The sequence below is a fragment of the Macrosteles quadrilineatus genome, unplaced genomic scaffold, assembly GCF_028750875.1.
Source record: "Macrosteles quadrilineatus isolate MER2022 unplaced genomic scaffold, UCM_ALF_1.0 Scaffold_1__1_contigs__length_201487025, whole genome shotgun sequence".
Lineage (NCBI taxonomy): Eukaryota > Metazoa > Arthropoda > Insecta > Hemiptera > Cicadellidae > Macrosteles > Macrosteles quadrilineatus.
In genome coordinates this window covers 131,106,884-131,357,985 of record NW_026542594.1, presented here as the reverse complement: position 1 = coordinate 131,357,985, position 251,102 = coordinate 131,106,884, and the positions used below count along the sequence as shown (strand labels likewise).

General features: G+C 36.5%; 1 protein-coding gene across 1 annotated transcript; it reads right to left on the bottom strand.

Moving 5' to 3' along the window:
* Positions 1 to 34,839: 34,839 nt before the first annotated feature.
* Positions 34,840 to 245,122, bottom strand: LOC128985055 (nuclear pore complex protein Nup155). The gene is made up of 29 exons (XM_054404431.1): positions 244,934 to 245,122; positions 236,693 to 236,890; positions 224,123 to 224,257; positions 221,724 to 221,820; positions 206,938 to 207,098; positions 201,475 to 201,629; positions 200,793 to 201,064; positions 173,436 to 173,677; positions 169,245 to 169,492; positions 159,304 to 159,477; positions 151,206 to 151,311; positions 145,477 to 145,664; positions 142,123 to 142,235; positions 128,945 to 129,134; positions 128,340 to 128,434; positions 114,778 to 114,874; positions 113,698 to 113,775; positions 109,191 to 109,266; positions 102,851 to 102,971; positions 97,717 to 97,849; positions 96,218 to 96,489; positions 95,020 to 95,167; positions 71,668 to 71,760; positions 70,738 to 70,858; positions 68,385 to 68,495; positions 63,280 to 63,400; positions 52,532 to 52,654; positions 51,921 to 52,056; positions 34,840 to 35,007 (listed from the first exon to the last, which is right to left on the bottom strand). Exons 2-28 carry the CDS (start codon positions 236,874 to 236,876, stop codon positions 51,930 to 51,932), a joined length of 3,981 nt encoding a protein of 1,326 aa, XP_054260406.1. The 5' UTR covers positions 236,877 to 236,890; positions 244,934 to 245,122; the 3' UTR covers positions 34,840 to 35,007; positions 51,921 to 51,929.
* Positions 245,123 to 251,102: the final 5,980 nt, after the last annotated feature.

Below are 251,102 nucleotides of genomic sequence, written 5' to 3'. Positions count from 1 at the left end.
ATGGTTATGTAAATAGATTAGATGTCAAGGAGCATTTCAAATTTGAGAAAATTAAATTGAGAAAGAAAGAGAGAAAGGAGAAAAACAAACTCTGGTTTAAGACCAAAAGGAGTATTTATAATTTGCCCACGGTAGGTATAAGTTTTGGTAAAAACTTTGTGAAATGTGCGTTATTAGATACTGGTTGTTCTGTAAATATTTTAAAGTCAAGTGTATATGAGGAATTGGAAGCTAGGAAATTAATTCTAAGTTTCTCTAGAGAAAATATTAGCTGTAGCACAGCTACAAACGAACCAGTCGAGATAATCGGAGTTTGTCATGCTAAGATAAGAATCCAAGATAAGACATGGGTAGTGCGGTTTGTAATAGCGAACAAAATAAGCTGGGATGTCATATTAGGTATGCATTTTATGGAGAAAACAGGATTACACTTAAACTTAAGAGAAAATCAAGGGTATTTTGCATTTGACTCTGGGAATGTATTTAACTTAAATGTTGGTATTAAACCTGTTAAGTTGTTGACGAATGAAGGCACACAGGAATTGAAAATTGGGTGCGAAGCGCTTAAGGAACAGATAGTTAAGCTAGTACAGGACAATTCAAAAGTTTTTACAAATGAGATAGGGAAGGCGATTGATTTCGAGTGTGAAATAAAACTCAAAGATACAAATCCTGTTAAAATAAAACCTTATCCAGTGTCACCACCGAATATGAAGGTTATGAGGGAGATAACTGATTCCCTTTTAAAACAGGGAATAATCGAGCCAAGTTTATCATCGTATTCATCTCCGAGTTTCCTTGTAAGTAAAGGGGAAGGAAAGGGTTATCGCTTGGTTACAAATTACAAGGAGTTAAATTCTAAAATCGAGCCGATTGTACATCCCATTGGAGAGCTCCATGGATCATTTAATTATCTCAGCGGGGCGTCTATTTACACAGTTTTAGATTTGAATAATTCTTATTATCAAGTTCCTCTAGACAAAAAAAGTAGACACTTAACTGCCTTCAGCACTCCATACTCCTTGTATCAGTATACTCGGTGTCCTTATGGGTTACATCTAGGATCTGGGCTTTTATCAAGCTACTTAGACAGAGTCTTTTCGGACATGAAATTCATAAGTGTGATATCTTTTGTAGATGATGTTGTTGTGTTTTCGAAAACCCCGGAAGAACACATAGAACACCTCACGGAGGTCATAGCACGTTTATCGAAAGCTAATCTAACAGTAAATCCGAGCAAAGTTCTATTTGCAGCTGAGGAGATCAGTTTTTTGGGACATAGAGTATCTCATAACAGTCTAAAAATAGATCCGGACAGAACCAAGGCGATTAGAGATTATAAGAGCCCAACTAATTCCAAGAACTTGAGTAGATTTATCGGGATGATAAATTTTTACTCCAGATTTATAGAAAATTATGCTATACTGTGTGCTCCTTTAAATGAGTTGAGAAAGAAAAATGTAAAATTCAAATGGACGGAGGAGTGTGAGGTAAACTTTCAAAAGTTAAAGGAAGGTATTTGTAACCCACCAGTGTTAAGACTTCCCAACTATGAGTTGCCTTTTATCCTGCAAACGGACGCTAGTCAAGTTGGGTGCGCAAGTGTTTTACTACAAGAGGTAGATGGTGTCAGATATCCGATTCATTACTACTCCAAAAAGTTTACGAAACAGGAGTTAAACCTAACAGTTTATGAAAAGGAGGCATTAGGGATCGTTTTATCAATCCAAAAGTTTAGGAGCTATTTGGAGGTAATTCCATTTTATCTTGAGACGGATAACCAAGCATTATCATGGGTTTTGTCACACCACAACAAACTGGGAAAACTAGGGCGATGGACCGAATTAATACTTGGCTTGCCTTTTAAAGTTAAACATATAAAGGGGAAAGATAACAAAATAGCAGACTGTTTGTCGAGAATGTTTGAGGGATACCCTACAATTGAAGTGGAGGAAAAGGTGACGGACGATGAGATTAGTAAAATGAAGCAGTTTGTAAATAATTTAAGTGAAGTGCTCAAACCAAATAAAATAGCTGTGGTGTCTGATTACCCTCTAGCTTTTACTGACCTACAAGAGCATCAAGCTAAAGACGACGAAATTATGCAGGTAATGAACAAGATAAAAAGGGGAGAAAACCTAACACATTTTACTATTCAAAAGGGTGTATTACTGTTTAAGCCTCCTAACAAAACAAAAGGGAGGATTGTTGTGCCAAGTGCGTTAAGAAGGATGATATTACATTATTACCATAATAGTGTTAGCACCGGATGCCATTTGGGTATCTCTAAAACAATGAACAAGATTAAGGATACTTATTATTGGGAAAAACTACTTGATGACGTAAGAGACTATGTGAGGCAGTGTGAAACGTGTGGTCGATCAAAGCAAGCGCAAAGAGTGTACCACGGGGAAATCGTTAATTATCAAAGTGATAAGCCCATGGGTAAACTATACGTTGACATTGCGGGGAGCTTTCCCAGGAGTAGAAATGGTAATAACATGTTACTTGTTGTGGTGGATGATTTCACCAAGTTTGTTTGGCTAATACCCCTCAGAGATGCAAAAACATCCAGTATCATCAGGGCGATCGAAACGCAAGTTTTTAAGCATGTAGGGACAGCGGAAATGTTGGTTACAGATAACGCTAGTTATTTCAGAGGAAACGGTTTCAAAAACTTTTGTTTCAAGTATGGAATAAAGTTACATAGAATAGTAGCATATAACGCTAAGTCAAACAAAAGTGAAAGGTATATCAAAACTGTAAAACAGAGTATGGTGGCACTGCATCATAACTGCCATGATAAGTGGGATAGCAACTTGCACTATATACAACTGGCACTTAATACTGCGGTAAATGAGGTGACAAAACATACAGCGTTTAGGTTAATGTTCAACTTTGAACCAAACTGTAGCTTGTCGGCTATGTGGAGAGTCAATGACTTGATAGGGTATCACACGGATAAGGAGAATGTTAAATCAAAGTTTAATCATGCTATAAGAAACCTGAGATTAGCTCATGCAAAGACTAAGCAGCGGAGATTGTTAAAGGAAGGAGAAAAACATCCATTCAAGTTATTTGATGCTGTTTATGTTAAACTTCATCACTTGAGCAACAAGGCTGCTAAGTTTCAGGCAAAGTTAGCGTTAAAATGGTCAGAGAAATATAGGATAATACATTTTTTGACGCCGGTTACAGTTCTGTTACAGAAGGTGGATGACTATAAGATTATTAAAAGGGCTCACGTAGATCAGTTAAAGAAAGCTTGGTAATGAGTGCACCTGTTGTAAATAGTAGTAGCTATTTAAATCGATATTCAATAACAAAGAAAGGGTTTATGTATATATATTTTTTTACTTTTACTTGTTTGTGAAGCCTGGATCTCCTGTGTAATCGAACGCCGGGTGGAGAATTATCAGCGAAGCCTGAGGTCTTAAGATTAAAACCTGAAATGGAACGCGAGTTTGACACTTGTGGGTGAAACGTGACAGTATGATTGTAACGGAACGCAGAGTAAAATATAAATAAAGAAAAGGGGAGGAGAATAATTGGAATAATAAAGGGATAAAAATATACAGTTGAAAGGTAGATAATTTATACTTAGGACGCACTGGCGTTAAGTGATCAAAGGTCTCGACATGCAGGGATTTGGAACAATTTAAAAATCCGTCTTCGATTATCTATGGTTAATCTGGTAATGAAATGGTTTCATGGTCAGGGAGCTAATTTCAAGATCAGAAAAGGGGAGACAGCTATAAGGGATCATAGTGTACAAGTTGAGTTAAAAGTGTGATATATTATCATTTCATGTTTTTGGAATGTTCGCAAGAAAATAGCAGTTTCCTTAGTTATTAGAGTAGCAACAGATGTATAAAATGTCTTGTAAATACCTTAATTGAAAATGTGTTGTAATATAGTAGAAATAAAATTAATTGTTGTAATGTTGTAAAAGACCAGTTAGTGGAAAATAAATTATATGATAAACTTTGATAATAAATCATTTAATGATAATAAACTATGATAATCAGACCAGTGTAATATGAAATAGTAAATATTGACTGAGTGGGACTAGAATATTCCGATATCAGGCAGAAATCATGATAAAGGCGCCTTATCGCGGGCCGAGAGCCGGCGAAGCGACTAGCGTCATGGAACGTAGAGATTATCCTTACATAAGGAGAGGTGATGATTTTATGTTTGAGGTACAATTTTTTTTCAACACAAGTTTTTTTTTTTGTAAATAAAAAGTCGTTTTATGGGTTAGGAGGAAAACGAGATTTTATTTTAAAAGGGGAGATTTGTAACGATTTTCGTTACAATAAATCTGTTAGAAGAGTTTGATCTAGATAGGTTTAATATTTAACATTCGCAGACGGGTTTACATGTTATGTAGGTGAGCTGACGTTCAAGGACAAAAGACAAGGCAATGGTCACCTATTCATGCGACGGAGGGGGGAATTAGTTTCATGGTTTGCAGACAGATAGAGTCGCTGTAGGTGTACGCCGAAATTAAATGAGTGAGGGCAGACTACGGTAAATGCCCACATTCGTCATTGTACTGTATGTCATGTTGGTCGCATCTGGAGAAGCAGATCATCTTACATGTTATAACCCTCAGAACGAGGTAAGATATTAAGGAAATTTTAGTTTATTTAAAAAATTACAAATTTATTCCAGGAAAGAGCGTTAATATATCGAGAAGTGCATTGTTAATTGTTTTAAGTGAATGTTTTAAGTTGCAGAGTAGTTTGAATAGACAAGTTGTAGATTGCAGGATCATACCACGTGGTGGCAAGATAGAAAATGTATAATTTTGTAATTTTAAATTCCATCTAGGCACTCAATCTTTAGTTTTAAGTAATTTGAAGTATGTATCATGGGTATATTATTAATCTCTGAGCTTAATTTGTACAGTCTGAATCATGTTAGGGTAATAGCTTCCTTTCAAAAGTATGTAACTTAATCGAAGTTTATTTAAATTAAATAATAATTTGAACAAATGTGTCACAAAATCTGAGTAATAAGTGTATTTTATAATGGAAAAATTCCCATAGAATAAAGATGACAAATTAGACGATTTTATTTAATGGCCTTGATAAATGTAGTAGACTAATTACCTTTGCACTGGAATGGTTAGATATTTGTACCTATCGTGAACTGGGAGGAGTACTGTATATATATTGTATACAGCAGTGAGTGTGATTACTGAGAATGGCGAGTTTTCACAGGGTTCACGTCTACCCCTGGATCTGAGGCGTTAGGCAGGCTATTGTAATCTACGGCATCGGGAGGAAGGCCTATCATCTTAGAAGGTCTCGTCTTCAGATCACTGATTTTCTTGGATCTGCGCAGACTTCCACATATTTTCAAGCTAGATGCTCCATGGAGATCACACGTCTTCAGTCCAGGATACCACGTCGCGGGATGGAAGTGATGAGTACCATTCCAGTGCAGTTTATTTTGATTTGGGGCCTATTTTATGTAATTTTAGTTGGATTTTGAGGCGTAAAGACTTAGAGATAGTTTGTTAGAGTGTGTTTTATGAGATTTTGTGTAGGAGAGGGGAGAATTTACAGGGTACTTAATTTGTTTTTAGTAAGTGATTATTTTATTTGAACAGAGAAAAATTACTCGGAGTTTCCAAGTAAAAGAGTCAAAATTGTAATGTATTTTATGGTCATATCTAAAATTCTATAATTCTTTGTAAACATTACGAATTGTTGTAATAAAAATCTTTTCTGGAGTAAACTGTTTTATTTTGCTTCCAATCTATGTTTGGGTGCATACTGTCTCACTATTGATGGCTTTAAGCTGAAGAGTAGCATCTCTCATAATGAGTTAACTGTAGTACATAAAATATGAGGGACGTTACATTATATATACTAGCTGTTACCCACGGGCTCCGCCCCATTTGACATCACAAGTATTAATAACACTATGGATTGGTTAAGTTAACCTGAAATAAACAAAATACGTACAGTAAAAGAAACAAATAATCACACCTGATTTTAATAAGGTAATAAATTGAAAGAATAACAAACAAATAAGTACAGCTGAAGTATTTTTAACATTAGTTATATGAAAAGTTCCCTTTAGAAAGGAATTCGACCTTAAAGGGCAATTTATGAAATAATGGATAATTTTGCGCAAGGTTTCTCGTCATGACGAACATTTTAAGTATATGGTTTATGGGGGTGTGACTTGTAGTTTTCTCAAAAGTTCATGGGTACTTTTGGCTTTATATCCTACTAATATTATAAATGAGAAAGTTTGGATGTATGGATGTATGGATGGATGTATGGATGTATGTTTGTGACAAGTGAACGCGAAAAATACTGGTCGGATTGGGCTGAAATTTGGCATGATGATAGCTCACATTCCCGATTAACATATAGGCATATTCTTATTTCAAAAATCCTTTCGGGCTCCGCCCCAGTGGCTCTGGAGTTTCCCATGTTAGCCTTATGAGAAATGGAATTATTGAATCTTAACAGCTGTTTCAACTAAACAAGTTGGTGTTGTTCTATGATGTTCAATAGCATTAAAGTTACAAGGATTACCAACAGGGTGCAGCACTATTATTTCTTTTACATTTATGACAACAGCTAATTTGCAACCAAAAGGTGAGTGAGCGTAGCGAACGAACTTCAACCTGGAGGCGAGTTAGCGTAGCGAACGAGCTAACCTGAAGGCAAGTGAGCGCAGCGAACGAGCTCCAACCTAAAGGTGAGTGAGCGTAGCGAACAAACTTCAACCAGGACGTGATTGAGCCATGCGAACGAGATAATCTTGAAAATTAAGAAGTTAAACGGGGCAAAGCCCGCGGGTTACAGCTAGTATAGATATATATATATATATATATACAAATATGTTTGTTAGCACAATAACTCGAGCAAAAATTATCCGATTTTGATGAAACATGCTACAAATGTGTAAATCATTGTTTATTCAAACGAGTTCGCGAATTAGCATAATCGGACGGACTATGGGAACGGGATTTTATGGGGTAAAAATTTAATTTTCCCATTTTCGAACCTAAAAACACAGAATTTCATAATTTCTCTCAAACCATTTTGTAGAGCTTAAAAAAGAAAAAAATTTGTATACTGAAGCGTTGTTGTATGCCCAACGGTTACGGAGATAATTTTAAAAATTCCCATGTTATTCTTAAGGAGAATAAATAAACTGTTGTAGTTTGCTTGTTTATGGATATATTTTAACCAAATTTTGAAATTTTGTTTAATACTAAGCTATCAACATTGCAAAATAAAAAATAAAAACACACCTCAATAGTTTCCCTGTAGCAGCAAACCTAAGTACTTACTAAAATAATTTTATTTAAATAGAAAATAAATCTGAAAATTTTTAGGGAATATTTTAGTAGAAATCCAGCCAGGTAAATGGAAATTTGCTTAGTCAGCAGGTTTGCTGCGGCAGGGGTATTTTTAAATTTTGTGGTCGCTGAGTGAGTCAATCACAAACAACGATCAGTATTTAGGTTAATTCAGTGAGTAGTGTAGGCCTACTCACCCTCAGCTCAATGGTTCAGTTGAATAGTTGGCCCTGTGTTGCATTTTCTTTCTGTTCTAAATCTACTCTTATAAAATTCAGTTTTCAAAATTATTGTACAACTTAAGATCTACAGTTCTACTGGACCGATTTTATTCATCAATGGGTCGTTAGAAAGCTTACTCCCTAAAAATGTTTTCTATCAGAATACATTGAAAACGGTGTTTTCAAATTTTTTATTTGGAGGCAACTTATGGCTGCCTTTATACATTAGTTTAAATAAATGCAGTTATAGTAATTTGTAACAAATCTTATTCCCTTTCAGAATATCACCTTCCACTTTGGTCTATTTCCTCACTGTTTAAAAGTTATTTGAAAAAAGCTTTTAAGCAACCTCTGAATTTAAGGGTTGATTCAGTTTTAATTCTAATAATCTAATTCAGTGATTTAATTAAGTTACTGTATTAATTCAGCATTAAACTCGAATTTCCATTTGCCGGGATTGATTTTTAATTATTAATCTATTAAATTAACATTTATGTTTAACGAGTACCTAGGTTAGCTCCCTAGTAGCACAAATATGTATTTTATAAATATTTTATATATTTAAAGTTGTATTTGATAGAACCTCGAATAAAATATATATATAATATATCTTTAATAATAGTTTGATATATTCAAATATATATTTAAAATATTACCAAAAAGCAATGCAAAATATAAATTAAAATATAACTTTTGAATATATAAAATAGATTCATAATATATATTGATAAAACAAGTATAGAATCTATAATATACATATTTTATATGTATATTTTTCCTATTAAATATTTAAAAAAAATTATGTGTTGAGAATATTTTAAATATATATATAAAATATTTTTGAAACTATATTGTATATTTAAATTATTTATAAATATATTTTGAAACAATTCAGATATTTTTATTAATAAAATAATATTATATTTGTAGAATATATAGCCTATAATCTTTTATAATTAGCAAATAAATAATTTGCATCTTTTTGTTTTTTATAGTGTCTATCAATTTATACATGCATTTTTTGTATGATAATTGCTATTGTGAAAGCGTTAAAATTAAGTTAATAATAATACGTACTCTGAATGGTGTCACTCTATCATACACGTAAAGAAAAAAATAGCATATAGTTAAGAGGCAGTATACATGTTCGACAGCTACATTTGGGTTAAACGAAAAAAAGTGTTGATGGATTTTATTTTTTTAATTGCAATATGTGACAATGAATGTGATCATAGAAATCTCGAATGATTGTCTAGAAAAGGGTGCTAGTGACTGGCGACCTTTTAACAAACTAATTACGGTTGTATATGACGTTCTAAAAATAATTATTTGATTTACATATGCCATAAATTACATAATATTTGTCATAGTATTTAAATTAATTTTTGTAGTTTACTGTATTTGAATTCGTGGAGAATACTCTCTATTCACTACAGCACTATTCAACTCAACTACTTGATGCCAAACAGATTAACAGAATCATATTATACAGTAGTATCAAAAATATTTAGTATTGCAACCATTGCAACTGAGGACCACTCTTTCACCATTTGAAAACTAATGCTAACAACAGTCACAAGTAGCTCAGAGGTAAGGTAGGAGGCTCATAAGTCGAAAAACCCAGGTTCGAGACTCACCCGGGCTGAAAAAATTTTATCCAGTAATTTTTTCAAAATTTGTTTTTATGAACTATTTAATCAATTTACTCAACTGATAATTGTGTTTTTCATACTAAATCTTTATTATTTTGTGTTTTTATGTTTAGGCCCCATGGGATGTTTGGAAGAGATATTAAATACATTTTATATTTAAATATTATTCACTAAAATATATTATTGGAACATATTTTTTTAATATTTAATAGATTCAAAAACATATTTTTTATATATTTAATATATTTTAAATATTATATAAAATTGACATTAATACACACTTGAGATATATAAAATAGATTTTAAATATATTTATTCATATGTATTTAATATATATTTGTGCTACTAGGGCTGCTACAGGGAAACTAATAAAGTGTGTTTTTTATTAAAATATCAATAGCTTAGTATGAAATAAATCAAAACGCCAAGTTTGATCAAAATTTATCCATAAACAAGCCAACTATAACATATTATAATATTCTCCATAAGAATAACATGGGAATTTTAAATTAACAATTTTTTGAATTTTCTCCGTGACCAATTATTGTACAAAAACACTTTGATATAATACATTATTTGTTTTTTTAAGCTCTTTAACCCTCCGAGTGTCCATAGTTTAGGACTTAATGTCCACCTATTTTTGGCGCATTTGCAAGGTTTTATTAAAACGGATCTGAGAAGCTTAAAACAATGTTAATTCTACTGTTCTATATACCATTTTGTTTGGAAAATCATGGGCTTCAATATCATGCATAAAACATGTTGAGTGCAATTTAATATTTGCCACATGTCTGTTTTTAATGTTATACTTCAATGATGAATACCAGATGGTTAAAATTGTTAAATGTGTAGTTAAAAACAATAATAGTTTTAATCTATGTCTTCTTTAGTTGGTTCAATTAAAAGTGTTGAGTTTAATAATTCAGTTTGCCCTTTTATTTTATTGAGCTAGGTATTTTAATTTAGTGTCCAGGGAAACCACATATTTACAGGTTATGGGCCCAGAAACAAGATCGAAAGTGCAAGTCGCAGATTATACAGCGTATTGCCGACAGCCATTTGGAATATGCAAAAGACAAGGCAACTGCTTTTGAACTATGGCAATCTCTCTGCAACACATTTGAAAGGAAAGGAATAGCTAGCCAACTTCTACTAAGGAAGCAGTTACTAACAATGAAGTTTGATGCAAAGAATGATGTTTTAAATCGTCACTTTCTGAAATTTGACAAAGTCATAAGAGAGTTACGTTCTACAGGAGCAACTGTTGAGGAATCTGACATTGTTTGTCACCTATTACTGACCATGCCCAAAGAATATGACGTTGTTGTCACGGCCATAGAGACTCTATCAATGAAGGACTTATCTCTAAGCTTTGTGAAGGTCAGACTGCTGGAAGAGGAGACAAAGAGGAGGGGCGTTGGAAAAATTGAATTTGATTGTACATCACCTCCTACTGCCTTCCAGTCTCAACCAGGGAAAAAGAAAAATTTTCCAGGAAATCAAGGAACTTCTGGCAACTCGTTCAATTTCACTTGTCACAGATGCGGAAAGCTTGGACACAAATGAGCTAACTGCAGAGTCAAATTACCACAGAACCCATCAAAGAAAAATAATTCTGCGAACGTGGTCGACACCAAACAGGAAGATGCCGCATTTTGTTTTGGAGCATCAAGTGAAGACTGTTCAGCAGATACCATAAATTGGATATTAGACTCTGGAGCAACAGAACATCTGGTTAACAGTAATGAGGTATGTCTCTCTAACTTTAAGAAATTAGAACAGCCTATTAAAATCAAAGTAGCCAAGTCTGGAACTTATCTTGAAGCAAAATGTAAAGGGGAATTGTATGTCACTAGTGTTGTTGAAGGGAAGGAAATTAAAATAACAATCAAAGATGTTTTATCTGTACCTGGAATTAGTTACAATTTACTTTCAGTAAGAAAATTGGAAATGAATGGTTTTTGTGTTATCTTTCAAAATTCATGTGGCTTGATTAAGAAAGATAATCAAACTGTTGCGGTTGCAAAAAGAAACAATTCTCAGTTATATATGTTAAATTTTTTGCAACAAAAAACTTTGTCAGCTTCTTCAACTGAAACAGAAATGAAACTGTGGCATGACAGGCTTGGTCATTTGAGCTATGGTTGTATTAAAAGTCTCAGGTCGCAGGTAGATGGCATGGAGTTGAATACTTCAACATTACCCTTAGAAAAGTGTTCAAAGTGTGTTGAAGGGAAACAATCACAATTTCCTTACAATCAGAACAGGAGACGTGCCACCAGACCTCTTGAGTTGATTCACAGTGATTTGTGTGGTCCAATCTCACCAGTTACATTTGACGGTAAGAAATATATCATCACTTTTATTGACGACTTTACTCATTTCACGGTGGCCTATGCTCTAGAATCGAAGGCGGAAGTCACACGATACGTCAAGATGTATCATGCTTTGGCTACATCTCATTTCAATCTAAAGATTAGCAGATTTCGTTGTGACAATGGTCGTGAATACATGTCAAATGAGTTGAAGCAGTTTTTTGAGGAGCAAGGAATTCAGTATGAGTTTACAATCAGATATACTCCTCAACAGAACGGTGTCTCAGAACGAATGAACAGGACTATTGTTGAAAGGGCTCGTTGTTTAATACTTAATTGTGAATTAGGTAAGACATTTTGGTCAGAAGCTGTTCGAACTGCTGTATATCTAATCAACCGAAGTCCGACATCAGCTTTAGGAGGAAAGATCCCTGCTGCTTTATGGTACAATGAGAAGCCTAATCTTAGTAAGTTAAGAGTTTTTGGCTGTGCAGCATATTTGCTGTTACCTAAGGAATTAATATCGAGTAAATTTGACAGCAAGTGCTTGAAGTGTTACTTTACTGGATATTGTCCTAATGGTTATCGACTGTGGTGTCCTGAAGAAGGAAAAATAATCACTGGAAGAAATGTTGTGTTTTATGAGGAAAAATTTAACTTTGAGAGCACACCAATTGAAGACTGGATTCCCGATCATGTACATGAATCCAGATCGAGTAAAAAGGAAGACAAGAACAAAGAAGAACCCAGATCATTGTCTGATGAAAATCAAAGAATTTCTATACCAGATCTTGAAGAAGAGGAAGAAGAAATTGAAGATCATGTAAGTGAAGAAGAAACAATAAGACACTCTACCAGAAAGAGGAATGTGCCAAGACACTTACAGGATTATGCAGTTCTTGCTCTGAATGCTGAATCTTTTGTCGATGATGTACCGCAAAGTTACAAGGATATTGCAGCACGTGATGATAAGGATCATTGGTATCAAGCTGTTAAGGAAGAACTTAACTCTATAAAGGAAAACAAAACTTGGACTTACACTGAACTACCACCTGGAAGGAAAGCTATCTCCAGTAAATGGGTTTTCAAATTGAAGAAAGACATAGACGGAAATATTGAACGATACAAGGCAAGACTTGTTATCAAAGGATGTTCACAGAGAAAGGGTTTTGACACTTTTGACTATGAAGAAACATATGCTCCAGTGGTTCGTCTTGCAACAGTTAGGGTGTTGCTGGCTGTAGCAAACGAACGTGGATTAATTCTTGAACAATTAGACGTCAACAATGCTTTTCTTCATGGTGAACTGAAGGAGGAAATATATATGTCCATTCCTGAAGGAGTTGAAGGAACACCCGGCTCCGTTTGCAAATTGCAAAAGGCGCTATATGGCTTGAAACAGGCACCATTAGCATGGAATCAAGCTATTCATTCATTTCTCATTTCAGTTGGTTTCACCCAATCAGAATCCGACAAATGTCTTTACGTTATGATACAAAATGATATTGTCGTGTATCTTGTGCTATATGTTGATGATATTCTCATGGCAGGAAATAATAGGGAGAAAATCAAGGAAATTAAAGTAAAGTTGAATGAGAAGTTTAAAATCAAGGAATTGGGAGAACCAAAAACTTTTTTGGGAATCGAAATCTCCAGGAGTGAGGGGGAAATGTACTTAAGTCAGACTGCCTACCTAAAGAGTCTTCTTAAACGATTTAACATGCAAGATTGTTGCCCAGTCAAAACGCCAATGGAAGTAAAACTAGAAATCAAAGGCGGAAAAAGGACTGATAAGCCGTGCAGAGAAGTAATCGGATGCTTAATGTATGCAATGCTAGGTACAAGGCCAGATTTGAGTGCTGTAGTAAATTTCCTAAGCAGGCATCAAAGTGACCCAACAGAAGAACTCTGGAAATGTTTGAAGAGAGTCCTAAGATATATAAAAGGAACAATCGACTTAAAATTATGTTATCGAAAGAGCAAACAAGATGACATTATTCTGGCTTGCGCTGATGCAAACTGGAATAAAAGTGGAGATTCAAGATCGACCTCAGGTTATCTCATACAAGTGTTTGGAAGTACTGTAAGTTGGGCAACAAAGAAGCAATCTAGTGTTGCGTTATCATCTACAGAGGCGGAATATGTAGCTTTGGCAACAGCAGCAGCCGAATTACTCTGGATGAAGTATCTGATAGAAGATTTTCAAATTTTGCTTAAGTTACCAATCCGCATCCTGGAAGATAATCAATCTTGCATACGACTTCTACAGAAGTGGGAGCATCGCCGATTGAGACATGTGAATGTTAAATACAATTTTGTGCGGGAACTTCACCAGCGGAGAATCATGTCTGCAGAATATATATGTTCGGAAAATCAGATTGCAGACATTTTTACAAAAAGTCTGCCTGCACCTCGGTTTGGCAATTTGAGAAAGAAGTTAGGATTGTTTGTTTGTTAATTGTGTCAAATGTAAAATTATTAAATTGAGGAGGGGTGTTGAGTGCAATTTAATATTTGCCACATGTCTGTTTTTAATGTTATACTTCAATGATGAATACCAGATGGTTAAAATTGTTAAATGTGTTGTTAAAAACAATAATAGTTTTAATCTATGTCTTCTTTAGTTGGTTCAATTAAAAGTGTTGAGTTTAATAATTCAGTTTGCCCTTTTATTTTATTGAGCTAGGTATTTTAATTTAGTGTCCAGGGAAACCACATATTTACAAAACATAAGGAATATTTGTTTCAAAAAAATTGTTTAGGTAAAAAGAAAATTATTTTGGAAAAATTGAAAAAAATAAGTTTGTGCTCAATGAAAATGTATAAATTATAGGCCTATAAATATTTGAAAATAGCCACTTTGTTCTAAATTTTATGAGGATTACAAATATATAATAATATAAGGAAGTAGATTTGCAAATAAATAAGTTATGGGCAAAAAACAGATTTCAGTACATAGCGTTTAGCTAAGAATGCATAGCCTAACCATAGCTAGGAATCTGGCTGATAATTTACATCAATATCACTCACTACCTACTTCTTCAGGATCATCAACCAGCCCTTCAAAATCACTGTAATCTTCTAATAATGCACCACGTATATCACTACTTTTGATTTTTAACACTAAAACAATGATAAACGTAATAAAACACATCAGTCATCGGTCCGAGGTTAACCAAGCTGTTTACAAATACGCACGTCAGCTGTCTGCTACAATATTTTCGGAACTAAAATGAATAGCGCTTAGAAACAGACCTCTGGAGAAAGCTTAGAATCCAATAATTTATTTTTGTAAAAAAATACAACTGACTTCAAACGCTCTAAAAAGAATGAAATAATTTCAATAAAGTAAACTTTTGTATTAGGCAAGCTCACACATTTTAAGTCGGCGCGGCTCTATGATGATTTTTGATACAAAATTGAAAGAGGGTGTCCATATTGCAGGTGACTATCTATAACTAAAGGTGTTAATTTGCATGTCTTTTTCATAGTTATGCGTTAAGTGTTATTTTATTACCGTAATCAGAGATCGGCATTATAGTGGTATTAACGAGTATCTTTAAAAAGATTACAACGCATTTAAATGTTTCTAACTTGGAAAAGTAACGTTTTAATACTAAACTAGCTTCTTTTCCCTATCATAATATCAAACTAAATTATTTTCCTATTCATATAGAACATTTCTGTGTGTTATTTTCATAATGCATTTATTCTGAAGTAAACATCAAATACAAGAAAATATTTCCTTTAATATATAAACAAAACAGTTCAGTATGTTTTTGATATATTTATGTTATCCAGCTACAATTTATTGATTTTCAAAATACACACACAATATTTAATTTCAATCATATTTGCAGTTTGAGCCGCGCCGACTTGAAATACGTGAGCTTGCCTAATACAAAAGTTTACTTTATTGAAATTATTTCATTCTTTTTAGAGCGTTTGAAGTCGGTTGTATTTTTTTACAAAAATAAATTATTTCATGATTTTTAGTGACTGTATAATTTTTTATATATTAATTACTTGAGGATTTTTGATTAGCAAAACTGTTTGAAACAATCAAAAGTTCCACAGAACAATCATTATTTTAAAACTGCTTGAGTCACCTGTTCAGGTTACTAATCAATGGGTATGAAAATAAACATCTTTAGATATTCCTTAAGAAAGAAAGAGTTGTCCATTACATTAGGCCTAATGAACAACTAATTGTCTTTTCTAGATACATTGAAATGTCAGACATAATCGTTTCCTGCAATAGGTGTCCTACATTATAAAAAGAAATACAGTAACGTCTCAAGCCTTTTGGAACAATATGAAAGTTATTCCTCAGCTACCAGGACTAAAAAATCTCTCAAAAGTGGAAAATTGGTCGTTAACACCATAGTACATTTCGTATAGTACCTTTGGAAAATATTATATGAAAGATTGGTTTAGCTAAAAGTGGTGTAAGTCATATAGGGGGGTTTTGTTTGCTCAAGATATAGCCTAGTCGAAATTGCAAATGATCTTCCTCTAGGACTTTCCGAAGCAGGCATAATAGTATTGATATGATATAGTAACTGGGTAGAGAATATCAATAAACATTCCACATCTGCAAATGCATGTTTAGTAGGCTAATTAAAATATTTAACACTTTTAAGACAATTGACGATTATGCACTGTCACACTTCTTAGGTCGTGTAAGGAATAATTGCATTTGATTTATATTTAGGCCTGTTTTACGAATGCTTTGGTTTTCACAATACACCTTTATTTGTCAATATCATACAGCTATTCACTGAAACATATATGTTTTTGTAAGTCAGAATATTCAATACTAAAAACAGAATTACTGTATACACAAATCAGGTCAAACGTTGAAATACATTTTTTATAGTAACCAAAACAAAATGCATTTTTCTCAATGTAATTCATTTAGGCTCCATGGCAAGAAATAGTTTATTGATCAATATGAAGCAACTGTTTCATGGTAGCTTCATTTAAATGGTTTCAACTAACAGCTGTAGGAATGTTATTATTATTTATTGCCTTCTCTGCTCAAATGTAAACAATCTGCACAAATGTAAACAAAATAAATGTTGAATATTTAAGGTTTTCAGAATTTTTTACCTAAACAAATATTATACTTAAACATAATATATAAGGTACCAAATAGAAACTCTCCTGGTCATTTTGGTGGTGGAACCACCCTGATCGGTAAACGAATCACAGAGAAATTGGTGAACATACATAGAAAAAAATACCCCCGCCGCAGCAAACCTGCCGACTAAGCGAATTTCCATTTGTCTGAATTGATTTTCAGTTAAATATATTTTAATAACATTAGGTTTACCGAGTAGGTACCTAGGTTTGCTGCTACAAGGAAACTAATAAAGTGTGTTTTTGAGTAAAATATTGATAGCTTAGTACAAAATAAATAAATTTGCCAAGTTTGATCAAAATATATCCATAAACAAGCAAACTACAACATTTGACAATATTCTCCATAAGAATAACATGGGAATTTTAAATTTACAATTTTTTTTAATTTTCTCCGTTACTAATAATAGAACAAAAATACTTTTATATACTAAATTATTTGTTTTTTTAAGCTCTTTAAAAAGGTCTAAAGAGAAATCGGGAAATTTTGTGTTTTGAGGGTCAAAAGTGAGAAAAACCAATTTTTACCCCATAAAACCCCCCGTAAAGCCCCGTTCCCATGGTCCGATCGTGCTGGTTCGCGAACTCATTCAAGTTTATCCCGCTTTACACCTTGTGGTGCCACTAAACTGTCTAACACAATAACCATGTGTTCTGTATTTACTTTAATCATTTGTTTATTTTTTTGTTATCCTAGCAACCTAGGTAACAACAGTTTTAACAACAGTTTTTCTGATTTGAATCTAGTGGATTACACTACTTAACTATTCTCTGTAAATTAAATGACCTTTTACTAGAATGATTTGTTTTAGTGCGTCTATCCGCTAGAAATGGTGACCCCGACTAACAAGTAAATTATTTCAAACTAAATTAATGTTTTTCCTACACTAAATTTCAACCTTCTACCAAAACTTCATTTATTTTTCACCTTTCCCCAAATTATCGTTTTACGCCATGGACCAAGAACTTTTGGAGCGCCTAGCTCAATTAGAAAGTGAGAATGCCAACCTACAAAGACAACTTCAAGATTTGAATGGAAGACAAGAACAAAATCACATTTCTGTACATCCTCAAGAAGCCAACCTACCTGATCTTCCACCAGTTCTACCACAGCATTAGCCAGATCATACAGCCCATTCCGACGAACGACATGAAGATCATCACATCCACCGGGTAAGCATAAAACTTCCACCATTCTGGAAAGAGAAACCAAGGCTCTGGTTTGCCCAAGTTGAGGCTCAGTTTACACTGGCTCACATCACGAGTGAAACAACTAAATACTCGTATGTAATTTCACATCTTGATGAGCGCTATGCTAATGAAGTGGAGGATCTTATAATAGATCCACCTGTTGAAACTCCTTACTCTACTCTTAAGTCTGAAATAATCAGACGGTTGTCTCTATCTGAGGAGCAACGCATTCGTCAGCTATTGATGGAGGAGGAACTAGGTGACAAAACTCCTTCTCAGTTCCTACGCCACCTTCGATCACTTGTAGGTTCGACCACAATCCAAGATAGTTTACTGAAAACTATTTGGATGCAGAGACTTCCTGCTCATGTACAAAGTATTTTGCAAGTCCAAACAAGTGCCCAAACTGACACACTTGCAATTACTGCCGACAAAATTCTAGCAGTCCAACCTAACGCATCTTTTTGCCATTCTCTCACTAGTATGCCTACATCTTTGAATGCCGTTAATTCACCAAATCCTAAATCTTCATTTTCTGATGACCCAAAATTAACTGAAGTTTTATCAAAATTATCTGCTTTGGAGTTGCAAATGAAAAATATGCGTAAAGATGTTGATTCCCTACGTGACAGGCGACCTAGGTCACGTCAGAGGAGTTTGTCAAGTAACCGTTATCACGCAGGTAGCTCCTCTGACACTTTAGAGCAAACCAATCTATGCTGGTACCACAAGCGTTTTGGCTATCAAGCTGAGAAGTGCATTCCACCATGTAATTTCACTTCTCCGACAAACTCCAAAGGCAGCCAGTGATGGCGTCAGCTGACTGCCAAGCTGGAGGGCGCCGCCTACAAATCATCGACCGGACTACCAATAAAAAATTTTTAATTGACACTGGATCTGACATATGCTGTCTCCCTAAATCATTTGTTTGTAAGAACCAAAAGCGTATTGAATATGAACTTCGTGCAGCAAACAACTCTGCCATTCACACCTACGGTATGATGACATTAACATTTAACTTAGGGCTGAGACGAGCTTTTACATGGAATTTTGTCATTGCTGATGTTAATACAGCGATTATAGGCTCTGACTTTTTAGCACACTTTGGATTGCTTCCTGACTGTCGTAATCAACGGTTGATTGACAGTGTAACAAACCTTTCTGTTCTTTGTCAATGTACCTCAATCCCTCATTTCAGCATAAAAACTATCACACCCCATTCTTCAACTTCATCAATACTGGCAGAATTTCCCATGATTACCCGACCCTCTGGTACACCAAGAAAAGTGCTCCATTCAACCTTGCATTTCATCAAAACGACCCCTGGCCCCCCAGTTTCATCTCGTCCACGTCGACTCGCTCCTGATCGGCTTGTTATAGCCAAAGCCGAGTTTGATGCCATGCTCACCGATGGTACTGCACGTCGATCTGATGGACCTTGGTCATCACCCCTTCACATGGTCCCTAAGAAACCTGATGGATGGCGCCCCTGTGGAGACTACCGTGCTCTCAACGCTAGGACTATTCCTGACAGATATCCTGTTAGACATATCCACGATTTCACCCATTCTCTCAGAGGTTGCAAGTATTTCTCTGTGATCGACCTAGTGAAGGCCTACACACAAATCCCTGTCAACCCTGAAGACATCCCGAAGACAGCCATTACAACCCCCTTTGGATTGTTTGAATTCCCCTTCATGTCCTTTGGCCTCCGCAACGCAGGACAAACTTTTCAGCGTTTCATCGATGAAGTAGTTTTTGGTTTAGACTTCTGCTTTCCTTATATAGATGACGTCTTAGTTTTCTCTAAGGATGAGACTGAACATGAAGCCCATCTACGAACTCTATTCAATCGGTTTTCTGATTATGGCATACTCGTTAACGTAAATAAGACTGTTTTGAAAGCTCCAAAGGTTACCTTCCTAGGATATGAGGTATCATCTGCTGGTACTCGACCACTTCCTGAACGTGTTGAGGCTCTGCAACAATTCACCCGTCCCTCTACTGCAAAAGGTTTGCGTCGTTTTCTCGGCATGTTGAATTTCTACCGCAGATTCATTCCTTCAGCAGCCAAGCAACAAGCAGCTCTCCATGATGCCCTCTCATCTCTACGTGGAAACCAACCTGTAGATTGGACTCCTGAATTGGATGCTGCATTCTTATCCTGCAAAGAACATCTCTCCAATGCTACCTTGCTTGTTCACCCTGACCACAAGGCCCCTCTCGCATTGTTCTGTGATGCCTCGAGTACCCATGTAGGAGCTGCTCTCCAGCAGATGGTTGACAATAAAACATGGGAACCTCTCTCTTTCTTTTCACAGAAACTGACACCAAAACAATCCCTTTGGCCAGCCTATTACCGTGAGCTTTTCGCTGTATATGCCGCCATTCGTCACTTTCGTCACTACCTTGAGGCAAATCATTGCATAGTTTTCACAGACCACAAGCCAATAACATTTGCCTTCAGTCAAAAACGTGAAAAACTACCTCCTGTTCAGCAAAACCAACTAACATTCATTTCACAATTCACTACAGACATAAGACATGTTTCTGGATCGGCCAACCTAGTAGCTGACGCATTTTCTCGTGTAGATTCATTGTCAACTACGGCTCCCAGCATTGTAGATGCCAAAACTTTGGCACATCATCAAGACTCTGACCCTGAGCTACAAGAGATCCTTAAGGGAGGGACATCTCTTAATTTGAAGCTTGTCAAAATTCCTGGAACAGACCTTGATGTATACTGTGACACAACAACTTCAGTACAACGACCCTTTGTCCCTGAGCCCCTTAGACGCTCAGTTTTTAATTCTATACACAATCTAAGTCACCCTGGCATCAAAGCTTCGGCAAAACTTGTTTCTAATCGCTTTGTTTGGCCCCGAATTCAACAAGACTGTCGAAACTGGGCCCGAGCCTGTGAGAAATGTCAACGTGCTAAGATCTCCCGTCATGTATTTACACCTCATGGATCGTTTTCACTCCCATCATCAAGATTTGATCATGTTCACATTGACATCATTGGACCACTTCCACCATCCGGACCATACAAATATTGCCTAACAGCTATCGACCGCTACACCAGATGGCCAGAAGTTCATCCATTGAAAACCATCACCGCAGAAGAAGTAGCTGAGGCTCTGGTGATGTGCTGGTTTTCCCGTTACGGCTCACCCTTGCGCATCACAACTGATCAAGGACGCCAATTTGAGTCAGCATTATTTCGTGCCCTTGGAAAGACCTTCGGTGTAGAGCGAATCAGAACTTGCGGCTATCACCCTTGTGCTAATGGTTTAGTCGAGAGATTCCATCGGCAGTTTAAGGCAGCTCTCATGTGCCACAATGATTCAACATGGCTTGAAGCACTTCCCATCGTACTACTCGGCATTCGCAGCGCATATCGTGAAGACCTTCAGGCATCTACTGCTGAATTAGTTTTTGGCCACCAACTCCGTCTACCTGGAGAACTTCTAGACCTCCCTCAAGACACAACTCGTGAGGAGGACCCGGCTGACTATGTAGTTCGCTTACGTCGACACATGTCAAATTTAAGACCTGTGCCCCCATCTTGGCATGATAAACCAAAGACCTTCGTTTTTCAGGAGTTAAAACGGTGTACTCACATATTTTTGCGAGATGACTCTGTTAGACGATCACTACAACCACCTTATACTGGACCGTTTCCCGTGGTATCTCGTGATGATAAAACTATGACTATAATCCATCGTGGTAAACGTGTGAAGGTGACGTTGGACAGAGTAAAGCCCGCGTATCTATTGCAAGATCTTACTCCTTCAACACATACACCCATCCATAATAAACATTCCAGAAATCCACCCTCCACAGTGTTCCCACTCAAGACCCTACTCTCAAGCCAACCCAAGCCTTACGTGACCCGATCTGGTCGTACTGTGAAATTTAAAGTGCCCGGTCTTCCAGACTCCGCAGGGGGCTAATGTGGTGCCACTAAACTGTCTAACACAATAACCATGTGTTCTGTATTTACTTTAATCATTTGTTTATTTTTTTGTTATCCTAGCAACCTAGGTAACAACAGTTTTAACAACAGTTTTTCTGATTTGAATCTAGTGGATTACACTACTTAACTATTCTCTGTAAATTAAATGACCTTTTACTAGAATGATTTGTTTTAGTGCGTCTATCCGCTAGAACCTTTAAACCAAATTTCATCAAAATCGGACAAAAATTACTCAAGTTATCGCGTTCACGGACGTATATATATATATATATATATATATATATATATATAAGTCTATATATATATATATATATATACATATATAAAAATTTGAACGAATGGTGTTTTTGGCCTCTGGGGACATCAAAATGAAAAAGTAAATCGGTCCCGGGTCTAGGTCTTACCGTGCCACCTACGGTAATAGCTACTTCCCTATAGGGAAATTCGCTAAAAAAACATCGCCACAAACAAATTGAGAACCTCCTCCTTTTGTTGGTAGTGGGGAAGTCGGTTAACAAAAAGAACGATACCTAACTCGATCCAGTTCAATCCGATTCAGTCAGTCATAGAGCCTTCGCCGTAAACGATGTTCGTGTGTTGAAAAATCGACAAGTGACACTACACAAAGTGTGTCGTGAGTCGATTTTTCGACAAGTGACGCTCGGAGGGTTAAAAAGGTTTGGAGGAAAATTGATAACTTGTGTGTTTTAATGGTAAATAAACGGTATCAGCATTCTGACACATACTTTCTCCCATAAGTTTGTCAACAACTTCTATCATGTGTAAGCAGTGACAGTAAATATACGGAAATATGATTTGTACAATTTTGTTCAGAATTAAAGGACTAAAACATACTAAATTTTATCAAAATCGTTCAGGCCATTTTGGCAAAATCCGATTTTTGGTTATTTTATGGGGTTTTTATGGGAAAATAACATATTTTACAATAACTTTTGAACCGTAATTTTTACAGAAATGGGATTTGTACCATTTTGTTCAGAATATAAAGGACTATAACATACTAAATTTTTATCAAAATCATTCGGGCCGTTTTTGGGAAAATCCTATTTTTCCGTTATTTTATAGAGTTTTATGGGAAAATCCCCATTAAAAATTGAAATTTCTAAAAAATTGAAAAAACTATCAAAATTGTAAGGACTATAACATACTATGTTAAATAAAAACCGAATTTTTTTCTAAAATCCTATTTTTCGTTATTTTATGGGGTTTTTATGGGAAAATAACATAATTTACCATAACTTTTGAACCGTAATTTTTAGAGAAATGGGATTTGTACCATTTTGTTCAGAATTTAAAGGGCTACAACATACTAAATTTGTATCGAAATCGTTCGGGCCATTTTTGAGAAAAATCGATTTTTCCTGTTTTTTATGGGTTTTTATGAGAAAATCCCCATTAAAAATCAAAATTTCAAAAAAATGAAAAAACTTCCTGGAGATACCATGGATTAGAACCTACATGCCAAATTTCATCGAAATCGGACCACAGGTGTAGTCTCTAGCTCTGTACACATCCAGACACACAGACACACACACACACACACACACAGACATCACTTCGAAAACCACTTTTTTGGGTCCAGGGGGACCCAAAACGAATATATCCACTCAAAACTCAAACTCGAAAATTTTGACGAAAACAATACTTTCTCCATATACTATGGTATAGGGGGAGAAAGTAAAAATGAGAAAAACCCATTTTTACCCCATAAAACCCTGGGACCCATTTTTACACGGGTCGAGTCTGTCAGACGACTAGTAACTGGGCCGAATAACTAGTCTGAAATACTCGACCCCTGTAAACCAGCCTTAAGCTATGGAATAATTTTTTGGGAAATAGCCCTCATCTGAAAAAGATTCTTATAATTCAGAAAAAGATTCTACGAATAATGTCAAATGCCAAAGTCGATGTTGTTGAACACCATAAACCATTTTTATTGATTTTAAAATTCTCACTGTTGTTAACTGTTTTTAATTTATTGTTAACTAATTACCTTCACCTAATACCTTGTAGTACAAAATGTCTAATTTCATAATGTTTTGCTAACTTTCAAATGGTTGTTTTTACTTATCGATAGTGATAAGCTCTGTGATATTAGTTTGGACCACGCCCTCGTACCTGCACCCAGGCTAACCACTTGGAAGCGTGATTCCATGAGCAGGCCCGAGGAGCGGCTCACAAAACCTTACAACAGGAAAAACCGTGTAGGAAGGTTCAATAACAACGTGCCATTTGAGAGAAACGAGCTGTAATAACATATTTAGTCGACGGACGGAACAGAACCGGCGACAGTCACACAACCTATGAATTTTTGGCGGTGGGAGTAAAAGGAAGTGCGTGACGCACACAAACGTCATTGAGGGTCGTTGGAACAGTAACATGGCAAAACACATACTAAACAAAAAAAGACAATTTGACCATTGAATATGAGTCTTGACATTTGCCGGTGGAAAGTAGTCACAGTTCAACCTCCCCCCCCCCCTAAAAGAGGACACTCCTCTCCAAAGGGACAAACAAGCCTCTCCCCCACTTCCTGAAGAAAGGTGACACCAATGATAACTCAGGTGTCTGGGGTGGGGAACGCCAAGGGACTTCCAAACTGAGGGGAAAACTCACCCCCAGGGTTTACTCTGGCCAGAGCTGGAAAATTTATTGAGGGGGTATTTGCAGAAGACAGGGAACAGAAGAAGTGATCAGGTTCTCTGGCCCAGTGCACTTCCCACCCAGACACAAGAGAGAGGACAAATTGCCTACGGAAGAGTTCCCCAGAAGGGCTTGAGATGCGAAATGTGCGCCCTCTGGAACACTTTTCCAGTCTGTGGATCAGTGGATCTCCTAGCTCCGCTGTGAAAAATGAAATGAAATGAATTGAAATGTTTGTTTGTCACATAGAATTTACATAATTGTGATACATCACCAGGAAACATATTACACGTTGGTTTTCCACAACAAAATACATGATATTATATATTTTATTTCATTGTAGTCAGTAATATATAAAAAAAAGGTCAGAAGATTAAAATATAACAAAAAGAGTGACGTAAGTTACAAAAAAAATTCATCAACTGAATAAGGACAAAGTAGTTCCAAATGTTCCCTAAGTAGTTTTTTTTTTAAATATCCATCTTTTCTGTCGATTTGATTTGGTTAGGGAGGTGGTTGAATAGCTTCCTACCCATATACAAAGGAGCTTTCTCATAAATAACTGTTCTATGGATAGGGAACTGAAGAGTCTTTCTATGTCGAGTGTTAAATGGATGATGGTGTTTTTTTGATGAGAATGAGGTTAAGTGTTTTAAAAAAAATATACATAGTTGATATATATACAAAATAGGCTAACATAAATTTTATTCATGATCAATGTATAGTAGGTTAAAATCTCTATAAATTATAATTAAGAAATAGATTACCTTTTAAATTTTCTAATAACGATAAGCAGACCATTTTATATTACTTAAAAGATTTTACCTATTTTGTTTTAATCTTAAAATATCACAACTCCAAGATAATGTGTTTAAATTAAAATGTATGAATGTGTTCAATTTTTAGACATCTTTTGATAGTATGTTTATAAATAGATATAGGTTTTAAAGTAATATGTTTGAAGATGGGCACATACAATTTTGTTAGTAATAAATTTTCCATTTTTTAATTATTTTTATCAGTTTCAGTTAGCTAATATTAATTCTCTCTGTTCACTAATAATAGTAAGTTCTTTTATTATTATGTACCGCAGCAAAATGCAATAGTTGCAATCAGAATTTCCTAAGAAATTTCATTTAAATTTAGATTTAGTAAGAACTTTTTCTCTCTCATTAACAAATTATTAGTAACTACACTTTATTATGTAACAATTGAACAGCAGTAGGCTCAACAATCAACAATTGCCGGCCGGGCAGGTGGTATGTGCGTAGACTGCTAGATGAATGCGGATGGTGACAACTCTTTGTTTTTCCACAACAATTGTTTAGAGCTAAAATCAATTTCTGAAATTAAAAATTTTTTCTCACACAATAATGGTGATGACGAATTGAAAGTCATAAGCACAAACATCAGAAGCTATTCCAAAAACTTTGATGAATTTTTAATTTATTTAAATGAAATTCCCAAGATGGATATTATTGTGTTGACAGAATGTTGGTTGCAGGAGGGGGTAGTGGGACAGACGATTGACGGATTTGACTATGTACTCACTGATAACAGACGAAATAGAGCCGACGGTGTTATTGTTTACTTCAACAATCGACTATCAGTAACTGCATCACAGATCTCATTTGCTGACGTTTATGGAATACAACTCAATTTCAACTTACACAATAACAAATTTTGTCTGTTAGCACTATACCGTACTTTTGATTCAGATGCTAAATTATTTATAAACGATTTAGAAAATTATCTTAACCATTTGAGCAAAGACTTGATGATTATTTTAACTGGAGATATAAATTTTGATTTGTTGAGTATTAATTCTTTAAACGACAGTTACTTAAACTGTTTGTTAGGTGCTGGTCTCATTCAATGTATAGACAAACCAACAAGAATTACGAACAATAGCCAAACTTGCATTGATCACATGTTCATACGTTACAACGACATGAAAAATGTACAATCAGCAACATTACACACACACGTTACAGACCATTTCAGCACAGGCATGACTATTACTTTTCCAACCAATACACCGTCAGTTACTTTGGATACTTCTACACGCATTATCGATCATACACTACTGTCCTGTAATCTTGCGCAAATAGACTGGAGCAACTTTTTTATCGATCTTGACATTAACTCTTGTGCATCTCGTTTTTTACAAATCATGGATGAAACCATAGATAGTTCTAAAAAATCTGTTAAGAAATCATCGAGGTTCAAAAAATTAAAGCCATGGATCACAAATGATTTGATTAAACTAATTAGGGAAAGAGATAAAACTAGTAAGAAAATTAAAAAACAGCCGTTTAATGCTACTTTAAATAAAGAATATCGTGATTTAAGACATCAAATTTCCAGTGGTATTAAAAGTTCTAAGCGAGTATATTACAGGTCAAAATTAAACCAATATCAAAACAACCCCAAACGCTTTTGGATGGTTGTGAACGAGCTGGCGGGGCGATCAAATAAAAAAGACCCCTTCTCAGTTCAGAAATATCTTCCAAACGTATCCAACATCACTCCTGATGTAAGAAAGATTGTAGCTGATGATTTTAACACGTTTTTCGCTTCTGTTGGATATAACCTTGCCAGTTCAATTAATAGCAGCGGTCCGCCGATCATCAACGACGCAGATTACAGGCAGGACACTGTGTTTACACTCCAGACAGTGACTGAACTCGACGTTATCAGACATGTCTACTCGTTACGTGGTGGGTCTGCCCCCGGTTTTGATGGTGTCTCGGCTGATGTTCTTAAAGAAAATGTAAATTCACTCTCTAAACCATTATTGCATATCATAAACTTAAGTTTGGCTAGTGGAATATTTCCGGACAAGTTTAAATTGGCAAAAGTTTTTCCTTTATACAAATCAAACTCCCACAAAGACAAAAATAATTTCAGACCAATATCTTTATTGAGTGCATTCTCTAAGGTGCTTGAAAAAATAGTTAAGGAACAAATGGTGGATTACTTGAACCAGAATCAGATCCTAGCAGACTGTCAATATGGGTTCAGAAAAGATAAAAATGTTACAGATGTTCTTTTTCATATCAACAAAGAAATTTTTAGTGCTCTATCCGAAAATTTGCGCTCAGTATTAATTTTTTTAGATCTCAAAAAGCTTTTGATAGTGTAGACAGAAAGCATCTAATTTCAAAATTATCTGCTATAGGTGTAAGAGGGAACGCTCTCTCATGGTTCGAAAGCTACCTCAGAGATAGGCGACAATTCGTATACATAGATGGAGTCAATAGCAATGAGGTGCCTGTTGACTATGGGGTGATTCAGGGGAGTACCCTTGGGCCTATTTTATTCCTAATATATATAAATAATATTTCTAAATTACCAATTTTCGGAAAAATGTTTCTTTTTGCAGATGACACATTGATTTATGTTAAGGATAAGACATGGGAAGGTGTGAAGAGTAAAGCTCAATCAGATCTCAAATTAGTAAAAAAATGGCTCGACCAAAATGTACTATCTCTTAATGTTTCCAAAACAAAATTCATGCCTATTTCTCTCGCGTCAACAGCTGACTATAACCTAACCAATTTGATCTTGCACAGTTGTCTCAACCAATTCAATAACAGTTGTTCGTGCGATACCTTAGAGAGAGTTAACTCATATAAATATTTAGGAATAATTTTTGACTCACATATGAAATGGATAGAGCATATTAATTTCTTGCAAAATAAAACTAGAAAACTTATATTTGCATTTAGACAGTTAAGTGATGTTCTCAGTTTTAAAGAAATTAAATCAACATATTTTGCATATGTACAGTCGGTTTTGTCTTATGGAATATTAGCTTGGGGAGGGGCGTACAGTTCACATCTCACAGGTCTGATTCTGGTTCAAAAGTCTATCCTAAAAGCTGGTTTCAAAAAGTGTAAAAGATACCCCTCAGATTTACTATTTCATGAAACTGGAATATTCCCCATTGCAAAATTGTTTATCAAAGATCTTCTAATTTTTATATTTAAAAACTTCAATTCAATTTTTACCTCCATAACCCACACACATAATACAAGATATGCAAATAGAATTGGAATTTCTACTATTCAGCAGCACAAATCCTTTTCAAAAACAAATTGTTTCTACATAGCACATATTTTGTTCCGGAATTATTCCACTATGTATAAAGCAACTCAGTTATTTCATTCTCCTACATTAGGTGTATTCAAAAATCGAGTTAATAGATGGTTATTGGATATCAGCGATGAAGAGGCCGAGGCTCTTATCACTACTGATAACAGGCGACCTGCCACTGTCTGACAGCACTAAACGGACCCCCTCTGCAAACTCTTGCAACCAACAAAATTCTTTTCCGTTTTATTTATTGGCTTCCCCTTTAAACAATTCTGTTATTAAAAATTTTAATTAATATTTACTCCAATTTTATATATAATCTACTTATTTTTATTTTTACAGGTTCCCATAGCACTTAGTACATTTTTATTTAAACTTTTTCTTCAATTGCAAATTAGCTCAAAAAATACATATATAATTTTTAGCAACTCGAGTCTACGCACAGACCACTGAGGTCTATGTAGACTCATTTCCATTATATATTAAATTAGTTATTATTCAAGCCGGAGCAAACACTCAACTAGTATTTAAGTTTTTACTTTTATAACTTATAAATTAATTTTACTAGAATTAATTTACGTTAACAATTACTGTATAATGCTTCAGGGCTATATATATTTTTATTTTATTTTATTGAAAAATTGTAAATTTGTATATATTGTGGAAATAAACTGATTTGATTTGATTTGATTTGATATACCCAGCATGAATTGTTAATAGTTTCAAATGTACAAACAGAGGACGACAAGAAGTACGAGGTGCAGTGTCAGTTAAACCTCTTATGGCCTTTTTTTGAAGAATAAAAAACCCATCTATGATCGGAGAGCTGCCCCAAGAAATAATGCCATAGCAAGCCCTGGACATAAAATAGGAATGGTAAACAGTCAAAGCAGCATTTAGTCCCGTTGTTTTGAAGATGAACCTTAATCCAAACAAAGCTTTGGCTAACGATTTAGTTACCTGAAATTGATGTTCTGTCCATTTTAAATGTTCATTCATATACAAACCCAGAAATTTTATGTTTTCTGAAGCCTTGATTTGTTCCCCAGAATCCAAGCTGATGGTTACCTTTTCTGTATTTAACTGTGGATTGTGAAAATGAAGTAAGTGTGTTTTTGAACAGTTGAGATGAAGACCATTTTGTTTTAACCAAATTTCTATTTTGTTCAAATTTTCCGATGCTTTGATAGACGCTAGGGCAACAGATGGGGCTTTGACCAACACAGTGGTGTCATCGGCAAATTGTATGATTCTGGAATCCAATGTTGCAGCTAGATCATTTATGTAGAGAATAAAAAGAAGAGGTCCAACTTTAGACCCTTGAGGAACTCCATGAAGAACCGGACACCAGTTTGAGAAATTTTTAATGTTAGATTTATCTTTTATTACAACTCGTTGATAACGTCCCTGAAGATAGCATTTGAACCAGGCCAAGGAAGAACAAACAATTCCATATAGTTTAAGTTTTTCCAGAAGAATGTCATGCCTCACACAGTCAAAGGCCTTGGAAAGATCACAGAAAACACCAATTGCCCTCTGGGATCTATCCAGGGCCTCCACAGTATCAGAAATAAGCTCAACTACTGCATCTGAGGTACTCCTATTTATTCTAAAACCAAACTGATCTTTGTTGAGTAATTCGTTTGTTTCAAGGAATGGAACTAGCTGTGATAGAGCAGCCTCTTCAAACAACTTTGAGATGACTGGCAAAAGAGCGATTGGTCGATAGTTAGATATTTCATGGGAGTCACCTTTTTTAAATACTGGTTTGATTTGTGCATATTTTAATCTGTCTGGGAAAGAGCCTGTTAACAGTGATATATTGATACAATGAGTTAGAGGTTTTAAGGTGCAAGGAGCTAAAGATTTTATAAGATGTGCTGGAATTTCATCCCATCCTGTGGATGGTTTGTTTTTGAGTTTTTTTATACTGTACATGAAAAGACAAAAGATTCTGATACCGGTTGAAACTTGAAAGAATAAGAACTTTTAAAGATGCCTTTTTTGCGCTCTTAACAGATTCTGAAACAGGAACATGAGAATGAAAATCTTTTGCTACGCTTGTAAAAAAATTGTTCATACTGTTAGCTACTGATATTGGTTTTACTACCACCTCCCCATTAATTCTAATCTCTGGACACGACTGATCTTCTACACATTGCCCTAACTCTTTTTTTACAATATTCCAAGTTGTTCTAGTTACATTGTCACTTGCTTTTATCAAATTAACATTATACAACTTTTTTGCTGCAGAAACTACTTTTCTAAACGCCCGTTTATAATTCTTAAAATACTCCATAAAAGCAGGACTTGAATTATATCTAGAGATTTTATACATTTCCCATTTCCTCCTACTTGACACTTTAATTCCCCTTGTTACCCAAGCACTTTTCCCTTTATTATTATTAACAACTTTTGTGCTGATAGGACAATTATTTACAAAGGAGCTATATACAGTATTCAAAAAAACATTAAAACTCTCATTACATGTAAGCTGTGACATACAATTATTCCAATTCTCAGCTGATAAGCAGTTGTATAGGGATCTGATATTTTCTTGGCTTATTATACGTTTTGAGGAGTACCTTTTTACAATACTATTTACAATCTCAGCCTTGTGGCATATTATTTGACCTAAATGATCAGAAATTCCAAAGTCTACTGTTTTACACATACTTTCATCAAAAGTTAAATAATTATTAGTTATGATGTTGTCAATACAGGTTGCTGTTGTAGGTGTTTTTCTGGTGGGCTCATTAAAAATTAGTTTATAACCGAAGGACAATAATAGCATTCTAAATCTGCAGCTTTTTTCATCATCAACTAACATATCGATATTGAAGTCACCACATGTAAATACAATTTTTATATTTATCTGCCTCTCAAAACATGAGAAGAATGCACTTAAATTGTTATCATCTGGTATCCTGTGAATAACTACAATAATTTTTTTTTCTTTTACAATTTGGAATGTCTTTATTTTTTATTTATTTTTTTTATAACATTTTTATTTAATTTACAATCTGTTCAACAAAAAAATAGAACAATAAGCAAATTCGATATAATTTAAACACAGTAGTTAGTCTTTATCCAGCAATAGAGCTAACACACAAACTTTGCATATTTGGTACAAAGTTTAAAGTCTAAAAACGACTACTTAAGTCCAAAACATGGCATCTTTTCAATCTGTATGTATAGTTGCTGTTGTCCAATAAATTTAAAGCGAGGTAGTTAGGATGGTACTCTAATTTCTTTAAGTATTTGGCACTTAATTTTGAAATTTCTTCTTTGACGGTTGGGGTTCGACTGTCCCTGTGAATTACTTCGTTATTGACGAACCGTGGTGCCTGGAGAATGTGTCTTAGAACTTTAGATTGGAATCTTTGGATGTTCAGATTGGATTCACTGGATGTCCCCCACAGTTGGATACCGTACGTCCACACTGGTTTTAGAATGGTTTTATATAAAAGCAATTTATTTTCTGTTGTTAATTTAGAATTTTGATTTAATAGCCAAGAAAGATTTTTAAATTTTAAATTTAACGAAATTCTCTTGTTCCAAATGTGGCTTTTCCAAGTGAGTCTTCTATCAAGGGTCAAGCCCAAGTATTTAACCTCATTGCACTGTGGGATTTGATTGTTGTTTAGGGTAACTGGAGGACACGTGTCTAATCTTGTTGTAAAGGTTGTATGGACCGATTTACTCTCATTTACCTTGATCCCCCATTTTTTTAGCCAATCGGAGATATCATCGAGTCCAGTCTGCAAAATTTGTGAAGCTATAACAGGGTTTTCAGGAGAGGCTATAATAGCAGTATCATCAGCGAATAATGCAATTTCGACATTAGGATTTTCAGGGAGGTCCGCCGTGAACAATGTGTAGAGAACGGGGCCCAATACACTTCCTTGGGGAACTCCTGCATGAATTTTGTGAAGTGGGGTAACAATATCACCAAATTTTACTCTGAAGTGTCGATTGAAAAGGTGTGAGGAAGATTACGTTTTAGTTTATAGAGTAAACCAGTATGCCAAACTTTGTCAAACGCTTGACTCACGTCAATGAACACAGCAGAACAAAACTTCTTTGTCTCGATATCCTCTTTGATAACATCCACCACCCGATGGACCAGCTCAATGGCAGAATGTTCTTGCCGAAATCCAAACTGGTGATTAGGAATTAAGTTTGATTCATCAATCACAAAACGAAGGCGCTTTAAAAGAAGTTTTTCAAAAACCTTCGAGGCAATGGGGAGGAGACTGATAGACCGGTACAAACTAACTTGATTTGGTGGTTTTCCAGGCTTTTGAATCATTATAATTTCAGATGTTTTCCATTAAGTAGGGAAATGCTCAGTTCGCAAAATGGAATTGATAATTAGGGTCAAGAATAAAATTGCTTTTCTTGGAAGTTCTTTGAGAATTTTTCCTGTGATCAAATCATACCCAGGGGCTTTGTGCAGTTTTAACCCCTTAATTACTTTTATCACTTCAGAAGATCGAAACTGAGATATCGGCAATGACATCTGATTGGGGGAGTCGAGGAATTCTTCAATTTCTTGGTAGTTGTTTAATATGGATAGCATTCTGAAGCGGCAAAAAGAGGCTATCAGAATTATGCTTAAGCTTAAAAGAGATGATTCGGCAAAAGAACATTTTAAGAAATTACAAATTTTTACAGTTTATGGGCAATATATTTATGAAACAATTCTTATTGAAAAAAAATGAATCTGAGCAAGTAATAAATTTAGTACATTCTTATAATTTCAGGAGGAGAAGAGAGTTTGTCCAGCCTCACAAATTAAAATTTTTTGAAAAAAAAACCCTCATACGCTGGTAACGAGTTTCTAAAATTTGTCCCTGAATTGATAAAAAAAGAAACAAACCTATCTAAATACAAGAAAATTCTAAAAGATTATTTAATAAATTTAGCATTATATTCTTTTGAGGAGTTTTCCACCTCCCATACATAGATATAGTATTTTTATTTTAAAAGTATTCTGACACTATTCACTGTACCACCAATGTACATGACTTATGATGAATAAAGATGTTTGAATATGAATATGTATCTCTTTTAGCGATCTTGGATAATAGCCGCTGAAGGGTTATTGATTGTTCAAAAATATTTTTTCTAACACCAAAGTGATAATAATTTAAATATCTAGTATACTTTGAAATTAGAAATGTTCTTTGTAGTTTTGAATTGTTCTCCAAAAAGGAGTCCTTGGAAGCTAGCGGCCATCTTGGATTTACCCGCTATAAGAGCAATGTTAATTTCGTTAATTTCAAACAGCCACTGAAACCATTTCAAAATTTACCATCTCAAAATATTTTCCTAAACACCAGAGTAATTGTAATTTTAAAATCTAGTATACTGTGGGACTAGAAAGTTTCTTTGTAGTGTTTAAATTATTTAACAAGTTAGAACGTCTAGGCTCCAAGGACTCTTAATCCCAAATGACATGCATTTGATATAGGAAAATTAGGTTTTTTGTTATTTACATAAAAACTAAAAGAGGTACGAAGTAAGTGTAGGCCTAAATTACAAACAATGGGCATTTGCAAATTTTAAAAAATATTTTTTTTTTTTAATTTTTGTAATTTCAAAAAACCTTTACTTGTGCATATCAGAATAAAGCTAATTTCATAACAAGTAAGAAAATTCAACCGGAGAAGTGCTAAGTACATCGGTTTAGGAAACATAGAGTATTAAAAATGTATTGATTTTTCCCACAAAAACTACCGCCATTTTGAAACGGATTAAGATAATTAATTTCTATATTCGCCAAAAATGTTTGTCTAATAATTACCTTTAAAATGATGTATAATATGACATAATGTTTACATTTGAAAATTCCGAGATTCGAACTAGTGACACTCAGTTTTTGGCACACCCTGTATCGGAAAAAAGTTACGTTATTCCTTGGGGTCGATTTAGTTGAAAATAATTTTATTTCATTCATGTAGGTCAATCCGTTTGTCCGTAATCAATTTGAGACACCTCTCGTGGGACACCCTGTATATATATACACATGTACAAAAATTTGAGCGAATGGTGTTTTTGGCCTCTGGGGACATCAAAATGAAAAAGTAAACCGGTCGCGGGCCTAGGGGTTACTATGCCACCTACGGTAATAGCTCTAGGGAAATTCACTAAAAAGGTACTGTAACTATAATTTATTTTAAGATTGTGTCATGGGAAAAATAAAGAGTCGGTATGGTTAAAAAAATTAATCAAACGTATATAAATTTAAAAATAGATTTTTATTATAACAATTAATTATTTATAATAATAAAAACTGAGGCTAATACAAGTGGATTACAACCGAAGAAAAAAATTCCATGAGTAAAATTTGCACATAACATTATAGTCAGTTTGGAATTGGCAGTTAAGGGTTTCAGTTGCAGCAGACCTGAAACAAAAAACACATTGAAGAACTAGATAAAAATAAAGATATGATTCCTAAATATAAAAACTTACTCAACCCGCCATGTTAAACTTCCCTATGCCAAGTGTGATGTAAACAACTTCTTTACTTCACTCGGTGAAGTAAAGTTTCAAAGACTCACTCGGTAAAGTAATGAAACCCATTCAAACGACATTGAGTGCTCAACTTAATAAAATATACGTCTATGGAGCCAATGACATTCAACGCTAGAAATCAGCTGTATTTTCCTAACCTAGCTTTTGTTTGTAAAGGAACGTTACTGTTAGAAGATGAGTGAAATGGATAATGAAAAATATTGTATGTAACCCCTGTATATTGTCTGGTCAGGTAAAATCTTGTACGTTACACGTTAGGCAAGAGCGTGTTTATATCACTTAGGTGAATTATGTAACTCGCTTCCGCTCGTTGCACAACATTCACCTGTGTGATGTAAAAACGCTCTTATTACACTTGTAACGTATATAGCTATTAAAATACCAACCATATTTACTAATTCATTACACATACAAATTGATAAAACCTATTATCTTACTAATATTATAAACTAACTGTTGTACCCGTGCTTTGCAACGGGAAGAGAACACATAATAGAAACATTTTAGTCTTTACATCTTTTGCATATAATAGTTACACATCCACCAAGGCTTTTAGAAACAAAATTCAACTTTCATGGCCTTAATAGAAACGTTTAAGTTATAACTTTTAAATCTGGTAAGTAGTGGATACCACCATTTTGGTTTTGAATAATTTTAAATCTTGTGTAGGCTGATATGAGAAAAACTGACCAAATCTTTGAATAAAACTTTCACATACATGATTTACCTTAATCTCCCTTAATTACATACTTTTTTTCTTTATTTTTGACATTTTAAATTTCAACTTTGAAGTTGCAAAAATACTAATTATTAAATTTAAATGAACATGTTTTTAATTTCACTCTTCTTCGTATTAAATCACCAATCCTTCCATCTTCAGTTTCTTCACTCACAATAAATCATTAGCAAAACTAAGTCAGCTGTTATAAACTTTAGAAATATTGTTGTGCCTTATCAATAGTCTTTTGAAATATTAAAGAAACTATATATATACTATAACAAAATTTAAACAAAAAATTAAGCATTAAAGACAGAAGACAAAAGTACAGATAGTGTCACGGTGCGTGGCGCCTCGCTGGAGCATGCGCACTGAGAGCTTTCCCCCACTACGCCTCGATGTACGGGGTACAGTCACGTTCAAATACTGAAGTTGTGAACTAGCATCAGCTGTGAAATTAGTTGGCTTTATGTTTACGTTTTTGTATTTTTCTGTCTCTCTCGCACTGCCTCCCCTACACGACTGATCTTCTACACATTGCCCTAACTCTTTTTTTACAATATTCCAAGTTGTTCTAGTTACACTTGTAACGTATATAGCTATTAAAATACCAACCATATTTACTAATTCATTACACATACAAATTGATAAAACCTATTATCTTACTAATATTATAAACTAACTGTTGTACCCGTGCTTTGCAACGGGAAGAGAACACATAATAGAAACATTTTAGTCTTTACATCTTTTGCGTATAATAGTTACACATCCACCAAGGCTTTTAGAAACAAAATTCAACTTTCATGGCCTTAATAGAAACGTTTAAGTTATAACTTTTAAATCTGGTAAGTAGTGGATACCACCATTTTGGTTTTGAATAATTTTAAATCTTGTGTAGGCTGATATGAGAAAAACTGACCAAATCTTTGAATAAAACTTTCACATACATGATTTACCTTAATCTCCCTTAATTACATACTTTTTTTCTTTATTTTTGACATTTTAAATTTCAACTTTGAAGTTGCAAAAATACTAATTATTAAATTTAAATGAACATGTTTTTAATTTCACTCTTCTTCGTATTAAATCACCAATCCTTCCATCTTCAGTTTCTTCACTCACAATAAATCATTAGCAAAACTAAGTCAGCTGTTATAAACTTTAGAAATATTGTTGTGCCTTATCAATAGTCTTTTGAAATATTAAAGAAACTATATATATACTATAACAAAATTTAAACAAAAAATTAAGCATTAAAGACAGAAGACAAAAGTACAGATAGTGTCACGGTGCGTGGCGCCTCGCTGGAGCATGCGCACTGAGAGCTTTCCCCCACTACGCCTCGATGTACGGGGTACAGTCACGTTCAAATACTGAAGTTGTGAACTAGCATCAGCTGTGAAATTAGTTGGCTTTATGTTTACGTTTTTGTATTTTTCTGTCTCTCTCGCACTGCCTCCCCTACACGACTGATCTTCTACACATTGCCCTAACTCTTTTTTTACAATATTCCAAGTTGTTCTAGTTACACTTGTAACGTATATAGCTATTAAAATACCAACCATATTTACTAATTCATTACACATACAAATTGATAAAACCTATTATCTTACTAATATTATAAACTAACTGTTGTACCCGTGCTTTGCAACGGGAAGAGAACACATAATAGAAACATTTTAGTCTTTACATCTTTTGCGTATAATAGTTACACATCCACCAAGGCTTTTAGAAACAAAATTCAACTTTCATGGCCTTAATAGAAACGTTTAAGTTATAACTTTTAAATCTGGTAAGTAGTGGATACCACCATTTTGGTTTTGAATAATTTTAAATCTTGTGTAGGCTGATATGAGAAAAACTGACCAAATCTTTGAATAAAACTTTCACATACATGATTTACCTTAATCTCCCTTAATTACATACTTTTTTTCTTTATTTTTGACATTTTAAATTTCAACTTTGAAGTTGCAAAAATACTAATTATTAAATTTAAATGAACATGTTTTTAATTTCACTCTTCTTCGTATTAAATCACCAATCCTTCCATCTTCAGTTTCTTCACTCACAATAAATCATTAGCAAAACTAAGTCAGCTGTTATAAACTTTAGAAATATTGTTGTGCCTTATCAATAGTCTTTTGAAATATTAAAGAAACTATATATATACTATAACAAAATTTAAACAAAAAATTAAGCATTAAAGACAGAAGACAAAAGTACAGATAGTGTCACGGTGCGTGGCGCCTCGCTGGAGCATGCGCATTGAGAGCTTTCCCCCACTACGCCTCGATGTACGGGGTACAGTCACGTTCAAATACTGAAGTTGTGAACTAGCATCAGCTGTGAAATTAGTTGGCTTTATGTTTACGTTTTTGTATTTTTCTGTCTCTCTCGCACTGCCTCCCCTACACGCCAAGCACGGTGAAAAGGTCTGTAATAAGATTATCAAAGCATCAAGGACTAAAAAATGTAATAGCAAATACAGTATGTTTCATTACATCTCTGATTCTACTCTACAAAAATATCAACAAACAACTTAATATACAAACCAGTTCTTTTAATCAGTTCCATCGTTATTTATCAAATAAAGTAAATGGGAACTGAAAGCTATGTTAACATAAAATAAGTGTATTTTGTATTACCATTTGATAATTAAATATTCTTACACATATACAAACGATTTTAGAACACAAAAATCAACGACGAACAATTTGGTTATTTATGATATTCTTTAGTTTAATTTGTTGTTTTAATTTAGTTTTATTTAAAATTTTTCCGAAACTGTAGATCTTGTTAAATGTAGGCTTTTACAAAATAGTTTAGACGATGAATATGTCAATCAGATTGTAAAATTGCTTGTGACTGTTTTGAAGCAAAATTATTTTAGATTTAACAATAGATTTTACGAACAAACAGATGGTTTAGCTATGGGAAGTCCACTTTCGGCAATTTTATCAGAAATATTTTTACAGCATCAGGAAAAAGAAATGTTAATGAATTTAAGAAAGAATCATGATGTAAAACTGTATGTTAGATATGTAGACAACATTCTTGTTATCTTCAGACAAGCCCAGGAGCAGGAACACGAAACGATGATGCAGACACTAAAAAGCCACCACCCGAACCTCACCTTTACCAACGAGTTTGAAAAAAACAAAAAGATCAACTTCCTGGACCTCACATTAGAGAGAAAAGACAGCAAGATAGAGTTTGACATCTACAGGAAACCCACGCAAACGGACACTACAATCAACAACAAGTCTATCCATCCGACAATCCACAAGACCGCAGCCTTTAGATCTATGCTGTACCGAGCCTATAAGATCCCACTTAGCCAAGCCAATAGGAAAAAATAACTGGACACCATTAAGAAGATCGCTCAAGTGAATGGATTTCGAACCAAGACGATAGAGGACATAGCAAGGAAGACGAGGAGGAAAATCGATAGACAGAATACACTACACAGCAGAACAACATTAGAAGAGATAAAAGAGGAAAACACCAGATATATCACATTTAGCTACACGGGGACTACAACACAAAGGACTGCTAACAGATTCAAGAAATACGGAGTTTCAATAGCCTACAGGACTCAGAACACCATGAGTAAAATACTGCATCCAAAAATAGAAGATTGTAACAAATTTGACACTTCAGGCATCTATAAAATCAATTGTAACGATTGTGATAGCTTCTACATTGGACAGACTGTGAACTTCGTTAACCGCTTCAAAAACCACATATCTGCGTGGAGGAACAACAAACCGGAAAGATCAAATGTCGCACAACACCTGTTACAAAATGGGCACTCACTAGGAAAAATGGAGAATAGTCTAGATATTTTAAAGAATTGTAAGAAAGGATATGTAATGAATGCTTGGGAAGAATTGTATATTTATAAGGAAAAATGTAAAGATAGAAATAAGTTGAATAATGAACAAATACATTTTGATTCCAGTTGTACTTATAAAAATGTATTGGCCGGTGCTTCCGGTAGCCAATAGGGTATAAGTAGGGACGCCATTCAAGATTCTTGTCATTCGCCTATTGGGTCTGATGATGATTGGAGTGTCCAATCGAAATCGATCACCACTTACCATCTTTTTTGTATATTTACCGTCTTGTGAGTAACAGTATAAGCGTAAATATATGTTTTAAGTGTTATAAGACATTTCTTTTATTTACTTTCCGTGAATTTAATAACACGTACAATGCTGATCAAGAAGCTAAATATACTGGCACATATAAAAAAAAAAAAAATGTTATGTAGTAAATAATAAGAGAGGAAAATGTTTGACTTTTATTTAATCCCTTAACCCCTTTCAATATTGACATACTAGGCCTAATAATAATCGGCAACCTAGACATCGCTTGCGTCATCCATTTCACTGACAGCGACAGCTGACACTGGGTGATAGTGTTAGAGGTAGTGGTGTGCAGCGAGTGCGATGCATTGAAATTTCAATTCGATTCTAAAAAGGGATGTGCCGATTATCGTCAACGATACCACCGATACTTGGACATTGGTATCGGTACCAAGACTCGATTGTCAAAAGTCGATTCCGATGACACCGACACCCGACAGGGATAAATATTTTATTTAGGGATGGACGAGATTGGATTTTTAGTTCGAGACGAGACGAGACGAGATTTTTTATTTCTCATAAACTTTCGAGACGAGATCGAGACGGGATTTCCCTTCTCATACACAACGGGAAATGCACGTTCAAAATTTTTACCTGATTTTGTAACATTGTTAGATAACTGTTTAAATACAAAAATAATGATAATAGGCAAGAATATTTACAATCTTTTATTACATCACCAACATCATCATAACATTTTTTTATTAATCACGCCTAACTTATTAAAAATGCCTACGATTAGGAAACATAGTGATATCAGTTAGGATAGAGTTCAACTTATCCTAAAATAAAATAAATCATAAAATAAAAGCAATATTAATTTTTATAAAATAGTTAGGTACTTGTTTTGACTTTTTATAGTAATAAACATTCCTCACACTGCTTACATTTAACAAAACTTCTCAAATGTTATTAAAGTAATATTATTAAAATAATTAAAGTAGTATTTACATTTAAAGAATTAATTAAACAAGAACGCCTTCGCAAAGGAAACGCAACTACAACACGCTCCTGTATTGCGGGTATTGCATTGACTTTCTGCAGGAGTTTTAATTTTTTTTTTTTATTTTTTATTCTTGTCTCGATAAAAATCTCAACCAAAAAGAAATCTCGTCTCGTGTAACGAGATTTAAAATTTCCCGAAAATTTCCCAAAATTTCGAGACTTGACCATCCCTAATTTTATTTTAACATTTATATTAACTTTATAGCTACAGTATTAGTTTTGTAATCAATCACGGTTAACAATTTTCATAGCCAACTTAGAAACTATCTAACTTAGTTCAAAACAGCGACGGTGCCGGTGACATTGTTTAGTTTCCAGCTCATTGCACAACACAATCAACATTTCAAGATGTCAGACTCAACTCATGAGACAACCGGCGCGCGAATGTCCTGCCAACACGAAATTAATTATACTAAACAATGTCTGTATCAATAAGTCAGACATTTAGATGTATTATTTTTATTTTTAGTGCAAAATAAATAACCTAAACAAGTCTAAATGTTCAGTTTCCTCCCTGCAATATGCATCATTAGAAAAATTATATTCAACCATTAAACTTTAACATCGTCATCGTCGTATGGTTAGGCTTGCTTTATATTGCGCCAAAAAGTAGGTCCATATTTATCTGTACTATCTACCTGATTAAAAAGTTAAGTGAAGTTTTAAGTGCTACTATGACACAATGCATTTATTGAAAAATATCATAAGCCTTAGTCCATGTAGATTTTGTAATGTTATAACAAATGGTGAATGTTGACAATAAAAGTATGTACTGTAACAACAGTTCTCATTGGTCAGGAGGCGACAATGCACTACCATGTCAGCCAATCGACTCTCGTGTTTCAATGGAGCAAATGACAATTGCATAGACATCGTTTTGTGTGCTTACTGCTTATTGTGGGTGGGAAGGGTATCGATAATTTATCGTGATTCGAGATCCGATATGTAGTACGTGTTCTTTTATGCATAATGAGTATTAAAGTATAAAAAAAACTAAAATAGGTTAGTTACAGACAGGTTCAAAACATCGATTGTTCCGATCCATTTTTGACACCCCATACACGGAAGTTGTAGTGACGTCGTGCATAAGGGCCAGGCAGGCCGGTTCACAGTGAATCCACTCTGCCGAACCTATAGTCTTGGTATCATCGGGAACATAGTCAAACACTTTTGTTACTACCTAAAACTATGGAATGTTTTATGAAAGCACTCTTTTGGAGATTCTAGTCCCTAAACATAATCTTTATTGTAGGCTAAAAGTAAAACTTATCTATTGCCATACTTTTTTCTCCACATACGTCGACTTATTCTACAATCTCTTTAAAAATACCAGGTTTCAGTCAAAATACTTTTGTAAAAATTGACAGTGTGCTGTTTTAACACAGTCATTCCTTGACCACGATCGATTTTACTCACTATAGAGAAAATACTCTCCTTACAAAATGTATTTATAGGCCAAGATGTATGTAGTTTTTTTTAAGTATAACTGCAATTGCTTTTACGAATAAATGCAAAAACTGTCAAATGACTTAGATTAATACTTGTAGGCCTAAGCCTATTATAAATTAGAGGAAACTTTATTAGATCTCATCATAGTCAAATTCAAACATTGACAGTGTTTTAAAATAATTAACACTCAGAAACGTTTGTGTTATGGAAATCTGCAAGCGACTGAAGCCGAGGGTAAGGGAGGGCATGTGAACCAGGCTTTAGAGCAAACTTTCTCTTTTCCTACCCCATGTCCCGTTAGACGGTGGGCGGGGCTTCACACTAAATAAACACTCAGTTCATTCATTCACAGTAGAGTAGAGAATAGTTTTTGTGGCAGTGACATATGTCTCTTGTCTGCTCTTCATAGCTCACACGTAGATTTCTTTCGAGAAATTATAAGTGATAATCTTTATTAAAAATAAGTGAAAAAATTTTGACATTTTCAAGGAAGAAAAGTTAAAAAATAAAATTGTTAAAAATAAAAAGGTTATTTGATTAGTTATTCTGTATTTAAAAAATATCTTCATTTATGAATGTGTTTTCAGCTAGACTTTGTGACTTTTTCATAGTAAACAAATTTTGAAGATATATAACTGTTTTTCATCCAACTAGTGAGAAACTGTCATTATATAGGAAGTTAGTTTTTTACTCTCTTAGGGAAAAAACTTACAGAGTATTTGTAGGCCAAGATGTAAATTTTTTTTATTTATAGCTTAATGAGTTAACTAAGACAATTGATGCAATTTCAAATAAATACAAAAACTGACAAATGACAGATAAATACTTATATAAGCCTATTTATAAATTAGAGGAAACTTTATTAAATCTCATGCTTTAGTCAAATTCAAACATTTACAGTAGGCCTATTTTAAAATAAACACTTAGTTCCATATTTTTGCAATTAATAATAAACCTTTAACACAAAAATTTTGAAACACATACATATTGTGTTTTTTATGGTACATATAACAGTTTATAATATTATTCGTGGAAGAAACTGTGCAAAGAAGATAGGTATCGGAAGTATCGGTATCGATAGGTATCGAGAGTACTTTGGTGGTATCGGTATCGACAATTTTTGGTATCGGCCCATCTCTAATATTTACTTTTAAAATCCTCACCTCAGAACTTTTAAAGCCAAAGGGGCAAAGCCCACAGACAGTATTGAAGTGTGAATAGTCCTATAATGGTCCTTGGTATGGTAACTATATTTTTGTAAAATTTAAGCCAGGTTGTTTCAGTACGGTAGTTGTCGCACCCATTAGTAATACACCAGTGTTGGGGAAGCTACTTTTAAAATGTAGCTAGCTACAACTACTGCTACATTTCCAAAAAAGTAGCTTAGCTACAGCTACAGCTACAGTTCCGAAAAAGTAGCTCGCTACAACTACAGCTACAATGAAATGTAGCTACAGCTACAATTTTAGCTACTTTTCCAAAGACGTTACTTTTTATTCCACGCACATTAGGTAAATGTAAAATTAATTGCAACAACATTTTTATTGAACAAACATTTAAACAAGAAATGTCAGTATTGTATCTAACATTACTTGGAAAACAAATTATTCCTAGATTTGATTTAATTTGTTGGCATTATAAACCTAACATTACAACAACAGCATCAAATAATTGGGTGTCTCATCATATTTAGTACTTATTTTTAAATATTGCATTATTTTTAAGCATCTTATATGTAAATTTCATTAAGTTCAAAGGACATACAACCAAACTATATTTTAAAAGCTCATTTTATTTCTTGAATATAGATTTATTTATAGATGTCTTATATCAACAATTAAGACCACTTAAACTGTAAAACGATTATTTAAAAATACTTTTTTGTGTTACAGAGCCTAGCCTATTGAAATTGGAGTTTATTACATTTCTTTACTTTTAATGTAAAAAACGACATTGCTATAACTTTTAACCATAGTGATAAGTTACTTGTTCTCTATGAATAACACTTTTCAATGTCAAAAAATCGTCCTTTATTGTCATTATGCATAGGGCAAGTGCTTCAACCTAGTTGGTACAGAAAACAGTATTCAGCAACTTATCCTGAAATCGGCTTTTAATTTAAACATGTTGAAATTTGTAAAGTAAAAATAACATGTAGGCCTACTTGGCTATGTAACAAGTTGGCTATAGTAGCTTTGTTCTTGCAAGGACTAAACAGATATATTCCTAATAATTGAACTTGGTATTCGTTTTAAGCCCTAGCATAGCCTAGGAATAGTCCAATACAAGAGCTGTTAGCAGGAGCAAACTATGCTATTTTTTAAATGTAAGTTTCATGTTATATGGTTTCGTTACAATTATCATGTTGTCTAGGCATATCGTAAATCTCATCAGGTAATTTCCTCTTTGTTAATTTAGTAAACCTTAGAAAAATCTTTGTAATCTAACCAAGGAAGGGCTTGTGATGATGAACCACAATCAACAGCTGAAGCAAAGGTTGATAGACCAGCTTTCTCATTATTTTAAGGTTAAGTGTTGGTTTTCATTAAAACCCTAGTTAAAACACCATCGATATAACAAAGAAACTAAATTGATTACTAATTTCCCTGTCAATCACTTGCAAGCATTCAATAGCTAGCTTGTCTTGTCACTGGTACCGGCAACGTTTAAACGTCGTCTGCATGTAGCGATTTTATTTTATCTGACAGTAATCATAGAGTAGTAAATTAAGGAAATGAGAGCTAAAAATGTGGATAACACTCATTTAATGGTCTCTATGTCCACACAACGTTGTAATAGGGAATGAAACGGCTGCAACCAGCTGTATGAAGCCAACAAAGTAGGCCTAATTGTTTTGAAAATCTCAGTCTCAGTTTGAAAGATGTTGTTTCACGTAAGGTGGAGGTTATGGTAAAAATCACTATCTCAAACAATGTAAATGTAGCGAGAAAAGTAGCTAAAATTCCGCTACAACTACTTTAAAAATGTAGCTAGCTACAGCTAAAGCTACAAAATTTTAAAAGTAGCGACGCTACAGCTAACGCTACAAAAAAAGTAGCGCGCTACTGTAGCGTCGCTACTTGTAGCGCGCTACTTCCCAACACTGTAATACACATACAGACAGACACCATTAGATTTTTATATAATAGTATAGATGTGAAAGTTTGTGTGTTTGTTTGTTTGTTTGTTTGAAGTTCAATCACGCATTAACTACTGGACGGATTGGGCTGAAATTTGGCATGATGATAGCTCACATTCCCGATTAACATATAGGCATATTCTTTTCTAAAAAATCCTTTCGGGCTCCACCCCAGTGGCTCTGTAGTTCCCCATGTTAACCTTATGAGTATTCATATTTAACCCTCCGAGTGTCCCTTGTTTTGGCCTTAATGTCCGCCTATTTTTTTCTCATTTGCAAGGTTTTATTAAAACGGATCTAAGAAGCTTGAAAACAATGTTAATTATACTGTTCTATATACCATTTTGTTTGGAAAATCATGGGCTTCAATATTATACATAGAACATAAGGAACATTTGTTTCAAAAAAATATTTAGGTAAAAAGAAAATATTTTGGAAAATTTTCAAAAAAAAAAATAAGTTTGCGCTCAATGAAATTGTATAAATTATAGGCCTATAAATATTTGAAAATAGCCACTTTGTTCTAAATTTTATGAGGATTACAAATATATAATAATATAAGGAAGTAGATTTGCAAATAAATAAGTCATGGGCAAAAAACAGATTTCAGTACATAGCGTTTAGCTAAGAATGCATAGCCTAACCATAGCTAGGAATCTGGCTGATAATTTACATCAATATCACTACCTACTTCTCAGGATCATCAACCAGCCCTTCAAAATCACTGTAATCTTCTAATAATGCACCACGTATATCACTACTTTTGATTTTTAACACTAAAACAATAATAAACGTAATAAAACACATCAGTCATCGGTCCGAGGTTAACCAAGCTGTTTACAAATACGCACGTCAGCTGTCTGCTACAATATTTTCGGAACTAAAATGAATAGCGCTTAGAGACAGACCTCCAGAGAAAGCTCTGAATCTGTCAAATAAAACGATACCTAACTCGATCCAGTTAAATCCGATTTTGTCAGTCATAGAGCCTTCGCCATAAACAGTGTTTGTGAGTCGCTGCAGCGACACAAAACACTACACAAAGTGTGTTATGTGTTGCTGCAGCGACAAATAACACTCGGAGGGTTAAAGGGAGTTAGTCAGCTGTTTCAACTAAAATAGTTGGTTCTATGATATATAAACCATTAAAATGTTGTAAGATTTACCAACAGGGTGCAGCACTATATTTTTTGCATTTATGAACAGCTAATTTGAACTAAGCAGCAACAAAAAACTGTGATACGCAATGAGAACTAACTGTCAAGGGAGGATTGTTTACAGTTATGTTTATGTTTTTAATTTCATGAATAATTTGAGATATTTTGCGAATTTTTGATAATTATTTTTTTCTATTGTTTAGGTGAAGTGGTAGAACATTATGGCTATGGTAGATATTGTGTAATACTACAGAATACTGTAAATTTAAAAAAGTAAATTTTATTAAACTGTGTCCTCCCTCATTCCAAACGCAAAGCTTGAGTAGAACTGCAATAAGCATTTTATACTTATATGCCAACCCCGTACGAAGGACGGGTACTCTGCTAGTGTTATTATAGTTATGATAATATATAAGATAACTGTAGAAACTGAGTTGACTAATCTGTATACAACAAATCAAAAGTAGGATTGTGATGGCAATGAAAAATCAAACAATAACTAGGATTGCTTTCATAGCAGTGAAAGCCAGTTGAGCAGAGCGAACAAGTTTCATGTTTTTTAATAAAGCAATAAATTAGAACAATGTATATAGATATAATACAACTATTTACAGTAGAACTCCGATTATCCGAATCTATTGGGACTAGACCCCATTTGGATAATAAAAAATTCGGATAATCAAAGTTTTACAGAAATTCAAAGTTTCCAAATTTCCGGGAATTTCCAAGAAAAATCCTCATTTTCGGTACTAAATGAGCTTTTAATCTATACTATTATATAAAAATCTAATGGTGTCTGTCTGTATGTGTATTACTAATAGGTGCAAAAACTACTGAATCAACTGGGCTTAAATTATACAAAAATATATCTACCATACCAAGGACCATTATAGGACTATTCACATTTCGATACTGACCGTAGGCTTTGCCCCTTTGGCTTTAAAAGTTCTAAGGTGAACATTTTAAAAGTAAATATTGATTGGTCTCCATGGATGTGATGAGAACACTAACAATGTTTGTTTACATTTGCTTTGACATTTAAATGTAAACAAGAAGATCTGCTAAACTGCATATTTCACAATTTCAGACAGCTGATACAAAGAAATTAAATATAATATTTTCCATAACTATGCGGTAGGTTTATTTTAATCTAACCTTTTATCATGGATTATTTATTCTAAAACTATGTCAATGATTATAGAAAAAATGATTCTATAACCATTGCTGTATCAACTCCGGCTCTGCTTTGGATTTTTTAAAGCGTCTAAGTTATGAAAATAATGTTATTGATATGTTTTCATGGAAACAGTATTAAAATTACAAAGTATAGATGTTTTATATAAATTTGGAGGCTACTTTAAATAAATTCTAACTGCTTAACATGTGTTGGATTAACTTTACATAACTTGCACATCACATTGTTTTTTATATGTATATTTAGGTAAATTAAGTTATTGCGTTTTGCTAAACCCAAGCTTAAATTAAACTAAAGAATATCATCAATAACTAAATTGTACGTTGATTTTTGTTTTCTAAAATCTGTTGTATATAGGTAACTATATTTAAGTATCAAATGCTAATACAAAATACTCTTATTTTATCTTAACATAGCTTTCAGTTCACATTTACTTTATTTGATACATTTATTATTTGTGTTTTGCCACACCACTGATTAAATTAAACCAAGGAAAATATCATAAAACTAAGCAGTACACAGTATTCTTTTGTTTCTAAAATCAATGAAATATCTGTTACTATGTTTACTTAATGGTAAGTGTGAAAATGTAAAGGCAATGGACGATGGAACTGATTAAAAGAACGAGTTTGTATATTAAGTTAAGTGAATGAATGGTTTAAATTCCTTTACTGTCCAAGCGATCCTTGTAGTCTTAGTAGGCTACTGCAGTTTCGATACTTTCACGGTATCTTCTTCAGTCTAGGATATCATTTTCATTAGTTTTCACGAAAACGTCATTTTGAATAAAATCCATTGAACACATGGACACGAACACGAAACATTTATACGACACATTAAACATTTACTATTGCTATAAAAATACTGGGACGGCAGTATGTGGTGGCGCATGCGGAAGGCTGGTCTAGACTCCACATGCGCCACCACATACTCCTGCCGTCCCAGTATTTTTATAGCAATAGTAAATGTTTAATGTGTCGTATAAATGTTTAATGTGTCGTATAAATGTTTCGTGTTCGTGTTCGTGTCCGTGTGTTCAATGGATTTTATTCAAAATGACGTTTTCGTGAAAACGAATGAAAATGATATCCTAGCCTGAAGAAGATACCATGAAAGTATCGAAACTGCAGTAGCCTATTAAGACTACAAGGATCGCTTTGACAGTAAAGGTATTTAAACCATTCATTCACTTATTGAAAAAAAAGCGGTTCAGTGGCTGTCAACATAAAGTATATTAAGTTGTTTGTTGATATTTTTGTAGAGTAGAATCAGAGATGCAATGAAACATATACTGTATTTGCTATTACATATTTTAGTCCTTGCTGCTTTGATAATCATATTAGTTTTTTCTGCTGTCTTTAATGCTACATTATTTGTTTAAATTTTTTTATAGTACATATAGTTATAGTTTCTTTAATATTTCAAAAAAACTGTATTGATAAGGCACAGCAATATTTCTAAAGTTTATAACAGCTGACTTAGTTTTGCTAATGATTTATTGTGAATGAAGAAACTTAAGATGGAAGGATTTGTGATTTAATATAAAGAAGAGTGAAATTTAAGAAATGTTCATTTTTAAATTTAACAATTAGTACCTATTTTTATTTTTGCAACTTCAAAATTGAATTAAAATGTCAATAATAAATTAAAAGATATGTAGGATGAAGGTAAATCATGTATGTCAATGTTTTATTCGAAGATTTGGTAAGTTTTTCTCATATCAGCCTACACAAGATTTAAAATTAATCAAAACCAAAATGTTGGTATCCACTACTTACCAGATTTAAAAGTCATATAACTTAAACGTTTCTATTAAGGCTATAAAAGTTGAATTTTGTTTCTAAGAGCGTTGGCGGATGTGTAACTATTATATGCAACAGATGTAAAGATTAAAATGTTTCTATTTTGTGTCCTCTTCCCGTTGCAAAGCACGGGTACAACAGCTAGTTAATAATAAATTAAATCAGAACATTTTTACAGTTTACAATGCTCATAGCATAAGTGTTCTATACATGTCTTAAGTTGATAGTGTTCCATCAAAGTCCAAAATTACACACTGGCTAAATTTGTTTAATAACAATTCTGCACAACAATTTTGCAAAACTTATTATTACTGTAGCGTTACATTTTTTAAATTGTTGAAATAAGCGATTCGGTTAATTGGAGTTCGGATAATTGGAGTTCTACTGTAATCAATTTAACTTATCATTTTGTTTCAGAACTATCAAAATCTATAACAAGTTTCATAAGTAAAGATGTGGACATTACATACATATCCTTTTATCCGTATTTTTTCTACGTTTGCTTGGTAATGTTATGTAGTAAACCAATAGTTCTGGTTGAACCAAACCAATCGACATTTTCTCATTCTCTCTAATTTTTATTTTATTAGTTAAAAACAGCTTATTATTAACAAGTTCGCTACTGCAATAGTACGAAATATTTCATTCACATGGACCAGTGACGCACATATGCGACGGCCGGTTTCTACCCATAGACTGCCGTCGCATATTTGTGTCGGGGTTCTAATGTTATTAAAATTCTTATATCTTTGTAACGGTCTATTTGAAGGCACTGAATTCCCTGCAGTGGTCTACACAGATGTCTGACGCACAACTGCGTCGCTTGATCTGTGGATATGATGATTGGTGACGTCATATGATAGTTGGAATTTGTTCAGTTATAAACTGTTCTTGAATAGTCTGTTTTTTTTTTTTTTACTTTCACCTCAAAACACAAACAAAAATGATCTGTCGCATATATGCGGCGTTTGGGCTATTTCAAGAAAACTATGATAATTTTCACTATTGTCTTTGCTGTAGACCGGACGTCGCAAATATACAACATTACAAAAGGTTATAAAAAATACAAAAGAACAAGAATGAATTATTTACAAACACGATTGCAGCGTATTACAATTTAATTGATCGCTGTTTTACAGGTTTTCGCCCGTGGTCTGTGTGTATTGTTAACCAAGTGACAGCCGGTCTGTGTGTAAGATTCAAATGTATACCTCGGTCTGTGGCAATGACCGCGGCATCGCATATATGCGACGCTCAGTAGCGTGTTAAAATTGTTTGTTAAGCTCTCTTTTACTTCAGATCAATATTATATCTTTGCTATCAAACCCATGTGGCTATTAAAATTACAACAACGTTATATTTAGTCAACATTGGCACACTCAAACGTTTCCACATTGAATTTAACAATAGGATAAGAAGTTTACTTGTGCTGTTCAAAGTCAATAATAAGACCGCATCTTATTAATAGCCTATTTGGATGAAAAAATATTCATTTGATAATACCTATACTGATTCATGTAGTTTAGTTTTAAAATGGCGTGTAATGCTTACAGTAACTTTCTCCGTATTATCTAATGAGTGATTATCATTCGAATGCTTATCCTTTGTATTGTGTTTAGGTCATGCTATGATTCTTTGTTTTGTTTACATTTACGTCGCTATTTTTAACCATCATGGCAACCCATAAGGCCAATGTTATTATTTAAAAACTTTTGAGTTACTTTTAAATTAAAAGCATTATTGAAAATTGAAATTTTTTCGTCTTAAACCTTCTAAACATTTGTCAAAACAACCTAGATAAGTTTGGCTAAAATATATTCAGCCGTTATTGAGTGATAGTGTTATAAAGTTTGCATTAAAGCCGATCCCAAAGAGCTTCTCTTCGCTCCGCACAATAACAAAACAATTAGTAATAATAATTTACGAACAGATACTAATTTCTAAATCATAATTTAGGAACAAATAATAATTTATGTATACATATTGTCAAACCTTATGGAATTTAGGATTTGTTGATTCTTGGTAAGAATTCTTGGACCAATTTTAGCCCTTGAAATCGGTATTGAGAATCAGAGAAAAAAGTATAGGAATTGATCCTCAATTCATAGCAATTAGGGAGTTGTCTAATAAAGGATCTGTATTTTAAGAAGGGGGAATGTACTAGCTTACCTATAGAGTTCAGATCTTGGTGAGCTGAGCTTGAGCGTTCTTGAGTTGTATGACAAGTGCCTCAGTGTCCATCCTAGTGTACAGGGCACTGAGGCAGTCTGTGATGAGGTCCTGCAGCTCAACTGCTACAATGTTCCTGAACCAACCAATAGACCTTACATTTCTATAGGTTAATAGAGAGGGTGAGCGAATTTTTCATTGAACATTCACTGAACTATAGAGAGTTCCCTGCTTCTAATTTACTACTGCAAACCGTTATTAGTGAATTAAGTTCAAACAAATGTGGCAGACGGTACAAGGGCCTCCAAACTAGGGTTCACAATAAGACTGCCAGACTCCAGACCTTAAAAAAAATGTTTCTCAAAATGTTTGAATAACGATAGTTAAAAAATGACAGACGCCTTGGATATGGAAATGGTAAGAGGTAATTTTGTAGTTTGGGATACAGTACCCGTCCATTTTACCAAGCACACATACAAATATGAATATGGCTAAAATTGTTAGCCATATTTAATAAATGAGCCTTCAATTTTCAATCATATTTCTTTCTGGAATAGTTAAAAGTTGTATTAAGCTAGAAAAAGGAAATCAAGATTACTTTAATTACTCACTTTTCACTGGGCTTGACTAGTTTTGGGTTGTTGATGAACATTTCTGTCAGGTTAGCTATTACTTCAATCAAGTACAATTCATTGCCATTGCTCACCCAGCATCTGTCATTCATAATGTACATTCTGAAAAAGAAAAGTAAATAATTTTAGGAGAATAATTATTCTACCACTATATTTTGTGAGGTATCAAATTTTAAGGGGGGTAAAAACGTACTGCTACTCAACAAACACTATAGCTTACCATTTTTTATCAACAATATCCTACTCCTAGGCCTAGGTGGTGGCCATAGCTTGGGCTATGGGTCAAAGAACGTAGGCCTGGTTAAAAATACAGTGAAGTACATACACACACTCACACAACATATTTATCAATAGTAGCGGACGCGTTGCAGAAAGTCAACAGTGCCGGAAGGTCAAATAATTTATACTTGTGCCGATAGGTCAAAAACTACAATGTTTGCAGTGTCTGTGGATCAAAAATCCCAGTAAGTCAAATAATACAGTCCGTGCTAAAAACGTAGTCTATGTTAAAGCTATTGACACATTGGGAATTTGACCTAATGCAACAGCAGTTTTAATATGACGAAATACGATAAAATATAAGTTCAGTTTCGCTGAGTCAACAGTGCCAGAAGGTCAAAAGTATATTCTGTTAAAAACAACGATAGTCCTCTCGATGCATGACTTCAAAAATTTCGTGTTTTGGTGTACCTACTTAAAGTTGTGCTAAAATTTTGAAAATTGGCACAGAGCTTCTTGGTTAGTCCTACTTGATGACCGTTTTGTTGGAACTTCAAACTATTTACCGATCTAATTATGTAATACAAATTTATATGTATGGTGAAATAGTTTTAAATCGTGATTTGTAACATGAAAAAGTTAGCATGCGACAATTTTTTGGTTAGAGAGGTTTTGTCTGTGGCAACGTTGTAGCCAAAAGTTTGATGTGTAAAATATAATTTTTTGAATTTTTTTACAATCAGTGGTTCAATAGATAACTTGGGTTGAAGAGGAAGGGAAATTTAGCATTTCGCAACGCATGGAAAGAAACTATATCGCACGTTGCGCCTGCTGAGTGGCCGTTTACTTTACAGTTCTAAGGGCAAGAAAAAGATGAATATACAAATCATCAGTACATTCATAATATTTAAAAAACCTCTTTCTGTATTACCAGCTTACATTTTTCACTTAAATTGATAAGAATACATCATACACAGGGTGTTTAAAAAAGGAGGGGACTTATTTTACCTAGTGATTTCTTGGGTAAAAATAAATAGAAAATCAAAGATAACATTTTTTCCAAAATCGCTTCGTTAACCAGCTATCCGCCATTTTGTATTTTTTTTACATACAAATATTTATCTTTAGATTTTTCCAACCAATGTTTATGAAACTTGGTAGTATGTTAAGGTAGGAGAGACGCATATTATAAAAAAGATTAATCTCGATTCACCTTAAGATTTCAAAATGGCTGCCATTTCAATTTCTCAAACCTAAACTACTCTAAAACTGCTGATTTTATGAAAAAATGCCAAGAACACTTTAATTTAGCATTGTTAATTCCCTATCAAACGATACCAAGTTAAAAAAGACCAAATAATAAATAGCTGAAATATTACGATTTTAGCTGTAAAAGGGGGCAAAACTGACTAGATTATCCTTTTTTTACCCCATTTTAAAACTAAAAATCTTAATATTTCAGCAATTTCTTTTTCGATCTTTTTGAACTTGAAACCGTTTGATAGGGAATTAAAAACCCTATTTAAAAGTGTTCTTGACCTTTTTTCATAAAATCAGCCGTTTTTGAGTCTAGTATAAGGATTAGCTGAAATATTAAGATTTTTAGTTGTAAAATGGGGTAAACAGGACTATTTTAGCCTTATTTTACCCAATTTTACACCTAAAAATCGTAATATTTCAGCTATTTATAATTCAATCTTTTTTAACTTGGTATCGTTTGGTAGGGAATTCAAAATACCAAGTAAAAGTGTTCTTGACATCATTTCATAAAATTTGCCGTTTTTGAGTAATTTAAGGTTTACAAATTTAAATGGACGCCATTTTGAAATTTTTATTTCAATCAAGATGATTTTTTTTTCTAACACTGGTCTAGTTTACCTTAACGTACATACAAAGTTTCATAAAGATCGGTTAAAAAACGCAAAACAGAATATGTTTTTCAAAAAATACAATATGGCGGATATCTAATTAACTTAATGATTGACTCATTTTCTCTTCACATTTTTGCTATAAACCTAATTTTTTAGGAGCTACATGATGTAAAATGTACACCGGAAGTCATTTTTCCATAGGCTGTAACTCCTAAACGAGTGGGTTTATCGAAAAAATGTCAAGAATATAAAACCTTTAAATTGCATGTTCTATCCGAAAACATGATAAAATATAGGGTGTTCCATAAGAAATTTGAAAGTTAGCCGCCATGTTGGAAAATGGCGGCCATTTTTAAAATATTGGAATTCATATTTTTTTTTATCATTAAAAAATAGTTGAAGTTCCCCATTTAATGTTCTCTCTAAATCTAATAGTTTCTGAGATACCAATGGTGGCACAGTTAAGTTGTTCACCCTGTATATATATATATATATATATATATATATAAACTAGCAGCTATACCCGTGCCATGCAACGGGGTCAAGATGTGGAAGAGACAATTATTTCGGTTCCTTGAAAATAATGGCAAGCAGCTTGAATAGAACAATTATTATATGAAGATATGACTTTTATTAATTTACTATAAGTATTAACTGGCTACATAAACATAACTGTAAAATATACATCCATTTCATGTATCACAGCTTTTTGTTTCTGCTTGGTACAAATTTTAGCTGCTGTCATAAATATAAAAAAAATAGTGCTGCACCCTGTTGATAAACCTATTAACTTTTTAATGCTATTAACATCACAGAATCAAATTGTTCAGTTGAAATAGCTGTTAAGATTCTTTAATTCTATTAAAATGTAGAAACTTATTAGGTTAACATGGGGAAACTCCAGAGCCACTGGGGCGGAGCCGATTGGACGAATCACAAAATTGATGGTGTATAAACCTATTCCATGATATTCTATACACGTTTATACCAAGTTTCGTGGCAATCGGTCCAACGGTGTCCGAGATCATAACGTTCAAACATACAAACTTCCTCTTTTATAAATATAGATACAGTATATGAATTTGAAAGGATGGTGTTTTTGGCCACTAGGGACCTCAAAACAAAAAATTAAATCGGTCCCGGGTCCAGGTGTTGCCATGAGTACTACGGTAATAGCTTATTCCCTTTATGGGAAATTCGCCAAAAACCTAATAGTTCTATAGAATAATATTACATTCAACCAGCTGTTAGTTAAAACAAATTATTTTGGACTAAAACAAATCGATGATTACAAAGATTGCTTTAAAAATATATAAACATCCTAATACTTTTACTATGCATATTTAATTAATTTCCCATCCTCGTACCGAAGAATTCAATGTATCAATGGTCAGCATTACACATTAGTATAAATAAGTCAACCCTAAGTATGTCTTTTAATTTGTTTCCAAATGCTGAATTTGTGTCACAAATGCTGAATGTTTACAGCTGTTATGTTAAGCAAATTATATTGTACTAAAAGCCTTAAATTTGGCTGGCTCTTAGAAGGTTAGCGTCAGCTGCTAGACTTTTTAAAAAATAAAACTTAATTTCTAAAAATACCCCCGCCGCAGCAAACCTGCAGACTAAGCGAATTTCCATTTACCTGATCGGATTTACACTAAAATGCCTCCTTAAAATATCACATTTATTCCCTATTTAAATAACATTAGTTTAGTGAGTAATTAGGTTTGCTGCAACAGGGAGGGTAAAAAGATGTTTTTTGTAAAATTTTAATAGCTTAGTATGAAATTAATGCATTTTCCAAATTTGATCAAAATATGATCATAAACAAGCAAACTACAACTGTTTTACTTATTCTCCATAAGAATAACATGGGAATTTTAAATTTACAGTTTTTTGGAATTTTCTCCGTAACCATTAGCGCATAATAACGCTTCAATACACTAAATTATTTGTTTTTTTAAGCTCGACAAAATGGTTTGGAAAGAAAATGCTAAATTTTAAGTTTTAAGGGTCAAAAATGGGAAAAACTAATTTTTGCCCCATAAAACCCCCCATAAACCCCTGTTCCCATAGTCCGATCATGCTGGTTCGCGAACTCGTTTGAATAAACGTAAGTTTAGACGTTTTTACCAAATTTCATCAAAATCGGATGATTTTTGCTCGAGTTATCGCGCTAACGGACACATATATAAATATATATATATGAATTTGAACGGATGGTGTTTTTGGTCTCTAGGGACTTCAAAACGAAAAAGTAATTCGGACCCGGGTCCAGGTCTTACCATGAGAACTACGGTAATAGCTTATTCCCTATAGGGGAAATTCGCTAAAAACTAGGACCCTAATTTACAATTATGGCTTTGACATTCCCTAGTTCTCAAAATTATCTTTCTTTCAACAGAAAAATCATGAAAATCCGTCGACTGATTGATTTAGAATCGTGAAACAAAAACACCCTTTTACGTGTTAATATACATATATGATAGTTTGGACAGGTTTCAACCCTTCCGAGCTATGTACACAGTTTATGTGTACATTATAACTCATAATATAGTTCTTAAGTTAAATGGATCTCCTTTTACAAACGTATATAATAACTAGAAATCCTTAGATCGTCCTGTTTGCAGCGTCAAGGTTATTGTTAGGTACCTCTTCTTAGGTGAAATATCTCTCGAACAAGAGTGTACCAAACATTTTTCCAAAAACGTATGTGTAGCATATACGAATCTAGACTCGAAGCATTATAGTCAAATTCACCCGAAGATTCATTAAAGTAGAAACACTGAAAAAAAGAAGAATTAAACTCAACCTGAACACAAAAGACATTGGATTTAGAAATCAATTAGCCGAGATTGTGTATATCAACCACCAAGTCTTGACCAAGAAAAGAAGGGAACTGTACAAGGAAGTCCGGGACCTCAAAAAGGAGAAGAACTTCAGTTACGTGTGGGTGAGAAACGGAAATATTTCTCATCTTGTCTTTACATCATCACCTGATCAACGGCCTTTAAACTCGAGCTTATATTTGAACTCGGCAGTTTCGAGTTGAGTTTGGTTTAAAAATGTAAAAAATCAATATTTGTTAAAATGTAACTTGTGTTTATATCAAATGCTTTATAATTTGTATTACTGTAGATTCTACAGTAATACAAATATTTCTACAGTGTAGAAATAAGCAAGAGGTAGTACTTTAATACTTTTAGTTTTTTATGCAATGGCAACCATTAGGGGTGGGCGAGTAGTGATTTTTCAGTTTGAGTCGAGTATTTAAGTAAAAACTCGAGTATCGAGTCGAGTCGAGTAGTTGCGCGTTAAGTAGGCCTAGGCCCTGGGTTTAAGCTCCGGTAGTATTTTTAGCATCTTGCTATTCACAACTTAAAAATGCTAAGTTTACATTGTTTTGCAGGCTAGGCCTATGGCAAATTTTCTACAAATAAAATTGAAAGTTGTAATGCTCAAACAAATGCAATATTAGCCTACTGGAATTTTTTGTTTTAAATGCTTAAGTTATTGAATAATATTTTTTCTATAGTTAAATAGAATCAGTTTAAAACATACTTAGGTTTGCTGCAACAGGGAGGGTAAAAGTGTTTTTTATGTAAAATGTTAATAGTTTGTAAGAAATAAAAACATTTTCCAAATTTGGGCAAAATATGTTTATAAACAAGCAAACTACAACAATTTACTTATTCTCCATAACAATAACATGGGAATTTTAAATTTACAATTTTTTAGAATTTTCTCCGTAACCATTAGGCGCATTATAACGCTTCAATATACTAAATTATTTGTTTTTTTAGGCTCTACAAAATAGTTTGGAAAGAAATTGCAAAATTTTATGTTTTTTGGGTCAAAAATGGGAAAAACCCATTTTTACCCCATAAAAGCCCCCATAAACCCCCGTTCCCATGGTCCGCGAACCATCATGCTGGTTCGCGAACTCGTTCGAATAAACGTAGGTTTACACGTTTGTACCAAATTTCATCAAAATCGGATCATTTTTGCTCGAGTTATCGCGCTAACGGACATATATATATATATAAATATATATATATATGAATTTGAACGGATGGTGTTTTTGACCTCTAGGGACCTCAAAACGAAAAAAAAATCGGTCCCGGGTCCAGGTCTTACCGTGAGTACTACGGTAATAGCTTATTCCCTATATGGGAAATTCGCTAAAAGTAGAAAATAATTTATAAATAAAAAACTTTTTTAAAACAAAACGTTTTTAAACGCACTAAAAATTAGAAAATAATTTATAAATATGTGGAGAGTATAAATACTTGTAAGATTTAAAATGAAAAACGTGGGGTGTATGCAATTGATTACAATACATTAGTTCAATAGGGGAAGGTAATTGTAAATTATCTATTGCTTGCACCCCACGCTTTTCGTTTAAATCTTACAAGTATTTATACTCTCCACATATTTATAAATTATTTTCTACTTTTTAGTGCGTTTAAAAACGTTTTGTTTTAAAAAAGTTTTTTATTTATAAATTATTAAACATAGATTTATTGCTTACGTAAAAGTTCAGTAGTGGAATTTTTTATTGTGAAACAGTAGGCCTACTTTAAAACAAAATCACTACCGATCATGTCATTCTGTGTCAAGTCCAGATTATGCCATTGCCAGTCAGTCCGGCAACTGCTTTGAGTTGACCTATTCTGTTGTGACAGCTATAAAAATAGGTTACGACAACTAACTAATTGACTGGGACGGGTGGCGTCGTCCTGTAATCCAGCTACTAGGAGGTCACGAATTGTGGATATTTATAGGCATGCACTGTGGATGCGATACTCTCTGGTGTGGATTAACGTCCGCACTAGTGAGTACTGCGACTATCCGCAGTACTATCCTGATGATTAGACCAATTCGTACATACCAAGGCAAAAATGTGTTTCGGATTCCACTATAAATTGTAGGTCCCTTAGTTACCATTAGCTGTATGGGCTATTAATTAACAGCTGTGTCTAAGGAATATGTCGGCCTTAATCACTAACAAGACTACAAGATCGCGCCACTCATCCTACACTAATCTCCATTCATACTTGGCTTAAAATACCTACTTTGTATGGTCGCTAGGGGTGGGCGAGTACTCGACCTTCGAGTAATTACTCGAGTTTTTTCAAATACTCGACCTCGAGTCGAGTAGTAATTACTACTCGAAAATTCGAGTCGAGTAGTTATAAATAGTGCCACTTCACGATTTTCTACACCTATATTTAGTAAATTATATTTTGTTTTGTGTTGATGCCTTATTTAATCCCCATTCCTACAATAAACAACTATCTAATAAAACACACAATAACAAGTGATGTGTAGGCCTAGGCCTAAATAATTTAATGCTGCAGTCAACAAGTAGTCTAGGCCAAATTTTTTAGGCCTAAGGTAGGAGGTACTAAAAATTTGTAACCATATAACTTAGAAAATTTGGTATAAGTACTTAAACTACCTATTTAGGCCTAGGCAGGGTTTAGGCTAGGATGAAATTTGTTTCAGCAAAATGCTGCAAACTCTCAGCAAAGACAAAAACGAAGTTAACTATAGAAAAAATATTATTCAATAACTTAAGCATTTAAAACAAAAAATTCCAGTAGGCTAATATTGCATTTGTTTGAGCATTACAACTTTCAATTTTATTTGTAGAAAATTTGCCATAGGCCTAGCCTGCAAAACAATGTAAACTTAGCATTTTTAAGTTGTGAATAGCAAGATGCTAAAAATACTACCGGAGCTTAAACCCAGGGCCTAGGCCTACTTAACGCGCAACTACTCGACTCGACTCGATACTCGAGTTTTTACTTAAATACTCGACTCAAACTGAAAAATCACTACTCGCCCACCCCTAATGGTTGCCATTGCATAAAAAACTAAAAGTATTAAAGTACTACCTCTTGCTTATTTCTACACTGTAGAAATATTTGTATTACTGTAGAATCTACAGTAATACAAATTATAAAGCATTTGATATAAACACAAGTTACATTTTAACAAATATTGATTTTTTACATTTTTAAACCAAACTCAACTCGAAACTGCCGAGTTCAAATATAAGCTCGAGTTTAAAGGCCGTACTCGACTCGAACTTGAAATCTCGAGTACTCGCACATCTCTAGTTATTCGTTTTAAATTACGCCTGTAATACTTAACAATTGCTCGAATTCGAGCAACAGGTACACTTGTACTGGTTTATTCCCCCCCTAGTATTTTGAGTCACAATTTTACAGAAAGCTTTTGTTGTCTAATGGTGAAACAATTACTTTTCCTACTTTGGAGCAAACATGCAACTAACTGGTACTTCTTGAAATTACTAAGTACAGTAGATCGATTAATTGTTTCAAAACAACCAAAACTGGCTGGAAAAATGAGATATTCAAGCATTATGTAGTGTGATGACAAATAATTTATGTCTAAGTCCATTACTTCAGTGGCTATCTACTGATGAGTTTTCTCTCTTAAGTTTAGTCAAAAAGGGTACTAGACAGAGTATGAAGATATATGATTGATAGATGAACAAGTATGTTGAATACTGGAATAATGATCAAGCCTAGATTTTAAGATAAATTTCCTGGAGTTGACAAAGACAGGTTTGATTTTTGGTGAAAGCCAAAAGTTAACTAGAGAACTAGTTAAGCAGCAGGCCATGCATTTATTCTCCGTTCACACAATTTGGCCGGTTGTAGGGGAAGAAATCTATCTCCTCCAATTGATCCTACCTTTAAAATAATAGCTCAATGGATGAGGTTTGTCAAAATGTCAATCAGCTGCAACATGTTCATTAAAAAAAGTAGTGGGGGAACTTCCCCTCAAATCGCCTAAAATTTGTGAACAGACTATAGGACTTGCTGAGCAAATGACTAGATGCAAGATCATAACTGAAAAATTACTTAGAATTCTACACCAACTTCTCTTTAAAAGCATAAACATGATTAAACTTACAAAAAAAAAAAAAAAAAAAACACATGAAACTAAAAAAAATTGATGCTCACTATAACTTAACACTAGTGTACCTGTTGCTCGAATTCGAGCAATTATGAAGCATTACAGGCGACTCACGAAGATTATGGAAATACTCACGATCTACACAACAGTTAGATATTATTATTATTATTATTATTATTATTATTATTATTTCTTTGTCATGAGAGCCGAAGCCCCCTGACTACATACCCGGTACCTATCGTGAGACATACCCGGGCCCCATGATGTAGGCCGAAGCTTACGCATCAACCTTTAGCACATCATGGGCGGATGACTTAAGGTCATCAGGCTCGCCGGCTGCCGAAGCAGACCCTTCGGAAAGAGGGTTGCCCCTCAATCCTAACCAGGGATTCCGGCTACTTGTTTAAGCGTCACTCCACCTGGGTTCCACCAGGTACAAAGCCCTAGAGGACCATAATGGAGCGCCCCGACGCATTTAGTGCAAGCAACACTCGGGACCTATCTAATCCCTGACAGGCAGAACCCGCCATCATAGCCAGAAGGAAGGGGACCGTCAGCAACCCAAACCTCCCATTTACACAGTTAGATATAATCAAAATCTTTTGTAAATATCTTGTCTTTTCTCAAAAAGCTGATCTTGTTTTTTAGTGTTTCTACAAATTTTTACCTCTCATAGCCGCATTAGGTTGTCTATAACGATTTTAAATGAAAAAAAAAACATTATTTCTTTTTTTCTACTTGGTTGTGTTCTATGACTTTTTCTATGTTTCCATTGTTTGCAAATCGGTTATTTCAATGATTGCTCAAGAAATGTAGCATATTGTTAATTTAGTTTTATTTTTAGCCCATATCAAATTGTCCAGGATTTTTCCATTGTAATAATTTCACCAACCCAAGTTTCGTCTACAGATGGAATACGCCAAAGAATATCACCTACGTACAATCTCCAAGAAGTGGTAAAAAAAGGCAGAAACCAAGCTATACAACAGATATAAGTTAACTACATAAGAAATAATTTTAAGAGTTACTGTGATATTAGAATTTTCCACTGATTTGGTAATAGAACATTATATTGCAAAACATGACACGATGCAGAATAAAATCGATTTTAAAATCAGAAAAACCCATTGCAAATACTGTACTTCATTTTGAAAAATTCAATAAATCACAATTTAAATATTAACAGCTGTTTCATTAAAAAGTAGTTTTGAATTATGCATATGGTAAAACAAATTTGAAGATGCAACTTTAAAGGCTTCTGGGGCAGAGCCCCAAGGGAATTTACATCGTTCCTCTTTTGATGGCTCATCTATAGACCAAGACCTTTCTTTAGAGACCCCTACCAAGTTTCTAGGCCCAGCCGTTCTCTCAAATTAGCTGGGACAAAAACCCAGTTTTTCCTTCATAAGAATAACATGGGATGGGACTTTAAAGGCCACTGGGGCAGAGCCCCGAGGGAATTTACCACGTTTCTCTTTTGATGGCTCATCTACAGACCAAGACCTTTCTTTAGACACCCCTACCGAGTTTCTACGACCAGCTGTTCTCTCAAAATAGCTATGACAAAGAAAAACAGTTTCAAATTAATATATAGATAATAACAATATATAACAATGAATGGAAAGGTTTTAGGGGAAATAACGTTGTACAATTCTTATACTACAATTCTACATGTCTACTTACTTTCTATAAATATCAACAAGCTGAGGGAATGATATTCCGATGTTGTAGAAGGTGTTGAAGACATTGCAGCGGTTGGCATCTTCCCGGCAACAGAGTTGCTCTAGCTGCCACATCAGGTAAGCTGCAAATAACAAGACCGGTTTAGTTCATGAGCATGATGAAATACCCCCGCCGCAGCAAACCTGCAGACTAAGCGAATTTCAACTTGTCTAATTACATTTTTACTAAAATATTTCCATAAATAAGACATATTATTCCCTATTTAAATAACATTAGATTTAACAAGTGCTCAGGTTTGCTGCTACGGGGAAGGTAAAAAGTGTTTTTTGACCATACATCAATAGTTTAGGATGAAATAAATAAATTTGCCAAATTTTAGCGAATTTCCCATATAGGGAATAAGCTATTACCGTAGTACTCATGGTAAGACCTGGACCCGAGACCGATCTAATTTTTCATTTTGAGGTCCCTAGAGGCCAAAAACACCATCCGTTCAAATTCATATATATATATATATATATATATATATATATATATATATATATATATATATATATGTGTCCGTTAGCGCGATAACTCGAGCAAAAATGATCCGATTTTGATGAAATTTGGTACAAACGTGTAAACCTACGTTTATTCGAACGAGTTCGCGATCCAGCATAATCGGACCATGGGAACGGGGGATTATGGGGGGTTTTATAGGGTAAAAATGGGTTTTTCCCATTTTTGAACCTAAAAACAAAAAAATTTGCGATTTCTTTCTTAAACGTTTTGTAGAGCTTAAAAAAAAAATAATTTAGTATATTGAAGCGCTGTTGTATGCCTAACGGTCACGGAGAAAATTCAAAAATAGTGTAATTAAAACCAATTACACAGATACAACCAGATCTATTCAGTTGGGTGCGAATATTGAAGGACAAATCAATGTACTGGCTTTTGCTGATGATGTAGCCTTATTGGCTGAAAAGAAAAATGACCTAAAAGTATTAGCTGAAGCCTTCATAACAGAAGCAGGAAAGGTAGGGTTACAAGTGAATGAAGATAAAACAAAATTTATGAAGATAGGAAGGCAGGCAGAACATGTGACCTCAACACTGGAATGTTTGAGTTATACATTTTCTGTCACAGAAGAATTTAAATATTTGGGTGTGATAATAAACAGCCAGAATAAGATGGATCAGGAAATACAAGCTAGATTGAATGGAGCTGATAGATGCTATTGGAGCTTATCAAAACTTTTGAAAAGCAGACTCCTGTCAAGAAACACCAAGGTGCGAATATATCTGGCAATAATCCAACCTGTTCTTCTCTATGGATCGGAAGTATGGACCCTCACAAAGAACATAGAGAGAAAATTAATAACTTTTGAGAATAAAATACTGAGGAGAATATACGGACCAACTTTGGAAGATGGGGCGTGGAGGATTAGAAAGAATAAAGAGTTAAGGGACCTTTATAAAAGACCTGATATTGTAGCTTTAATTAGAAGTAGGAGAGTCAGATGGCTTGGGCATGTTAGAAGAAGAGAAGAAGGCAGCAGTATAAGAAGAGTGTGGAGGGGAAAGCCTGAAGGAAGACGCCCACTGGGGAGACCGAGATTTAGATGGGATGACCAGGTTGCTGAAGACATCGGAAGACTGGGCGCAGAGTTGGACGAGGCAGAAGATAGAGAAAGATGGAGGCACCTTGTTGGCGAGGCCAAAAATCTCCTTGGATTTGTGTGGCCACAGGAGTAAGTAAGTAAGTGTAATTAAAAATTCCCATGTTATTCTTATGGAGAAAATGAAAATTGTTGTAGTTTACTTGTTTATGGGTATATATTGATAAAATTTGGCAAATTTATTTATTTCATCCTGAACTATTGATGTATGGTCAAAAAACACTTTTTACCTTCCCCGTAGCAGCAAACCTGAGCACTTGTTAAATCTAATGTTATTTAAATAGGGAATAATATGTCTTATTTATGGAAATATTTTAGTAAAAATGTAATTAGACAAGTTGAAATTCGCTTAGTCTGCAGGTTTGCTGCGGCGGGGGTATTATCAATATATACCCATAAACAAGTAAACTACAACAATTTTCATTTTCTCCATAAGAATAACATGGGAATTTTTAATTACACTATTTTTGAATTTTTTTTGTGACCGTTAGGCATACAACAGCGCTTCAATATACTAAATTATTTTTTTTTTAAGCTCTACAAAACGTTTAAGAAAGAAATCGCAAATTTTTTTGTTTTTAGGTTCAAAAATGGGAAAAACCCATTTTTACCCCATAAAACCCCCCATAATCCCCCGTTCCCATGGTCCGATTATGCTGGATCGCGAACTCGTTCGAATAAACGTAGGTTTACACGTTTATACCAAATTTCATCAAAATCGGATCATTTTTGCTCGAGTTATCGCGCTAACGGACACACATATATATACAGGGTGTCCCGGAACTCTCTACCAATATTTTTGGGCATTGATCCTGGGTAAGAAACGTACCTAAATATCATATTTAAATTGTCCGGAAGTCCTTAGTTACTCACACAGCCGCCATTTTGTTTTTTTCAGTTATACATTTTTTTCAAAAGAATGGTTAAACATACGACATGGAAACTTTGCACAAACATTTATGACAACTAGACAAAGCTACAAAAGAATTATGACGATTTTTCAAATTCATAAAACAAAATGGCAGCCATTTAAAATTTTCTTTCTTAAATAACTCAAAAACCATTGATTTTACAAAAATTTTAAATGGCCGCCATTTTGTTTAATAAATTTGAATAATCGTGATAATTTTTTGGTAGCTTTGTTTAGTTGTCATAAATGTTTGTGCAAAGTTTCCATTTCGTATGTTTAACCATTCTTTAGAAAAAAATGTATAACTGAAAAAAACAAAATGGCGGCTGTGTGAGTATCTAAGGACTTCCGGACAGTTTAAATATGATATTTAGTTATGTTTCTTACCCAGGAGCAATGCCCTAAAATATTGGTAGGGAGTTTCGGGACACCCTGTATATAAATCTATATATATAAAAGGCAAAGCCCTCACTGACTGACTCACTCACTCACTCACTCACTCATCACTAATTCTCTCACTTCCCATTTATCTAGGAGGCTAAAATTTGGTACACTGATTCTTTAGGCATTAAATAGGAAAACTAAGTTGTTTTTATTCTGATCGGACTCTCGGGCTCCGTCCCAGTGGCTCTGGGGTTTCCAATGTTAACCTTATGAGTACTCATATTTAAATGGAATTAATGAATCTTAACTATTATTTTTTTTTAATTTATGACAACATCTAATTTGCAACCAAAAGGTGAGTGAGCGTAGCGAACGAACTTCAACCTGGAGGCGAGTTAGCGTAGCGAACGAGCTAACCTGGAGGCAAGTGAGCGCAGCGAACGAGCTCCAACCTAAAGGTGAGTGAGCGTAGCGAACAAACTTCATCCAGGACGTGATTGATCCATGCGAACGAGCTCACTTATGAAGTAAAACGGGGCAAAGCCCGCGGGTACAGCTAGTATATATATATATATATATGAATTTGAACGGATGGTGTTTTTGGCCTCTAGGGACCTCAAAATGAAAAATTAGATCGGTCTCGGGTCCAGGTCTTACCATGAGTACTACTTTTTTAAATATTTCAAACCTTGTTATGAATTTATTTTAGTGATTAAAGCGGGCCACTCATACTGAGATCGGTTGCGACACATGGGTTTCATGATACATGTATCGCAACCGATCTCAGCGTGAGTGACCCGCTTTTACAGAGATGCTACCATAGTGAGTTAAAATAAAAAAATTCATGGGTTTCATTGGAGGTAAAAAAAAAAACAAGGTATATGTGCTTGTATGTCTAGTCGTATGGTCAGTGTATTTTTAAGAGATAGTTGTTTATATTGGAGAAGAATATAAACAAGTTGAATTGGTATAGGCATGATCTTAACATTGCATCCAAACAGAAGAAGATTAATCCAGCTTACTGCTTAAACATTACCACAGAGAAGTAAGAAACAGAGGAAACATTCAACGGTACACTTAAGTGTTGTTATGCTCTTCCTTTCCTCCCTCGCCATCACGTACTACAGCTCCCATGCTGTAGGAAGACCCTGTGCGCTACAACTGCTGTAAAAATATTCTATGTGGCCATTGCTGTTTGGCCTCTTCCTTGCTCGATTCTATTACATTTTTGCCCCAACATACCAGAGCTAAAAGTGCACAGCTGTCCCATAAGCTTGCATCCTCTGTATCTTACTTCTCTGTGACCTTACCTAAAAATAAAAACACTCCAACAAAGAAAAGATTAGGTAAATATGAAAGCTGAGAATGAACACCAGGTACAAAAATTTAAAGCAAAAAGTAGGGATGGACGGATCCACAAAATTTTGAGAAATTTTTGAGGATATTTCCGATTTTTAAGACGGGATTTCATTTTAATTTGAGATTTTTTGGACCAGATTTGCAACAGTACAGTAAGTCTCAGCGAATTTTTCCGTTTAGCGAGTGATGATGACGTCTCTGTGATCACAGAAGAAGTCAACGGTTTAGCGGGTGGTGATAAAGGTGATGACGGCTCCGCGACAGCGGAGAAGTTCACGATAGTTCCACAACTCTAGGAGAAGTTGACGATGTTTTAATGACTGGGGAAGATGTTCACAATTTTGGTGTGATTGTGGCTAACAATAATGATTTCTTTATGACAGAAAGAAATGTTCACGATAGTACAACAAACGCAGGAGACGATGACGACGTCTCTGTGATTTGAAACCATTGTGACTGTTGTAATCCTTTGAAACCACCAGTGTGGCCCGGGGATATTTTCACTAAGCTTCCCCCATCCAGGAGAAGTTGATGATGACTCCGTGACTACCAAAGATGTTCATGATTTCACCATGATTACAGAACATGTTCTTGATAGTGCTGCAAAAGTGGTAAAACAATGATAATGTCTCAATGACCGCAATAAATTATTTGGAAATTTCTTGCTCCAATTGCATAATTTAGACATATTTTTATGTTCACAAAAATTCTGCATAATTCACATTTTTCATGGTATGCAATAGCCTATGGCAACCTTGTTTCACTTCAATTTTGACAAACAAAATTACGTACCAACAGGGAAACACCTGGAGCTGATGAGGTACTGGGTGCCCAGCTCCTTGACCTTGGCCAGCACTACCCCAACCTTGTCCTCTGTGGCTAGGTTTACACCACGACACATCTCTGCAATATCAAACACAGTATATAGTACGTACAGGGAAACACCTGGAGCTGATGAGGTACTGGGTGCCCAGCTCCTTGACCTTGGCCAGCACTACCCCAACCTTGTCCACTGTGGCTACTTAACACTAATCTATACTATTATAAAAAAGAGGTGGTGTCTGTGTGTGTGTATGGGAAAAGTAAACGCGAAAACTACTGGTCGGATCGGGCTGAAATTTGGCATGATGATAGCTCACATTCCCGATTAACATATAGGCATATTTTTATCCCAAAAATCCTTTCGGGCTCCACTCCAGTGGCTCTGGAGTTTCCCATGTTAACCTTATGAGAAATGAAATTATTGAATCTTAACAGCTGTTTCAATTAAACAAGTTGGTTCTGTTCTGTGATGTTCAATAGCATTAAAGTTACAAGGATTACCAACAGGGTGCAGCACTAGCACTATTATTTCTTTTACATTTATGACAACAGCTAATTTGCAACCAAAAGGTGAGTGAGCGTAGCGAACGAACTTCAACCTGGAGGCGAGTGAGCGTAGCGAACGAGCTAACCTGAAGGCAAGTGAGCGTAGCGAACGAGCTAACCTGAAGGAAAGTGAGCGCAGCGAACGAGCTCCAACCTAAAGGTGAGTGAGCGTAGCGAACGAACTTCAACCAGGACGTGATTGAGCCATGCAAACGAGATCATCTTGAAAATTAAGAAGTTAAACGGGGCAAAGCCCGCGGGTTACAGCTAGTTTATTTTAAATTTCAACCAATTTGAAAGTTTCCGTAGCGAAGCACAGGTATTTCCGCTACGCTAGTAAATCATATAAATAATTTCAACCAAATAAGAAATGTAAAATCGTCTTTGAGGTGTATCAAATATGGTGTACCTCAACGTTTGATTCTTGGTCCCATTTTATTTCTTTGTTATATTAAAAAGGTCTGCCAACAGCATTAACAGATAATATGGCAAAATTGTGTCTATATGCTGATGATGCAAATTTGTTAGTTTCCGGTAAATGTTTTAATAAAATACAAGAGTCGGCCGAAAACAATCTGTTATCTATAAAAAACTACTACCGCGGCGCTATTGTGAAAATCACCACGGTCCGATATATCAAGCGGCCAAAGGGTTAAGGTTATGTGAAGAAATAATTTAAAGGAATCAGCAAAAATAATAATAAACAGTTGCCAGGCAGCGGTAGCAAAATAACAAGTCTATTGCAATGCTATGGATACAGCTTGTATCTTTATACATTATTGTTTTAAGTAAATAAGCAAACAGTTGATTTTGCAGCCCTAGGGATGTAAAAACCTGCTCGGTCCCCAAAATGACGATGACATCTGGCGTGGCCAGCAAAACGTAACTTTCAGCCACCCATTAACGTATGTAAAACAGCTAAAAATATCATAGTGTGGTGAAAATAAACTTTTGTCAGTAATGAATGAGAAGAAACACGGTTAATCAAACTGAAAAAATCTGGTATGCAAAAAATAAATTGTGACAGTTTGCCCAAGCTTCTATATTGGCCAGATTGCCCGTTTTTAACACGATTTAAAGAACATCTTCCAAAACCATTCATAAACCAGCCTAACTCCACCTTTGCTGAACATTTAATTAACAATAAACATGATTAAACAGACATCCAAACTAATTTACAAGTTTTACGTTCGCATAAAGGAAGAGGAACATTTCTAGACACTACCGAAGAGTACGAAATTTACAAGGCCGGCCAAAAACACCCTCAGTATATCCTGAACAATAAATCCTCATTTGAAGCTAACATAATATATGACACGGTTTTGAACATCGACAAGATCTTATCAACAGCTGATAACCCTAGGGGGAAGCTGGGGAGAGGATTAGGCGGTGTCAGTCTGGACCTACACCCTGTACCTGCCGCCGTGTAATAATGACAGTGTTTGTTTGCATTGCCATGTGTTTTATTTGTTTTTTTGTGTTTATACATTTGTGTGACTACGTGCTTTTTAAGACTTTTGACGACCTCCATCGAGTGATAGATTCTACGCCTAGCTTGACAATGATGCCATAGACAGGCATCGAAACTGGTCGCCTACAGAAGACATAAGGATTACTTTGACAGAAATAAGATAATTACCCTCTTGTAATATTATCTCTGAAATATCAAACAAATATACAGTATACCAAACTTTTTTACTAACATTGAATAGCACATTAATTAGTAAAATAATGTGCGGTTTTTTGTAAGTTTTTTTAGTAAAATTTGTATACCTACCATCTTGAATGATGTTGTCCCAAATGCCTTGGATAAGGTCCACATCATCATGACCAGACACATCTATGATGGCTAGCTGACACTCCCACAGTTTGTATGGCTCAGCAAACTCCTCATACAACTGGGGAAAAAAGATTATCGTTAATACAGCTTTTATAAGTTATTGAATTCAAAATTTTGTTAGCAATAAATTGTCAAAAGAGGATCATTGGAAAGTTATTAAAGAACGGAAAATCATTGTAGGTTATTGATAATTAACAGAAATTCCTGATCCTATAAAAAAAACTCTCATACAACTCTCATAAAACACAAAAATAAAAAATAATGATAACTAAGCATTAATTTTAGGAGATTTTGACAGAGTCCTTTTGTAGCCAAATACATTGCAACATTCAAACATATGTTCCATATGGTAAAAACTATAGTAAGGAAGGACCAATTTCAAAATTTTGGTAAATTTTTAGAAAAACATATTTTTGATCATTTGGGCATTAAAAATTGGGCCTTTTCTCATAACGGGATTTGTTCCAAATAAGCAAATTCCCTACAATCGAGAGTGAGGATGACGATATTCCTGCAATCGCAGAAGATGTTAACAATGCCGCTGTGATTGCGGGAGATGTGATAAACAAAAATGATTTTGTTTATCATTATTGCTAGTTGCAGGAATTTCCCTCAGCATTTTAAGAACAAATCAAAACTTTCCTCCTGTGAGAAGCAAAATTCCGTTCAAAAAATCAGGAAGGAAATAAAAATTAAAAATCCTGCCTGGTCCCATACTAAAAGTTCTGTACCGTCCAGCCTTAAATGATACCTATTTTATTGCATCTTTTTATATTGGTAAAATGTTGAATTAGTTAAACTTAATACATTTATGAAACAAATTAACTTAAATTAGGGTTTTAAAAATAAAATTGCTGAAATACTAACCTCTGTGATGGTGAGTAAACAAGAGTTGAGTCTTTTAACTGCTTCTTCTGCTTGTCTATGTAAATTTACAATATTTGCCAGTCCATCCAATACCTTTAAAAGATTCATATAATTAAAATAACCACCTCTAGATATTTGACAAGAAAACCAACAATTTTACAAAATGAACTCTTCATATTGACTTTTTTAATAAATAAAAAGGTTGGTAATGGTGGCCTCTTTTAATAACTTTTCATTTGCCCAACCACATAGGCCTCAACCTCGTATGTGGAACCATAGACTAACCAACACAAGTAGATTTCTCATTCCTTTGTAAATTTTGAAGCTCGTTTTTCGTGACTAGTTCATGTACGATGACAACGGGCGCTAGTGTCGACGAAATTTTGTTTCTATTATTTTAGGGTTAATTTCTTGATTTGTGCTTTACTGTTTGGTTATATAACTAGGGGACAAGTTTTTGTTTATGATTAGATTGTATTATTTGGTTTAAATTACTGTAATAACAGGAAACAAATTGTAAACAAAACACGACCTCTACATAAACCGTTCAGAACTAACAATAAAATTGTCTTCAGCTGTTCCATAAGGATGAGAAATCTACTAAGGGAGTATGTTTTATCTATGGTGGAACGTATGCAGCAAAACAAGGGGTGAGCCGGTAAGAGTACATACAAAGATAAACTTTGTGATCCAATTTTAGGTTTTTTAAAACTTGATTTAATTTTGTAGTGGGCTGACTTGATTTAACTAGGGTCTGAACTGATGACATCGCTGATAATAACCATGAATTCAAAGTCTGTGGTACCTGCTGTCCGGACAGCACTATTTGCTTTAGTGCTGAGCCACAACCCCATTAATAATTCATCATGGTAATAGCTTTTATTACTAAGGTAATGATGCAATTACAATCCCATTCATATCTCATCATGATATTTACAAGTACTTCAAGTTGAGTAATTCAGGGTAGCTACCAGATTTTTCAAATGAAATTCCTGACTTAACACTAACATTAAACAAAATCCCAACCAACAACTCCGAAAACAAACGAACCAACGAACCTAACCAACAACGAACAAAACAGTAACAAGGAATGATGTGACATAACCGGATGGATACAATGGATGATGTCTAGACCTTGCATCCATCCGGTCGTGTCACATCATTCCTTGTTACCGTTTTGTTCATTTTAATTGTGTTAAATGTGCTGTTTTTACGTTTTAAAGTCTGTGTTCGTGTGTCGTGTTTTTATGTACTTTATGTGTAATGACAGCCTTCATATGAAGTGACCACCCTTTGACATCCTTGTCGCCTGAAGATGACTTTGTAGAAAGTCTAAACTAGTTGCGACACTAGCAACAAATAGGATTACTACGAAGCAGGTATTTACACCAATTTAATAAAAGGATTAAGCCGATTGTAACTAATGTACCAACAACTTTAAAGTACCCTAAACCTTTATCAAACAAAAATCATAACAACTCATTTGGAAATTTAAAAATTTTAACATTGGCCTTATGGGTTGCCAAGTAACAATGTCAGTTAAACAAAATAACAAGTAATAATTTATTTGTTGTAAAAAACCGACTTCAAATGCTCAAAATGAATGAAATAGTTTTAATAAAGTAAACATTTTAAATAATTACGCTCTCATATTTCAAGTCTGATGATTACCACACAACTCTCTATGATGATTTTTTAGCTAGAAGCGGTTAACCCTAGATCTGGCGGTCATTTTATTCACCAGTGGCGGGTATATTTTGGTGCTTTTGTAGTGGTCTCATATATTTTGCCACAGAACATTTATTTGTGAATATAAGTACACACATATATATATTTTCTATTTCATTGATGAATTTAGAATATACCTAATAATATAAAAATATTCTTTTCCTAGCAATGTGTTTAGGCGTAGTAGCAAAAGGTTTGCAAATTTTTGGATTATGCAAATTAGAAATTTCAAAAGCAACCCATAAGAAAACCACAAAATAATTTTTTACACATTTTATCTAAATGTAAAGTTTGTGTGAAATATGATTCCCTGCGTAGAAATATCAATGTTTTTTAAATACTCATAAAAATAAAATTATAGAAAAATAAATTCTTTATACATATTTTCTTTTTTGAAAAACTACCAAATTTCTTTTTGTCACGTAGGAAATAAATAATAGAATGTATCAACAAAAAATGAAATGATACTGTACATTAGGTAATAAAAAGATCTTTCTGAAAATATATAGTTATATTTAGTTGAATTCTATAATGTCGGAGAAATTTACGTCGGAATGTAACATTTTGAAGATTTTTTTACAAAAACATAATATTTATGACATTTTTAAAAACAAATAAAATTTTTACAATCAACCTTATAGATTCACAGGGAATTGTAGGGAATTTATTGTAGTTTCAGAATATGTACTAATATTGTATACAATTTAATTGACAATCACCAAAAACAGCTGTTTTGTAGTCAGGTGACCAATACTTTCCACCGCCAAAATCTATTTTGAACTCTCTAGTTTTTCAAACTACCGTTTCTCGTTACATAATACTCACTCAATAATGTTTTATGCATGAAAATGAATCAGAATCTCATCTTTCTAATGGTATAAGATTTATTGCGTTTTAAAACTGTTTTCATATTTTAATAATAGAAAAACCCGACCCATGTCATCTTGGTCTATAATCGACCAGCGCCACTGAGAACTCACGTTTTAGTGGTCGAAAATCGACCAGCGCCAGATAGAGGGTTAAGCTGTGGTGTAATATCTTTGAAGATGAACCTTTTTAGTGTGATCATGTGTTCAGGCGTGTCAAATTCTGAGGTGAAATAAAAACAAACAAACTGGCATACTTTTTTTTTTAGGGAGAGGAGGGAAAATGCTTTTACGCACACAGGTAGCCAGCCTGTAGTGTGAGACTCCTGAAAATTATCAGACTACTCACTAAAAAACCCCCTCCACTCTGTTGGACACAGACCTGGAATTGTTTGTCACATTACTTCAAGTGAGGCCAACATGCGACCTAAGCCCTCAGGGCTCGCACCGTTTCTGGCATTTAGATTCTTAATGACCTACACCGCATCCCGGTCAAGGTCGATCTTCTTGGCGCGGAGAATACCCTGGATATAATGTGACACACAGGTCCAATTGTCCTCACCCTCCGTCATAATCGGTATGACCGTGTCCACCGACAGCAGTCCTACTAACTGTTGAGCCTCCAGGCGGGGCCTTTCCCAGCGCTGGCAGTGGAAAAATGTATGTTCCACGTCATCGAGAATGCCTGGGCAGTATATGCAGTCGGGTGACACGGCTTTGCCCATCCTGAACAGGTACGACCGGAAAAAGCCGTGTCCCGTCAGAAATTGGGTGAGGTAGAAGTCCACCTCTCCGTACCGCCGATCAACCCAAGGTTGGACCTGCTGTATCAGTCGCCTGGTCCAGAGTCCCCGTGTCTCTTGTTCCCAGCCCTCCTGCCAAAGCTGGTAGGTGCGGGTGCGTTCCTCTGTTCGTGCCTCGTCCTCCCCACGGCGCCGGTAAATTGCCTTTCTCTCCGCCGCCAAAAGTTTGACGGGGATGACTCCAGCAATCACCAGGACGGCGGGCTCGGACACTGTTCGGTAGGCAGATGCTACCCTCAGTGCTGCCTGACGCTGCACTCGGGCGAGCCGCATCCTGTATGCCTCCTTATTTAGTGCGTCTGCCCACACCTCCGCACCGTACAAGAGTACGGACTGGACCGAAGACATTAACAGCCTTCTACGACTGGACCGAGGCCCTCCGACATTGGCCATCAACCGGCTAAGAGAAGAAACCACCCTAGCGGCCTTGTCCGCTGTACGGATCTGATCCCGCCAGCTAAGCTTGCTGTCTACCATGACCCCAAGATACTTGGCAGAACGAACAGTTTGAACCTCGACGGCTCCCACCCTCAACCTGATGGTGTCAATCCGTTTTTTTGTCAAAATCACGATCTCGGTTTTGCTCAGAGCAAGCGAGAGACCGTGGTCTGCCATCCATGCGTTTATGGTACGCATAACTCGGTTTAGCTTTAGCTGAGCCAGCTCAACGCTACGTGCAGCTATCAAAGCAGCAACGTCGTCTGCGTACCCAACCAAGACCGTTTCCTCAGGCATTTCAGACCTCAGAAGGCTGTCATAAGCGACGTTCCAGAGGTCTGGGCCGAGTATGGAACCTTGGGCAGCACCAGAAGTGACACTCATCGTCCGCGGGCCCTCCGCAGTGTCATACGTTAGGAGGCGAAACCGGAGATAATCCTCTATGATGCGCATGAGGTATGCCGGCACGTGGAAGGTGTTCTCCAGAGCGTCCAGCATATCGCACCACCTCGCCGAATTAAATGCATTTCGCACATCGAGCAGCACAACCCTGCGAGAGTAGTGATTAAAATCCTCAGCTCTCATCACGGCTTGCTTCACCTCCTCAATCGCATCAATCGTTGATCGCCCCATCCTGAATCCATACTGACGAGGGGAGAGGTCCCCCGCAGCGACAACGGCTGAATTTAGCCGGGAACGGATCAATTTCTCGAGGACTTTGCCAGCCGTATCCAACATACACAGAGGTCTGTAAGAGGATGGCAGATCTGGGTCTCCCTTGCCCTTCCCAACAAGCACAAGCCTAGCTGTCTTCCAGCACAAGGGGAAAACCCCTTCAACCAGGCAGGCGTTGTACATGCTCAAAAGGATCAAGGTGTTGGTAGTCAAAACCTTCTTGAGGACTTCACCGGGTACCCCATCGGGACCAGGAGCCTTGTTGTTCTTCAGGGATATGACGGCTGCCACCAGCTCTTCAGGGCTGAAAAGTGGGACGTCGTCCACCCTTCCAAAATCCCGCAGTGGGCGCAACGCGTGAGCCGGGAAAAGGGACTCGACTATCCTCTCCATAGTGACCCTGTCCATGACGGAAGGTGGAGAGCGGGTTCCAAGTTTCTTGGTTACAAGTTTGTAACCCAGGCCCCACGGGTTGGAATCAACATCGTCCCTTAATTTATCCCAGCAACTGCGTTTACTCCGATTGATGGCTCGACGAAGATACCTCCTAGCCACCCTATAAGCATCCGACTTACGCCGTCTGTCTAGGGGTTCTCTAGCCCTGGTAGCAAGTCTTCTGGCCCTCAATGCTGCTCGACGCAATTCCGCAATCTCGGCAGTCCACCAGTACACAGAACGCTTATTGCACCGGTATCTCCTGCGAGGCATAGACTCATCGCAGGCCGAGACAATCAGTTTCATCGTGGATGCAACTAACGCCTCTGCGTGAGGCACGCCAGTTGCAGGATGAACCCCCGGCGTTCTTCGTAGGATGGCTCCATTGAATTTTGCCACGTCCAGTTTTTTAATGTTCCATCGAACGGGCACTTGACGAAACGCTGCCACTTGTCTCTGATGACCATCCAGGACGTCAAAAATTATGTACTGGTGGTCACTGGCCATGTAATCCTCCAGGACTCTCCAGGCTCTGATCCTTGGCAAAAGAGACTCAGATGCAAGGGTAATGTCTGGGATCGTTCCCCGCATCCCAGGGCGCCGGAAAGTTGGCGTGTTGCCCTCGTTGACGACAACGAGTCCGGCTCTGGCAGCAAAGTCCAGAATGTACTTGCCCCGGGAATTTGTGAGGGTCATTCCCCACTCGACAGCCCTAGCATTAAAATCCCCACCCACGACGAAGTGTCCTGTGGTATTGCGCACGCTCTCTTCTAGGCGGTCTATCTTCTCACGAAAGTCACGGATGGCCTCATTGGGAGTGAGGTAGACACTAAAGTAAGTGACATCCCGGCACCGAACCCAAACGAAACCTCGGCCCTTCGCGTGACCCCGTACTTGTACTGTAGCTGCATTACGCGCCCAGATTGCAGCAGTACCAAGACTATCAGGGAACCAAAAAGCTGGGTCCCTATCACGGTACTGGTACTGTTTGCTGACTAAAAGCGCGTCGACATCGTGTTCTAGGGCAAGCTGACATAGAAGTGCGCAGGCCGTCCTGGATCGCTAAAGATTGCATTGAAGGATTCTTATCTTCGTGGGAGGGCTTTCACTTGTTGTAGTGCAGATTTAAATGCACTGCACTGTCCAGACCCAGCTATATGCTTCAAGTGTTCTTCAGCGAGCCCATTTTCTTTGCAAAGAAAACAGGACTCGACTTGGCAGTCCTTACGGATGTGACCGACCTCCCCGCACCGAAGGCAGTTCTTGCTTCGGTCAGGTCCCTTGCAGTTTCGGGAGGAATGGCCGAAACAGGCATTTAAAACACCGAAAAGGTGGTGTCCCTGCCCGATGAAAGAGCGCTGCCTTCTAAGAAACGTCGGAGGCCTTCCACATCAGAGAGTCCTCCAAAAAGAGAAGAAGGCGTCCAGACCAAAAAGACCACGGTAAAGGCCAAGGCGTCTCAGACGGACCTCTCGTCTGCTGTGCCCAGACCCTTTTCGGACGTAGCTGCAGCTCGAGCGAGGCGCCGACTGGCACAGCAACCCACGACTCCTCTTCAGGGAAGTTCCCGAAAGGGATCAGTGGTGGAGACACATGGGGCTGTGTGGGAAAAACGCCTTTCCAAAAAGGAGAAGAGGCGATTGAGGCGGGCGGAGGTCGCCTCGATGAAGAATGAGGCAGTGAAGGCACAGCCAACTGGCGTGGCCCAAACTGGGCCCGGCTCGGTGCCTGCACCTAAAAGGTTGCGGCCAAAAAAGCCCAGGATGGAGGCAATCATTGTCAAACCCTCAGGGGGGAGATCTTTTGTCGAGGTCTTGGGTGCAATCAAGGCCAATGCTAAGCCAGAGCAGATCGATACGGTTGTACGGTCGATTAGACAAACCCAGGACGGGGACGTTCTCCTTGAACTGGGTAGGTTGAAAGACAAAGCAGCCTTTACTGCCGAACTGAAGGTAGCTGTCGAAGGCCAGGGCACCGTCCGTTCTCTTGAGCCAAAGACATCAGTCGAGGTTCGAGACATCGATTGTGTGTCGACGGAGGTTGATGTTGTGGAAGCCCTGAAGAAAGCTATCCCCGAGCTTGGTGGGCAAACGGCTTTTCTGAAGGTGTGGCTCACAAAACCGAATAGGAGCCAGCAGCGGATGGCGGTCGCCGAAATGGCAGACGCACATGCCAATAAGGTGCTGGCACTCCAACATCTGAGAGTCGGCTGGGTCAACTGCAGGCTCAGACGGAGAGTGGAAGTAAAGAGGTGCAGAAACACCTATAACAGAACCAAATCTTGTCCAAAAACAATGGAAGAGAATTCAAGGAGAGGTTAACAATACACTTAAAGAAGTGTGTGGTAAGAAAAAGAAGACTAAGAAAAATCCATGGTTCTCGGACGAGTGCCAAACTTTGGTAAACAGAAGAAGAGAAATCAAGATCAAATGGATTGCAAGCAGGAGAGCTGACAATGAAGAAGAGAAAAGGAAATCAGAGCAGCTTAGAGTAGAATACTGTGAAATTAACAGAAATACAAAACAAATGCTTAGAGCATGTAAAAGAAACTTTCTGAAGCAAAAACGGTCCAAAGCAGAAAACGACAGAACCACGAACAACACCAGGGATTTTTATAGAACAATTAGATTTTTTAAAAGTGGTTTCTCTGCAAGAACCTATGGAGTTAAAAATAAAAGTGGAAATGTTGTAGTAGATAAAGAATCAGGCATTAAAGTATGGAAAGACTATTTTGAAGAACTTCTAAACTGTGATGGACCGACAAATAGAGACATAGAAGAAAATCTAAGCTACCACAATGTTGAACCAAATGTTTTACCACCCTCAGAACAGGAAGTAGAAGAAACAATTAGGTTACTCAAATGCAATAAAGCCCCTGGAGAGGACGGAATCACAACGGAAGTAATTAGAAGTGGTGGAAAAGTCCTAATCAAAGAAATTCATAGCCTTTTAACAAATGTATGGAATAATGAAATAATACCAGAGGAGTGGGCAGAAGCGATAATAATCCCATTACATAAGAAAGGTGACAAACAGTCTTGCTCAAACTACAGAGGTATCTCACTTCTAAACACAGTGTATAAAATATTCTCAAAAATTCTATTAATGAGACTAAATCCGTACACAGAATCAATAACTGAGGATCAACAAGCTGGCTTTATGAAAGGTAGATCGACAGTAGACCAAATATTTTTGCTTAAACAGGGAATCTCAAAATATTATGAATATAATAAGAGTTTTTATGGGATATTTATTGACTTCAAGAAAGCTTACGACAGCATTGATCGAAGGACCTTATATAGGAAAATGGAAAAACATGGCATACCTAAAAAGTTAAAAAATTTGACAAGATTATGTGTTGACGATTCAAAAGCGAAAGTAAAGGTAGATGGAGAAATGTCGGAGAGCTTTAGTATAAATACAGGAGTGAGACAAGGGGACGGGATTTCCCCTACTCTTTTCAACATAGCGATTGAAGAAGCTCTACAAAAAGTAAAAAATCTAAAGAGGGGCCTAAAATTGGGTGTAGACTTAAATGTCATGGCCTTTGCAGATGATGTGGTGATATTGGCTGAAAAGTCGGAGGATTTGTGTTTTCTAGCCGACAAGTTTATTCAAGAATGTAAAAAAGTGGGTTTGGAACTAAATGAGGAAAAAACCAAAATAATAAAGTTTGGACGACATCCCATCAATAGAGGCACCAATTTCAATATAGCCAACTATTTAATTGAACCAGTAGAAAGCTTTAAATACTTAGGAGTTACTGTAAATAGCTTTAACATGGAACATACAGAAATATTAAGTAAATTAGCAAATGCCAATAAATGTTTAGGTGCATGTATGAAGCTCCTGTCATCAAGACTCCTATCATCTGATACAAAAATAAGAATATATAAAACCATTATTCAACCAGTATTATTGTATGGAAGCGAGACCTGGGTCCTATCCAAGAGAAATGAAGGACGCTTGATTGTTTTTGAAAACAAGGTCCTAAGAAAAATATTCGGCCCAGTAAACGAAGAAGGAGAATGGCGGATTAGAAAAAACAGAGAGCTACGAGCGTTATACCAGGACCCTGATATAATAGCTTTGATAAAGGCAAAAAGATTGGGTTGGCTAGGTCATGTATTGCGAAGGGAAGAAGGAACAAGACTGAAGGAAGTATGTTCTGCTGTACCAACTGGAAAGCGTCCACTGGGTAGACCAAAAATGAGATGGTATGACCAAGTTAAGAGAGATGTGAGTCAGTGTGGAGGGACAGTGGAGATGGCAGCGGACAGAGAAGCGTGGAAGAGGCTGATCTACGAGGCGAAGAATCGACTGCGATTTGTAGCGCCCCAGCAGTAAGTAAGTAAGTAAGTAAGTAATGAAGTTATGTAGGCTAGTGTAATTCTCGGTTCATCAAGGTTCTACTGAATTATGTTTGGCAGTGAATAAGTGTAGAATGCAATTTATAAATTCAGGGATACACACCTTTTACAGAGTTATAAAGCCTAATTGCCTAACATCAAATCGTGAGCTAGAGCCCATCTTAGTGCATTAGTGATGTTTTCTAAACCTTGCAAACCAGCAAAATGCCACTTAAGGCCAATAATCCGTTCCAAAAACGTAAGGAAATACAATGTGAAAATAAACTTGAGATCGAACTCCTTGTCTTGTGAGAACCAGGAAACAAGATAAAACATAACCTCAAGTAAACAAGCACAAACGTTTGACATCAGTCCTGCTGAGCCAAGGTGTTGTGTGAAGATTTCGGCTGCTAGTGTACTTAATTCCAGCAACCAACTTTTGAAAATAAATGTTGTGAATTGTGATTTTCAAGAGAGAGAAAACTGTGGACTTGGCTAATTTGAAATTCTATAGTTCAAAATTGTCATTTAAGTTTATTTACACAGCTTTACATTGTTTTATAGGTTAAAAATACATATGCAGCTTATTATTAACCACGCCGAACTATCCGAATCCGAAAATATCCGAATCCGAACCTCCCAATATCCGATCCGATCCGAACCGAGCCTCAACTATCCGATCCAAAATGAAATTTCACTATCCGCACACCTCTAGTTACAAGTTTAATATGAAGCCTTAAACAGTTTTATGGCAGTAGGCGTTAATGTATTTGGGACTGCTAATGGGTTTTTTATTGCATCATCACCCCAGTAATGAATTATGAAGATCGTAAACAAACATCTGATAAGACTTTTATGTGCTCAGAACCAACTACCGTTGACTACGATAGTAAATGATAAGAAATTTATTATTATAATAGGCTGTACCAAACCGAAACCGTAACGACTTTAAAAAGATTTTACATGGTCCAGAAAATTCCCTACTGTGACAACAAAATAAAGACTTAATCCCAACTTTTCAAGACCATTTTGAAATTGAATACTAATTCCTGACTTTCCTGTTTTTCCCGACTACTAGACACCCTGCCATTGACCAAACATGATGTCAATCTCAAAAGGAGACTCTGTCCTTTACATTAAAGATACAAAAGCCAAGTATTTCATTGTGTTTTGAGATTGGTAACGATGAGCATGTTTTAAAACTTAAATATCCCACATAATGAGTTTAAACCATTGACTATTGGATACTGAAGTAGACATCCTACCTATATGAACAGCTGTCGCCAATTTTTTTATTAAAAAAGAAAATGGATGTGTGAGCCAGTCGGGGAATACGCTGACCAGGTTAATGAGTCATAACAGTTGCACTAGCTCTTTAGCTCACCAAAATTCCCTAGATTTTGTATCCGACAGAATTTCATAATTTAGATCAGCACAATCTGTCGGTGGCTCACACTAACTATGACGATTTTAACAAAAAATCTGGCTACAAATTTAACATGGGGATGAGATGTCTAGTTGTATCAACAGTCAAAGATTTAAACCATCCAAAATTGTGATCAACGATTAACACACTATTTCTATTGTAAAAATAAACAGCTTGATATTTGGCATCTAACATTCCTTAAACCTTGGTTTCTTCAGTTGTACATCAGTTTGATTGAGCAGTATCCAGATTTTATACAGTAAATCCTTGATTAACCGGACTGTTATTATTATCGTTAATTACTATGATTTTATACTTGTTTATGAGTTATCTAATTTTTTTATCGACATTCTTCTGTCCTGAAACAGCATGTAGCAGTAGCCTATGACTAGCATTAGGTACTAGAATTTCCATTAGTTTGTTCTTTACACAATTTATTGTAGTCCAGGCAAATTAGATCAAATATAGGGTGTGCTCCCCAAAAAATCGTCTAAAGCTGGAAAGTGTTTTAATACCTTTTGGGGGTCCCAAATAAGACTCCTGTGAGTTTGCGACGGATTCTGACGTCTGCTTAAGTTTTGGGAGTCGAAAAACTATGAAAATTTTGCACTTTTTTCAGTTTTTCGCTTATAACTCCTAAATAACGAATCCTAAGGAAAATGTTGTTCAAAGGTGTCTTTTAGTGCATTAAATTCCGCGTCGATTGATGTTAAATACGTCAAAATCGGCCGAGCCGTTTAGCCGCTGTAGCTTTTCAAAATTGAGATATTTTCATCAACATGGCCAAAAGGTTGATTATTTGACCAGTTTTCGGCTTAAAACTCCTAAACGACGCATGCCATAGAAAAATGCACCTGTAGTTAGTTTGGAAAACACAAAGTTCTGCGTATAATGTTTTTTTTTTATTAATCAATAACGGCAATTGATTGTTACCTACTTTGTATGGACGCCATTTCATTGAAAATAAATTTAAAGTTAAAGTTGGGAAATTTTAATAAAATTGGTTACAACATAGATCCTGTCCTTAAATGTATTATTAATTATTAGATAGTGGTTTATTCCATGATGGTCATCTAGAGGTTTATCTAATAAGGTGTGATGAGAGTAAGACCCCCTATGTAATTTTAAGTCTAATATTGTTGTCTGAGGTTCCAAAAATTCTAGGATTCATCCCAACCACCCATTATATACGATCTATCCCTGTATTCATCTTTCAGTTTTTGGCTTACATCTTCTAACGCATGCTATAGAAAAAATGTTCCTGTAGTTAGTTTGAAGAGCATAAACGTCTGCGTAGAATGTTTTCCAATTCATTAAGATCAGCTTCACCATTTAACCGCTATTGATTGTTAACACTAGATCAGATGCTTGTCAAGTTTAAAATCTTACCATTGAAATCTGGCAAACAACCAGCCTAATTACCAAAAACATAGGGGATATGGCAGTGAATCTATCCACTAGTGTGACGTCATGGATCGTGCCTATGAACAAGTAAGTGCTCATGAGAGCAACATTTTAGGGACCGCGCCGAACTTGGACAACGACACACGCGGACAACGTTAAAGTTGGACAGATTAAGTTTCCAGGGTTGTCGTTTGCGTGCAACGTTACCCTTGGACACATTTGAATGTGTCCAGATTCGTCGTGTCGTGCAACGCCACCCCTGGACAACTTAAAAACTTGTCCAGGTTCGTCGTTTGCATGCAACGTTAAACTTGGACACATTTGAATGTGTCCAAGGGTAACGTTGCACGCAAACGACAACCCTGGACAACTTAAAAACTTGTCCAGGTTCGTCGTTTGCATGCAACGTTAAACTTGGACACATTTGAATGTGTCCAAGGGTAACGTTGCACGCAAACGACAACCCTGGACAACTTAAAAACTTGTCCAGGTTCGTCGTTTGCGTGCAACGTTAAGCTTGGACACATTTGAATGTGTCCAGTCTCGTCGTGTCGTGCAACGACGAATCTGGACATTTGTCTTAAGTCTCTTGTTTTGGGACCTGACTGTACATTCTACCTGTCAAAGTCCATTGTTTGGGATTTTGACCAAGGCCCCACTAGAAAAACACGCCATGCTGAAGGTTCATGACGTCACACTAGTGGATAGATTCACTGCAATATCCCATATGTTTTAGGTAATAAAGCTGGCTGTTTTCAGATTTTACGGTTACATTTTCGTACAACTATCCACCACTGTGACGTAGTGTTGCACATAGTCGGTATTTTTGCATACATAAAAGTAAACGAATATTTTCTGTTCCCTACGGACGGAAAAACTAACACTTGCTCGGAAAACAACACATGTGTGTAGTATAAGTCTACTTTTTAATCGGTGGATAGCAAGACAACTAAATCGCTGAACGTTAATATTTCGTGCTTGGTGACTGGCGCATGTCTGGAACCGCCTTTAGGATAAAGAAAATGCATCCCTCAGGCTTTTGTTTTGCGTTGTCCATGTTTGTCGCCAATCTTTCAGATCAGTTGAACTATACTTTTTCTGTTTTCATAGCTTAGTATTATTTTTAATTTTCCGGATATTATGGATTAAATATGAATGAAATAATCATGACAGTAGTAATAAGATTACATATACGTCTAACGTTGCCAATCGTAATATAGTTTCGGGCGACTATTTAAAAATATCTGTTTGGTTTTCAAGCCTCTTCATTTCACATAAAATTATTTTTGATGGGAATGTGTGTATAATAGACCAGACTTTCTTATTATTAGCATGTAAATATTGTATATGTTGTCCATACATAACTAATATGAAACGTAGATTTCTATCTTCAAACGTGACTTAATAAAAAATAAATAGTAGTTCAGGTTTATTTAAAAAGTATCGGTGCTATTTGCACATTTTCACACATTTTGTGTGACTGCACAAAAACGTGTCATTCGTATTTCGTTCATCTCAAGTAATTGAAAACCATTGTAGGCCTAAATAAACTCGCATTATTGACACAGTAAAAATTACCAACATAAAAATTCTGCATTTAAAAATGGTATCATTACAGTATTATCATTTTTAAAGCTGCGCCATATTATAGGCCTAAGAGTTGATGTCGTAACGGTTAATCACATATTTTTTAGTTTATTGGCCTATATTTAACATCGGATTTCCTCTACAAATTAGACGCATCATACAGTTTTGTGTTAGGCCAAAAAAGGTTACGTTCATTCAAAACTAATGAATTCCACTGATAATAAATCTACTGTCAGAAATAAGTATTTTTGTATACATAAAACTGCAAATAAACACTCCGAAGACTCTAAGATGTGATTTTCAGCTGTATAATGTATTTTCTAATGCTGATTTTAAGGACTTGCAAAAAAAATGTCATGGTCTTTACTTTATGCTCTTGAGTCTGGAGCATATTTATACAAGTGTTAATAGGTTAGTTTTCTTACTGAATCTCATTAAAAATATGTCTAATGAAAATAAAACAATCATGTTTAAGGTAAACTAAACTATTAATCTGGAACTCTAGTTAACTTATAAAACATATACCTTGCTTTACGTGTAAATCATGTTTATTTAAAACTAGCTAAGGCCAGGGACACACTTACCGGCGAAACCGCCGAGCGCCGGATCCGGCAGATCCGCCGGAGGTTGAGGGTCAGAACACACTTGTTCCGGCGAAAACTATTTTGCCGGAGCCGGCGACAATAAAATAGAGTGCAATGAACTCTGAATGAGTTTCGTCTTACACTAGTACAGTTCTAGTACAGTTTAGTCTTAGAAATGGTGCTGTCAAGACCTCAAAAGTTGGCCTTGCTGTGTTTGATCCACCACAGAAGGAAGATAAAACACCACCGAACTGTTTGGGTACATCCTATTCTGGAGAACAGACAGCTACATGGAGCTTTTTACACTATATTTTTACAGTTGATAAATGGAGAAAATAAGTTTTTTAATTATTTTCGAATGTCTGTCCCCTTATTCGACGAGCTACTATCGAAGATTACAGTGCAAATACAAGGATAAAACAAACATGAGACGCTGGAAAGGCTGGATTCAGTGCGGCACAAATTTGTCGCCAGCTGCTGCTGTCCCTCGTTTTGTTTTTGTCTTTGTAAACTTCCAAAGACCTATCACAAAGTTCTGGTTTCTCATGAACCAAACTAATAAGTAAATCCATATCAACATCTACCATGATGATATAGAAAACTAAACAGACTAAAAATAAAAACTAAATTTCCTAAATAGCAAAACAAAACTAAATACACTACTTGGACAATGCATTAAATCATAAACAATCACAACCCTCGAGGGTTGAACCACGACTGTGGAGTGGGGGCAGTGGCAGTCCGGCTGTTTCGCCGGTAAGTGTGTTCATCTCCATAAAGCCGGGTTTACACGATGCCAGTTGGCGAGACAATTGTCTTTGCCAATTGGCATCACGTGGTTTTGGAATTGTCGTAGGCCAGGCAAGTTGAACGAGAACCTGTTCACACGTGGCCAACACTTGCCCAGGCATTTTACAGTGAACCAGGGTACTACTGCTAAAAGACAAGACAGTGCTATTGGCCTCTACACCGTTTAAGGCACAATGCCCCGCTACCCGCTGCTCCGGCGAAACCGCCGATCTGGCGGTCCGGCGAGGTAGAGACGCACGGCGATAGTGTAGTCCTCACCATTGAACACTATCCAATTTGACATTTCCATTAACAAAAGTGCTCTTGACTTTTTCGTAAAAAACACTGAGTAATAAAGACATTAATGCGTCACAAACAGACATACACACGAAAATTCAGAATTTAATTAATGAAGGAATTTGCTACAATTTAACCATAGCAAAGTACATATAAAATCAGTAAGCGCCGTCAATGAGTGGAAACCTAATTTGTGTAAGCTAGTGACGACGATGATTTAAAAAAATGTAAGTTTCCCAGCCCTAAACAGCACTGATTCAAGGTTTTTCCCGGTTATCAAAAATCAGGAACAATTTGATACACAAAGAATCTCCGGTTCCTGACCTGGATGATGCTAAGTTATTTAATTTCATTTGCGGTTACACATTATTGCACTTGCGATTAATTAAATCCGTTATGTAAGGACAATTTTTTTTTTAATGTCACTTTGTTTGGCTTTTATTTCAAAACGTGATTGAAATTGTTGCGGTTTTTGTAAACAACATAATGTAAACATATCAGTGACAGCTATATTTACAAAGTAGTGAGGCCATATTGTAATGGCTAAAGACACTCCCGCCAACCCCGTGAATACATAAAAATGATTTAAAGTAGTGAGGCTATATTTTATTGGCTAAATACACTCACGCTAACCCCGTGAATACATTAAAATGATTTGAATCTTGATTTTATGTACTCTCGTTTTTCTGGAGATGGCCGCGTAAAATGCCTTCTGAGCCGTGACAGACAGACAGAAATTGAGATAAGACTTGTTTCGGCTACATTAATGTATAACACGTAAAAGTAACCAAAAAAATATATAATTCAGAGAAAACTAGAATTTTATTTATATAGATTTGTCAGTATTATTTGATCTGTGATCATCAGACGAATGTCTGTCCTCTCTACTATGTTTATTTAGTAAATTGGCTCAATTGTAAAGGTATGGTATGATTAATAGTTTTATTTACTTTTACGTCATTTTGTAACCATCATGGCTATCCACAAGGTCAATGTTACAATTTAAAAACTTTGAGTTACTTTTACAATATATAGGCATTATTAGAAATTGAGATTGTTTCGTTCAAAACTTTCCAAACATTTGTCGGAAAAGCTTGGTAAGTTTGGCAAAAATATGTTTAGCCGTTATTGAGTGTGATAGTGTTACAAAGTTTTACATTGAAGCCGATCCCAAAGAGCTTTACTTCGCTCCGCTCAGTTATTAGAATCGAACTAGTAAACCTCTGGTTTACATGAATCCTGTATACAAAATAATAATTTCATCCTAATATTATCGGTTCACTTTATATAGATTATCAGGTTATTGTTTATTGACCAGAATCATCAAAATATATTACATTGTTAAGACTGACTGACTAATAAATGCACTCTGATTCGGATTCTTTGACCCTTAACGAGTTATTTTTACCCGCGAGTCTGTGACATGAGTTAGATATGTACCGATTGTACTGGTACCTTTAGATGAGACTACTAGCATAGATGAAGTACTAGTATTTTTCAGAAATCTGTACTAACTAATATGTAAAATTGGCAACTAAATGAATTGTTCTAAAAGTAATTTCAAAACACGTCACTGATTGTAAATAAATTATAACGCAAAGATAAAATTGAAAGTTAATATGAAGAACATTACTCTAAACAGGTCACCATTTGTTTTCAGATGACGTATTATCTCGTTACATCATGGTATTTGTTAAGTGACGTTTGCAGTAAAATTTGAAACTTGTCCAATATCATACAAACCAGTGATTTGGATTGTTTTGTATATCAATTTTCCAATAAATTACGAACAAATAAAATGAATTAATAAAAGAAAAATTGTTTTATCAACAATCCGGAAACTTAAGTTTTAAATGGGTTGAAGTGGCTCTCTATTGCGATTACAACGTAAAGTTGAAAAACAACATTCGGAATCCTCAAGGGTTCATAATATATTGTTTTTGTCATACTACATAAACGCAGTCGTTTTTAATGCATGCGTTGCGGGTCACTCTTTAGGGAGTAAGAATCATTTTTAGCCTCTATGGAGTAAAAATCAGCTGTTGTCAACTCAGTTGTAAATTTCTATTGTAAACAATTGTATATATCGAAAATACTAGCTGTAACCCGCGGGCTTTGCCCCGTTTAACTTCTTAATTTTCAAGATTATCTCGTTCGCATGGCTCAATCACGTCCTGGTTGAAGTTTGTTCGCTACGCTCACTCACCTTTAGGTTGGAGCTCGTTCGCTGCGCTCACTTGCCTTCAGGTTAGCTCGTTCGCTACGCTAACTCGCCTCCAGGTTGAAGTTCGTTCGCTACGCTCACTCACCTTTTGGTTGCAAATTAGCTGTTGTCATAAATGTAAAAGAAATAATAGTGCTGCACCCTGTTGGTAATTTTTGTAACTTTAATGCTATTGAACATCACAGAACAGAACCAACTTGTTTAATTGAAACAGCTGTTAAGATTCAATAATTTCATTTCTCATAAGGTTAATATGGGAAACTCCAGAGCCACTGGGGCGGAGCCCGAAAGGATTTTTGAAATAAGAATATGCCTATATGTTAATCGGGAATGTGAGCTATCATCATGCCAAATTTCAGCCCAATCCGACCAGTATTTTTCGCGTTCACTTGTCACAAACATACATCCATACATCCATACATCCATCCATCCAAACTTTCTCATTTATAATATTAGTAGGATGTATCTATTCGTGCTTCGTAACCATTTTAACCCACAATCTACAGTCTCTTCCCATAGCATTTTAGCATTGCAGATACATTAATCAATTCCCACACTCAACACTGCTCACCTTTATTACTTCCTTCACCACCCCCTACGTCCGAGCTATATCCGTGCTTCGCAAAGAGAAAGAATAATTATTATGTTCCATAGATATACTGGATGAAAAGAAACAACGAATAAATAAACACAATTTCGATAGATCAGCAGCCTTATAATTTTCAAATTACTTTTCGTATAAATTTATACGATATAATGAAATAAATTACGTTATACATTTGAAAATTCCAATATTAAGTGTATTCATAAGAATAACGTAGAAACGTTAAAGGCAGGCAGGGCAGAGCCCTAGGAGAGTATTCTTAAGGAGAATAAGTGAACTGTTGTTGTTTGCTTGTTTATAAACAAAATTTGATCAAATTTGGAAAATGTATTTATTTATACTATACTGTCAAAATTGAACTATAAAAACACCTTACAGCCTTCCCTGTAGCAGCATACATAAAAACTCGTTAAACTAATGTTATAGTAATAGAGAATAAATATTTCATTTTTAAGGAGATATTTTATTGACAACACAGTCAGACTAAAGTAAAGTAGCTTTTAGTCTGCATGTTCGTTGTGGCGGGTGTAGTTATAGTTCCGTAACGGTTTTGCAAAGTATTACCAGTAGTGGATTCACTAACGATCTCAAATACACGCCTGATATGTTGTCATTGTGTATCACCGCTATTTTTCTGCATTGTTCAAATAATCCTCAAACGAATCAGTTTTATTATTTCAACCTATGTAGGTACGATATGTGATCGTAGGATACGATAGACTGCACATTGTGAAAAAGGTTTAGTCGAGCAGGATCCATTTACACATACCGTAATTAAATAATCCATAACAATTTGACTGCTCTAGTGCAGTTGTTTCGCCACGAAAACGTTAAAATCTAAGGCATCTGTTTGCTTCATTTTGTTAGTTTATCCATGTTAGAGGTTGACGACTGATACGTTCAATCATTGAAAACCAAGGACAAACCCCCAGACAAAAACACTCCACATATTTCGTTTCTATAAACCATTAACAAATTTTGATTTCAGCCGCAGCTCCATATTGCAAATGTATGCTTTGAAGATTCAAATGAGCCAAAAACAATGGACAGCTAATTACTATTGAAGGGCACTAAAAATCACTTAAATATGGCAGTTTTAAAATGAGACTTAATTAACTTTTCTACGACATTTAGCAACACGTATATTGAACAAAAGCTGTAGATTTGAACCGTCCGTTTGGGACACGGTGTATCCAGGTCCCATAGGTTTTAATTTTTTATTAATAGGGTATCCAGCAAACATTTACAACGACCAAATAAACATGCAATTAAATTTCCGAATTTATAATGTACAATGTGTTTCGCGGACTATGAGTCACTCAGCACAGTGTATTAGTAACAGTGTGTTAGAAAGAAGCCTTGTAACAATAAGGCGTATTCACGGCATTTCTGTTTTAGGACGCTCATTCAGAGTTTACCAACCGAGCGAGACTGAGAATTTGATGATCCTGGTGTACAGTCTATTCAAAAACTAAAAGTGTCCAGGTTCGTCGTTTGCGTGCAACGTTACCCTTGGACACTTTTGAATGTGTCCAGTTTCGTCGTGTCGTGCAACGCCACCCCTGGACAAATTAAAAACTTGTCCAGGTTCGTCGTTTGCATGCAACGTTAAACTTGGACACATTTGAATGTGTCCAAGGGTAACGTTGCACGCAAACGACAACCCTGGACAACTTGAAAACTTGTCCAGGTTTGTCGTTTGCATGCAACGTTAAACTTGGACACATTTAAATGTGTCCAGATTCGTCGTGTCGTGCAACGCCACCCCTGGACAACTTATAAATGTGTCCAGGTTCGTCGTTTGCGTGCAACGTTAAGCTTGGACACATTTGAATGTGTCCATGTTCGTCGTTGTCTGCTTTTATCGTTGTCTGATTGAGGCGGTGTCTGCTTTTAACGTAGTCCACGTTTAACGTTGTCCAACTTCGACATCGTCCCAACATTTTACTGTGGAGAGCTTTTTCCGAGATAGGGGAATCAATGATGTGGATCTAACCCGATGGTTCGCTGGCAGGCCCATCGCAGTGTATGCTACCCATCAAATTAAGGTATATTGTGGGATCACCTCTTCAACATATTATCAGCAAGTTGACAATATAAACTCCACGGATACAGTGGGATCAAAAAGAAATTCATCAAATGGTTCCAGTGTCACGACCCATTTACTGAAAATATCTCGCTCATGTCAATCAGCTCAGCAGTTATCCCATATGATAGCATCAACGCGAGATATGTATAAAGCATAATGGAAAGGCACATCTTGCAAGAAAATCGTAAATAGGCAAGCCTATAATGACCATAAACTGTGCAGAATAAAAGGAAGTGGTGACATTAATAGCGAGCTGTGATGGCAACAGCAAAAGATTGAAGAAGAATCTGCCCCCTCAGTCAACACGTGATATTCCACATTAAATCCAAGCCTCAATTTGAATCATACTTTGGATTAAAAATAGGTCCGTACCCACTAGCGCAGTTTGATGAAGAAAGCGTGATGTAGAAGAGTCGAAAATCTAACTATTCATGTAGCCTAAAACTACTCATGCTGTTTACTCCAATCAATGTGGATCTCACTGTGTTCTAACGGGTTACAACGCTTGGCGAAGTTGCAGAAGCAGGTTGGCCCTATACATGGTTGGGAGCAGAAAATATCCAAATCAAGTGAGGGTTGGTCCCTTCTAGAGGACACTTTCAACTAATTTTGACTTTGATTCTAACAAAAGGGGCTGCTCATCCACCAATCCTTTAGAGCTCATTTAAAATTGTACTTAATTCAGAGAGATAGGTATGGAAAATTAACGTCAATGGGTTAACTCCCATCACTACGGCTAATCCACCGGTTCGACAAGAACTTCTCAACTCCGTCTACCTATCTCGACCATCGTGTACATGTTAAAAAGGTTTACATTTTCTCGCTCCATATGAAATGCAGGGATATAATGCACTACTGTCTGAAAGACTTGCAAGGGGCAAGATTATCTCAATTCGATATCTGACGAAAAAGATGGTACCGAATGTCACCATTTGTGGCAAGACCAATAAGAGCAAAGAATGAATTCTTATTCTTAAGATTCCAATGATGAGAAGTAGAAAAGTTATATGGTAAGATCTACGAAAAATCCCAATCGTTTTTTTTAATAGGCTAAATACATAGTAAAACTATGTACATCCGTCCCATTATCATCTTTCGTTTATTAGCTAAAAAATAACATTTTTGCTATATTTAATAAAATCTTTCTCGTTGTAATATCTTATTATATATTAGAATCACTTAACATCATTCGGGAGTGTCCAGAGATGGGATCGTATAAATGGGAGCTTAGGACGAATCCTAGAATTTTTGTAACCCCCTCAACAATATTAGGTTTAAAATTGCATAGGGGGTCTTGCTACCCTTCCCTTCACACATTCTTGGATAAACCTCTGGATGATAACCATGAAATAAACTACTATCTAGTCATTCATAATCATAAATCTACGCCGAATTTTGTGTTTTCCAAACTAACTACAGGCGCATTTTTGTATAGCATGCGTCGTTTAGGAGTTGTAAGTCGAAAACTGGTCAAATAATCAACCTTTAGGCCATGTTGATGAAAATATCCCAACTTTGAAAAGCTACAGCGGCTAAACGGCTCGGCCGATTTTGACGTATTTAACATCAATCGACGCGGAATTTAATGCACTAAAAGACACCTTTGAACAACATTTTCCTTAGGATTCGTTATTTAGGAGTTATAAGCGAAAAACTGAAAAAAGTGCAAAATTTTCATAGTTTTTCGACTCCCAAAACTTAAGCAGACGTAAGAATCTGTCGCAAACTCACAGGAGTCTTATTTGGGACCCCCAAAAGGTATTAAAACACTTTCCAGCTTTAGACGATTTTTTGGGGAGCATATGTCTAATTTGCCTGGGCTATTGTGGTACAGTGTTTGGAATTATTTTTTTTTAAGTTTGAGTAAGCTGTGATTTCAAACGTTAGTTTTAGCGAATTCCCCTATAGGGAAGTAGCTATTACCGTAGGTCTCATGGTAAGACCTAAGCCCGGGACCGATTTACTTTTTCATTTTGATGTCCCCAGAGGCCAAAAACACCATTCGTTCAAATTTTTATATAAATATATATGTGTCCATCCGCACGATAACTTGAGTAATTTTTGTCCGATTTTGATAATATTTGGTTTGAAGGTGTAATTCGGGATAAACTTGAATGAGTTCGCAAACCAGCATGATCGGACTATGGGAACGGGGGTTTATGGGGGGTTTTATGGGGTAAAAATAGGTTTTTCCCATTTTTGACCCTAAAAACATAAAATTTCACAATTTCTTTTTAAACCATTTTGTAGAGCTTAAAAAAACAAATAATTTAGTATATTGAAGCGTTATTATGCGCATAATTGTTAAGGAGAAAATTCAAAAAAATTGTAATTTTAAAATTCCCATGTTATTCTTATGGAGAATAAGTCAACTGTTGTAGTTTGCTTGTTTATAAACATATTTTGATCGATTTTGGAAAATACTTTTATTTCTTACTAAATTATTATCATTTTATAAAAAAATCTTTTTTTACCCTCCCTGTTGCAGCAAACCTAAGTACTCGTTAAACTAATTCTATTTAAATAGGAAATAAATGTGCTATTTTTATGGAGGCATTTTAGTGTAAATCCAATCAGGTTAATGGAAATTCGCTTAGTCTGCAGGTTTGCTGCGGCGGGGGTATTTATTACTACTGAACCAAGGTTAATGACTTAAAATATCACGATTGCGCAGTAGCCTACTAATTATATTTTGATGATGTAATATTCAAATTATCATATTAACGTCCATTTATTCAGTTTTAGGCTTTTTATGGGGTTTTTATATCATTTTGGATCAACCGTGGTTTCAGTTATCCGTGGTCTCCCTCCCCCCATTACCCCGGATAATCGAGGTTGTACTGTAACCAGTTAGATTAGAGGCCATGCATAAAACTTGTAAGCTACTATTTACTGTGATGAAACGTTGATGCACATTTACTCTCATTCTTTTTATATAGACAGCTCCATAAAACATTGTAAATTTGGAAAACAAAAAAAGATTTTATTTGTTGGGATTGCAAACCCATTAAAGGAAACACACCAAAAAGGTACATAAAAACTTGAGTACAGAACCTTCTTTTGGACGTTGGCCACCTGGAGATAGTCCTCTAGCTGGTGCAAGAAGACTCCCAAGTGAGGAGCACATCCCACCTGGTCCGACCTCATGCACAACACAGCCTTAGCCAGGTACGTGATGCGCTGCTCTAGGTTCAAGTTTTCTCTACAGATAAAAAAGAGCACCTTGTACTTGTTGTCTTATAAAACAAAAAGATATAGTGTAGTAAAAACATCAATTATTTCAATTCGGGGATGAAACACAAATGGTGTCAGATTAGCTTGTTGGAATTTTTCATCATTTTAGCGAATTTCCCATATAGGGAATAAGCTATTACCGTAGTACTCATGGTAAGACCTGGACCCGGGACTGATTTACTTTTTCGTTTTGAGGTCCCTAGAAGCCAAAAACACGAACCATTCAAATTCATATGTATGTGTGTGTGTGTGACCGTTAACTAGAGCAAAAATGATCCGATTTTGATGAAATTTGGTTTGAATGTGTACACTTACATTTATTCAAACGAGTTCGCAAACCAGTATGATCGGTCAATGGAAACGGGGGTTTATGGGGGGTTTTATGGGGTAGAAATAGGTTTTCCCATTTTTGACGCTAAAAACACAAAATTTCACAATTTCTTTTCAAACCATTTTGCAGAGCTTAAAAAGACAAATAATTTAGTATATTGAAGCATTATAATGGTTACGGAGAAAATTCCAAAAAATTGTAAATTTAAAATTCCCATGTTATTCTTATAATGGAGAATAAGTCAACTGTTGTAGTTTGCTTGTTTATGAACATATTTTGATCGAATTTGGAAAATACATTCATTTCTTATGTCGTTACACAACATTAAGGTCACTGTACAGTCTGTGATAATGTTGGATGAACTATTAACATTTTACAACAAAAAACATTTTTTTACACTCCCTGTTGCAGAAAACCTAAGTACTCATTAAACTAATTCTATTTAAATAGGGAATAAGTGTGATATTTTTAAGGAGGCATTTTAGTGTAAATCCAATCAGGCAAAAGAAAATTCGCTTAGTCTGCAGGTTTGCTGCGGCGGAGGTATTTATTTATTTTACTTTACTTTGAAAACATCACTTATGCAAGGGCATAAAGACAGGGGAAAACCAGTTTAAAGTTAAAACTCAAAGTTCACAACAGTGTCGTATTAGGAATATAACAAATGAAAGAGTTTAGGAATATTACCCAGGAGTTTTGGCAAGAGAATACAGAATCTGAGCAGCAGCTGAGTGGTTGCCCTGTCTCTCGTGATACTTCCACAGCAGGTCAGCAAACTCGCCTGCGTCTCTTCGAGCTGGGTTGGAAGTAGCCTTCTTGAGGTAAAGCTCCAAACTGGGTTTAGCTACTGCTATAAGGTCACCGTACAATCTGTGAGCCACTAGCCACTCATACACTTCCATGTGCAACAGCTGATCATTGGACTCCATGCACATCTCCACTAGGTCTTCAACCTCCACCTGACATACAGTATCAACATGGTCTACATAGTAGAAACTATAGTCCGTTCACAAAACTTATGCGATCTGAGGGGAAGTTTCCCCACTACTTTTGATTGACATTGTGGCAAACCTCAGCTGCTGTTGAGCTATTATTTTAAAGGTTTAGTAGACTCTCAGTAATCCAGCAGATACAGGACCGTGATACTACCGGATTAGTAAAAATGCCGGATTACTGGAATGTTATCAATAAAATGCTTAAAATGCACTTAAACGCGTCTGTGAAGATCACGCGATCGGAAACCGCTATTGCCATGACAAAGAGAACTTTACCGTAATCGTGGGAGACGATGATACTGTCTAAACGGCCGGGGAAGATGTTCATGATTTTGCCACGATCGCGCTAGACGACAATGACGTTTCCGTGACCGCGGGAGTGGATGATGATGTTCACACAACCGCGAGATGATAACATTTTTGCTGTGATCTTGGAAGATAACGATAATGTCCAAACGGCCGCGGGAGATGTTCATGATTTTGCCAAGATCGCGCAAGACATCGATGACGTTTCCGTGACCACGGGAGTGGATGGTGATGTTTACACGGCCGCGAGAGATAATCAGATTTTTACCGCGATCGAGGAAGATAACCATGATGTCTAAACGGCCGCGGGAGTGGATGACGATGTCTACAAGGCCGTAGGATATAACCAGAATTTTGCCGCAATCACGGAAGACCACACCCGTCAAAAGACGCTGGATTACTGGAGAGCCGGAGTGGCACAGTGTTGGATTAGAGAGGGTCTACCGTATGATCAAGTGAAAGGGATAGATTTCTTCCCCTACAATTGCCCAAATTTTGTGAACAGAACAGGGTATAAGTTTAAGATTAAATACACAACATTAAGGTCACTGTACAGTCTGTGAACCAAAAACCAATTTTTTTACATTTGAACACTTGTATGAAAATTGCACTTGGATTGCATAATAAAACGTCAATGAGGAAGAAAGTCCCTCACTGTCCTCAGCGAGCAACGACTTTAGTTGATTAAATATTTTGTCGATATATTCAGTCCCCATTATTTATTTTTGTTGATGTTGAGTTCCATGCTATTTATTACTTGATGATTTTTCTTTTATTATCTATTGATATTGTTATCTTGTTTTAAGTTAGTATAACTGTTTTGGTGATTCTTTTTAACTGCAGTTGGTATGTATAAAAATAAATCTTGCCTTAAGGTGTACTTGCCTTGGTAACGTCATCTCTGTGTGAAGGCTGGAAAGGGGGGGACCCTGGTCTGGTGGGGATGGAGTAGGAAGTAGAGGAACTCTTGTGGCGCAGATGGTCCAACACTGCAGTAACCTCCTTGTAGCAGTCCAATCTAGCCAATTGGAAGGATAGTTAATAATAAAAATGCAGATTGGAACCATATTTTAAGTTGTATATTCGTATTAGAGGGAAAAATGATAGGAAAAATCCCTTGCCCACCTTTTTGGTCTTTCACATGTCGTTCCAAAACTTCCATCTAAGGTTCAACAAGCTATCTCGCAGAAGTTGTTTGATTATGAAAATAAGTCACTAAGTCTTGTAAACATAATTATATTTTTATTAAATTCATAAATTTCATTCATGATCATATTTAAAAAAATTCGTATTCGGCCCATTTAAAACCATTATATTAATCTGAAGTAAATCAAATATTACAATTTTCTAATACAAAGAGACATGTAGACTCGTCGGTGCCATTCTACATGTCTCTTTGTATTAGAAAATTGTAATATTTGATTTACTTCAGATTAATATAATTGTTTTAAATGGGCTGAATACAAATTTTTTTTTAAATATGATCTTGAATGAAATTTATGAATTTAATAAAAATATAAATATGTTTACAGTCTAGCTGAAAACACATTCATAAATGTGGAAATCTTTTAAATACAGAATAATAAAACAAACCACATTAAAAAAATGTATCTCTTAACTTTATTCCTTGAACAAGTCAACATTTTATCACTCATTACATTATCAACAAAAATTATCACTTATAATTTTGTGAAAGCCCCTGATGTGTGAGCTGTGAAGAGGAGACGAAAGACACATGTCACAACCTCAAAAACTCAGCTCTCCTGTGAACTGTAAACACTGATTATCAACTTTTTTGTAGGGATAGACAAGTCCCGAAATTTCAGAAAATTTTTGGAAAAAAAATATTTCTGATTTTCAGGTCGGGATTACATTTGATTTGAGAATTTTTCAGGACGGGATTTGATCCGATCGTCGGCGATTTAGCCGCTTCGCCAGTGACAATGACACCGCAATCACGAGAGATTTCCACGATAGTTCCGCGAAAGCAGGAGGCGAAGTCATTTCGACAATCCCGCAATGACCGCGAGTTATACCGACGATCACACCGTGACTGCGAGTCACAAGTTTCTGTACCTGTAAATTTTTACCCATTCTTTGTTTTATAAATCAGTGCCCACAAATGGTAAAAATTGATTTTGTTTGTCTTTTTTTTGTAACTGCAATATTCAAGACTTTCTTTTTATGCACAGGAAAAAATCCCGTGACGTCCCGTCCCAAAAATCGGGAAGGAAATAAAAATCCCATCCCGTCCCAAACTAAAAATTCAATCCCGTCCATCCCTATTTTTTTGGTTCATCCTGATCCTATGAATGCACCCAACTAAGAATGAACCCAAAGTATTGAAAGCCACCATTATAAAAGTCATTTGTAAATTAAACTCAATTACATGTTAATACAGTAGACTCCCTCTTAACCGGACTACTCGGAATCGTGGCCAGTCCAGATAATGGTTTTTCCGGTTAAACTGACGTCCCTAAAAACTCGTTAAAATGGACCGTTTACTGAGATATTCGACTAAAATTTAAGAGCATTGTATTTAGACACTTGATCACTGGTCTCAAATCTTTCCCACGAGAACGACGTTTCAGTACCGCCCACTTCCTGCCCATCTAGTCTGGTAAAACCAATGTGCTGATAAAAATTGCCGACTTACGAGCGTTACTCGTACGGCCGCTGCAGGTCCGGCGGCCGACTTACGAGTGCCGCTCGTGTCACCGCTAGGCAGCGCCATTTGTTATTTAGTTATTATTATTTTTCGCCCTTTTTGTTTCTTCTTACTATTATAATGTTTATAAATATCTTGCTTTTTGATTTGCGTATTTACTCATTTATTTTAGCGAATAACAAACAATTTTGTGTTGCCATGGAAACCACATATCACCAAAAATCAGCTGCGGTAAGGTAAACAAACAATTTAAAAAAAATGTTATTACTTATAAAAGTACACAACTTTTGATTTTTCTATGTAGGGAATCGATGGAACTATATAAAAGTAGTGTTATTTGGTGTCTGGATTAATCTTGGAATTTGTATATCAAGTTTACTTTCAAAATATTGTTTTTAAAATTTTTATTTTTATAATCTTTATATATATATTTTTTTTAGTTTAGAACTTTGACTATCCAATTACCACTTTTCTGTAGACAATTTTACTGTGAACAAAATGGTGAAAGAATTATTAATTTATTACCTAAGGTTTTCTTTCTATAGCAGTTAGAGTAAAAGTCTACAAATTCGGTAAAATTAATTGCCGCCAGAGGGTGCTGCCAGGTAGCGCATTAATTCCTTCCCCAATGGGTTAAAGAGATGTCATTTCCGCCGAGTGTAATCCGGTTAAACCGATGTCCGGTTAAAAGGTGTCCGGATAATAGGGAGTCTACTGTAATAATAACGATTGCTTTGATATAGGTTCATTCTTATTGGTAGTGAAGTCTGGATTTACTTAGGCCAAACATAAAATCAGCAGTGTCCATCAGCAGGAGGTTAGGTCAGCACTCTCCTCTTGTCCATAAAACACTTTATTTAGTAAATTTATTTACTTATAAACCCTTTTTTAAGGTAAATGATCCATTACAGAAACACAAGTTGTAAATAATTTAGAAAGAAAATCATGCCGTGCTGCATCGAATCGAATCACATCGATTCAAATCGTATCACATCAATTTGAATCGAAGTTCTTTTAATCGCATCATGTCATCAAATCAGAAAAAAAATGCTGCATTGCACACCCCTATACGTTTATGATTTTCTACCAACTTCAAAATCAAGCATGCAGTGACATGAAACACTGTGACTCACGTCTCGTTGCCGTCGGAGCACTTCCGTTCAGTGTTCAGTTGACTTTCGGGAGGTGCAGTACACTTTCCCGGTGCAGTGGTATTTTCTTTGTTAGTAAGTGCAAGTGTTCGTGTACAGTAGTTGTGTGAAATGGCTAGTACAAGTGGTGTTAAACGGAAACACAAAACTTTAACAATATTGGAGAAGTGGGAGATTATTAAAAGAATAGATAGCGGTGAAACGCCGACTGCAGTAGTGAAATTTTATGAAATCGGACGGCCTACGATTTATGATATAATGAAGAATAAAGAAAAAATTGAAGGGTTTTTGAAGTCCTTTAAACAGGAAAACCCTGAGAACAAGCGAGTTTCCTGAGGTGGAAGAAGCACTGTTCATTTGGTTTAAACAACAACGCACACGGAATGTTCCTATTTCTGGAGACATACTTAAACAAAAAAGCTCAATATTTCTACACAGAAATAACGAAGAAGAATGATTTTTGAGCTAGTCATGGATGGTTCGAAAACTTAAAAAAACGCCACGGTATACGGTTTATGAAGATGTGTAGTGAAAAGGTATCTGCTGACAAGTCTGAGATTGATGCGTTCATTGAAATGTTAGACAACAAAATTACTGAGCTTGGTTTAGTTCCCGAGCAACTGTACAGCGCAGATGAAACCGGGTTGAATAGGCGACAGCTCCCGGCAGAAACATTTGTAAGTGATGAGGAAAAAAAGTGTCAGGAAGGAAATTGCAAAAAGAACGACTCACGCTTATGGTGTGTGCTAATGCATCAGGCACTCATGCTTTAAAACTGCTTGTTGTAGGAAAATCAAAAAACCCTCGAGCATTCAAAAATGTCAAGGTTGAATCTCTGCCAGTAACTTACAAGTCACAAAGTCGCGCTTGGGTCACAAAAGAAGTTTTTCATGACTGGTACACTAACAGCTTCGTTCCACAAGTTAAGGCTGAATTAAAGAAGAACAAGTTACCAATGAAAGCCCTTCTTTTACTGGATAATGCACCAGAACATCCTGATGCTGATGAATTGAAAATAAAAACTGCTGATGGCTACATTAAGGCTATGTACCTACAAAAAAATACCACAGCTTTAATCCAGCCCATGGATCAAAATGTGATAAAAACTCTCAAGGCTCACTACAAAAAGCGCATTCTTATGGATGTTGTCAGTCAACCTGATGCTGATATTGCAGCGATTTTGAAAGCTTTTAACATTAAGGACGCCATTTTGAACGCTGCATATGCTTGGCAACAAGTAAAAACCATAACTTTGATCAAATCTTGGAAAAATTTATGGCCTAACAATCCATGTCTTACAACATGTAATCCTACATCCAGCAGCGATCCAGAACCCGTTGTGGAGGCTACATTGGAACTTTGTAACGAAGTGCAACTTGCCCCCGCATCAGTTGAAGAGCTTAGAACATGGATCATGGAGGACAACCTTGATGCTGACGTGACAGATGCAGATATAATCCAGGAAGTTACAGCAGCTGATGACGACGTGATCGAGGACGCAGCGCCAGAAAATCCCTTCACCGTCAGCTGTGATGAAGCTGTATCGGCAGCTAATACTTTGTTACGTTGGTGCCAAGAGAGAGATGTGGACATGACAAAAATTTTAGTTTTTAAAGGATTGCAAGAAGCAGCAATGATGGACTGTGTACAAAAAAGAAGCAGAAGTCAATCACAGACTTTTTCAACAACTAAATACCGTGCTGAAACACATATGTATCAATTTTACAGGGGCCTACTTTTTTAATGAATTGTGTACTTTTATGCGTTTTTTTTGGGATGTACGTACAGTACTGTGTAATTGAAATGCCCGTCTTATTTGTAACACTGTAAAATAAGTTTAGCTACATAAATTAAAATTGTGTTTCCTTTATTCTGTGTTTTTAATTCTTCACAAGAATTTAATGGTGATTAATACATTGTTTAAAATGATAGTTATATCTTTTTGGCAATCAAATGCATTACAGAATAGCCATTTTTGATAATCCGACGTTTTTGGTAATCCAACACTACGTCAGTCCCGTACCTGTCGGACTAACGAGAGCGGGCTGTATTATCTTTTGAAATATTTAAGCTTTCCGGGACTTTTTTCCCCACCCAGTATAAAAAAGGGCTTTTGAGGGAAATTAAAGTTATATAATTTTGTCATGGATTAGAAACACTTTTTTCAATTGTATTCGGATCTTTCTACTCTACTTCGTACCTTTGTGCGTATGCCTGATAACCCAAGGTGTCATCCCCAGGCTGATTGGTCATGTAGTAGTGAAGAGCAACGTCCTTCGGGTCACATTTGGCAGCACACTCCAACACCAGTTCCACAATCCCTATTAACATTAAGCATATTTACACTTTACTCTACATGGATATAAATGTATACTAGTAAATAATCCTAGCTTTTGGTCTAGTGATCAGGATTTCTGTCAAAAAAATTGAATTCTTACACAATTCTTTTTGGGAAGTGACATTGTATTAGAGATGTTTTGCGCAATTGCGGCAAAATCATGAACATCTCCTGCAACCTTGTAGACGTCATTATCGTCTTCCGGGGTCAAGGAAACTTCATCTACGTCTTGCGCAATGGCGGTAATTTTGGTAAATATGGTATCGGTATCGACTTTTGACGTTCGATTCTCGATACCGATACTCAATGTCCAAGTATCGCTGGTATTGAGAATCGACACATCCCTACCTACATAATATTAAACAAGATTAATGTGTAATCTTTTTTTGTTGTATAAAATTTGAATTGTGTGAAATATGTGTGGGATGAATATTGAAAATACCAAAAAAGCTATTCAAAGTGAATTTAAGTCCTGTATTGTTTAATGATGACAGGTACACATTTTAGTAATCTTTTACAATTGGAAAGACTTTTTGGTCTGGTTTTTATTGGCATCTGTATTACATCAGTTGTCCTCCCCGCTCGGATCGCCAGTGTAATCAGCCTACATAGAAACACTCAGATGCTTGGAAGGTCAATAAAGGTTATAAAATATTCTAAATGGTTTTTTGATGTGTGCTCTACTTAGTGGTTGGTCAATGGTCACTGCTATCCACAGCCAACATAGCCTACTTAAATAATTATATCCTGCTAATTAATAATAATTGCAGTTCCTGTGCTATAAAATATACACCGTAATCTTAAAACCAGATTTAAAAACTTAAGCAAGTTAAGAATTATTTTAACCCTTATCGAGCTGCGGCTGCAGGGCGAAGCCCTACTCACTACACAATCAATAATTTGGTTAGGGTTAAAAGATTTTCCACTTCTATCTTACGTTTTAGGTTGATTATAGACACCATTTATATAAAAATAATTTGTATACAAGTTTTATGACCATAATTGTAGCGACGTATATATACGTCCAATGTTCACAAAGGAATGTGTTGAACCGTATACAGGGTGATCAACTCAAGGAGGCCACCATTGGGATATCGGAAACGGTAAGAATTAGAGAAAACTTTAAATGGGGGACATTCCTTTATTTTTTGTGGCAGTTAAAAATATGATTTTATTTTTTTGAAATTCAGCCGCCATTTTCCAAAATGGCGGCCAACTTTGAAATTTCTTATGGAACACCCTATGTTTTATCATGTTTTCGGATAGAACAGGCAATTTAAAAACTTTTTTATTCTTGACATTTTTTCGATAAACCCACTCGTTTAGGAGTTACAGCCTATGGAAAAAAGACTTCCGGTGTACATTTTACATCATGTAGCTCCTAAACAAGTTGGTTTATAGCAAAAATGTGAAAAGTAAATGAGTCAAATAAGTCTTAAAATTGCATCCACATTCCAAAAAGACAAAAAAATACACAGTTTATCACTTTTAAGTTTGCCGCCATTTTTGAAAATGGCCGCCATTTTTTAAATAGGGATGGACGGGTCCCGAAATTTCGAGAATTTTTCGGGAAAAAAATATTCCCGATAATCGGGACGGGATTACATTTGACTCGGGAATTTTTCGGGACGGGATTTGGTCCGATCGTCGGCAATTTTTCCGCTTCGCGAGTGCCGATAACGCCGTTATTGCTAGCGATAGGTCCGCGAACGCAGGAGACGAAGTCATTTCGACGATTACGCCGTGACCGCGGAGTCATAACGACGATCGCGCCGTGGCCGCGATTATTGGACCGACGATCGCACCGTGACCGCGGAGTCATACCGACAGTCACGCCGTGACCGCGGAGTCATAACGACGATCGCGCCGTGACCGCGAAGTCCTACCGACGATCACGCTGTGACCACGAGTCATACCGACGATCACGCCGTGACCGCGGAGTCCTACCGACGATCGCGCCGTGACCGCGAGTCATACTGACGATCGCGCCGTGACCGCGGAGTCCTACCGACGATCGCGCCGTGACCGCGGAGTCCTACCGACGATCGCGCCGTGACCACGGAGTCATACTGACGATCATGCCGTGATGGCGGAGTCATGCTCACGATCGAGCCGTGACCGCGAGTCATGTTGACGATCGCGCCGTGACCGCGAGTCATACCGACGATCGCGCCCGTGACCGCGAGTCATGACGACGATTGCACCGTGACCGTGGAGTCATACCGACGATAACCCCGTGACCGCGGAGTCATACCGACGATAACCCCGTGACCGCGGAGTCATACCGACGATCGCGCCGTGACCGCTAGTCATGACGACGATCGCGCCGTGACCGTGAGTCATACAGACGATCACCCCGTGACCCGCGAGTCACGACCAACCTCATTTTTTGTGCCACAAATGGTAAAAATTGATTTTGTATGTCTTTTTTGGTAACTGCAATACAGTACTTTCTTTTTATGCACAGAAAAAAATCCCGTCCCGAAAATCAGGAAGGAAATACAAATCCCGTCCCGTCCCGTCCCGAACTATAAATTCAATCCCGTCCATTCCTTATTTTTTAATAATAGAATTAATAGTTTGTAACGAATTTTTTGGTCTTTTTGGAATGTGGATGCAATTTTAAGACTTATTTGACTCATTTACTTTTCGCATTTTCACTATAAACCTACTTGTTTAGGAGCTACATGATGTAAAATGTACACCGGAAGTCATTTTTCCATAGGCTGTAACTCCTAAACGAGTGAGTTTATCGAAAAAATTTCAAGAATAAAAAAAGTTTTTTTTTTAGGGTGTTCCATAAGAAATTTCAAAGTTGGCCGCCATTTTGGAAAATGGTGGCTGAATTTCAAAAAAATAAAATCATATTTTTAACTGCCACAAAAAATAAAGGAATGTCCCCCATTTAAAGTTTTCTCTAATTCTTACCGTTTCCGATATCCCAATGGTGGCCTCCTTGAGTTGATCACCCTGTATATACGTCTGGTAAATTTTGTTTAGGAAAAAGTTTTATTTTTATGAACTGTTAAAAAAGTTACTGAAATAAAAATCATGGTAAGAACAAAATGACATATTTATTATTACCATATGACAATAACAGACTTATCTAATCATAATACAATAAAAATATTCATTCTGATCATTCAATCTAAACGTCATTTTCAATAAACAACACAATACATTCTAAAGTACCGATTATTCCACTAATCTAATTCAGGGTAGGGTGTACGCAAATAAGGCTCAAAAAGTTCCCTATATTTCCCGTATTTTTCATGCCGAAAAGACGTTTTTCACGCCTCTCTTATCTAAAGTCTAAGGTTCAGATAAGAGAGGCATGAAAAACTTCTTTTCAGCGTGAAAAATACAGTAAATATACGGGAATTTTTTGAGCCTGATTAAATCATCAATAAAACACATATTTTTATAAATATTGCATATAAAATATTATAGATTATTTAATTAATATAATGTAGGGGTGTGCGAATACTACTTTTTCTTTTCGAATCGAATACGAATCGAATAGAGAGAATTTTGAATAGAACTCAAATTTTTTCAAATGCAATAATTTCTCTCAAATAGTATTTGAATAGTGAACATTTTTTAACCGAATACTAACCCTCAAATAATGAAAACTTGAAATCAATGCCAAGTCAACTCTCAATAACTTAATTACTAAAACTGTTAGTATATTTTTTTCTGAATAAGTGTAGATTGTAAATGTATCTTTGTTTATTTAATTTAGGCCTAGTTTAATTCAATAGGTAACTGAACTAAGATAATAAGTAAAGGTACAAACCTGAACCAAGTTTTATTAGTCAAAATTATAAAGCACTACCAATAACAAATTTTCTTAAACACTTTCAACCAACTGGGTAGTGATAATCATTATAACATTATAACCACATAAAAACGCACATTGTTTTCTTTTACTAAGTAGGGATTTAGGCCTACAACTTACTGTCAGCCCTAAGTTTATGTTTTAAAACATAAACTTTAAAAAGGTATGCCTAAAATAAAACTTGTTGTCATAACTTAACATAGCTTAATCTCATGACTTGGGCTTAGGCTACTGGACAACTAGGTTTGAAGATACAAGAACCTAGGCCCTATTTTTAACCATTTACAGTACCTAGTTTAAATCTTCGATTGAATTAATAAAGCCCCTTTTAGCCTAAATGTAGGCTAACTTAAACTTAGGCATTTTTAGAATGAGTTTATTAAGTTACATAGGAAATGTATAATTATTAACTTTTAAGGACTAACAATCACCACGTGTGGTTACACGAGTTGCATTCTGCAACAGAGCCCTTTTTGATGAAAAAATCCCAAATTAAACTCCTTTACTTATTTTTGAATTCTTGTGATGATGTTGAAGGCACATTTAGGCCTAAATCGGCTTCTTCATCTGAATCCATCTTGTGTCATTCAACCAAACTTAAATGAAGCCTAGGCCTACAACTTTTAGGCAATATCCAACTGTATAAAAGCAACTGTTGTCAAAATATACAAAAATTGTTACTAAGTTTAGCTGAAATACTTAGTGCAGACATGCTAAACAAACTGTCTCTAAACTCCAACCTCAAAACTTCTTGTCTAAACACAGCTTGCGCTATGCAATAGAAAAAAGAAAGAACAGAAATTGTTGAAGTGCGAATTACGTTTTACTCTGGGATCACGGCAAATCTATCTAGCAGACAACATTTGTATATATCATATTTCATGTTTATAAAGGTGACGGTGCGCGTTTTGGTGCCATGTATAAGAGAACTCAGTATAATTTGTTCCGGTATCTTATTCGCCATCACTTTTTCAGTTTTACTTCACTCAAAATAGACACATCAATGTCGTATGCTAGATTTATGTAGGTCTACCGTTATCCCAGAACAAAACGTAACTTGAACCCGATCGCCATCGCCAAGAACAATGAAGGCGGATGAATGCTAACGTAGTGTTTTGCAGCACATAATGAGTTTAATAATGTTGAAAAATAATAAAATAAAATATCTAAGTGAGTTTTAATTAAATATTGTATTGCATTTTTATTTAATCTGAAGCAGCTTAACAGTTTTTATTTATTTTCAAAACAAGTTAGAACGGAACTATTTTACCGACCTTGTTTATTTGGTTAATGGCGGAGGACATAATTTCATCGAAAACTCACAACACGATTACACAATAGTTGAAAATGAAACGTTGTCTGTCCCTCGATAGTCGATAGAAACTGATTACTATTAGTATTTTAGCCCGATGGTAATTTTTTATTAATTACTTGAAACACTTTTTTGGCCAACTTGATTTGTTTTATGCTTTCCAAAGCTCCCAACTAATTATGTGACAAGATGCGAAGTATTCGATAGTGATGTAACGAGTTGAGTAGGCGAGTCGAGTTGACTCGAGTCAAGACCCGAGTTGAGTCAACTCGAGTAATTTCATTTACAACTCGAGTTGGTACGAACTCGTATGGAGATTGCCGAAGCAACACGAACTCGGAACGTAACGAGTCCGACTAGCAAAACTTAAACGCTATTGGCTCACAACTTCAAAGCGAGTCAAGATACCGAACTCATACGGAGAAAGCCAAACCTTTACGAACTCGGGACGTAACGAGTTGACTCGGTTGACTCGCGAAACGTAAACGCTATTGGCTGAATGCGAGTTCAGCCGACTCGCCAAACTATAACCCTATTGGCTGCGCTGCGACTCGACCCAAACTCGAGCGATGGAAGCCGAAGTTTCACGATGATACCGAGTTGAGTCTGACTCGAGTTGCAACTCGAGTTCACATAGTCGTGAGTCGAGTTTGACTTGAGTCAAGAAAATACTCGACTCGTCACATCACTAGTATTTGAAAAGGTCCGAACTATTCGACCACCGTCGAACTATTCAAAAAATCGAATACTTGCAGGTAGAACGAATCAAATCGAATAGTAGTTTTACTATTCGATTCGATTCGAAATTTTGAATATTCGCACACCCCTAATATAATGTTAGGTTTTAGAAATAAGGTTTTAAATAACAGGAATGACATGGAAGAAATTGTAAAAAAAGAAACACGAACACGATCCTAGCAGCCCTGGATGAAACTAACAACTAAATTGTCTTCAGCTGATCGATAGTGTGTTTAATCTATGGTCTAACCTAACATATCCATCCAACTCTACTAGCTGGGCAATGGACATGGCTTGACTGCTTATGCACATACCTGAGTAGCAGTGGCATGTGATTAGCAGACGACAAACTCCTGACAAGTTAATCTGTGGTGCAACTTCCTTCAGCAACTAAACAACACATACCAAACTGATTTAGACAAACAGGTTTTGACTTGTTTGTATACATAAGTAAGAATAGAGCAATTTGAATGTGTAAGAGACTTGCAGGTGGCCATTGGTGCCATATGAAGTCCAAACCTTGTGGTTTTGTTTTAAATGAGTAGAAGTCTACTACAGGGTGTCTAGTTTATTTCAATTTCAAAATTCAAGACTAATTCCAGACTTTTTAAGACTAGTTTTTTCAACAATAAGTAAGTGTAGAGACCAAAATGTATCAATTCTCGATTCTTGATACCGATACCAATTTTTTTTTAGCTTAACAAAATTTTCTCAATAATTTGGTTATAATACACACACCCCCGTCTTTATGTCATAAAGTATTATTAAGATAATGTGTGAGTGTGTCGTATGTAAGTGGATTGAATCCTTGCTTCACAGTAGGAAGGTCAGGCTCTCACTCCATAATGACACATCGAGGCAAGAACTACTCGAGGTTGCCCCCAGGGTGGGGTTCTTTCTCCCCTCCTTTGGAATTTGGTAGCAGACGACCTTATAAGGACCCTCAATGAAAACGGGGTTTCCGCCTTAGGTTACGCTGATGATGTTGCAATCCTTGTGGTTGGAAAGTTCCACGGAACCATAACTGACCTTATGAACAGAGCTCTAAGGGTGGTGGACCGTTGGTGTCTGGAAGTTGGGCTCTCCATTAATCCCAGGAAAGTTGTAATGGTACACAAGAAGGAGGAAACTGGATGGGATTGGATAAATGAAGGCACTGGCATTTGTCTTCCCATGGGGGTGTACCCAACTGTTTTTCAAGCAGAGGTCACTGCCATCTTGGTTTGTGTTCGAGAACATCTTAATAAAGAGAGACAAAACAATCAATATCTATACTGATAGTCAAGCAACTTTAAAACCACTTAACTCTTACGAATTCAACTCTAGGCTCGTGTGGGACTGCCTTGCTTCTGTGTCTGAGTTGGGTAGGAGAAATGATCTTACGCTCTGCTGGGTGCCAGGACACTAAGGCATAAAAGGTAATAAAGCTGCAGACAGATTGGCAAACACTGCCTCGCTGCGACAACCATGATAGGCCCACAACCCTTCTGTGGTATCTCACGAAACAGCGCATGTTCTTCGATTGCGTCATGGGCCAAAGAAAAGCACCGCAAACGCTGGGTCGACACTCCCCTTCTAAGGGTCAGCAAGCTTACTCTGTTAAAGCCCCCCACACACTACCAGACCAGACCTCCAGACCAGACCGTCTGGCTGCAACCAAACCGTCTTGGACGGCTCTACACACTCCCAGACCAGACGGTCTAACATTTGTAATTGAGAGACCGTGGTGAGAACTCCAACAAATGGATGAAGACTGTCACGATGGTCGGCCGTCTGACAGACAGCGCTACACAATCACAGACCAGACAAAAATAGTGGTCCTCAGACCTTCTGTCGTCTGAGGGTTCAACCATCAGACACGCAGACAGTCTGGTCCGAGAAAATCGGTCTGCAGACAGCCCCACATACGATAAGACAAGTGCCAGACGCCAGACCAGACGGTCTGGTCTGGAGGTCTGGTCTGGTAGTGTGTGGGGGGCTTTAGGCCTTCCAAAAAGGTTGCCTCTGACCTCTTGAGACTAGACAGACGACGAATTAAATTAATTGTAGAACTGATAACTGGTCACGGGCGATTCAGGAAACATTTACAGCGGATGTGCTTATTTGATGGTGAACCAATTTGTAGGCACTGTGATGGGTCAGAGGAGAAAGCCGATCACCTGCTCTTTGATTGTGACGAGCTCTCTGACGCTAGAATGATAACTTTTGGTAATCTGGCTAGAGGAAGATATCTTCTCGAGGATGAACTTATTGGGAAGCTACAGGCATTCATTGGACGCCTTAACTTGTAAGGTCAACAAGAAATCAATTGTCTGGGTTTTTTTTTAATATTTTTTGTATTTTTCTCAATATAGCCTAAGCACAAAAACAAATTTTTTTTATTTTTGACCAATTTTTCTTATTTTTAGTGTTACAACAGGGTGTATACTATTTTATTAAAGTGAAATTCCAGGTTTTTCCCAGGTTTTTTCCTGGTTTTTCGAAGTTTTTCCAGGTTCCCGCGTATTTGTTTGGTTCCACTTAAACTATAATCAATTTAAGACTTGCAGCTTAAGTATACAATATAAACTTACATCAAATTTGTTTCAAAGTCCAGTGAACTAGTGTTGAAAAAGTAATAATCCTTATTATAGTAATAATTTTCATTATCATCATTACTTAAGGCCACGGAAACATAGTCTCTCTCGATAGCAGCAAAATCATGAATATTATCTTCATTTTTTATGAACACATTATCAACGGCGGCAAAATCCTGAATATTTCCTGCGGTCGTGTGGTCGCTTCCCACAGTGACGTAAACGTCATCACAGTCTTACGTTATCATAGAAAAATCCTGGACATCTCCCGCAGTATGTATACATTATCGCCGTCTCTCGCGATCACGGAAACGTAATCATCGTCATCCACGATCGCGGCAAAATCACGAAAATCTTCCGCGGCCGTGTGGACATCATCATTGACTCCCACGGTCACGTAAACGTCATCGTCATCGACCGCGATCACGGCAAAATAACGAAAATGTTCCGAGGCCGTGTAGACACCATCATTGGCTCCCGCGGTCACGAGAACGTCATCGTTGTCGTGCGCGATCTTGGCAAAATCATGAATATTTCCCGCGGCAGTGTAAACATCATCGTCGTCGTCCGCGATCGCGGCTAAATCATGAACATCTGCGGCCGTGTAGACATAATCATCGTCGTCTTTCGCGGTCACGGCAAATCATGAATATTTCCTGCGGCCGTGTAGACATCATCATTGCTTCCCGCAGTCACGGAAACGCCATCGTCATCGTCCGCGATCTCGGTAAAATCATGAATCATTCCCGCGGCCGTGTCTACATCATCGTCGTCTCCCGCGGTCACGGAAACGTTATCGTCGTCGTCCACGATCTCTGCAAAATAATGAATATTTCCCGTGGCAGTGTAAACATCATCGTCGTTTCCTGCGGTCACGGAAACGTCATCGTCGTTTCCCGCGGTCACGGAAACGTCATCGTCGTCGGCCGCAATCACGGCAAAATCATGAGCATTTCACGCGGCCGTGTAGAAATCATCATCGTCGTCTTTCGCGGTCACGGCAAATCACGAAAATCTTCCGCGGCCGTGTAGATATCATCATTGCCTCTCGCAGTTATGGAAACGTCATCGCCGTCGTCCGCGATCTCGGCAAAATCATCATCTGCGGCCGTGTAAACATAATCATCGTCGTTTCTCGCGGTCACGGAAACGTCATCGTCGTCTCCCGCGGTCACAGAAACGTCATCGTCGTAGGTCGCAATCGCGGCAAAATCATGAGCATTTCACGCGGCCGTGTAGAAATCATCATCGTCATCTTTCGCGGTCACGGTAAATCATGAAAATCTTCCACGGCCATGTAGACATCATCATTGACTCCAGCGGTTAGGGAAACGTAATCGTCGAAGTACGCGATCGCGGTAAAATCATGAATATTTACTGCAGCCATGTAAACATCATCGTCGTCTCCCGCGGTCACGAAAACGTCATCGTCGTCGCCCGCAATCGCGGCAAGACGCATTTTACGACAACAAACTTCTACCAGGGCTAAAATAAAAATCCCGGAGTCGGTCCAAAAATCCCGGATTTTTCCCGGTTTTTTCCAGATCCCTTCAAATTCAAGGTTATTTCCCGGTTCTCCCGGTTTTCCCGGTTGGTATACACCCTGTATAAATAATAAATAATAGACAATTTAAAAAATCATTTAAAAAAAAAAATGCATTATTTCACTGCTATATCCCCTTAAAATTAAAATGTTTTTACTCTGTAGACAAGTTCTTGTCCTTGGAGGTTTTAGATATAAGTTTTTAAATAATTTAAGATCAAGGTTCCTGTTATTTATTCTATGACTATGTTCAATATGCTTTAATGATAAGATACCATTTGACAATGTCAATTGCTTTTGTAGAGCTGAAAGACAACAAAGAGATTTGATTTGATTCCCGACTTTCCCGTTTTTCCCGACTACTAGACACCCTATATCTTTAAAATAGATTCTACTATTTTAAATTAAAAACCCTTTTTAGCACACAGGCTACCAAAGACTGTTCAGGTTTTTTAAATAACAAAGTACTACAACACAAATTTACAGTGTCCGGAATCTAGATTTTACTAATAGTAATAAGATTACAGTAACAGTTACTTTTAGGAATGGAAGATTGTTATAGCAGTAGTAGTATATTAGTATAAATTATCTGAAAGGATTTTCTGCAAGTAAATAAAGTAAGTACTGTAAGTAAAAAGTTTATTACGCATTGCATGAAAATATAGCGAATGAAGATAAGGTAAATGAAACAATTTTACTTACTTTTAAAGCAGATGCCAATAGCTTTTCTTGTTCTTCTCTATTCTGTTTTGTTTTGGCAATATTGATCATTTCATTGGCCTGTAATGGATTCAAGGTTTTTTTAGTTTGAGATACAAAACCACTGGCTTATTTTGAGTAGGAAACCCGAGTGAAAAAGCGCTTAACTACAAAATAATTAACTAGACTAGATGAATCCAAGATATCAAATACAAAAGCTTTCTATATCTTGCTCACAAAATACTGTGTTGAATTACTTACATACACAAAAGATCTGTAACACAATATGAATATTTAGATAAAATAAAACATTCCTGAGGTAGCCCATATAAAAATTTAAGATTAGAGCTGAAAAGGTGGCATTCACAGAACTGGTCAGTCTACCTACAACCGCTGCCGTGCCGTGTCATGATAGCGCTATCGTGTTATTTCGTGTTTAAATGTTTCGTGTTCCGTGTTTTGTTATATGTTTAAATTATTTGATGTTTTTGACAAAAAGCTCCGACGATGTTGCATTGCAACGAAACATGTAAGCTTTGAACAACATTAGTTGAAATAGAACACAATTTTGGGCTACTGACGGAGGTAAGCCTATATAAGTCATTATTCGTAGTCCAGGGGCTATCAGAATGAATAGTATTTACACTTTAACTTACTTATTTATAAGATTAGACTCATCAGTGGAATTCATTAGTTCTTCATGTCAAATATAAGCTAATAAACTATAAAATATGGGATTATAACTATTATAACATCAAGTCTAGTACAATGGCTCAGCTTTAAAAAATTACAATACTGTAGTAGTGTTTTTTTAGGCCTACAATGGTTTTCAATGACTTGAGACGACAGGGTTGTGCACAAAATGTTGTGCAAATAGCACCAATACGTGAACATCATAAAATGTTATTATGTAATTTGTAATATGTTTTATTACATATTTTAGACTGTATTTTATAATATCATGGAAATTGTACATATGTAGGCCTATGTTTGTTTTTTTAAATTCTCCTAAAAATTTAAAACCACGAGCAATGCTCGGTCCCCTGGTACTGGACTAGAAATGAGATACATAACACCATGTACCTTAGTGCAAGCAGCATCTTCACTGCGGTAGAGTTTTGGACAAGTGTTCCTTAGTTTGATACTAATTGGATCTATTGACGTGTTATCATTCAAATACCTGCAACAGAACAAGATTTTTACAAAGTATAAGCTAAACTCAAACTACGGATTCGGACATTGCCCGAAATGTTTACCCACTCCGCGATGTGGACAGTGTGAAATACCCACGTCGGTGAGGGAGCATTTTATTTGGACATTAGCCGAAGCGAAATGCCCACACCGCGTTGTGGGTTTACTCAAATGCTGAAGTCAAAACGTTATTCGGCAATTGAGCAAATCCAAAATACCCACAATGCGATGTGAGCAAAGGAGATAGCCCATGTCAGGTGGTGGGTATTTCTACTTTGCGCAAACACCGAATTCTAGTTCTCACAGGACATCCAAAATGAAGACCTAGATAGAGAGCGATTAGACCTAACTTTGAGCGCTTTTTGCTCAAGACAATCTGCTATTGATGAAACACAGGAAAACTGTGTAATTTCCTCAAAAATCCAGACAGAAAAAATGTTAAGGAACACCGAAAGATAATTAACCCCTGTTTCAGTCGGAGGCAACGTGATGTGCAGTATTGCTAATGTTGACCGACTAGCTCCTAGAACTGTAGGCCCAATATTTTAATTCAGGACAATTTAAGTCCCTGTTATTTTACAAGAACATCAATCTATATATTTAATACACGGTTGTAACACTGTTTTCTCAGTAATTTTGAGCAGCAGTTTGAGCCGCGCCGACTTGAAATACGTGAGCTTGCCTAACACAAAAGTTTACTTTATTAAAATTATTTCATTCTTTTTAGAGCGTTTTGAAGTCGGTTGTATTTTTTACAAAAATAAATTATTTCATGATTTTTAGTGACTGTATAACTTTTTATATATTAATTACTTGAGGTTTTTTGATAAGCAAAACTGTTTGAAACAATCAAAAGTTCCACAGAACAATCATTATTTTAAAACTGCTTGAGTCACCTGTTCATGTTACATAATCAATGGGTATGAAAATAAACATTTTTAGATATTCCTTAAGAAAGAAAGAGTTGTCCATTACATTAGGCCTAATGAAAAACTAATTGTCTTTCTAGATACATTGAAATGTCCAGACATCATCGTTTCCTACAATCGGTGTACTTCTACATTATAAAAAGAAATACAGTAACGTCTCAAGCCTTTTGGAACAATATGAAAGTTATTCCTCAGCCACCAGCACTAAAAAATCTCTCAAAAGTGGAAAATTGGTCGTTAACACGTATAGTACCTTTGGAAAATATTATATGAAAGATTGGTTCAGCTATAAGTGGTGTAAGTCATGTAGGGGGTTTTGTTTGCTCAAGATATAGCCTAGTCGAAATTGCAAATCATCTTCCTCTAGGACTTTTCGAAGCAGGCATAATAGTATTGATATGTTATAGTAACTGGGTAGAGAATATTAATAAACATTCCACATCTGCAAATGAAATATGTATATGAAAGATTGGTTCAGCTAAAAGTGGTGCAAGCCATGTAGGTGGTTTTGTTTGATCAAGATATAGTCTAGTCGAAATTGCAAATCATCTTCCTCTAGGACTTTCCGAAGCAGGCATAATAGTATTGATATGATATAGTAACTGGGTAGAGAATATCAATAAACATTCCACATCTGCAAATGCATGTTTAGTAATTAAAATATTTAACACTTTTAAGACAATTGACGATTATGCACTGTCACACTTCTTAGGTCGTGTAAGGAATAATTGCATTTAATTTATATTTAGACCTGTTTTACGAATGCTTTGGTTTTCACAATACAATTATTTGTCAATATCATACAGCTATTTACTGAAACATATATGTTTTTGTAAGTCAGAATATTCAATACTAAAAACAGAATTACTGTATACACAAATCAGGTCAAACGTTAAAATACATTTTTTATAGTAACTAAAACAAAATGCAATTTTCTCAATGTAATTCATTTAGGCTCCATGGCAAGAAATAGTTTATTGATCAATATGAAGCAACTGTTTCATGAAGAATTGTCTGTAGCTTCATTTAAATGGTTTCAACTAACAGCTGTAGGAATGTTATTATTATTTATTGCCTTATCTGCACAAATGTAAACAAAATAAATGTTGAATATTTAAGGTTTTCAGAATTTTTAACCGAAACAAATATTATACTTAAACATAATATAGGCCTATAAGGTACCAAATAGAAACTCTCCTGGTTATTTTGGTGGTGGAACCACACTGATTGGTAAAAGAATCACAGAGAAATTGGTGAACATACATAGAAAAAAAAAACATCGCCACAAACAAATTGAGAACCTCCTCCTTTTGTTGGTAGTGGGGAAGTCGGTTAAAAAAAGACCAATTATCAAATCTTGTATCTTCGCCGTATCTAAAAAAATATAGAATGATCAACCAAGCCAAAAAACTTGTGTTGTATAAAGTATACAGGAAGGATCTAATGGGACAAAACACCAAGCGAGGAAGGAAAAATCATCCCCTCTCACACCTAGTAAAACAATTCCTCGAAGAAGATATCAACAGCAAAATGTGTCCTGCTAAAAGAGAGTGAAAATAACGCTCAACATTGACAATCAAAGCGCAATGAAAATGATTCAATCTGGTCAAATGAACTGCAGAAGCAAACATATTGATGTACCCTATTACTTCATAAGTGGACAATTTCATGACGGTCTCTTTGCACTCCAATACTGTAGGTCTGATGAACAGTTGGGGGACATTTTCACAGAAACTCTTACTTACCCTAAATTTCAAAAGTTCAGAGAAACCCTTATTAAAAGTTTAGCCTAACTTTGAGTTTAAACTTACAGATATAAGTTAATAAGGTAGGCAATGAACTGTAAATATAATGTAAATATTATTCATGAAATGAAATAGACAATAAATAGAGAATCTAATAATAACAATGTATTTTCAAAATATTCCCAATGATAACTATTGTTACTTTATAAACTTTATCATTTATTTATTTTATTAATTTTGTAAAACACAAACAATATTTTACTTAGCTAGCAGATAAAATTGGGAAAAATCTAGCTTTGAGAAACTTGTAAATGAAATAGACAAAAATATTTTATTCTTAAGGGGGAGTGTGGGAAAATAAATTAGAAAATAAAACTCTTCAGAGCATTCTACAACTTACTTATATCTTTAATATATAAAAGAAAGTTGTGTTAGTTACAGTGTTTATAACTAGAAAACTACTGAACCAATTGGCATGACAATTTACAGGGATATTCCTTAGGTACTAGAATAACATAATAGCCTGTTTCCGTTTCAAAAACCCTTAACACGTTGAGTGCGGGCATCATCAATAGATGATGTCCGACACTAGCACTGGTGGCGGACATCAGCTAAAGCTGACGTCATGCCACTCTCTCCACATTAGTTTAGTGTGAGCTCAGCCTTTGCCGGGGAACGTTATAATCGTTGCCAGCCTGTAGCTTAGATTATGTAGCTTTAGTCTGGTGTAGGTTGGTACTAAAATTTCCCGTAAAATCCCGTCTAGCAATACTTTCGTCCCGGTTCCGGCAATTTTCTCTTTTCCAGCCACTTTACAAAGACACTGGCTACGAATCCAGGCAGTGCTGCTACCTTTGGGTGTTTCAGTGAACTACGTCCACTCTCGGGCTAACACAGCACAATCACCGCTGCTCTTTTTTTATTCGTCAGACTGAAATATTTGAATGCCAATTGCGTTCACCGATTCAGTTGCGCGCTGCGGGGCTTCGCCCGGGCCTCGCCGCCATTATCGAGCGCCTGTTTGAAGGTATTCCGCACTGAACGTGTTAAGGGAAGCGTCCTATGGCCCTTTGCAGTTTACATGTTAATCTTATGGAAGAATGTTTTATTTTGTTTACCATGCCATGTTTGTCATTTCTTGATTAAATAAAATTAAGGAAACAGCTGTTGTAATGATAACCTAATTTTTAAAAACAAATCTATGCATAACAAATGAGAGCTATCAAATAGGTTTCTATTCCATTTGTTTTTTTACGAATATTTGTTGTCAAATGTAACTGAAGGCAAGTGAGCACAGCGAACGAGCTCCAACCTAAAGGTGAGTGAGCGTAGCAAACGAACTTCAGCCAGGACGTGATTGAGCCATGCGAACGAGCTCATCTTGAAAATGAACGAGCATTTGACATAAAACCACATTAGGACAGGACGACATCTGTCAGGCCAGCTAGTTTCACATACATCGAAAATCAGAACAACAAAACAAAAAGAACCTTCTTTTTTCACCTTTCAAACATTCATTGAACTCTACCAATCATTAGTCACCATGACAACCAAAATATCCAAAAATGTAAACACAAGCAAACTATTAGTCAGCTGATGCTAGTTCACAACTACACCCTCACCCTCAAGGTGCCGAAACAACTTCCACTTACAGTTTTACTTTCAACTACTTTTCGCACATCTGCTATGTGATGAGGCCTTCCATTAACTTCAACACTCGTTGGCGAAAACTGTACAGTAACCTCCTTCTTTCCATCTCGAAGTACAGGATGGGTTTGGCGGCTTGAAAAACACACGATTGCCTACTGTAAAATGTGATCCTTCATACACTTCACTTTTTGTAGGTTCTCCTTTACATCGCCATTGGTATGAAAAAATCCGGAAACTCGGCGATGAATCGCCATCTAATCCTTCTTTAGGCGTCAAATTGTACCAATAGACCATTTCTTGGATACTCCCCTTAGTTCTTGCGGCCATACGCTTGATTGTTCTGTGGTTTCGCTCAACTATCCCGTTTCCACTTGGTTGGTTGACACGCCTAAACACAATTTTAACACCCCATTTATCACAGAGCTGAGTAATCTCTTCACATAGGAATGTTGCACTATTGTCCATCAAAATCTCATATGGTGGCCCTCGATCAGTAAACAATTCCAGTAACACTTTAGAAATCTGATCTTTTGTCTCTTTGGGGATCCGGCGCCAAATGCAGAACCTACTTGGACCACAGTCCATAATGGTCATGAACTTGCTTTGACCATAGTGTGTTACGTCAATGGCAAGCCTGTACCAATTGTTCTGGCAATCCAAATACCCAGGCTCCCATTTGATGCTGGATGCATCTATTAACAGACACTCTTTACAACTTTTCACAACTTCTTCAACAACTTTTGTGGTAAAGTTAATGTCTGGATGACACCGTCTAAAGTACGGTTAACACCAAAATGATGCAAGTCATGAATCTGTTTCACCAATGTCTTTTGATCCAAGCTCTCAACACTCTCATTCTCACATACAAGTGCAAAGCTAGTCTCTTTGTTTCTTGCTAACCATTTTTTTGGTACTCTTGTAAGAAGATCTGTTTTGTTGAACTGTGACTTAATGAGTTCTATTTGTACATTGAGATCGCATTCCAAAATAATGTCTTTAAATAGGCTTAATCGTCTTCTAACCAAAACTTCACTTAGCCCTTGTGTTTTGATGGGATGGTCCCCCGTCAGTATAGATGACACCCAAGCATGAACTGTCGCTGAATCCGTGATTATGATGATCTTCTCTAACCCCCAACGCAGGGCCAAATTCACTCCTTTTAGGATAGCTTCCAATTCTGCTAAATTGATATGTGCTGAAACATGCTGTTTCCTCAGCCAAGAAGCATCTTCGACTATCTCACCTTCAATTTCTAGACAAACTCCGATCGCTAGGCTGCTTGCGTCACACCACACTTTTCCTTCTTCCGCAAGGGACACAGCCCATTTGCCAGTGGCTGGGTCTCTTTCATCGATTCGATCCATAATGTTTGTTAAGATAGTTTGCGCACGTTCACTGATTAAATCATCCCAATTCAGATTCGACAAATGTCCCTTAACGAAACTACATGCAGGTCGAAGCCAACTTGCTACTGGATAGTGTCCAATCAATTGCCCGCACAATGAGAAAACATCTTTCTTTCTTTTAACTTGGTCCAAAGGTTTTAATTTGTTATCTCTGTACCACATTAGCTTACCTCCTACTCTTCTCAGCCTTAGTCCTAATACTCTGCCTCCGATAAGCGTTTCTGCCGGCTTTGCTGACAAACCATATGTTTCCAACAATCTAATCACAACATCACTACTGACAATTTCTTCATTAACAACAATGTCATCGACATATGAATCTGTGGCACACCTAACTAACAGATCCATCGATAAAACCTTGTTAACAATACTGCTCATAATCTTTGGGGCAACGTTCAACCCAAACCCAAGGAGAGTTAAACAATAGTTTTCACCCTTAAATTTGACAACTTGAAATTTCCACAAATGTGGAGCAGTATGAATTTGCAAGTACACTTTACGAAGATCCACTGTACTCACATACTCGCCCAATCTTCTCCACAATCTTAACTTTTCACTACAAACCTCACTTCCAGCTGTACGGCTTGATGCAAATTGGTTAAGTTCTCTATAGTCCATTACAGGCCGCACTTAATCCTTATTTTGCTGTATGACAGCCATAAGAGAAATCACACCTTCAAACTCTCCATGATAGGGCTGCAGCCAACTACTTTTTATCCATTCTTGAACTTCAGTTTCAAAGGCCTCGGTAGCATTCTTAGGAATTCTGTACATTTTTACTTGATTTTCCAACATAGGCAGTCTGTTCACATCCTTCCAATTCCATTCCACTGTCCATTTTCATCTAAAGATTCTGCCTTAAAATCACAGTGCTCAATAATGATCTTCTCTGCAAATTTCTTATCAATATAAATTTCTTGCTTGGATTCGATCTTCCTCATGATTTTCTGGTCACCGTCACCCTTTTGCTGAGACTCAGCCACTGCTCCAGTACACAAACCCTTTTTAAATTCTACGGCACCATCCCCCTGAATAGTAACTCCACCCATTGCAGAAACCGCATCCATTCCTAGTAGCATCTGATAGTTTGGCAATAATCGAGCAACTAAACAGTTTGATGATAGGTTAATCCCACTAACGGACACCTCTGTCTCACACATCAAGGTACAGTCTACTACATCCCCGTTCATCATTACCACTCGTTGACTTGTGGGCCATGTTAGTTTCCTAGACCTCACAAGACTTGGTGGGATAATAGTTCTTGAGCACCCTGTATCTAATAATGCACAACACTCAGTTCCAGCAACAGTTACCATCAGCGTAGGCAGTTGTGGTTGTGCAGTCAAACAAGGATAGCCACTCGCGCGACAAAGGGTGGCCCCTTTTACTCGTTTTTTTTGAGCCTGTAAACACTTTGGCGCATAATGTCCTACCTCTCCACAAAGGAAGAAAATTACATTCGAGGTGCTCCTCGGCTTTCTTTGTGGGCATCATCTAGATGCCCACCAGGCCACCAGATATGGCCTTCCGAGTCACAGATAAAACATTTTCTACTATCCTGTCTTTTATTTACAGACACTTTCATCTGAGCAGCGGCTCCAACATTGGATTCACTTCCATTCACTAAATTTCTTGCCCTTTCTAACACTTTCGACAACTCCATGTCTTGAAAACAACATGCCGCCTTCAACTGATTTTGAACTTCTCTGGGTAGTCCAAGAACAAAAGAACTCTTGATCCACTTGTCAGAAACTGAAGAATCTATCAATTTGGCCAACCTTTTCAAATCAGATGCGTAGACATCAACAGACTCTCCTGGGAGCAAACGTCTAGAAATGAACTCCTCATACGCTTGGAAACAGTTAGCAGAGAAAGCCTACTGCAAAGTTTCGGTCAGGGCTGAGTAATCACTCTTAACTGCATCGGTAAGCCCATCGTAGACAGCAAATGCTCCTCCAGACAAAAACAAGGGAAGCACTGATTGTAGTTCTTTAACCCTTTGGATCCCAATAATTTAACCTAGATTTAGTTTGAGTAGTCCCGTGCACTTTGGCTTGCGTTAGCTGGGGCGGCCCAGCCATTTGATGCCAGCTGTTACTCAAGAATCCCAAGCCAATAACACCTGTTTTACACATGTTTTGAAGAAAAATGTATAACGCCCTTATTATTGCAGTTAGAAATTTTTTTTTTTTTTTATTTTGAAGGCATTTGTATGTACATTGCGACTGTGTAAACTGTAATAGTGTAATTTATTTTTAAAATTTTTTTTTTTATATTCTTTTGCAAAAAAAAATTTTTTTCACAATTATTTTTTATATTTTTTCTAAAAAAGTACCAATAAAATATGCGTGCTTCTTTAAAAAAATTTCATATTTCAGTTCACTACATTGTAAAGATAACATAATGCAAATTTGACCACAAAAAGTTAAAAAATAAAGTTTCTATGCAGGTTTTTCCAATATCATGCACTTATAGAAAAGGGTCACTCACCAGGTTTTCACGAGCAGATGAAAAATAAGTCTGAAACATGTCTTCTTTCACTAACTTTCTCTATAAACACTAATACCTAACACAAATATCCTCTTGTCCATTTCATCAAATAATGTTATAAAAATTATTTACATATTTACAAGTGCCCCCCCCCCCCCCCCCCCCCCCCCCAATTACACTTTACACTTGTGGTTGGGCAGACAGTCCAAATGGCAACCAAGCTTGCAATTCACACAAATGGTTTTGGACCGTCTCCTTTTTCCTTGTGGGTCGTTTTTACCACTGCAAACGCAACAGTTTTTTTCTTTGGTTCCCTCCAGCTTTTCGAGGCCAAACTTTCTACTATTGGGAGAAGGACCAGGACCGTCACCACATCCTCGGGCATCAACTCCAGGATTTTTCTCTGTGAACCATAGTAACGCCAATTCTTCTATGATGTCTATTTGGAACTGCAATCGGGAGACAGGTTTGTCTGTATTAAGCTTATAAAGCACGTAGGCATTTAGAATCATCCTACCAAAAATGTTGAAAATGACTTTTTTTAAATGTTTCATGCAACGACGCTTGTCCAGGTATGTATACAGCATCTGATCGGTGCCATCGATGCCTCCCATTCCGTGATTGTATTCGTAAACGACATGGGGCTTAGATTTTATGACAACCTTCCCCCCCCCCCTTCTAATAACATAGCGAACGTTGGCAGCTTTGGCATTTGACGAAACTAAAATGAATTGGGTTCTGTTTGTGCTTTTTTCACGATATGCCATCCATAGAACTGGGCCTTTTCTTACGTAAACCTTTTTCCCTACAGGATATTTCCCGAGCAATTGTTTCGGTACTCCTCTTCTATCAATACGGACCATCCCTGTCAACCAAGTTTTGTTGTTGTACAAATATCTCACTAGCTTTTTTGAAGTAAAGAAATTATCCAAATAAAGGTGGTACCCTTTATTCAAAAGGTTGCTCATCTGTAACAATCTCTTTACAACGGAGAAACCCTGGCCTAGTTGTTCGATTTCCTCTCTATTATCTTCGTACTTGGCGCCCTTGTAACAAAAGAACTTTAAGCAATAATTTGTGGTGGCATCACAAAGGACCCACAGCTTAATACCCCATCTGTGATGCTTTTTCTTTGGCAGGTATTGAGTCAGAGCTATTCTTTTTTTCGTTCCAACCAGGGACTCGTCAACAGAAAGTTTCTGGAACGGTATGTAGAAGAATTGAAAAAGCCGGTTGCAGTGATCTATAAGAGGCTGGAATCGACCGCATGGGTCATAATTGGGAGAGTTTTGTCGTGGCAAAGTCCTGGAATCAACAATATGGAAGAATTTTAATATTGACTGGAACCTATTCCTGCTGAACATTTTGCCAAACCAATCAGTTTTTTGTGATGGAGTTGTGTACCAGTAGCTTCGTATAGATGGTTTTTTCAAAATCCCCATGTTCAAAATTACAGCGATAAACGCTTTCATTTCGTGTACGGTGACGTTACACCAATCTTTCATGTTATTTCTAGCTACATCATTATTGTTAAAAAAGTTCTGGGCATATCTGTTAGTTTCATTTGCCAAAGTGGTAATTAGGTTCATCGTAAAAAAAAGGTGAAAATAATCAATAGGCTTAGAATTCCGGGGAGGACAATGTTTGGGCCCAGGCAATTCAGAGTATGTGAAGTCGTGTTGCCGATCTTGATCTTCGTCCTCTCCCACCTCCTCCCATTCGCTACTATCTGGACTGGATGGTTGATCTCTCCTTCCCCTACCCCTAACTCTAGTTCCTCCCCTACCCCTTCCTCTAGGTATTCCTCTCCTTCCTCTAGACATTTCTCCCCTTCCTCTAGATATTCCTTCCCTTCCTCTAGGAATTTGAGCCGATGTGCCTGGCAAATCCATTGGTTCAAGGTCATGTGTTGTGCCTGGCAAATTGAACGGTTCAAGGTCATGTGCTGTGCCTGGCAAATTGATTGGTTCAGGGTCATCTACTATTTCCTCAGATGCATCATTAGGAGGGTCTCTTTGCCCAAATAAGTTAAATCTACGCCTAGACTGATCATTATCATCATCATCAGAACCAGAGCTTGATTCGCTTACATAGTCAGTTCGACTAGGCCTATTTGCCAAAAAACTAAAACGATTATTTTCCTTACTTCTATTTGGATTGTAGTCTGGGTCCTCGTCAGTGTCATCCACATAGTCGTCACTCGTTTCGGAAGATGGTATTTCATCAAATGAGTCACTACTATTGTCTTCGTCAACAAAATTACAACCACTTTCTATAACATTATTGATTAGTGTACCTTCACTGGCGGGCGACCGGCACCTTTTACGGTTTCCGTCACTCATTTTTCAAAGGATTTTCCCACGCACAAGTTTCACCAAACAGCTAAACATTCGCGATAGTCACAAATCGATGTTCACTCACAGAAAGACCGGGCGAAACTAAAGAAATAATGCGCCAAACGAAGCAAATTCGCGCTAAAACACTAACGCGGGAAGTTTTTACAGAATCATTATATAACAGCTCCGAAGATGAAAGTTGTTGTGTAATAACTAAATAACAATATTTATTTCTTTATTTTTATTTTTACTTATAGTTATTTGTTTACTAAATTGATGTGTTTTATATAATCACGTGCAAACAACAACAGTGAAGTCGATGGAAAATGCGCCAAAAGAAGCAAATCGGCGCTAAAACACTAACGCGGGAAGAATAGGCCTAGGCTAGTTTTACACATTCATTATATAACAGCTCTGAAGGTGAAAGTTGTTGTGTAATCACTAAATGAGAATATTTATTTATTTATTTATATTTTTACTTAGTTATTTGTTTACTAAATTATTGTATTTTATATTATGACGTTTAAACAACAACGGTACAGTCGGCGGGAAACTGTCAAGCGAAGCGTGATGCCACGTAAATTTCGTCGACTTTCGGCTCTTGGTAGCACTATATAAAATATTATATTTATGTTTTCTGAAAATATTTCCACAGACAATGTTTTTATCTGTCCTTTGATGTATTATATAGACATTTATTACGAAAATTAACATAATTGCATAACAAATACTAAAAGCCGATGACATCGGCCCTTGGGTTTTTTCGTGTCTTGTTGCTAGGCCGATCTCATCGGCCCTCGGGTCTTTTCACGGCTAATTACAAAGCCGATCAGATCGGCCTGTGGGCATTTTAAAACCTATTGGCAGAGCCGATGTAATCGGCCCTTGGGACCCAAAGGGTTAACCTTCTGAAGCTTACATACAAGCTCTAACTTTCTCAGCCATTCCGAGAAGTCTCCTTCGCCATCATACAACTTTATCAAATCCGAAAATCTTGTACCGTTTCCAGACATGCCGAAATATCTTGTGGGAAAATAAATAAGAAAATAAAACTCTTCAGAACATTCTACAACATACTTATATTTCACATACATCGAAAATTAGAACAACAAAACAAAACGAACCTTCTTTTTTCACCTTTCAAACATTCATTGAACTCTACCAATCATTAGTCACCATGACAACCAAAATATCCAAAAATTTAAACATAAGCAAACTATTAGTCAGCTGATGCTGCTTCACAACTACAGGGAATGTTAAATGCAATATAAGAATAAAATATGTTTGTTTGTGTACTAAGTTAAAATATATTTTTTAATTTAAACCTGCCAATACTGGAAAGAGACAAGATGTTACAAATTTATTAGTACAACATTACAACAATGAAGAATTAAGTCATGAACATTAGTAAAATGGGCATTTAGCAAACAAGCATTGTAATAATTTAGTGTTAATAATAATTGTTTTATTGTAAAAAGTAAGTATTTATTTTACCCCCTCCCTAAAACAAAAAAATAACAAAAAAAGTATAAAAAAATATTTTGGACAAAAGTGCTGCATAGGTAAACTATTTACAACATTCTATAAATTACAGATATAAAAAAAGATACTTTTTAGTTTCTATATTTAAATAATTTTGCTGTCTGTATACAAACCATATGCCGTCTGGGAAGGGTTAACATAATTAGTAAGAAACTTTTCATATTGCATTTGCTAATCGGCTAATAAAGTTTTGACTTCAGCGTTTGAGTAAATCAGTTTACTCACAACGCGGTCTGGGAGTTTTGCTTCAGCCAATGTCCAAATAGAATTTTTGAAGTTCATTGTTGGTGATGGTGAGTTAATGTTGTTCAAAGGTTTATTGCGGACATTTTCCACCACGATTGTAAAAAACAATAATTGTTTTTTACAATCGTGATGTGTTTTACAATGTCCGCAATAAACCTTTGAACAACAAATAGAATGCTCACTCCGCAACGTGGGTATTTCACACTTTCCACTTTGCGAAGTGGGTGAACATTTTGGGTGTTGTTCGAATTCGGAGTTTGAGTGTAACATATACACAAGAATGGTCAAAACCAAAAATTTTGAATCTGGAATCACACAACTCAAACTCTATTCACTTTTAATGAATGTAATGAAATGCATTCAAATAACTTTCAAATAACATTATCAAAATAACATGATCAAATAACTGACAAATAAATTCACTTACTAAAAAAAGTAAAGCTAAAAGTAAAAAATAACCTATAGAATAAATCAAAGATATCAGCAATCCAGCACATAATTTCTCCTATTAGCTTGTCAACAAGGGATAAGCGATGAGAGTAACTACTGTACTATAATATTTAATAGGTAAAATCACAAAAGTTGCATTAACTTTCGAACCGTAATTTTTACAGGAATGGGGGTTGCAATATTTTGTTTAAAATTACAAGGACAATATTATACTAATTTCAATCAAAACCAGCAAAAAAAAAAAAAAATTCTCTTATTTTCTGGGAAAATAACATAATTTACAATCAGTTTAGAACCGAAATTTTTACCCAAATGGAAGTTCTACCATTTTGATCAGAATAGGGCTACAACATACTAAAGTTTTATCAAAACCGTCCGGGCCATTTTTGAGAAAATCAGATTTTTCATTATTTTACTTGTTTTAAATAGAAAAATCCAAAATACAAAAAAATAAATAAATAAAAGCCTGGAGATACCATGGATTAGTACTTAAATACAAAATTTCATCAAAATTGGACCACAGGTGTAGTCTGCAGCTCTTCATTACTTCGAAAACCACTTTTTTGGGTCCAGAGGGGGAGAAAGTACTATGTATAAGGGGAGAAAGTAAAAAGATATATTCATCCTAAATAAATTAACATAGGCCTAATTAATACTTACGTGTTGATAAGTTTATTGATAAGAGTTGTACAGATTTCATGTCCTACAAGGATAAGATCGCGAAATGTAGCCATGCCCATCTCTGATTGTTGTTCCTGAAAAAAATTATCAATTATCAATTATCAATTATCAATCATTAAGATGGGGACGACACTTTGGTGCGTATTTTAACCCAAATATGAGTGAAGGATGAGTGTAGAATGGTGTGAGACGATCTGTGTAGCTTTGTTACTGACTTAGATCAGCTGTTTCATTAGCCAGGATCATTTATTTATTCAGTCTAGTACAATCGACTTATGAGAGAGGACATTCAAAGTATTTGGAAACATTTTCATGATTTCTGAATCTCTCTGAGGTGAACAGATTTGTATTCAAAGGTCTACACGTGGTGATGGTTCAATCAGGGTACAGTTTACAAATCAACTGCACCCACAGTCTTTGAACTTTTATCAGATAATACTGTATAGCCTACACATGGGTGTCCACCTAAAATAAAAACTGTTTTGTGTGCCTAAGGAATAGTGTCTGTGATGACATGGAACTGACAATAACACATGCTCTTCCAAAAGCCAAGTAAATGACAGATAAAATACTATTTTGTATACCTGAGGCATCGTGTCTGTGATGACATGGAACTGATGTTCACACATAATCTTCCACAGACCCAGCACTTGACACGAGTGGTCCACCAGTGAGTTGAGAGCGTCCAAGCTGTGCTTCTCTTGTAGCTGCACCTCTTGGAGTCTGCTGCGGCCAGCTGCTACTGGCGTCGTGTCCATTGTTGATGTTACAAAGCTGCAAAGTTAAATTATCATACTTTAAAGAAACAGTCTGCAGTACAGAAAATTTAAGGTCGGTACAGCAGGGTACAATGTTTTGTACCTTGGTTCTCGGTACAAAATCGTTAGTTATAAATAAATAAATAAAATAAGGTCTTTATTCACGAGTGAATTTCAGTTACAGAACTGTTTTACAAATTGACTCAAGTCAGGACTTAAACTAAAGAAAACCTCTTATAACTACGAAACAAAATAAGATTAGTTACAAACTCTTTAGGCGATTCTTAAAATTGTTGTAAGACAGTGCTTTTAGCGTGCAAGGAAGTGCATTGTACTGAGCCAGCCCAAAGTAAGAAAACCCCCTTCTACCAGCATCAAGAACAACCCTTGGTATGTCAAGCAACAAGTCCTGTCTAGTTCTGCGCTCTCTCATGGCCGACCTCGCTTTCAGTTATTCCTTCAAGTACTGTGGTGCCTGAGTGATCAGTGTTTTGTGGACGATACATGCAACCTGCTTATCACAGCTCTCCCGGACGGACATTGTATTCGAGATCCTACGGTGACTTGTGATATGATAATATTTTTTAAGGTTGTATAAGAACCTTAGGGAGCAATTCTGTAGCCTGTGAAGTATTGTGATCTGTTCCTGTGTTAAGCTGTATTCAATTCAGGTAGGCAGTAATTTAAAGTAGGGAAAATCAGGGATTTGACCAACCTCAACTTTATGTTTGCTGGGAGCAGTGTTCTAAACCTATTAAGCACTTTTAATTTTCCAACAACACATTTGCTTATCTGTTTTACATGGCTAGAAAAAGTCAGCTGTGAGTCAATTGTCACACCAAGAATCTTAATGCTTTTGGAAGTTGAAAGCTCTGAGTTATTAACTGTGACTTTGATGCTATGTTTTTCCAGCTGCTCATAGATTGCTGCATTCCAAAGTGTATAGCGGAACATTTTTCGGGGTTTAGCTTTAATCCATGATCCTTAGACCATTCACAAACCTTTGAAAGGTCACTACTCATATGCTGTCCCAACCAAAGTAGGCTGGTATGATAAGAAGATTTGGCAGTCATCAGCATAAGAATACATAATCCTGAAATCCAATACTGATTCAATACCTACTATATACAGATTGAACAAGATAGGACCAATACAACTTCCCTGGGGAACACCGACTGTCGTTGCCACTGATGATCTGAGCTGATTGCCCACCTTTGTAATCTGTGATCTCCCACTCAAATATGTGGTCATCCACTCTAGAGCCGTACAATCAAATCTGAAATATTTTAACTTTGAAATCAACAAGCTACGGTTTACAGAATCAAACGCATGTGTATAATCTAACGACGACAATACGCTGCACAGCTTATTATTTTTGGCTCTGTAAATTTCATCAATCATATTAAGCAAAGCTGTGCATGTACTGTGTCTCCTTCTAAAACCAGATTGGTTAACATCTCAAATCTGCTTTGCATCAATGAAATGCGTTATCTAGTCCACAACAACCTTCTCTAGGAGTTTTGACAACGAAGGTTTGCCCCTGAGGCACTGACTCAGTGTTTACACATAATTGCTGGTGTTCACCAGACTTATGTTGGGTTGGTTTGAAACGATTTCCTACATCACTTACTTCACTTCCTACTTCCCTAAGCGCATCCTTTGAAACCCAATGAAATATTAAATTTTCCATTCGTTTTACAACCACTTTATTCAAATGCCTTCCATCACGAGACAGATGATATCTGCGAATTGTTTTGTTTCCATCAGCAAAGGCTACTCCAAAGATGTTACACATGAGGTAAAGCTATTAATTTAAATATGCAAGTGATGAGTTGCCTATGTCCCTACGACAAAGAACACTGCTTACAATAATATAGCTTTGATTGTGGGAAATAATGCCTAGCTGTACTTAAGAGATCTGCCATTTCATGCAAGGCCTCACACTTGCCCGAGCCACCATTATAACCTGGACCACCGTTGTAGCCATACCTCAGGTTATTTGTACCAACGTGAAAATAAATGCATTTAGGTTGGCAAATAACATAATTAATGAGTTTCTCTTTGATGTGTCTAACTTTTGACCCTGGATTTACGTCAACCAAAGCCCCATTGTCAGCTAATTTTACCCCTGAAAATCTCAAAAGTGAGTCCCCAATTATCAACATGTTTGCTATGGAAACTCCCTTGTTACGATTACCCACCCACTGACCAAAAGCACTCTCTTGCTAGATGGGCATCAGAAGAAGTAAGATTATGCTCGCCTTTGTTCTTTGCTAAAACATGCACTTTACTGTTTACATTGTTTTTAGCGAATTTCCCATATAGGGAATAAAAAAATTACCGTAGTACTCATGGTAAGACCTGGACCCGGGACCGATTTAATTTTTCATTTTGAGGTCCCTAGAGGCCAAAAACACCATTCCTTCAAATTCATATATATAATTATACATACATAAGCAACGAATTGGATTAGGTACTTAAATGCAGGTATCTAAACCACTTTAAATATAAAATATTTACAGGACACAAACTACCATGAATTAATTTCTTTGAAAATAATCTGTAACAGTTTTATGTTTTTGAATAAAGAAATATATCTTTTTGTCTCTACTGAATTGTTTTGTTACTTGCATTTTGTCAGCAATTGGGGTGGGGGAGAGGGTCTATGACCTTGAATGCCCCCGGGCCTGGCTGGTGAGAATGATTTTTTGTTTACATCTGTTGTAAAAGGACTTAAATTGTGTAGAATGATAAAGAGAAAGGTGTATTAGGTGCAAGTTTTACTTAATACAAAAACACAACATAACTTTCCACACAACAACATTTGGTATCCATGACAACTAACTTATACAGGACACATGTGATACCAAAATGATTATTCTCACAAATCATATTTCAACACCCTCCTTTATTTGTGGGATCCCTGGCACTGAATGCAGTCTCTGAACTTTTCCCTGTCAAGCGCCTTTGTTACAGAATCAGCAACCATCTCTTTAGTAGGAACGTAAATGAAGGAATCTGTTTGGATTGAATCTTCTCCCTCAAGAAATGATGCCTTACATCAATATGATTCTTCCTGGCTTGGTACGTTCTATTCAAGGCCAAGTTCCTGGCTCCCTGGTTGTCTCAATATATCTGGATCAGACTCTTTGGAGACAAGTTTTCTTCAGCGCTGAGTGGTGGTTCAGTGCAGAACTACAGATATTTCGGGCGCCAAATTTGAAAATACTGTTAGAATATTGTCCATAGGACCTGTTCTTCTTTATAGTTTGTGTATTCATTGTTTATGGGGGGTTTTATGGGGTAAAAATGTGTTTTTCCCATTTTTTACCCTAAAAACAAAAAATTTTGCAATTTCTTTCTAAACCGTTTCGTAGAGCTTAAAAAAAGAAATAATTTAGTATATTGAAGCGGTTATATGCCGCTATATAATTTAGTATATTGAAGTTGTATGCCTAACGGTCACGGAGAAAATTCAAAAATAGTTCAATTTAAAATTCCCATGTTATTCTTATGGAGAAAATAAAAATTGTTGTAGTTTACTTGTTTATGGATATATATTGATAAAATTTTGCAAATTTATTTATTTCATCCCATACTATTCACGTATGGTCAAAAAACACTTTTTTCCTTCCCCGTAGCAGCAAACATAAGCACTTGTTAAATCTAATGTTATTTAAATAGGGAATAAATATGTCTTATTTATAGAAATACTAGTGGCTTGTAGGGACTTAAGTCCCTAAAAAGCTCAATAATATAAAACAAGTTATTCTAATATTTAAACAAACTAAGAAATACATCTAAGTGTCAGAATAAATGCCCCTGTACGCCATATCTTTTGTGTAAAAAACAGTTTGTTGTTTGTCTTTGTTTGCCTTTGTTGATGTCATTTTCAACAAATCATTCAAATCACTTAAAAGGTTTAACTCTGATAAAGGCAGCAAACAATTGTTTGTGAATAAATACTGGTTTATTAAGGTAGCTTTGGTCTTGTGGTTAATGGTGATTAAAAAAGACTTCCCTGATTGGAATTTTGTAAATTGTCTTAGTCAAATATGAAAAGGCAAATAAAGGTGTGTTGAGGTAAGCTTAGTTCTTAGTTCTTGGCCAAACCCGCTAAATTAACATCCAGTTAATATTTCTAAGTTTATACTCCTTTTGTTGAGGTTTAACAACATTAGTGTAAAGTAAAGGCATATTGACTAAAACTTGACCCTAGATTTTTCTGATCAACATAAAAAAAACTACAATTAGTGTAAGTTTATGTGGTGGTATTCCTCTTAAAGGTGCGATTGACGTTACATATTCTATCAAATTAGGCCTAGTCATCGGCTGATTCTTAACTTTTTTGTGAGCAACAGACAGTACCTGTTTAAAATCTCCAAACAATATTGTTTTTCCTCCCATTGGAACTTGTCATAGTACTTACTTAATTAACAAATATATATTTCCTGTATGAACCTATTCCACCTTTATTCCCAGGTTATCTTCTAAGAGTAGCCGTAGAGGTTATTCCACTTCATACTAAATATTGATTTAAACACTACAATAAATCTCAAATTTAAAATAAAGAAAGTGTAGAATAAATCTAGAACATATGTTTTAAAATAAAAACGAAGCAGACGTTTTTTCATTTAACCTTGAATCGTTAATAATTATTTAGTCAACGTGGTTATTTCATGTTATTACATCGCAGAATTTACTGGCAAATAAGTGATCCAAATGTTAATATTGCATACTGGCTTAATGATAAATCACGGATCAGCTGTATTGAAGTAAACAAAAATCTGCAGTAAATGGCTTATAATGCTATTCTTATGGAGAACATTTTACGTTATATCTCGTTTTCTGGTAACTTTACGGGAATTCTGCTATTTTTCCCGAGTCCCTGGGGTCAAGACCTTTAATTTAAGACCCCTCCCACGTTTCTGCGACTTACCAGACGTCCACAATTTTCTGGTAAAAATTTAGTCTTACAGAATTATATATAAGGATTTGAGTAAAAATGTAATCAGACAAGTTGAAATTCGCTTAGTCTGCAGGTTTGCTGCGGCAGGGTATATTACATTTGTGTAGTATCTCTAAATTATCTATGCAACTATTGACATTGTGATTTTCGTTCATTAGGTGTTCTGCAAACTTAGATTTTTGTGTTTGCAATTTAGAATTTCATTTTCATTTCATTTCATTTTAGATGGGAATAAGTGTAATCACCTAAAAATTATTAAGCCTAAAGCACCAGCACTAAAGGGGTTACCTAAAGTTCATAGAGAACATTTGCCGATGAGACCATTAGTAAATTTTACCACTGCACCATCATACAAAATATCAAAAACACTAGACAGGATACTTCGGAGCAACATAAAATTGAACAACAACCACAGTCTTAAAAATAGCCTAGAGTTGATTGATTTTACTAAAAATATGAAGATAGAAAATAGACACACCCTAGCCTCACTAGACATAGTAAACCTGTACACAAATATCCCAGTTCAGAGAACTCTTTAAATTACAAAAAACAACCTGCTAAATGAGTTGATTAGTTTACTGGAAATAGTTTTGGAACAAAAATACTTTTCCTTCAACAGAAAATTCTATCTACAGATAGAAGGGTTAGCTATGGGCTCTCCACTGTCTAGTATTCTTTCCGAAATTTACCTCAACAATTTTGAAAATGAACATATTTTCTCCGAAAATAACAAATTTGCTAGTAAAATTAAGTTCTATAAAAGGTATGTTGACGACACTATTGTTATATTCAATGGAAATGTGAGACAATTAAACTTGTTCAATAATTATTTGAACGGTATATATATAATAATCTACAATTCACCTTGGAGACTGAACAGAAACACTCTATCAACTTCCTTGATCTATCATTAATCAAAAATAACAATAAACTTACATACAGAATTTACAGGAAACCCACAACCACCGACCATACTATTCACGCCACTTCAAATCATCCACAATCCCATAAAATGGCCGCATATAATAGCTTTGTGAATAGACTCTTATAGACTCTTAAAGGTGCCAATGACCCAAGAAGATTACAACATTGAGTACACAATTCTAAAATACATAGCAGTAAATAATGGTTACTCAAGCAGCATTATAGATAAGATAATAAACAGAAGAACAAAAAGTCTCCAGATGAACCTATTTCTAATTTCGTGTCCATTGAGTTTGGCAATAAATCTACATTTCACCTTGAAAAATGAATTGAAAGAACAAAACATCATTCTGGCATGTAAGACTACCAATAAACTAGAACAACAATTGAACACATCCCCTCCTGATAATAGTAACAACCTTGAAACATCCGGCGTGTACAGATTATCATGCAACGATTGTCCCAAGGTATATATAGGTCGATCAGGTTGTTCATTTCGTTAAAGGTATGTAGAACATCTCCCCAAGCCTAAATTGCAAACACAAAAATCTAAGTTTGCAGAACACCTAATGAACGAAAATCACAATGTCAAGAGTTGCATAGATAATTTAGAGGTACTACACAAATGTAATAAAGGTAACAAAATGAACGTTCTTGAAACCTTTGAAATTTACAAAGCAATTAAAAATTTCCCAAATGATGTTTTGATCAAGAAGTTAAATTTTGGATCAAACATTTTATTTGACAGAGTGACACACCTACAGAACAATAGACGAGATAAACAGCTGATTTCCCTCCCCCAAGGTCAACACCATCAAGTAGGCATCGGCTAACCTACAGTCTTATCAAACCCCGCAGTCTGGTTTTGTCCTTGGCCGGCCACACGCGAATGTGTCTTTGTATTGTATTATAAACATTTTTGTATGTGTTATGTGTATGTGTGAAATAATTTTGACGACGGCTTGTGCAAGAAGATATGTTTGACATATGACGACTGAAAAGAAGATTTGAAAATGGGGTTTTAGCCCCGAAACTAGTCATCAACGACAATATAGGACTGATTGACAACAGGTTAGTAACCTCATTTTAAGTCATTAAATCAATCCTGGACGCAAATTATGTATAAACCTCTTAGCCATAATGCTTCTTGAGCAGCTGAAGAAATTACCATATATTTGGCTTCTGTTGTCGAGAGTTCCACAGTAGGTTGTCGTTTGGTACACCGTGAAATCGGATCATCGCACTTCATAAATAAGTACCCTGTGACGGATCTTCTTTCGTCTGGATCACTTGCCCAATCAGCATCGCAGAATCCAAACAAGTTTCCCCCCTTAAAACCATTATACTGTAACTTTCACGAAGAAGTTCCCTTTAAGTACCTGAAGATTCGTTTTATGCCAGTCCAATGCTCCATCCCTGGATTGTTGTTAAATCTACTCAGATTACTGACAGCATATGCGATATCAGGTCTTGAAACTTGGGCTGCAAACAATAGACTACCAATAGCTTCTTGATAAGGAATTATTCTCATCTTCTCCTTTTCAACTTCATTTTTCGACATCTGAGCTTTAGTAAATTTATCACTGCTGCTCATTGGAGTTGATACTGGGTGGCACTGGTCCATTCTTAAACGTGTCAGCATCTTGTTGACGTACGTTTCTTGGCTAAACCATATCTTCTTCTCATTTCTGTCCCTGGTCAGTTGAAATCCCAAGACAGACGCTTCACCAAAATCTTTCATTTTAAACGACTTCATCATCTGAGTTTTCATCTCCTGTTTAAGTTTCTGATGTTGGAGAATATTAACATATCTTCAGCCCAAACTGCGAGTAAAAACAGTACACCTTCAATTCGATAATAAACGGTCGAATTTGGATTGTTTCAGTCCCAGACCTTGTAGACAAGAATCAAGTTTTTGGTTCCACACCCTGCTGGCTTGCTTGAGGCCATATATACTTTTATGAAGGCGGCAAACTCTAGAAGTTCCGTCTTCATATCCAGGCGGCAGGCGGCTGGCACATGTATATCTCCTCTTCCAGTTCTCCCTGCAGAAAAGTGGAAAGAGCATCCATTTGATTGATGTCTAAGTCGTGTTTAGCAACAAGAGCTAATAGAAACATAATCGAACTGTAACGCACAACAGGTGAAAATGTTTCATCCTAATCTATTCCCCTCCTTTGGTCGATTCCTTTAGGGCCATGTCATACGAGCGCTATTGCCGTCGCGCAGATGCTGTCGCGTTAAAGTCGCTCCGACCCGGCAATGGGGTACTTATGAAGCATGTCATACGGACGCTAATGCCGTCGGCGAGTCCGCGTTAGCCGGACGCTGAGCGCAGCCAACGCGGACGGTCGCGTTAGCGACGCGGCGCACGTGACGCGGGACCCTGTCATACGGAGCGCTAGAGCCAGCGGGACGCATTTGCCGCGTGAGCACTGTCAGAACAACTGGAACACCTTTGGAGTGATCATTACGGTATTTGATACTATGTTTGGTACGGAAAATTTTATTTGTTGAAAAACTGCCACCTCTGTACGACCGACATTTGATAGTAACTAAAAAATGTATCTTCATACTTCCTGTGTTCCTGGAACATCAGATGAAACTGTCCTGTCGACAAACGAGAAGAAAGCACAGGATGGGTTCCCCATCGTCTTGGATTCCGATAATACTCTTCATATGTATCTAAAATGTGCAAAAAGCTGATACAACCTAACTGGATTATGTCCATCTTGGTAATAACATAATTGCCACGACGGCAAATGCGCCCAGAAGACGCTACGTATGACAGGCACCTGGCGTTGGCGGGACGGCATCAACGTGAAGCATTTGCCGTCACGTATGACATGTACTTTTTCCGGCGCTATCTCGACGGCATCTGCGCGACGGCAATAGCGCTCGTATGACATGGCCCTTAACAACTAGTCGTGCCTTACAGTATCACAAGTTACCTGACCCTTGCCATTTTCCTTTGACTTGAAAAACCATTTACAGTTTAAAGGTTTCCTCAATGCTGGGGGTTCGACCAATTCTCAAGTCTTATTTTCGATTTGAGACTTATCACAGTCCATAGCATTCTTCCAAGAGTCTTTGAACTCACTACTCAATGCTTCTTTGCGAAATATTGGATCGGATAGTTCGCCAGAGAAGATTGAATAAGTAGCATAATCGTTCAACGCAGCCGGGAGGTTTCTGATGCGCTGCGGTCGAGTTGTTGGGCCCGGAATAATGTTCATGTCAGTAACATAAGTAACATCGTCTTTACTTCGGTTTACACCGAATCCTGTTGGAAGTACATCATCATTATTGGACACATGTGGACCGGTTCGTGTCTGACCACTAGTACTGTCCTGACTATCAGATACATTTCCTGTTGGTTCGGGAAACACGTAAAAATTTAAGTCTTTACTCACATTTTTCAATAAATAACTTCCCCACTGATTTTCAGAAAAAGTAACATCTCTAGATATGAAAGTAATTTTCTTCTGAGAATCAAAAACCTGAACCCTTTTGTTAAACCGACAATAACCGACAAATATACAAGGAGTAGATTGTGAACTAAGCTTTTCTTTTTATGTTTCTCGGCAGGAATGTGAGCAAATGCCCAACAACTGAAAATTCTGAGATGTAGAGTAAGCTTGTCACCTGAGCACAATTGTATTGGAGTTGGTTCCATGGACCTGCATGGTGATCTGTTCAGAAGGTAAGCAGCAGTATTCACAGCTTCAGCCCAAAAACTAGAAGGAAGCCCAGACTCTATCAGCAAACATCTTGCTCGTTCTAGGAGTGAACGGTTGAGACGCTCTGCCTTTCCGTTTTGCTGAGGTGTCTAAGGACATGTAGTTTGATGCACAATACTAGTTATGGTCGGATCCAGATATCGGACTACCGGATCCGCCGGATCCGAGCTAGAACCGGCACCGGATCGAATCCAAAAAATTTCGGATCTTGTGATGGATCCCATTTTTTCCGATTTTCCCCGATTTTTTTTACTAACACAAAGCTGTCTGTATCCATGTAAAAGACCGATTTTTTACTCAATGTCAATAACCTCTATAGTTAGGCAATGTCACAGTACTGTATATTACGACATCAATAACCTGTATGGCTGGGCAATGTCACAGAACTGTGTATTACGATGTCAATAACCTGTATGGTTGGGCAATGTCACAGTACTGTATATTACAACGTCAATAACCTGTATGGTTAGGCAATGTCACAGTATTGCATATTACGACGTCAATAACCTCTATAATTGGGCAATGTCACAGTACTGTATATTACGACGTCAATAACCTCTATGGTTGTGCAATGTCACAGTACTGTATATTACGATGTCAATAACCTCTATAGTTGTGCAATATCACAGTACTGTATATTACGACGTAAATAACCTGCATGGCTGGGCAATGTCACAGTACTATATATTACGACGTCAATAACCTGTATTGCTGGGCAATGTCACAGTACTGTATATTACGACGCCAATAACCTCTATGGTTGTGCAATGTCACAGTACTGTATGTTACGACATCAATAACCTGTATGGCTGGGCAATGTCACAGAACTGTATATTACGACGTCAATAACCTGTATGGTTAGGCAATGTCACAGTATTGTATATTACGACGTCAATAACCTGTATGGTTAGGCATTGTCACAGTACTGTATATTACCACTAGGGATTTGTCGAATCCGGATCTCGAATCCACCGAATCTTAAGAAAAGATCGGGATATGAGAATATATTTTTTTAGAATAGAATTATGAGGCATATACTGTAACATTGACTAACCATAGAGGTTATTGACGTCGTAATATACAGTACTGTGACATTGCCCAACCATAGAAGTTATTGACGTCGTAATTTACAGTACCTTGACATTGCCCAACCGTAGAGGTTATTGACATCGCAGTATACAGTACTGTGACATTGCCTAACCATACAGGTTATTGACGTCGTAAGGTGCCTGCCACAAACCCCCATGGAATTTGTAGCGCTAGAAATATTTATATTTGTTAAAAAGAGAAAAAAACTAGAGATTACTCTATATATAAGATATATTAACCTTTAAACTTAACCAATTTAATTTTAAACAGTATGATTTAATGGCATTCTGTTAATTACGTTTTTTTAACAAGCCCTTATGACAGTATGTATCTGGAATTTTTCAAGATCCGGATCTGGATCCGGTACCGACATTTTCTTGGATCCGCCCATCACTACACAATACCTCATGACTTAAAAAACTCAGTTAAGGTGCAATTACAGTACTCCGTACCATTATCTGTACGCACCACTTTTATCTTCTTGTCAGTTTGTTTTTCAGCATACTCTTTGAACGTTTTTAAAGTGACCATTGACTTCGTCCTTTGATTTTAAAAAATAAACTAAACACATGTGACTGTAATCATCCAAAAAAAGGTCAAAATATACCTAGACCCTCCAAGACTATTTACTTCCATAGGACCAACCAAGTCAGAATGCACTAGCTCCAGATAATGACTGCTTTTAGACTCACTCTTACAAAAAGGTAAACGATGACTTTTTCCTAACATACAGATATCACAAATTGTTTCTGGCTTACTACCAGAAATGTTGATATCATCAGCTAAGCAATTAATTAATCTTGTAAGGCTATCGAAATTCAAATGTCCCATACGCTGGTGCCAGACCGTTAAGCCATTGCTTTGCATGGATAATGCAGATGTTTTCGTAGGCATATCCAACTTAAACAGATTGTTTATTAAACAAGCAGAAGCAATGAGCTGACCTTTTGAATTGAAAACATTGACTCCATCACTATTGAATACCACAGTTTCCTTTATTTACAATTTGACTCACGGATAAAAGATTAACTTTTAAGTTAGGCACATAATGTACCGTACATTACTTACACTCACTTCCGAGACCTCACCAGAAATACATATTGGAAGCTCGAAATCACTGACGGTATCAGTCACCATTGTCTAATTATTCGCTGTGGTGATCATTAGTGCTTGGCCTTTTCTTGCGTTCAGAAGCATGTTAACGTTAACACATAAATGACAAGATGCACCGCTGTCTAAAAAGAACTCATTACTAATGCCCGATTGCATTGAAAATGCAGCACAGAGTGACGTATTAGATTTGACAGAATTTACGTTATTTTTGCCCACTGCTCTTGTAGACGTACAGTTCTTCGAGATGTGACTTAATGAGCTAAGCTACTGACTCAATGAGTTCTTGGAAGTACTTGGCTTTGACAAAATTGTTATTGTCCTGATAATGTTATTAGTGGATTTCGGACTGCTGATAATGGGTTTATTGCAATTATTACCCTAGTAATAAATTATGAAAGTCGGTAAACAAGCATCTGATAAGCCTTTAATGGCTTCCTAACCACCTAACCAACTGCCGCAAAATAGACTTTTTATGTAAATTCTCGGCTTAAACTGACTTTAACAACCAACCCATCCCTATAAATTACTGTGCGCTGTTTCCTGTTGTGTAAGTAATTTGAGAGAAGGCCCACCTTTTCTCTTACACAAATTTTGTTTAGTTTGTAGATAAAAATTTGATGGTCCACACAATCAAAAGCATTGGACAGATCACAGAAAACCCCGCAACACTCGGCAATCCATCCAGTGCCTCCAAAACTGAGTTGACAAATTAAGTGAGAGCCAAGGTTGTTGAAAGACTTCTTCTAAAGCCAAATTGAGATGGTGACAGTAAATTATTATTTTCCCAAAAATCGGTTAGGCCTATTCAGTGGTGCATCAATTTTTTAAATATTTTAAAAAGAAATCGTTGACACTGTTCAATAAATGCTACTGAACTCATGAATAAAGCATTTTTAAATCGAACCTTAATTTCTACTTATGGACGATCAATTCTCAACACCAATACCAATGTCTGAGAGTCTGTGGTATCGAGAATGGATAGATCTCTACTGAGGATATTTAACACTAATTAGGAAATTATGTAGAAATATTGTAGAAAATACGGAGATGGTTTTTTACAAACAACAAAAAAGTGAGAAATGGGATTAGCACAACCTTAAGGAATAAAAACAAGACAACAGGTGTTAGGGTCTTGGAACAAGAATGAACTGTTTTTTTAATGAACTTACTTCTGGGTCGCTGAAGTGTAGGTGAACTGAGTGTTTTTTTCTAGGAACGATCGCAATGCTAGGAGTTTTGATGCAACTACAGTTACTTCTTTCCCCGTCACACTACTGACCAACTGGAACAATTATTTAATACAGTAGTCAAAAATGTGTTTCATAATCATATCTTGAAATATTTTATTTTTGTACTTTACAAGCATTTGGAATTGAACTACTATTCCACAAAACTAAAACACTATTAAAGCTGTGAAAAAAAAAATATATATATACTGTATTGTTACTAACACCACTACACAGAATTTCAGTATATAACATACCTTGAGAGATATATATTATTGCATTGGACAGATAATTTAAACATGAACCTAAACAAACTGGTCATGTAACCCAAACAATCTTCCTGATTCCTATGTTTGAAAACAGTTCAAATTTGAATATCCTTACAATGTTACCTTTCAAAACGTGTTTGTGTGACGGCCCCAAAAATTCCCAGACCCATTACATATCAGCTGGGGAGGTTTTTTTGCTACACCCTCAAGAAACCCTCTCAATACCGTCACAAAAGCTTTGCTTTATTTCAAATATAAGAGGAGGGTCTGTAATATTGAACTGTTTTAACCTCCCAACTTCTGCGTCAGCCCAGTTGCCTCACCATGGAATATTCCGGCGACCATAACTCAACGCCCAGAAGTGTCACGCGCATGGCTGGAATTCCTCGCTGAACCCGGTAACTGCGCAACTACAGTTTGTCCCAAGTGATCGTCACCTCAGGAGGCTAAGCTTTCCCCCTTTTCCTCAAAATGGAATTAGTCTTGACAATCTTTATCGTAGCATTTTAAACCTATAACTTAATCCAGATTCTAATTCGGAATTGTATTTTTTCTTAAGCTGGAATTTTGTGTTCATAAATTTGTTAATACTAGTCGAAAGTTAGGTTATTTATTATAATAAATTATTATTGTTGCAAATTTTGTAGTTTCATTCTGCAACCTGTCACATTTTTTGTACAAAGAGAAATCAGTAATATGTCATAATAGCGACATGATAAACAAAACAGCAATCCCATTTCACATCTACTGATGTAATTGAATACCTCACTTAAATAAATGGAAATCATAATTTTATAGCTAAATATATATATATATATATACATACTAGCTATTACCCATCGGCTTCGCCCGATATAATTTTGTGTTTTATTACTATTATAAGCCCGCTGAAGGCTAGAATTACCTTTTGCATTAATTTACTGTCTAACAGTCATGTTATCAGGAGCTTCAAATAACTCCCTCTTGAACAACCTACATGATGTTTTCACCAAAATACTATCTCTGCTGTAGGCTACCTCCTTTTAATTACAATAAAAAATATAAAAAAATCAGCTAAATTAGTCAAATAGTTTTCACCTTATTGACATACTGTACTCCAAACATTCATATGGTATAATAATACAGTAGATCCCCTCTTAACCGACCTCGTATTAACCGATAATCGGATTATCCGCCTTCCATCGTAAAATAATACAGTTTGTTTTAACCGACCTTGCTTTGAGAGCAGTTCGGTCTATCCGCTACTTTCTAGGAATCTCGGCATTTCCAATCCCACGCTGGGCGATGAGAACTGAACCATACGCTTATCTCCACAGGATGGATATGACTAAGAATAAGTTATTTTGTATTGATCACTAAAAATATATCATAGTCTATTGTCAGTTTGTCATCATCGTTAGTTGCGCGAGCACATCTGATCTGATTTGTTATCTGTGTGGCAAATTTACAACATCATAAAGTGCGTTACGATTTTGAGAACTGATCTTATCGCTGGAGTAAACAAACAACGCAACTTGTTGGGAGGGCAGGGAAGGGGGTTAACAACTCCAAGGTCAAGATAGTTTTTGTGCCTCGAGCGTCCAGTGAGAGGCTATAAATAAACATCCTGTCTTGTAACAAAATGGTTGCTTGTATCTTTAATTTCGACAAAAGATTCTGTACTGTATTACGATAGATTTGGAAAGCATCAACTAATACATTACAGTACTAAGGTTATTAAAATAGGAATTTTTATTGACTCTTGCCTAGTATTATAATATATTCCACTGAAAGTAGGCCTATTTGACTTAACCGTGTTTTGTGTTTATTTCTGACTTTTCTATCAATACGAAAAAGGAGATAAGAGTAGTTTATTTTATAAATAATGCAAGTATGACTTCAAAATAATGATTATATCATTCCAAATGAATAGCACTTCATTATGTTATGATTTTAGGGATTGCCAGTTTTAACCGACCTTTTGAGTTATCCGACCTAGGTCCGGTCCCATTAGGGTCGGTTAAGAGGGGTCTACTGTAATTCCTTCAATCCAAGTCATTGACTTGATCAGTAATGCCCTAAAATTATTAACACGATACTCCGTTTCCCAGACATTATTTTTGGAAAAAACATTCAATACTTTTTTATTAAAAAATTTAAAAAATAAAGTCAATAAGTTTATGAATTATGTGCCTAAAAAGTAAAATTGTCCTATTCGCAAAATATCTCAAATTAGTTATTAAAAGAAAAACATAAACATAACTGTAAACAATCCGACTCTGACAGTTCTCATTGTGTTTTTGTTGCTGCTTAGTTCAAATTAGCTGTTGTCTAGTGCTGCCCCCTGTTGGTAAACCTTGTAACTTTATAATGCTATTGATCATTACAGAACCAACTTCTTTGTTTTATTGAAACAGCTGTTAAGATTTAATAATTCCTTTTAAATATGAACTAGAGGTCGTCCAGTGGTCGAAAACTCAACCAAAATATCTAATGTACAGACTTCTCTATTTTCACCCCAAGCTGTAAATAAAACATGTGGTTGGAATTTCTTCCATTTCTTTAGATTTTCTGTTTATATTTCGTTGTTATTTCGTCACCAGCATGGCAACCCATACGGCCCATGTTAATTTTTTAAAATTTTAAATTCAGTTTTTGTGATTATTTTTTAGCCTATTTTAATTTATAAAGGGATTCTGCACACCCACAGGAAAACATTTTTTAAACAGTATCAGTATGCATAGATTTTATCTGAGCGGAGAAAAAAGGTTTTAAAGAAACATGCTTGCCTACTAATATATAGATTCTCATACGGTTAACATGAGAGATTCCAGAGCTTTGGGGCGGAGCCGGAAAGTCAGATCAGGATAAAACTACTTAGTTTTCCTATTAATATGTAATGCCTAAAGAATCAATGTACCAAATTTCAGTCTCCTAGGTAAATGGGAAGTAGGAGGATTAGTGATGAGTGGGTCAGTCAGTGAGGGCTTTGCCTTTTATAGCTATAGATATATGTAGCTTAAAACAAGTGATTAGTACCAAAACTCACGTATTGCTTGCCATTGATGTGTACTTTCTGCACAATCCTGGTGTTCCAGAGAGGACGCAGTACACGGCTGATGAAGAGGTAGAGGCCGTTGTGCTTGGCTGAGAACTGAATGGTGCCGTTGTCAGGAGTAGAATACGCTGAGCGGCCTCCTAGACCTACTGGTGTGGAAACTGAACCTGGATTGAAGCCTGAAAACAAAACACAAATAAAAGATTAATAGCCACTCTTGGCAAAAATATGCTGTGTTTTTTACGGCCGATAAAAAAATATTAAAGCTACCAATTAAACTATTAACTATTTCTACGATCTTTGCTCTTCAAATTTACAGTTTAATTATTTACTAATAGGCCTAAGTATTCAACATAATAGCCATTGAAATGCTTGTCTGAATGTAACATTTTCCAACATTTTGGTTCGGTTTAGGTTTGGATCGGTTTTTGTATTAGATTATCAAGCAGTATTGGTACAGTAGAGTCCCGCAAACTCGGCTCTCGATAACCCGGCAGTCTGGATAACTCGGCCATCACTTGGCTCAGAAAATTAGTGATTTTTTGAGTCCGATTTAAAAATGGACTCATATTCGCAACTCATACCAAGGATTTGTTGTACTATATCTGATGACTTAATACTGACTTGTACTATAAACATAAATAAAAAAGGCAGTTAAAAAGCTTAAAAATTGTATTGTTCTTATTTTTAACCCTAGTTCCTGATAACCCGGCATTTCACAAACTCGGCACCCTTCCAGTCCACATTACGGCGAGTTTGCGGGACTCTACTGTATTGAGGAGTCGGCTCTTAAGCTATTAACATCATATCTTTTGGGGAGAAAGCAGAGAACAGTTATCAGTGAGAGGGCAACCCGTTTTTACTCAGACTGGGCTACAGTAAAATTTGGCATCCCTCAAGGATCCATTTTAGGACCCACACTCTTTCTTATATATATATATATGACCTACCAGCACATGTTTCCAAAAGGTTCGTACTATTTTGCTGATGATACAAGTGTAATAGTTCAGGAAAAAAACCTGTCTGCATTAGAAAACACTTTGAAATTAACACTAAAAGATCTGAAGAAATGGTTTGAATCAAATGGACTTTTACTAAATGAATATAAATCTAACATTATGCAATTCCGCATCAGAATTAACAATAACCACAATTTAATGGAACGGATTTTATATCACTGATAAATATAAATTTCTTGGGATTAATATAGATCAAAGTTTCAATTGGAAATCACACATTCATTATTTGGTTAGTAAGTTGACTTCTTTTAGGTTTGCAATTAAATGTATTCAAAATTCAGTAACACTAGCAACATTAAAAATTATTAACTATGCTTATATACACTCTCTGCTTCGTTATGGAATTGTTCTGTGGGGAAACTCAGGGGATATTAGCAAAGTGTTTAAAGTCCAAAAAAGTATTATTAGAGTGATGATAGGGGCAGAATATGGATCAAGCTGTCGTCGTTCTTTTAAGGAATTAAAATTAATGCCATTGACTTCTTTCTACATCTATGATACAGTAAATTTTGTTCATTTAAATAATACACTTTTTGATGAATTTAGACCCACTCATAGTTATAATACCCGAAACCCAAATCTGCTAAATTATCCAATTCATAAACACTCTCATTTAGAAAAAAAACCCCATCTGGGGATTTGTCTATATTATAAGATCCCCTCAAAAATAAAATCCTATACGCCACAAAATTTAAAATTTGGAATAAATCATTATTGGTGGAGAAATCATATTACTTCCTGGCAGATTTCCTAAATGACCGTGACATTAATTGACCATTAGTTTATGTAAAATATGACACAGAATGTTTTTAATTGTTTTTTTCTCTGATATTGCTTCAAGATCTTCATTTAAATTTGCCTTTTTTCTAACTTGTTTGAATTGGTAACTTTCTCTCAATTGTGCTGTTCTTGTTGTATTTTGTTGTAACTTTTTACTTTTAGTTTTTATAACCTATTGATTGACTATGCATCTGTTCACCATTGCCTTTGTGAGAAAGAATGTTTTATGCAATAAAATACATATGACTTAAGCAGATTGTCCCAAATAACGGTACATTATAATACTTGCTAAGATCAATAAGGAGCTGTAAGGGAAGTTATCTATATATATTATCTAGGTAAGCATGTCTCGCCGATAAAAAACAACTTTATCCACTAATTGAACAAAAACAACATAAAGGTAAGAAATACTAAATTAATCAATAACACAAACAAAGAAATAAAAATAATTAATTCCATTTGTACAAAATAGAAAGATAACGATTCCTCTTTAGTTAAAGCAGACAAAGGAAATACAACAGTCATAATAAGAAATTCTGATTATAAAGAAAAGATACAAACTTTCATTGATAGTAACAATTTTTACCTACTAACAAAAGACCCAACACAAGAATTCTCAAAAGCTACTAACAAGGTAATATCACAAAGCAAACATCTCTCAAACCAAGAAAAATCAGAATTGAAGATAATAAATCCTAAAGCTCCAATGTTGAAAGGACTCCCTAAAACACACAAAATTGATATACCAATAAGACCTATTGTAAATTTTAGATCAGCACCCACATACAAACTTTGTAGATACTTAAATAATAAAATTAAAAACAGTCTTAATTGGGATACAAACTACACCGTAAAAAACAACATTGAACTTGTAAACAAAATAAAAAATTAAGAAATACCAACACATTGAAAATTTATATCTTTTGATATCAAGGACATGTATACCAACATTCCCCCAAAAGAAACTTTGAAGATATTCAAACATGATTTAGAAAAGAGCAACATCCTTTCCGAACAAGAAATTAAAGAAATCACAAAACTGACAGAAACATGCCTAAACCGAAATTATTTTACATTTGATCAAAAATTCTTCCAACAAAGTGAAGGCTTGGCAATGGGGTCCCCTTTATAATGGCTTGATAGCTGATATTTACATACATAATTTTGAAGAAAACTAAATTACAATGATTTAAATACATACCACTCAAAAATCAAATATTGGTACAGATATGTTGATGATGTCATTTTCCTTTTTGAAGGAAATGAAGAGGAAAGTAAAGATTAAGCATTTGAACACATTGTCCAAGAAAATAAAATTTACCCAAGAAATTAACGATAATGAAATAAACTATCTCGACCTAACTATTTCAAAAAACATAAACAAGCACGATTTCAAAATTTACAGAAAACCAACTCAATCAGACCTAATGATACCATCAAATTCTAACCATTCTTGGAAATACAAACTATCTGCTCTCAGATCCATGCTAAATCATCTTTTGGACATTCCAATGACAAAGAAAAATTACGAGATAGAATTAAACAAAATTAAATACTTAGCATCAAGGAATGGATATAAGCAAAACATCATATACAATATGATTAGAAACATCAAAAGAAAGAAAAATCTAAATCAAGAACACAACAAAGAAAGAAAGAAGAAAGAGAAATTCATTAGTATCCCATTCAATACAACTCTTAACAGGACTACAAGAAAAACTTTTCAAAATTCTGAATACAAAATTGGCTTTAAAACAAAAAATAACGCTTTCGATATGATAACAAATAACATTACTACAAATAAAGAACATCAAGACATCTACGACAAATCTGGCATATACAAAATTAACTGCACTGATTGTGAACACTTCTACATTGGTCAGACAGGACGCTCTTTTAAATCTAGATTCAAAGAGCACATTCAAGCTCTTAACAACAGTAGTAACAACAGAACATCCATGAAATCAAACTTTGCTGAACACCTTTTATCGACCAACCACAATTACACAAATTTAACACGTTCACTGCGCTACGAGATCCCGAGGTCTCGTATCGTACCTAGCCCGTAGTGCGGGACCCATAATTTGGCTTCTTTCCAAAAATTACGACATCGATATTTCGGCGTACAGTTATCGTAAAGAAATTAAACTTGTACATATATAATGCATTTTTCTTGATGTATCAACTAGTAAATATGAAATGAACGAGATAAATAGATCTCGTAACGCACTGAAGTAATAAACATTTACTTTATTACGATACGAGACCCCTGGGTCTCGTATCAAAAATAATTGTTCCAAGCACTACATGAGGCTAATTAGTAACCACAGTAACCTTTGTTGAATGCTTGGATGAAAGAAGGAAACCAAAGAAATAATTCAAGAACAAAGAGAAAGAATAATGGCATTTTTATGCTGTTATTTTTATGAGTTATCTAATGTTTTACAGGTTTACATATTTATCGTTTTCAACTACGGGAACATAAATCTTTTTTAACTATCGGCGTGTTTCTCTTCTAAAACAGCACTAACGGATGGTATTAAAGGTCACTGGTAAATGACCTAAAATATCACGATTGTGCAATGTTGTATTTTGATGTAAATAAGCAAATCATTTACATTAATTCGAATATTTCTCCTGGTCCCTACTAAATCATAAAAAAATCAATGCTAAATAATCGTCAAACCGGACAAGCAATTTCCGATAAACAACTTTGTATCATTGGTTTTTGTTTTGCAATTGGGATCCCTTTCCCAGCCCTTTAGGGAAGTGGTGCAAGTCTAAATATAGCTTCAAGGTTGCACCCATCCCTTCCCCCCGCCCACTCGACTCACTGTTGGCACGCACTCATTTTGAGGTCATAGCCCAACCCCAAAATTATAACGAAATAAATACAGAAATTTGTAAACATATTTCATTTGTATTTTATTTAGCCTGATATCAGCTGTAAGGAAACGCATTATTATAAAAAGTGATAAAAGAAAGATAAAATATATTATTTTTTATAACGGTTACGATTATAAGGAATTTGTAAATAAACAGATAACATATATTTTTTCTTAATTTGTTATTGTAGGAAAAGAATAAATACAAATAAATAATGAACTATTACAGCTGTGCGGTACGAGATCTCGGGGTCTCGTACAATGACGTCATATATACTTCCTAGGCTGGCTGAAGATTGTCAACATTGTACTGGTTCAGATAAACAAACACTCAGCGCTCTCTCACCTTTCTTTACAAGGTTATGATGCGCAAAAGATTACTGCGCAACGTAATCTCGGGGTCTCGTATTGCACCTGGGTAATCATAGCCGACGAGACCTATAGATCTCGTAACGCACCATTGGAATAATGCTGGAAAATATACAACGCAGTGAACGTGTTAAAAAACAACATGAAAACTCTAAAAGTTTTAAACGAAGGAAATCAAATGGATTCAACTGAAGAATATTTCATATAGGCCTGCGAAGAAAATCTAAAAAATCCAAATCATATTTTAAATAGCCAAATTCCTTCAAGAAACCCAATCTTTGACCAAATTTTAGAATTAAATAATCAGTAACAAAAATGTTTTTCCAAATCCAGTCTAATTCTATAAATCATCTGTATATCTTGTTTGTTTGTTTATTTATATAAACAACAGTTAAGTATTTAATATATTTGAAGTTTGAAAATGGACTTATGTCCGAAACATGTCACTTCTTTTAAAAATATAATATTCAGGGTGCTCAGTTGTACTTATTTACTACAATAATTTAATATATCAGCAGCCCTATTACGTGAACATCTAAATTAAAACATAAAATATACAAATAGATATTTTATTAATATTAATCTTCCTCATTTTAGCTATTTAATAATTTTGGTAAATTAACTAAAAATGTTATAAACTGTATAACAAACAGAATTTGGGACCAACCTGGAGGCAAGGAGTACTGGAAGTTTGAAGGACTCATGAGTTGTGTTGTGGCTAATTTGGGCTCACCACCATAGAGGAAGAACGCACGGGTAGCCCACTCTCCTAGCTGTAAATAAATTTAACATAACAATATATTGGAACAAACCAACAAACGAAAATAAACTTTTTTTAAATGGTCAGAAAACTAATCACACAGTTTTTTTGGCATTACAAAGGAAAGAAACAACTGAATTAAAAATTTTAGTTGAAAATAAAAAAAAGATCTTAGGCATGCAACATTTTTATGGCTTTATGTAGACACAAATGTAACCAACCCTACCAAAGTAAACAAGAGTGGCCTGCAGACCCCTATTGTATACCATTGCATCTTTTGTATCTTAAAAATTATCAAAGTACCGAAAAGGCTAGGACTTTCCCTTACAAAAACATCTAAAGATAAAAATGGTGTGGATGAAAATAAGACATTCTTTGAAAAGGGATGGATTTCAACGAGTCTACTTGAAAAAGTTAGAGACTTTAAACCAAAAGATGTAGACAACACACTGTGCCCATCATGATCAACCACCCCCATCACTGTCATTACATTGTGGCCCATCTTGATAAAAGGCAACAACACTAACCTTATTATCACAAAGTATAATTTATCTCTCTGTTTCCAGAGTCAGAATCTCTTTATTGTCATTTGTCAACACAACATCGTTATAGACAATTCCAAAGAGCACAAGAAATATTGTAGTAATATGCAGTATACAAGAGTGCCATGTACTTGTCAGCTTGGAAATATCAAAATCATAACACTAAGCTACAAATCAACATCCAATATGACAAAAAATAAAAACCATATGGTAAATAGGCTCCTCCCTCAACTGCAAACTTACGTGATCCCGACAATAGGTATTACTGTATTTTATAAAAGTAATTGATTTTCAAATAGGGTTATGTAACATACAAATATACAAACATACAAATATACAAATATACAAACATACATTGGATTTTATATATATAGATGATTTTCAAATAGGGTTATGTTAACCCAAATTTTAATAAATATAGAAAGTAACTTTAGTAGATATTTAATGATGGGAGTGGAATGTAAAGCAATGGCTAAGAATACTGTATTTTTATTGCTCGAATGTATCTCTTAATGTAAGGACTATTGATATTATTGATTTATTATTTATTCAGCCTTTTAGAATTCATTGAGGTTATATAAAATTAGGGATGGACGGGTCCCGAAATTTCGGGAATATTTCGGGAAAAAAATATTCCCGATTATCGGGATGGGATTACATTTGATTCGGGAATTTTTCGGGACGGGATTTGGTCCGATCGTCGGCGATTTTGCCGCTTCGCGAGTGCCGATGACGCCGCTATTGCGAGCGATAGGTCCGCGAACGCAGGAGACGAAGTCATTTCGACGATCGTGCCGTGACCGCGGTGTCCTACCGACGATCACGCCGTGACCGCGGAGTACTACCGACGATCGCGCCGTGACCGCGGAGTCATACCAACGATCACGCCGTGACCGCGGAGTCATACCGACGATCACGCCGTGACCGCGGAGTCATGCCGACGATCACGCCGTGACCGCGACTCATACCGGCGATCACCCCGTGACCGCGGAGTCATACCGACGATCACGACGTGACCGTGGAGTCCTGCCGACGATCGCACCGTGACCGCGATTATTGGACCGACGATCGCAACGTGACCGCGAGTCATAACGAAGATCGCAACGTGACCGCGATTATTGGACCGACGTTCGCACCGTGACCGCGAGTCATACCGACGATCGCGCCGTGACCGCGGAGTTCTTCCGACGAGCGCCGTGACCGCGGAGTCAAGCCGAAGATCGCGCCGTGACCGCGGAGTCTTGCCGACGATCGCGCCGTGACCGCGGAGTCATGCCGACGATCATGCCGTGACCGTGGAGTCCTACCGACGATCGCACCGTGACCGCGAGTCATACCGACGTCGTGACCGCGGAGTCATGCTGACGATCGCGCCGTGACCGTGAGTCATACTGACGATCATGCCGTGACCGCGAGTCATACCGACGATCATCCCGTGACCGCGAGTCATACCGACGATCACCCCGTGACCGTGGAGTCATACCGACGATCACGACGTGACCCTGGAGTCCTACCGACGATCGCACCGTGACCGCGATTATTGGACCGACGATCGCAACGTGACCGCGAGTCATAACGAAGATCGCAACGTGACCGCGATTATTGGACCGACGATCGCACCGTGACCGCGAGTCATACCAACGATCGCGCCGTGACCGCGGAGTTCTACCGACAAGCGCCGTGACCGCAGAGTCATGCCGACGATCGCGCCGTGACCACGGAGTCATGCCGACGATCGCGCCGTGACCGCGGAGTCATGCCGACGATCATGCCGTGACCGCGGAGTCATGCCGACGATCATGCCGTGACCGTGGAGTCCTACCGACGATCGCACCGTGACCGCGAGTCATACCGACGTCGTGACCGCGGAGTCATGCTGACGATCGCGCCGTGACCGTGAGTCATACTGACGATCATGCCGTGACCGCGAGTCATACCAACGATCGCGCCGTGACCGCGGAGTTCTACCGACAAGCGCCGTGACCGCAGAGTCATGCCGACGATCGCGCCGTGACCACGGAGTCATGCCGACGATCGCGCCGTGACCGCGGAGTCATGCCGACGATCATGCCGTGACCGCGGAGTCATGCCGACGATCATGCCGTGACCGTGGAGTCCTACCGACGATCGCACCGTGACCGCGAGTCATACCGACGTCGTGACCGCGGAGTCATGCTGACGATCGCGCCGTGACCGTGAGTCATACTGACGATCATGCCGTGACCGCGAGTCATACCGACGATCATCCCGTGACCGCGAGTCATACCGACGATCATCCCGTGACTGCGAGTCATACCGACGATCATCCCGTGACCGCGAGTCATACCGACGATCATCCCGTGACCGCGAGTCATACCGACGATCACCCCGTGACCGCGGTCATTTTGACGATCGCACCGTGACCGTGAGTCACAAGTTTCTATAGGTACCTGTATATTGTTACCCATTCTTTGGTTTTTATAGATCAGTACCACAAACGGTAAAAATTGATTTTGTATGTCTTTTTTTTGGTAACTGCAATACTCAAGACTTTCTTTTTATGCACAGAAAAAATCCCGTCCCGAAAATCGGGAAGGAAATAAAAATCCCGTCCCGTCCCGTCCCGAAAATCGGGAAGGAAATAAAAATCCCGTCCCGTCCCGAACTAAAAATTCAATCCCGTCCATCCCTATATAAAATACATTGAGGTTGTCTCAAAATACTAATGTGTATTTTGTAACTTTTGGAAATATGCAAAAAGGAAAATAATTTCAATTTATCTATTAAATTTTATTATAAATATTTGAATACATTCAAATAAAGTAAATTATTAAAATTTCCAAAACTTCAAACAAAATCTACGCTCAAAAAATACAGCGGTTTACTATAACATTATTCACTTGTTGCACATTTTTTATTAGGTATTACTGTATTTTATAAAAGTAATTGATTTTCAAATAGGGTTACGTTAACCCAAATTTTAATAAATATAGAAAGTAACTTTAGTAGATATTTAATGATGGGAGTGGAATGTAAAGCAATGGCTAAGAATACTGTATTTATTGATCATATACATTAAGTTACTGTGTAATATCTGTATTTGTATTGCTCGAATGTATCTTAATGTATGGACTATTAATATTATTTATTCAAACTTTTAGAATTCATTGAGGTTATACAGGGTTAGTAAAAAGTGTGGAGACCCCCTGTTATTTTTTTAACGGCCCATACTAGAAAAACTAAACTCGGCACACCTTTATGGCATGTTATGAAGTACTTTTTGGGCATAACCGTCACTTGGTGTACATCCCCAAAATGGGGGATTTTGGGGGAAACTAAAAGATTTCAAATACAAAGACCTATCGAGTGACCCCTCATTTTGAAGGTCCAGGTAAAAGAAAACCAAAAACGCAAACTAGAGGTCTTTATCTCAATCCAGTAAAAAATGGCAGCCAATTGAAATTCTCAGAAGTTGAATTTAACTTGCAGCTTTCCAAGTCTGGAGACCCCCTGTAAATTTTGTAGCGGCTCACACTAGGAAAACTAAACTCTACACACCTTTTTGGCATGTTATGAAGTACTTTTTAAGCCTAATAGCCACTTGCTTACCAAACCCAAAATGGGGGATTTTGGGGGAAACTCAAAAGTTTTTAATGATAAGCCCCATCAAGTGACCCCTCATTTTGAAGGCCCTGGTAAAAGAAAACTAACAACGCAAACTAGAGGTTTCTATCTCAATTCAGTAAAAAATGGAAGGTGATTGAAATCTTTAAAATCGGAAATAACTTGCAATTTTATATTGAACTGGCTGCCATATTTTACTGTGTTAAGATAGAGACCTATAATTTGTGTTGTTAGTTTTCTTTTATTATGACCTTCAAAATGAGGGGTCACTCAATGGGGCTTATCATTAAAAAATTTTGAGTTTCCTTTAAAATCCCCCATTTTGGGTTTGGGAACTTATGAGAATTTCAATCGGCTGCCATTTTGTACTGAACTGAGATAGAGACCTCTAGTTTGCGTTGTTGGTTTTCTTTTACCAGGACCTTCAAAATGAGGGGTCACTCGATGGGTCTTTGTATTTGAAATTTTTTAGTTTCCCCCAAAATCCCCCATTTTGGGGATGAACACCAAGTGGTGGTTATGCCCAAAAAGTACTTCATAACATGCCATAATTGTGTGCCGAGTGTAGTTTTTCTAGTATGGGCCGTTAAAAAAATAACAGGGGGTCTCCACACTTTTTACTAACCCTGTATAAAATACATTGAGGTTGTTTCAAAATACTAATGTGTATTTTGTAATTTTTGGAAATATGCAAGAAGGAAAATAATTTCAATTTATCTATTTAGTTTTATTACAAAAATTTCAATACATTCAAATAAAGTAAATTAGGCCTATATAAATTTCCAAAACTTAAAAATCAAAATCTACGCTAAAAAAGTACAGTGGTTTGCTATTACATTATTCACTTATGGGATTTAACCCACTTTTGATTCTTCTGAATATGTTTTCTTTTCTCGGTCAACGTTTTTTGCTGTTTAAATGCCTTACTCTAATCCTGAATATGTTTTCTTTACTCGGTCAAAAAAATGTAATTGACCTTTGTTTTAAATGTTTTTAGCAGAATATGGTTTATGTTACCTTGCCTAAAATGATCCTGTATAGTTGTCAAACACGACAGCTGTTTCGTGCTACAATGAGCACATCTTCAAAGTGAAGAAACACAAAATCAACTCATTTAGCCTAAGGTTGAGCACGTCAAAAAACACATAAAGTACATGAAGTTCACACAAAAACACATATTACAAACACTTGTTGTTTATCAGGACCCTTGCGCTGATTGGTCAAGTTCATGATGCGGATGGCGGTGTTATAAATAATATTCTATTTGAATGGCAGCTGCTCATTCAAGATATGGTCAGGATGTTCTCTGGCTGCTCTATAGATTTCAAATTCTTCTATTGTATCCATGCGCCTTTTGTTGTTGCAAAAATGCATGACTTCCAAATTTGTTTCTATAGCCCCCTGCAGACGGGGAAAGTAGTGGCGTCCAGTAGACCTAGCCATTAATGGCGGCCAGTAATTGTCCGCCTACTGTCTACGTGTGATGAGGTACTGGACGCTTCAACGGCCAGTAGCTACTGGCCGCCAGTAAAGAGAAAATAGTTTGAGTTTACTGGCCGCTCAGAGCACAGTAATGTGGTCACGTGACCTACTGACAGCCATTTTTCCTAACCTTAAATGTTCTAGTCGCAATAATCATATGAACATCCTAGAATATGCTATAATCATTTTCAAGAACTATTTCTCTCCTGATTATTTTATCTAGTTTTTGCGAGATCTTGTATGCAGGGGATGTCCTAAAATTGACAAGGGGCCTTATTGGTACATTAGGTTTATGAATCTTTGGTAATCCTCTTAAGACGGAGAGAAATAGTTCTTGAAAATGATTATAGCATAAAAAACACTGTAGACTTAGTTAACATATTAACAAACATTGAATTAAAAGGATCATACATGCTCGCGTCCTTCGATGTCGTTAATTTATACACCAACTTGCCTGTTAGAGAAACAATCCACATACTAGAAACTAACTTACATAAAAATTCTTCTTTGTCAACAGTTGCTAAAAGAGAACTAATCAAATTAACAGAATGCATCTTAAATAAAAATTACTTCACATTCAATGGCCAATTTTACAAACTGAACGAAGGACTAACCATGGGCTGCCCTCTAACACACCACCCTCATAACCACAAAACAGCAGCTTTCAACAGTTACGTTCACAGACTATTATCCATACCGTTGAGTAATGAAAACTATAGAAATGAAGTCGACACCTTAAAACACATAGCAGTAGCCAATGGTTACAACAGCTCGTTAATTGGCAAATTGATAAGGAAGCATAACAACAAGACCAGACAAGGCAACGCAACAGATAACAAACAATATGTCAGCGCTGAATTTGGCACAGTCCTAAATAATACCCTAACTAAACAGATGGCCCGAAATAATATTACGATAGCCTACAAAACTTCCAATAAACTTTCCAACATCCTACAACAGACCAAGAACAATCCCCGTACCCGTAGTAAAGTGAATGGTACAGGAATTTATAAAATCAAATGTGACAACTGCCCACGTTTTTATATCGAGCAAACTGCTCGTTCATTCAAAACCAGATTTAAAGAACATTTACCAAAAAGAAACAACAAATCCGCTTTCGCCGACCATCTCATTAACCACAAACATAACTACACTGACAAAGAAACAAATTTGGAAGTCATGCATTTTTGCAACAACAAGAGGCGCATGGATACAATAGAAGAATTTGAAATCTATAGAGCAGCTAGAGAACATCCTGACCATATCTTAAATGAGCAGCTATCATTCAAATCAAATATTATTTATAACACCGCCATCCGCATCATGAACTCGACCAATCAGCGCAAGGGTCCTGATAAACAACAGGTGATGGGGAGGGAAGTGAATGTCTCCAATACCACCGTGACCACGTACCAGTCATGACCTACACATTACCGGCGCCGCGTCGCGTGTTCGCGGTACTTGACCTAGTGTTTGTAATATGTGTTTTTGTGTGAACTTCATGTACTTTATGTGTTTTTTGACGTGCTCAACCGCGGGTTAAATGAGTTGATTTTGTGTTTCTTCACTTTGAAGATGTGCTCATTGTAGCTTGAAACAGCTGTCGTGTTTGACAACTATACAGGATCATTTTAGGCAAGGTAACATAAACCATATTCTGCTAATTTTAATGATCCAGAGGCTATCCATCATGTAAATGTTTTTGTTGTACTTACATATCATACTTGTGTTATATTTAAGAATGAATAATCTACAAAAGGTTTTGGTGTTAGAAAAAATATACTAAAAACTAAAAGTCAACGGCTCATTTGCACTTCACAAGCCAAGCAGCCCTTAGTGACGTATTTCTCACAAGAAAAAACGTGGTAAATAACATTTTCAGTCTTTCATGAGTCGTTTTTACATCTACTGTAGCTACACTACAGCTTAGCATATTAACAAAACCCGCTTTAAAAATCCCATTATAAAACTAAAAAACTATATCTAATGAAATAATATTTCATATTAATTAAAAGACACGATGATATATTACAGTATTCAAACACAATTATTAAGATACGTGTAGTTTTTGGGTGACATATGCACCGCCGTGCCGGCCTGCCTTTGCGTCACGAGCCGATGTAACAGCGCTACGTCACTGAGGAGGGGCGGGAAAATGACTTGACTACAAGAAATCTTGTTTTTCCAAATTTAGATTTGAGTAATAGTACTGGAAGCAGCTAAATAAAAAAAAAGACATGTTTTCCCATTTTTATTGTGTTCTGCAATATATTAAATAGTGGACCCATATCTTGTGCTTTTCTACTGTTATAACTATGAAAATTATCAAAATAAATAAAATCGCTTTAGTTTATAATGCATATGATTATGTTTTGTACCTTGGTGTTGTGCACACTCTGGTCACATGCCAGCAACAGACATGTAGCACAGGCCTGGTCCTCCGTCTGAGAGTGAAAGTATGACTTGACAGCATCACTCTCAGCTCCATGACTCTGCTGTAGTAGCTGACTCAGCACGTCCACCGGCCGCAGACACTTCATTATTTCAGCACCCTGTAATTGTAAAAATATTGGTTTAGGCTAATATCAATAGGTAAGGGTTTAACTAATTCAGTAGTGTGGGTTTTGACATATTGGTATAAAGACAAAGTAATAAAGGTTTGGGAAAAAGATTTTACACCACCCTACACAGCAATTAGTTGGTCTCTGTACTCTTTGTAGATGGAAGAAAGAGACTAGGGAAGTCAGCTGGAGTTAAATAAATAAAAAGGTATTCAAAGAGTTTCTTCAGTAGGCTCACAATGAAGTTCTACATAAAATAACGGACAGGCTGGGTACATTGCACTTTCACAAATCAGTCTTCCATTCAAACAGGCTCACCCTCCTCTTGGAGCTTCTAAGCTTGCTGCGGAGCGTAGATTTCGCGCATTGGAACACAAATTCCGTAATTTTATAATTTAGTATAGCATACAAAAAGTTGATAGTTTTCGAGATATAATCACAAAACCTAAAATGCGTACGATTACCCCCCCCCTTTCCCCCTCCACCCCTGGCTCACCACCTAGGAGTCAGGACTTTTGGTATGTTAACACCCTAAACCCCCTGAACAAGTCTCTGAAGGAATCATTTAGTTACCTGCTCACACACTCTACACCCACTTTTGGATCATTGACTAGACTACTACTGATTTATGACAGATGGCTGGTAAAATACAAAAATAGTAATAATAGGCAAGAACATTTAAAATCTTTTAATAAAAAACATCAGTACATATAAGAAAACAAATATTATTTACGACCGACCACCTTATTAAAAATAACTATTTTGCATAGGAAACGATATGCTGATATGGGTCTGCGGAATTGGCTAACTAGCTGGAACTCGCTAACCCCATGTTAAAAGCCCTATCTTCAAATTTGGTCGATGAGAGGAACTCGCTAACTTGTTCGGTTTCGGAATTGGCTAACTCCGGAACTTCCTCGTACGGAATTCCGTCCTCGTACGGAAGTCGCTAACTCGGTCCCTCGGCGGAACTCGCTAACTCCCAATCAGAAGCCTCGCGGGCCGTCCAATGGGAGCCAAGCACGAATATTTTTGGCCAGTGTTACCGAAAGTGTAGTACCTATATAGTATCGGTACCATAATGTCGTATCCTACGATTAATTAGGAGTAAGAGCAACGTAGTTGATCAAATAAATATATTGAGAAGTATGTTTAACATTATTCTCATGATTATTAGGGTGGAAAATGCATTATAGTCTTACCATAGACTAACCAACACAAGTAAACTTTATATCCCATTGTAAACTTTCAAGTCTAGTTCATATCCGGTGACACTGATCGCTAGTGTCGACAAAATTGTGTTTCTATTATTTCTATAGTTAATTTCATAATTTGCTCTTTACTGTTTGGTTATATAACTAGGGGACGTGTTATTAGTTGTTATTAGAACGTTTTATTTGGTTAAACGAGGTTTTAAATTACTGGAAACAAGAAACAATTGTAAACAAAACACGACCTCTAAAGACAGTGCACCGGACAGAACTAACAATAAAACTGTTTTCAGCTGATCCATAAGGATTAGAAATATACTAATATAAGGGAGTATGTTGTATATTTGGGCTTCTTACTTAAATAGTAGCTTAATGGTATGCAAAAAGATAAAAATGTACATTTAATTTGGATCTTTTACATGTTATGAAATATCTATTTTCGTAGTTCGCCATTTGTTTCTTTTATTCGAATAAATACCATTTTTTGAACTTCTGCAAATAAATTATTGAGTTTGTATTTTATATACTAGGCTTGTAACCTTGAATCATAAAATTGAATCATAAATCATGATAAAATTTACACGTTAAACGTCAGTCCAGAAATACATTGTAGTGGTAATGTATTTTTAAATATAGCTATTGAATTTAAATACATATTTATCAATACAATATTATAAAGTTGTAGGCCTAATTTATTCATAGATTGTATTAAAAATTAGTCTATGCATAAATACAACTTGTAAATTTCTTTTATCGTAGGCTAATTAATTTTGTTTAATTTATATTAATTTTACGTCTTTCAGTAGGCCTACTTTTTAAAAGTCTGGAGATTTTCTCCAGGCTGGTTCTAAATCGACCCAGGTGTTCTTGTTTGTTACAATTCTTATGAATGGTGGCCATACCTAAAATTACTTGATCTTATAAAAAAACAAAGCTATTGTCTATTGAGTAGCTCAGTACCTGGGAACGGTGAACCGAGCAATGGTTTGGTATAGTTTATTTCGATTGTGAAACCAATGTAAACGAAACCCAACTAAGAAAATCCGTCAATTCGTTGATTAAGAATCGTGAATTAAAATTACCCTGTCACGTTTTATTATATGAGTATTATATTATCTTCTCCTATTATTTACTAGTGGTGCTTAGGTGTACAATCTAAAAACTGTTTTAAAACATGTAACATTATTACTAAAAAATTCAACACATTTTAGAATTAGGCAACTATTTACTAGTAGGCCTACAATGCTTTGGCTTAAACTATTAGGCCTAGATAAAAGCTTAGTCTAATGTCATATTTTTACACGTAAGTTGGACGATTCAACGACGAACATTCAATTTTAAATCTATGAATTAGTTATGAAAGTTACGACGGTTGATGACTGATGGTTGATGTTTGATGACATTACGATTAAATTTGTTTTCCATGTTTGAAAACTAGTGTGTATTTTTAGCTTAATTTCGTAGAGGTTTAATTATTTAGTACCTTTTCAATATTTTTCAACGCTATTATTTTCTTTTATACTTATGGCATTTATATTTAAGATCGAAATCATAAACATTTAACTGGCCATTGTAGAGTTAAATAAAAAACACTTTTCATGATTTTTTAATAATTGTCTTTGAATTACTTTGGGCTAGTTATCTGTTAAAAGTGAAATTGATAACAAAAACAATTACATTTACTGTATCTTCATTGACACTGATATTTTGAAATACGGTAATGTACGATTATTTTGTCGTGCAAGGTTGGCAACGCTCCATGCAGTGGGCGCGGCCGGGTTAGCAACTTCCAGAGTTAGCGAATTCCGCCGCGAGACAAAATCGAGTTAGCGGGTTCCGGAGTTAGCCAATTCCTGACTGAGACGTTTAGCCAGTTCCAGAGTTAGCCAGTTCCGACACACGACCGAGTTAGCGAGCTCCTGAGTTAGCCAATTCCTACGTCTCGCTGATATCAGTTAGGTGAATTAAGTATTAAAGTGAGGATATAGTTCAACTTTGATTAATACAAAATTGTTTAGTCTGAAACATCAGTCATACTAGTCAAGTATTAAATTACAATTGTAGAACTTTGAAAAAACTAAATTTATCAGTATAAAATTTTTAGTCTTAGTAAACGAAAGTGAAAATTCTAGTAAGACTCTTACTAGTTAAGTACGTAACAACATTTCAGTCTTGTGTTATTTTAGAATGATTTTGGAGTGATTTGTTTTGGCTATGTTTACAGTACCGTAGTAAAACATGTCTCACACTGCTTACACTAAACAAAACTTCTCATCATTTTCGATGTAAAAAAAATTATAAAACAATTAAAGCAATATTTACGGGATCACATCATTTGTCCGAGTTTTCAACTGACCGAGTTTGTTAAAAATTACAAAATATTTGAAAAATCAGTTGTCCGAGTTTTCATTTGTCCGAGTTTATAAAATTATTTTTAAAAATATCGAAATATCAAGTGTCCGAGTTTTCATCTGTCCGAGTATGGTTTGAATAATAATAATATTTGGTTAAATCAACTGTCCAAGTTTTCATTTGTACGAGTTTTTAAATTATTAAAAAAATATCGAAATATCAACTGTCCGAGTAGGGTCAACATCAAATGTGACACTGCGCGCCGAGACTAGCGTGTCTAAGGCGCCTGGTCAGAAGCCGATGTAAACCTCTTCTGCGAAGGAGTCGGGCATTGTGCGAGCCGCGAGAGCCCCTCACGTCGACTTAAGAAAAATTATATTATTTTTATTATAAGACTAATTTTACAATTTTTAATTATAAAACTAAACTGTCATCACCTAACACAACCAATCAAATTTGCTGATAATATAAAATACCCCTGCCGCAGCAAACCTGCAGACGAAGCGAATTTCAACTTGTCTGATTGCATATTTCCTAAAATATTTCCATAAATAAGCGAGTGCTTAGGTTTGCTGCTACGGGGAAGGTAAACGCTTTAAATAATTTTATAAACTCGGACAAATGAAAACTTGGACAGTTGATTTATCTAATTATTATTAGTTATTTATCAAAACTCGGACAAATGAAAACTCGGACAACTGATTTTTCAAATATTTTGTAATTTTTAACAAACTTGGACAGTTGAAAACTCGGACAAATGAACCTCACCCATATTTACATGTAAAGAATTAATTGAGCGAAGCTCTTTGAGATCGGACCTTATGCAAACTATGTAATCAATTAACTCAATAACGGCTGAACGTACTGAACCCATACTTTCCAGGGTTATTTTAACAAACATTTTTCAAGTTTGGAAACAAACAAATTTAAATTTGATAATGTCTGTACACTTTAAGACCAACATAAAATTTTTGATTTTTAACATTAGCCTTATGGGTTGCTATGATGGTTACAAGAAAACAACGTAGGTGTAAACAAAGAATCGTAGTGTATGAGACTTGACATTCTGTACCCACGGGCACCTCCAAATGCGCATGCTAGCAAATTACAAAAGACAGTTCAAAAGAAAAGTGCAGTCCGTCCGATGAATACCATTAAGCATTGATTTATAATACTGTACACTGATTCGCATTACTAATTTCTATTAGTTTTGTAGTAAATATTGCTTTATAAACATCAAAAGAAAGTCTTCATTATTGAAAATAATAGAAACTGCATTTCCGAAACGGGTATTCAGTATTTTCAAATACTAATTGATAACAGTAGCCTATCATGCTATATAAATACAGTGATTTGCAAGGCCTGAACAGAAGTCCAGAAGTAAATAAATACCTATGCTTTTATACAAGTACACTTTCAACTAAGGTGTGTAAATAATTTGCTACGCTTGTGCAGTTACGATTACGATACGTAGGCTTAAATAGCCTAGACTGCTAGGCCTGTACAGAAGTTCAGTTACAACTATTTAAGTAAATATTTAACTAAGCTTTTATAGAACTCAACTTTTAGCTTAAATGTGTAAATAATTTTCTGTAAAGAGATACAGTTACGATTGCTAAAAGTAGGCCATTAATTAATTAGCCTACATAGACTGCTTGGAGTACAGTTATATTTAAGCGTGATATGATAATCGATATTCCTCCTTTTCCCCGTAATAAGAATAATTTTCAGCCAACAGATTAAGCATGTTGGCATTGTGATGTCAGTTTGGAAATTTACTACAATCCAACAGGTTTTTCATAAACACAGTGCAGGCTCAACAACGCAGATTAAATGCCATAGCCTAATACAGAAACGTCTTTTATAATTGTATTTTAATACCGTTACTTTTGTTGTTTATTCTGCATGTATTTTATTTACTCTTGCAGTAAATTATCATGTGCAATAAATTTATTATTGTTTAAATCATTAATGCTCTCTCTATACAGTAACGTCGTTCAAATCTAATCTGTTTAATGAGTAGGCCTATTCTGGCAACAGCCAGGGCGGGGCTAGCGCAAACGTCACCAATAGGCCTCTCGCCCACTATACGGTTTCGGTCGTACGACAGTGTCGTATGATATTCTTATCGCATGTGTGGTCCTCGCCCACTATACGACACTTTATCGGATAAATGACCAGTTGCTCGGTAGCCGTGGAGGAGTGAGTGTGTTGCACAATATCTTAACAGTGGTTTTTGTATCAAACAATGAATCCTATATTTGTTGTTGCTATGTGGCTGCTATGGCGCAGAATTAAGCGTCGTAGGATTAAGCGGAAGTATTGGATTCACCCTATTAATGAAAGTAGGGAACACAGGATCATTTCAAACTCTTTTTGATGAACTTCGGCGTGATGATAACAAGTTTTTCAAATACTTCAGAATGTCTGCTGCGTCCTTTGATGAATTACACCAGAAAATAAAAGCTTCAATTGCTTACCGAAATACTAAACTGAGGAACTGCATCACTTCTAAAGAAAGGCTAGCTATTACGTTGAGGTTAGTGAGATTATATTGTATATTTGATACGTTTTGTTGGAAGTGGTCAATGTGGGGCTACATCATTAAAAAAATTATTATTTTTTATCTGTAGATTATTTCTTAAGTTAATGTAGGTTAATGTTAAGTTAATGTTCCTATTTAAAGACATTTTAAAATTATACAAGTCCGTGCCATTTAACAAGTTTTTAACTTTACCAATGTTTGTTATATAACTTTCATAGGTTTTGGGATAGTCTTGGTCAAAGGTTTGTACGTTCAAACAGGTTTTGTATTGTTTTTAAATATTAATACTATTTGTCACTATCACTCAGAAGTAAAAACGAACGCATGCGAAGTGAACAGCGAGAAGGCTCAGCGCGAACTAGGACTAGGAGGACTTGGGGAGAACACACGAAATCTGACAAAAAATCGTATAGTGGGCGAGCACCCATTTGATCATACACGCCACTGCGAGTTGGACAGTCGTACGACAGTCGTGGATCACAGTGGCAGTGGATGACTGCTTCACGACAGTTTGTCGTAGTTGTGAGATTATCGTACAGTGGGCGAGCTCTCATAAGATCCAATGGTTCACTGTTAAAATGTTGTCGTTCCGACACAGTGTCGTACGACCGAAATCGTATAGTGGGCGAGGGGCCATAGCATCGCGGCAATTCCGCTATCTTTCTCAGGTAACAGCAGCTCGTGAAATTAGCCACGCCTTTTACCTCCTTTGGTGGCAACTGAATGTGTAGTATACATAGTCAATAAGTCAATGATATGATGATCTATTGATTTCCTGTTCACTGACCAAAGTCCACTAATTGCATATTTTTTTAGTTTGAAAAAAAGGTAAACATAAATGTGAGCTAAACAAACTAACTTACTTAAATAAACTGCAATGTTTTAAACTTATTAGATTGGGAACAAATGTTTATCTTTATGATATTTCAAACATGTGGTTTTAAATATAAAAGTAAAAATCCATTACTTAATAGAATCAGATGACTGGATTCATTTTTCCTTCAACTCCTCCAACCAAGCACGATAGATAATTCAATCGGATTGTTGTGTGAATGTGTTCAATTTGAATTTGAATCATGTTATTGCTATTTACGTTACAAGTGTAGTAAGAGTTTTTTTACATCACGCAGGTGAATGTTGTGCAACGAGCGGAAGCGAATTGCATTTTTCACCTAAGTGATGTATGATATTCTTATCGCATGTGTGGTCCTCGCCCACTATACGACACTTTATCGGATAAATGACCAGTTGCTCGGTAGCCGTGGAGGAGTGAGTGTGTTGCGCAATATCTTAACAGTGGTTTTTGTATCAAACAATGAATCCTATATTTGTTGTTGCTTTGTGGCTGCTATGGCGCAGAATTAAGCGTCGTAGGATTAAGCGGAAGTATTGGATTCACCCTATTAATGAAAGTAGGGAACACAGGATCATTTCAAACTCTTTTTGATGAACTTCGGCGTGATGATAACAAGTTTTTCAAATACTTCAGAATGTCTGCTGCGTCCTTTGATGAATTACACCAGAAAATAAAAGCTTCAATTGCTTACCGAAATACTAAACTGAGGAACTGCATCACTTCTAAAGAAAGGCTAGCTATTACGTTGAGGTTAGTGAGATTATATTGTATATTTGATACGTTTTGTTGGAAGTGGTCAATGTGGGGCTACATCATTAAAAAAATTATTATTTTTTATCTGTAGATTATTTCTTAATGTAGGTTAATGTTAAGTTAATGTTCCTATTTAAAAAATTTTTAAAATTATACAAGTCCGTGCCATTTAACAAGTTTTTAACTTTACCAATGTTTGTTATATAACTTTCATAGGTTTTGGGATAGTCTTGGTCAAAGGTGATGTACATTAAGTGATGTAGGCACGCTATTGCGTAACGTGTAACGTAAAAGATTTTACCTAACCCGACAATATACAGGGGGTCACGTACAGTATTTTTCATTATCCATTTCACGCATCTTCTAACAGTAATATTCTTTAAAAAAAAGCTAGGTTAGGAAAATAATTTAAAGCATAACAATAACATTCAAGCGCACGTCTGATTTCTAGCGTTGGCTCCATAGAGGTATATTTTATTAAGTTGAGCCCTCAATGTTATTTGAATGGGTTTCATTACTTCACCGAGTGAGTTTTTGAAACTTTACTTCACCGGGTGAAGTAAAGAAGTTTGTTTACATCACGCTTGGGATAGGGAAGTTTAACATGGCGGGTTGGGTAAACAAATTAAAGTTATGGGATGCGTTTACTTTGCTTGTTCTTGTACGTGCGTATCCTATTAGCTGGATCTATTTTTAGTGCATCTTTTTTGTTCTTGTGAGTATTTTTTAAACGTAGGCCTAATATTTATTTAGTAACATAACATAATGACAAGTAAATAAAACTCAAAGTAACTGAAGTTTATTGTGAATTTGAAATTTCTTAAATAATTGTTTTCAGATGACTGCCAAGGCCTTAACAAACACCTCTTCATTTCAAAAGGTTGTCTTATGATACTTCGGAGTAATCTTTGGACTTCTGCAGGCCTTTGTAATGGTAGCATTGGTACTGTAGCAGACACTTTATATACAAATTTACCGAAACATAAGATTACCTAGAAGATTTCCCAATTGGCATTATATTACAATTTGAAAAATATATTTGACCTACATTGTACAACGGGTTGTTGCCTTACCCCCAGTAACTGCTTCCTTTAAACTGAATTGTGTTTAATGTTCTCGATGGCAATTTCCACTAAATCATGCCTATGCGATTTGTACATCGCAGCCAAGAATGTACTGTAGATGTACTGTGGTGGACCTAGGAAAGTCAGATATTTCTCACGGCTTGACTTCTCACGGCTTGACTTATGAAGCATTAAGAGTTAAACCATCGAGGGCTTGCTGATCGAGCATATTCTATAGAGAGTCGAAAGCATAAATAAGAGAGCAGCCAATGGCAAGCCAAGGAGAAAAGAGATTAAAAGACTCAAGAAAATTGAATATAACGATAGGCTTGAATAATGAGGTTTGTATTGATCAATAAAATTCACGCTTGTTTTTATGTTGTAATCCATATTTGGAAACAACAAATTGTATTTTTAAAGAAGGTTATTGATTATATCGATACTTGCTAACTCCGCTCAATTCGCGGACCTGAGGCCGCTACCTAGTTAAATAAGAACGCCTTCACAAAGGAAACACAACAACAACGTGCTCGTGTATTGTGGGTATTGCATTGACTTTCTGCAGGCGTTTTTCAACGTTTTTTTTTATCTCAATCAAAATCAAATCTTGTCTCGTAGAATAAGATTTTAAATTTCCCAAAAATTTCGAGACTCTTCTATCCCTACCACGATTGCTAGGTACTGACATATGTTGCCACAACAGAAGATGATCACAATGTTCTGAAATTGTTGATGTTAACAGTTTGGATTCAGTAATTTTGTATTCAAAACTTCATCATGCCCATCTCTACTTCTCTCAATAAAAAACTATCAATTAATGCCCCTTTGCACGCCCTCAGCCATGGATTAGAGTGGCCTGGTGGACAACCCAGTTCTGATTGTTTTTATATAGCATGTATAAACAATATTTCTGTTGCTATTAACGTACTGTAGGTTGTATACCTGTGAATAATGAATATATTTTAGCATAGACTTACGTTGGGCGTAAGGACGACAAACTTCTTTGCAGGTTCATAGTGCTGTCTGACAATGAGAGGGGGAAGAGATTGAACGCTATCAGGTGAGGTAGAGGGAGAAGACATCTCTTGAAGAGCCCAGGCAACACCATCCAGCCGAGCTACACTCTGTGTCTCACTCAACGTGCGCTGCAGAGGGAATATGTCCCCACTCAGACACCAAACCTTGTCTTGGTTGCCACCAGGAGAAGTCACCAGTATCAGGTTACCTGGACAATTAACACACAGGGCTATGTAATAAACGGGGCTGGCTAACATCCCTCTTTTCCTTGTGACATCTTCGCGAGGACACAAATGGGATTCTCGCTTCCCTACCTTTGTACAATTATAATTTTATGTTAAACGTGCATTGTTTTTTCTACATTAATTGCAGGATAAAAATCTTAATAGTATTTAGTTTAAGTAAAGTGAACTGTTTTTATGAAAAAAAAAACCTAGCCACCATACCCGTGCTTCGCAACGGGAAGAGAACGCTTTAGAGAATAAGAATTATTCTATAGACCTGCTGTATGTCGATAAACTTTTAGTAACCCACTAAAAGTATTAACTTAAAATATTAACTGGCTACTTTTGTTTCCCAGACATTATTTTTGGGGAAATAAACCATACAAATACAATAGGTTTTTATAAACATTTTGGAAAAAATAAAGTCAATAAGGTAATCAGGGCCGTCCCTGGGGTTAGCGGCGCCCGGGACAAATGTGGTCGTGGTGCCCCCCCCCCCCCCCCCATTTTAATACTATGTTAATACGTTTTAATACTATGTTAATACGGGATGGACAGGATTGAATTTTTAGTTCGGGGTGGGATTTTTTCCTGTGCATAAACGACAGTCTTGAGTATTGCAGTTACCAAAAAAGACAAACAAAATTAATTTTTAGGCCTATAGAAACTTGTGACTCGCGGTCGAAATGTCTCGCGGTCACAGCGTGATCGTCGGTATGACTCGCGGTCACGGCGTTATCGTTGGTATGACTCGCGGTCACGGCGGAATCGTCGGTATGACTCGCGGTCACGGCGGAATCGTCGGATTGACTAGCGGTCACGGCGTTATCGTCGGTATGACTCTCGGTCTCGGCGGAATCGTCGGTATGACTCGCGGTCACGGTGGAATCGTCGATATGACTAGCGGTCACGGCGCGATTGTCTGTATGACTCCGCGGTCACGATGCGATCGTCGGTATGACTCCGCGATCACGGCGCGATCGTCCAAATGACTTGCGGTCACGGTGGAATCGTCGATATGACTAGCGGTCACGGCGTTATCGTCGGTATGACTCTCGGTCTCGGCGGAATCGTCGGTATGACTCGCGGTCACGGTGGAATCGTCGATATGACTAGCGGTCACGGCGCGATTGTCTGTATGACTCCGCGGTCACGATGCGATCGTCGGTATGACTCCGCGATCACGGCGCGATCGTCCAAATGACTTGCGGTCACGGTGCGATCGTCGAAATGACTTCGCCTCCTGCGTTAGTGGAATTACCGTGAACATCACTCGCGATAGCGGCGTCATCGTTACTCGCGAAGCGGCAAAATCGCCGATGATCGGATCAAATCTCGTCCCAAAATAATCCCGAATAAAATGTAATCAATAATCATGTCCTGATAATCGGGATTTTTCCCAAAAATTTCCCGAAATTTCGGGTTAATACCAATAGCCGTTGCACGGCGCCCCCTCAGCCGCGGCGCCCGGGGAAACTTGCCCCGGTTGCCCCCCCCTTCGGACGGCTCTGAAGGTAATGAATTGTGCACTTAAAAAATAAAACTCCTTATTCACACACTATCAAAAATCTATATATTAATCCATATATTAAAATGTTGTGTAAAACTCGTCAAAAAATAAATCCTCACTCCAATTTTTGTTATCGATTGGCCAGTCTTGAGTTGCCATCATTCGTGCAGACAGTTCCAGAGATGAGCTAAACTGTGCCAGGAGCCTTTGCACATATTTTCAACTGAACTAATATTGTTCAAACAAAAACAAACTGCTAGCATCCCTTTTAAATAGACAAATAGGCTAGGCTCAATTAAATACTTTTCATTGTTACAATATATTAAGTTTAGGCCTAGTTAATTGATTCCCCCTGAGTGGAGTGGAGTGAGTTAAAGTTGCATGCTGTGTCCGATTTCGGCTGCCAGTATTTTGAATATTTTAGTGGGTTTATTCCAATTACAATACCAGGCAACAAAACCATATACACCTGAATTGTCACCGAACATCATTGGTAATAGCTGGACCACATCATACTGCAAGTAAGATATTTAATAAATTGCCAGAAGAAATAAGAAGCTGCCACAACAAAAATGTGTTCAAGAAAAAACTCAAAAATTATTTAATAGAAAAGGCCTACTACAAGTTGGAAGAATTTTGGGAGGATTAAGAGAAGATAGGCCCTACCTAAAAATTAAAAAACTTTGACGACCACGGCTGGAAAGCTACTAGTGGGATCAACACAAGTATACAAGTAAGTAAGTATTCTATTGGTAGGCTAATACCTGCTTGGAATTATTTAATTGTTAACCACTTTTTGACCTCATTATAGGTAGTTTATTGGGTCATTTCTGTTTGATAATTCTTTACTTCAAAGTATGGTATTTCTTTCTGTTTTTTTTTTATATTAGGCTACCTTTGTACATGTTTATGTTACTTAAAATGATAGGCCTACCTTCTCATTGTTATGCCATATTCCACTGAAGAATAACTAACTTTATTTAATGTCAGTATAGGTCTACATGTTTTCATTTTAAAATAAATTAGGCTATTTGAATTTTTACAAACAACGATGCAAAGATATTCTTTATTCTCAACATACATTATGCACAAAAGCTCGTCTAACTCAGCTCGAATCTCAAGTCGATGCGCCAAGTTGTACCGAGTTTGAGTCAACCATAGTCCATAACTAGACTTTTTAATTCAGGCCCCATATCTGAAGACATTGACGATGATCAAGTAATCCAATTGCATAAATGAAATCAATGATTTATTTTTGAAAATTCACTGTGTATGTACTGTATGTGTTCCAGTCAATAAACCCAATTTAGAACAATCCCAAACAAGTAACACCATTTCTGTAATAGCCACTTCTGGTCTTCGCCTCACTCGACTTGATCTTGGTACATTTGCTGGTCAACCCGAAAAATGGATTAAATTTCATAACTTATTTGAAAACTCCGTACATAAGGATTCTAACATTACCGATAGTAGAAAAATTCACCTATCTATTGTCATGTCTCAGTGGTGAACCTCTAAATCTAATCAAGGGGTTACCAGTAACCACAGCCAACTATCACATTGCTTGGGAGCAACTCCATCAACGTTACAATAATTCAAGGTTGCTTATTACCCTACATTTCAACAACATTTTAGATCTTCCCTCAATGCATGGTTGTTCTGTTAAGCAACTCCGAACATTTGTGTCAACAATGCCCTTTGTGCCTTAAATCATGACATCTGTGCTGAAAGTCTGATATTAACGATTCATCTTTTACGTAAATTTGATTATGACTTTAGGAAGAAATTTGAGCATAGCCGAATAGACTTTCAAACACCACCTACAATTAAACAACTTCTCGATTTTATTGAAAAGGACTGCACTGAGTTAGAGGCAGCAAACTTAGCCCACACAACTGCCAAAAGTTTCTCTGGTTACTCACAATTCAATCCTAGGCCAAATCAATCCCATAACTCACAGTCGACAACTTCACAGGCTAAACCTGTTCTTTTTTCCACAAATATGGATCAGCAGACTTGTGTATATTGCAATAAAAGTGGTCATACAATTTACAAGTGTGTAAATTGTATGTTACTCACCTAACCGTTGCCCTAAGAGCGGTAAAATGCGGTTTAAAAGGTCCGAATATACTCATTAAGATCGAGTCCGGGCTCGAATACTTAAAGTTCAACAATTCGAACTTTGGAATATTCGCACACCCTACTGATTTTGTAACGATTGGAAGGTTATTTTCACAGTATGATAAAAATAGTTGTTCATTAAACGGAGTGAAAGTGTCTTTTTGGTAGTTGATCGTATTTCTAAGTGCAATTTCGAGCCAAAAAGAGAAACTTTCGCTCCTAGTGATGAAAACTGCTATTTTGTACAATATTAAAAAATAAAAAGTTGATTCCTGTTGCTTGGGCAAAGGGGTTACCTTGGGAGTATAGGGCGATGTGCACAGTGCTTGGCCTGTTAGTGGGTGCATTAGCAGCAAACCCCGGAGGTAATCTGACGTGCAGTAAGTGTAGAGTGGTGGGACGTTGGCTTGCAGGTCCTGTAGAGAAGTAGAGTCTAGACCCTGCAGAGGTTACTGCCACCAAACCCACATGTAGTGACTCCTGTACTGTCACAGCACTGATGCTCACCAACTGACTGAAGTTGGAACCGTCCAGGGTCCTAAACAACCACACATATGTCAATACTAGTAGAGAAGTGTAGCCTAGACCCTACAGAGGTTACTGTCACCAAACCCACATGTAGTGACTCCTGTACTGTCACAGCACTGATTCTCACCAACTGGATGAATAAAATGTTTGCGGCAGTGAGCAGGAACCTACTGACAGTTTCAAAGTGAATTTTTAAGTACGCAACAACTGGAAAACCCACAACTTTGCTATATACTCGAAATTATAGATACGCATAGGACATCGCAACACATTGGTAAGACCAAGCCATCTTCTCAACCATAGGAGCTTCACTCAGAACTTTTATCCACTATTTCTAAATTAATACAGTTCCCAAAATTTTTTTAATAATCCAAGGCTCTATAAATTCTAACAAACTTAAACTTTGAAAAATCCAAAGTGCTTTTTATTATATCTGAACAGTGACGTAGCCAGGGGGGGGTTCCTGGGAGTCCTGACCCCCCCTTCCGGTCTTAAATATAATATTATTTTTGTTACATTAAATGTAAAATTATATAATAACACCGTATTGACGTTGGGGTTGATTATTTTCAATGCTAAGAGAGCTAAAAAATACCGTTTTAGGGCCTGTATTTTTATCATTTTCCCGGACCCCCCTTTTTACGATGACCCCCGGTCGGTTGACCGCCCCTATTTTGAAATCCTGGCTACGTCACTGATCTGAACTTATTCATCATTAACTTCTATTCAAAAGTTAAGTATGTAACTGTGATTCGCCATCTTGATTCAATCAAGAAGCCAAGCTCAGAAAGCAAAGGACCTCGACCAATCAGAGGGCAGCTTAGGAAAACTTCATCAAGCTCAGCCATCAATCACACATCATGTACATACATCATCAGACTATACACGAATCATTGCTACAGAACAAATCTACACATAGTTTACACCTAAACAAACAAAAAACTACAAAAATCACATGCAACACTCATATATACCTATATACAAACACATAAACAACTCTTCCCCCACCCAAACCACCAAAGTGACAATTTAGACAGCCTACCACACTCCAATCTCTAAGCTAGGCCTAGGCACCCACTGTCTCCATTCTCTGAATTTTATTAAGTCTATTTTTATCTGTTTGTGTATCAATTTTATCATGTACCAATTTTATTTATATAGATAATATTTTGTATATCATCTTGCTCTTATCTTGTAGCCTACATCATCCTGCTTCATATCTTGTAAACCGATACCTTCTCATCTGTCCACCAAATCACACATCAAATCAAATCTCCAAAAAAAAATCTGATCTGTGATCGGGGGAAGTGTTCTTGTAAATTATTGTTAGGCTATAAACAAAGTATTGACAATTTGTTCGATGCAATTACCTGCAACTAAGAAGAAAAAAAGAAAAAGAAAAAACTTATATAAAAACAATTTTATTTTATTTTGAAAACTGAGTTTATTAATAAACTTTGCATATTAGACACAGTAAAAAAAACTTAAATTTATGATATAAATAATATGTAACTTAGATTAATAACGTTGTCCATATAAATGATTTTGAATGATTTTACATGATTCTTTTAAAACTTTTAACACTATTTCATTTTTTAATTTTGATGGAAGATTATTTTTTTTAATTCTTCAAAAAATTTTGTAATAGTACCTCTTGCACCAATCATTATGCCAATTACTGATATAGAATTTAAATTATATTTGTTTCTTAAATAAGTTTCACATTTACTATAAATTTTCCTCTTTTCTTCATCTACTTCTAGGGGTTGATTTGTTGATGTTTCGAACCTTATAGTTGGATCAATTACAATTCCACTTTTAGATTTTGTATCATATATTAAAATGTCTAATCTTCTGTTCGATCCACCATCTTCAATGCAATGTATTTCTTCCACTACTTGTCAGCCTTTTGTTCGTAGTTCTTCTGCGATAATTGCTCTTACAGCATGGTGTCTTGCATTACGCAGTAAGGCACCAAAGGGACAAGAGCCAAGGACATGCGGAAGGGTTTCAGGCTCCTTGCAATGTCTGCAAAGGGTTCCATGCTGGCTTCGCCCTGGTACGCTGCGTACTGGTACAACACCAGATATCATTTTTAATGAAGTGATCCATTCTCCTGTAGTAAGGCCATTTTTTAAATATATCCATGTGTTGCTACTAGGCACTTCTTTGAATAATTCTATTCCTCTACCTTTACATGGTAATTTAGACCAAAGTTAAAATTCTTTCAACTGTAATTTTGATCTCAAATTTAAACCAATTCTTTTATTCTCTTTAAATTCAAAATTCTTTGTAAAAATATCATCAATTTCTATTTGAAGTTTTTGAAGTGACATGGTAACTCTTTGGGGGATGTTTATTAGCTCGTTTACATGGCTATTTTGTATATTTTTTAGAATTGCACACATGTTTATAACTTATGCTGTATAGAACTTTCCCATTTTGCTCAAATTATTCCCAGACCTTTGAATCTTTTAGGGGAATATAAGAAAGAATTGGGTGTGTCACTTGGTAGAGTGAGAATTTATTTTACTGCACTTCTAATAATTTTATCTATGTCCTCAAGAAATGTAATACTTATTAATTTGTTTGGTGTTACTTGCAAAACATATGTTAGTCTAGGCCATAGGTACTGATTTATGATGTTCAATTTCTGATTTGGACCTAAAACATTAGTTGCAACTAATCTTTCTAGATCTTTTTGAAAGTTTTAAATACTGTGTTGTTATTCATATGTGTTTGAAAACATATGGTGTTAGAATATTATTTGTTTAGTTTTTGTTGGTAAACATTCTGAATCTGGTTTATTGTAAAAAGCTACCTAATAAAGTATTTGTCTTATTAAAACTATATTTTAATTTAACTTGCGATAACACTACATGGTGGCAGCGGGCTTTTTATTGTTTTAGCAATATACAGTACATGAAGATGAAAAGTTTTAGTGTTCCTACCCCAGAACATTTTGATTTTAAAGGAGAAAACTGGTCTAAATGGAAAACCCGTTTCTTGCGCTTTCATGCGGTATCTGGGCTCACCAATGAAGACGAACCATATCAGGTAAACACCTTACTATATATGATGGGCGAAAAGGCCGAAAGCATATTTGAATCATTTAATTTGACATCTGAGGAATGTTAAAGTTTCAAAACTGTTTTAAAAAATTTTATACATATTTCGCTCCTTCTAAAAATGTAATCTTTGAGAGGTACATGTTTCATACTAGGGTTCAACATGAGGAAGAGCGTGTTGAAAGTTTGATTCATGATCTTCATGAGATGGCTTCTAGATGCGATTTTCCTGCTTCTTATAAAGATGAGGCTATACGAACTATTGTATTGAGGCTATCAACTTGTTGTAGCGATTAGAGACAAAAGTTTATCTGAAAAACTACAAATGAATGCAGATCTAACCCTTAATTCTGCTGTCTCAAATGTTAAGCAAGCCGAATCGGTTAAAATGCAACAATCATTGATGAGGTCCGGGTCTTCTGAACATGCACTAACTGCAGATAAAGTCACTTCAAGGACTTGGGGCACTAAATTTGCTCAGAAACCTCCAGTTGATTCCAAAGCGTCCATTACCAATTACTATAATCAATGCCAGTGGTGTGGTAACGCTCAACATGAACGACCAAAATGTCCTGCCCGGAATATTTTCTGTCGAAACTGTAACAGGAAGGGCCATTTTGCTAAATGTTGCCAGTTCAAAAATGTCAAGGAAATAAATTCAAACCCTCTTCAAGATGAAGTTATTAAGAGTGACAAATTTGTGGGGTCTGTTAATCCTCAAAAGAATCCTAAAGCAAAATGGTCTGCTGAAGTTAAACTAAATGGAGTATGCATTCAAGCTAAGATAGACACTGGAGCTGACGTTTGTGTCTTGCCCCAATCACTTTATAAGTTGAAATTATTTATGTACCCACTAAATTCAAGTAACAAAGCTTTAATTGGGCCTGACGGATCTGTCCTTAATATCTTAGGCGTATTCGAGGGTACAATCCAGTACAAGAATCAATATTGTAAGTCTCAGTTTTATGTAATATCTGGTGCTGATAGAACCCTTTTGAGCAATGAAGTTAGTGAAAAATTGGGTCTAGTTAAAAGGATGTTTCGAGTCAACTCAACTGGCTCATTTGATCCTTTTACATCATACCCTAAACTTTTCAGTGGTCTTGGTGATACACAAGCTCATTATAATATAAAATTAAAGCCAAACGTTGAACCATACTCTCTCAAAGTTCCAAGGCGTGTTCCCCTACCCTATAAAGATGCTGTAAAAACAGAACTAGATGCAATGTTGGATAAAGGTGTTATCGTGAGAGTAGACACTCCGACTGACTGGTGTTCACCTCTTGTCATTGTCCCTAAAAAGGACAATTCAATAAGACTTTGCGTAGATTTTACTAAACTTAATGAGAGTGTTAAACGAGAACTATATCCTGTGCCCTCTGTAGACTACACTCTGGGACAATTAGATGGTGCTAAGGTGTTCTCGAAACTAGATGCTAACTCGGGTTATTGGCAAATACCCATAACAGAAGAAGCTTCATATTTGACTACTTTCATCACACCTTTTGGAAGGTTCAGATTTTTACGACTTCCTTTCGGGATTTCCACTGGCTCAGAAGTATTCCAGTGTCAAATGTCTGAATCACTTGAAGGCCTTCAAGGTGTTGTTTGCCATTTCGATGACATAACTATATACGGGAAAGATATGGAAGAACATGACAAAAATTTACATCGTGTTTTGTGTAGGCTCCAGGAAAAGGGCTGGACACTTAATAGATCAAAATGTGTGTTCCGGCATGACAGTATCAGTTTACTAGGCCACCTTGTAACTAAAAATGGTATTAAGCCAGATCCCTCTCGTGTTGAGGCTATCCAAAAACTCAAGACGCCAACTAATGTTAAAGAACTAAGGAGAATTCTAGGTGTTGTCAATTACGTAGCCAAGTTTATTCGTAATTTGTCGACCATAGTTCATCCACTACATGCTTTACTGCAAAGAAATACAGAATTTGTTTGGGGGCCTGATCAAGACCAAGCTTTGGAAAAGATTAAACTGTCATTGATGTCCGAACCGTGTCTCGCTTTATACAGCATTTCTAAAGAAACCTTCCTCTCAGCGGATTCCTCGTCATACGGTATTGGAGTTGCACTACTTCAGCTTCAAGAAGATGGAACTAAACGTCCGGTGGCCTATGCTTCGAGAAGTTTGTCATCAGCCGAACGTAATTGGGCTCAAATAGAAAAAGAAGCTCTAGCGATTGCTTGGGGGTGTGAACGGTTTGAACACCTCATTTTAGGGTTGCATTTGCATATTGAGACAGACCATAAGCCCTTGCTCTCCATATTCAAGATAAAAGACTTGGACAATATTACTCCCAGGCTTCAGAGAATACGACTCCGACTGATGAGATATACGTATGACATTACCTACACGCCCGCTAAACAGTTGATTTTGGCTGATGCACTGTCTCGAGACACAAAGAACTCTGAAGAGGAATGGGAACTTACAGAGGAAATCCTTGCTTATATACAAAACATTAACACTACTCTACCATCAGTTTCGGATGAAAGGTTGCGAGAAATAAATCAAGAAACTATGAAAGATGAAACTCTAAAACATATGTCACAGTATTGTGTGAAAGGTTGGCCAGAAAAATCTAAGATTCCAGAGGATGTATTGCCCTACTGGTATCATAGAGAAGATACAAGTGAGCAAAATGGTATACTTCTCTTTGGAAGTCGTATTATAATACCAAATTCTCTAAGACCTAATGTACTAAGAAGTATTCATGAAGGACATCAAGGCATAACAAAATGTAGATCTTTTGCAAAATTGACTGTGTGGTGGCCTCGTCTTTCTCAACAAATCAAAGATCTAGTAGAAAATTGCAAGACATGTGCAGAAAATCGCGCTACGAGAGCAGAGCCGCTGATACCAACCCCTTATCCGGATAGACCTTGGCAAATAGTGGGTGCCGATTTGCTGAAGTGCAAAGGTCACTGGTATCTCTTAATCTCAGACTATTATTCCAGGTTTATGGAGATTGCTAGACTAAAGGACTTAAAAATGGGCACTATTGTGACATATACAAAGTCCATCTTCACACGTCATGGTGTACCTGAGACAGTGAGAGCAGACTGTGGTTCTCAATTTGACTGCTGTCAATTCAAACAACTTGGTCGTGATTATGGATTTAAATTGATTACATCAAGCCCAAAATTTCCACAAAGCAACGGCTTCATAGAAGCGCAAGTAAAAAACTTTAAGTACCACTTAGAAAAAAGTGATGATCCCTAAAAATGCTACTTATGTTAAGAGCAACCCCTCTGGAAAATGGGAAAAGTCCAGCGGAATTACTTTTCGGGAGAAGGATCCGCACTTATGTTCCGATAATGTCTGATCAACTAATACCCTATCTGGTAGACACTGAAAAGTTAAGGGAAAAGGAAGAAGCAAGAATTGATCGTCAAAAGATTTATTTTGACAAAAGACATAGAGCCACAGAATTGCCTACTCTACCTGATGGAGCTCAAGTCCATATAAAGGACAGGAATCAAGAAGGAACTATATTAAACAAACATCCTGCACCTCGATCCTATATAATTCAAACGCAAGATGGTTGTTTGCGGAGGAACAGAAGATCACTGCAAAGATTTAGCACTACTATGCCTTCTGATCAACCAGCACTGCAGACCAGTCCCTCAGAAAACCTGAGAAGATCAGAACCATCGCAGACAAATCCTTTAGCGAATCTAAGAAGATCAACAAGACAATTCAAACCTACCCGGAGGTTCGATCTTTAACGGGGAGATGTGTTGTTATTCATATGTGTTTGAAAACATATGGTGTTAGAATATTATTTGTTTAGTTTTTGTTGGTAAACATTCTGAATCTGGTTTATTGTAAAAAGCTACCTAATAAAGTACTTGTCTTATTAAAACTATATTTTAATTTAACTTGCGATAACGATACAATATACGCAGTGCGAGAAATCCAGAATGAGACTTTCCAGTGCCATTGTTAAATCTGTGCCAACTTTTATATTAGCCAGGATTTGAAAGTGGTTCTAAACAATGGTGTTTCTGAAAAACAAATATCACCAATTGCAAAACACGGTTACAAAACTTGTGAAGACTATACAAGCTTACATAGATACAACAATATCAATATCCTATATTCTAATACAAGCAATGTTTGCTTGTATGTATGTATGTATGTATGCTTGCTTGCTTGTACCAAGATCTCGAAAACGGCTCCGACGATTTTCTTCAAATGTTATACATAGTTAATTTCTGGCCTAAAAACGAGTTTACTGCAGTTAGAACTGCCAACAAAAATCTAATTACATAGAAAAATAAAACTGAAAATCAAATTTTTTAACATTAGTCTTATGGGTTGCTAGGTAACCATGTTGGCTGAATTAAATCGGTGGGGCACACGGAAGATTTCTCAGGTGCCGTTTGACGTCACTAACTGCTGCGTCTGAAGAAATAGACAATTTTATAATTTTTCTATTATTAAATTAAACTGTCATAACCTAACCAAACTAATCAAACGTGCTGATAATGAAAAAATCGAATGAAGGTTTACTAATCTTAAAAATAGTTTTGTTCATAAAATATAATTATAAATGCCTAAAATTCAATTTTATAATTTTTTAATTATAAAATTAAACTGTCATAACCTAACCAAACCAACCAAACATATGCTTGATATGAAAAAATTGTTGACAAAAAGTTAGTGCTACCAGCGGGATACGAACCCGGTATATTCGGATTATCAGCCCGACACGCTATCCACTACACCGCCAGGGCCTATGGCTCAAACCGTATCGTTGGGGTAATGGTGTTCCCTCAAAGTGACGTCAGCAGGTAGTGACGTCAAACGGCACCTGAGAAATCTTCCGTGTGCCGTTTTGGAATTAAATAACAAGGAAAAAGTAAACAAAAGACTTGAAGTTGTAGCATGTGTTCACAATAAGCCAACTACCCACAGTATGCTAGCAAATTAGAAATACAGTACAAAAGGAAAAACATCACTTGTTAATATTGAGCAAAGATTATACTGAAGATTACTCAATACAATTGTAGTCAAGGGTAGCAGTGCGAAGTCTGGGATCTGTTTATGACGATTAGATTAAGGTATCTGCAATCCTAAAATGCTATGGGAATGGAAGAAAGCAGGTCCGCAACGTAGGAAGTGGTGAAGGAAGTAGTAAAGGCAATCATAAAATGCTATAGGAATAGAGGGAAACAGGTCCGTGACGTAGGAAGTGATGAAGGAAGTAGTAAAGGCGAGCGGTCCGGAGTGTGGGGACTGTTTATGACGATAATATTAGTGTATCTAAAATGCTATGGGAAGGAAGGGAAACAGGTCCGCGACGTAGGAAGTGGTGAAGGAAGTAGTCAAGGCGAGCTGTCCGAAGTGTGGGAACTGTTTGACGATTAGATAAGGGTATGAGCAATCCTAAAATGCTATGGGAAGGGAGGGAACCAGGCCCGCGAAGTAGGAAGTGGTGAAGGAAGTAGTCAAGGCGAGGAGTCCGGAGTGTGGGAACTGTTTCTGACGATTAGATTAAGGTATCTGCAATCCTAAAATGCTATGGGAAGGAAGGAAAACAGGTCCGCGACGTAGGAATTGGTGTAGGAAGTAGTCAAAGCGAGCTGTCCGGAGTGTGGGAACTGTTTGACGATTAGATAAGGGTATGAGCAATCCTAAAATTCTATGGGAAGGGAGGGAACCAGGCCCGCGAAGTAGGAAGTGGTGAAGGAAGTAGTCAAGGCGAGCTGTCCGGAGTGTGGGAACTGTTTATGACAATTAGATTAAGGTGTCTGCAATTCTGAAATCCTATGGGAAGGGAGGAAAACAGGTCTGCAACGTAGGAAGTGGTGAAGGAAGTAGTCAAGGCGAGCTGTCCGGAGTGTGGGAACTGTTTGACGATTAGATAAGGGTATGAGCAATCCTAAAATGCTATGGGAAGGGAGGGAACCAGGCCCGCGAAGTAGGAAGTGGTGAAGGAAGTAGTCAAGGCGAGGAGTCCGGAGTGTGGGAACTGTTTCTGACGATTAGATTAAGGTATCTGCAATCCTAAAATGCTATGGGAAGGAAGGAAAAACAGGTCCGCGACGTAGGAATTGGTGTAGGAAGTAGTCAAAGCGAGCTGTCCGGAGTGTGGGAACTGTTTGACGATTAGATAAGGGTATGAGCAATCCTAAAATGCTATGGGAAGGGAGGGAACCAGGCCCGCGAAGTAGGAAGTGGTGAAGGAAGTAGTCAAGGCGAGCTGTCCGGAGTGTGGGAACTGTTTATGACAATTAGATTAAGGTGTCTGCAATTCTGAAATCCTATGGGAAGGGAGGAAAACAGGTCTGCAACGTAGGAAGTGGTGAAGGAAGTAGTCAAGGCGAGCTGTCCGGAGTGTGGGAACTGTTTATGACGATTAGATTAAGGTGTCTGCAACTCTGAAATCCTATGGGAAGGGAGGAAAACAGGTCTGCGACAAAGGAAGTGGTGAAGGAAGTAGTCAAGGCGAGCTGTCCGGAGTGTGGGAACTGTTTATGACGATTAGATTAAGGTGTCTGCAATTCTGAAATCCTATGGGAAGGGAGGGAAACAGGCCCGCGACGTAGGAAGTGGTGAAGGAAGTAGTCAAGGCGAGCTGTCCGGAGCGTGGGAACTGTTTATGATGATTAGATTAAGGTATTTGCAATCCTAAAATGCTGTGGAATGGGAGGAAAACAGGTCCGCGAATTAGGAAGCGGTGAAGGAAGTAGTCAAGGCGAGTAGTCCGGAGTGTGAGAACTGTTTATGACGATTAGATTAAGGTGTCTGCAATTCTGAAATCCTATGGGAAGGGTGGAAGACAGGTCTGCGACGTAGGAAGTGGTGAAGGAAGTAGTCAAGGCGATCTGTCCCGAGTGTGGGAACTGTTTATGACGATTAGATTAAGGTATCTGCAATCTTTAAATGCAATGGGAAGGGAGGGAAACAGGTTTGCGACGTAGGAAGTGGTGAAGGAAGTAGTAAGGGCTAGTAGTATGGAGCGTGGGAACTGTTATGACAATTAGATTAAGGTGTCTGCAATTCTGAAATGCAATGGGAAGGGAGGAAAACAGGTCCGCTACGTTGGAAGTGGTGAAGGAAGTATCCAAGGCGAGCTGTCCGGAATAAAAAATCCGGAAAAAAGTCCGGAATGAGGATTTGTGGTCTTAAATCTGGTGTTTGACATGAACAGCATGTGATTTTGTGCTCCCTTGTTTTTTCGATATATCAGTGGTAAAACTCTAATCTTTTGCAAATATTTTTAGCTACAAACATGGAGCTAATGTTTATGTTTATGAAAATGTAAGTAGTATGTTTTAAAAAGAATTTTTACTATCATAAACTATAACGAAAGATAAAGGATTTTTATGATTTTTCATGAACTACTTTTACAAAGTTGAGGGAAACAATCGCTTCCTCTACTATGACTCATTGGGTGAACATAACTTGAAAGATGTTAAAGTTGTAGCAAATAAAGTGTCACAGTATTTGGATGCGCCTGGCTTCTATTTTCAAATTGTCGATGGACCTAAGCAGATCAACTCTTATGATTGCGGAATATACGTCTGTATGTTTGTTGAACTCCTAGTCTTTGGATCAAAACCTATTAATCACAGTACATTAAATTTGAATGAACTCTTTACCTACAGTCTACCTACAGTGTCCCCGACTGATCTCATTAAAAAAAGATCACTCTTAGCCTACATATTAAAAAACAGTGTAATGCTGTCAAATGATGAAATACGCCTACTTACAACCAAACAAGATTTATCAGCCAGTAACAACTCTACCGCATCTTCAAAGCCTCTTACATGTGATGTAACCACACAAACACAAAGCACAAATAAAAACAATGAAGACTGGATTAAGGTGGGATTTGATAAGTCAAAAAAGTTAGGCCTACCTGTCACACAACACAACAGTACACCTATTAATACAACTAACAGATTCACCATGTTGAACCATGCTGATCAAGAAGACCATGATGAGACGGTGGTGAGCAAAAACAATAGACAAAGCTGCCATTCTAGGATGGAAAAGAAAACTGGCAAAAAATTAAAGAAAAGAAACCATTTAGTTCGGAATTGTCTAACTCGACTTCCGACCGATTCGAAGGGCCTAACAAATGGTAAAGTCCTTATACTTGCTGACAGCCATGGTAAAGAAATTAACAGATACGTTCAAGAACAAACATTCCTTTCTGTATCAACAACTGCAAGACCTAACGCAACTTTTGACCAAGTCACACATGATGTGGAAATGGCAACAAAAGGTTTTACCAAGAATGACTTTGTCGTGGTAATTGGAGGTACAAATGATGTTGAAACAAAAAGTGCATATAAATTACCTCAAAAAATTGGCAATCTGGCAAAGGTCTCAGAGCACACCAACCTAATCATTGCAACTTTGTCCCTTCGTCATGACAACCCACACCTGGATGACAAAATAACTAATATAAAGAGAATCATGTCTAATAAAGAGAATAATTGAAACATTACCACACAAACCATCAATACTTCCACTTCATTGTTTACCCAGGCATTTTTACACAAACCATGGTCTTCATTTTAACCACTTAGGGAAAAATAGAATTGGTAAACAAATAGTTAGTATTGTAAGGCAAACTATGAAAATAAATTCAACAACCAAACATGCTAAACCCGATAATAATGATAACCAATCCACAGCTGGAAAAAGAAATAACCTTGAAACCAACAAGTCTTTACATGAATGGGAAGGTATACAAATACTAGAAGAAAACATGTCTGACGTTATCAGCCGTTTTAAGAACAACAACTCAGTTGCTTTTGCACATTGTATATCCAGTGATTTCCATGAAGAAAGAAATATGAGCGCAGGCGTGGCTAGAGTTTTTAAGAAGATTTTTGGAAGACCACAGACCTCTGACCTTCTCAACAAATATTTATCCTTCCAGCAAACCAATAACGGAGCAGGGATTTACGGACTGATAACAAAATCAAAATTCTCAGCAAAACCCTCTTTGGAAGACTATAATTTGTGTTTTTCACACCTTATTAGAAGTATCAATACAAACCACTTCAAAAGCTTGGTATGCTCTCCAATGGGTTGTGTGAGGGACCGTATCTCCATTGAAAAGTTTGCCAAGAATATAGTGAAACTCCATATTTATACAGTAGCAGCAGTTTGTGTAGTTGCAAAGCAAGAACATTCATCCAGACAACTTTATAACTGAGTAAACTTTCCCGATTTCATAAACAAGCTTCGTCAAGAAATTCAAGTGGCAGAAATAATGTTAAAGGAGTCTGCAGTAATATCTTCTTATAAGCTTCCATGTGGAAGTGACGGAGACGAGCCAGTTGTGGAGCACAGCCATGCAGAGTCTAGAGACGACCTTCTGACAACAACTGACCAACAACCAACAACTGTACCACTGACACTCTGCTCATCTCAACCGTCCTTACAGCAACTACAACCACTTTCTAGTTCTCCGCAGCATTACTCACAACCAACTTCAACACAACTTCCTGCTGTTGGTCTTATCAGCCCCCGGTTGGTTCCAGGTGGTCTCAGCTATAATGAAGCTGTTAAGTCAAAACCATCGAGTGTTGTGAAAGAGCAGAGTAAATGTGTGGTGTCAAGTGTTGAGGGTGATCCATCAGTGTTAGAGTTAGATTCCTGTTTAGATGGTAGTTCTCCTTTGATTTTAAACTGATTAATTCTGACAATGACCTTGTACCTGCTAAATTAAGTAACATAGATAATTCTTTGCACAAAACAAATTCGCTGGCTCAAAATAACAAACTAAAAGGTTTATGTAATCAATCTGTTTATTCAACTAACTGTGATTTAATAATGCATTACAATTGTCAAGGTTTAAATTTAACAAAAATTTCAGCTCTCAATTTATTTTTATCTGAGGCCAATTTGAATATTAAAGCTATATCTTTTAATGAACATTGGTTAGATCATAATTCAGCCTCTCTGTTAAATGCAATCAATAATTTTAAATTGGCTAGTTCTTATATAAGAGAAAATGGCTGTAGGGGCGGATCTTGCATATTGGTGGATAAGAACTGTAAATATGTATCAATACCACAGTTTTCAAATTTAAATGAAGACCTTATTTTTGAATGTTCTGCTATTGAACTTGTAGATTTTAATTCAATTTTAATTTCTATTTATACAGTACCAAATTTCAACATAAGTAAACAGTTTTTAGATAGACTTGAAAATCTATTTCTGATAATACAGAAAAAATTAAAAAAAAATACTGTTTTTGTAACTGGAGATTTTAACATAGACATTTTAACGAATGACACATTCACAAGTAGATTTAAAGAAATTGTCGAATGTAATGGTTTTTGTTTTCAATTTGAGGAGCCAACTAGAATAACAAATTCTTCATTTACTTGTTTAGATAATTTTATCACACCCAAAATGTTTAGTTGCTATTACAGGTTAAACACTGAGTTAGGTCTTTCTGATCACAATGCTATATTTATAAACCTCCCTAAGCTAGCAAAGTGTAATACCATAAAGAATACTTCTAGTTCTTTTCAGAAAAGAATCATCTCTGATAGAAATACAAATGAATTTTGCAAATATCTACAGAGCACTAATAATAATTTTGTATTTAACCCCGCTTTAAACCCCAATGAAAATTACAAAAGTTTTTTAAGAAATTTTTTATTATCTTTCAATCATATATTTCCTGTTAAATCACTAAAAAAGAATGCTAAAACTAATAAATCTACTTTGAATTGGGTGACCAAAGGTATAAGAATTTCCAGTAAGAGGAATTAGAATTGCACTTGGAAGCCAAGTTTAGTAAAAACCAAGAGTTTTTATCCTATGTAAAGCAATATAAAAAAATATTTAATAAAGTTATAAAAAATTCAAAAATTCTATCAAATAATAACCTAATTAGAAAATCTGAAAACAAGACTAAGGCAGCTTGGCAAATTGTTAACAATGAACTGGGCTTAAACCGTACTCAAAGAGACAAAATTATTTTAAAAGATGATACAAACCAAACCACTGTTGATAATCCTGATGATGTAGCTAAGCTTTTTAACAGTTTTTTCTGTAATACAGTTATTAATCTGAATGTAAAAAAGGCTTCTGTCAATGGTGTTCATTCGTCTGTAAAATCATACAGCATTGATGGTGGGGTTACGTTGTGCAATTTTAGCCTTACTAATAAAGATGAAATAAAAAAGATCATCCTTTCTCTAAAGAACAAAATTTCAGTAGGCTGGGACGAAATCCCAATTAAACTGATCAAATCTGCTGCTGACATTATCTCCGAACCCTTATCTCTTATTATAAATCAGTGTTTAAAGAATGGTATTTTTCCGGATCAACTCAAGTACTCCCAAATTTCTCTCGTTTTTAAGAAAGGTTCAAAATCAGATATTAATAACTATCGTCCAGTATCAGTATTAAGTAATATTTCAAAAATATTTGGAAAAGTAATAAGCTGTAGACTTGTTAATTATTTTGAAAGTAATAATTTATTTTACAAGAAACAATTTGGTTTCCGAAAAAACTTAAGCACAGTTTCTGCTCTCACTCAGTTTGTTAATGAGATTGCAGAGGCCTTGGATAGGTCTCAGGCCACAGCAGGCATTTTTTGTGACCTGTCTAAGGCTTTTGACTGTGTGGATCACTCACTCCTGTTGCTGAAACTTAATGATTATGGGATTGGGGGAAGTTGCTTTTCTTTAATACAATCTTACCTTTCTGAAAGAAAACAAAGAACTTTAATTTTAGAAGATAACAACAAACATTATTCACCATGGGAAATTATATCCACAGGTGTTCCCCAAGGCTCAGTATTGGGCCCACTTTTTTTTCTCATTTACATTAATGATCTTCCAAAAGCTATTAATAAAGAACTAATTCTTTTTGCCAATGACACTACTGCTTTGATAAAAAATAATAATACAACTGAAATGTTTTCTTCTCTGCAAAGTGTGGTAAAGGATATGGAGCAATGGTTTTTAGAAAATGGGTTAAAACTTAACGTTGAAAAAACAAATATTATCAAATTTTCTACTAGACACAAAAATATGGAAAACTGTTCTTTTAATTTAGTTGAAGCTCATAAATTCTTAGGGGTGTACGTAGATGACGCAGTTAAATGGGATTCACATTTGAATTATTTACATAACAAAATTAGGTCAATATCATCTTTATTCATACATTTAAGGGACTGTGTTTCTATTGAGACACTTAAAGTCGTTTATCATGCTTATGTGGAGTCTGTGTTAAGATATGGCATAATTTTATAGGGTCAAGCTACTGGTATTAAAACTTTATTCAGGTTACAAAAACGTATTATTCGCATTATCACCAACTCTCATCCACGCAGTTCTTGTAAGAAACATTTTCAAAATTTAAGAATTCAGACATTAACGGGGTTGTATATTCTAGAATTATTAAATTACATACATTCAGTTAAAAATGAGCTACCAGAAACAACACATTTTAATCACAGGTATGAAACCCGAAATGAAAATATATTTAGACTCCCCAGACACCGTTTGACCCTATATGAAAAATCTCCATTGTATGCTGGGCTGAGATTGTACAATGTGCTTCCGCCATGCTTTAAGTCACTAAGCAAAACCAAATTTAAAGAGAAAATAGATAGTTTGCTTATTGACAGGGCTTTTTACTTAATTGAAGATTTTTACAGAACTACAATTTAGAACATTTTTTTTTTATTATTTTTTGTAATTTTTTTTTTCATTTTAAGTGTTTAATTTTAAGTTAAGTTTTAATGTTAAATATTTTATGTATGGATCTGTAATTTTGACAATGCACCTATTCTAAATGTAATGACATGTATGGAATGTTTTGTGCAAATAAAGTATGTCTATGTCTATGTCTATGTCTAATGTGGGAACTGTTAATAACGATTAGATTAAGGTATCTACAATCCTTAAGTGCTATGGGAATGGAGGGAAACAAGTCCATGACGTAGGAAATGGTGTAGGACGTAGTTAAGGCGAGCCGTGTGGAGTTTGGGAATGGATTTATGTATCTCCAATACTAAGACTGCTTACAGAGTGAACTAATGATTTCCCCCGAGCAAAGCTCGGTCCCCAGGTATTTATGTATAATACTAGCAGAGTACCCGTCCTTCGTACGGGATTGGCATATAAGTATAAAATGCTTATTGCAGTTATACTCAAGCAAGCTTTGCGTTTGCAATGGAGAGGACTCAGTTTGTTCTATTACCAAATCAGTGGAAAATTCTAATATCACAGTAACTCTTAAAATTATTTTCTTATGTAGTTAACTTATATCTGTTGTATGGCTTGGTTTCTGCCTTTTTTTACCACTTCTTGGAGATTGTACGTAGGTGATATTCTTTGGCGTATTCCATCTGTAGACGAAACTTGGGTTGGTGAAATTATTACAATGGAAAAATCCTGGACAATTTGATATGGGCTAAAAATAAAACTAAATTAACAATATGCTACATTTCTTGAGCAATCATTGAAATAACTGATTTGCAAACAATGGAAACATAGAAAAAGTCATAGAACACAACCAAGTAGAAAAAAAGAAATAATGTTTTTTTTTTCATTTAAAATCGTTATAGACAACCTAATGCGGCTATGAGAGGTAAAAATTTGTAGAAACACTAAAAAACAAGATCAGCTTTTTGAGAAAAGACAAGATATTTACAAAAGATTTTGATTATATCTAACTGTGTAAATGGGAGGTTGGGGTTGCTGACGGTCCCCTTCCTTCTGGCTATGATGGCGGGTTCTGCCTGTCAGGGATTAGATAGGTCCCGAGTGTTGCTTGCACTAAATGCGTCGGGGCGCTCCATTATGGTCCTCTAGGGCTTTGTACCTGGTGGAACCCAGGTGGAGTGACGCTTAAACAAGTAGCCGGAATCCCTGGTTAGGGTTGAGGGGCAACCCTCTTTCCGAAGGGTCTGCTTCGGCAGCCGGCGAGCCTGATGACCTTAAGTCATCCGCCCATGATGTGCTAAAGGTTGATGCATAAGCTTCGGCCTACATCATGGGGCCCGGGTATGTCTCACGATAGGTACCGGGTATGTAGTCAGGGGGCTTCGGCTCTCATGACAAAGAAATAATAATAATAATATCTAACTGTTGTGTAGATCGTGAGTATTTCCATAATCTTCGTGAGTCGCCTGTAATGCTTCGCAATTGCTCGAATTCGAGCAACAGGTACACTAGTATAAATTATTAGTTTAGTAAAGATTTGCAAAATATCACAAATTATTCATGAAATTAAAAACATAAACATAACTGTAAACAATCCAATTTCGGCAGTTCTCATTGCGTATAACAGTTTTTTTGTTGCTGCTTAGTTCAAATTAGCTGTAATCATAAATTTTACTAATATTATAAATCTGAAAGTGTGTGAGTTTGTGTGTGTGTTTGTGTGTGTGTTGCTCAATCACGCATAAACTACTGGACGGATTGGGCTGAAATTTGGCATGATGATAGCTCACATTCCCGATTAACATTAAAGCATTTTCTCATCTCAAAAATCCTTTCGGGCTCCGCCCCAGTGGCTCTGTAGTTCCCCATGTTAACCTTATGATTTTTCATATTTAAAAGGAATTAATGAATCTTAACAGCTGTTTCAATTAAACAAGTTGGTTCTGTTCTATGATGTTCAATAGCATAAAAGTTACAAGGATTACCAACAGGGTGCAGTACTATTATTATTATTTTTTTTTTTTTATTTATGACTACAGCTAATTTCCGACCAAAAGGTGAGTGAGCGTAGCGAACGAACTTCAACCTGGAGGCGAGTTAGCGTAGCGAACGAGCTAACCTGAAGGCAAGTGAGCGCAGCGAACGAGCTCCAACCTAAAGGTGAGTGAGCGTAGCTAACGAACTTCAACCAGGACGAATGAGCCATGCGAATACTTATGAAGTTAAACGGGGCAAAGCCCGCGGGTACAGCTAGTTTATAATATTAGTAAGATTATAAAATAGAGGTCTTGAAGCACATCAGAGGTATTGGTAGATTCCGACCTAAAAATAAGCATCATTTGCTCAATTAACCAAATCATAATGTAGACAACATTATGGAATTGTTTGGATCTTGTTCAAAATAACTATTAATAAAAAATAGTCATTACACAGTATATTACCGTGTTGCAGCTTTGATTGCAAACATTCTCACATCTGACAAAATATTAAACAACTGATAAATAATTTATTCCTCTGTAAGAATAATTGTATTGAATGATCCAACAGCCAAGGCCCTGTCTTAGCTTGACGGCAAGAGCGACGCGACCGACGGTCGTTGCTGTCGGCGGCAAAACGTGTGTCCACACTGAGCGACGCGACAAGGGACCTTTTCGACTAAGACGTCTGCCATTCGGACTTTCTTCAGCTCCAGCTATATTTCAAGCCGTAATCCATCAAATTATAAATGGATTACCAGGTACTGTAGCCTATTTAGATGATCTTTTGGTTGGCGGCTCAACAAGAGAAGAAGCCTTTTATAGATTGGAGAAATTATTGCAGCGACTTATGGAATTTGGAGTTCAAGTTAATGGGAGTAAGTGAAAGTTCTTACAGCCTAAAGTGGAATATTTAGGCTATGTCATTTCAGCATCAGGAGTCAGTCCACAACAAGGTATTGTTGAAGCTATCCAAAAAAACTCCCGAACCTACTGGTAAAGAGGAGCTAAGGGCTTATAATTCATTGTTTTTATTAATTTTTAAAGAAAGATGTTCCATGGAAATGGATCGAGCAATGTTCTAAAACATTCAAAGAAGGTAAATCTTGGGTTATATGTTCTGATGTTTTAGTACACTATGATGTCTCGAAACCTTTAGTACTCACTTGTGATGCTAGTCCTAAAGGAGTTTCTGCCATTTTGTCCCATATCATAAACGGAGAAGAATGACCTATAGCGTTTGTATCGAAAACCCCGAGTGCCAGTGAGAAAAACTATTCACAGCTCCACAAGGAGACATTGGCATCTTTGGAGTGATGAAATTCCATAAATACATTTATGGGCGTACCAATTGTATTTTACAAAGTGACCATCAGCCACTAGCAGCTATTTTTGGATCGAAGCGAAGGGTGCCTAGTTTAGCTGCTGCTCGCCTACAACGATGGGCCCTGATTTTGACTGCCTAAAATTATGAGGTAAAATATCGGAAGGGTTCCAGTTTGCCCCACACTGATGTATTGGTAACCACTACCCGAGGATGAAACTTTGGAGTTGGATGAAAATTATGTATCTCATGTGGAATCTTGTGTAACAGAAACAAGGTGGCGTTCGCAGTCGCGTCCACAAAAATGAGCGGAGTCATCAGGGCATTATATTGCCATCGACCCTCACCATCAAGCTTCAAAATTATTTTTAACTACAATTTCAAATAGAGAAAAAAATTTGTAGAGAAATTGTTAGGGTGATTAAAATAGTTACAAAATATTTTACGGTAAAGAGCAACAATTTGTAAAAAACACTGAGATGTCATTATATATAAAGATGTCCATATATGGCTTTTTTTAGACCTGCATTTGCATTTTAAGATTAAAACCTCTGGTGGTATGGTATATTAACAATTCTCAAACAGGGCAGTATATTCTTCTACCCATTTTGCTTACTGATAACTGCTTAACAGTTTAACTTAATGTGATGATAAGTATACAAATGAAAACACGAAAGAAGTAGCATTCCCTTATATCTAAGACCTCCAAAATAAAAATAAAAAACTAACCAGCCAATTAACTCAATGTATATTGTGTTAAACAATTAAACATGAATTTAATACAGTATATTTATTGGATGAATTAATTTCAATGACTGTGAAAATGTCTAACTAAAACTAAAAATTTTATATCATTGATACTAAACATTGATCTTCTACTAGTTTATTTTTCAGACCGAGTTTTTGTTAATGCTTATCAGATGTTCTTTTAGAAATCCTGGGTCGAAAACAGTCCCTCTATCGTTCGGACGCGGCTCACTGCAATACGTCAACCCAGCACTGAATTATCTTGATCCAATATCAACAATTGCTTGGTTCAGGGTCTTGCCTTGGAATTTGTGAATTGTGAGAGAATAGGCATGTGTCAATGAAAATTGTTTTCAGGTACACTGATGCCAAGTTTTACAAATTTAGTTACAATAGGGACATTCGCCACCACCGTATTGCATAATGTTGGGTCACCTATAAATTCAACCAATAAACATAAAAGCTGCTTTTCCAAATGTCATAAGACTTCTCCACGTTCGTATAAAATATCGTAGACGGTGCCAACAGCACCATTGACTATTCCTGCATTGGTCCACAAGTTGTGGCGTAACATGACTCAACATCCTTTGGCTAAAATGAGGATGTTTTCAAGAGATTCATCGGTACATTCATCGGTACTTCCTTTGTGGCTATTGAAGGTTTGTTTATGGCACGAATGAATGCTACAGGACTTTGCAGCTAAGCCAATCCGTTAGGATTGTCAGTAGTCACGTTAGTACGCCGCACGGGTTCACTAGTTTTTTTTATACAAGTCATAAAGAAAATAATTTTCCTCTGTTATCATTTCCATGAGCAATATTAGTAAGATCATTTGGAAAATGACTTCTGATCTTCGCCGGATTGACGCAAGATTTTAGTTTTTAGTTAAAACACTTTTTGAATGTGTTCGTATACAAAACGTCTATGTGTATACCACCGATTTGAATGATCAGATAGTATGAATAAAGTTATAACTGCACTGGTAATAACTGATCCAAATCACCAAAGTGGAATAATACGACCACCAAATAATTCATCTCGGTCGTCAGGTTTCACTTGACGTAGGCTAAGCGTTTGTCGATCATTGCTAGTAGTTTCTTGCCACACATAGATATTTCAGCACAAATTGCGACACGGACGTTTTTGAACAAAATCTATGGATTCATTCCCCCCCCCCCTGTAGTTCATTAAAATGTTGTATATATTCAATCTATTGTACTGTGTGAATTGTTTGGCCATTAACACTAGAAACAGGACAACCAGTTGGTGGTAATACAAGAATACTGCCGTCACCATAGGTTGATTCCGTTGTAGTATTTACAATCTCATTTAAAACCACTGACTGTTTTGTCTACAGCCATAACAATATTTAGTTTCCAAGATAAATCAAATGAAACACTTACTCAAATACACCTATTAATTAACTTGTTATCTAGGTGATAATTAATCATGTTGAAACTGAAACCGAGAATTAATCACGTTTTTAAATAGTAAATAACAAGATGATTAACAGCAAGAATATTAGAACAGAAAGTGTATTTATCATAAAAAATTACGTCACTAGACCAAAAGCAAACATGTTTGTATTATTATTAAAATAAAACTGTCAAAAATCGTCCAAACCTTACGTAATGTTATTAGTGGATCGAGCTAGTGACGTCATGTTTATGATCCACACCGTTTCTGTTCTAATATCGGTTATCACAGTTACAATAATTCCTTTAAGTCAACAGCTGATCTTATGCCTTTGTTTTTGTGTCAACAACTGCTTCCATAAGGATTACATTGGAACTTTGAGAGCTCGTGGGGTGAATTCCTTTGGAAATTTTTAACGCCATATAGTTGTTAGCCTCACCGATACGGTCTTTATCACCATGCAAAATTTGAAAGAGATTGCTTCAGCCCTCTAGGAGCAGTTTGCGTATTACGAAATGCATAAGAGTCGACGTATAAGAGCTTCGCTCAATTAATTTCTTCAGTTTGTGGAATGACGATTCTCTAATCACTTCTTAAGAGATAGGACATTTGACTGATTAAGTCCCACTGTTGTCTAAAGTTCGGGATTTTGTGTTGTACGGATGGTGTGAAATTGTAGACCCAATGTTCCATTCCAGAGAAGGAGAGATAAATTGTCAGTGGATAAAAATTGCATTTTATGGGGCAGTAGAGTAGTCATATCTAAGAAATTGCAAAGTAAAGTCATCCAGATATTGCATAAACAACATCCTCGAATTACTCGAATGAAATTGTTGACACGCAGCGACATGTGGTGGCCTGGGATCGAAAAAGTAATTGAGGATTCTGTGTCATCTTGTTTTATTTGTAAAAGTACAAGAAATGCTGCGTCAAAAGTTCCATTGCAACAATGGCCGTTAACTTCCAAGAGATGGCACCGAATTCATATTGATTTTGCTGAAGATCCAACCACCAAACAGCAAATGTTTATTGTGGTGGATAGTTTTTCAAAGTGGATGGAAGTATTTTTTATGCGTTCTATTTCCACGGGGAAGACCATTGAGAAACTCCGTACACTGTTTTCTGCTTATGGTTTACCTGAGGAGTCGGCGTGTGATAACGGTACGTCTTTTACCAGCCTAGAGTTCAGGGAAAAATGGTGTGAAACTAACATTTTCTCCACCATATCACCCTGACTCCAATGGATCAGCCGAGCGTTCTGTTCAAGAAGTTAAGAAAAGTTTGTTAAGGCAAGTTTTGAGTGAAAAATCTTATCAGCAGACATCATTGTAGTATAAATTGGATAACTTCCTCTTCACCTATCGTAACCGGTGTGAGCCCGGCTGAGCTGGTCTTACGTTGGAAGAACAAAATTGACTATGTTAAAACCTAATCTACTAGACGAGTCAAGGAAGAAGCAGGAAATTCAGAAACGAGCCTCAGATAGGCATAGAGGTGCTTGTAGAATTCTTCATGAAACTCAAAAGGTGTTGGTTAAAACTGTCAGACAGGAGACAATTAGTTGGGTCCCAGGTCGTATATTACTAACAGTGTAAAAGTCCAGTTACCTATTTGGTTAGTGTTCTTGGCAAGAAAGGAGTCTGCCATGCAGGAGACCATTTTAGGCAATCTGAGGTAGAGGAGGACGAAATCATCTTGCCGAAAGAGGAAGTCGGAAGAACTATTGAGGCACATCAACAAGAAGAGAAAAGTAGTCATACTTTCAAAAGAGTGTTGCCTATTCTTCAGGAGTCTACATCACCATCAATATCAAGAAATCATCATCCACCTTATTTGCCTGGATTGAAGTCTGATGTTAAGAAACTACCGGGTGCGCAATACAGTCCATCCCAGTTTTGAGGAGATCACAAAGGACACAAGCCGAAGAAATTGGATCTATAAAGTTGGAGAAGCCAAAGATTCAGAAGAATTTTTAAAGTTTTAAAATGTTATGAGTCAATGATTTTTTAACGTTTTAAAATGTCATGAATCAAGCAAGTTAAGTGTTGGCGAGTGTAATATATGTTTATATTAATTGTGCAAGAAGCAACATTTGATTTTATAATGTTGATTGTATAGTCCAGTAAAATAAGACATTTTGGTATGCAAAAGGTCGGATACCGGTAGTTCTGATTTTTGGATATGTTGTTAGTAGGGGTCTGCGGTGCACCGAAAAAGTCGGTACGGTACGGTACAAGCTTAATTACCGTCATCGGTTCGGTACAGCATTTTACACGGTACAAATTTGGTTCGGTACAGCCTATTATAATAATAAATTACTTTCAGTTTACTATCGTGTAGTCAACGACAGTTGGTTCCGAGCACATAAAAGTCTTATCAGTGATGTTTGTTTACGATCTTCATAATTTATTATTAGGGTGATGATGCAATAAAAACCCATTAGCAGTCCCAAATCCATTAACATTTTATCACGACAATAATTGTTGTATTCAAGTACTTCCAAGAACGGTTGAGTTTTATCACTTTTATTTCTTTACGAATTTCCCCAATTCTATTTTATCATAAAAATAATAGTTTTATGATGACTGTTAAATGTTATCTCTAACTCAGTCAGTATTTTCGTGAATATTCAATTTGCCGCTGGCCATTGCCTACTGCCATAAAACTGTTTATGGCTACATATTAAACTTGTAACTAATCTACAATCTTATTTTTTAAGATAAAATATTTGTTATAGATATTTTATCTTTCTATTGATGAAACCACAAGCATAGTTGTTGTTATTTGTATATTTTTATTTTTGTTATTCAAGCCTACTCGGTCTCAAATTGCACGGTCTCATTGCTTGTTCTGTAAACATTGTTGTCTTATATTGTTAGATGTGGATGTTTAAGGCTTAAATGTTTTTTAGTTTCCTGTATTTTTTATGGTGTTGAAGGTACTTTATGCAATCTAAATCTTATGAACTAGATAGTGATTTTTCTACACTCATTGTAACCTAATCAATTTATATATACATGTAGGCCCTCCTAAATAATTAGGTCTAGGCCTGGGTCTTTTGATTCTTTGGAAGAGCTTTAAAATATACTAACAAAATTGGATTAAACTAATGATTGATATTGTGGATGTTAACTTTGTAAATGAAAAGACAATAATCTTACTCTCTGATAGTCCAAATTTTAGTTTCAGAAAAAAACTTGGCAAGAGTTATCCATCTTATAACTAGTTTTGAAGCTGATAAAAAAAATGCTCTTTGCCATTACTTCATCATAACCTCCAGTTTTTCATTTTGGTCTGCTGTGAACAACTGGCAACTACACTGTCATCATACTGAATGCTTTTATATGTTTTTAAAAATAAAAAAACAACTAGACATTGTGTTGGTTGGAAATAATTTACCAGTTGTGTGAAATCATCTTGTCAATAAATATTTCAAACATGTTTATTCCTAAAAACTCTTATCCTATTCACTTTTATCATGGCTATTCAAAGTCTCTCAGAGTAAAATAGGTAAAGCCTTTATCTAAACTGTGATGTTTCTTGACACAATCCTCGTATTAGTAAAAGGTTTTGTTTTAATAATTTGTGGTACAGTAATTGTTGCTAGAAAACCGTAAATGTAGGATACTATCAATTTTCATAGTTTTTTTTTTTTTTTTTTTTTGCTAAGCACGAGTCTGGGATTGTTTTTCACATTACTTCAGGCTAGACCTAGGGGTTGCGGCATTATCACACTTAGATAAAATCCAATGGTGACTTGGTGAAGATCGAACCCGGGACCTCAGGGACTGAAGTCCCGCGCTCTAACCGCTACGCCAGCTCGCTCCCCAATCAATTTTCATAGTAATGTCAATGTATTAAAGTTAAAAATAATGGTTTAAATACAGATCTGAGCAGAAAACCGCTAAAATACGGGTAGTCGCATACTGTACAGATTTTGTACCGAGAACCGAGGTACAAAATATTGTACCGTACCGAACCGTACCGACCTTAAATTTTCTGTACCGCAGACCCCTAGTTGTTAGTATTGGGCCCATAACATAAAATCCAAGTTATCCACCTCGAGATACTGCTGCTCGCCGCGGGGCGCGCCACTTGTTATCGAAAAATAAAAAATTTGGCAATTCCTATTGTTTTTCACTCAATCTCGCGAACCGTTGATTTTTACCAAAAATTTTATATTATGGCTTAATGGCCTAATGGCTTAGTGGCCTAATAAATCATTGAATCAAAATCATGTAAACGTACATTTATTTATTAAAACGAGATCGCGAAGCATGATCGGCATGATAAGGCCATAGGAACGGTTGCCTTGTAGGTATTTTGCCGCTAAGAATATTTTTTTTCATTTTGAACCCTCAAAACATACAATTTTAAAATTGTATCATTAAAGAATTTTGTAGAGCTTAAAAACAAATAATTTAGTACATTAAAATGTTTTTTACAATTGGTTGCAGAGAAAATTAAAATTAAAAAACCTCAAGTTATTCCAATAGCGAAGATTTTTAATTATTGTTTTTTCCTTATTTATAGAAACATTTTTATAAAGTTGGGTAAATTTATTTGTTTCTTAACATACTATTATTATTTTATATACTATATTACCCTCCCTGTAGCAGCAAACCTAGGTACCAGTTAAACCTAATGTTATTTAAATAGGTTTGTGAAAATCAAATCAAGCAAATGAAATTTGCTTATTCTGCAGGTTTGCTGAGGTGGGGGTATTTTCATTCATACTTTCATTTATTTTCTAGTAATAGCAAATAAACTGGCATACTCTCTAAATCTATACGGTGTTTGCTTCAAACAACTATATTGTGGAAATATTGAAAAAAAACCACAATTTTTATACGTCTTTGGAAAATTGGTTTATTTTGATGGTCTGTAGTTTGACCATTATTTACGCTACATACTTGCTGTTGGGCTTAAACTGTCACAAATTTATTCTTCTTTAATGTAATAATATAAAATTTTCGGTAAAATCAACGGTTCGCGAGATTGAGTGAAAAACAATAGGAATTGCCATATTTTTTATATTTCAATAACAAGTGGCGCGCCCCGCGGCGAGCGGCAGTATCTCGAGGTGGATAACTTGGATTTTATGTTATAGGCCCAATACTAACAACATATCCAAAAATCAGAACTACCCGACCTTTTGCACAGCAACCCCATATTTTCTGACAGATTTACTGGACTATGTATTCCAGATGTTGAAGACTTTGGTTTTGTTATGATTGTTAAGTTTGTTTAAATAATAATAATAATTTAGTTGTGAATGAAATGGATAATAAATTGAATGCACTAGATTTTATCTTGTTCTTTTAAAATATTACACTTATCTAATAGTAAAATGGAAGTAACACTCATGACCGATCCTTTCTTCACTGTACAAAGCGTGGTTGGCGGCCTGGAGTGTAGAGTGCAGAGTTCTCAGGGGCCCCTTGATTCAGCGCAGATCATCATCAAACGCAGTTTGTTATCAAGTAGTTGATAACGTCGTCCACAGACACAAAGAGATTCCCGCAGGCGCGACTCGGTATTTATTTAATTTAAATCCGATTACGGTGTAGAGAAAGTTCAAGGCACAAACTGGTGCGTGATAAGCGGTATCAGAATGCAAGTTGACAAGAAACTAGATAAGAGGAACGAGGAGTGGGTATTACTACGTCAATGGCAGGATTGCCAACTTGGAAGAAAGGAATAACTAGCAAAGAGTCTTTGGTTTATTATGAATGTATGCCAAAATAGGCTGCGCTTAAATTAAACTTGATTTAGTCTTTTTTTTATTATTTACATAACAATGACTATGACTAACAAAAAGAGCAGAAATATCACATTTTTGCTATGTTAAGTCTCACAGGCCTACTGAATTTAATTTGGGTTTATGTGTTAACACTTGGTAGAGATGACTGTTAGTACCTTGCAATACTGAGAGCTGCTTGCATGATAGCAGACTGAGACAGACTGACCAGTCTCCCTGTGGACATCCCGTTGTCTCCGAGGTCAAACACCGACACAGTGCCCTTCTCTGACAGAGTGTACAGAATGTAGCGGCTGTTGTCTATTGAGATCTGTGCAATTGCATCATCTTCACAGAATGCAGCATTGAGAAAAGAAGGCACAAGGAACGAGAGTGTTGTTGTAGAATGGTTCACTTTTTTACACCTTTTTCCTGTCCATCCAATCTCTTTCTGGAATAAGTAAAACTGTATGTTTGGAATATATCATTATAGTAGATTTTATTTAATCATATACAATATTTTCAATAAACAGGCCTAAGAATATTTTGAGTGTTTTTGACACTAACATATTACCGTACGCAATATCAATAATATTTCAAGGCTAATTTTTGTTGTTGTTATAACTTTGAACTAAACTTGATATTTGAGATGAGCATTTCTTTACTTAATACGAATAGAAATTACATTAAATTGATTCATTTTGTGTTGATTATTTGGGTCACTTTCTGTGTAAGGAGCTATGTTCGAAACTTAGACAGTTATGTAAATTTCTAAGTATTCTACAACTTTAGACATGGTGGCATGACATGGTAGAGATGACTGTTAGTACCTTGCAATACTGATAAGATTTTAGTGCTTACCTGATAACATATCTCATAAAGGCTGCCATCTTTACCCCCCAAGAAGATGCGCCCTAAGGCAGAACCACTGATGACTGTCATGGGTACTCCATCAGTTGGTAAGGTATAAATGATTTCTGGCGTAAGGTTTATTTCTGTCTGAAGACCCCCTGTTCCTGGAAACATAGCAACTTGTCTTGATTGCTATTGATCACTCTAATAAACAGTGATTTTATTCACATGTTTTACATAATATAAACAAAGATTTTAGCTTAGGTGTAAGACAAGCTAGTATGAATGTTATTACAATAAAAGTGTGTTGTTTGTTTAGAAAGTAACTCTATTTAATCTTATAAATAAACAATAAATAAGAGATTTGTTGTACAGGGTGTCCACAAAATCAGACTAAAAATATTTCTGTATATTTCCTGTATTTTACACACCGAAACCACGTTTTTCACTCCTGCAAGTCTAAACTAGGTTAAATTGTCAATCAAACACTTATTTTTATAAATATTGCATACATAGTATTATACATTATTTCAACTCCAGTCATAGTCCACGGTCTTTATTACTTTTTGAAATATTTAACCGTCCCGGGACTTCTTTTCCACCCTGTATACAAACATCAAAGTACCGTAACTACTACTTTAAACAAAATAAAATACAAAACTGTGTGGCCATTTAATTTTTATAAACACAATAAGAATACACAATAGACAATGGGTAAAGAGGGTTTGATTAAAGGAAATAAAATGCAAAACAGTTGAACTATTGATTTTGAAAAACAATAGAAAGGGGACCATAAGGAAAGGTGTGGGATTGAACTAAAATAGTTGCAGGGAAACTTAAAGTAGAAAAGTCGTCAACAACAATCTGTTAAAAACAATTTTATACTCAGTACATCGTTAGAGGGGGAGGCATTTGATAAGAAATCTGAAAAAGTAAACAAGGAACAACAACGCAACAATATAATCGTTTCCGGCCTTGTTGTGCTATTACTGACGCTATATGCTATGTCGGGTCTCGATGCAACTGCTAAAAACATCAGACTTCCTGTAAGACTTTGATAAGGCTTGTTGATGGTTTCACGTAGTTTTGGTTCATTTAGTTTAACTTTTAGTCCAGGCAAATTAGATCAAATATAGGGTGTGCTCCCCAAAAAATTGTCTAAAGCTGGAAAGTGTTTTAATACCTTTTGGGGGTCCCAAATAAGACTCCTGTGAGTTTGCGACGGATTCTGACGTCTGCTTGAGTTTTGGGAGTCGAAAAACTATGAAAATTTCACACTTTTTTCAGTTTTTCGCTTATAACTCCTAAATAACGAATCCTAAGGAAAATGTTGTTCAGAGGTGTCTTTTAGTGCATTAAATTCCGCGTCGATTGGTGTTAAATACGTCAAAATCGGCCGAGCCTTTTAGCTGCTGTATCTTTTCAAAGTTGGGATATTTTCATTAACATGGCCAAAAGGTTGATTATTTGACCAGTTTTCGGCTTAAAACTCCTAAACGACGCATGCTATACAAAAATGCACCTGTAGTTAGTTTGGAAAACACACAATTCTACAAATAATGTTTTTTTTATTAATCAATAACGGCAATTGATTGTTACCTACTTTGTATGTTCGCCATTTCATTGAAAAAAGTATTAATGTTAAAGTTGGTAAATTTTACTAAAATTGGTAACAACATAGATCCTGTCTTTTAAATGGATTATGAATTATTAGATAGTGGTTTATTCCATGATGGTCATCCAGAGGTTTATCTAATAAGGTGTGATGAGAGTAAGGCCTCCTATGTAATTTTTAGTCTAATATTGTTGTCTGAGGTTCCGAAAATTCTAGGATTCATCCACAGCCACCATCCCAACCACCCATTATATACGATCTATCCCTGCATTCATCTTTCAGTTTTTGGCTTACATCTTCTAACGCATGCTATAGAAAAAATGTTCCTGTAGTTAGTTTGAAGAGCATAAACGTCTGCGTAGAATGTTTTCCAATTCATTAAGATCGGCTTCACCATTTAACCGCTATTGATTGTTAACACTAGATCAGATGCTTGTCAAGTTTAAAATCTTACCATTGAAATCTGGCAAACAACCAGCCTAATTACCAAAAACATAGGGGATATGGCAGTGATTCTATCCACTAGTGTGACGTCATGGATCCTGCAGCATGGCCTATGAACAAGTAAGTGCCCATGAGAGCAACATCTTACTGTGGAGGCTTTTCCGAGATAGGGGAATCAATGATGTGGATCTAGACCGATGGTTCGCTGGCAGGCCCATCGCAGTGAATGCTACCCATCAAGTTAAGGGATATTGTGGGATCACCTCTTCAACATATTATCAGCAAGTTGACAATATAAACTCCACGGATACGGTGGGATCAAAAAGAAATTCATCAAATGGTTCCAGTGTCACGACCCATTTACTGAAAATAGTTCGCTCATGTCAATCAGCTCAGCAGTTATCCCATATGATAGCATCAACGCGAGATATGTATAAAGCATAATGGAAAGGCACAGCTTGCAAGAAAATCGCAAATAGGCAGGCCTATAATGACCATAAACTGTGCAGAATAAAAGGAAGTGGTGGCATTAATCGCGAGCTGTGATGGCAACAGCAAAGATTAAAGAAGAATATGCCCCGTCAGTCAACACGTGATATTCCAAATTAAATCCAAGCCTCAATTTGAATCATACTTTGGATTAAAAATAGGTCCGTACCCACTAGCGCAGTTTGATGAAGAAAGCGTGATGTAAAAGAGTCGAAAATCTAACATCAAACATTCATGTAGTCTAAAACTACTCATGCTGTTTACTCCAATCAATGTGGATCTCACTGTGTTCTGACGGGTTACAACGCTTGGCGAAGTTGCAGAAGCAGGTTGGCCCTATACATGCTTGGGAGCAGAAAATATCCAAATCAAGTGAGTCTCTTCTAGAAGACACTTTCAACTAATTTTGACTTTGATTCTAACAAAAGGGGCTGCTCATCCACCAATCCTTTAGAGCTCATTTAAAATTGTACTTAATTCAGAGAGATATGTATGGAAAATTAACGCCAATGGGTTAACTCCCATCACTACGGCTAATCCACCGTTTTGACAAGAACTTATGAACTCCGTCTACCTATCTCGACCATCGTGTACATGTTAAAAAAGTTTTACATTATCTCGCTCCATATGAAATGCAGGGATATAAATCACTACTGTCTGAAAGACTTGAAAGGGGCACGATTATCTCAATTCGATATCTGACGAAAAAGATGGTACCGAATGTCACCATTTGTGGCAAGACCAATAAGAGCAAAGAATGAATCTTTATTCTTCAGATTCCAATGATGAGAAGTAGAAAAGTTATATAGTAAAATCTACGAAAAATCCCAATAGTTTTTTTTTTTTAATAGGCTAAATACATAGTAAAACTATGTACATCCGTCCCATTATCATCTTTCGTTAATTAAGCTAAAAAATAACATTTTTGCTATATTTAATCAAATCTTTCTCGTTGTAATATCTTATTATATATTTAGAATCGCTTAACATCATTTGGGAGTGTCCAGAGATGGGATTGTATTAATGGGAGCTTAGGACGAATCCTAGAATTTTTGTAACCCCAGATAACAATATTAGATTTAAAATTGCATAGGAGCTCTTGCTACCCTTCCCTTCACACATTCTTGGATAAACCTCTGGATGACAGCCATGAAATAAATCACTATCTAGTCATTCGTAATCATAATTCTACGCCGAATTTTGTGTTTTCCAAACTAACTACAGGTGCATTTTTGTATAGCATGTGTTGTTTAGGAGTTGTAAGTCGAAAACTGGTCAAATAATCAACCTTTTGGCCATGTTGATGAAAATATCCCAACTTTGAAAAGGTACAGCGGCTAAACGGCTCGGCCGATTTTGACGTATTTAACATCAATCGACGCGGAATTTAATGCACTAAAAGACACCTTTGAACAACATTTTCCTTAGGATTCGTTATTTAGGAGTTATAAGCGAAAAACTAAAAAATGTGCAAAATTTTCATAGTTTTTCGACTCCCAAAACTTAAGCAGACGTCAGAATCTGTCGCAAACTCACAGGAGTCTTATTTGGGACCCCCAAGAGGTATTAAAACACTTTCCAGCTTTAGACGATTTTTTGGGGAGCATATGTCTCATTTGCCTGGGCTATTTAGGATCCATGTGAGATCCAATTGGCTTACATATATAAAACTTCTTTAAGACATCACCAATGTATTTTGATTGATTTGCTATCAGTTTTCCTTCTTTTTCTTCAAGATTCCTAAGTAATGGTTCAACTTATCTAGATCTCTCATTTCAAATGGCTTCATCAGTTTGTTTCTTAATTTTGAAATAATTCTTTGTTCTTATATGCAACTAGCTGTAGGCCCGTCCTACGTACGGGAATATAGTAGTCGATTAATACTGAATATAATTCAGAAAATCTATTTTACTTGCATAAAGAAAAATTCTGTCAGTTTTAATAGTTAAAATCATCATGTAAACTAATATCACGTGACAACCTATATCTTTCATCCGATTATAGGCCTATACGATATGCATTTGAAAACCGATAATTTTACAATAAAACAGCAATTGTGTCGATTTGAAAAGCCTTGAAGTGAGTCCATTAGTGGTCCATTCACACACACACACACACACACACTGGTTTAAAGTATAGTAGCTACATACTACCTTTAATTGCATATTATCAAAGATAATAGAACACCAAAGATCACTAACTGAAACGATCGTTGGATAATATTTTTAAATATTGCCACTGATCTGTGCCGCTCTCTACTGGTTCATGTTTGAACTACGTCCTCGTAGCGGTTGACATGGCAACAGACCTACAAAAACGCGCGCGCGTACACAACACACACCGTAAGGGGTACACAACGATAAAGTCGCGATCAGCCTGGACGAGCTTTTGGACCCGGCTTCCTGCCAAACTTACGACATCATTGAGTTTTTTTAAAGACAACTGTTAGGGCGAAGACTAATTAAGTTTAGAAGTTTTTTAATGGTAAATATTTGGGCCAATGAATACTTAGGCGCACAAATGTTACGACATTCTGTTTGTTTTTTGTTTTTTTTTTTTACTAGGACGTAATTTAAGCTATGGCCTTGAGTTTTGAGACTGAGTTTGGCTTTGTTACAGCTATGCGTAGATTTGTTACAGCTATGCTACAGATTATTGTAGAGCTGGCGACGAGTCGGCGTATTCTGTCAGTGAACCCGAGATTCACATTTGACAAATCCCTAGTTCTTACTTTATTTTAAATTATTGATTAGGTACAATAATATTGGTTAAGTATTACAATAATCTTAATAGCATGAACACAAGAATGGGGTTAAAATGCTAGAAACGCTGCCGACAACTGGTTGAAAACTCAGTAACACTAGAATATTGATATTTTATACTATTTATTAGAAGATAGTAGTTAACACTTCGTATGGTATTACCTTGGACAGACATAAGAGAAACTCCCAACACAATTATGTCAGCTGTGGTGGTCAACACTAACAAGTGTCGGATAAAGTTGTGGAACACACCAGGCTTGGGCTTGACAAGTCCAACACTTACTATTGTTTCACTGAGACCATCGTAATACGCAACATCCGTCCTGCAAAGCAACAATCAATCTATAAAATACCATTATTTTTACTATTGTCTATTCTACTATTTTACTTTAAAAAGCTATTTTCTATAAACTGTAGGCTATTGGTCAAACAATTTCTAGCCAACACACAGGGTCCTGTTTATCACTGTCATAATGACATATATTTGGGACATAATAAGGACCAAATAAAAGCCAACTTTCAGCTGCATCACAGAAAATTTTGACTTGAATCGAGCATAGTAATATCTTTGCATGCAGTCAACAACTGCCGGCCAGATAAGATGTGATTCTAATTGCAGACAGTGTCAAGATACTCAGTGAATAAAATTAACTGAGAAGATTTATTAAGTTCTAAAACATTAATAAATGGACTTGGTCATAATCATAAATATCATTCATTCATTCATTTGTGTGATCAGCAAATGCCAGGAGAGATCGGCAGACGACGGGAGCGATCAGAAGACATCAAGTTTGATCGGGAGACAACAGCAGTGAACAGTAGAAGTTGGTTGCACTCGATGCAATTTATTGATGTTTTATGTCAGCATTTTATGTCACTACTACTAATTACCCCCGCTGCAGTAAACCTGCAGACTAAGCGAATTTCCATTAGCCTGATTGGATTTACACTAAAATATCTACTTAAAAATATCACATTTATTCCCTATTTAAATAGCATTAGTTTAACGAGTACTTAGGTTTGCTGCAACAGGGAGGGTAAAAGGGTGTTTTTTTTTTTATGTTAATAGTTTAGTATGAAATTAATGCATTTTCCAAATTTGATCAAAATATGCTCATAAACAAGCAAACTACAACAGTTTACAAATTTTCTCCATAAGAATAACATGGGAATTTTAAATTTAAAATTTTTTGGAATTTTCTGGTGGTTTGGAAAATGGTTTGGAAAGAAGTTGCTAAATTTGATGTTTTTAGGGTCAAAAATGAGAAAAACCTATTTTTACCCGATAAAACCTCCCATAAACTCCTGTTTCCATAGTCTGATCATGCTAGTTAATGAACTCGTTCGAATAAACGTAGGTATACTCGTTTGTACCAAATTTCATCAAAATCGGATAATTTTTTCTTGAGTTATCGCGCTAACGGACACATATCTATATCTATAAAAGAGGAACTATGTATGTATGTATATATATATATATATATATATATATGTATGTACGTTATGGACTCCAAAACCGCTCACCAGATTGTAATGAAACTTCCAGGCATTATTAAGCATTTTTCAAGGATGGTTTGTTTGAAGTTTTGTGCTAAACCATCAAAAGGGCTTCGCCCCAGAGGGTTTTAAGTGGGTCGATATTAGACTTTTTGAACTACAATATTTACAAATAAATATAATTTAATACACCCCCCCCCCCTGCAGCAAACCTGCAGACCAAGCGAATTTCCATTAGTCTGATTGGATTTACACTAAAATGCCTCCTTAAAAATATCACATTTATTCCCTATTAAATAGAATTAGTTTAACTTAGGTGTACTTAGGTTTGCTTAAGAATAACATGCAAATTAAAAATTTTTTTGGAATTTTCTCCGTAAACATTAGGCGCACAATAACGCTTTAATATACTAAATTATTTATTTTTTTTTAAGCTTTACAAAATGGTTTGGAAAGAAATTGTTAAATTTTGTGTTTTTTAGGGTCAAAAATGGGAAAAACCAATTTTTATCCCACAAAACGACCCATAAACCTCCGTTCATGTAGTCCGATCATGCTGGTTTGCGAACTCGTTTGAATAAATGTAGGTTTACGTTTACACGTTTATACCAAATTTCATCAAAATCGGATCATTTTTGCTCAAGTTATCGTGCTAACGGACACATATATATATATATTTATATATATAATATATATATATATAAATATATATAATATGAATTTTAACGTATGGTGTTTTTGGCCTCTAGGGACCTCAAAACAAAAAAGTAAATCGGTCCGGGGTCTAGGTCTTACCATGAGTATTACGGTAATAGCTTATTCCCTAAATAGGAAATTCGCTAAAAAGACAAAACACAATAAACCAGCATTGCTACCCAACAATTACCTTTAAACATTCTGTTAATTTTGCTAGTCTCGCAGTAACGGCTGTTTTTAGAAGACGTTTAAGGGGTATTTTGAAATAACAAGCACTGCCAAAGTCCAAAACGCTCCTGATTAGCGAGAGTCTACTGCACATGTAATTTGTTGATTATTTGTGTTCATACAAGCCATTTGCAAAGTTTGCAAGATCAAAATTCCATGATTTTGCTGGGATTGGGGGAGACAATCACTATGTCGCCATGATCACAAGAGTTGACCACCGTGTTAAATTGATTGTGGGGGCGATCATTATGAAGTTACAGTACTAAGGATGCAGCAGATGATCATGATTTTGCTGGGCTCACGGAAGATTCTTGAATCAAATCCAAATTACAGAAGTATTGAGGATCGGTAATTTGCTTAAATCCCAGTTACCTACGTTTCATAAACCAATAGAAATTGGGTTGTCCTCAAATGAATTTATTACACAATCCACTAATCAATTCAAATTTCTTTTCATGGTTGCCAAAATTCCTTAATAAAACAACTTAACACATAACCATTTCTATTTTCACACTAATAGGTACACTACAGTCCAGTCAATGAATGCTCAAAAGAGGGGTGTAGAGGACATGGAGAGGGGGACATTTTTTTTCTGCGGGAATGTGTTCGGGGTGGTTAGAAGATAAAAATACCAAAAGTCCCCACCCCTGGCTGCTGCTTCAGCGGTGGGAGGGGGGGCAAGACCCCATTTTTTAGTTTTTTACTTCTAAGCTAAAAACCGTGCGTCGTACGGAAAAAATGTAAATTATAAAAAGAAAGATGATAAAATTCTCTACAAGAATGGTTATTCATTTCTTATGTATATGCAATAGTTTTAAAGATATTCTCAAAATAATATAAAAATTATTTTCTAAATTGATTTTTCAGTCGTTTTTTTCCAAATAAATTCATATAATCGATTAGCCTGCTGTTGTTTTACATTAGTAAGGATAGAAAACAGGTTTTGGAGCACTAACCTATATAATATAATATATCCATCGTATATATTGTGTTAAAAATAGTTTATATAAATTTATTTAAGTTATGTATTATTGTCATGGAAACAAGTAATTTTGGCATAATTATTACACTAAAAATGAAAAAGATTATGTTTGCAGCTACATTTGTCCAGGTTTATTTATAACAATTACCGAAACCAAGACTTTTAATACTATTGTTCATGATCTGACTCACTTGGGACGAGAGGGTCCGACTTCTGTCCCAAAAACAGGTGCCATCTGGAACTGAGAACCACCATCTAGGACATTTCCATCATTCAATTCTTGTTGATTAGTCTATCGAAGTAATAATGCGGTGTAGGCCTATATATTTTTTATCTTCCTCATTCATTAGAATGGGCATTCCATGTAAAAAGTTCCCTTAGCAGTTCTGGCATAACGGGGTACAATTGGACATTTTCTTGCATGCACAAATTGCACATGTGGCACTGTTATAATCTTTAGTACGTTTGCAAAAAAACTTGGTTAAGGGATTAACTGTTCCTGGTTACTATAATTTCGGTGTCTCTGTTCAAATGAATACTTACTGACCAGTGGCGGTCCCTGGTGTGGGGGGGGGGTCAGGGTGGTATATATCCTCTCCGAAATATTTTATTACCTAACATAAATACTAATTAGCTTGAAGATATTTTAGAGCTCAAATACATATAAAACTACGTAATAATTATGCTTTAACTTCCACATTTTTTTTGGGGGGGGGGGTTGGACCCTCCGAAGGTTATCCCCCCCCCCCCCCGAAATTAAATGCTGGGACCGCCACTGCTACTGACTTTTTCAATCTGTAGCGTCTTTCTTGGTCTGCCATCTTTGTGCTGTTTTCTGAATTGCTATAGTATTGAACAGTGCAGCCTTTTTGGTCTTTCTCATACCACTCTCATTAAATAAAGAGAAATGGAGCAAGTTCAAATCGTTAACAATCCTTTAAATCTTGATAGCTTTTTTAACTTATACAAATCCTTTGAAACAGAATTAAAGGTTTTGCTACAACGTTTTAATCATTGCAATATCGATGGTTGAACCCACAGAGGACAAAGGGAGAGCAATATTTTCCCGTGACAACTTGTTGTCCGAAAATGATTACCATTTGATTAATTACTTACTGACCACGTAATAGAGCATCGTAACAGTTAACGGATTCATCTCTTACAACCCCAAATGCTATTGACATGATGTCTTGAGTTTCAGGGAAGAGTGGGTGATTTTCAAACATTGCTGTCAGTTAAAAAATATATAAAATTTCATCATTTGTATCATTTTATCAAGGACAACTCTGTTTGGAAAACCAACTACCCTCAGAAATGTGGGGTTGGGAGTGCAAAAAGGTAATCGGTTTTCAGTTTTAACCAATGAACCACCTAACCCACGAAAAATGTTGGGCTTGTTTTTTTGCAAACATACTAAAGACTGTAGCAATAAAAGATGTACATGCAATGAAATGTCCATTAATAATTGTTCCTCGTTGGCCGTTATGCCAGAACTGCTAAGGGAACTTTTTACATGGAATGCCCATTCTGATGAATGAGGAAGATAAAGAATATATAGGCCTACACCACATTATCACTTCGATAGCCAATATTGAGTCCAATCAACAAGAATTGAATGATGGAAATGTCCTAGATGGTGGTTCTCAGTTCCAGATGGCACCTGTTTTTGGGACAGAAGTCGGACCCTCTCGTCCCAAGTGAGTCAGATCATGAACTATAGTATTAAAAGTCTTGGTTTCGGTAATTGTTATAAATAAACCTGGACAAATGTAGCTGCAAACATAATCTTTTTCATTTTTAGTGTAATAATTATGCCAAAATTACTTGTTTCCATGACAAAAATACATAACTTAAATAAATTTATATAAACTTTTTTTATCACAATACAATATATATGATGGATATATTATATTATATAGGTTAGTGCTCCAAAACCTGTTTTCTCCCTAGTGAAAAAAACAATAGAAAATCATTAGACATTTAAATGATATCACTACATATTGTATTGATATCATTAGATACATAGTGATGTCAATAGATGTCTAATGATATCAAGTGGTATCATTAGAGAATCTAGTGACATTAATCACTAGACATTAGTGAACTTGAAGTGATGTCTAGTGATCTCTGTTCGTCTAGTGACTTTAGTATTGATATCATTAGGTGATTCAATTATATCATTTGGTTACTTAATCAAATGATTTGATATACATAATAATCATTTGGTTACTTAATGATAATATTAAGGTGTACAATATTGAAATGAAATGAAATGATATTTATTCGTCTATAGACATTATATAAATGCATGAGACACAGTCAAATTATATAAATACATGCTGATAGAGGCACAAGTCAAGTTCAAGCAACTAATAGTAATAATAAAGAATTATTACAAATCATGCAAATAAATAATCATACAAAAGCAGATAAGCTATAGACAGGCTGAAAATACATGCAAGGCTGGTATTAAATAATCATTTGAGGTTATGTCATTGGTTGTAGAGCAAAAAACTCATCAATCTTATACAGGGGGTTTCTGACAAGCCATTCATAAATTGCATTCTTAAAACTATTGTAAGGGAGTTGAATTATTCTTGGCGATAGTTTGTTCCACAACTTTCTACCCATAATAATATGGCTTCTTTTAATCTTTTCTAGTCTTGTAAAAGGAATGTCAAGGTTTTCTCTTTTCCTAGTGTCAAAGCAATGAAAATCACCCCTTAGAGCAAAGGTTTCATGCAACTTAAAACTAGATAACAATACATTATAAATATAAAGGTTTATCACAGTCAAAGCATTAAAGTTAATAAATAATGGTTTACAATGCTCATTTTGATCTTTGTTAAATATAGTTCTAATAATCTCTTTTTGGGCAACAAGAACATCATTGATGTGGTAACTATTTCCCCAAAGGATTATCCCGTAGCTTAGAATTGACTGGACAAGTGCAAAGTAAACATTTTTGAGATGATTTAGAGGCAGAAGGTTCCTTAATTTTCTAAATAAAAAAGTAAGCCTACTTAGTCTTGTGCATATATGTTGTACCTGGGAGTTCCAAGTTAGTTGGGGATCAACAATTACTCCAAGAATCTTAACATTTGAGTTGTTTTTTATAGTTTCCTCCATTTGAGGTATAGGCCGCAAGCTAAATAGCATAGACTGTGTTTTGTCCTCGTTGACAAGGAATTTATTTGCTGCAAACCATTCAGAGGTCAAACTTAGGCTACTTTCCACTGCAGCTACAAGCTGTGTTACATCTGCACCCTTACTTAGAATGGTGGTATCGTCTGCATACAAATATGCTTCACAGTTGAGGCTGAAGGGCAGGTCATTGATGGCAATGAGGAACAGGAGAGGACCTAATACTGAGCCCTGAGGTACTCCACAGTTAGTGGATAGGACAGAGGACCAGGTATTGCCTATGCAAACTGCCTGTCTTCGATCAGCAAGGTATGTCCTGAATAGGCTGAGGCTCGCACCACGGATACCATAATACTCCAGCTTTTGGAGGAGGATGCCATGGTCAACACAATCAAAGGCCTTGCTTAGGTCAATAAAAGTGGCCCAAGCAGCCTCTCGACTTTCAAAACAATTGAAGACTGTACGGACCATGGCATCGATGGCCCCCGTAGTAGAGCGTCCAGCTCTGAAACCAAATTGTTGTTCGTTGAACAGAGCATGATACTCAAAAAAATTTCTCACCTGGTTATAAATCACATGTTCGACTACCTTAGCCAAAGTCGGTACCAGACTGATAGGCCGATAGCTCTGAGGACTAGCTTTATCCCCCTTTTTTAAAATCGGACAGATCTTTGACAATTTTAAAAATTCAGGAAAGTGTCCTTCCTGAAGACAAGCATTTATGCATACTGTGAGAGGGAAAACAACACAGGAGGAGGTCTCTTTGATGAACCAGTAAGAAATGTCATAAATATCTTTTGTTTTTGAGTTTTTCATTTTCCTAATTACCGATAGGACTTCATCACAAGTTACATAACCAAACCTGAAAGATGCATTTGTTTGAGGTGCATTCTTTAGAAAAACATCAAAAGAAGTATTTACACTACTTATCTCAGATCTAATACTAATTACAGAGTCAATAAAACCTTTATTGAGATCATTGGGATGCAAGGGAATGTCAACTTTTTTTGTACTACCACCAGAGTTCTCTTTTACAATTTTCCAAGCAGTTTTGCATTTGTTTTGCGAGTTCTCTATTACCTTGGCATTGTGTTTTAGCTTGGCATCATTGATTGCTTTTCTATAGAACTTCTTAGAATTTTGATATTCCAACTTAAGGGTAGGACAATTATTACTAGACTTAAGGTTAAGGTATTTAAGATGAAGTTGTTCCTTGAGCCTGAATAAATTATCATCAAACCAACTATGTTTAAGTGTGTTCTTGTTATTCTGAGGCTTAGATCTAATCAGTGGAAAACACAAAGCAAACTCATGCATAAAAGTGTCAAAAAAGTTTTGAAAAATGTTACCTGGTTGTAGTGTTCCAAGGGTAGTCAATTCCTTTGTCCAATCAGTGTTGAGCATTTTTGACTTAAAAAGTGTGAGATTGTGTTCAGAGAAAGGCCTTATAAAGGTATTCTCGTCTGTATTTACAGGCTCAAGGTTTTTACATACAATAGCAAACAGAGCGAGTCCATCATGGTCCGAAAAGTGACAAGGAACAACACTTAGTTCAAATCAGTGTCTAGTGATCATCTGCTACTTAATTTTGCCAAACATGAAAAAGATTGTTTTACTAATAGTTTTACCTAAAATTAAGAACTCAGATAATTTTTATTTATTTATAAGCTAGGAAAAACGTAAAATTACTATGAAAATTCAATATTTTCTTTGGATTTTTTTCAATAATACTGGTCCTGTAAGTTTTTATTTACTACATATTTTTTTAAATATTTAACTTTTAAAATTGAAAAGTAATCTCTGCTTGGAAATTGTAATATAACATCATAATTTTAGTCTGGGAGGCAGTGTAGAGTGTAGGTTGTAGCGTTGTAGCATTTTGTATTTTTCAGAATGTAGGCTATACTACACATTTCAAGCAGGGGACATATGCATTTTAAAGTTGAGTTTATTTTAAAAGTAAAACACTAAGGGTTGGCAAATAATTTATAATTACTAGTAAATACAAATACAACGTAAATTTAATTTATTTCAAGAGTAATATAACACTAAAAATATGTTAAGTCTCTAACTTGGACTTGACTTGGCACGCTACATGCGCACAAACTGGAGTCAGACCGTCAGACGACAACATTCAAATTCAACTGTCAAGTCAACGTCGACGTCGAGTGGACTCAGGACTGGACACAATCAATCATCCAACCAAAGGATCCAAGGCAACCGCAGCCGTCCTCGGCGAGTTTATTTATTTCGGTATTTATTTGCAATCGGATTCACCAGAGGGAAAATACAATGATCTATGTGTGACAACTACCTAGTTCGTTATAGTTGAGTACGTTAGTGAAACAACTATGGAAGCTACATAAACATCAAGACTCACAAGAAAGATAACCTCAAATTATTACAGTTCTGTGTCAGTTTCAATTATGTTATGAGTTGTTATTTAGTGACTGAGTATTGACATAGCCTACATCTTTTCATGTTTTAATCCTTAGAGCATGTAAGTATAAAAGTGATAATAAGTTAGTATTTTAGGACATTAGGCCTAGACCTTGCAAATAATTAAATACAAGAAACCTCAAAACAGGTTTTAAGGATAGTTACAGTTTTTACTTAACTTATGTACACCTGACCAAATGTATAGGCCTAATGTTGTATACAATCTACAATCTATATATAAAGCCAAAAGTACCCATGAACTTTTGAGAAAACTACCACTCACACCCCATAAACCATATACTTAAAATGTTCGTCATGACGAGAAACCTTGTGCAAAACCATCCATTATTTCTTAAATTGCCATATAAGGTCGTAATTGTTTTCCAAAGGGAACTTTCCATATACCTAATGTTAAAAATACCTCAGCTGTATTCATTTGTATGTTATTCTTTCAATTTATTGCCTTATTAAAATCAGGTGAGATGATTTGTTTGTATAACTGTATTCTGTTTTGTTTGTCTCAGCTTAACCTAACCAATCAATAGTTTTATTAATACTTATGAAGTCAAACGGGGTGAAGCCCGTGGGTAACAACTAGTTATAGGCTAAACTTAACTTACTTCTAGTCTATATCAATTGTAGGCTATGTTGTAGGCCCATTTTGGGGCGAATCATTAAACTGCAGAACTGCTTTAATCTAAATAACTTAGAGAAAGAATTATTCTGCTCATGAATTAGGCGTTTTTAAGAGGCAAAATGAATGCATTTACATATAATTTACAAAACCTCCTTATTGTTTTAGACAAGATACCTGTGCAGTTTTGGTGGAAGTAACTGTTTGGGTGCAGTGAAGACGACTAAAAATCCTCCCGACTCCTGACTAAATTGCTGTCCAGTAGGCCTATATAAGTTGGCTGGAGGAAGGATATAAGTTATTTTATCTTTTGCAATCTGCATGAAGTCAGCTAACTTGCGTAAGTTACTTTAGCAAATTTCTCCATAGGGAATAAGTTATTACCGTAGACACGGAAAGGCCTAGGGATCAATTTACTTTTTCATTGTGTTGTCTCCAGTTGCCATAGCCTATTGTTCTTTGAGTTTTTATACAACCTATCCATGGCAGTATTAAGAATGCATATTTTTTGCTATGTAAGTTATGTGTGTGTGTCCATAACTCGAGTAGTTTTGATCCAATTTTGATGAAATTTGATATGAGTGTCTAAAGATGACAATAGATTTGAATGAGTATGTGAACCAGAAAGGTCAGGTTATGGGAACGGGTTGTTATAGCGATTATAAGTTTTTAGTCAAGATGGTAAAGTAAAATTAAAATTAGATTTACTGTACCATATCGATTAAAATTAAAATTCAAAATAAAAGGGCTTAGGCTATGCTACGTTTGATTGTTGAGCAAAAATCAGAACGGTGTAGGCCAAGAATTACCTGCACGACTAGTAAATATTAATGTAGGCCTAAATAACTCTGATTACTAAATATAGGGTCGCCGGATTTCTACCCCCGGATATTTACCCCCATGAAAAACGCCTACGTCATTTTGACGTCACGAGGGGCGGGGCCTATACACGGTCGAGAAACAGCCCGCGACTGGAAATCTACCCCCGGACATCTACCCCCAAACATTTACCCCCAGACATCTACCCCCGGACATCTACCCCCGGAAATCTACCCCCGGACATCTACCCCCCGTGGTCAGATCTGTCACGTATCGGCCAATATTCATTGTTGTAATTGATTTTATTGACTGTTTTATGTAAATCAATGGCTCTTCGGTTAGTAATTACCCTCTAATATCTAGTATTACACATGTGATATGTCATTGTCTTGTTTAACATTATCTATCTTCCTAATGAAATAGGCTGTAACAGCCCTATTTCACCCGAACTACTTCACCGATTTTTATGATCGAGGTGTAATTTTAAATCTTAAGATCTAGCGCAACGCAAAATGGTAATTAAAACTATATTACTAGAGAGGAATTAATAATGAAATAATTAATTTATTTATTGATCAACCAGTGGCAGGCTTTTTATCAACATTTGATTGCACTGTATTCTTACCTCTAGTAATCAAAAAATAGCCTCTTTCAATGATATGTATTAAATTTCACGAACTGCGCTCGTGCATCGCTGTTAGCTGTTACTGTATGTGAAAGTTGGCCAAACATTTAAATCACTGTCTGGAAATAAATCAAATGCTTAAGGGTCAAACTTTTTAAGTCCTTTATCAAAATATCGTTTTAATTACCATTTTGCGTTGCGCTAGATCTTAAGATTTAAAATTACACCTCGATCATAAAAATCTGTAAAGTAAAGTTCGGGTGAAAAAGGGCTGTTACAGCCTATTTCATTAGGAAGATAGATAATGTTAAACAAGACAATGACATATCACATGCGTAATACTAGATATTAGAGGGCAATTACTAACCGAAGAGCCGTTGATTTACATAAAACAGTCAATAAAATCAATTACAACAATGAATATTGGCCGATACGTGACAGAGCTGACCACGGGGGTAGATGTCCGAGGGTAGATTTCCGGGGGTAGATTTCCGGGGGTAGATGTACGGGGGTAGATGTCTGGGGGTAAATGTCCGGGGGTAGATGTCCGGGGGTAGATTTCCAGTCGCGGGCTATTTCTCGACCGTGTATAGGCCCCGCCCCTCGTGACGTAAAAATGACCTAGGCGTTTTTTCATGGGGGTAAATATCCGGGGGTAGAAATCCGCTACCCCTAAATATACATTTAGGCTAACGAATAAACTAGGTATTAGACCCGGTGGCCACGTCTTTTAGTTCTGGGCCAAAATTAATTTGTGTGCGTACATGGAATGGGCCACCGCTACAACAATAGGCCTACCTGTTATTTGTTAAATGTTTTTTTTGGGTAAATTGTCTCTAGTGACAGTTTCATTTTAATATTTATGACAAAGCTATTGTGGATGCCTGAAGATATCTGATGTGTTGACAAAAACGCATCGCAAATCAGCAGTGAATGGGATTGTCAGAAGGTAGGTAGGCCTATACAATTAATTTTTATTTATATTTGACATTCCAGTAGTAGTAAATGAATGCCGTACCACTAGGCAAACTTTCAACTTTTGAGTTAAAATTTTGCTATAAATTGCTGCCCAAAACCCGTTTAGTATTTAATAGCGTGGATTTCTTATTCACTCTGTAATAAATGGTTTAGCCTAATTTTTGTTCTGGTGAGTTGACAATATATAGATTTCAAAATATTTTTGATTGGTCATTTTTTATTTTATCGGTGTATGCCTTTTCAAGACTTATCTGTGAACGTTTTCGAGAGGAGGTCCTCCACCAACAGAAAACGAGGTGGTCCTGCTTTGTGAAAAGTTATATCTCACAAAAAATGTCACAATCACAAAAAAATTCCAACCCTAATAGGCCTAGTTAAACACTAATTATTAAAAACAAAAGTAAACTTTATTCTGATTCTTAAATCAATATATTTTATTTACGCAGAGGATACGCGTCCGGTAACCGGACGTGGATTAGGCGTCCGGCAGTTACTGTCATAACCTAACCTAACCAACCAAACTTGCTGATAATTAAAAAATCAAATGAAGGTTCAATTCTCTTCATAACATAACATAAAATTATAAATGCCAAAAATTCTAACAAAAGATGTACAGTTAAGAAGAAATTACATTCAAAGCAAAATCTGTGACAAAAAGTTAAAGAAACCGATGGGTTTCGAACCAGGGACCTCTAGGATATCAGCCGAGCACTCTATCCACTACACCACGAACAACGCTGACCGAACATCGTATCGTTGTGGTAATGGCGTTCCGGGACCCCACAACCCGGTGACGTCACTACCGGACGCCTAATCCACGTCTGGTTACCGGACGCGTATCCTCTGTGTTTTATTTAGCTTGGTTTCATTTTAAAGATATAATTTTTATATTGAGCAAATTCCTGCTAAACTGAAATTATGGGGACAGAACTTTCATGTACCGTGTCTGTAACTAATCTTCCGAATAGTCAGGGTTTGGTGTTTTTTGTTATTAACCCATTTGTTTGTTTTACGAATCAAAGTACGTAGTTACTATAGGCCCTAACTGTGCAATCTTAGTCACATATTTAACTTTTTGCTACCTTTGTTACTATTTTACTGATAAAAGTTTAGAAATTTGTCTCTAGAAATTTTTTTCTGCCTATATCATCACAAGTTTATGTCTGTGTAAGGGTCAACATGTTATCCTACATGACACTGATCGTGGTAAGTGTTACTTAAGAGCAACATCTTATTTTCTTGACTATCTTAGGGTGAGTAAGACAATAAGTAAGTGATGTCTGACGAGATTTGATTGCATCATTTGTCACCACCATGCCAAAATCATTAGACATCACTATGCAAAAGATCACTCAACATTACCTAGTGATACGTAGTGGTAATTGGGCCAACTAGACATCACTACGTTACCTAATGATCATACATTACCTAGTGATACGTAGTTGTAATTGGGCCAACTAGACATCACTACGTTACCTAATGATCATACATCACTACGTTACCTAATGATATCACTACGTACGTAGTGATGTCTAGTTGGCCCAATTACAACTACGTATCACTACGTATTTTTTTAATGATTCTCTAATGTTTTTTTTCACTAGGGCTATCTTTACTAATGTAAAACAACATCAGGCTAATCGATTATATAAGATGGATTTGAAAAAAAACGTCTGAAAAATCAAATTAGAAAATAATTTTTTTATTATTTTGAGAATATCTCTAAAACTAATGCATATATAGGGTGATTTTTTTATTGGTGTGGTTTTTAAAACTAAATAAAAAAATGAAAAACAACCTGCATTGACATAAAAATGCATTTATTTGAATTACAGTGTCATGACATTAACGTTTAAAAATGATTTCTGGCATATGGGCTCCATTCCGTTTGCGTAGAAAGCCCAATCGAGAAGTCCAATTTTCGAACTCTTTCCAGCAGCTGTGGTTGAATTCCGCCAATAACTCGACGAATGTTAGCTTCCAAGTCATTTAAAGTTTGTGGCTTGTCAGCGTATACTTGAGACTTAACACATCCCCACAGAAAGAAGTCTGTTGGCGTGATATCACACGACCGTGGGGGCCAGTTGACACTACCTCTAAATGAGATGATACGTTCACCAAATGTTTCTGCCAAGAGGCCAATTGTGTCGTTTGCCGTGTGGCACGCCGCGCCGTCTTGTTGGAACCAGACATTTTCTAGATCCACTTCAAGTTCGTTAAGCTGAGGAACGAAAAAGTCCCGTAACGTTGCCCGATAGCATTGAAACTTTAAATGACTTGGAAGCTAACATTCGTCGAGTTATTGGCAGAATTAAACCACAGCTGCTGGAAAGAGTATTCGAAAATTGGACTTCTCGATTGGGCTTTCTACGCGAACGGAATGGAGCCCATATGCCAGAAATCATTTTTAAACGTTAATGTCATGACACTGTAGTTCAAATAAATGCATTTTTATGTCAATGCAGGTTGTTTTTCATTTTTTTATTTAGTTTTAAAAACCGCACCAATAAAAAAATCACCCTTTACATAAGAAATTGATATAACCATTCTTGTAGAGAATTTTATCATCTTTCTTTTTATAATTTACATTTTTCCCGTACGACGCACGGTTTTCAGTGTAGAAGTAAAAAGCTAAAAAATTGGCCCCTCCCCCCGCTGAAGCAGCAGGGCCAGGGGCGGGGACTTTTGGTATTTTTATCTTCTAACTACCCCGAACATTCCCGCAGAAAAAAATTTCCCCCTCTCCATGTCCTTTACAATAAATTTATTGACTGGACTACTGATTAATTACAAATAAATATTTTAACTAACATCAACACAAAGTTGCTACATGGTTCAACACCGTTGCAAAGCTACGTAAGTGATAAAACACATTAAAAAAATTTTTAAATTGCCCATTTACTTACCCATGTTCAAAATCCCAGATGTATATGTCACTGTCAATAGTGAGCCATGCTCGGCAGATTTCTGGAAACACTCCCATCATGCAGCGGCATTGCATATCTTTTAATAGTTAAGGTGTATTTTAAAATAAAATCAAAATCAAAAGTTTGAGTTTTGAGTGGATATATCCGTTTTGGGTCCCCTTGGACCCAAAAAAGTGGTTTTCGATGTGATGTCTGTGTGTGTGTGTGTGTGTGTGTGTGTGTCTGTCTGTCTGGATGTGTACAGAGCTAGGGACTACACCAGTGGTCCGATTTCGATGAAATTTGGTATGTAGGTTCTAATCCATGGTATCTCGAGGCGTTTTTTTTTTCATTTTTTTGAAATTTTGATTTTTAATGGGGATTTTCCATAAAACCCATAAAAAACCGGAAAAATCTAATTTTTTCAAAAATGGCCCGAACGATTTTGATAAAAATTTAGTATGTTGTAAGCCCTTTATATCCTGAACAAAATGGTACAAATCCCATTTTTGTAAAAATTATGGTTCAAAAGTTATTGTAAATTATGTTATTTTCCCATAAAACCCCATAAAATAACGGAAAAATCGGATTTTCCCAAAAATAGCCTGAACGATTTTGATGAAAATTTTGTATGTTATAGTCTTTAAATTCTGAACAAAATTGTACAAATCCCATTTCCGTATATTTACTCTCACCGCTTACACATGGTAAAGGTTGTTGACAAACTTATGGGAGAAAGTATGTATCAGAATGCTGATACCGATTATTTGTTTCTTGTATTTGTTGTAAAATGTTGTTTGTTTAAATTTTAGTAACCAGAATTATGATAGCCATTTTGGTATGTTTATAAGAATTACCTCTACATAAAAGATTTTGTTAAAAATTGTAACTGTAAATCCTGAGCTCTAAATCAAGCGCGTGTACGGACAAACTTTTATTATTGTCCAAGGATTTTTAATAGTTGTTTTGTTTACTATGTGGTATTTGGCCATGCCAAATCTATTGAAATTGGTCACAACGCTGGGAAAAATTCAGTTTCCGCACTGCAGCCCTTGGAAGTTCCCATGCTATTTTCGATGCCTTTATGTAGCTTCAGGTAATAAATCAGCTGATACAGGTTATTTTTATTGCAGTCTACAATTCTACGTATTTATAAAGGTGTATCAAAATTTTTACTTTGTATCATCTAAAATGTGTTCACATTAATTACCATACATAAAGAAAATGTATTATTATTTAATTAGTTATTAAATTGTATTAATAAAATTCATTATGTAAGGTAATTAATGAAAACACATTATAGATGGTATAATTAAAACATTTTGATACACCTATAAATAAGTATATTATATCTTTAACATCTTTAATTTAGTTAATTGACTTAAATAATAAATGTACAGTAGACCCCCTCTTAACCGACCTCGTATTAACCGATAATCGGATTATCCGCCCTCGATCGTAAAATAATACAGTTTGTTTTAACCGACCTTGCTTTGAGAGCAGCTCCGTTTAACCGCCGCTTTCTAGGATTCCCGGCATTTCCGCTCCCACGCTGGGCGATGAGAACTGAACCATACGCTTATCTCCACAGGATATGACCAAGAATAAGTTATTTTGTATTGTTAACAAAAAATATAGCATAGCCTATTGTCGGTTTGTCATCATCATTCATAGCACGAGCAAATCTGATCTGAGTTGTTATCTGCGCGGCAAATTTATAACGTCATAAAGTGCGTTACGATTTTGAGAACTGATTATCTTATCGCTAGAGTAAACAAACAACGCAACTTGTAGTGATGGCAGGGAAGGGGGGTTGTCAACTCCAAGGTCAAGATAGTTTTTGTGCCTCGAGCCTCCAGTGAGAGGCTATAAATAAACATCCTGTCTTGTAACAAAATGGTTGCTTGTATCTTTAATTTCGACAGAAGGTTCTGTACTGTATCACGATGGATTTGGAAAGCATCAATTAATACATTATAGTACAGTACTAAAGTTATTAAAATAGGAATTTTTATTGACTCTTGCCTAGTATTATAATATATGCCACTGAAAGTACGCCTATTTGACTTAACCGTGTTTTGTGTTTATTTGTCACTTTTCTGTCAATACGAAAAAGGAGATAAAAGTAGTTTACTTTATAAATAATGCAAGTATGACTTCAAAATAATATTATATAATTCCAAATGAATAGCACTTCGTTATGTTATGCTTTTAGGGATTGCCCGTTTTAACCGACCTTTTCAGTTATCCGACCTAGGTCCGGTCCCATTAGGGTCTGTTAAATGGTGGTCTACTGTACTGCTTAATTCAATCCGAGCTAAGCTTAGTTGCTCGCCATGCTTAAATTCTACCAATAACAGAAAATAAACTAAACAATATGCTTGATATTAAGAGGATACGACCAAAATGCTCCATAATCTCAGGAGGTAAAGGCACTTTGTTGAGAGTAGATAGCTGAGTGACTGAGGACAGGCCAGAGAGAGAGTTTACATTAGGGTAGTCCAGCTCACTCAGTCCACTCACTGTGGGACCACCTAGAACCAACATAGCACACTTATATAGCTGAATCACTGAGGACAGGCCAGAGAGAGAGTTTACATTAGGGTAGTCCAGCTCACTCAGTCCACTCACTGTGGGACCACCTAGAACCAACATAGCACACTTATATAGCTGAATCACTGAGGAAAGGCCAGAGAGAGAGTCTACATTAGGGTAGTCCAGCTCACTCAGTCCACTCGCTGTGGGACCACCTAGAACCAACATAGCACACTTATATAGCTGAATCACTGAGGACAGGCCAGAGAGAGAGTTTACATTAGGGTAGTCCAGCTCACTCAGTCCACTCACTGTGGGACCACCTAGAACCAACATAGCACAATTATATAGCTGAGTCACTGAGGACAGGCCAGAGAGAGAGTTTGCATTAGGGTAGTCCAGCTCACTCAGTCCACTCACTGTGGGACCACCTAGAACCAACATAGCACACTTAGATAGCTGAGTCATTGAGGAAAGGCCAGAGAGAGAGTTTACATTAGGGTAGTCCAGCTCACTCAGTCCACTCGCTGTGGGACCACCTATAACCAACATAGCACACTTATATAGCTGAATCACTGAGGACAGGCCAGAGAGAGAGTTTACATTAGGGTAGTCCAGCTCACTCAGTCCACTCACTGTGGGACCACCTAGAACCAACATAGCACACCTATATAGCTGAATCACTGAGTACAGGCCAGAGAGAGAGTTTACATTAGGGTAGTCCAGCTCACTCAGTCCACTCACTGTGGGACCACCTAGAACCAACATAGCACACTTAGATAGCTGAGTCATTGAGGAAAGGCCAGAGAGAGAGTTTACATTAGGTTAGTCCAGCTCACTCAGTCCACTCTCTGTGGGACTACCTATAACCAACATAGCACACCTATATAGCTGAGTCACTGAGGACAGGCCAGAGAGAGAGTTTGCATTAGGGTAGTCCAGCTCACTCAGTCCACTCACTGTGGGACCACCTAGAACCAACATAGCACACTTAGATAGCTGAGTCATTGAGGAAAGGCCAGAGAGAGAGTCTACATGAGGGTAGTCCAGCTCACTCAGTCCACTCACTGTGGGACCACCTAGAACCAACATAGCACACTTAGATGATAGGTGATAGTCCCATTATGTCTATGGGACTTTTCCCCGTAACAGAGGAGGAAGTTGCAACAGTCATAAATCAACTACCGTCGAAGAGATCAACAGATGTCGATGGCATGTCTGTGTGGCTTCTCAAGCAACTGTCTGAGCATATATTACGTCCATTGACGGAAGCAGTCAATGCATCTTTTAAGAGTGGGTGTTTCCCTGAAGATCTGAAAAGGGCAAAAATTATTCCAATCTTTAAAAAGGGGGACCCACTCAATGCCAACAACTAACGTCCTATCTCTCTCTTGCCTGTGTTTAGCAAAATCTTTGAAAAACTGTTCTTGATTCAGTTGTTAGCATTTCTCAATCATCACAACATTTTTTCATTTGATCAATTCGGGTTCAGAAGGGGGAAATGTTCAGTGGATGCAGTGCATAGCCTTGTCAGTAAGGTAATTGAGAATCTGGACAAGCATCACCCGACACTCAGTGTCTTTCTAGATCTTACCAAGGCTTTTGACTGCGTCGACCACAGTATCCTCTTGTCAAAATTAGAACACTACGGTGTTCGAGGTGTTCCGTTGCATTGGATAAAATCTTACCTTTCAAACAGAACTCAACAGGTGTAGGTCTCAAATCATCTTTCAAAACCAGCTCTGTTAAAGTATGGTGTCCCGCAGGGATCCATTCTTGGTCCAATTTTATTTTTAATTTACGTTAACGATCTGTCTTCAGCATCTGGATCTAGCGAATTGGTTCAGTATGCTGATGACACGACTCTCTGTTGCAGTGCCAACAATCTTCCAAATCTAGAAATCAAAACTTTTGTAGATCTAAATTCATGTGTTCAATTTTTTGAAAACATCAATTTGAAAATAAATTCTCAAAAAACAAATTTCATCCGTTTTTACAGGCACGGTGAACCAAGTGAGACTGTAACGGTCATGATTGATGGCTCACAAATTGAACAAGTCAATTCTTTTAAGTTTCTGGGCATCACCATTGACCGGGGGCTCACTTGGAGTAACCACCTTGACAACGTCTGCACGAGGGTATCTTCAGGCTGTTTTGCCTTAAGAGTCCTCTCAAAATTTTGTCCAGAAAATGTCTTGCTAATGGCCTACTTTGGCCTTATTTACCCCCATCTTTCTTATGGAATTGCAATTTGGGGTGGATGTGCAGAAGCGGACTTCCACAGGTTGTTCCGTCTTCAAAAGAGAGCACTCAGAATAGTGGCTAAACTACAGGTGCGAGAGTCTTGTAGGACCGTCTTCAGGGAGCTAGGCCTGCTTACTCTTGCCTCTCTGTATATCTTGGAAGCTGCCACGTTTTCTAAATTTAAATGCAGCCTAACACAAGGCCAGGACATTCACTCGTATTCAACTAGAGGCAGAGAACAATATAGGTTGGCCCAAAACAGGTCCCGTGCAGCCTCAAGCTTGCCCTCTTCGACGGGGGTGAGATTTTTGAATAGTCTTCCTGAACAAATAAGGAAAGAAAGGAACGAAAAAAGGTTCAAACGGATTTTAAAAAGATATCTGATTAATAAAGAATATTACACTGTGGGTGAGTTTTTTGACACAAATGAGTAGATGGTGTTCGGCTGCTCTGAGGTTCTAAATCAATCAAATGACAAGTTCTGTGTAATTTTTTAATCATTCGTATTATTAACTGTTTTATGCTGCTGTATTTATTTGTTTTGCTGTCGCTTGTTATACCTGTATTAAATGTTGACGGATGCCATGCAATTTTATATTTGTTTCACGGCAATAAAGATATTATTATTATAGATAGCTGAGTAATTGAGGAAAGGCCAGAGAGAGAGTCTACATTAGGGTAGTCCAGCTCACTCAGTCCACTCACTGTGGGACCACCTAGAACCAACATAGCACAATTAGATAGCTGAGTCATTGAGGCCAGAGAGAGAGTTTACATTAGGGTAGTCCAGCTCACTCAGTCCACACACTCTGGGACCACCAAAAAACCAACATAGCACACTTACATAGCTGAGCCACTGAGGACAGGCCAGAGAGAGAGTTTACATTAGGGTAGTCCAGCTCACTCAGTCCACACACTCTGGGACCACCAAAAAACCAACATAGCACACTTACATAGCTGAGCCACTGAGGACAGGCCAGAGAGAGAGTTTACATTAGGGTAGTCCAGCTCACTCAGTCCACACACTGTGGGACTACCTATAACCAACATAGCACACTTATATCCAGCTGAGTCACTGAGGACAGGCCAGAGAGAGAGTTTACATTAGGGTAGTCCAGCTCACTCAGTCCACTCACTGTGGGACCACCTAGAACCAACATAGCACACTTACATAGCTGAGTCATTGAGGACAGGCCAGAGAGAGAGTCTACATTAGGGTAGTCCAGCTCACTCAGTCCACTCACTGTGGGACTACCTATAACCAACATAGCACACTTACATAGCTGAGCCACTGAGGACAGGCCAGAGAGAGAGTTTACATTAGGGTAGTCCAGCTCACTCAGTCCACTCACTGTGGGACTACCTATAACCAACATAGCACACTTATATCCAGCTGAGTCACTGAGGACAGGCCAGAGAGAGAGTTTACATTAGGGTAGTCCAGCTCACTCAGTCCACACACTGTGGGACTACCTATAACCAACATAGCACACTTACATAGCTGAGCCACTGAGGACAGGCCAGAGAGAGAGTTTACATTAGGGTAGTCCAGCTCACTCAGTCCACTCACTGTGGGACTACCTATAACCAACATAGCACACTTATATCCAGCTGAGTCACTGAGGACAGGCCAGAGAGAGAGTTTACATTAGGGTAGTCCAGCTCACTCAGTCCACTCACTGTGGGACTACCTATAACCAACATAGCACACTTATATCCAGCTGAGTCACTGAGGACAGGCCAGAGAGAGAGTTTACATTAGGGTAGTCGAGCTCACTCATCCACTCACTGTGGGACCACCAAAAAACCAACATAGCACACTTACATAGCTGAGCCACTGAGGACAGGCCAGAGAGAGAGTTTACATTAGGGTAGTCCAGCTCACTCAGTCCACTCACTGTGGGACCACCTATAACCAACATAGCACACTTATATAGCTGAATCACTGAGGACAGGCCAGAGAGAGAGTCTACATTAGGGTAGTCCAGCTCACTCAGTCCACTCACTGTGGGACTACCTATAACCAACATAGCACACTTATATAGCTGAGTCACTGAGGACAGGCCAGAGAGAGAGTCTACATTAGGGTAGTCCAGCTCACTCAGTCCACTCACTGTGGGACCACCTAGAACCAACATAGCACAATTAGATAGCTGAGTCATTGAGGACAGGCCAGAGAGAGAGTTTACATTAGGGTAGTCCAGCTCACTCGGTCCACTCACTGTGGGACCACCTAGAACCAACATAGCACACCTATATAGCTAAGTCATTGAGGACAGGCCTGAGAGAGTTTACATTAGGGTAGTCCAGCTCACTCGGTCCACTCACTGTGGGACCACCTAGAACCAACATAGCACACCTATATAGCTGAGTCATTGAGGACAGGCCAGAGAGAGAGTTTACATTAGGGTAGTCCAGCTCACTCGGTCCACTCACTGTGGGACCACCTAGAACCAACATAGCACACTTATGTAGCTGAGTCACTGAGGACAGGCCAGAGAGAGAGTCTACATTAGGGTAGTCCAGCTCACTCAGTCCACTCTCTGTGGGACCACCTAGAACCAACATAGCACACTTATATCCAGCTGAGTCACTGAGGACAGGCCAGAGAGAGAGTTTACATTAGGGTAGTCCAGCTCACTCGGTCCACTCACTGTGGGACCACCTAGAACCAACATAGCACACCTATATAGCTGAGTCACTGAGGACAGGCCAGAGAGAGAGTTTACATTAGGGTAGTCCAGCTCACTCGGTCCACTCACTGTGGGTAACTACCTAGAACCAACATAGCACACCTATATAGCTGAGTCACTGAGGACAGGCCAGAGAGAGAGTTTACATTAGGGTAGTCCAGCTCACTCAGTCCACTCACTGTGGGACCACCTAGAACCAACATAGCACACCTATATAGCTGAGTCATTGAGGACAGGCCAGAGAGAGAGTTTACATTAGGGTAGTCCAGCTCACTCGGTCCACTCACTGTGGGACCACCTAGAACCAACATAGCACACTTATATAGCTGAGTCACTGAGGACAGGCCAGAGAGAGAGTCTACATTAGGGTAGTCCAGCTCACTCAGTCCACTCACTGTGGGACCACCTAGAACCAACATAGCACACCTTTATAGCTGCGTCACTGAGGACAGGCCAGAGAGAGAGTTTACATTAGGGTAGTCCAGCTCACTCAGTCCACTCACTGTGGTCACGTAGACAGGGTGTCTACCTGTCACAGATGTCACTGACGTCCTGGAAAAGTCACAGATTTCAGTTATGTGTCACCGATGTCCCCTATTGTCACGGAATTTGTTTAAAATGTCACCTAAATTAATGTTGAACTTCACATTTTCATTTATTTTTGGGACAAAACCAAATCTTTAGACAAAACTTGCCATGTATCAATAATATTTATTATCACACCCAACAGTTCACCTAGAGTAAGCTTTCCAAATAAAGGATCGCAATGCGTAACTGTACGTTCAGTCTCAGTATTGTAATATCTGCCCACTGTCGCCATTTTGCTGGCTAGTGCGCGGTGCTGCCATTTAAAATTGCATTGGGCTTTTTATCCCCAAACCAGGACTTTTTAGACCATGTGTGGGATTAAAATGGGATGCAGGCTAAAACGAGACTATCGGTTCTTACGATTAGCTTCTTTTTATACCGCTTTCCAGATAAAAACTAACACTAATTGCTTAAAATATTCTACCACAGTATTGTTGAAAGGTTTTAGGAGATATCTAGACATCATACTGATCACCCTGGACTGATCGTAAAATATCATGCGGGATTAAACGGGATTTTTCACTACAGTAAAGTGAGATAGACGGGGATTTTCTCAACCCTGTAAGTGGAATTTTTGTTTTCTGTGTGTAGAGAGGTTTTGTTTGATTGTTGTAGTTGTTCTACCTACGTTTTGTGCAAGGCAAGTGCAGTTAGTTGTGAGAGAAGTAAGAAGACATTAAAGGTTTGCATTTGTTGAATGCTAAAAATCCTTCCAACAGTAACTTTGTAGTTGTGTGTTGGATTAAATGTCTACGTTTTAATCTGTGGTTGGATTAAATCTTCCCCATTGTTGACTTGGAAAATATGTTCGTTGTTAGGCATTTGAAAATAACGTTAAAATCCTGAATTTATATTAGGCCTACTTTTTTGTGACTTATAAAACTGTCTTACCATACTTAATATTTTTTACCTCAACAGCAAATATAAAATGAACTCGCAAAAATTTACTTTAACTTAGTTTGACGTCACTGATAGTTTAAGACAAAGCCACCAAATGGCCCCGAAATGTCACCGATTTTACAATAAGCTTACTGGTAAAAACCCTGTAAGAACCAACTAGCACACTTACATAGCTGAGTCACTGAGGACAGGCCAGAGAGAGAGTTTACATTAGGGAAGTCCAGCTCACTCAGTCCACTCACTCTGGGACCACCTAAAACCAACATAGCACACTTATATCCAGCTGAGTCACTGAGGACAGGCCAGAGAGAGAGTTTACATTAGGGTAGTCCAGCTCACTCAGTCCACTCACTCGGGGACCACCTAAAACCAACATAGCACACTTATATCCAGCTGAGTCACTGAGGACAGGCCAGAGAGAGAGTTTACATTAGGGTAGTCCAGCTCACTCAGTCCACTCACTCTGGGACCACCTAAAACCAACATAGCACACTTATATCCAGCTGAGTCACTAAGGACAGGCCAGAGAGAGAGTCTACATTAGGGTAGTCGAGCTCACTCATCCACTCACTGTGGGACTACCTATAACCAACATAGCACACTTATATAGCTGAGTCACTGAGGAAAGGCCAGAGAGAGAGTCTAGATTAGGGTAGTCCAACTCACTCAGTCCACTCACTGTGGGACCAGCTAGAATCAACGTAGCCCTTTACATAGCTGAATCACTGAGTACAGGCCAGAGAGAGAGTTTACATTAGGGTAGTCCAGCTCACTCAGTCCACTCACTGTGGGACTACCTATAACCAACATAGCACACTTATATAGCTGAGTCACTGAGGACAGGCCAGAGAGAGAGTCTACATTAGGGTAGTCCAGCTCACTCAGTCCACTCACTGTAGGACCACCTAGAATCTACATAGCACACTTATATAGCTGAATCACTGAGGACAGGCCAGAGAGAGAGTCTACATTAGGGTAGTCAAGCTCACTCATCCACTCACTGTGGGACTACCTATAACCAACATAGCACACTTATATAGCTGAGTCACTGAGGAAAGGCCAGAGAGAGAGTCTAGATTAGGGTAGTCCAGCTCACTCAGTCCACTCACTGTGGGACCAGCTAGAATCAACATAGCCCTTTACATAGCTGAATCACTGAGTACAGGCCAGAGAGAGAGTTTGCATTAGGGTAGTCCAGCTCACTCAGTCCACTCACTGTGGGACTACCTATAACCAACATAGCACACTTATATAGCTGAGTCACTGAGGAAAGGCCAGAGAGAGAGTCTACATTAGGGTAGTGAAGCTCACTCAGTCCACTCACTGTGGGACTACCTATAACCAACATAGCACACTTATATAGCTGAGTCACTGAGGACAGGCCAGAGAGAGAGTCTACATTAGGGTAGTCCAGCTCACTCATCCACTCACTGTGGGACTACCTATAACCAACATAGCACACTTATATAGCTGAGTCACTGAGGAAAGGCCAGAGAGAGAGTCTACATTAGGGTAGTCCAGCTCACTCAGTCCACTCACTGTGGGACTACCTATAACCAACATAGCACACTTATATAGCTGAGTCACTGAGGACAGGCCAGAGAGAGAGTCTACATTAGGGTAGTCCAGCTCACTCATCCACTCACTGTGGGACTACCTATAACCAACATAGCACACTTATATAGCTGAGTCACTGAGGAAAGGCCAGAGAGAGAGTCTACATTAGGGTAGTCCAGCTCACTCGGTCCACTCACTGTGGGACTACCTATAACCAACATAGCACACTTATATAGCTGAGTCACTGAGGACAGGCCAGAGAGAGAGTCTACATTAGGGTAGTCCAGCTCACTCATCCACTCACTGTGGGACTACCTATAACCAACATAGCACACTTATATAGCTGAGTCACTGAGGAAAGGCCAGAGAGAGAGTCTACATTAGGGTAGTCCAGCTCACTCAGTCCACTCACTGTGGGACTATTTATAACCAACATAGCACACTTATATAGCTGAGTCACTGAGGACAGGCCAGAGAGAGAGTCTACATTAGGGTAGTCCAGCGCACTCAGTCCACTCCCTGTGGGACTACCTATAACCAACATAGCACACTTATATAGCTGAGTCACTGAGGACAGGCCAGAGAGAGAGTCTACATTAGGGTAGTCCAGCTCACTCAGTCCACTCACTGTGGGACCACCTAGAACCAACATAGCACACTTATATAGCTGAGTCACTTAGGACAGGCCAGAGAGAGAGTCTACATTAGGGTAGTCCAGCTCACTCATCCACTCACTGTGGGACTACCAATAACCAACATAGCACACTTATATAGCTGAATCATTGAGGACATGCCAGAGAGAGAGTCTACATTAGGGTAGTCCAGCTCACTCATCCACTCACTGTGGGACTACCTATAACCAACATAGCCCTTTACATAGCTGAATCACTGAGGACAGGCCAGAGAGAGAGTCTACATTAGGGTAGTCCAGCTCACTCAGTCCACTCACTGTGGAAACCACCTAGAACCAACATAGCACACTTATATAGCTGAGTCACTGAGGACAGGCCAGAGAGAGAGTTTACATTAGGGTAGTCCAGCTCACTCAGTCCACTCACTGTGGGACTACCTATAACCAACATAGCCCTTTACATAGCTGAATCACTGAGGACAGGCCAGAGAGAGAGTCTACATTAGGGTAGTCCAGCTCACTCAGTCCACTCACTGTGGAAACCACCTAGAACCAACATAGCACACTTATATAGCTGAGTCACTGAGGACAGGCCAGAGAGAGAGTCTACATTAGGGTAGTCCAGCTCACTCATCCACTCACTGTGGGACTACCTAAACCAACATAGCCCTTTACATAGCTGAATCACTGAGGACAGGCCAGAGAGAGAGTCTACATTAGGGTAGTCCAGCTCACTCAGTCCACTCACTGTGGAAACCACCTAGAACCAACATAGCACACTTACATAGCTGAGTCACTGAGGACAGGCCAGAGAGAGAGTCTACATTAGGGTAGTCCAGCTCACTCAGTCCACTCACTGTGGAAACCACCTATAACCAACATAGCACACTTATATAGCTGAGTCACTGAGGACAGGCCAGAGAGAGAGTCTACATTAGGGTAGTCCAGCTCACTCAGTCCACTCACTGTGGAAACCACCTAGAACCAACATAGCACACTTATATAGCTGAGTCACTGAGGACAGGCCAGAGAGAGAGTCTACGTTAGGGTAGTCCAGCTCACTCATCCACTCACTGTGGGACTACCTATAACCAACATAGCCCTTTACATAGCTGAATCACTGAGGAAAGGCCAGAGAGAGAGTTTACATTAGGGTAGTCCAGCTCACTCAGTCCACTCACTGTGGAAACCACCTAGAACCAACATAGCACACTTACATAGCTGAGTCACTGAGGACAGGCCAGAGAGAGAGTCTACATTAGGGTAGTCCAGCTCACTCATCCACTCACTGTGGGACTACCTATAACCAACATAGCACACTTACATAGCTGAGTCACTGAGTACAGGCCAGAGAGGGAGAGAGAGTTCACATTATGGTTGTCTATTGGTCGTGAAACGTAAATAATGTCACGATCATTGTCATTGAGTAGTATATACAAGGGTTAGCTGTTGATTTTATATATTAAATAGGGTAAATCAACTCCTTTAAAATGTATATCATATTAAACTTTGTAGTACAGTAGAACCTTGATAAGAAGACCCTCGATAACAAGTTACCCTTGATAAGAAGTGTAATTTTCAAATCCCCTTGATTTTATTTTACCCCTGATCATATGTTATTAAAAACCTCAATAAGAAGTCAACCTTGGTAACAAGTCTGATTTAATAATCTCCATGAGAGTCTTGTTATCTAGGTTCTACTGAAATTGGCATATTACTTGTCCCTAATACTAAACCTCTAATGAGATTAACTGAACAATGATAAATACCTTCCGTCAGAAAATCTCAATCTTGTAAAATTTATAAGTGGTACATTTACAATACCATATTGTATTGTAAGAAATATATATGTACACCAGTTTTAAATACATGTAAATAATAATTGTTGATATTGCTTAAATTATATTTGGATGGCGTGTAAAATAACTTGAAAAGTATGAGTCGTTTATTCATTTATATGACTCATTTATATTCGGTTTATTCAGCATATAAACAGAACGACACAACAGGTGAGTAAACAAGAGAGAATAACACAGCTGACTTTTGGCAGTTGCTGCAGAGATGTCGTCGGGACTACAGTTAGTAGTCACAGACGGAATGACAGAATGGACAAACAGACAAACAGACAGAAATTGAGATAAGACTCGTTTCGGCTTTCTTAGGCTATAAAATGTAAAAATAATCAAAAACTGCATGATTCTAAGCAATATACAGACAAAACTGTAATTTTATTTATATAGATATATGTGTGTGTGAGTGTCTGTTAGCGTGATTACTCAAGCAAAACTGATCCGATTCTTATGAAATTTGGTACAAACATGTAAACTTGAGTTTATTCGAACGAATTTGCAAACCAGCATGATCGGACTATGGGAACAGGGATTTATCCCCCCACACGCATTATTTCATATTGCTTTGTGTTTTGTAGGATTTTTGTGGGAAATTGATTTTTACCATTTTTGACCCTAAAAAACACAAAATTTTATAATTTCTTTCCAAACCATTTTGTAGAGCTTAGAAAATAATTGTAAATTAAAGCATTGTTGTATACCCATCAGTTACGTAATTTAAAAAATTTTAAATTTAAAATTCCCAAGTTATTTTTATGGAAAATAAACTGTTGTATGTTGCTTCTTTATGGATATATTTTAATGCAATTTGGAAATTTTTTTTTATTTCATACTAAGCTTGCTGGTTAGCGAACTCATTTATATGTATCCAGCCTTGAGTATGTGTATGTGGCGTCGTCCTGTAATCCAGCTACTAGGAAGTCAGGAACTGTAGGTATTTATAGGCATGCACTGTGGATGCGATACTCCCTGGTGTGGATTAACGTCCACACTAGTGAGTACTACGACGATCCGCAGTGGTATCCTGATAATAAGACCAATTCGTTAATTACAAGGCAAAAATGTGGTTTCGGATCCCACTTTAAACTGTAGGTCCCTTAGTTGACATTGGCTGTATGGGCTATTAATTAACAGCTGTCTCTAAGAAATATGTCGGCCTTGGTCACTAACAAGACTACAAGCTCGCGCCACTCATCCTCTTTGTATTCACTCTTTGAAGTGTGCTATGGCTTCAACTTCATGTGATGGACGGATATACTGCTTTCTTCCTCTTCTCAACTGATTTGGTTTCTAGACCTTAGTAGACAGAAACCTGATAATTGGGGATGGTGCGATTAAGATTTCACGTCTGGTACTCCTTTTGAGCAGCTATCACATTCCATTTTCACAAATCATAAATAAAGTGCATTTTTTTAGCAATCCCTAATCAAGTGATACCTGGTTGACTGTCTATTTGTGACTGACTGAATGTTTTTATTTTTCAGGACTCGGCTTTGTTATCTTATCCTTGCTAAATTGTTGTTATTCATTACATGAATCTACTAAACAAGTGTGTTAATTTTTTTTTAATCTTTCAATTTAATTGGAATGGAGTTGATTGGAATTTTCCTTAAGTACTATAAGCTTTTATCATAAAAACAAAATTATTTAAAAAAAATCTTCATTTATCTTTTATTTCCTTAGCGTTTGAGTTGAGAACCTCAAATTCAAACACCATTATGATTTAGTTTGACAGATAATTTTAATTAACACTTATGACTGGACACCCTGTGTGTAAAAATTCATAAAAATAGCGTATTTGGCCTCTGAAAAATAAATTGTGAAAATAAAACAAAAACGGTCCCGGGTCTAGGTGTTACCATGTCACCTACAGTAATAGCTCTTATCTACAGAGGAAATTTTCAAAGGATAAAATGTGGTAAAGTGTGGAAGGGGAGGGGGGAGGTGGAAAAATTTACCAGTATATCTTACTTTGAGCTGTAATCCTCATGCGGTCCGTCAGCTGAGGAAAGCTGCTGTCCAACGTCATTTGCTTCTCTATCATCTTGCCAGCAATCTCCAGGGCTTCCATGTGGACTCTGTAGGGATCAAGTGGAGGAACTCTCTCAATTGTAGTGTTGAAATTTGTCATGCTAAGCTGCTGTGGTGGTGGCATAGCTTATTTCATCACTAAAACATCAAAACACAATAATTAGTCCAGCACCTATAGGGGGTTGAGTATGCACTGAAAGTGTAACGCATTTTGACTTTTGATTGTTGTTGGGGGCACATTGGAGATGACCAAAAGCGATGTTGCCGCCCTCCCAGCAGGTGCACAACTTAGGGGGGAGGGGGGAAAGTACGGGGGGCGCGCTCTAAAGAAGCGCTCATAACTCGCGAACTAGACTCGATAGAAACATGCTATAAACGGCATTCTATTACAAATATTATTCTCTAAAAAAAATGTTATTAGAGAAAAACCCGTATCTGCTATTTAAATTGAATATTAAAACATTTTTTTTAATTTATTGTAAACTCAAAATAACGTTTAATTATTATTATTATATTGGAATCAAAAAAATCCAAATTGGCTAGTTTTTGAATTTTTTATTGCTGCATTTTTTTCTTTACTTGAAAAACACCCCATTACCGTACATATAAATACTTTATGAAATAAAGACAGGGTTTTAGGTAGAATTAAAAAATTTGGTTAAATTATAAAAATTGGCGTTGGTGTCAAGAATTGAGAATCGCTACATTTTGGTATCAACACGGGCACCTACCGGTTGCGCGGAGTGGTCATATTTTTGACGAGGGTTAAATTGATGGCCCCCCCCCCCCCCCCCCAAGGGTAGAGACCGGTCGCGCGAAGCAGTCACTCTGCTCATCAAACCGTATATAATCCTTTCGACCCCCATACTCAGGTGTAGGAGAGCCAAAATCCAAGAATTGGCGAGCTCCGATCCAAAGGAGAATTAGCAAAAAGTCGCAAAGACCGTCTCTTGCAAAACTTCACTTTACAGTGTATATTGATGTATTTTGAATATTGATTGTTACTTCAAACTAATATTACAATTGTGAAAGTTTGTGTGTTTGTTTGTTTAAAGTTCAATCACTTATTAACTACTTGTCGGATTGGGCTGAAAGTTGGGATTATAATAGCTGACATTCCCGATTAACATATAGACATCTTATCTCAAAAATCCATTTGGGCTCCGCACCAGTGGCTCTGGAGTTTGCCATGTTAAGCTTATGAGTATTCATACAGTCGTCATAACAGTCGATTTTATTTTTGGAAACTTAAATCTTCAATTGGAGTAAACGTTTCTAAAACTCCATCATATAATAAGTAGTTTTAAGTTAGCTACCTTATACAGAACAGCAACCCGTTTTCCATAATTACTTCTGGAACTTCAAAAACCGGTGGGAAAGAGCTCTCGGGGCCCGAGAACTGAAGGCCTATTTGAAACTCAAACAACCAGTATATTAAGTTCATACATTTTGGTATATTGAGAAGTTGGATAATATGTTTGTTTAAGAGGAAGCTATAACAACGGGAATAAAAAATCATTCAACCGACTAATATTCAACCGACCACTCCGCGCAAACGTTCACCACCCTAAACTGACCACTCCGCACAACCGGTCTTCCAGTCTGACAGATTTTTGACTGCTCCGCGCGACCAGTCTGTAACCATCAACACATCACTAATTGTTGAACAATCCAGTCTTGAATATTTGGCATTAGTCTTTAAAAGTCTGGAATTAGTTTTGAATTTTTAAATGGAAATAAACTAGTCACCCTAAATTTTAACTTTTTATTTGGTGAAAAATACAGTCTTACCATTGCCAAAAAGGTGTTGGAGCTCTCAATATACAAAGTCAAGTTCTTGACTTCGTCTGAGAGAAGACCTGAGTTAGGATCCATCCAATTCATTTAGGATCCTAGGTACACAGTACACGCACATTTAGGGTTTGGATCAGTCTGTTCCTTTCTTTTACCTTACTTATGTCAGCTATTTTCCATAATGTGTAAGGGTGAAATTCTTACATGGAATTCATAAATTAGCCGATTACAAGGTCCTTTAAGTATGTTCACCGTGTTCACTGAATCAGTAATTTCTTTTATGTTGATTTACAAATAGCCTAAAATACGTACCCCCATACCCCCCCCCCCCAATTTTGGGGCCTAGATCCGCCTATGGCTCTAACCACTAAACACTAAACCAGTAGCCTGAATGTATTGTTTTTCTTAGTTTGCTATTTATACATTACTAGATGACCCATGCTGCTCCGCAGCGACAAAATAAATTTAATATCCGAGAAATAATCAAATTCATGATTTTTGATTGAGTAAAAAAGTATCTTGAGCTTTAAAAACTGTTTCAAACGATCAATAGCTCAAATTAAATAATTTAGGCCTACTGTTTATTTTGAGTCTAAAAAATATAAAAAAACCTGAAAAATACTGGAGATATTGATTGTTACTCATAGAAATACCTTATGAAAAATAATTTTAATGTTTGTATTTCACCTTGCGTTTGCTCGAAACTCGTCCGATTTGAAAAACTAATATTAGCTTAAATGAAAGCCGGTATTTCTCTGAAGGTTCTTAGACCGAAATATATAGGATTATATAATTATATACCGGTATAGGCCTAACTGGTGAAATACATTAAAAATTCAAATACCCCGGCCGCAGCAAACCTGCAGACAAAGCGAATTTCAACTTGTCTGATTACTTTTGTACATTTCTATTAATAAAAAAACATATTTATTCCCTATAATATAAGAGTTAACGAGTGCTTAGGTTTGCTGCTACGGGGAAGGTAAAAAGTGTTTTTGACCATACATCAAGAGTATTGGATTTTATCTATATATATATATCCATAAACAAGTAAACTAAAACAGAAGTTTTCATTTTCTCCATAAGAATAACATGGGAAACTATTTTTGAATTTTCTCTGTGACCGTTAGGCATACAACAGCGCTTCAATATACTAAATTATTTCTTTTTAAGCTCTACAAAACAGTTTAAAATAAAATTGCAAATTTTTTGTTTTTAGGGTCAAAAACGGAAAAACCCAATTTTTACCCCATAAAACCCCCTATAAACCCCCGTTCCCATTATGCTGGATCGCGAAATCGTTCGAATAAACGTAGGTTTACACGTTTGTCCCGAATTTCATCAAAATCGGATCATTTTTGCTCGAGTTATCGTGCTAACGGACAAACATATATATACTAGCAGAGTACCCGTCCTTCGTACAGGGTTGGCATATAAGTATAAAATATGTATTGCAGTTATACTCAAGCTTTGTGTTTGCAATAGGGGAGGACACATTTTGATAAAATTTGCTTCTTTAAATTTATGGTATACTATAGTATTACACATCTACCATAGCCTTAATGTTCCACAACTTCACATAAACAGTAGAGAAAAGTAAATTATTAAAAATTAACAAAATATCAAAAATTATTCATGAAATTCAAAACATAAACATAACTGTAAACAATTCTTCTTTGACAGTTCTCATTGTATATCCCAGTTTTTGGTTGCTGCTTATTTAAAATTAGCTGTTTTCATAAATGCAAAAAAATTATTGTGCTGCACCCTGTTGGTAAATCTGATTACTTTTAACCCATTGGAGACTTATCACGAGACTGTCTCGTGATGGGTTATGGTAGCCCAAAAGCCTCATCACGAGACTATCTTGTGATGATGACTTGACTTTTTTTTGTCTACAGTAAATAAATATCATGTAAAATAATTTTAATTAGTGTTTCTAAACGTAAATAAAGACTTTTACTTTCAGGTGCTTTTACCTTTACTTTTACTTTATGGTGCAGACAAGCCTTGTATGGTTTTTGCACCTATTGTATAATATGCATGTATTAATAAATAATAAATAGTAATATGCATGTATATATTGGGGAGCGAGCTGGCGTAGTGGTTAGAGCGCGGGACTTCAGTCCCTGAGGTCCCGGGTTCGATCCCCGCCAAGTCACCAATGGATTTTATCTAAGTGATAATGCCGCAACCCCTAGGTCTAGCCTGAAGTAATGTGAAAAACAATCCCAGGCTTATGCCTAGCGTCCTAGGACAAAAAAAAAAATATGCATGTATTCATTATAGTTCAATAAATAAATTGATTGATTGATTGATTGATTGAAGGAAATATTTATCTGTGTAACTAGTGGTGAAAGTGGCACTTTGCTGCACACGAGAGCAATGTTTACTCTCGCGGCTCGTGCGGAATGATCTCGAGTGCAGCAAAGGCCTTTTTCACTCGTGTTACACATTATATTTTTCCTACAGTCACTATAAAGCATATAAATAATTAGTCTTTCAAACACTATACAACACGTTTTTAGGTTCAGCTGGCAACACAAATGGTGCCCTAGAGAAAGTAGTACCCGCGGTCCGTATCACTCCGCTATTTTTCCTCGGCAAAAAATGTGCTCCGCGTTTTGAGAATATAGTTCCGTATGTTTTTGTAATTTGAAATGGTTTCCGCGCCTAAAAAAATGCTTTAAAGGTATTTTCTTGTTTATTAAGATCGTAGGAATGTTTTAAAAACGTTTAAAAGAAAAGTCCAGAAAGTTCAGAAATACCGAAACTATAAACACAAAATGACAGGTTAAATCGTAGTTATAATAGTCAATCAGCTGCTCATAGTATTATTATCTTTAAGTGTTGCCAACCTATTTCCAAGCGTACACGGATTACGTGCATAATAGAACCACGCTGTTTTGTGTTGTTTCGTTGGAATCCTGATGTGCGGCAAAGTATAAACCGTACGGCAAAGTATAAACCGTACGGCAAAGTATAAATATGCAGCAATTAGCAGCTTTCTGTACTATAAACAGTACAAGGAAGCCAACTTTGTCGGGTGACTGTAGGAAAAAAATATATTACTGTCAAAAATACCCTACAAAGTTTTGTTTTTCCAAAAATAATTTGGGTCACATTTTGATTTTGTTACAGTATAACTTACTATATATGAATATATTTATCTCGGTTGTTCTTTCCGAAACCGAAATGTTATCTTTGACACTCTTTGACAAATTCGCATCTGTTTTACAATATTGTAGTGTTATTATGTTATTATGTAGTGATTATTTGGTAGTCCTGTAAAACAGATGACTAATAGTAGTTCTATTGTTTTGATGCGTTCGAGGTTGTACTACGTGTGTTACTACGTCATGTTTTGATACGTTACTACTGTTTAATAGTGAGTTACTACTGTTTTTGAGTGATTGTATGTGTATTGTTAGTTTTTATTTCATCGTTTTCTAGATGGCGGGACCTTCAAAAAGTACGTTTGACCGTGTATTTTCGAGTGAAATAGACAAACTCCTCCAGGAATGTGATTCGGAATTGGACTCTGAGAACGACAGTGATGATGATTTGTTTGACACTATTGGCCGGGCAGATATTCGGGATGAAATTGAACATGATCCAATGGAAATGGAGGAAGATATTGTAGGCCTAGATGAATTCAGGTATGTGATCGATTTTCCTATACCTAATCTGGACCAAGTGATAGGTTATGATCTAGACCTAACCTTAGACGACCAAAATGTAGAACAAATTCAACAAACTGAAGCCCCACAACCAATGGATGTCAGTGACAGGGATGAATTTGAAGAAGAGCAGGGTCAGGGTGATAGACCAAGGGGTACAGTAGGGACCCAGCCAAGCAGAGGAAGAGGTAGGGGATTAGTACAAGGTCGGGGAACAGGATGAGGTCGGGGATCAGTACGAGGTCGGGGATCAGTACGAGGTCGGGGAACACGACAAGGTCGGGGTGGAGAAAGAGGACTTGGAACAAATGAACCACAGGTTGTGAAACAGAAAAAAAAAGAAAAAAGATGGCAGATGCTTGGGTGTGGGTCGATGAAGACAACGTGGTAAAAGACATCCCGTACGGTATGCTGATGTGTCCGGACTAAACACTGTGTCAGCTAGAAAATTCGGCGATTTCAACGAGAAATTACTAAATTTTTTTTTTATTCAAGTAGTTTTTAAGTTTAACCACAGACTGCAGGACTTATTACTTCCAGAACAAAGCCAGAATTTTATATTTTTATTTAAACATCTATTAACTAGGCCTTGTTCATAAATAAAGAGGGTGTTCATAAAAATCTGCATTGTGTTTCACCCACTATTTAATTGTGCAAAAACACTCAGGAAGTAGCATAAATTAATGAGTCCGTTCATTATAACCTAACCTTTACCTTCCTAATCTAACCTCACTTCAAAACACTTAAACAGTCACGAATCCGCATAAACCCGACCTACCTTCCTCACATGCCTAAATAAGAACTGATTATTTGGTTTCAAAACTACTGTAATTTATTTCATTCCGCATTAAGTCGAGTATAAACAGCTGTTTGCTCTCCTCCTCACTCAGTCCACATACGTTCGGACCCGTCCAGATCACGCCATATCAGTATAGCTTAATGAACCTTAGATTCGTAATTTTAACCTTCGTTTTACGGCCACTTATGAATCTCTCCAACAAAAACTGATTGCATCTTTGGATTCAGTGTGAAAAATACTGTAGGCCTAAGTAGACATCTAAAAATTAGGCCTACTTGATATCGCATTGTAGATAATATTTGCTTTTTTTCAACATAATATTTTTCACATTTCTATAATCAGTCATAGAAATAACTTTAGAGTGACTAAGATTGAGGTTTTGCTGTAAATTTTTTTTTTGTTCTTCATTATTTTATTACAAGTTACAGCTTTGCTCGATTTCGAGCAACGGGTTATCTAGTGTGTAAACATTGAGGTGTATTGTTTTGTGCATAGGTTACAGGCCTAATAGCTTTGTTTGTACACAAGGTCACAGAAAACGTACTACTATAACACTAGAATGCCAACCGCATGGTAAAAAGCATTAAGCGGTTTGAGAGAGCTTTGCCTTGTCAATCCGTAGGCAGCGCCACCAGCATTGCCATGCAATAGCATAGCAACACTGGTGGCGCTGCCTACGGATTGACAGGCAAAGCTCTCTCAAAACACTTAATGCTTTTTACCATGCGGTTGGCATTCTGGGTTATAGTAGTACGTTTTCTGTGACAAGGTGTACAACAATAGCTTTATTTTAACAATAGGATATTTTAAAATACCTAAAGGTGAGTGAGCGTAGCGAACAAACTTCAACCAGAACGTGATTGAGCCATGCGAACGAGATAATCTTGAAAATTAAGAAGTTAAACGGGGCAAAGCCCGCGGGTTACAGCTAGTAATATTATAAATGAGAAAGTTTGGATGTATGGATGTATGTATGTTTGTGACAAGTAAACATGAAAAATACTGGTCGGATTGGGTTGAAATTTGGCATGATGATAGCTCAAATTCCCGATTAACATATAGGCATATTCTTATCTGAAAAATCCTTTCGGGCTCCGTCCCAGTGGCTCTGCAGCTCCCCATGTTAACCTTATGAGTAGGGCCTATTCATATTTAAAGGGAATTAAAGAATTTAACCAGCTGTTTCAACTAAAAGAGTTCGTTCTACTTGATATGCAATTAAAAATTTATAAGATTTACCAACAGGGTGCAGCACTAAAATATTATTTTTTTAATTTTTTATGAAATCAGCTAATTCGAACTAAGCAGCAACAAAACACTGTGATACGCAATGAGAACTGTCAAAGTAGGATTGCTTAAGTTACAGTATGGTTATGTTTTAATTTCATGAATAATTTGTGAATTTTTAATAATCTATCTTTCTCTATTGTGTAGGTGAAATGGTAGAACATTATGGCTATGGTAGATGTACTAACTTATAGCATACCGTAAATTTGAGGAAGCAAATTTTCTTAAACCGTGTCTTCTCACATTGCAAAAGCAAAGATCGAGCATAACCGCAATAAGCATTTTATACTTGTTTGCCAACCCCGTACGAAGAACGGGTACTCTGCTAGTCTATTATAAAATTTAACTATCATAACCTACTTAACCTATCCAACCAAACTTGCTGATGGTGAAAAAATCGCATGAAGGTTTATTAATCGAATCGATACTGTAGTTTCAATCGATATTAGGGTAGCCCAGTTTTAAATTATATATGATCCTCCTGGTTATGAAAAGTTAAAGACCTAGTAGAAAGTATTCAATTTAACTTACAACAATAGTTAACTTAGGCTATGTGTAAACACCGGGATATAATAGTAGGCTACATAACCTAAACTAAGCCTATAATACGCATACTCTTACCTTAAGTCTAAAGCGTTATCAAAATAATGACATCAGAGAAGTCTTGCCGTTCAAATTCAATGCAAGGCAAGATTACTGATTTGTATAATAAACTGAACTGACACAACCAACGTACTGTAAAGGGGAAAGGCACACACACACCCATACACGGTACCGGTCGGTGTCTGTGCTCGTACTGGTCAGTGGTCACTGGTCAGTTCTCTTCTCTTCTCAGTCTCAGTTGTACCCAGCGTTGTACCGGTCACGGTCACAGTCAACGGTTGTATGGACGTATGGTTGTACTCACTCATGTATGTACTGTACGCAGTGTTGCCACCGCGTTGTTGCGATTTTACCCTAAAGGCGGGCTAAAATTACCCTAAATTACCCTAAATCTACTTTGAGTTACCCTAAAAATTACCCTAAATGTTAATGTTTGCGTTTAATGCTATAAAACATTGTTAAAATCATATAAATCCTACTTAAGGTGGTTAATTATACTAAATGAAGTTCCAATATTAATCAATTTACGTAAAATTATACTCGATTCTAAAAAACCACCCGAAAGAAGAACAAAAATGTTGATATTGATCAGCTCTATCAACTATCGTACCGGTATAACGAAAAATATCGAATCAAGAACTATCGTATTTTTTTACTGTATCGACCCATTACTACTGTTTTTGGACAATCATATCTTTAAATTACAGTACGGTACCACCAAAGCTTTAATCTATACATATAGTAGTAATTTCTTGACACAATTTGTAAAATAATCTAGTTTAAATCAATTCAGCCACATAATTAAATATCAAACCCAGTAATGAATAATATTTCATATGTTGTTAGGCCTATAAAGTGTTATAGAATCGAATACATTCTACAACAGATAATTCCCAACTATTGATAAGATCGATTAGGATACGGTAACTTATTATGAAAAATTCATCATAGCAATCGATTTAAACCGGTTGAATCGAATATGATGGTTTGGCCATAGTATGTAATGAACGTTTTTTGCCAAATTTTGAAGTTTTTTCATTTTTTTAGTAAAATTTCCATTGTTATGCTAACTTTTAGTTTTACCCTAAAATTACCCTAAATCTACCATTACCCTAAACTTTACCCTAAGACCGGTAAATTACCCTAAAAAAGGGTAATTACCCTAAAAGTGGCAACACTGACTGTACGAATAGAGATGACGAGACCTTGCCGTCAGACCGTCACCGCCCACCTTTGTCTTTGTCTGTCTAGAATCGGGACAGTGGAATTGAAATCCGAACTGAACATCTGACCGCGGGTTTCTGTCATCACCGAGCCTGTTTTAAATTACGCGGGAACAAAGTACAGAACAGTAGCCGTTTAATCTATATAAATAAAATTACAGATTTGTCTGTACATTGCTTAGAATCATGCAGTTTTTGGTTATTTTTACGTTTCATAGCCTAAGAAAGCTGAAACGAGCCTTATCACAATTTCTGTCTGTATGTCTGTTTGTCTTACATCTTACATCTTACATCGGCACATCGGCGCTCCTCTTCGCAGTCGTGGAGACCGGAGAGTTGTCAATTTCTTGGAGGGGTTTGTTGTATTTATGTGTGTGTGTTTATGTGTGAGTGTGTGTGTTTTATTTATTTTAGAGGTGTGTTACATTGTTGTGGTCTTTGTAGAACTCCTTTAAATTGTAGTATATGGCCTGTTCAGGAGGTATTTTTTAAGGCTAGTGATGAATTTTTTGTTTCGTTTATCGATTTTATGTTTTGAGGAAGAGAGCTATAGAGAGTTGTTCCCATGTATGTAGGGGTTTTACGTTCTGTGTAGTCTGTGTTGGCCTTTGTTGAGATTTGTCCCTGACCTAATATTGTATTGATGGCATTCTTGTCTGGTTTGTGGAGGATCTGATTTGATGGCGATGATTGTGTCAAGGATGTATTGGGAGGTTAGAGTAAGGATCTTATATTGGATAAATAGTGGCTTGCAGTGTTCTTCATTTTCGACCCTTGCTCATTCGGACAGCTTTTTTTTGGAGTGTGATGATTTTTTGTAGGTGGGTTTCGTCTGCTCCTCCCCAGGCTATAAGTCCATATTTGAGATGAGATGAGAAGAGTGCATGGTAGGCCGTTATTGCTATTGATGTATTTGTGATTTCTCTGATTCTTCTGATTGCAAAAATTGCCGATGATAGTTTTGAGTGTAGAATTTCTAGGTGCTTTTGCCAGTTTAAATTTGAATCAAGGGTAACTCCCAGGAATTTTGTATGGTTTCCTCTGTAGATGTGGTTTTCAGTTTGTGGGCTAGCGGCTTCTTCATTACCGTTAGTTCTGTTTTTAACTTTGAATTCAATGTGCACAGTTTTAGTTTTATTTATGGTTAAATTCATGTCTTGGCTTATATTACTGGCTGATTGTATTATGTTTTCAATTTGATTTGCGTCTTTTGTCATGGGGGCAATTATGGTTGTATCGTCGGCTCCGTGTTTAGCCCGGACGTGTTTGACGCGGACACCCTCAAAATGGTGGTTCGCGCGGACGGACGCTTTAGAAATCCCCGCGCCAAGGCCGGGTGGGTAATTCGGCACCTTTCGCCCCCATTATCGAGTAAGGACGCTCGGTGGCGTTTCCCTCACAACACAGGGATTTATAATTATCGTAACCAGAACTGGCGCGTAGCTACCAGTGGGAGAAAAAACTTTTATTTATTATTAATTCCATTCGTATTTCAAAAATGAAACATTATTATTATAAGACCTGTATAATTGCAAGCACGTTGCAATGTGCAACGGAATCTATACCACAGACAATATAATACTTTAATGCAGACGGTCAGCTGGATCTGCGCTAGGCGCTGTTTCATGATGCGGCTGTATTGCCGCGCCACTGTAGCGGAAGACGCGAAGCGTTTCCTCCTCGAGTGGCGCCATGGGATTCTATTTAAATTTAAATGAACGCGCTTTTAATGAGATATTTCTCGAAAACTATTTAAGATATCTTTATGAAACTTGGTATACAGTTTTAATACATCATAATGTATTTAAGGAAAAATAATCATTAAAAAATATGATCCTGTTTCAAAATTGCTGTGTTTTAGCGAATTTCCCATACATAGAATAAGCTAATACCGTAGTACTTATCGTAACACCTGGACCTGGGACCGATTTATTTTTCGTTTTGAGGTCCCTAGAGTCAAAAATCACCAACCGTTCAAATTCATATAAAGTGTGTAAATAAAGTCTTGAAATATATCTGTATTTTTTAAACCGAAATAGATTAAAATATTATGTTTGTGGCATTGAATGTTAACAAAGGTTCCGTTTTTTTACATCAAAAATATTGTAAACCCCCCTAACAGGGTAGGTGGGGGTAGGGGTGACTTATTGTTTTCAAATAGCAACCCCTATTGAGTGACCCCTCATTTTGAAGGATTTATCAAAAGAAACATAATGACCCAAACCCTTGGTGGATATCTCACCCCTAGCCAAAATGACAGGTATTTCAAAATGCGATTTAATGTATGTGAAAAAGCACCAATTTCAAAAATATAAAAACAAATCTGTATTTGTAAAACCGAAATGATAGAAATATTCTGTTTGTCAAAAGCAGTTCCAGCTGCAGCTAGTTTTGTCCGCTGCAGCTGGTTTTCCCGCTGCAGCGGGGAGCTATGGCTGTAGTGGAACGAGGCAAAAGGGCGGATGAACAAAATCTCAGTTTATTACCATAATTTGAGACGGATTAGTTTAAGATGTTCTTGAATTAGAATACTGTTTTAAATAATGCTAAATAGCGGCTGTAAAGAAATCAATATCGTGTTTTGGAAATGTTGTACAAGTAATTAATTAATTATTTTAGTTTTTCTATCTAGGGTCTGAAAATAATACGTGACAAGGCCGGTATAAATTATTTAAGAGGTTCTTCATATTATGCATTTATTCATATTATACATTTTTTTATATTATAAAAATAATATTATTCAAACACCACTCACACTAACTCTTAATATAAAATTCTAAAGTTAATAGCGAAAAAATCCTGAATTAAGTTAATAATAATAAGTCAATAAGTCATTTATTGGGCCAAATTGACAATACTTGCATTAGCTAAGTCAGTACAAGAAAAATAAATTTATTACATCTTAATAACAAAAATTCCTTACTGTAAAAAATTCTATAACTAAATAACTAAACATGCTCACGTGACTTTGTGACGTATTTGCACGTAATAATTGTTAAACACAAACAATTATTACGGTACTGATTACTGAGGAAGAGATAAATTTGTATATATTTTGAGCACGACTTAGCTGGGACTGATGTACTTTTATTTAATTCCTGTCTGAAAAAATTAAACAAACAGAAAATGATTAATTTCTTTTAAGGCATGTCAACCAGCGAGCACATAATAATAATAATAATAGAGAGGACACGGCGTTTAACCAAATGCACTGAAAGTGTGGCCAAATCCGCCATCTTGGTCCGTCATACAGCCTGAATCCAAGACCCGCAAGCACAGTTCGCATTAAAACCCCCGCGACAAATACACGATCATAAACAACATTAATAGTTGACAAACAATTCTGAAATTTTGCACACTTGTAGATATGATATTGAGGAAAACGATGGTGTTAATATAAAACTATTAGTTACGATAGTAATTGAGTTATAAATATGTTTAATACTTATGTAGTTTAATTTTTCAATTTCAGACATGAAAAAGTTGTATTGCGAGGAAATTTTTTATTTTTTGGTCAGAGAAATTTCGTCAGCGGGAAAGTTGTGGATAAAAAACCAAATTTAGCTATACGATTCACCAAAAAATTTTATCATGTTCGGTTTTCTAAAAAATCAGGTACAAAAGGGATCCATTGCCGCTGCTCCGCGCCACGCCCGCTGCGCCGCCGGCCGTCTTCTATACATTTAGCGTGCAGTGTTTTAATGTTTTATACTGTTGTACTGTAATATTGTATATATTAAAGACATTTTCAAATATATTGTCTATGTAGAATTTTCAACCGTTTAGCACAAATTTTTAAGGACTAATTAGCTTTCAATATCATTCAAGATAATCTAAAGACAATTCTGTAAGTTAAATTAAACTTCCTAAATATATTTGTAAAATTACACTCAATTTATTGTCCCAGAAAAATTACAGTTTTATTGAGATGTTGCCTGATTTTATTTTTGTGAAGACTTTCGTTACTTATTTTACAGTAGTAGCGAACTCTAACATTGGAATATTTTTTAGCAATAATTTTAATTAGGTACTAAACAAAAATGATTTTTGTCCATATTGTTTCATATCCTGAGAAATGTGTACTATTTGGAAACAAATTTACACCTACACATTGTCCAAGTACTTTGTTCGTCAAGTCCTCAATTACATTGTTTTCCTTACACTAAAATCATTTAACTTTATATCTTCACTATTCTCATCAAGCATAGCAGACGACTAGCGCGCTGCACACGCCGGGACTACTGTCGGGGAATTAAATATGTGCACTCGAGTTTGAGCCTAAATATCTCTTGAGATGAATTATTAGATTTTCTTGAGACAAAAATTAAATATAATCTGGGTTAAATACATTTTACGTGGTAACAATTTAAAAAAAATCCGTTTACCAGAAAAATGTATATAGTTGAAAGATCCTAAAAAGTACCGATTTTTAAGAAACTCTGCACTAACATTGAAGTTTAAAATTTAATTGTAAACAAACTACTCAGCCAATCTTTCTGAAATTGTTATGGCTTATTGGTAGGTTTATTGTTAACAGTTCCATGCATTTTAAAATTTTAACTCACAATAGTCTTTATGGTGATGTTTTTTTTTTTTTTTTTTAACGTATGCTAACATCGTTAATAAGACGCTAAAAATGTCGTTCAAAATGCCATCGTGTTTGTCGTGACACAAGAAATAAAATAACACTAATATGACAGATTTATAATGTGAACAAAGATGTTTTTTAAACAGATATATATTTGTAAACAAAAATTTCTCCCGCGATAAAAAGATCGATTTACTACGGTAAAAACAATCGATTTACTTTAAGACATTTCCAACAATATACTAATACGACAATGTACTTCCAGAAAAACCTAAGTAATTTTTATACAAAAGTATTTTTACGCCACACTACATTATTTTGATGAACTTTCCACGCATGGATTTAGTCCAGAAAACAGCTGTTTGCCACCAGCTTA

Bases quoted from the DNA above. Each gene is read 5' to 3' on its own strand.
- LOC128985055 (XM_054404431.1), bottom strand. From the start codon at position 236,876: ATGCCACCACCACAGCAGCTTAGCATGACAAATTTCAACACTACAATT. The intron at 159,478-169,244 runs GTAAGTCTATGC...TTACAATTACAG, and splicing joins TTGTCGTCCTTACGCCCAAC to GGTGCTGAAATAATGAAGTG. The intron at 102,972-109,190 runs GTATGTGCATAA...TAATGTTAATAG, and splicing joins CACATGCCACTGCTACTCAG to GGATTGTGGAACTGGTGTTG.